This window comes from Phascolarctos cinereus, unplaced genomic scaffold (assembly GCF_003287225.1).
Source record: "Phascolarctos cinereus isolate Bilbo 61053 unplaced genomic scaffold, phaCin_HiC Scaffold_5;HRSCAF=322, whole genome shotgun sequence".
Taxonomy (NCBI): domain Eukaryota; kingdom Metazoa; phylum Chordata; class Mammalia; order Diprotodontia; family Phascolarctidae; genus Phascolarctos; species Phascolarctos cinereus.
In genome coordinates this window covers 82,500,234-82,788,591 of record NW_027555958.1, presented here as the reverse complement: position 1 = coordinate 82,788,591, position 288,358 = coordinate 82,500,234, and the positions used below count along the sequence as shown (strand labels likewise).

The following is a 288,358-nucleotide window of genomic DNA, read 5'->3' as shown; positions in this document are numbered from 1 at the left end:
GGAAAGGTGCTTTTTTAGCTAAGAAGATAAGGCTGAAAAGGCAGGTTGGCATTTGAAGAGAACAGAGAGGAGTTTGATTAAAGGAACCGTTAGCCAAGTTTGTATTTTTTTTAAATAACATTTACTTCTTAATTTTAAAAACATTTAATTTAGATGAGTTTTAGCTTTAGTTTGACAAATAAAAATGTCCTTTGTGACTGAGTATTAAATAATATTGAACTTTAATTTTTCCTTTTTATTTTTTCCTCATATTATAATATAATAAGAAAGATGATTGTACATGAAACCGCAAATTATTATATACAACTTGTTATCCCTTTTAAATACATAATAAAGTTATCATGTAAATTTTTTTTTCCTTTTTCTTTCTTGCCCCTCAACACTACCCTAGAAATGGCTACCATTAGACACAGATATGTGCATATATAATATCATTCTATACATACTTCTATTTTTCAGTTCTTTCTCTGGATGCAGATAGCATATTCCTTCATAAGTTCTCTGCAATTAATTTGGGTATTTGTAATAGTCAGGTGCATACACAAGTAAAATGTGCTGGGCATTGGTATTTTGGTTTCTCTGAAGCATTTGATGTTATTGGTCACCACTTTTCCTAGTCCCTCTCCTCATTGGATGTTCTAGTCCTTCTCTCTCCTGGTTCTGCTCTTGTCAGTCTGACCACTTAGTCTCAGACTGCTTTGGAAGATTACCTTCCTTGTCTCACTTTCTATGCACAGCCTACTTTGCTCCTCCTCTCTTTAGATTCTCTCTTTTGATGATTTCCTGAACTTTTGAGGGGTTATCACTCCTAGACAGGCAGCTCCCAGATCTATCTATCCATCTGTGGATTGGAATTCAGTGGCTCTCCTCAACCCCAAGCCTAGAACCAGCCACTCCTAGGTATCTCCAATATCATATTTCAGAGAAATCTCAAACTCCACATGTTCAAAACATAACCCATCATTCCCCCCAAAATTCTACCCTTTTCATAACAGCCCTATTTCTGTTAAGTCACCATCATCTTCTCAGTCACACAAGTTGGTGACCCCAAAGTCATTCTCTTCTCTTCTCTCTCTTTCACCTCTCACATCAAACTAGTGACCGAGTCTCTTCCGTTTTCCTCTACATCTTGAACACATCTCCTTTTCTATACTCATCTTCCTAGGAGGTGGCCCTCATTTCCCCTCACCTGGTGGAGAGCCCTATAAAGGCTTTCATCTCTTCTCACCTAGGCTATTGTAGTACTCTTCTACTTTGTCTCCAAGTCTTCAATCTCCTCAATCCTATCTAACCTCTACACAACTGCCATATTGATATTCTTAAAGCACAAGCTGATCATGTTACTCTCCTGTTCAATAATTTCGGGTAGGGCTGTATTGCCTCTAGGATAAAGTACAAATTCCTCTCTTTGCCCTTTGACACCTTTCTAGGCTTATTGCACATTACTTTCCTCTGTGTACTCTACATCCCATCCAAAATGGATTGCTGGCTGTTTCCCCTGTTTAACATTCCTGCCCATTCTCCCTACCTTTCCAAAGACAGGCTGTCTTTCATTCCTGAAATGGACTCCCTTCTTTACTTTAGCCTTCCAGACTTCCTCTCTAGGTTTCTTCAAAACTTGTCCAAGTTCCACCTCCTACAGGAAGTCTATCCTGATGTCCTGACCCCAGAAATCATTTAGTATGTTTTTATATTAAATTTTCTGTGCATGTTTTCCCAAAGTCAAACAAAACTCCTTGAAGGATAGAGCAGTTTCTTTCTCTTTTCTTCTATCCTTCCTTCCTTCCTTCCTTCCTTCCTTCCTTCCTTCCTTCCTTCCCTCCTTCCTTCCTTCCTTTCTCTTTCTTTCTTCCTTCCTTCCTTCTTTTCTTTCTTTCTTTCTTTCTTTCTTTCTTTTTCTTTCTTTCTTTCTTCCTTCTTTCCTTCCTTTCTCTTTCTTTCTTTCTTCTTTCCTTCCTTCCTTCCTTCCCTCCTTCCTTCCTTTCTCTTTCTTTCTTCCTTTCTTCCTTCCTTCTTTTCTTTCTTTCTTTCTTTCTTTCTTTCTTTCTTTCTTTCTTTCTTTCTTTCTTTCTTTCTTTCTTTCTTTCTTTCTTTCTTTCTTTCTTTCTTTCTTTCTTTCTAAAATTTCCACAATGAGTAGCAATGTGATCAAGACATAAGTGCTTGGTAAATTCTTGTCAAATGTTAAATAATTTTTTTTCTTTTTCCCCTCCCCAGCATGTATGCTTGGGAGTCTCTTCCATGACAACATTTCGTCTCTGCTATTTTCTCACTTCTCTTGCATCTGAGGCCAACAACAGCATCTTTTAAGAGCAAAATTCTCTTCCTTATGGAAAGAAACAAAGTGGTTTCTCTGTGCTAAATTAACCAAGGCAGGGTGACACAAGCAGTTTGATTGCATTGATTAGTAAGATTGCCACTCAAACACCTCTCCATTCTTCCCACAGATCCCAGTGGCAGGCATGATCTGCAGTGGATAAAGCTTCTGCTCCTGTAATGTGGGGTGTATCAGAAATTTAAGGATGGCTTGTCAGCTGTTTTGCAATCATGCTATCGCCAGCACAAAACCGAAAGGCAGCACATGGATGGTTGCCAGGATATAGTGTAGGCACTATTAACAGAAAGGATCCATTGTGTTTCCATCTGGCGCAAAGGGAAGAAAAGCTACTTTTGGCTAATCCATGCATATATAGGGTAGGGAGGGTATGGATTATATGTAGCCAAAGCAAACGCATCCTATAAACCTCATATGCATCGTTCATTTCGTTTCTTACAGTTTTAATTTAAGATCTACATTAAGGTTTACATAAGTTTTTCCAGACCCAGCAGGCCAAAGTTAAAGGCCAAAAAAATAAAAAAGTCAAATTCTTACTTTTCTTGTCATGTTTGAACAAAGATGCCACTTAGAGTATCCATGGTGATGGTAAAAGGAGCCCTCTCAGACAGAAGGGTCCAGAATAATCCTCTCAGGTAAGAAGTAGGTTTGATTGACTACATTTTGTAGCACTGTTTATGGTGTCTTTACAACACAATTCTGCCTATCTAAACAGGTGCTTTTTACATAATGAAAAATCAGATTCCATTGCTAGGGAGCTTAAGCATTTATATTCACAATGTTGAGAGGTAGTGGCTGGTTTAATAGCAAGAGAGAAAGACAAGGGTGAGTGTAGCAGGTCCAGAGAGCTATGTTTGTTTATGAACAATAGAGTAGAGGGACAGTTGGTTTAGTGGGAAAAGAGCCAGTTTAGGAGTCTAAAAGACTTTGGTTCAAGCTCTCCCTTTCACATGATGACTTTGTGACCCTGGGCCAGCCATGTAACCTCTCAGTGTTTCAAATAACTTTCTGGAACTATAAGTTACCAAGTAGTTTGTAATCTTTATTGGTAGAGGGAAGTTCCTCCCTGATGATAGGGACTGGGTTTCTTTGATATAGGGAACTCCTAGGAGAGGAAATTCCTTCTAGCAAAGCTGGTTGGTACCTTCCTTGCAATACTCTTAATTGTAATTAAGATAATAATAATTATAATAATATTACATATATAATATAATAAATAATATACAAGAACATTAATAATAATGTCATATGATATTATTATAGGTGGATTATTATATCAAATAACATCATATATAATAATAACCTTAACTTGTAATCTTAAAGAGTTGCCTAAAACACTGAGATGTTAAATTATTTGCTCAGGATCACCCAACCAGGATGAATCAGTGGGAGAATTTAAACCCAGGTCTTCCTGGCTCTGAGGTTGGCTCTCTAGCCATTATACCTTGCTGCCTCACTATATCACAGTTAAAAATCAAATAAAAGCAAAAGTAAATAGAGTAAGATAAATATTTAGTGGTATTCTGAAGCGTGCATTGTGTTGTATTAAGATCATAGGGATAGGGCTGGAAAGGATCTTAAGGCCCATCTAAGCTAATTTCCTCATTTTACAAATGAAGAAATTGAGGACCAGAGATGCTAAGGGACTTGCCTAAAATACATGGGTAATAAATGACAAAGGTAGGATTTGAATCCACATCCTCTGACTCCAAATTAAATACTCTTCCCACTCTATAGGTAGCCCAGTTAGTTCATTTAGATCAAAACCATTAGTTAACTAAATCCAAAGAAAAACTTAGAGTTTAGTTTGTGTGCCTATCCTTTGATCAGCTTCTTTGCAAATGCCAACTTGGTCATATAAGACAAATATGGATGGAAAAATATAAACCTATCACAATTATTGGAAGAGTATATTCATTCTCCTGAGAGTGAACCAAATTAACTCATTAACTAGTATTAGTTAATGCTAATTAAGTGCTTCTCTTGAGCCAGGCATTCTTTTAAGGACCAATAGCATGATTTTCATAGAAGAAAAGACAGTACATCCTTATTTCTTATAGCTGAGATTAGACAAGGGCCTCTGACTGCAAGAAGCCAACAGAAGTTAAAACAGGCAAGTATTTGATCCATAAAAATCTATATAGATGAAAACCATAAAGAAGTAGTTTGTTGTGAGTCAGGATACAAATACCAATGCTAACTGGCCCAAAGCCAATAGGAAATAGCAGTGAAGAGAAGTGAGCAAAAGAAATGAGATTATAAGCAGTGGCCATCCTTGAATAAAGAAAATGAGAGGGTCAGAAATGTTTTCTTTTAATGCCTTGGGTGAAAAGAAAAGTCCCCAAACAGAAGAGGTTTTCTTTTTTTCTTAATATTCCCCACTCTCATTTGAACTTAGAGGCTCCAATCTCTGGTCCCATAATCAATTGCTCAACCTCCCTTTCTCAAACAACTAAGGCCAAGTAGCATACACACTGTAATTTTCGAGGCATTTTATTTAGTTTCCTAATTTGGTCTATTTCTTGGAAAGAAGGAATCATGCATGCCATATACACTATCATAAAGCGTCTTTACTGATATCTTCCCCGATCCTTCCTGGCTTGTGAGAGATGGTAGGTCTTTGGTAACAAAAGACACATCACCAAGGAGACCAAGCCCAATTTCAGAGGAATGATGAAGTAACAATAGGAGTGGCAGGGTTTTTCTTGATGAGATGAGCCACTGGATCCCCTCACCCTGTTCAGTAATACATTAGGTACAGGCAGAAGAGATCTTGTCAGTGACAAGACAGAATTTTGTGCCAGTACCATTCATGTTAAGATAAAATATAATCTTTAAAAGACAGTCCTGAACCTCAAAAATATATATTCTAATGGGGGAAAGACAATACACAAAAGGCAACTGAAAAAGGAGTTGGAAGAGAAGAGGAAGGAAAATATCCATGTGGGGACAAGCTGAAAAAGTAATCCAGAGAGGTATGATTTGAGCAGACTTAGAAGTGAGCATGATTGGTAAGGATACACCTGAAATAGAGGATCTGGGGAAGAAGTCACCAGTCAGAGGAGTAAACCGTTGTGGTAGAGATGGAAAAGTAGTCCAAAGGGCCAAGATCTGAGACGACTTAGAAGGGAAGAAGCTATGGCTAAGTAAATGTCCTTTTGTTAACTACTGAATGACCTATGAGGCCCATTTGGTTCCAATCCTGAACCTAGACTAATAAGGGACTAGTTAGGCCAACCTATTATAGGAGGTAATTGGTCAACTTGGAAAAAGCAGTTTCAACATAATGAGGATGGGGAGCAAGAGGAAGGGTCACATGGATCAGATTGCTGGAAGATAGTAAGAGAATGGACAGAAAGGAAGTGGAGTCAATGAGTGAGAGACTCAGAATTGTCTCGGTGGTAGGGGCCATTGAGATCTACTCCATCATCTTGGTTGTGGTTGCTGTTGTTTGTCCTTTGTTTTTGAAGAGGACCAATGACATCACTTGACTCATGCATGAATTGAATTTAAGTGAGGCAGAGTGGCCCGAAGTTTTCAGCATCATTTTCTCTTCCAGAGTCATTGAAGTCCAGTGGCAAGACAAAAGTCAAGATGACTGGCAATGGCCTAGCATGCAGTGGATGACTTTGGTGTTTTTGATGCCTGACCAAGCTTTAAGTGCCCCACAGCACCTGCTTCAGCCACTTAACAGCTGCTGGAACAAATTGTTCTCATCCGCCCATTCTACTGGGGAAACTTTTCACATGCTTGGGGTAGGCACTTCCCAACTTACCCAAAGGTTTAATGCCTGTTGGTTACCCTCAACCTGGTTTAGCCTGTCTGCTGTTTTACCAGGCTGCTGTGTATGCTACAACTTCTTAGGGCTGTAGGTGAGCATTGGGTGGCAGGTGGACACCAAAGATGGATGAGCAGCCCTGAAAAGAACTCAGCAAGTCCTCATACCAGAAATGCTAGCCTTCCCTGAACACCCCATACACCCTATTATTCCTACCATTATTTTGGTAGGAATCTGAGGTCTACTGAGGTCTACAGATCAAGAAACTTCTCTAAGATATACCTCTAGTTAATGTCATGTCTAAAACTAAGTACCAGGTCCACTCACTTGCCATCTAGAGTTCTTTCTACTAGAATATGAATGTTGAACACACATTCTATTATTTTTCTCAAGGAAACAGTAGAATGAGGACTTAGTGTAGATGTCTCCTGTTATTGTGACTTGCTTATAGTTGAATATCTAGTGTACGAGGAAACATTTAAACCCATTTCTCTCCTGGCTCCAGTTTCCATATTCATTCCTAGACTTCAGCTAGGAGGAGAAAAGCAATATGTTTATTAAAGCAATATGGAAGACCACTAACTATAGGGACAGAGGACTCAAGTTCAAATCTCACCTCTAATGCTTATTGCTTGGGTGACCTTGGGGAAATCACAACCTCCTTTGGCCTCACTTTTTTCATCTGTAAAATGAGGTGTTTAGAGAAGAGCTTTAAGAAGCTCAACATTCTATGGGCCTATGATTATCTGATTCAACTCACAGTGAGGTGTAAGTGACCTATTTGCGTATTAAAAGATGAAGTTGTTGATACAGATGAAGCTCTAATTGGTGGAATGTATAGGCCAAATATTTTTGAGCAGAAGGCCTTCCTGGTGCCTTTTGTCTCTTTCAGGCTGTCTCAGTGTCACTCTATACTTGCCCTAAACAGCTGAGGACAGCTAGGATGCTTCCCAAGCTGAAAAGCACATTGTATTTCATACAACACACATGTAGTCATTATAAACCCATTCCAACAGTCCTGATGGAATGTTTGGGCAGAGATGCCCTGAGCAAGGGGCAGAGAAAAGGAAAGTTCCCTGATTTTAATGAGAAATTCTTATCAAGTTCTTTCATCAGGCATACCCTGCCCAAACCCAAACCTACCCTTCACCCACCACACCCCCAATCAAAAACTCTGAGAAGAAAATCTTGCCAGCAATTAACAAAGAAATAAGGATGTGATAGGGCTTCAGTACATGCCCAGATCAATAAGCTGGAGCATCCATGAGAAGGATGCCAGGGACTTGCTTGTGAAAGAATACATTCTTTATTCCCCTTCCAGATGGGTGGGAGCCGCTTTTTCCATTGGCTGTGTAGTATGAACAGGCTGCATCTTTAAATCCATCAGACTGGGACAGTTTCTCTTTCTGGCAGTGTCCAGAGGGGTAGAGGTCCTATTACTCACCATATGCTACCATGAACTGGGTGGGGTAAGGGCAACTTTCTTCCCTTTTCCTTCTTATGGCCTTTGGCCCTGAGAAATAGTTGGAGTTCTGGCCTGTTTCATTTGTCTTTTTAAGCTTTAGGCACAGCCGGTGTAGCCCCTAGACCATGGATCTCAAGCCATGATGACCTTGTTGGCAGGATTCCAAGCCAGGGTGAGAAGACAGGGTGCTGGAGTCCAAATCCAAGGAGATTTGGGCTTGGAACTGAGTGGGCCCATGTGATAGAGGAACTTAGTTAAATTGTAAAACTAATTCCCTTCCCTCCCCATATCTTGAGATGGTGTAAGAGGCTAAGGCTAGTGTATCTCTTGATTTCAGTTCTGATCGTCAGTGGATTCAGCCTTCATATAGTGAATCCAAGAGGTAGAGGGAAGGCATTAGGTTACCTAATGAGGGATGAATCAGCTCAGGTTTGAAATGGAGCAGGTCAAAGCTCCCATGCTGATCATTAGAAGGATCCAGCTCAGAAGTGGCCTCTGTACTTCTGTCCTAAGTGACATATGGAGACCAAGTCATTAAAAAAAAAATGGAATCTTGGTCCTTGTGTTTCCAGAACCAACAATCTAGTCATAGAAATTAGCCAAAAATAGATCATAAATCATAGATCTAAAGTTCAGAGAAGCCTTAAAGATCTTATTGTCCAATCTGGACAAATGAGCAGAAAATAGTCTTATTTTTACATAGGAGAAAACAGGTCCAGAGAAGTGAACTGACTTGTTTAAGGTCAAAGAAATGTCAGAGCCGAGATTCAAACAAATTTTCTGCCTCTAAATCCCAGATTCTTTTTACACCTAGATGCGCTTGAATTATAAAGTTAAACAAAGAGACAGTTTGGTGATAATGAAAGAATGTTGGACTTTTTATTGGAAAACCTGGGTCAGAGTTCAGCCTCTGATATTTCCCATCTGTATTTACTTAAATTACTGAGCCATAGTTTTCTTTTTTGTTTGTAAAATTGGGAATTATATTATATATACAAAATCATTCACAGAGTTGTGGGAAAATTGGATTTCATAGAATATAAGAATTGGAATCTTGGTCCAGGTTTTCCAACAGCTAATAATCTAATCAGAGAGATGGGCCAAATACCCCTGATAAACTCTTTGTAAATTAAAATATGCTCTATTAATACTATTTTTAGTTGTTTTTGTTAATGATGATGACAGATTTTTTTTAAAAAAATAGATGTTACCATTCCAAATACTCATAATCTCTAAGCTACATGGAATAAAAAACCTCCAAATTATAGAGATCTAGAAGGGAAAATAAAAATCACGTGGGAAAAGGATGAGATGTACATTATCCCTGTACTACTAGAGTTGTCTGTAGGCTTTCAGTGGGCCTACAGAAGATAGCCAGCTTACATCCAGAAACTTTTATACAACTACAAAAAGCAGCTGCAGCCACTTTATCCACCTGTACAAAGATCTGTAGAACATTAAATGTAAGAATAAGAGCAGGGCACCATTTCTTTCTGAATCTCATTGAAGAAAGATGTGAAGAATGAGGTGAAGGAAAGGAACAGAATAATAAACTACGTGCATAATAATTGCTTAACCAACTCCTGCCCCGCTCTGCTGATAGCTAGAATTACAGGTGTGCACCACCATACCCAACTCACAATTCCAGCGCTTTTGCTTCATGAAATTCAATTCAGGCACGCTGCATCTCATGTAAGAAAAAAGAGCTTAGGTGCAATTATGTTAAAGGGTGAGAGTAATTAGAAGACTGAACACTAGTAAAGTGCTCTCCATGCAGAAGGTGCTTAATAAATGTGTATTGTATTATATTAAGGCAGCTAGGAGGTACAATAGATAGAATACCAGGCCTGAAGTCAGGAAGATTCATCTTCCTGATTTCACATCTCACTTCAGACACTTAGTAGCTGTGTGACCCTGGGCAAGTTACTTAACCTCGTAGGTCTCAGTTTCCTCATCTGTCAAATGAGTTGGAGAAAGAAATGGCAAACCACTCTAGTATGGTTGCTAAAACAACAACAGAAACAACAACAACAACAAACCAAACACCCTAAATGGAATCATGAAGAGTCAGACACAACTAAACAACAACAAATTCTCCATTTGAGTCATTGTCTACCTTATTTGGAAAATCTAGCCACGTGTTCAATAGACATATTTTCCATACCCCAAAGTTATGCTACTTTGTTGTGTAACTGGATTTTCTCTTCAGTTCAATTTTTTCCCAAGTTCTTACATTTCCTTTCCAGAATGATTTTGTTTTTGCTACTCTAAACTGATCTTTTAATTATGACCTTAAGTTCATGTTATGCAGTCCTTTTGCCAATTTCACTTTCTGTAAACTAGCAATTAATAGAGTGTTTCTACACTCAACCTTATCTGAACAGCGAAGAGAATATTCCAGGTATCCTTTACTTATTTTTTTATAGAGACCAGGATTGAACTAAACAAACCGTCACGGGTTTTATTATTTTAGGATCCATGACTTTGTCACTGGAGATATTCCCTTCACCAACTCCTATCATTACCCTCTTTAACTTTAGAAGATGGTGTCAGAAAACTGCTATGGTTGAAGAACATATGTTTGTGGTTGCTGTTGAGTCACGTCCAATTCGTCATGGCCCCATTTTGCGGTCTTGGCAAAAATACTGGAATGTATTCTCCAGCTCATTTTACAGATGAAGAATTGAGGCAAGCAGTATAAAGTGACTTTCCCAGGATCACACAGCTAATAAGAGTCTGAAGACAGATTTGAACTCAGGAATATGAGTGTTCCTGACTCCAAATCTGTTATTCTATCCACTGTGCCACCTAGCTGCACACTGCATGTACATATGTGTGTGTATGTGTGTGTGTGCACACACACACATATATATATAGTGAGCATACACACATGTATATATGTGTGTATATATGTGTGTATATACATGTGTGTGTGTGCATCTCAAATTCTCTGGAGCTATTATCCCAACCCCAACTTGCACTGATGAATTACATCTCTAGAGCATGGCTATTACATCCTCTCAGGGCTCTAGGATTAGCCCTGAGGAGTTAGGGGGTGGCTTTTCTAATACTATATAGTTCTTGGACTGCCACCAATGTGCTTCCCACCATGATTATCAATGGATATCAGTTAGCAACCCAGATAATTAGTTTTTAGAAAGAGGTATTTGCCAAAGTTGTATACCAATAACAGTTGGTACAAACATCCCCTCAAATGTCTGCAATACACTCTCCCACAAATATACATAGTCCAGGGGAAAGTGACCTCAAGCTTAGAGAGCACTTGTAGCAAAAGGATAACTCACAATTCCTGGAAATAAGTTTGTTAGTGCTCTCAAGACATTCCCTTTAGGCAGGGTGTGGTTGGTTCCTGCTGGGCTCTCTGCAAAGCCTTGAATGGGTATCCCTTCTGTTCTTAGCTCCCTAAGCAGGCACTACCATTTTAGGAATATTGCTAAGACAAGGATGTAAAGATAGGAATTCCAAAATCATGTAAATTCCTTAGAAGCTCACAAGATTCTCCTCCAACCATGGAGAAAAAGTTGGGGAGGGGAGAGTGCAAGTTGGCCTCCACCTCTTCCTCCTCTAATCCTGTCCGTCAAGTGGTTCCTGAACAAGGTCTTCTCAAACCTAGGGAATTGTCCAGGCCTTGTTAGGGCTTAGCATCTTAACATTTCCTTCAAGTGAGATGACTTGACTGATTTACTCAATCAAACCCCTATCCTTACACAAAGAACAGGAGTGGCCCATGCTCTATGCACACCTACGATTTATATTCTCTGATGTCTGATAACTTTATGACTTAGGTTAGTGATTCTCAATCCTTTTCTCCTGGCAATCTTTCAGGACTCTTATGAACCCAAAGGTCCACATCATTCCTCCAGCAAAAGTCAGATTTAAAAGTCCAAAATAGTTTTCCAAGTGACATAATAAGAAAGAAGAAAGGGGCTTTTGAGGAGGCATGAGTTCTACCTAGTCTACAAGTCCACAACTCACCTATCATAACCCATCAGTGAAGAAATTAAGTTAATGATAAACATCTAAGTACTTGGCTCTATTGTTGTTATTCATCCTTTGTTTTTGAAGAGGACCAGTGATATCACAGGGTAATGTCTTGGCTTGCTTGTGAATTGGATGTAAGTGAGGCAAAATTGCACAAAGTCTTTAGCCTCTCTTTTCCAGAGTCATCAAAGTCTAGTGGCAAGACAAAAGTCAAGAGGATTGGCAATGGTCCAGCACACAGTGGATGACCTTGGCGTCTTTGATGCCTGTCCAAGCTCTAAGCACTCCATAGCAACTGCTTCCGCTACCTTCATGGTCATTGGAACAAATTGTTCTCATCTGTTCATTCCACTGGGAGAAGTCTTCACATGCTGGGGGGTAGACACCCCCCTAACTGACAGGTGGGTTTGAGGCCTATCATTTACCCTCAACCTGGTTTAGCAGGTCTGCTGAGAAGGTTTTGGGTGTGACTGCCTGTGCATACTACCACTTCTTGGAGCCCACTTTACTGGGATGTTCTTGAGGAACATTCAGAAAGGATTAGCTTCAATAGACAAGGCTGAGCTACCCAAGCCTGGACTCCTTTTACTATGGTAGCTAACCTACCTCCTTGCCTAAGAGGACAAAAGCTAAAGTAGTTGTGGAGTAGAAATGAAGCAGCCTTCTCCAAGTGGAAACCTCCTCAGTGCTTTCCCCATGACCCCCAGGAACTGTATTTCCCATTTGGAGAAATGTTACTTTGGGACAACACGTTCCAGAACTTTTCTATTAAGAAGCCCATCTAGCTTCCAAATAAAAATTTGCAAATTAACTTGCAACTTAAATTTAAAAGTTCCTTTTCCCTGCAATCCCAAGGTCAATGCTTCACTATTTTATAATGGTTTCAAAGAAAGCTCTGAGACTTTACTTAACCACTGCCTAATTAACCTAAATTATACTAGACCCAAGGAACACTGACAACTTAGTGAGCAGTCTATATACAGCAGTTCCAAGGTAACTAGTAGACACCTGAAGAGACATGATTTCTCATCCCAGCTCTACCATAGAAGCAGAATAATCACCCTTTTAAAGGTAGAAACACAGAGGGACAATGATCATAGCAATTCTCTTACCTTTGCAGGCCTGTCCAATCTTGTGATTTTTTCAACATCCTTGCTTGCTTTTCCTGACAATTTTCTACAACTGTGAAAATTGCTATATGGGAGGAGGCCCAGAAAGGCAGAGTCTCATAGTGGATAGGGCAGAGGACATGGAGTCAGGGAGGCCTGAGATATTAACTAGTTGTGTGACCCTGGGCAGACATCTAACTTTTCACAGCCTTAGTTTCTTTATATGTAAAATGAAGGTAACCATATCTCTAGCACTTACATCATGGGGTTAATATGAGGATCAAATGAGATAAGTGTATATAAAGTGCTTGGAAACTTTGTAGCTCAATGTGAATACTAACTTTTATTGTTGTTATATCTATTCCAATATTCTCTTATTGCTGGTCTTAGCCTCAAAAAGAAGAAAGATATATGTGTGTGTGTGTGTATGAGTATATATGTATATATATAATATACTATGCATATATAAATATAAAATATACATGTATAGTATATTATGTAACACATTATATATTTGTAATATATGCATATATGTAACATAATGTATATATAAAATGTGTAGTATATGTATAGTATATTATATAAGATATTACATTTAATATACATACATATATACATATATATTTAAAATATGGGGCTCACCATATTAGAGCCAGACTTGGTGCAGACACTCAATCAGCTTTAGCCTTGTGACAGCTCAGAACTCCAGAGCTCAAGAGATCTGCCCAGCCTCAGCCTTCCCAACAGCAGGCCTATGCCACCATGCTCAGTAGGATGTTCAACATATTCCTGGTTTCCCTTAATGCTAAAATGTTATATATGCCACATTGAATTTTTAAAATGTTATTGATAAAAGTTCCAGAATATCAAGGGAACTAACGGAAAGAAATGCAGGGGAAGGTGGCCTAGCAATTCCAGGTCTTAAATTGTATTATAAAGCAGCAATCATCAAAACAGCTTGGTACTGACTAAGAAATAGAGTGGTGTATCAGTGGAATAGGTTAAATATGCAAGACACAGTAGTAGATAACTATAGTAATCTATTCTTTAATAAACCCAAAGACCCCAGCTTCTGGGATAAGAACCCACTCTTTGAAAAAAACTGCTGGGAAAACTGGAAAAGAGTATGGCAGAAACTAGGCATAGACCCAAATCTCACACCATATACCAAAATAAAGTCAAAATGGTTTCATGATTTAGATGTAAAGGCTTATACTATAAGCAAACTGGGAGAGCAAGGAATAGTTTACCTATCAGATCTATGGAGAACAGAAGAATTCATGACCAAACAAGAGATAGAGGACATTACAGAAAGCAAAATGGATAATTTTGATTACATTAAATTGAAAAGTTTTTGCAAAAACAAAACCAATGCAACTAAAATTAGAAGGAAAGTAGAAAATTGGGAAAGAATTTTTACAACCAGTCTCTCTGATAAGGGCCTCATTTCTAAAATATATAGAGAATTCAGTCAAATTTATAAGAATACAAGCCATTCCCCAATTGATAAATGGTCAAAGGATATGAACAGACAGTTCTCAGATGAAGAAATTAGTCATCTATAGTCATATGAAAAAATGATCTAAATCATTATTGATTAGAGAAATGCAAATCAAAACAACTCTGAGGTACCACATCACACCTATAAGATTAGCTAGCATGACAAAAGAGGAAAATGATAAATGTTGGAGAAGATGTGGGAAAATTGGAACACTAATACATTGTTGGTGGAGTTGTGAAATGATTCAACCATTTTGGAGAACAATTTGGAACTATGCCCAAAGGGCTATAAAAATGTGCATACCCTTTGACCCAGCAATATCACTTCTAGGGCTATATCCCAAAGAGATCATATGAGTAGGAAAAGGACCCACATATACAAAAATACTCATAGCAGCTCTTTTTGTGGTGGCAAAGAATTGGAAATTGAGAGAATGCCCATCAATTGGGGAATGGCTGAGCAAGTTGTGGTATATGAATGTAATGGAATACTATTGTGCTATAAGAAATGATGAACAGGCTGACTTCCAGAAAAACCTGGAAAGACTTGTATGGTATGATGCTGAGTGAAATGAGCAGAACCAAGAGAATGTCATACACAATAACAGCTACCTTGTGCGATGACTAATATTGATAAACTTAACCCTCCCCAGCAATACGAGGATCTAAGACATCTCCAGAGGCCTCATGATGGAAAATGCTATCCACATCCAAAGGAAGAACTATGAAAGTTGAATTGCTATTTTTTTTCTCTTCTGTCGAGTTTTGTTTCATCTTTCTGATGGTTCCTGCTATTGGTTTTAATTTTTACTTACAACACCACTAATTTCTTTAAATTTATACTATATTATATTATCTTCTTGGCTCTACTTCATTCTCTATCAGTTCATTTAAGTCTTCCTATCATTTTCTAAACACTTCATAATTTCTTACTATTAATATATTTATAATATTATTATAGTATATAATATTATTATAGTATATAATATTAATATATTTATAATATAATATAATAATACATATTCAATATTTCTTACTATTAACTTATATGGTAATATTCCATGTATCATATTTTGTTTGCCATTACCTGATCAATGCGCATCTGTTTCTAGTTCTTTGCTATTATATTACAGAAAGTACCACTATAAATATTTTAGTATATATGGAAACTTTCTTTCTAGCTTTAACATCCTTTGTTGTTGTTTGTTCATGTCTGACTCTTCATGACCCCATTTGGGGTTTTCTTGGCAAAGATACTGGAGTAGTTTTCCACTTCCTTCTTCAACTCATTTTACAGATGCAGAAATTGAGGCAAACAAGGTTAAGTGACTTGCCTAGGGTCACATCAGCAAGTAAGTGTTTGAAGCCAGATATGAACTCAGGTCTCTCTGACTCCAGGCTTGGTGTTCTATTCACTTTGCAACCTTGCAGTACATAAATACCTAGCAGTGAGCTCTCTAGGTCAAAAAGAATGGCCATTTTAGTCACTTTTTCAGCATAATTCCAGAGGCTTTCTAGAATGATTGGATAAATTCACAGCTCTTTGAGCAGTGTATTAAGTACCTATTAAGCACCTTCAAAATTGTTGTGATCATTGAATCTTCTTTTGTAAAGACTGTTTTCAAGCTTTAAAAGCAACCCCCTTGTTCTATTATACCAAGATAAGATTAGTAAGTCTGTATTCACTATTATCAGCTATCCTTCACAATTTTCTAAACTTTCACAGGCAACAGAATCTCAGAATTGTAAGGGGCCTCAAGAGCCTCTGCTCTGACTTCTTTACAATATTCCTCAGTATTCCTAACAAATGGACCCATCCTTTCTGCGTTGAAGACCTACCTCCTGAGACACCCTGTTACACTAATTGTTAGGAAATTTTTCCCCTTATATCAAGCCTAAATTTGTCATTTTTGTAACTTTTACCAAATGACTCTAGTTCTGCCCTCCCTCTGGACCCAAGTGGAAAATGTCTAATCTTTTTGTCACAACATTGTTTTCCAAGTACATACTGTTTATCTTCTTTCTCCCACCCCTATCTCCTAGAAAAAAAAATCTACCCATCTTAAAACTTCCCTTTTTGTGCTGAGGACACCAGTATTCTCATACTCAACTGAGACTATAACTCCAGAGTCTTCCTTAATATTTTCTATGCCTTCGTTCTCCAAATAGTTGGCAATTATTGTTGATTCTGTCTTCACAAAACTCCCCTTCTCAACATCCAATGGACCTTTGATTATATCTCTCCTTTCAGCCTTGATATTTTTAGATTGATCTACCAGAGCAGGTCTGATATCCCTTTGATAGGGCTCAGGCCATGATCTTTTGCTCCTCTTTCTCTCCCTCAGGTAGGAGAATACTTACAGTCCAGCATTTACTAACCTTGGTGAATGCCTTTAGACAACAAAGTTTTAACAAACAGAATCTAGCATACAGTAAGTAAAGTTTGTTTTTCCTTAATGCGTTATTTTAAATTTTTTCCCCCAAATTTCTCATCTGCCATGTATTTGGGAGTTTTTTGTCCACTTGAAAACATTCAATGACCTCCAGTAGTTTATCTTCACCTGGAATTTCATTTTCTGATTATTTAATTTAATTGCAAACTTGGAAACTTCACTCTTCATTTGTTTAAACAGTTTTCTCTTCCCAATGGCAATTCAATCAATTCTCTTCTATCCCAAGGTTGCTTAGCCTGTTTAGGTATTAACTAAAGCTTACTTTTCTTTGCTTTCTCCCAGTGGTTGTCTACCTTTGTGCCATTTCACTGCACATTACCACCTCCAATAACTTAGGGAGAAATGGAGAGAAAAAGTCAAAAAATCCAAGGGAAGGGAAATTGAGTAGGTGGGTGATAGTGATAGTGTAAGCTTTGTTAACAGAAGTCCTCAAGAGGTTCTGATGGTTGAAATCCTGTAGTAAAATGGGAGTTTTGTTCTACCCCTGTTAACTGTATAGACTTTTCAGACCCACAGTTTTTTGATTATCCTCTTTCTCAGATTTCTAATCACATTTATAGCACAGGTCCAAAAACATCCACTTAGAATATTTTGCCAAGAATGGGTAGGGGGAGGAAAAAATAAAACCAAGTGTACTTTTCTTCTAATGAGGCTAAAAACGTGGGAAGAGGAAAGTGACCTACAGATATCTGACAATGAAGCATGCATCTCACCTCTTGGCAGACAGGTGGTAGACTAGAAATGTGGAATAGAACATTCATTTTCAGAACCGGCCAGAGAGTGAATTTGGTTTACTTAGTTATGCTCATTTTTTAGAAGAGATTGAAGGGAAATTGAGTGAGTGGGTGATAGTGATAGTGATGGGAAAAAAAAAGGAGAAATGAATGTCAATGAAGCATTCCAAAATATATAGAAGAGAGCTCAGGAAGGGACATGTGTGCAGAACAGTTCAGCACTATTGTGTTAAATTAATATACACTTCAAAGAAAAAAAACATATGTAATAGAAGTCCATAGTCACATACAATCAGTTGGTTAACAAGCATTTATTAAGCACTTACTATATGCCAGATGCTGCTAACCATTGAGAATATAAATACCATCAGAAAGAAGACAGCCCCCTCCTCAAGGAGTTTTCTTTTCTTTTTTTTTTAAAGGAGTTTATATTCTAATGGGAAAAGACAACATATAAAAGGAAGCTGAGACTCTAGAATGGTTTTCCTAAACTGCAGCTCCAAGCACATTACTCCCCTACTCAGTAAACTCCACTGCTCCCTATTGCCTCAAGGACCAAATACAAAAGCCTCTCTTAGTCATTCAAAGCCCTTCTACTTTTGCAGTTTTCTCATACCTAACTCCTCAATACATAACCTTCAATCCAATGGCACCAGCCCCCTTGCTGTTCTACAAACAAGACACTCTATCTCTTAGCTCTGGACATTTTCTCTGGCTGTCGTCCATGCCTAAAATACTCTCCCTCCTTATCTCCATCAACTGACTTCCTTGGCTTCAATAAGCCCCAATTAAAGCCCGATCTCCACAGGAACCCTTTCCCAACTTCTCTGAATCTAAAGCCTTCCCTCTGTCAATTATTTCCTATTTATCCTGTACATAGTGTGTTTGTTCATATATTTGCTTGTTCTCTCTCTGATTAAATTGTGAGCTCCTTGAGGGCAGGGACTGTCTTTACCTCTTCTTGTATCCGTGCTTAGCACAGTACCAGGCACAAAGCAGGTACCTAAATATCTATTAATTGAGTGCACCAGTAGAGGAATGAAGGCTAGGCCAGCTGGGTGTCAACCCTCCTTAAAAGTAGGTTCTGGGAGGAGCCATGCAATCAGACAGAGTGGTTGCAGAGGAAGAAGAAGATACTTCCGATGTGTGAAGTATCCAAGATGATGGCCTTTCCAGGCATGCTGAAGAAAGTCCAGTATGAAGCCTGGAGAGGAATAAAGACATATATCCTTCCTCCCTCCCATTTTTGGTGTAGTGGCTTAAGCCTTGTGTCTGGAGTGAGGAAGATCTGAGTTGATATCCCACCTTAGACACTTAGTAGTTACGTAACCCCATGCAAGTCATATGTCCTCTCTCAAGCATGGTTTCTTCATCTGTAAAATGGGGATGAGGACCCCTATCGTCTAAGGTTACGTAAGTCAAAGGAGATAGCACGTGTTAAAGAGCCTTATAAATGTCAGCTGTTACTATCGAAGTGGTCATGTTTGTTGATGTTTAAGTTCATTATTTAAAAAAAAAAAAAGAAAAATTTAAGCTGGGGAGGGATGGGGAAGGAAAGGGTCAGGATTTTCCAAACTGGGTGGGTTTGTTTGAAGAATCCATTCAAGTGTTTTAAGCTGGAGCAGACTGTTTGAAGAGCCAGAGGAAGAATGCTGTCAGCTTACTGAGTGTTTATAATGCTAAGCCTCAGAGATCTGGGATGCACAGCCCAGACACACCCACACTGTGACATTTTAAAAATAGTATTGCTGCATCTGGTATGACTCAACATATAGGGTACCTTGACCATCCAGTTCCCCAGGAGTCTTAGTTTCACTCTTCTTTTACCTTTAATAAATGCTTGTTGACTGACTGACTAACCATACCTCATATCAACTCCACCTCTTCCCACCTAACAGAGAAACCAACTTTCATCTGATCATAACTAAGTGGATAGCCTTCCTTTTACAAATTCTTTTGTGGGACCATATTTTCTGAGCAGAGATGATGCTATCTGAGTAATTTTCTTTTGATCACAAAACCATGTTGAATTTTAGAAAAGGTTATTAAAAGCTTATATTCTCCTACTACCTTAACTAGTCATTTCATACTAAACAACTACGCTGGGAGGGGAAAGTTCACCCTTATCATTTGGGCCTTTGCATTTGTTATTATATTCCATGAAGGGATATGACCATTTTGAACCACCTTCTCTAATTTTGGTATCCTGCCATATTGGCTTTCCATTCCATAAAGCAGATCAAGCTTCAAAGCCTCAATTGTTCCAGCACTTACCTCTCTCTTGCCCATCATCTCCCCTAATCATTCCTTCTGAATACTTCCCTGGAAACTGGTCTTTACATTTTGTATAATTTTAGTTCCAATTCAGTCCAACAAACACACCCAAGACCGTTTCCAGTGGGAAGCAGGGCTGCGTGAATCACATAGTGCCTGAAACTGCCATTCTTACACAAGTGGAAATCTGATTTTAAAACTGAAAAAAAAAAAACAAACATCAAGGGTAGCCTTGAATAGGAAAATGACTCAGAAAAGGAAAACAGTCTGGGAGGTGGGTGTTGGGGGTGGATAGGAAAGGAGGAACAGTGGGGAGCATACTTGAAAGGTTTGAATCAATATATGAAAAAGAGAGACTGGTAATCCTGTCAATTTGCCTTGTCCACAGTTCAAAAATATACAGGCAAAAGGTAACGTCAAAGGTCCTCCTGTCTAACCCTTTAATTTTGCAGCTGAGGAAACTGAGGCCCAAACGGCAGGCAAACATTTATTAAATGCTCATTCTGTGGATTCTGCTAAATGTTAAGGACACAAAACCAAAAGCAATCACAGCTCCTGCCCTCCAGTCCATTCTAACTGAAGACAGAAATATACAATATATGTGGGTAGTAACAGCTAAGGGGATGTGGAAAGGATAGGGCTTGAGCTGAGTCTTGAAAGAAATCAGGAATTCCAGGATGCAGGGGTGAGGAAGGAGAGAATTCTAGGCTTGGGGTTGGGGGAGTGGGAGTTTATGGGCTGACTGTGTGCATCTGAACCATCCATCATTTTCTTTTTTCGACCGCTGCTATTTCGTTTTCCCTGCAGGTGATGGCAATCACAAAAGTGGAAGGTAGGAATATCAGTTTGAGACCAGAGCTTGTGGGCTTAGTATTCTACAGCTGATTATAATTTCTAGTTAGAGCTACTCGTTAGCAATAAAGTAAAACAGAATCATATGTAACTCAACTAAAATTGTCCCCGGTGCCTAGGAGGTCACAAAATGAACAGAACACTACCACAACACGCATGCACGTGCGTGCACACACACACCCTTCTCCAAGCTATATGCAGTGGCATTTCTGAAGCTGGTGAACTGGAAGTGGTAGGGAGGGGGTTGTATTATTTTCAGTAAGGATTCCAAATTTAAATGTAATTATCACCCAAATAATTGACAACTGATTATGTTTTACCTTCAGCCCTCAATGTGGCAAGCTTTTCCATTGGCATCTATTTGCAGGCTGAACATTGGCCTAACTATTCCAAACAGATAAATAATCTACCCACATCTGAACCCAATCTAGATAAAGACATTCCAAAGGCTTCCTTGGCCACGTTGAAAGCTTTCTTTGCAGTGTCTCACAATCCTTAGGCCTGACCTAAATCCCTGTCTGCCATTTCAGATCCTTCCCTGTGTTTGGCCTTGAGCCCAGCTGAAGGGAACCTGGATTTCCAGTCAGAGGAACAAGCAAATGAAAAGGTCCCCAGTAAAAATTGTCTAAACCAGCTTTCACCTTAAATATATGGCATAAATGAAATATATGATTGTATGATGCAGCATAAAAGTGTTTTTGTTGTGCTTACTTTGGATGACAGATATAATTCACTTTGGCTCAGCCACAGGTGAGTAATGAGGGCTGTCCCAAATTCTGCCAATGACAACTTCATGCTACATCTCAGGCCTCATGCTGCAGACAAATAGCCACTTCTGCATAGATGGATGGCATTTATAATAAGATCAGTGATACCCCTCACTTCTGAAATACCTTTTTATTTGTGGATTTCAAAGCCCTTGACAAAGAATAATTAGCCTTCATAACACCTCCATGAGTTTTTATTATCCTTTTAACAAAGGAGGTGATAGATGAAGTTAATTTCTCCATGCCACACCGCTCTTTGTGTCAGAGCCAAGGCTAAACTGTTTACCATCTCCCTCCCCACTCTAGGTCCAATTTTACTACTTGGAGTTATCTCCTTAAAGCTTAGAATTTTAAAATTTTGAAAAGACTCCAAAATACACAGAACTCCCCCACCCTACTACCCCCTCAAGAAAAAATGCAGACAGTTAAATTGTTTGAAGCAAAACAAAGCCATTCTCCTTATTCTTTTTCTATCAGACCAATTCCTGACTAGTCTTTCTGGTAAATACCTTTTTGATTTGATCTCCCTTCTCCATTCTCACAGCCACTCCCCTAAACCAGATCTCTGGGCTACTTAAATCCCTATTTTGATGGTCTTCCTGACACTGGGCTTCATAGGCAAGTCATATAACTTTTCTGGGCCTCACTTTTCTCATCCGTGATCTGAGGGTGTTTCACTACGATGATCTCTATGGTGCCTTTGACTCCAAATCTATATATAATTCTATGACTTCTCTACAAGACATCATAACTGCTATCCTAATAGTCCCCAAATATCACTCATCATGCCACTCCTCTGTTGAAGAATGCACAGAGGTTCTCTTCACCCACCCTTTGACCACAACATTAAGTCCAAACTCTACAGCTTGGCTTTCAAAACCCTCCCAAATCTGTCTCCACCCTATTTATTCAACTTTCTATTTTCTTACACGGACTAGTGTCATCATGGTCTCACTCCCACCTCCACATCTTTCCTCAGCCTGAAATGTCCTCTCTTCTTCTCTCTGCCTATTCAAATTCTACCCATACTCCTAGGTTCAAGCTCAAACCCTTTTTTCTAATCAATAAACTAGTGATTTATTGATTAGAAAATATTTTAATACTTGTCGACTTTCTAGTTGGTAACAAAAAACCAATTCTTGATAGTAAGGAAGGATACAAATATGCAAAAGACAAAGTGACTGCCCTCAAGGAGTGTACAGTCACCACAAAAAGATGATATATGCTGTACACATGAAAAGATAACTCATAATACAGGAAGTAAATGATTAGTGGAGATGGTTAAATGCTCTAGGAATTCAGGGGAGAGGTCTCTCTAGCTCTGTGACCCAGTGAAAAGAGCATTGGCTGGAATCAGAAGACTAGGTTCAAATTCCACTTCTGATGTTCACTGTCTTAATTTCCCTGGGTGTCAGTATCCTCATTTGTAAAGTCAATCAAACAGCATTTGTTTAAAAAAAATTTTTAAGTATTTGTTTATTAATGACTTAATATGAGCCAGACATGAAGCTAAGCACTGAAGATTCAAAGAAAGGCAAAACTGATAGTCCATGCCCACAAGAAGCAATATCTATCATTAGAAGGAAGGATGTCCTTCTAATGGACTAGATAGCCCCCAAACTCTAGAACTATAATTGTATGGTCATCTGAAACTGGAATAGTCCATTAAGGCCTCATAAAAGAGGCGATTGAAGGGCTGTGGGTCTTCAATAGAGTCCAGGGTAGAAGACGTTCTGGATGAGCCAAAGATCTCCCCTGACATTTCTATTTTCCAGGCAATTGGTAGACTTAGAGTCAGGAAGACCTAAGGTCAAACCTGGCCTCAGACATTTACCAGCTGTGGGGTACTGGGCAAGTCACTTAAACCACTATTTGCCTCAGTTTCTTAGCTGTAAAACAGGGATAATAATAGGACTTACCTCACAGGGTTTTTGTAAGGATCAAATGAGATAATACTTGTAAAAGTGCTTAGCACAGTGCCTGGCATCTAATAAGTGCTATATAAATGCTCATCTCCCTTTTCTGTGAATTTTTAGCTCAGATATATACAAAAAAGCACTTGATTAGATACCGGTTTGCTGATTTTTGTTTTATGTACATAGATCTTGTGTCTCCCTCAACAGACTGTAAGGTCCTTGAAGGCAGAGAACTTTGTCATTAATAAGGTCATAGTACCTCCTTAAGCACACATAAGGACCTTAATACTCAACAATCTAAACATAGAGTCATAGAGCAGAAAGGAAACACATACCTTTAGTTAAACATTTTACAAATGAACAGTCAGATCCAAGGCAGGAGAATTGATCACCTAAGTTGTTGAATCTTGCCTTCCTCCAATCTCTGTGACATTTGTAGCAATAACTTTACCAATATGATAGTTCATCAAATGACAACGAAAACTCCATTTGACATATTAGTTCAAAATATGAAAAAAAAGTCTAGTCACTTAGGTTTTTCAACAGTTATCACAATTTGCAGTATATAAATCAGGATTTGACAGCCCTCAGCAAAACTGACTAGTAGAGGGTGGCATGGAAGACTAACCTACCTCACCTGCCTGTCTCATATTCCTTCTCAGCCCATTGCTTAGTCCCCTCTACGTTCTCCTTATTCATAGTCATCAATTCTCTGGCATCTCTGACACTCCCTTCGGCTGCCTTTGCAAAGTTGTCAGGGGTGGAAAGGGAGATATTTTCAATGCTAGTTGCTGCTGCCATCTTGGTACAGTCCTTCACTTTACCTTGACCTGGAAAATGATGAGAAAATATTGATAATATCCTGGTCCTAGGTTCTATTAAACACACACACACACACACACACACACACACACACACACACACACACACAGAGAGAGAAATCAATATTCAGTTCCTATCCAGTGAGGGATGTTAATCTGAACCTTAAAAAGAGATTAGGGAAAAATTTAGATTGACAATTCAATTAACAATAATTAAATAAAATCTGCCTAGATAATTCTATTAATTATAAGAGAAAAAAAGGATATTTAAGAAGTCAAATTATAGAGGGTTAGCCTAAAAATATTTAAATACTTGTCAACAGTCTCTGGAGCACCTGCAGTCAACTACTCAGTGCAAACGAGCAGGCATTTCTTAAAAAGCTACAACTTTCAGGGCAATACGCTAAACTTTATTGCTTAACCTTGGCCCCACCATCAACATCCATGGAAAGAGATGGCTAATCCACTTTCGCTCTAGGAAATTATCTGAAGCCTCTGGTTTATTCACAAACCTCCCAGCATCACATCTGCTTCCCAGGGTATCTGCCTAAATCACCTCCCTTTTGACCTTTAGGTACTGGTTTTCCTGCTCTCCTTTGCAGCCTTGACCCATTCATCCCTCTGTGGTTTCATTTCCATACCCACTGCCTTTCCCCTCCTACTCCTAAATAATACACAAAACCCTTCTAAGGTATTATCAGGAGTTTTATTGATAATAATAGGGAAACATACAGACAGGCATTAAAACAAACAAACATGATGAAATTATGAAATTACAACATCTTAAAAGCCTATAGTGATAATTTTAATAATAATAGCTACCATTTATGGAGCCCTTTAAAATTTCCAAAGCATTTTAGATATGGTAGCTCATCTGATCCTCGGTTGATTGATTATCCATGGATCTAGGCCAGATGCTTTTAGCTTTATAGCCTTTCCTTGTCCCATCTCTGGGCTCTTCTCACAATTACTACAGCACTAATCCTTTCCTGTTTTTATGCCAAAAGGTTTATACTCCTATGTCTCCCCTCCCTGGATTATAATAACAACAACAACAAAGCTATAATTTATGTACCACCTTAAGGTTTGCAAAGCATTTTACAAATTGTATCTCATTGGATCCTCACAACAACCCCAGGAGGTAAGTGCTACTGCTATGCCCATTTTACAGATGAAAGAACTGAAGTGGACAAAGGATAATGACTTGCCCAGGGTCACGCAGGTAATGAGTGTTTGAGGCCTGATTTGAACTTAGGTCTTTTGTCCTCCAGGTCCAGTACTCTATCCACTGCACCACCTAGCTGGATCCTAAATAACAAAACCCTCATCCTGAGTTGCCCCCACCCATTTTTTCCCTCACAAGTGGACCTGTAATGGAGAGGTCAACAGGTGCTAATAGCTCAAACTCCAGACTGAATGTCTGACCCTAGTATCTTCTTGCATCTTATTGAAAAGTCATCTAAAATTATGCTTACAAGGATGTCCTAATATTCAATTAGGTTACTCATAAGAAAGATAAAGTAATTTCTCTAACACAATCAGATTTGTCCAAATTCTAGAATCACAGAGTCTCAGAGTTGGGGGAAACCTAGCCTCTAGTTCACCTCTATCTATCCAAGAACCTTTCTGTGGCATCCCCAGTGAATGATCACCTGGCCTTCACTTGAAGAGCCTTAATGATAGAGACCCCAACACTCCCAAGGCAGCCCATGACATTTTTTAATAACTCTAATTATTGAGAAGTTTCTCCTTATAATGAGGTTGAATAAGTCTCTAAGCAATTTTGAGAGGCAGCATGATATAGTGGAAAGAGAACTTAACTTGGGTTCAGGATAAACTTGGATTGGATAATTGCCTCCTATATTTACAAATTGTGTGACTGTGGACTGTCATTAAATTGGATCCTCCCAAAGGACCCTATGAATATATGATACCTGTAATACTTATCTTATAAGGTCCTTTGTGAGGATCAAATGAGATAATATTTGTAAAAGATTTACAAAACTTAAAGCCGTATATAAATGTCAGCTGTTAATATTTCACCCATTTTTCCTGACTCTTCAGTTAGGGGTCAAACATCTTATCCCCGTTCCATGATAGTCCTTCAAATACTTAAAGACTGCTGTTGAGGCCTCCCTAAATTCCACACTTTCCCCCTCACTTAATACATTCAACCACACTAGCTATTGCCCCATATCTTTCCTCACTGTCTCTCATTCCCCAACCCACCATCCAGTTGGTTGCTTTAACACTGTCCATCGTTAGTGGAAGTTTTGGGGGCTTGTGGATCTAGGACCAGAAGACTTTGGCCTTGGAGATCTTGATGCTGAAGTGCTGATGGTTTTTATCATTATTGTCCTGCATCTTCTTAAGTATTTTTTTGCTATGCTTCTTAGCAAAGCATGTGTCCCTCAGAAATTTGGGGACAGATCCCTGTGACCTGGTTTTTTGAATGGCATTGTTTGGACAGATTGTGATTGGCATGTTCTTAGATGTGGCTCTTTATATGCCAAGACCCCTACCTTTGGGGACTCCATAAACTGGAAATAACAGAAACTGAGAGACAAAAACAGTCAATTTCATCTTTCAAGCTCTAGTTACTTTTCTAATTTATATGAGCACATACAGTCAGAATTCCTAATTAACTGTTGATAATTCTCCTTTCTTAGAATTCTTCAAACAGTTCCTAAAGTACAATAAATGAATATAAATTGCTTGGAACTCACAAAAATTGTGAATGCACAGAAACAAATAAGCATCTTGCTTCAAATAGATGTCTAATTGGTTATGCAGGTTATGAAAGGCTTAGCATTTTCCTAATGAGTACATGATTCACAAACCTTTCAGCTCATTACCTCACTCCCACCTGAACTTTTCCTTCTCTGTCTCTAAAAGTAAGGAGAGTTGTATTCAGAAATAGTCCTGACTAGCCACCTGCCTTCCCTGTAATGAATATGTAAGAAATACAAGTCATGCCTATCATAGCTGAAGCTCACAAAATGAATTCTGCAATGCTAGAAATTACTGATATAAACAGAGCCCCATTCTCTTTGATGCTCTTAGATAAAAGTCAAAGACTGTTCCATAGAAACCTAGGCAGCTGAGAAAATCTGAATCCCTTTTGTAGGATCCATGTATCCATCCTTACCTTCTGGGCTAAAAAAAGTAAAGCTATTAGTCATCACTATTTAATAAGGGAAATCAAAGGCCACCTGCACATAAAATGGAAGATTTAATAACTTTTGAATTTTTCACTTTCCATCCTTGATGAGGGACAATAAACTTCATGTCCAAATACTAAGCTGATTAATCTAATGTATGTATAAGACTTAAGAAATATATAATTATATAACATTACCTTCACGGTTGGACTCCTTCAACTGATGAGATCAGAAAAATTCCCATGATTGCCAGCATTTCCCAGTGTGGTAATAGTATAGCTTATAGTATGAAGTTGGCAGCCCATTGAGCTATTCCTACTTACTCACAGTGTTTTATTGGGAGCATCAAATAGGATAATGCACATAAAGCACTTTAATAGCTTTAAAACAACCTAACTATGGCCTAGAGAGTGGTATAGAAGTGTGAAATAGTATTATTTTTTACCTATCACTTGTAACCTCTTTAGGGCCCAGCACAAAATGGAACACATTGTAGGATCTTGATAAATCCTTTTTGAACAAATGAGTTTTGTTGATGTTAAAACAGAGCCATGGAATGATCCCATCACAAAGAATTAGTTAAAAATCATTCTCAAGAGATCTGAGAGCTTGCTGGCTATGATTGCTCCAAGATGCTGTTGGAAATCTGCAGATCACATTTGTTAATGCAAAGTATCTGGCTTCATTTGAATGTTCTGTTTCATATAATCTTTGCTGCAGAAGGAATGTGACCTTTACTTCCTTCTCATCAGCTACCACGGATTTAATTACCATCTCTGTGCTGATGAATCTAAAATCTACCTATTCTGCCCCAATCTCTTTGCTGACCTCCAAACTCACATCTCCAACCACCTTTCAGACATCTCGAACTGGAATGTCCAGTAGACATCTTAAACTCAATATGTATGAAACAGAACTCATTATTTTTCCCCCTAAACCTTCCCCTACCCCACCCCCACATTCCCCATTAATGTAGAGGACAGCGTCATCTTTCTAGTCCCCCAGGCTCACACCCTAGTAGTCATTCTAGATTCTTCACTATCTCACCCCACACACACACATCCAATCTGTTGCTAAGGCTGTCAGTTTTACTTTCTCTGCCCCTTCTCTCCTCTTTACAATGCCACCACTTGAATGCAGGCCTACATCACCTCAAACTTGGATTATTGCAATAGCCTACTGGTGCGTCTACCTGCTTCAAGTCTTTCCCCACTCCAATCCATCCTCCATACAGCCACTAACATGATTTTCCCAAAATGCAAGTCTAATCACGTCACACACCGCCCTTCCCCTTTAATCCCCCACCATCTCCCTACCCCCCAACTCAGTAAACTCTAATGCCTAGTCTCTAGGAGCAAATACAAAATGCTGTGTTTGGCATTCAAAGCTCCTAATAACCTAGCCCCTCCTACCTTTCTAGTCTTCTTATACTTAACACCCCAAACACATACTTTTCAATCCAGTGACTGGCTATTCCACAAACAAGATATTCCAAGATATTCCTGGCTCTGGACATTCTCCATGCCTGGGATGCTTTCCCTCCTCCTCTCTGACCATTGACCTTCCTGGCTTCCTTTAAGTCCCAACTAAAATCCCACCTTCTACAGGAAGTCTTCCCCAGCTCCTCTTAATTCCAGTGCCTTCCCTCTGTTAATTATTTCCTTTTTATCCTGTATATAGCTTGCTTTGTTTATTTTCATGTTGTCTTCCCCATTAGACTGTTCGCTCCTTGAGGGCAGGGATTGTCTTTTGCCTCTTTTGATATCCCAGGCACTTAACATAGTGCCCAAAACATAGCAGGTACTTAATAAATGTTTAATGATTAATTGATTCTATGCAAACAGGAATTCCAGCTCTTTTAAAAGAACTATTTCACATGTATCTATCAATCTTCAATCTTCCCATTAAAAGCATAATGAAGAGAACAACAGAGATTAATATATCTTAAAATGCAAAACCTGAATCATCAAGAAAAGCTGAGACTGAGTACTACATCTTGCATCTTTGAATATCTGATGTGGTATCAGAGTTAGATTCAATACAATTCCACAAAGTGCCTGTTGTGTTCCAGGCACGTTATTAGCAAACTTTCTTATATCCTTGAACTTTTCAATCAACATTCCTTCTACCTCCTTGACCTTAACCAAAATGGAACCTTCCTAATGATACCACATCCCTTGTAAACCCCTCCACTAAAAGTCTCTCTTCCTAGTCTCCATACCCTACTCCCTTACTGCATAAGAAGAGGAAGGGGCATATTCCTTGCCCCTCACTACCACTTCTAGAACATTACCCTACCATTATCTCTTCTCTGTCTTTCCTATTTTGGCATCCTCATTTGTATCTGTTTGTACCACCCCCTTCTCATCCTTTTTGGTGCCTTATTGACCTCTAGGTCATCCCAACTTTTTCAATGACTTCAGTACTTGGCTTGATGTTTTTCTTTCCACTTCTCCTGCTATCATCACCCAGGCTTCTTTTTTCAACTTCATCACAGGATGATCACATCATTTTCTCAACCTCTTCAACTCAAAAGAACTGGTATAAAAATTTTCCTTCCCTCCCCCCCCAAAAAAAACCCATAAGGATTTTACAAGAACTTATTCTCTGGGCCTTTTAAGTGTCAATAACTTAATTGTCTTCAGATGGATTCTTGTTCATTTGATTGGTTTGTTCTTTCTATATATACCAGTAGCTAATTGCTGATTAGTTAATTAAATAAATCATCAATCTGATTTGATCATTTAGACTGAGCTTAACAGTTGTAATACAAATAGTTATGATGGCTATGGTACAGCTCTTTTAGCTGCCCTAACAACCTAAGTGATGGGACCACACAGAGATCTGATCACCTGATTTTGTCATTTGGGGGTTCACATCCTTAGTTAGCAAACACTTTTAAAAATCAATAGTCTTTAGATCAGAATTGCTCAACAGGGGACTCACCTTGAAGTCCACTTTCTGGGTTCCAGTAGGGCATCCCCTTCAAGATATAAGGCTATATATTATCATCACATCTTAGCTTTCTGTTAAAAGAGATCACAAATACTAACTCCTCATTATAAGTCTACCTGCCATCCCCATGACTCAATGTAATCCTGATTGTCTTCTGGCTTGCCATATCTATTTCCCATTGTGGATCTTCCATCACCATTCCAACTGGCTCAATCTGCTTCTCTTAGAATGTCATCATGTTTAGGTTACTTCTCTGGCCTGCTGCTTTGGCATTGGCATTTCTTGTTTCCCTACTCCCTGTGGTTCATCAATCAATCATCCAATCAATCCACAAATATTTTTAAGGCCCTCCTATGTGCCAGGCACTGTGCCAGGCTTGGAGATACAGAAACAAAAAATAAAACAATCCATACACTGAAGGAGCTTACATTCTAATGGAGGAGATAATAAATGCATATATAAATATATAGACAATTATAAAGTGAATAAATACAAATGTACACAATGTATTGAATATAAGGGAATATGAAAGGGAGGGCTCTGGTAGTTGGAGTGATCAGGAAAGATGAAATGGTGCTTGAATTGCATATTGAAGAAAGAGGCAGAGGTAAGGAGGCAAGGTGAAGGCATGGAGATAAGAGATTGGGTGCTATGTAGGATGAACTGAGAGAAGGCCAGTTTGACTGGAATACAGGATGTGGGAAGGGGATTGATGTCTATTGAGACTGGAAAGACAGGTTGGGGCCAGAATGTGAAGGGCTTTAAAAGCTAAGCAGAGGAGTTTATGTTGTTTTCCTAGAGGCAATAGGAAGCCATTGGAATTGATTAAGTAGGGGAGTGACATGATCAGATCTATGCTTAAGAAAATTATTTTAGCAGCAGTGTGTAAGATACTGGAATGCTGTGAGACTTGAAGAAGGAAAACTAATTAGGAGACTATCACAATTAAAAGGCAAGAGATGACGAGGATCTGAATTATGTGTGTAGCAAAAGAAAAAAGAGAGGTTCAGATACAAGAGGTATGAAGATAGAAACAGCTAGATTTGGCAGCTGTTTGGATATATGGGGTGAGACAGAAGTGAGGTGTTGAGAAAAACACTGAGTTTACAAACCTTGGGGACTGGAAGGATAGTGAAGCATTCAGCAGAAATAAGGAAATTTGAAAGAGGGGAGAAATGAAGGTAAAAGATAATGAGTTCTGCTTTGGATATGTTTAATTTGAGATGACTCCAGTATAACCACTTAGAAATGTCCAATAGGTGATGTATGACTGAATCTCAGAGGACAAAAAGAAGGAGATAATCAAAACCCTCTGACATCTACTAGAATAATATGGTAAAGTAAGCTGGATAATTGTGGACTTAAAAGATGAAACCCTTTCTTCAATATAAAGTTTTGAATCTGACAATTATTTAGACAATTGCCTTCTTCTGCACTGACATATGCCTTCATCAATGTTAACCACCCAGAAACAAAAATGACATTAGTACTGATGCTTAATTTTTCACAGGAACCATAAACATTTTAAAACAGATATATTTTTCTTACTCTTCAAGTATTTTAAGCAAAATGTATTGCTTATTAAGCAAATTCTGACTCATTATCACAAAATGCTATGACAGTATCGACGTAAATAAAAGCAACAGTAAAAGGCAGCCAAAATCAGTAGGTCTTGGTCCCAGAAAAAAAATTACAAAGCACACACAGATGTAGAATGTTGCATATACGGTCAGATAGTCATGGAAAGGGGCGGCAGTTTTGCTTCACTATTTTTCATTACCATAAGAGGTCAGTATGTATTTGGTAAAGGTAGATTGGGAAATACCTAGTGTAAAATAAAAAGGTATCAATGAAACATTTTTAGAGCTTCTATATAAGTGGAAAGATATATTATAAACATTGCTTACCTTAAACATTTCTACCAACATATAAACGATTATTTCCTTGAAATACTTACTGAAAATTTGAAATGACTTTCCTTAACTTGTCCCTGTGTGTTTATGAATCCTCTTATGTTTAACATAATGCATAGTATATCAACAATTTCTATTTTTTATTTACACTTTTTAGGCATTTGAGGTTAAGTGACTTGCCCAGGGTCACACAGCTAGTACATGTCAAGTGTTTGGTCCGAGGCGGGAATTGAACTCAGGTCCTCCCGACTTCAGGGCCAGTGCTCTATCCACTGTGTCATCTAGCTGCCCTGTATCAACAATTTGTAAAGACCTTTGAATTGGGGAGAAAAAAGAGAAATTAGCATAACTTTGGATGCACTCAACATATTAACATTAATCGTTGGAAAGCAGATATTGTTTATTGCTGGGACTGAATTTTAAACCTTCTCATCATGGTACAACTTGCCATATTAACATTAATGAAACTGATGCATGTACTAAACTATATCTCTATAGAACCTGCATCACTTAGTTTCACTACTTAGCAAGCACACCAACCATTCAAGGAGTTTTTCAGAAATCATTTCATTTTTATGAAGAGCTTTTAAGAGATTTTATATGTGTGTATGTGTGTGTGTGTAATAATATATATATATATATATATATATATATATATATATATATATATACACACACACATATATGTGTGTGTGACCAATCTCATGAATGGATTATCTAACCTAATACTCTTATTTTTCTTACCTTCAGATCTTATTTTTTAAAATGAATTTCCTTTAGATAATTTTTTATACGCACATCAATATGTTGTATGCAGGGATTGACTAAGGTCACTGAATCTTTGCTGATAACATATTTTCTACCTACTTTAATAGACCGGTTCATAATGAAAATTGAAATTTACATTGAATTTTAGAGTTTTTCCATACCACTTTAATACTTAAAAAAAAGTTTTATTGAAGGTTTGTTTTATATTGCTCTCATTTCCCTACTTCATCTTATCTCCAAATGAAATCTTGCTTATAAAAAGGAAGAATTAAGCAAAATTGATTCATGACCATTTCAGGTACTATATGCCTAATTCCACATTCGTAGCCCAGCACTTCTTTTCCCAGCAGAAAGAGTCATGTTTCATCTTAAAGCTATGTTTGATTAGACAGGTAAGTGGAACAGTTGAGAGAGTGTTGACCTGAGTTCAAAGTCAGCCTCTCAGTCACTTGTGACTGGTCAGTGTTACCCTAGTAAAGTCACTTAGCCTCTGTCTACCTCAGTTTCCTCATCTTTAAATGGGGCTAATAATAGCACCTACCTCCCAGGATTATTATGAGAATCAAATGAGATAGTATTTTTAACTTGCTTTGCAAACCTTGAAGTGCTATATAAATTCTAACATACATCATTAGTCCTATAGTCAAGAATGATCTTTGGAATGACCGGAGCATAGCTGTATTTTTATTCATGATTTGTGTATATTTTTTTTGCTCAATTCGTTCTGAATCTAATCATAAAAATCTTTCCATGTTTCCATGAAGATTTCCCTATGAATTCTTTTTATTCATCATTTCTTCAAACACAATGTTAATCTATCACATATATACCCCAATTTGGTCAGCCATTATTCTCCGATCTGCAACTTTAAAAACTGCTAGACTAGGACACTAGCTCCTCTTCTAGAATCTATGATTCTATTGGTGTGGATACTCTGTTCACCAGCACAGACTGCAACCACTCTCCAATTTAATAGATGGTCTTTAAGAATTATTTTGGGCAAAAAAATTCACCTCTCTGTAAACAACCTGCTGCAGATTTAAGTAAATAACCTTAGGCAACAGACTGTCATTTGACCAATACTTTTTTTTTTTGCTTTGAAGGATCTGTACTCAATACGAGGGATATTTGCATCAGTGGTGAACATCACAATCCGTCCCTCTCTAGTCATCCAGTGCAGCTCACTGATGTTAGTTCATAAATCCTCCACAAAAAGTCCACCCAATCTCTAATTTTTTGACTCTGTGCAAATACCAATGAAGCATACATTTAGCCGCTAGGCATGCTTAGTCCTCATTTTATGACTGGCCCACTTTTTTTTCAGTCATACATTTTTCTGATGACCTCTCCGACCCCAATTCACTTGCACAATTTTGGGGTGATATCATGTTGTAACCTACTCACACCTGACATGCATCTCTCCATCGTCCTTTAGGTGACTGTCAACCTAAATATTTCTAAGAGTGTGGTGTTGAATGATTCACAATCATATAAGCATCATCAGAAAAAAATATCATATGGCTCTGGCAAGTTGTACCATGATGAGAAGGTTTAAAATTCAGTCGCAGCAATAAACAATATCTGCTTTCCAAGGATTATTCCAAATACCCAGAAGCTCATCAAAGTGGTGATTCATTCTTTGGCCAAGACAAGCCATGAAACTTTTCTTATTCAGGAAAGTATAAATATATTTAACACAAATCAATATTCTATTTGGTCTTTCAACACACTGAAAACACACCTGAGCTTTAATTCATTTTTTTTTTTGCAGTGAGAAGTATAACATTTTTAAACACCCAATGCTAACATTTCTTCTCTTTATACTTCAAAAGGCTAAATATTAATTTGTACACGTCTTTTTCACACTTTGATCATAGGTATTTTTATATGAAAGTACTGACTGAGCTTGTCTCCTTGGTTTGAAAATGAAACATAGTTATAAAATGCAAGTGTGCTTGCTTTTTATTAATTGTTACTATTAGCTTCTATTAAAGGCACAGCCTGTTAAATAAACTATTATATTATAGCCGGCATTTTTCTAAGCCCATTCCAAATCTTCCTTCTCCAATCACTCTTGCCCACAGTGATCTCTTCCACCTCTGAACTCCTATGGCAATTACTGTCTTAGCTACTTATTTGGCATGGATTCATGGAGACAGGGGCCATAATAGAAAGAATGCTACACTTGGAGTCAGGAAGACCTATGTTCAGATTCAGCCATTGATACTGTCTATGTGACCCTGGACAAATCACTTCACCTCTATATGAATGAATGGATGACTCAATAAATACTTTTCCAACAATTACTATGCACCGAGCATAGCACAAAGTACTGAAGATACCAATACAAAAGGAAGACAGTCCCAGCCCTCAAGAATCTTACATTCTAATGGAGTAAGACAACAATATAGAGGTATAATGGCCAAGGAAGGTTTGGTCCGTCTGGAAAGTCACAGGAATGAAGAGTAGAACAGCAAAGGCCTTTCTAGGAGCAATGAACATACTGGTTTTTATTACAGATTCCAAAACAGCAGGTAAAAAGTTGCCTGGGGGTTGGAGGAAAGGTATAAAAATTTTTAACAAAATAATAGCTAGCGTTTATTTAATACTTTAAAGTTTGTGAAGCACTTTGTATATTATTTTATCCTTACAACATCCCTGGAAGACAGGTATCATTATTATCCCCATTTTACAGATGAGGAAACTGAGACAGGTAAAGATGATGTAGCTAGGTCATACAACTAGCTAAGCTCACAAGAACAGAGCAGAAGATAGCTACTGTGAAGAAAAACATGGTTGAGAATAGGATCCATTAAATATCAGATTCTTACCAATCAAGACTTTAATGTCAGAAGTACTTTTACACTAGACACTTCCAAGTCTCCTGAAAGGTACCAGAGAATCCTAGGGAAGAAGAGTGAAATGTAATAGTGGGGCACAGGGAAATCACTGTCATAGCTACACACACACATATACATATATACACAGTGATTATATATGTGTACACACATTATATATGTACATTTGTGCATATGTGTGCATGTATTTATATTACATATGTATATATACACATATGTGGATATGTGTGTGTGTGTATATATATATATATATATATATATATATATATATATATATATATATATATACACATATATATTTCTATCCAATAAGATTGTAAACTTCCTCTCTACAAAATCTTTGTATATCTTTCAGTACCTATATACTGTTGCATTCTCAATAGGTGGTCAAATTACTAATACTTGTAAATTGAATTTTTAACTGTAGCCAGCAGTCTTTAACATTAGCCAGCAATCTTTAGTCAGAAAACATATTATACATAATAGGAAGTTAACAAATATTTGTTAAGTATCTACTATGTAGCAAACACCGTGCTAAGTGCTTTATGAATTTTATCTCGCTTCTCACAACGACCCTAAAAGGGAAGTACTATTATCATCCCCATTTTATAGCTGAAGAAACTGGAACAGACAGAAGTCAGGTTGACTTGCCCAGGGTCACACAGCTTGTATTTTGTCTGAGGCCTAATTTGACCCGAGGTCTTCCTGCCCCCAGGCTCAGAACTCGATCCACCTCCCCATCTTGCTGCCTTGGTTTAGGGTCACGGGATCACAGAGCTAGAACTAGAAGGAATTTTATCTAATTCTAAGGAGTTTATCTAATCCAACCCTCTCATTTAGTAGCTGAGCAAACTGAAGCTCAGAGACTCTCCTGAGGTCACACAAGCAGTAAAAATCTCTTCCCATGACTTCCAACTTAGAGTTCTTTCCACACGCCCACACTGCCTCCCTAAAGAAGGACATTTTCCCCTTTCCGATAATTAGCATATCAATACCAGGTACTTAGTACAGTTATCCCTTCTACCTCAGTGATTTTCCCCATTGAGGTTTCTATATATTGCAGGTCGGCATAAGAAATTAAATGGGAATTTTGGGGAAGTTTTTCGGAAACCACAGACAACATGCAAAGGCCAGCAGATGACACAGAAAAAGTTTAGAAACTCAGAAATGCATGAAATATTTGTATAATATTGTATAATGTAGCCTATGACCAAATATTTAACTCAGACAATAAGATATTGAAAACACCCCATAAAAGAAAAAGAAAAAAAAATTCAGACTTCTCTGATACAAAGGGAGGGCCAAAAATTTTTACCCGGATTTTCCAGGTTGTGAGGGCACCACACCCCTAACCCCTGCAATGTGGAAGGGATAATTATACATTGCAGAATGCATAGAACACATCTAAAATGACATCTAACAACCTGCCTGTGCTTGATGTGTTCCAAGTAACGTGCCTATCAGTGGGTAGTTTGAACTTCAGTAAAATGCTTTTTTTAACTGGTAACTTTCTATTTGTGGATTATTAAAGTGCACTTCAGCAAGGTTTTACTACATGAACTATTTTCATCTTAACAGGGACACTTATTTTAACATCATGGAATGGCTTCACGTTGAGAAGCACTGTTGTACAATGGATAGAGTACTGAGATCACGATAAGGAAGACCTATGTTTAAATTCCATCTCAGACACTGACCAGCTATGTGACTGCTGGTTGAGCAGCTTAACCTTTCAAAATCTGTTTCCTTCTGTGTAAAATATTCTTTAACAACAGCACCTACCTCATGGTGTTATTCTGAGTCTCAGAAGAGATGATGTATCTAAAGCACTTTGAAACTTTAATGAACTATATAAATATCAGCTGTTACTAATCATTTAGAAATAACAAGTGTTTAAATGTTTAAAGTGCTATATGCTACAGGTTCTGCTGTCAAAGACTCAAGCCTTCAGAAAGGCTTTCTTCTTTTAAAAGTGTAATTGTTCACATGTCACCACAGAGATGGTATGGAAATGTTGTCACTAGAAATCTAAATTTTGACAAGTGCCTAGAGCATTTTCTGATCTGAAATAATTTTCTCTGATAACTAGGAAAGCTAAATATGTAATATAGGGGTCTTGACAAAATACTAACAGATAAATGTGAACAAAGGCACACCTCGGCATTCCAGGATTACCATTTGGGCCTACTTGAAGTTCCTCAAACATAACACTCAATCTCTTTTCTTATTGCTTTTGTTTTGTTTTTTAGAGGCGAGCAGGGTTAAGTGACTTGCCCAAGGTCACACAGCTAGTAAGTGTCTGAGGCTGGATTTGAACTCAGGTCCCCCTGACTCCAGGGCCTGTGCTCTATCCACTGTGCCACTTATCTGCCCTTTTCATTGCCTTTGCAGGTGCCGCTCCCCATGCCTGGATGTTCTGCTCCCTCACCTGGACCTCTTAGTTTCCCAGACTTCCTTCAAGACTCAGCTCAAAGCCCTCCTTCAGGCTTGTCCAGGTCCTGTTGGCTGCTAATGTTTTCCCATTTCAGATTCTCTTCCATCTACTTTGTATGCATCTTGTATGTACCTAGTTATTTACATGTTGGCATCCCTGTTAAAATATGAGCTTCTTGAGGCTGAGGACTATTTTTGCCTTTCTTTGTATCCTCAGTACTGAGCACAAGGCCTGGCATAGAGAAAGTACTTAATAAATGTTTGTTGACTGACCGACTGCTAATACCACTTAAACTACCCAAGGTTTGAGGCACCAGCCATCAGCACTCACTCGCAGCCACAGCTAATGAGCCTCCCCATCTCTACTTTTATCAGTAAGCCAGAAATCAATTAATTCAAAATAATGACATTTAATAAAATAGTACAGTAAGAAAAGTAGCCATGGAAGATTTCTCCCATAAACCTGGGGCACCCTCTACCACAGGTATTCATAATATGGGTAGGAGGAGCAGACCCAAGCAAAATGAGCAGGATCAGGAACAACTTACAGCATGACAATAGTAATATGAAGAAAAACAACTTAGAAAAACCATGGCACTCTGATCAAAGGAGTGAGTAGTAATAACTTCAAAAGGCTGACAATAAAACACACTCCCATCTCTGGACATAGAGCTAATGGACCTGAGATGTAGAATGAGACACGTATTCTCACACTTGGCCAATGTTTACCGTATTTTACATATTTGTTATAAGGGAGGGATTCCACTGAGGTTGGGGAAAGGGAGGAGGAGGTTAGTGAATAGGGATAAATGTGCAAAAAAAAAAAAGTACAAACATTTTTAAATACACAGAAATAAAACAAAAAAGTAAGGAAGGGGACATAGAAATAGGACAATTTTGTTACTACTCTGTAAAATTATACGTATATCTATTTGCATACACATATATTTCTCTTTACAACTGTATATGAAACAGAAGTTATTTCTTATATAAGCTTCTTGTTCTTTTTTGCATAGTGAAAATTTTTGTATTTGTTGATCATTATCAAAAATTGATGATAAAAAGGGAAATTTTTTTAAAAGAGAGTAAATGTTTCTAGAGAAGATTTGTGAAGAAGGCACAGGGACATATATGATTAGAGTTCATATATCTCTGAGGCAACATATACTATCTGTGATCGATCAGCCAACAATCCTATGTTAGGCACCTACTAATATAATCAGGCATTGTGCTAGGTCCTGAAGATTCAAAGACAAAAAGAGAAAAGTGCTTGACCTCTGAGAGCTTACATTCTTGGATAGAGATAGCATATACACATATAAGTGTATACAAATAAGATACAAAGTAGCTATAAGGTAATGGGGGAGGGCCCTAGCTGTTGCTAGGTAGGAAAGGCTTCATGTAGTACATGTGGGGGTTCAGCTGGATTTTGAAGGAAAAAAAGGATTCCAAGAGGAGCAAGTGGAGAGAGAGTACATTCTGGGCTACAGGCAGTGCAAATGCGTGGAGATGGAAGAGTCAGTTTTGTGTGTGAGGAACAAGAAGAAGGTGAACCAGAGAGTGCAGAAAGTGGCTAATGTATACTAAAACTGGAAAGGTAAGTTGTGTCCAGGTTGTGAAAGGCTTTAAAAACGAAACGGAAGAGTTCATATTTTATTCCAGCAGCCAATAGGGAGCCACCTTAATATAATGAGTAGAGGATTGACAAGTCAGACCTGTGCTGAAAATCACATTCATACCTGCATGGAGAATGGAATGGCATAGAGAGAGAATTGAGTCAAGGAGACCAATTAGGTTATTACAAAATTCCAGCTGAGAGGTGATAAGAAGAATTAGGTAACTGGGTTGGCAACCATGTGGAATGAGAGAAGCAGAGTATGTAAGAGATGCTTAGGAAGTACAAATTTTTATAAGATTTGACAACTGATGGAATCTGTGTGATGAGGGAGGGCTAAGAATCAAAGATAACACCATCTTTGTGAACGTGGGTGAATGGACACATTCAACAGAAATAGGAAAGTTTGGGAGATAATCTTTGATGTTAGAAATCTGTTGGTTTTTTTCTGGTGAAGTCATCAAACTGTTTCCTGATGGGTATCATGTTTTTGTAAGGCATATTGTTTTTTTTAGGGGAAGAAGAAGAGGGAATAAACATTTAATGAATATCTACTGTGTGTCAGGTACTATGCTAAGCATTTTTACAAATATTATCTCATTTGATCTTTACAACCTACCTGGGAGGTATATAATGTTATCATCTCCATTTTACATTGAGGAAACTGAGACAGAGAGGGGGTAAGTGACTTGCCCAAGGTCACACAGCTAGTAAAGTGTCTAAGACCAGATTTGAATTCAGGTCTTCCTGAGTAGCCCAGATCCTTTGAACCACCGTCAAGACTGATAGCCAATACACAGATTTTCTTTAGCCAAACTTTCAGCTGACTAATATACTAGTTACAAGTCTCTGTACCTTCTCCATCACTCATATTGATACACAGATCAATATGTAAACATCAACGTTTTTAGGTTCTCACAGAAAAGTCTCAGGTCATGACTCTTGATAGGATTGTATACATGTAATGGAAATGTCACAAATTGGCTCCACAGAGCCTTCTCCTCAGGCCTCAGTCTCCTGCGCATTCAATGGTGGGTGAATATAAAGCTCAGGTTATGGGTCTCTTGGAAGGCAGTAAAACATACTTTTACACTTACTTCTTCCCGCCAAAGGCAATGCCTCCTTGAGTATAGTTTCTTCTCACAGTCTCTACCTTGATCAGAGTGGACCCTGGCATAGATTTCCTGCTCCTGAGACTCATTATCCCCTGTACATATTGGAGTTCTTGGCTTTAGAGAGAACTGTCAGCCACTTAATTAATAAGTATGTTATTATATGACTATGAGTGAGGCACTGAGCCACCATACTGAGGCCCTGTACTCCTGATTAGTGATTCTTCCCTAGGAATGATGCAATAATAATAATAACAACTAACATTTATATAGTGCTTACTATGTGCCGGGCACTGTGTTAAGTGCTTTACAATTATCTTGTTTGCTCATCACCACAACCCTAGGAGGTAGGTGCTATTATTATCCCCATTTTATAGATGAGGAAACTGAGGCAAAGAGAGGTTAAGTGACTTTCCCAGGGTCACATAGCTAGTAAGTGTCTGAGCCTGGATTTGAATTCAGGTCTTCCTGACTCCAGACCCAGCACTCTATTCAATGCAAAGCCTAGCTGCCTCAATATTTCAAGAGAGGACCCATCTGCGATCACTCATCTTCCCTTGGACTTGTTTTCCATACTTGTCTGTACTTCCTGACCAGTCTCATGCTCTTCTTCTTTATAGCTCTTCTTTATTTGTTGTCTTTCTCCACTAGAATTAGGTTCCTTAAAGGCAAGAACCATCTTACTTGTTTGTATTCGTGTCCTTAAGGCTTAGCACCAAGCTAACACTCTTATTTTTTTGTAAAGAAGTTTTTATTTTATTTTTTCTCAATCACATGTAAAAACAATGTTTAACATTTGTTTTGGGGGGAGGACAATAGGAATTAAGATCCTTCCCTTATCATCCCATTCCTATAAATCTAAACACCCTTTTATATCCCCCTTTAATTTATTCCCTCACTCTCCCTTCTAAATATCCCTTCCTTATCCTTTCCCCACTCCCTAAACCTTTAGCATTTTATTTCTTTCTAAATTTAGAAGACTTTTATACTCTTCTAGATGTATATATATTGTTCCCTCTTGAACCCATTCCCAATAAAAGTAGGTTTCCAGAACTAACAGCCCTCCTCCCCCATCTAATTTCTCTGTATCAATTCTTCTTGTACCTCATTTGTATAAGATATTTACTCTTTTTAGCTGATCCCGAATGGTTTTACTTTTTAAAAGTCATATCATGCTCAGGTCTACCCCAAACTTTCTTATGAACTACCCAATTACTAATAACAATCTTAAACACACGTTATACATTTTACATACATAAAAAGTAAACAATGTGTCCTTATTGCGTCCCTTGTCATTGGTCTTTGCCATGTACCTTATGTTCATCTTGGCTCTTGTATGTCAAATCTTTTATTAAGTTCAGGGTTTTTTAATAAAGTCCTGAAAGTCTGACAATTCATTAAATGCTCTTTTTTTTTTATTCAGGCTTATTATTATAAATTCTCTAAGTGCTGTTCAGTTGCTTTCAGTCTAGTCCAACTCTCCATGACCTCATTTGGGGTTTTCTTGGCAAAGATACTGAAGTGGTTTACCATTTCCTTCCCCAGCTCATTTTACAGATGAGGAAACTGAGGCAAACAGGATTAAGTGACTTGCCCAGGGTCACAGAGCTAGTAAGTATCAGATTTGAACTCAGGTCTTCCTGATTACAGACAAGGCACTCTATCCACTGGGCCACCTACCTGCTCCAGCTACATAGAAATGATCAATCCATAGAAGTTGACAAGATCACTAAGTGAGATAGTAGAGAGGGAGAAGAGAAGAAGGTCCAGGACAAAGTTTTGGTGGACAACCACAGTTAGTTGTTCATTCTTCATTTTCTTTTTTTTTCTTTTTTCTTTTTTTAGGCAATTGGGGTTAAGTGACTTGCCCAGGGTTACACAGCTAGTAAGTGTCAAGTGTTTGGTCTGAGGCCGGATTTGAACTCAGGTACTCCTGACTTCAGGGCCGGTGCTCTATCCACTGCACCACCTAGCTGCCCCTTCATTCTTCATTTTCAAAGAGGACCAATGACATCACAGGGTGATGTCTTGACTTGCATGTGAAACAGATTTAAGTGAGGCAAAGTGACCCAAAGCCATCAGCTTCCCTCTCTATTCCAAAGTCATCAGTGGCAGGATAAAAATGAAGATGATTGGTGATGACCCAAGATGCAGCAGATGACCTTGGCATCTTCAATGTCTGACCAAGCTCTAAGCACTCCACAGCACCTGTTTCAGCTACCTTCATGGCCATATGAACACATTGTTCTCATCCACCCATTCCACCAGCAGAAGTCTTCACATGCTTGGGGTAGACGCCCCTTTGAGGTCTGTCAGTTACCCTCAACCTGACTTAGCCCATGTGCCAAGATGGTTTTACCAGGGTTTAGCCATTGCACATGCTACAGCCTCTTGGAACCACAGGTGAGAACTGGATGAGAGGTGGACACCAAAGATAGATGAGCAGTCCTGAAAAGGGCTTGGCAAGTCCTTATACCAGAGGTGCAAGTCCCTCCCTTAACACCTCGTACACTCCACCATAATTAGTAGGCACAGATTGAATGAAGATTCAGCAAAGAAGGCTAGAAAGAACACTCAGAGAGGTAGGAAGAGAACCAGAAAGAACAGTGCCATAAAAACCTAGAGAGGAGAGACTATGCAGAAGAAGAGAGTGATCAACATTGTGAAAGGCTGCAGACAAATTAAGAAGGATGAAGTTTTAGAAAAGGCCATTCAATTCGGCAGTTTTTAAGAGGTTATTGGTAACTTTGGAGAAACCACTTTCATTTGAATGATGGGAATGGGAAGTCAGATTGCAGAAGGTTTAGAAGAAAAGGAGGAGAGAAATTGGAGAAACAGAGGATAGGAGAGAAAGTGCAGCCAGCATCATCACTGATAAGTTCTGAGATCATGTTCATGGAATTCAATTTCAAGTATGGACAGACAAATATGGACTTGACTTAGATTTTGACAAGTGGCAAGTTGGTTCCTGCCAGTCCTACGTGATATGGCCACTCAGGTACAGGAAGCATCTAGGATTGCTAAATTGTTAAGGGAGAAATATTCTTTGCATATGGTTTCATTGACACAATTTACTCTAACCAAAGCTGAGACTTTGAGATCAAACTATTCTAGGAGATGGTGGTTTGGGCAGGTATCAAGAAGTCTCATGCTACATCTTAACTACCCTCAGGGACAATCACAGACTGAATGTTCTTACCACACATACTGAGAAACCTAAAGATTTAGCAGAAGACTCAGTTAAATTGACAGGAAATCTTTGGCTACAGTAAGAGAGGTATAGCTTCCCTCCCCAAAATAAAGCGATAGTCCTCTCTGTCATAATCAGAGGGCATCTATTCTATTCCTGGCAGTATAAATAGACCATAAATAATAACACATATGAGAATATTGCATATATAAGACCCAAAATATATCTCATTAAATTCATAGCACTCTATAGCAAGACTTCATGCAATGACTGAATGCATAACTCATCGATAATATGTACACAAATATACATATATAGCATTAGTGCATTAACACACAGCAGAACAGGAAAAGTATAGCGCACAAAGAATACACATGTACTACATAAGAATATACATTTCAATTACATACAAAACACACACAGTAAGCTTTCTACAGTGGTGGCATCTGGCTGCATAAGTGATAACTTTTCTCATTGCTTCCAAAGTAACGTAAGTGTATCTTGGCCACTAACCAATCACATTAGCATTTTTGGCTGCCATATCTTGCTGTTGATTCATACTGACCTTGCAGTCCACCAAAACCCCTTTACCCAAACACTGGGTATCATAAACTGTGAGGGTAGAATATCTCATCTGTCTTATTGAACAATATTTAAACAATATGGCTCACAAAAATTTCCTTCACAACACACAAATCGGATATCTCAAGGGAAACATACTATTCAATTGTTAACATACTGCAGGGAACTGTGTACAATATTCTATTCCCACTTGAAACATTTGCTTTCTGTAGGCACTAAGTTCTGTCTGCATTGGGTAAACAAGGATTCACTGTTTTTTTTGTTTTGGTTCCTTGACTAAAATAATGTATCCTTGGATATCCCAAACTTTTTTCTCTCTCCTCAAAATGCTTATGCCACATTTTGTTTTTGTTTTTGGAAGCGTATCTTGTCTTTACCAATAAACTTTGGTTTAACATAGAAGACAAAAATAAATATACAAATCATGCTCCCTGAAAACAATTAAGCAAAATAATGCTAAAGAGTAACTATAACTGATGATCCATGAAATTGTTGAAAGAAAGGATGATTGGACTTTAACCTTAATAGCATAGTACCATTATATTGTCTATTGTGTTTCATTTGAGTTTCATTGTTGTTTAAAATTATCTTTTTTATTTACATTTTATTTTTTTAATTTAAATAAATCTATTTTTTCTTTTCTCCACTCCCTACCACGTTGAGAAAAAAAAAACAGGAAAAAGAAAAAACAAATTCCCTGCAACAAATAGTCAAGCAAAATAAATTCCCCCATTACCTGTGCTATTTGTCCTTTTCCTCTTTCTTTGATCTCTTTTGGGCAAAGGTCTAGCCACTGAATAGACGGATCAAAAGGCAGGTGCTATTCAATAACTTTTTGTGTATAATTCCAAATTACTTCCCAGAATAACCATACAGGTCCACCAAGAGTATGCATCAATGTTCCTATTTTCTCACAGCTCCTTTAACATTTGTCATTTTGCTTTTATGTCATCTTTATGCCACATCTGTAACTATTTCCCAAAAGTTATTAAATTGTGCATATCCTTTGACCCAGTGATACCACTACTTGGCCTACGCCTCAAAGAAACCAAGGAGGAAAAGGACCTATATTTATAGCAGCTCCTTTTATGGTGCCAAAGAATTGGAAACTAAAGGACTACCCATCAGTTGAGGAATGTCTGAAAAATTGTGGTATATGAATGGCATATATAATGTGGTATATTTAATGAAATACTATTGTGCTCTAAAGAATGACAAAAAGGAACTGTTTCAGAGAAACCTGGGAAGATTCCTATGAAATAATTCAGAGTGAAGTGAGCAAAACCAAGACAACAATTTATATTATAACAACAACATTGTAAAAAAAAATTCTTTTTGAAAGTCTTAAGAGCTCTCTGGTGAGTCAGTGATGAAGAATGCTACCCATCTCCTGACAGAGTGGTGATAAACCACATATACAGAATGAGGCATGTATTTTTAGACATAGCCAATATATGAATGCGTTTTTCTTGAATAAGCATATTTGTTAGAAGGGTTATGGTTTTCTTCTTTTTTTCCAGTGATGAGGAGAGGATAGGAGGGGAAAAAAATAAATGCTTATTAATTGAAAAAAATAATATTTTTTAAAAAAGATAGTAATGGCCTCTCTAATCCTTCTCTCTTGACATGTGACTTCCCCTTCGATTTATCTAAAAAAAGGAATGGGATCATGTGTCAGGATCCTCCTTCACCTCACCCTTCTATTCCATACCTGTTTACATCTTCAGAATACTAAAATCGTAGAGTTGGAAGGGACAGCCAAGACAGTAACTTTCCTTGTCTCCAGCACTTTTAGTGTTAACAGAATTTCCTTTTGGGTATGGGACTTGTATAGTGATTCATTTTAACTCTGGAGGTCTGGTAAAAAGAAAGCAAAATATATACGTATTTACATATTCAATTCCTAACTATTGTCAGTGATTCCTGACCTTCTAGGATTTGTAACAGACTCTTTTAAAAAAAAAATTAAATTCTGAACTCAAAATAACAAAAAGAATATTTCCAAATACACAGCTGAACACAAAAAGAGGATTGCATATGAAAGCATGAATCTCATACTATACCTCTTGCTTTAAAAAAAAGTATATCATAAATTCCATATATTATTTTTAAAACTATCCTACTTTTCTGTGCTTCTTTCTGAACTTCTGTCTGTTTTCTTCTGTGTATTTTTTTTAAATGTTCCAATGACTCTCTTTTTTTGGGCATCAATATTGCTAACTCTTCCTTCTTCCTCCTTCTCCCCCAAACTCCTCTTTCAACAAAAACCAAAAGAGAGAAAGAAAATTCTTGTAACAAACAAGCATAGTCAAGCAAAATGAATCCACATAGTGTCTGTATCCAAAAACATATGTCTCTTTCTGCACTTTGAGTCCAGCATCTCTTCGTCCAGAGCTTAGCACATCGTGAGTGTTTAATGTTTAATTAATGTTTATGGATTGATTAATTGGTCAACATGCTTCAACACAGGTTTCTGGAGATATCAGTGGTCATTGCATTGATCAAAAATCTTTCAAAGAATCTCTAAGTTGTTTTTCTACATGATGTTGTTGATCTTTTTTTCATAAATTGATCTCCTGGTTCCGCCCATTTTATTCTACATCTATTTATACTATCCATAATTCTCTGAAATTATCTCACGGCATTTCTCATGGTCCAATATTATGTCATTACATTTATGTACCAGTATTTGTTAAGTCAGTCCCCAACTGATGCATACCCCTTTAGATACTTGTTTTTTTCCCCCACAATGCAATATTCTCTTTGCTATTTCCTCATTACCTCTCTTTCTCCATCTTGCTTCCAACCTCCCCATAATTACCTCCCAATCCAAGTGATTTCCAGTCCAGGTCTCCAGTCTCGTCACTTCCATACCTTTCAGCCTTCCATCCTCCCATCCCTGATGCTATTTTTGAATAAGTGTTCAGCTCATTTTCAGAAACACAATAACCCTATAAACATATCTGCTCAAGTTTTTCACTATTTTCTCTTAATCCTTTGGAAAAATTTCAGCCCAGACACTCATTCAATCACTCAATGATATCTTGGTTGTTAGGCAACTGCTGTTTTGCAGCAATGCTTGAGATAATTGGTAACACCCCATGGTGTTACAAATGCAAGGTTTGGTAACCACTAAGCCATAGAATGAAATGAAGTTATTCCTGTAGTGTTATAATTCCCACAGAATGGAGGAAAAAATCCCTCAGAAGTTAGATTTAAAGTTGTTTTTTGTTTAAATGTTAAGGTTTGGGACATCCAATGTGAATCAGGGTTTTATTAAAGAAACTGCAGCTATTCTATTGACCCTGCTTGAAGAAGTAATTTAAAATTATGGTAGAAGTGAGAGTCCAAGAATGTCCACAGATCAATGGCGAGACAATTGTGTAGAATTGTAGCATTTGTTGTTAGATGTAATCTCTTTCATTTTCCTTTTTGTGTTTGGTAGATGCTTGTTTGGGCACATCGGCTATTTGAAAGAAGGGTTTTGTGGTTTCCTTGGCTGTGCATTATCTCTCATTTCTCTTACTGAGAATATGTCAGGGCATGTCAGCCCATTTGTATAATTTTCCTAAATTTATCCTGTCAAGGCTTTCAGGGGCCTCTAGGCAGGGATGTTGATAAACTAAAGCAACACCCAGCAGTATAAACACAGCAATGACAATGAGTTCTATCTCCTATTATTGACAGATGCCACGTAAATGAGAACAATTACAAAATTCAAACATGACTACTTGTTACCACAGAAGCACCTGTGGTTTGGTGCCTCAGTTGAAGCTAAAGTAAATCTTTCATGACACCACTACAGATATTATTGCATAAGTAAATACCTATAGTAATTCTCAAACACTAGTCTTAAATGCTGAAAATTTCAAGGGGAAATTGTTGTTAGGGTTTGCAATAACATGCTTAGATCTCAGAAACCTCAGAAACTTTGGTCATACCATTTTCTCAAACTACTATTTCATATCTCTTCTTGCTTTCACAGCCAAACTCCTAGAAAAAGTTTCCTGTCCCTGATATCTCAGTTTTCTCATCTCAACCACCCTTCTCAACCCCTGACCTCATCACTCAACTAAAACTGCTCTCTCCTAGGTTGCCGATGACATTCTAATTTTCATACCTGCTGGCCTTTTCTCAGTCCTTACTCTCTGCAACATTTGACATTGTTAACCACCCCTTCCTCCTAGACACCTTCTCTTCTCTGGGTTTTCATGATACTGATCTCTTCTATTTCTCCTTTTGACTGTCTGGCCTCTTTTTTTCCAGTTTCCTTTGCAGGATCATCATCTTTGTACAACACACTAGAAGTGGGTGTGCTCCAGGGTTCTGTTTTGGTCCCACTTCTCATCTCTCTCTGAGTCATCTCTCAACTCCCTTGAATTCAATTATATCTATGCAGATGACTTCCAAATCTATAAGTAATGTGAGGAATGAACTTATCTCTCTCCTAAACTCCATTCCCCTATCACCAGCTACCTCTTGGACATTTCCAAACGGATGGTCCATAGACACGTCAAACTCAAATTCATGCCCTCCCTTTGCCTCCTCCGAAAGTGTTTCTTCTTTCTAATTTTCTATTTCTGTCAAATAATCCTTCTAGTCATGTAGGTTTGCAACCTGAGAGTCATCTTTTACACTCTCCTTTGCTTCTTCTACCCAAGTCACAAACACTTTTAGAATCTATCACCACAATCTACCTTCTTTCCAATAATATCACTATGGACCTAGTTGAAATCCTCATCACCTCTTGCTCAGATGGTTGCAAAGGCTTCTCATTGACTTCCCTGTCTCCCATCTCTCCCTTCTCCAATGCATCTTCCACATAGCTATTTTATTCTTGTCTCACACATTTGCTCAATATATTCCAGTGGCTTCATTTTGACTCTAGGATAAAATACAAAGTCCTTTCTCTGACTTTTAAGGCCCTGTACAGTCTGGTTCCAGACTACCTTTCCAGGCTTATTGTACACTACTCTCCTTAATATTATCTGTGTTCTTGTCAACCTGGTCTGCTTTCTGTCTTCTGTGTGTCATACAGGCTATCTGCCATACCTCCTCACCACTGCCTCATGCAATCCCTAGCTTCCTGGAAAGCTCAGATCATACATCACCAAGAGAGTGGAAGTCTCTCTTGATTCCCATCCTCTACACAGTTGCTAGTGTCCTTCCCAAGAACCTGAAGTTAGAAATTAATTTGTTTTTGTCTTTCTGTACCCAGAGCATTTCCTAGCAGATAGAAAGCCCTTATAAATATTCATTAAGTTAATCAAGAGCCATGCAATTCAAAGTTAGCTTGTAGCTGCTCTGTATGTGCTGAGATGTGTAGCTATACCTAGATATGTAGGTTTTTCTCCCCTGTTAGAATGGAAACTCTTTGATAGCAGGAACTCCCATTTTGTTTTTGTCTTTGTACCCCAGTACTTAGTACAGTGTCTAGTATATACCAGGTATTTAATAAATGCTTCTTGGTAACCTTGAATTGGAAGGCAATAATAGCAGAGGAAGAAATTAATTTCATTCTCTAACTCCCCAGTTTGGACTTGTAAAATAGTCAATCAAACAAGCATTTATTAAGTATTTACTATGTGCCTTGTATTGTGCTAAAAGTCAAAAATACAAAGAAAGACAAAAAAATAGTCCCCACTCTCAAGGAACTCACATTCTAAAGGGAATTTACCATGCAAACTGTGTACATACAACATATAACAAAATGTAAATGGGAGGTAACCTCAGAGGATCTTTGGCATTGAAGGAGACTGGGAAGATAAGGGGGTGCCCATCAATTGGGCAACACAAAATGATTAAAATTCCAAACTGTTCAAAATTAGGAAATGTATATTATTATTATTATTGTCATTGTTTTTTGCCAACTTTCTTCACCAGTTGAAGTGTTTAATGGTGGATACTCAAGAATCAAAGAAAGGAAGAAAATTTCCTCCATATCCTTCTTGAATTCTTCACTTAAAGCAGGCTTATACCAAGTTGGAGCAGAGAAGTGTTCATAGCATTCAGCAGTCTCTATGGCTGCTTCCTAAGGAAATGTCATTTCAGGTGCAGAGGTACCATTGTACATAGCAGGACGCTATAGCATCTATGTGGCTGAGCCACAACCTTTGCCTACTGTCTCAGATAGCTTTGTGCACCAGTATTGGGTACCTATGCAGTGCTATCCTGTAACAATATTGAACATAACTGAAAGGTAAAGAAATTCTATTTTATGGATATCTCCCTGGAAAGAAAGTAACTTTCCTGGAAAAGGGCTTACCAAGCATATAGTGACTACTCAGTAAATTTTTTTAATATGCTTTTTTTGATATTTCCTACCTCATCTCACCCCTAGATTAAACCTCCCCTTGTATTAAAGAAAAAAATAAACAAAAATATCCTGTATAAGCCAGGTAGAGATGAAGAGGGAGAACATTCCAGGCTACCAACCTGTATTGTAATGGAGAAAGCATTGTATAACATATTGAACACTGAATAAATGCACTGGGAATCAGTCAGTTTCAAGTTCTGGGTTCTAATCCTCATCTTATCACTTGCTAGCTGTGTGACCTTTGGAGAGTCACATAGGCTTTCTCATCATTTTCCTCATCTGTAAATGGGGGACTTCAGAGATGACCAGGAATATCAAACTCAAATGAAAATAGGGGCCACTGAACCATAAATAAGGATCCCTGAGGTCACACACTGACTTAGAAAACCACATATTAATGTTATCTGTGTTATTTTGTATTTTTATTTATTTTGTTACATATTTTCCAATTACATCTTTATCTGGTTTGGACTACACTCATCCAATCACACATTTGACACCTCTGGATTAGGTGATTTTTAAGGTCTTTTTAAAAATGAAATATGATAATATGATGACTTTAAGGTACCTAAAATGTCATCCCTCTTATAAATACAACCAAAAATATCAACTATTTTATTCATGCTATTAAGTCCTACAAGAAAGGACAAATTTCACAACTAAATCTGAGTTTTAAAATTCAATAGGTAAACATTGAGAGAGAGGCAATAGGGTATAATAGAATGCTGGATTTGGAGTCAAGATAATCTGGATTCCAACCATTCAGTTACTAGCTGTGTACCCTGGACAAGATGGTGGGCCTTAGTTTCTTTACCTGTAAAATGATAATATTAAAGGGATCTGTAAAATGAAAGGGTTGGATTAGATGAACTCTAAGGTCCCTTCCAGATCTAAATCAATGATCCTATGATTTAGTTTTACATTGAGGTATAAATGAATAATATTAGACACTTTCCTGAGACCAGATTCTCATAAAAGAATGAATAATAGGGTACAGGCATACCTCAGAGATATTATGGGTTCAGTTCCAGACTATCTCAATAAACAAATTTCACAAAACAGTCACACCAAATTTTTGCATATAAAAGGTATGTTTACACTATATTGTAGTCTATTAAGTGTGTGATGGTATGATGTGTAAAAAAATCAATGTACCTACCTTAATTAAAAAATACTTTATTGCTAAAAAATGGTTAACTACCTACCACCTGAGGCTTCATCAAGTCATAATCTTTTTGCTGGTGAACGGTCTTGCCTCGATGTTGATGGCTGCTGACTCAGGATAGCTGTCACTGAAGGTTGGGATGGCTGTGACAATTTCTTAAAATAAGACAGCCAGGAAGTTTGCCTCATTGATTGACTCTATCTTTCACTTGAACACTTAGAGGCCATTATAAGGTTATTAATTGGCCTAATTTCCATATTGTTGTGCCTCAGGGAACAGGGAGGCCTGCAGAGAGGGAGACAGACAGGGCAACTGCAGATCAGCTGAGCAGTCAGAACACAAAGAACATTTATTGATTAAGTTTGCCATCTTATATGGGCACAATTTGTGGTACTTCAAAACAATTGTAATAGTAACATAGAAGATCATTGATTACAGATCATCATAACAGATGTAATAATACTGAAAAAGTTTGAAATATTAAGAGAATTATCAGAATGTGACACAAAGACATGAGGTGATGAGGTGAGCACATGCTTTTGGGAAAATGGCGCCGATAGACTTGCTTGACACAGGGTTGCCACAAATCTTCAATTTGTAAAAACACATTATCTGTGAAGCACAATAAAGTGGAGCACAACAAAATGAGGTATGCCTATATTATGGGTCTGAAAGGCAAAATCAGAGTTGCTAGAGAGCAAGGGTTCTTAATGTTTTCTGTGTCATTGGACCCCTTTGGCCAGATGTGGGGAATCTGTGGCCTTGAGGCCACATGTGGCCTTCTGGCTCCTTGGTTGCAGCCTCTTGACTGAGTCCAAGTTTTACAGAACAAATCCTTTTATTAAGGGGATTTGTTCTGTGAAGTTTGGATGCAGTCAAAGGGTTGCACTTGAGGACCTAGAAGGCCTCTTGTAGCCTAGAGGCCACAGGTTCCCTACCTCTGCCTTTGGCAGTCTGGTGAAGCCTATGGACATTTTCTCAGAATGTTTCTGAATAAATAAAATAAATTCCCATGTTTACAAAAGGAAACTAATTACACTGAAATTCAGTTATAGATATTCTTTAAAACAATTTGAAAAAAATAAACTCAGACTTCAGGTTAAGAATCCCTACTATAAAAGGAGGAAAAAGGTTCAATGTCAATGTTGTTGTTGTTCAGACATGTCTGACACTTTGTGACCCCATGGACCACAGCACAGCAATACTTTCCATGGGGTTTTCTCTTGGCAAAAATATTGGAGTAGTTTACTATTTCCTTCTCCAATGGATTAAGGCTAATAGAGGTTAAGTGACTTGCCCAGAGCAACACTGCTAGCAGTGTTGGAGGTGGGATTTGGACTCATGTCTGTCCTAACTTCGAGACCCCAACACTCCATCCACTGAATGCCTCCTCAAAATCATGTTAGCTACTTCTCATTTAATATGGCCTGTATGAAGCTACAAAAAAAAAAAAACAGACGAAGATCATAAATAGAGAATGAAAGGGCTGATGTTTTGATGTACTAGTCTTCAAGGAAGACAGGGTTTGTTTTTTTTATTTTCAAAACAGGTATTTAGAAAACCCATTCCTACTACACAGAACGTCAAAAGACATGAATAACAAAGAAGAAATGCTGATTGGTATGTCTGATTGCAATCTCGTGCAACCAAATCAAATTGCTAAGGCAAGACTCAAATTCAGCCAGAAGGAAAGGTGTAGATTTGTCTCAGTTTTGATGAGGTAGAGCCCAAGAACAACCTAGAGCTAATGACTGCCTGCTCAATATGCTTCCCTGTGTGCAGTGGAAGGCAGTGGAAGAGAGGCACAGCGCCAATGTGATCATACTCTGCATTTGTCTGGTTTGGGAAAGCCTAGCTGTAAGTGAGTTCAGGAGAGCGCTCATCTATCTCCCTACCTGGAGTCAAGTGCTAAGTAGAAGTACACCAGCACTGTCGGGAAGCCACCATCAGGAGTCTGAGCTCGTTTCTTGTTATCGGAGCCTAGCCAAGCCCCAGCCTGGATGGCGGATTGACCGCAGAGCAGCTAGTTGGCACCCTTTGACTTGCGCTTGCCTCCATGCGCGGAATGCAGATCATTTCCAGGCAGGGATGTTCATTGTAGGGAACATCATCTCATATATTTCTGCAATAACTGAGCAATCCCAAACTGATGCAGGAATGAGTCCAGACAGCAGGAAAGAGGCACTCACCACTTCCACTTTGTCTCCCCCCGGGAGCTCCAGCTAATTGAATGATGTCTGCAACCACTGGAGTTGGGCTGCTGCTTTCCATGATCTGCACTCCGGCATCAAGCTGTTCTTTGCTGCTGAGTTATGATTCCACCGTTGGGATTTTTCATAGGTCAATGGAGTTTTTATCAATGCTCATGCCCCTCTAAATGTCAGTGCTTATTTCCAGAAATGAAATGGCAGTTTGACTGCTAAAAGAGTAGAAAAGCCTTTACAAATGATTAACTTGCCTAGGGCTAAATACCTCATTTCATGTCCCCATATAAACACTTAAGCTCACTATAGCAATAAAAGAAATATAGAAAGGTGCTAGGGGACAATCAGTCAATCGGTCAGTATGCAAGTATTTATTAAGCACTTATTATGTGCTAAGCTCTGGGGCAGCTGTGTGTTGCAATGGATAGAGTGCAGGGTTTGAAGTCAGGAAGACTCATCTTCCTGAGTTCAAATCCGGCCTCAGACACTTACTAGCTGGGTGATGCTGGGCAAGTCACCTAACCCCGTTTGGCTCAGTTTCCTCATTTGTAAAATGAGCTGGAGATGGAAATGGCAAACCGCTCCAGTATCTTTGCCAAGAAAACCCCAAACAGGGTCACGAAGAATCGGACACGACTGAACAATAACTGTGTTAAACTCTAGGGATAGAAAGAAGAGGAGGGAAAGTACAAGAGTACGTTCAAATGGAGAGGCCAACACATAGATAACTAGGTACATATAAAATAATACAGAGTAAATGAAAATAATTCAAAAGGTATAAAAATCATCACTCATTTTTTTTTACTTCAATTTAGCTTGGTACAGAAAGTTGTCTAACCCTTAACTAGAATATAATTGTAGAACTGTTCTCTTAGAGTAAAACTAATGTAGTCCATGGAAGCTCTGAGGTATCTTCTTCAGAACTTTCACTCTTGTAAATGAGATAGGTCCCCAGATTTTGGACTTGCTACATCTCATCTTCAGGGTTCCTAATTCCATTTTCTTGAAACTCCACTTACGTGTCCCTTTCCCCACCACATTAGCAATTGAAAGTCATTTGGTCAGCCAGGCTTAAATAGCTTTTACCTGTGTAGAAGATGGAATGGGAAGAAGCTTAGGGAGTCAGAGTCAATTGACTCTATGTTGCCTTCCAGATTTAAATCTATGACCCATTTTTGCTGTGATCTGTGACAAGACAGTCTCTCTATACCTACAGAGGAATCCGAAATGTAGGAGTGAGAGTCATCATCACTAACTAATCGAGGCAGAATGAGAATTCATGGAGCTCCAAGTAGGCCATGGCACTGGAAACAGATGTGAGAGGCACCTCACAAAATGTCTCTCTTGCTCCTCTGACCTGATAAGGACATACAGCTAATTGGGGATATTATACAATATTACACAAAGTCAGCCCTCCTCCCCACCCTGTACCACACACCAAATAAACATAGAAACAGAGAAGACACTTGAAAAAGAGTCCTCTAAATCTTAAAGATTTTGAGAGAATTTTGATATTGGAAGTGATCCTATTAAACTCTAGAGTCTCCTGGCCCTGTTCGTACATAAGAATGGATCACTGAGTCAAATCGTACTCACATCAATTCAGTTCAACATTCATTAGGCAGCAAGGTGCCGGGGATACAAAGAGAGACATGACCTAGATCTTGTTCTCAAAGCATCTAGCATCAAGATTGGGTAGGAAGAAAAGTGAGACCAGAAAGGTATTTATGGGCTGGAAGAATAGGGAGGAGTCAAGAAATCAAAGGTCATGAAGAGAGTGAAGAATAGATATGAGAGGAATAAAGGAATGGGAAAGGTGGAAGGAGAAAAGACTGAAAGTCAGAGAAGAGAATTTCAGAGTCCAGGGTTTTGGCAGTAAAATCATTTCAAGTGATAGGGTGGTTTAGGGTGTTAATAACTCGGTAGGTAGATTATTAACTATTTTAACAACCATACCAAAAGTGTTGATTAATGAACTGGTTTCATAATAATTTGAAGCTGGAAAGGACCTTAGAGATCATCTGGTCCAACCTCTTCATTTTACATACAAGGATACTAAGGCCGCAGAGATAAGATGACTTACCTTCTATGTATCACACAGGTAGGAGGTGGTTTCTGACCAATATGGAAGGAGGATGTATCAAGAAACTCCCTATATATGTACATGGAAATATATTAAATTTGAGGAGGAAAAAATATTTATGTGAAGGATTAAAAAATAGAGTAACAGAGAACTCTTAGGTCAATGGCAGGGACCCACTAGACAAGTTCTATAAAGAATCTGAATCCCTCAAAAGTTGTCTTGGTTACCCCAAACTACTTGGCCACTCCTAGATCCCTCCCACAGTTTTTCTGTATATAAGGTCCATCTTGTCTCCAGTAAGGTGCTCAGCCAATAGCTCACTAATGGTCAGATTCCTTGAGAGTCTGCTCAATATGAAGTATGTTTCTAATAAACCTTGTCTTTGGCTGAAAAGAAAAAAGTTGTCTTTGCAAGCCAGAGGAAAAGTGACCAAGTTGAGAAGATGTTGTATGAGGAATGGTTGAGGTGACTAAAAATGTTTAGCCTTAAAAACAGACTTGGGAATGACTTAACTGTCTTTTATTTGGAAAACTTTGATGCAGAAGAGTGATTCAACTTATTTTATGTAGTTCTAAAGGACCAAATCATGACCATGAGGTGGAAGTGGTAGAGTTCAACTCAATACAAGGACAAATTTTCTTTAAAAATGCCTATTATGGGAAGTATTCAAGCAGAGGCAAGGTATCATTGATACAGTTAAGGTGATTCATGCTTGGATTGGATTTAGTGACTTCTAGCTAAGGTCCCTTCAGCTATAAGATTCTCTGTAAATGTTTACCTGAAGTTAAACCAAACAATGTAGGACCCTCACTTCACTCCTTGGACCTAAGTGGTACCCAAAGTATCATATGGTAACTGAAAACTTTTATTTTCATGTATCTGTATTTATTATTTATAAGGCAACTGAAGTTCCCCCCTTGAAGAACTTTATCAAAACTCAATTCCTCCAAAAAGTTTAGTTGTAATTGATTAAACACTTTCCCCAATCTAAACTATTCTATCCTACTCACTGTCTTTGCTTTTGTATTTAATCACCAGTGTTTGGCCCAAGCTAAGTGACCAAAAAATGCTTCCTCTTTCCTTCCTTCTTACCTTCCTTCCTTCCTTCCTTTCTTGCTCTATCCCTCCTCCTTCTCTCTCTTTCCCCTCCCCTCCCCCTTACTTTCATCCTCATCTGTCTCTCTCTTCATTGTGAATCTTCTTAGCATTTACATATGCAATTTGTCCCATCAATCTGTTGAATATGCTGCTTTGTAATTAGTCTCATGTTGCAGCATATATATTTATTTTCCCAAACAGATTATGAACTTCTTCAGTATAGGGACCATGTCTCTGCCTTTTAAATTCTTATCTCTTTTTCCCTTCTCCCCTCCAGCAGAAGCAGACATTCAATAAATGCTAGTTAACTACCTATATCAGTAAGGTATGTCTTAAATTCCAGGCAAGTTGCCAGGATAAAGTTCCTTGAAGAGTTAAGGCAGGCCCTAAGTAGGTCACTGAAATGTCTATAAACATTTACTAAGGAGTGATTCAAGATTATAAGGTCAAGACAGAGAAAAGACAAGTTAAGTATACATATAATAAATCAACTCGTGTTTTTCTTGCTATTGAAGAAACATTGAAAAATTCTCTTAATAATAGTGGCCAGAGGGAGAGGGGCAAAGTGGATAGACTTTAGAGGCTGGACTTGGAGTTAGGAGGACCTACTTCTGTCACAAATTAGCTGTGTGACCAAAGGACAAATGACTTGAAACTCTTGGCATCCCCAGAGGACTTTTTGAGATCACATGTTTTACAAAAATTGTTGATCTTCAACAGGAAAGAGTTTTCACACCAGGAGCTCCTCTCCAAAATTAAGGGAGTGGATTAACAATGATCAAAGCCCTGTTTGTATCAGTTATTTCTGCTCCTCACTGTAATGGGGTGTTAGAATTACATAAAAACCTTCCCCATACACCCTTTGGTCCCCCACAAAGAGCAATTTGTCACTCAAAAAAAACTGCCATAGGATATTTCAAGCCTGGGGAGAAGGTGTATTGAAATAAAGGATTACTGCCAATTACAAGTTGGAAAAGAAACCACTAACAAGCATCAGACTGTGGAGAGCTGCTGCACAGAGCTATTTCTTTAAACATTCTTTGGGATAAGTGAAACCACACAAGTAATTGGAGACTTGGAAGATTTCACATGAGGTGAAAATGGTGTATTTTACCCCTAAAATTGCACCCTTTAAAAGACACAGTTTTGCCTTTAGACATAATACACTGGAGGCTTTGAAGGCCACGTATTAAAAACACTTCTAGGAGCCCCATATTATGTTTCCTTCATGTTTTAATTCTATCTCATTTTTAATGCTCAAATTTTCTACTTTTGTACTACAATGACATGCCTTCCAAAAACTAGATGGCTCAAAAAACAAAAACCAAACCAAACCAAACCAAAAGGCAGTTATTTATTTGTTTCTTTCTTTTCCTCTGCTGGCTAATAAATTCAGAGGGTAGCTGTCTCTGAAGCAATGTTATATGGTTAGAGAGTTGACCTCAGAGTCCTTCCTCTGACTTGTATGAGCCATGTGACTCTAGGCAAGTCACTCTGTTTCTCAGTGACCTAGGGCAGTGATGTCAAACTCTAATAGAATTGGGGAGGAGGGCACTAAATCATACATAAGAATCCTCACGGGCCATATATTGACTTAATTCAAAGTATAGTGTTATCTATGTTTTATTGTATTTTTATTTATTTTAAAAAATATTTCCTCATTATATTTTCTGCTGGTTCAGGCCACAGTCAGGTGTTTTGTGAGCCCCAAGTGGTCCATGGACTATGTGTTTGACACATTTATTCTGGGTCGCTCTCCAAGACACTAAGTTGCAGGGCGAGTTCTAATCTGTGTTGGCTCAGGGAGTTTTCCTTGTCCAGGAATTCCCTATTGAACTGGAATACCAGGTCCAGTTCCTGTCCCATATTTATTTGAAATGAAGTGTTTAGAGTCCCCAAACATCATGGTGGTCCTCATGGAAGTCTGACAGGAGGACTAAAAGAAACTGAACATATTCTTTTCAGTTTATTCCCATTTGTTTGTTTGTTTTTGTCACTTCATTAATGATGGAACTCGGGCTATGTCTACACTATGCTAACACATGTGGTCCATTTGGTTATTTCAGTTTTTTAGAAGGTACTTAGGTTAGTCATTTGACACTATTTAGGCCACAGCTGTTTTTACTGAATTCCACTGCTCGATTGTGTTTAGTATGGGTAGCTGAATTCCAATTGGTCTTTATGGGTAAAGAAATTAAAAGTTTCCATGCTTGTGTACATGCAACTGAGAGATAAAGAAAGCTAAAGAAAAGGGGAAAAAAAGTAGAAAATGAGACTTGTGGTTTTATTAAAGAAGTAGGGTCAATTTTCTGGAATCAGATACAATGTTCGTGGTTCTAATGACTTTTTGAAATTATTTTCAAGGCTTACATTTGACGTCAAAGAGAAGGAAAGTGTGAATAAATATAACACTGAAAGCAACATTTAATACAGGATTTTTGACTGGATTGATTTGGATATAGTTGCTGCTGGGATATAGTTCTAGTTCTTTAATACTCACCCTCCACTTGTGCACACTGGCATGAGTGTAAATGTGTTTATGAGAATAATGACTCAAATTAATAATGAGATTTTTTTTCATCTTTGGAACACATCATTATCTAGTGCATGAGTACTGGTTTATGTCCTGGTGACTCAAAGTCACAATCATCACCTTTATTTATTTAAAACTTCCTTTTTGTGAAGTGCATGAAGATTTTTCAACTGGGCCCAAGAAACCAGAGAAACCTGCCTTAGACATGTAATGATAGTTCTCCTCAGATAATTACATGGCCATCATATACTTATAGAGCATCTTTCTCTGAGAGGGCCACAAAGCACATTCCTGACCTCATGTAATTCACCATCCCAACAACCCAATGAAATAGGAAGAGCTATGTTTTAAGTAAGCTTCTAGCTGCAAAGGCCTTAAACCAGTAGATTGGGAATTTATCAATAGATCTCAGAGCATCACCTGGTAGATCCAAGCTGGTTGCTGCTGACATAACCCCTTCTTATTTAGTTTGCTGAGATTCCCAAAGAGGAAAGAAAAAGTCTAATAATGCCCTATTTTCTTACTCATTTAGGGACTTCAATGTCATGTTCACACAACTCTCTCCATCCTGCCATACATGCCTTGTGCCAAATGTATGCATTTACAAGTTAAAAGCTAAGACAAGGGAAGTGACTTAGTGAAGGTCACATATAAAGTAAAAAAATTAGACCTATTTTCCTGACTTTGCAACCCTCCCAAATCAATTAATTTTTATTTCTACCTTTTAACCTGGCTGTACCACTACTAGGCCTATAACCTAAAGAGATCAGAAAAAAGGGAAAAGAACTCATGTTAATATATATATAATATATATATGTATATATATACACACACATATATATACATATACATATACATATATATATATATATACACACGTATACACATACATATACATATATATTTATAGTAGCTTTTCTTTTTATAGTGGCAAAGAACTAGAAACTGAGGTAGTGTCCATCAATTGTGTAATGACTAAGCAAATAATAACTTATGAACATAATGGTATTATATCTATGGATATAATAGTAATCTATTATTTTATTTTAAAAAATTATGAAAGGGATGGGTTTAGAGAAACCTGAAAAGACTTGTATGAACTGATACAGAGTGGATTGAACAGAACCAAGAGGACAACTTGTATAATAACAACATTATAAAAACAAAAAATTTTGAAGGACTTAAGAACCCTGATTAATGAAATGACCAACTACAGTTCCAGAGGACCTATGATGCACAATGCTATTCACCACTGAAAGAGACACTGATGGACTTAAAATGCAGAATGAGATAGACACTTTTGAACATAGCCACTGTGGCAATTTGTTTTGCTTGATTATGCATATTATTACTAAGGTTTTGTTTTTGTTTTTTCCCTCTTGGGGTAGAAGGAGTGGGAAGGAGAGAAAATAAATGCTTGTTAATTTGTAAGTGATTTTAAAAATAAAACCAAATTTAATCTCATAAGCATTCACTAAATACCTACTATTTGTCTAATTCCATATTAGATACTAAATAAGAAACAGAAGACTATATTGGAGATAAATTATGAAAGAAAAAGAAAAAATACAAGATAACAATGGAATTATGTAGGAAATTACATATTGCAGATAATTTTTATAGAAAATCAAAGAAGATAAAATTATGGTATGTATGGTAAGAGCAATATCCCAACTCTGACCCCTCATGCAAGTTAGGCTAGCTTATCCTTATAAGGTAGTGAAACTGTCCTTGAGATCTGATTAACTCAAAGGACTAAAGTCTCAGGCTGTTGGCATCACTATTAAAAAAAAATTTATAGTTGTATTTCAATATAATTGATTTACTTTGTATTTTATCCTATATATTTAAAAACATGTTTATAGAGAAGACACAATCATGCCATTTATTAGTGGTAAAAATCAACGAGATTTAAAACTTTTGAGCATTGAGTTTACGTGAAAACCTGATTATTTTTAAAGTTCAGTGAAATCGCATCCAGTTGTCGTCAGGGAATGAGATACTTCAAGTAAGCATATTTTCCAAATGCCTGAATGACTTCTAAACACCAAAATTTACTTTTATCTAAACCATTTTGGATAAAAATACTTTTCAAAAGTATAAATATTTTTGTCTTGTTAAATTGTATACACTAAACAGAAACGACTTGTTCTTTATGATTCCAGGTCATGGATTATTGTACTGCTATGCCATCAAAGGGTATTAAGATATACAGAACTATTTACCTTTAAATTCAATGACTCCAGACTTCTAAGTATTTTAACATTGTATCTCCTATTTATAACTTTACTTTTGCTTCTAACAGTCCTTATATTACTCAAACCAAAGGTTTTAGAAATGACTCCAAAGCAATAGTAGATAGGCTCCAAATTATGGCCTGAGTCGCCCTTTCCTTTCCCATCCTTCTGCATTCCCTGGAAGTAAATGAGCTTTATTTTTTAGTTTCACTATAGTATCACTAATTTTCTGTTCTCTTATTGTCTTGTTCAAGGGTTGTTCTGAAGATCAAATGAGATAATATTGTAAAGCAATTAAATTTTAAAGCACTAAATAAATATGAACTATGACTATTGCTCTTATTCTTCTCTCAAATTCAATGGAATTCCAATAGAAATGGTACTTGGACAAATCACTATCCCACTATTCTTCTTTTATTGATTTTTTTTGTAATTAAGTTAATCATGGTATAAACTCACATATTACAGGAGTACTGAAAGCGTCTTTAGACAACTCATGCGACATAGGGGATGATGGGTATGATACTTACTTCAACCTTTTCCCACGTGGTTTTGATTGCTTCCATTAGGTCTAGGTATTTCTAAAGCTTTTCATTCTATGAAGCTTAAAGATTTTGAGTATTTGATATGGTGACATTTATTTTTAAAATATTTAAATTTTTGTGAATCAATATTATGCCCAAGCAATGTTAGGCAACTCTTTTGTCTGTCATAATGTTCTAACTCATACACAGTTTATCTGTTGAATTCCAAAGGATGTATTAAAGTCTGTATTTGTAGTACAAGGATTTGCAGACTGTTCCTTTATGAAAGAGAAGCTTATGATGTATATAATTCTAGCGACCAAGTTGTTTTTCTAGGAATTTTTGTAGCCTGCAGTGATTTGTATAGTTTATATGATTTCCTTCCATATCTTCTTGATCAATAAGTCTGGACTTCTTAATAATAGTAACTTTTATGTAATTGCTGGTGGTGATAACCTGATTCTAAATTACCATCACAAAACCTTCTCTTTCTATAAACAGGACTCATGACTCAGCTATTTATTTGATGCTTCTTTGCTGACTATTTTTGGTTAAGTTCACACAGCTACTGCCCATGGAAAACCTTATAATTCAACTCTTGGATCAGAGTTGCTTCTTAGGCTCTATCCAGAAATAAAACACTTCTTGTTAAATTTAACAGAAGGCACATAATCTAGTAGCATGTATCTATGGTCAGTTCTTACTATTGCTGGATGAAATAATGTCTATATGTTCCAAAAATATTTCTACTAGTTTTTAAGCTGGTTATGGGTTGGTCTGAAAACATCTTTCAGTCCTCTTCCTTATTTTTGGGCAATGGGTCTTATGTTTCATTAATAGTGAACGTGGTTTTGTTAGGATTCTTCCTAAATCTATTATTGTCCATTTTTAGTCACCTAACCCTGTTTGCCTCAGTTTCCTCAAAATGAGCTGGAGAAGGAAATGGCAAACTATTCCAGTATTTTTGTCAAGAAAACCCCAAATGGAATCATGAAGAGTCGGACACAACTGAAACAGCTCAACAACAATTGTGCGTATTAAGACTGACATTACAGAGGTGTCAATTTATTCAAACATGTTCTTCTCATTGAACTTTGATTTCAGGATGCCCATAAGTCTTTTGACATATACAGCCTTAATATGATAATATTAGAGGTGTCTTCCCTGGAGAAGTCAAAGGTATTAATATCACCTTAGTCTATTGGTTCAATTTGACTTTCAGATTCGAGTTTAACACCTTCATGTCCATCCTTTCTTGGTATATATGAATGATGTTATACTTATTAAATCCAGATGACATTTGAGTACAAAGAAAGATTCCATGGTATGAAGATACTATTTAATGTTTTGGTTTTTTGTGGATCCATATAGCTTGATGTCGTCTATGTATAATCAAGTGATTAATACGGTGTTTTGGAATGACTCCCTCTTTAACTTGGAAGACAAATTCCGTTCTGAGGAGAAAAGTGGGTGCCCTAGACATCAAGTACTCTAGCATTCTCATTGTATTTGGGTGTTTTTTTAGGCAGCCCACAGAGAAGCCGTAGAAGAGATTCTTGTTCACCAGAGGCTTTGTGATAAATTAACAAGGGTTATACAAATGGCATGGAGCTTTGGGGCAGCTTGTTCAATAATCATTAAATAAATAATACTAAAGTGCTCTTTACATGCTTAGGACCTCTTGGCACAACTTTTTTGCTTCGAGTTAATACATTGTGTTTCTGTAAGTATTTACAGAGTGTTGTTGTTGTTGTTATTACTAGTAGTATTATTATAATCCTGGCCATAATCATTGGTAAGAGTGAATGAATATCTTGTGAATTTTGCTTCAGGAGGATTAGAAAGCTCTCTGTAATGATTGTCCTCGTTTTCCTCCCCAACATTTTTCAAAACACTTTTTCAGAGTGCCTGAAGTTTCACCAATAACCCTAACAAATTTTCAGTTATTAGTCAATCAACAAGCAATTATGAAAAGGTTTTTTATGTGCTGGGTAAGCGCTGGGTATATAACAAAAGACAAAACCACAAAAATAGTACCTGTCTTCAAGGAGCTTATACTCTAATAGGAGTGACAACATATAAACAAATAGATACATAAAAAATACAAAGCAAAAGCAAGGTAATCTTAAAGGGAGGAAAAGGAAAGGCATCCTGCAGAAGGTGGCCTTAGAGATGAGTCTTGAAGAAAGCCAGGATGTTAAGAGATGGAGGTGAGAAGGGAGAGTATTCCAGGTATGGAAGATGGCCAGTGCAATGACACAGAAATTGCTGAGGTAGTTCAGTATGCGGATAGGCTGGTACCTCTGGATTGTAGAATGAATGGAGAGAAGTAAAGAGAGCTGAAAAGAGGGCTAAAAAGGAGGTAAAAAGAGCTTTAAATTCTGCCAAAATGAGAAAGGTATAAATAATTAAGTCATCATCAGCTAACACTTTGGCCAAAAAAAAGTCAAATGAAAAAGCAAGGCTATAGGGGAGGGAACAAGGTATTTATCTGATCTCAGTCTCAAAGACAAATATTGGTCTGTGTAGTGGGGTAAGCCTATGGAGGTTTGGAAAGGGGTGAAGGGGTTTGAGGAGGTAGAAGACTGGCATTAAGTGTCAATGGCAAACTCCACCTACTTCACGGTTTTGCTTGGAATTGGTTCTGGTTTTAGGTTTCATATTCAATTCAATTAAACAAACAATTAAATTTGTACTGTGTGTAAAAAGCACTGTACAAGGTTGTGGGAATGAAAAGTTAAAAAACTGACACAGTCTCTGCCTTCATGGTGCCTACACTCTGTTGAGGGCTAATACTTTTTATGATTCTAATAAAAGTTCTTCCTGTTGACTGTGGAAGTCTTAAGACCACTGTTCTTGCTCTTTGTTCCTTGCTGGTGAAGGGGGAGAAAGAGCAAGTAATGACAGGAGCCTGTTTACAAAGCACATGCAAAGTAAATACGAAGTTGTTGGGGAGGAAGGAATATTAACAACTAGAAGTATCAGAAAAGGCCTGTTCTGGGAGGGGCACTTGATCTGATTCTTAAAAGGTGCTAAGGATTTTAGCAAGCAGAGATGAAGAAGGAGAGCTTTCTGGGTATGGAGGACAACTTATGCAAACGCATAGAAGACGGGCAGCTAGGTGATGTGGTGGATAAAGCACCAGCCCTGGAGTCAGGAAGACTTGAGTTCAAATCCAGCCTCAGACACTTACTAGCTTTGTGACCCTGGGCAAATCACTTAATCCTGATTGCCTAAAACAAAAAAAGAAAAATACCGGAGGTGGGAGATGAAAGTGTCTTGTAAGGGGAACAGCATTACAGAACTAGTTGTCAGTACTGATGATATCAGTGATTATTTAAACTTAGGTGGCTCACAAATTGATTCTGCATTTAGTTCACAAGAGATCCTAAATTAAATGTAATATTGTCAGATCTATCCTGACCAAGACAAAATTGCTTATCTTCCCTCCTGTAACTCTTACCTCTGCCCAAAAATCTCCATCAATCAGAAAATAGTTCCAATTCACTCAGCCTTCAAGAAAGAAAAATTCGAATTACCATTGTATCTTATTTGCCTATGACTGCATAAATGTAATGTCATTAAATTTTGACAATTTTTATTCCTCTGCAATTTCCTTATAGCCACTGTCTTCATCTGAGGCCAAGACCCTTTGGCATCCTGGTGAAGCCTATGGACCTTTTCAAAGAATGATGTTTTTAAGTACATAAAATAAAATGCAAAGAATTACAGAGGAAACCAATTATATTGAAATATACTTACCTATCTATTTATCTCTTTTGCTTAAATTCAAGAACCCTGGATTAGGATCTCTGGACTAGGCCCTGGTAGCCTGGATTATTATAGCAAGAACTGAGTTTTGTAAGTAGCTTCTGTTAGATGTGGTAATAAAGGACTGGCCCCTAACTTGTCTATGGCCCAAATACATACATCCTAGCAGAGTACTGTAGCTGTTTCACATCTATATACACACATATATACACATAAACCCATGCACACACATACATAATGTATGTATATATGTACATATCATGTGTGTATATATATGCATGTGTACACATATGCGTGTGTTATGTCAGTATATGTATGAATATATGTGTGCATATTTTCAAGATGTTCTCTTCAGTACCTAACATATCTGTTGTTCAGACAAAAAAGGACAGGAGCCTGAAGATAAAGAGTGTTGGTCATCGGACTGAGTGCTGATAAGCAAATGTAGGTTAGGCTTTAGCCTTAGACTTGCCTTTTTCCGTTCCTTACATATTAAAAACACAGAGCCCTCGGTGGGGTATCTCACTTGGGCCTCTTTTCCATCTGTCCACAACAAGGTCTTGGTGTTGCTGGATTCTTCTTCCTTCTTCTGGCCCCTCCAGTCCTTCACCTCACCATCAGGGTCAGGCTCTCCCAGTCTTCCAAGGTAACAATCTGTTAATCTGATAAACTCATTATACTAATTTTCTAAGGAGAGAAGATTATAGAAGCTCCTCAGGGTCTTCCCCAGGGTTTCTAGGCCCCATGTAATAAGATCCTTCTGGAGACAATAAATAGATATTTGGTGTATCTGATGGAACAGGAAGACCTGGAGCAAGGAAGTTGTTCAGTCATGTCCAACTCTACATGTCCAACCCCATGGACTTTGTCCATATGGTTTTCTTGGCAAAGATACTAAAGTGGTTTACCATTTCCTTCTTCAGTGTCTCCACTTTATAGATAAGGAGCTGAGGCAAATGGGAGTTAAGTAACTTGCCCAGAATCACACAACTAGTAAGTGTCTGAGGGCTGGATTTGAGCTCAGATGTTCCTGACTCCAGACCCAGTGCTCTATACATTATTATTATACCACCTATTTTGAGTTGGCTGTGACATTGAGGAGTTAAGTGACTTGTCCAGGGTCACATAGTAGAGGATGTGTTAGAGGCAGAATTTGAACCCAGGCCTTCCTGATTTTTAGGCCAGTTAGGAAGACCTAAATTCAAATCTGGCCTCAGATACTTACTAGCTGTGTGATATTTCTTTGCCTTAACCTAGTGGAGAAGAAAATGGCAAACTAATCCAATATCTTTGCCAAGAAAAGACCATGGATGGTGTGTGTGTGTGTGTGTGTACACACATACACACACACACATATATATATATATATATATAATACACACACGTATATACATACACACGTATGCATACATATATACATATATACACATATAGATATACATACAGCATACTGTGGTCCATGGGGTCACAAATAGTTGGACAGGACTGAACCCCAACAATATAACAAGCACCGTGCTGAACACTGGGAGTACAAAAAGAGGCAAAAGACATCCCTGTCCTCAAGCAACTTAGAATCTAATGAGGCAGGACAATACACAAAAGGAGTTGTAAAAGTTGGGGAGAGGCCAGAAAAGGCACTCAACACTGGGGTATGATGGAGAAATCAGAGAAGACCCAAGTAGTATAGTCAAGGGAGAAACGAGTTTAACTTCAGTAGACAATTGTATTGTATTAACTTACATATAAAGAAAATAAGAATTCTGATGTAGTGGACAAAGAGTTGGCCTAAGAGTCAGGAAGGCCTGGGTTCAAGTTCTTCCTCTAGTACATACTTCACCGTGGGACCCTGGGCAAGTCATTTAACCCCTCAATGTTACAGCCACCTCTCTAAGACAATAAGTTGAAGAGATAGTGTACCTCTCCAGTAGTAGAAGCTCATCCATAGTAGCTCCTTAAACTGAGGAAAAAAGATTATTGCATATATATACATATGTATATTATATCAAAATATAATGTATTTTGGATGGTAATATTGTCATTACATAACTTTTCAAAGAGCCACATCATATCCTATAATATTTATATGATAATAATAATGTAATACAGTTGTCAATAAATGATATTATAAAATATTATCTTCCCAAATGCTCTTCTCCCTTAAATAGTTGCCTATCTCTGCCCTAGCTGTTATTTTTGGAGAAAAGGAAGTTTGCCAGAGAACCTTTACCAATATCTGTTTTTCTCAGAATTCTCTTTTATTTTCTGTCCATGTCCTTCACCTGCCAACCTTATCTTCTGGGTTAGTGTTCAGCATACAAATAGCAGAAGTGGAACATAAATAAGTATAACTTTTAAAAAATTGTATGCTTGTCTGTACCTGATAAATACGAAGCATCTCTGAGAGCCAGATAGGGACAGACATGAAAACTGAGCCACTCAGAAAATAAGTAACTTGTGTACAAGGTCAAAAAGCAAATAAGGGCCAGAATACTTAATTTAGTGCTCTCTCCACCAATGGGGCACGCTGCCAATTGTGGCTAAATGTCATTTAGACAGCTAAAAATATGAAAACTATCTTATTAATGCATCTTTTTTTCTTATTTTAGTTTTTAACTTGTTGAATTCTATCACTTATTTCTAAAATTTTTCCCCATTAGAATTAGAAATGGAAGAAATAGGAGTGACTCTTGAAAAGACTAAAAGAAGCAGATTTTTTTTTCTTGTTTTCTAACAAGCTGGAGATTATGTATAGGAACATACACTTTGGGGACTTAACTTGAAAGAATTTTTAGAATAGGATCAATCAATCAATAAACATTCATTAAATATCTGTGTGTTGGGCACTATGCTAAGTACTGGGATACAAAAAGAGGCAAAAAAGAGAGTTTCTGCCCTCAAAGGGTTTATGATCTCCCAGATCATCAGATTTAGAGCTAGGAGGAAGCCTCTCATTTACAGCAGAAGAAACTGATGAAAAAGAAACGTCATTTCACACTACATATTTCTCATGGATTCACGTTTTCTCCTAGAAGAAGACCTCTTCATGATGCTACTTTGTGTGTGGTACAGTAAAAACAGACAGAGGAATGTTAGGGAATGTTCAAATTAAGGAGACTCTATCCCTTCTGCAAACAGTGATTAGACATAGCAGGAAGTGCTTAATAAGCATGAAACTCTCTATAAACAGAATGTACTATTTTCAAAAGGATCTATGAGTGGGCCTAGTTCTATCAGATCTCAAATTATATTACAAAGCAATAACTATGAAAACTATGGCTACTGGTAAAAAGTTGGAAAAGTTGATCAATAGAATGGATTTTGGTACATGAAACCCAGAAGCAATCAAACAGTGACATAGATTTTAATGAACTCAAGGAGTACTCCAATGAGTGGGGTGAGGCTTTACCCTTTAACAAAAACTGCTCAGAAAGTTGGAAAGCAGTTGGAGGGAAATTCTATTTAGACCAACGGAGCATGTATGCTCTGGCTTTCTCTCTAAAGGCCAGATGGGTTACATCTTTCTTTAGGGTTTCAGGGTACCCTTAGGAGGATAGGGAAGCTTTTCCTCTACTGCCATTCATTTATGCTGTGTTCTCCTCATCTACAGCGGGTCCTGTGACTAGCACCTCATTTCCATTTAAACAGTTCATTTAACCATTTAGCATTAGATTAGCTTTTACATTTTGGGTTTTGACTCTTGGATTCTGGTGGTTTGGTCTGCTGATCTTTTTTTCCCCCCATTCTCTTTTTAATTATTTTTTTCAAGAAATAAGTTATTTTTTAATTAATCTGTCCCCCCTACTAACACTTCCCATTAAGCAAATTAAAAAATTAATCCACAAAAACAAATCCTGCAATATGTAACTATATAGTTCAGCAAAACAAGTTCTCACAGTGACCATCTTAAAATGCCTCTTTTTTTCATTTCAAGTTTATCACCTCTCTATCATAAACTGAATGGCATGCTTCATCTTCATTTTTTTGGACTCATAGTTAACCATTTTGTTCATCAGCACTCTAAAGGCTTCCAAAATTATTTTTCTCTATAATGTCATTTTCATTATATAAATCGTTCTCTTAGTTCTGCTCACTTTGCTCTGAATCAGTTCATAAAGATCTTCCTAATTTTTTCTGAAATTGTTCCTTTTAACATTTCTTATGGCACAATAATATTCTATTACATTCATGTGCCACAATTTATTTAGCCATTCCCCAATAGGAGGATACCCTTTAAGTTTCCCATTTTGGGCTACTATAAAAAGAATTGCTATAAATACTTTTGTATATAGAGATCCTTTTCCCCTTCCTTTGATTTCTTTGGAGTATGGGCCTAGTGGTTATATAGCTGGATCAAAGGATAGGCACAGCTTTTGATAACTTTCTGGGCATAGTTCCAAATTTCTAAAATGGCTGGACCAACTCACAACTCCACCAATGGTACATTAGTGTATCTGTTTTCCCACAGCCCCTCTAATATTTATCATTTTCCTTTTTTGCCTTCTTTGTTGGTCTGATAGGCATGAGGTAGAACCTTTAAGCTGCAGAGATAGCTCAAACCAGCTTGTGAGAACCAAATGCTAAATTTTCGGTGCGAGCATTTATACCTCAGAAATCAGCAAATGCTGAAAATTAGGATCTGATTTATTATTTTGTTGACAGTCTAGACTTATGAAAGTGAAAGAGAAAATGTTGCTATTACAGATTAAACTTTAAAGGTTTTTTTTTCAGAGAGTCAGATATAAACATTTACCTGGTGTCTAAGTTGCTTTGATTTGCATTCCTCTTATTGTCATTTACTTAGAGCATTTTTTTCATATGATTGTTGATAACTTGGATTTCCTCCTTTGGAAACTTCCTATTCATATCCTTTGACCAATGAACTGACTCTTAACCTTTCAAAACTTCCAAGTTTGGAGACTCTGCTCACTTCACTGGATACCATGAGTAAAGGAGTGACTGAGATTCCCACAGGATAAAATGAGGCAAAAGACAGTAGTTGGATCTGGCCTCATTGAATGCCTCTAAAGATAATCAAAGAACTTCTTCTCCAACACGGGTGAGCCAACCAATTATAGAATGTCTATGCATGCTCCACAGTCTAATTCTCCAAAGTACTTCCCTTACAAGTCATCATGATTCTCCCAGAAGCAGCTCCCTAAAACTTTCATGTAGAAATGTTGTCTGAGGCACTCTGTGCATGTTCTAAACCCCTGTTATCCCGTTTGGTAAAATCTAATGCCATATTACACAATGAACTCCAAACAGATACGCAGCCTAAATATGAAGTCATAAAATAAACAATTGGAAGAGTAGGGAAGGAAATAGCTTTCACAACTATGGATAGGGAAATAGTTTTTGACCAAACAAGGCATAGAGAGGATCATAGGAGATTGATAACATAAATTCAGAAGGTCTTCACACGAATAAAAATCGATGCAATTAAAATTGGAAGAAAATCGTTGTCTAGAGAAAATGTAGCAAATCTCTCTGACAAAGGCCTGATATTCAATATGTATAGGGAATTGATACAGAATAGAAGAACTAGAGCCATTTCCCAACAGATAAGTTATCAGAGAATATGAATAAGCAGTTCTCAAAGGAAAAAATCCAAGTTATCAACAACAATATGAAAACATGCTCCAAATAATGAATAATAAAAGAAGTGAAAAATTCAAACCATTCGGGAGCTCAATCTCACATCTATCAGATCAGCAAAGATCACGAAAAGTAAAATGATAATTGTTGGAGGGGCTGTGGAAGAACCATATCGAGGTAACCATTCTAAAAAACAATTTGGAACTAGACCCCAAAAGTCATTAAATTGTGCATATTCTTTGACCCAATCTGTGAGGGGCCAGAGTCCCTTTGCTTTGCATCAGTTCATAAAGATTTGCCCAATTATATTTCAAATTGTCCCTTTTAATATTTCTTACAACATAATAATATTCCATTCAAGTACTACAATTTATTTAGCCATTCCCCAATAGAACAATACCCCTTTAGCTTCCCATTTACTTCTATAGGTGATAAGATTTGCATCCATGGGACATACTGTATTAAAGAATATAAGAATAAATAAAGAATTTGCTTAGATGACATTTTCTTTTTTTAATATTTATTATTTCTAAAGTTCTTTTTTTAAATTTTGAGTTCCCAATTCTTTCCCCCTCTCCTACCCTTCCCCATCCACTGAGAAAGCAAGCAATATCATTAGATATTTTAAATAATAATACGTAAAAGACAATCAGAATATATGACCCCCAAATATCCAAATGAAATAAGAAAATTCCTGTCAATCACCTGAATTTTTCCAAATATCTGAAAGTTACTTCTCATCTGGATAACTGGGTATCATGTAGATAGAATCAGAATGTAAAAATTAATTAAAATATTTGCCAGTGTTGTTTGAAACTTGTAGTAAGATTCTTTAAAAATTATTTACATTTTTTCCCTTTCTTAGTTTCAGCCCCTCCCAAATGCATTAGAGTCCCAAATTGAGGCATACTTGGTCAATATTAAAGGGCACTATTGGTCACTAGCCAACTTATATTCATTGTTTAGAACTTTATAATTCCAGAGATAATAAAGTATAATATTGTAATGCCTCACATTGCAGTTTTATTATCTTTCTTTTTTAGCAGATGTAGAAAATGAGGTACAGAAGGTTATGGTAGTAAGCCAGTATCATCGAGTGAAATCATGGCAAAGTAAGGATTTTAATTCCTGTGCCAATACTTTACATATTCAGCTTGTGTAGTACCAGCCTTAAGAAACAAGTAGTAAATCATTGGATACTCTTTCCCACCCCCCTCAACTGAATCATCATTGCCACAGGGCTGATAGTCTACGTTTATATAACTATGGTTTGCAAAAAGCTTTAAATACTTTATCTCATTTGATAGTAATCAGAACCTCTTCAGACGGCTACTCTTTAGTGCTGAGGTCACTGAATGGTGTTTAATTTGAATGATTTGCAAATTCAAACTTTCAGTTAAAATGAATGAACAGAGCTGGAAAATCTCTGTGTCATCAGCAGGTATATCTGCAGATGTCTTAGAATAAACCAGTGTTTTAAAATTGTGTTAATTTTTTAGAACTTAAAAAACATAACAAAGATTATAGTGTTTCTTTATAGAGAAAGAGTGCATAATAAACAGACATTTATCATTTCATTTATATTTGCTTCTGAATTGTCTTTAAAATGTTCCTGTATTACATGTATGCACACATCAAAATGTGTAGCACCATTGGTAGGGTCAGGTTTCTAAAAAGAATCAAGAAAAAGAAAAAAAAAACAGATTTTTACATAACTCTTACCACCTCCGGAAGTAAAAAACCACAACAGGAAACCACAGTGACCAGCTGCACACCATTTCCTGAACCTGGTGGTTAAGTTTGCAGATGGGCGGAATCTTGATAACTAGTTACAATAACTCTAAGACATTTTTTTTAAAAGTCTTCAAATTAAAGTTTCTGTGGCATTGTTGTGAAGTTTTATATCTCTGTGCAGAAATCTTGCGTTACAAATTCTTTCAAGAGATATTAAGGACATACAGGATTAAAAATTTTACACTGATAACATATTTTTTTTTAAATTTAAATTTAAATTTAAATTTTTTAAAAATTTTTCCACATTTTAACAAAATTTAATTTTATTATTATTCCTCAACTTAACAAATATTTATTGTCTACCTACTATGCATAGCCCGCATTCTGGATGCTGAGGAGGATAGAAAGATGTATAAGAAAGACAGAGTAATCTAATAGATTAATAACGCTTTAGAAATATTAACTAAATTGTCGTGAAAGGTAGTGTGTAGACTAGATAGAAGGTTGGTCTTGGGGGCAGGAAGACCTGAGTTCAACTTATGCATCTAACCCATACTAGTTGAATAACTATGGTCAAATCACTTGACCTTTAACATTATAAATTACAAATGAATTGTTCATCGGCAAAGATTAAGGGTTTCCATACCAGGAGTTTCCCATACTTGTAAAATCACAGGTCATATCAGGTTAACAACTGTTACACTAAATCTTCAACCTAAATTATTACTTTAACACTCCCAAATGGATAAATCTCTATCTATGTACATATAAATATATACTTGCCTATGTATATGTGTATGCCTGTAGTTATAAGATCTGAATCTGTGATTTCATGGTAAAGGGGGGGGGTGTGTTTCTCTGTGTGTGTGGTTAAGAAGTGAAGTTACATCCAATCTGGGACTAAAGCTTACCTTTTGGCTAAATCAAGTTCATTACCATCCATTACTGTACTCTAAGCATAGTAATTCAGAAAGGCTGTGGAAACTTACATACATATTGGTTTAATCAAAGAATATACAGCTAAATTTAAACTTAACTGCTAAAAAATTGGACTTTTGGTTACTTTATTACTTTTATAATTTAAAATCCATTCATAAAATGATTGCTTACATCTGAAATTAAAAATAATATATTGGTCTCAGTGTTTGGAGGAAACTTTCTTTATTAATTTTATAGTATTTGCACATACAGCAATTATTTGAAGCAAAGTTGTAAACACAAACAACTGCATCAATATATGATTAGTTACCTAATGGCACATATATTGTTAAGTCAATTCCCCTTTAAAACTGTTTGCTGCCATGTGATTTATTTATAAACTGAAATTCAAGTTGTCATCTTACTCCAGCTTTCTTTAATGTGGGAACTAGAGTTTAAAATAGCTCTCAGGAAATATACACCTATTAAGGAGACCAAAAGTTTCCCAGTATCACAATGCATTCCAAAGTGAGTTGTGGAATTACATAAAATTCTTTCATATCTAATTGCTAAAATTATATTTTTAAAAGATACTAATGAATTCTTAAGTTTCTCTTAGAAACTACAACCATAAAATTATTGGAACCACATAATGGTGGATTTCTAATGCTTTATTTTCAACTACCAGTCTAGTTTGCTGATAGGCTACTGAAAAAATTGTCATGGTGCTACTATATAGGGCATAATGGATAGGGTGCTGAATTGGAGTCAGAAAGACCTAGCTTTGACTCCTAACTCAAACAATTACTAGCTGTGCAGGCCTGCACAAGTGATTTAACATCTCTCAGCCTCAGTTTGCTCATTTATGATAATGGCTACTGCCTCAAAAGGTTGTAAGGATCATATTATATAACATTTGGAAAGTCATTTTGCAAACTTTGCTCTAGAAATGTTAGATAGTATTACTACTATGTATTAAGACAATTATTTTATTGAATTTAGTATAATATATTAAGCCATGCTTTTCCAGACTAAAAGATAGATTATTTGCATCATTTGGATGTCTGTTCTTTGGGTCAAATAGGTGGAGTTGGCCAGAGGTATAAATGTAACTGACCTCTACTTTTCCCTGCTGACCTAAAAAGTGAGTATGATTTGGATAGCTCTCACAAAATCTTTCTCATTAGGAAAACTCTAGAAACTTCAGTATCTGGTTTTATTTGCTTCCTTAAAAAGTCCCTAAGCTTACCTAAAAACATTCAGGCTAACAAGAATATTTCAAAATGGAAACAGTTTTATTTATATAACAACAAACAATTACCAGAGAAGATTGACAGTCAAGAAAATTTATTCCCCTTACCTGTCCCTTCCTTTAGGGATCTGTATCTTAGAGTCATTAAAGAGTAGATCTCTCCCTGGATTTAAAAAATCCCTATGACTTACAGTACCAGTGAAGGGCAAGGTCCAAGTTTACTCCTTCATTTGTGGCTCTGTGCCTCATAATTCATTGGTTCTGGTCAATCCTCTAGTGCTATCATCCTTAGTTCCCTAACCTGCCCATCTGATCTTTCTCTTTCCCTCAGTGTATCACTAGTTACATAGCTCTAGCAGATTTGAATGTGGATTCAATGACCTTCAGTGCTGGACTCTTTCCAGGTTCAGATGTTTTTTAGCATCTCTCTCTCTAATGATAATTCTTACTGGCTACTTGATGCCTCCAGTTCTTGGTAATGTCTCTCTCTTTCTTTCTTGCCTGCAACACACACGTTTCCCTTTTTTACAAAGCATTCTTCTACTCTTGTTTGCTCCAGCATCTTATTCTATTTCACACAAGGGAAAAGGAATATACTGGCTCCTACCTGATTTGTACATTTAAAAAAAAAGCTTTTAACAAATGTTTGACAAAGCTAGATTAAGGTTTAATGCTCTAATTAAGACATTTACCCAACTCTTTAAAATCAGCTTAGAATGTTTCCTTCCATTATTTTGAGCCTTTCTAATAATTTGATGTACACAAATTAGACTATAGTTTGCGAAAAGGAAGAAGTTTGGTCATCTAACAACATTGAAGAGGAGGCCTTTGTCAAGACTTAAAGATATGGTTAGTGTGTGCCCATCCCCATTGATACTAAGTAGAGGTGATTGACAAAATTACCTGGATGGAGGTGGGAAGTACTTTAACCTGGATATTGTTGATTCTATCACACTGTATTAAGAATTGCTATTGTAAGTGGTCTAGGCAACGGCCAAACCCTGTCACAGAGTGAATTATCAGAGTTCCAAATTAGGGATGAGAATATTCTCACCTATCCAGAAGATCGAAGTCCCAAACAATGGTCTTATTCTTTAAACTGGTTAAATTGTCTTCCTTCGTTGGGTCTTACCCTCAACGATGTGTACAAAGCACCTACTTTCTCTAACCCTGTGAGGGTGGTAGCATAAGTATTATTATTCCCCTTTGGAGAGAAGATAACAAGGCTCAGACAGGTAAACGAGTTGCCTGTGGTCACAAGACTATAACTGATGGAGCAAGAACTAGAATCCAGATCTTCTTACTCTATATTCCTTTCCACTATACTGCCAAGCCAACTTGGACAAACTAATTTTTAAAAACAAGGTAGATTACTGTGTTACAAATGTCTGTTGAAATGGGAAAAGGACCCACATGTACAAAAATATTCATAGCAGCTCTTTTTGTGGTGGCAAAGAATCGGAAATTGAGAGGATGCCCATCATTTGGGGAATGGCTGAGCAAGTTGTGGTATATGAATGTAATGGAATACTATTGTGCTATAAGAAATGATGAACAGGCTGACTTCAATAAAAAACCAGGGAAGACATATATGGTCTGATGCTGAGTCAAGTAAGCAGAACCAAGAGGACTTTGTATACAATAGCTGCCATGTTATGCAATGACTAAGAATGTTAAACTGAACCCTTCTCATCATTACGAGGATCTAAGACATCTCCAGAAGCCTCGGGATGGAAAATGCTGTCCACATCCAAAGAAAGAACTATGGAAGTCCAATCGCTATCACTTATTTTACCTTAAGTTGAATTTTGTTTCATCTTTCTGATGGTTCCTCCTATTGGTTTTAATTTTTACTTACAACTTCACTAATGTGAAAATATGTTTAATGGGTATGTAAATGTAAAGCCTACATCAGATTGTGCGCCGTCTTGGGGAGGGGGGGGGGAGAAAAAGGGAGAAAAAATTTTCAACTCAAAAGCATATGGAAAAAAAAATTAAAAAAAACCAAATGTCTGTTGAATGAATGAATAGATAAAATAATGAATGGGTGAAAAGCATTTTCTAAGTGCTCAATTTGTGTCAAGCAGTGTGCTAAGCTCAAGGAAAGCAAATATGAAGGCAAGGTAGTCCTTGCCCAGCACTTTATAGTCTAATGTGGGGAGACTATGCATATATGGCAGTGGTGGCCAGATAAGAAAGTTATTTTGGTCTGAGAAGTCACAAAGATGACAAGTGGAATCATACAGCAGTACATTAATGATGTAACCTTTGAGTTTACAAAGAAAGGTAAAAAGCAGGATGGTAGATAAGGTAGAAATGGAGTAGCAGGGCAAAAAGTAATAGGAATGAAAATAAGGTCCCAGGAGAGCAGAGCCAGAAGCTTTAGCTCCTCCCAGGCTTGGTTTCTGGGGATCAGGTAGAAAAAAAAAAAGATGGTGCAACAGCAGCAGCAGGAGCAGTAGTGGGGAAGGTGGTTGAGGTGAAGAGGTGGTTTCACGGAGAGAGAAGGCAAATGGCTTAGTTTCTCCCTCCCTGACATGGGCTGGGTTGCTTGCTTTTAATTTCATTTTCTACTGAAAACAGTCCTTGATTTCCTTTAAATAGATAATAATTTGGTGAAGGTCTTGAGAAAGCCATCTTTCTTTTTTTTCTGTAACCTTTTAATTGTCCCGTAAAAAAAAATCTTAAATAGAATTATTAAAACTTCATTTTCTTGGAACAATTTTCAAAATTTTTCCTACATACTGCTAAGGGACCAGAGATCTTAATATTGAACACATTACTGATATTTATTAAGGAAACAAACAAATACCTAAGATAGCCTAGTATTCATAGAAATCGTATCAACATTCATGTCTCATTCATGTAATTTTTAAAGGAAATTTAAGGAAAATTTCTAATTAAATTTCTAATTAAAGGAAATCTCATCTATGAAACATGCAGGTTGTTTCATAAAACATTTTCACAAAATCATCATTATTTTCAAATACATAATTCATATTTTACCACACTATGTAGCATCATATGTAATTCTTTTTTAAAAATCATGAAAAACCATTTATTGCTCAACCTAGGATAGCATGTTTGCTATAACTTGACTTTTAACCATTATCTCTAACCTGAAGTTGATTGCATTTCATAGAGACATAACAAATGAATATGCAATAGATAGAAAATGTATACTTCCTTGCATAAAAAGATAATGCTATTAAACTATTGTCCATGAAACATTAACTTTCTCCCCCCCGAATGGTGATGGGTATGTACAAGAAATTTTTAAAAAATTATTTATTGAGCACCAGCTACATATGAAATTCATGAAGGGAATATGAAGTTGTGTAACTCATAATTCCTGCCCTGTAATTCATAATTGAGTAAGAAAAATTAAAATACACTCAAAAACCAAAATAAAAAGCACAAGGGACTAGACGATCTGGATATTTTCTCTCAACCTTAATGGTCTATGATCTATGATACATGATCTATGAAGAAAGTAATTTGGGAATTCAGAAGAAGGAAGGAGTACTTACTTTCAGTTACAATAATAAGGGAACATTTAATGGAAGAGATGGCATTTGATCTTGGGCCTTAAAGGATAGCTATGATTTACAATTGTTGAGATCAGAAGAAAGGGCATTGTACATGAAAGAACGACATAAGAAAAGCTTAGTGATGTGTTTGGTAGATGGTGAATAGAGTAGTTTGGTTTATGTAGAGGAAAAGTAGGGCAGTGTGGCTACCATGCACCAGCCTATAGGTGATTTTTTGCCGTTCTAAAAGATTTCAGTACTTGGATTATAGTTTTCTTTCCATCTCTACACCTTAATTCATTTGTGAAGGCTTTGACATATTGATACCGTCTAGAACATTCTGGCCTCCCAGTTCATCAATGTTCTCAATTCTGTATCTTCACTCTACCTCAGCTGAGGTGGATATACTTTAGATTTGACCAACACTAAAGACCTTAGGAATATAGAAGGCATTTTCATCACTGTTACTAAATAAAGGAAGTCAAAGACTAGGAAGAGAAATGAAGATTTGGGAAATGAACAGCTGGTTAAGAAGATGGCATCTGAAAATGAGTTTGGGACTCATCAAGATAGGAATTCCAGATTTTAAGTCTAATAGTACTGGTTGTGTGACTCTAGGCAAGACTCTCAGAACCCCCAGGCGACTCTCTAAGATGATAAATTTTAAGAAGGTAAAGATGCTAAGAAGGTAACACTTTAGTAGAGGGAATTTCCCCATCTAGGAGTCTCTCTCTATATATATATATATATGTACAAAATCACAGATCCAGTTCCTATCCCTATAATAAAATATAGGAATGATGGACTCAGGCCACATCTTACAATATGGGAATGTCAGACTCCTAGCTAGAGATGTAATATATGTAACAAGAGTCAGTAAGAAAGCATTTTCTTGTAGTTTTACAAAATCAAATGGAAAAACTTAAAACTGAAAAGGAAGACAGAGGGAGAATTTATATATCCATCAAGAAAGAAAAAAAATGTTGGAAGAATAGCAGCGATGGAGATGCCTACAGATTCTCAGTATACAGAATTCAAACAATAAAACCCATGGCTTCATTTGTTGTACAAACAAATGTACAAAATATGGTTAACAGTCAAGGTGAAGTAGAGTTCTTAATGCCAGGGAAGCAAATTTGGTACCAAAGATACCATGGATACTGGGTAGGAGAGTGTCCACGACTAAAATATAGCTCTGATAGGGTACAGTTATCCCTTCCACATTGCAACTTTCCCCATCGCATTTTCCTTTTATTGTGGGTTGGCGTAAGACATTAAATGGGAATTTTCAGGGAGTCTTGCAGAAGCTACAGACTATACACAAAGGCCATTAGATAACACAGAAAAAGTTCAGAAACTCAGAAATGCATAAAAGATATGGATAGTATTATATAATATCAACTCAAATTTTACAATAAGGGACTATAAACAACCCATAAAAGAAAAAGAAAAAAATTCAGACTTCTCTGTTACAAAAGGAGGGCCAAAAAATTTTACAGGGATTTTTGAAATCACCGGTAAGTGGGAGTCATGCCCCTAACCCCTCTCTGTAGAAGAGATATCTGTATTTTTATTCAAAAAAAACAGAATAGTTAAAAGGGTCTGGGGCTGATGGAAATTGGAAGCTGGGACAGAGGGTTAAGCATATAACATTGTATATTCAAAAGACAGACTCAGTGAGGAAATTCAAGAACCAAAGAGGGGAAGCATGGTAGATAGGATTTGAGTGAAGATAAATGGAGGGAGAAATAGAAGTGATATTGTCAACAAAATGTACTATGCATGCCCTGGATAGAACAAGAAAATAGATGAAAAGTTTGGGAAACAGATAACAAACCTGGCACAGAGGTATGATACAGTAGTGAAGGAGGATTCCAATTATCTCCCTATATCCTGGAACCCACTCTCTGACAAAAGATGAAATTCCTTTATGATGAAAATTCCTTTAGTGATATTTTCACTCTTTAAAAGATGAAGAAACCCACAAAGGGGAAATTCTATTCTGGACCTGATTCTCATCCACATAGAGTCAGTGCAATGGAAAGACTTTGAGTTAGAAGACTGGGCTAGGAATTCCGATGCTACCACTTGTGTGGCCCTGGGCAAACTATCTATCCTCTCTGGGCCTCATCTTCCTCATCTGTTAAATGAGAGAGTTGTATAAGATGTTCTAAATCTATGATCCTACTTGGTTGCTGGTATGAGGAAACCTTGGGGAAAATGACTATTTCATCTGAGTGTTTGTAGTAGAGGAGAGAAAAGCTAAGCCTATTGCAGAGAACTTTATATATATATATATATTATCTCATTTGATTTTTACAACCCTGTGAGTTAGTTGTTATTATTGCCCTCATTTTATAGACGAGAAAACTGAGGCTCAGAGAAATAAAGTGACTTGCCCAAGGCCGTACAATTGGTAAGTATTTGAGGCAGGATCTGAACTCAGATCTTGTCTCTAATTCTAGCATTTCATCTACTATACCACTTAGACAGAATTACAAGATTGTCTTAGGGATCATTTGTTATCACTGGTATGACAACATGCTCCCCAAATGTTTCAATCATCATATTTTTATTGCTTATGTTTTCCTTTTAACTATTTATTTATTATTGTTATTAAAATTATGATTGTTATTATTGTTTAAAAAAAAGAAAAAGAAAAGAAAAGCTAAGCCCACTCTGACATGCACCCTAGATTTTGAGAGTGTGGGTTTCAAAGGATTCAGAAGAAAGGGTAAGATATGGGAAGCTCTCAAAAATGAAATTCTGAAGACATAAAGAGAAAAAAACCTTAATGAGGAAGAAAATGAGTAGTTGTCCAAAGAGTTGAATTTGATTGTATAGAAAACTTGTGTACTGAATCCGAATTTTGAAAGATATATTCCAAAGATGAAAAAAATAAAAGTAGTATCTGGATGGATACAGAAGCACTGTATCTTCTTTTAAGAAGAGTTTCTTAATTGTCAAAGATCACAGTGAACTAAGTTGTAGAGGAAAGCTAAGAACAACAAAAAGGGTATTTTAGCTATGTTGCAGAAGAGGATTAAAGAGAAATAGATATGCTACCTCAGTGGATGGGGTGATCTTAACAGATGACAAAGAGAAGGCAGAGCTGCTGACCTTTTAGATCATCCTCATTGACAGAGAAAATAGAAGCAAAATGAAAGTCGTTTGGAAAATACAAAACAAACATGACTAGTTTAAGTTGATAATTAAGATAAAGTGGGAGATAGTAATTTAACATGTAACTACTCTTGATTCAATGAGTTCAAGTTACCAAGACCTGGAGAACTATAAGTATATATCCTAGGGTACTCAAAGGATAGGCAGATGTGATTGCTGAGCCACTGGCAATGACCTTTGCAAAATCTTGGATAATAGAAGAGGTAACACGGATCTAGAGAAAGAAGAGAAGTTGAGTGAGGTCTGTTTACTATAGGCCAGCGAATTTGACTTCTATTCCTGGCAAAATTCTAGAATAAATTATCACAAAGTATCTTGAAAAAGCAATGATCATCATCAGGCGTGCCTTCATCAATAATAGGTCATAATAGATGAACTAACCTCATTTTCTCTTTGGCAGAGTTACTAGACTACTAGATCAGGATAATCCTCTGAATATCATTTGTCTAGAGTTTAATAAAACGTTTGACAAGCTCACACTATGGAGAGGTGTTAGCTAAACAATAGTGCTATTAGAGAGATTCAAATTTTGTTGAATGGCTAAATTTAAAGAGTAGTGGTTCATGGTTCAATGCCAACTTGGAAGGAAATCTCTAGGGGGGATCTGTGCTTGGCCCTGAACAAGCTTATCAATAAGTTAGATAAAAGTGTGTCTAGGAAGACATACACAAAAGATAGTGTGTCTATGAAACTGACAATGACGATCAAGACTAGTGACTAACATTGCAGAGCAAAGTCAGGATACAAAAAAGTGTTGACAGGCTAGAACTTTGAGGTGAATAATTAGATGGCATTTAATAGGAATAGATGGAAGTAGTCTAAAAAAAATCAGCTTCACAAGTACAAGATTGGTGAGACATGATTAGATAACAGTTTAGTGGAAAAGAATCTGGAGATTTTAAGTGGATTGGAAGCTTTATTTTAGTCAACATTGTGAAATGGAAGCCAAAAAGGAACCTGCATTGACAGCCATAATGTCTAAGTAATAGAGAGATGGGTCATGTTCGGTTCTGGGTATTACATCCAACACTAAGCACAATGCCTGGCACATAGTAGGTACTTAATAAACCGACGCTCTTTAGGAAAGTGTAGAATAGATTGACCAGAATAGAGAGTGACTTTGAGCTAATTCCATGTGATGATCCAGAATATTTACCTGGGAGAAGATTTAAGGGAATATGACAGTCCTTAAGGTATTTGAAGGATTGATCATGTGAAAGAAGTATTAAAATTGTTCTATTTAGCCCCAGAGGGTAGAACTAGGAACAGTGGGTTTAAGTTTGAAGGGGCAAATTTAGGCTTGAGGCAAGAAAGAACTCCCACCAATTAGAACTATCTCAAAGCAGAAGTGGTAGTTTATTGACAAATGTTTAATGACCAGCTCTTCCAAAAAAAAAAAAAGGTATGCATAACAGACTTCTAAGTTTACTTGCATTATTAACATCTTTGCAGTCCCTTTCTAAGTTTGGACAATCCACAAAATAAGAAATCAAGCCTTGATTTGTAGCATTTTCTAACTTCTGAGGTATACATGCTCACATTGAAAATTTAACAATCAGCTCTTATACTTCTGGTTCCATCTCACTAGCAGCCTTTAAGTTTGATAGGGATGTTGTATAAAGAGTATTCTGGTTTGGGTACAAGCTAAACTAAATGGCCTCTGAGAGCCCTTCCAATCTTGAGATTCTGTAATTCTGTGAATCACATTCAGGAGAAAGGGAATATAAACAGGAGAATATGTTGCAGTGACTCTCTTTACCTAGTGTCCTTGTCATCAAGAAGGGCTCTCAGAGGCCGTTGAGTTCATCTTGTACCTGAACAAGGATATCTAAACAAGAATATGCATATGGGAATTGAAGCTAGACTCCTGGTCTTACTAGTACTATATACTCTGGTCAACTAAGTTAGGTGACCTAAGTTTTTTTTAAAAAATACACATTAGTATGCCTCAGGGACAAGGTTGATGTGATACATATGAAAAAAAAAATTTTAGTAGTGGTGTATGAGATAAATTAGAAGGGAGAGAGGCTGGTACCTAGAAGGTTAAAAGAAGAATCAACAGTAGTTCTGACATGAAGTAAGTAGAATCTGGTTGAAGGCTTTTGAGAGTGGAAATTGAACATTAATTATGAACTTTAGTGGACTGAGTGTTGGAAAGAAAGCATATTGTTTTGTTGATTACCTGTGCTGAGTAAGGGATAGAGATACATTCACCCTTGATGCTCTAGTTCCTGGTACCGCAGCACAAGATATCTTTGAAGTTATAAAAGAGTGACTTACTGTTCCCATAGCACCAAATGGCGAAAAGTACTTTTATTTTTACAAAAGACTTAATCTTTTCTCTTCTTTTAAAAAAAAAAGTATTATCTCATGCCAATACTAATTGGCACAATGGAAACTAGTCTCTTCTACTACTACCTACCTTATAGGAGTAACAGGGTCTGCTCTCTGGATTCTTTGATTTGGGCAGAGCTCCAACATGGACTGAGCTGCTATTCATTCCAAAGCATTCTGGAACATGAGACTCCCAGAGTTACTAATGCCTGGTCATGAAAATTTCATCAAGTGGGGGTATGTGGATTTGGAAAAAAGGATGGCAACTGTCTGTAGAGCAGCATGGAGTCACGTGCAGGTAACCACCCTGTGCATCCAGTGGCAGGGAGCAGGGGTGTAGAGCAGCCAAGAGGAGCCTCCTGAAGATTTTCCCTTTGGTTGTCCAAAGTGTCATGTTGAGAAGCCTAGCATTTCCTAGGTTTCACTGCTATGCCAAGGAGGCAAGTGTTGTAAGAATTATGGTATATTTCCCTAGCAGCTTTCCATGACTGATTGATGCATCTCCTTTACAAACACACTGTTTGTGGTGGGGGTGGGGTGATGTGGTTAGTTGAGGTCCTAGATTACAATTCCCTGAGACAAACATGGTGGAGAGCAACCATTTGGGAATGTGTGATGGAAATATCTACTGCTTGATTCAATTCCCTGTGACTGCCTTGTTCTAATTTTATTTCCTTAAAGGCTTTTGTTTTAAATTCATAGTCATCTACTGTGGATTAGTGAAAGAAGTATGGGTAGGGTAACAATCTAAGGATCCATGCCTGGATTAGTACATCCTCATCCCATTTTTGCACAAAATAGTCAAGGAAACAGCCCCTGCAGAACTCTCTCCTCTGAGTGAGTATGTGAGCTGAGAATGGATAGATAGCTACCTCAGTAGTACCATAGACTTTGGTATTATCTGAGAGACGGCTTAATTGATGCGTGCCACACAAATGTGTTGTGAAAAAAACTGGAAAGCCAATGTAAATGAGAGTTGTTGCAATTATTCCTCTCCATTATTTGTGTCTACTTTATCTCTTCTAGGGATTTTTTTTTAATGAGAACACAGCTAAATGTTGAGCTACCATCTCTGAGTTTCTTATATACCTCTTATTCTTGAGCAATAAGTGCTCAGTTCATCATTCTTCCTTACCCTCTTTCTTCCTCTGCTCAGGTTAAGCCAGTCAGTCAATCAAACAAATGAGCATTTATTAAGCACTTACTATGTGCCAGGCAGTATATTAAGTGCTACAAATACAAATACAAGGAAAAAAGACAGTGCCTGCCCTCAAAGAGCTTACATTCTAATGGGGGAAGATCATATATAAAAAGGAAACTGAAAAGGGAGAAAGTAACTCAGTGAGGGCACTGTGGAGAAAGAAATAAATCTGAAGTGGTGCTCAGAGAGGAACAAAGGAGCAAATATGACGACCTGGGAATGTTCTTGGAGTGACCAGCCAGTCAGAGGAAGGGGTCATGGGTTCAGAGAGAAGTCCCAGGATGGCAGAAAGCTGCTGTGGCATGGTGGATAAATACATTTAGAGGTAGAGTCTATCAAAGAATAAAAGATTGTGTGAATGAAGTATAGGTATCCATCAGCATGCTCTCATTTAGCCCTTGACCAAGGACCATGTCATACGTCTGATTCAATTTTTATTATCATTTACATTTAAAACACTTTTGAATACAAATGGTTAATGTATTTGTTCCAGACATTCTTTAAGTGGCATATTTCATAGTCTTAGTAGAAAAGATTTATACTCGTTGTTCATCTGGAACTGGATACCTACAGCAGCTTGTGAGAATTGGGGCAAGAGTTAGGTTTATTCTATTTGGACTTTGGGCTGGTTGCCAATATTTTCTCAGCCAATATTTCTGAGACTTTTGCAACATTTGCAGTCCTAACTGTCATGAATTCATGAGAGCAGCAGTGGTAGTAGATCACCACTGTTGTGGCAGTGAAGCACAATGAATCAACCTCTTTATGGAAAGAATAAAGTTTTAGGATATTGTACATGTTTTTAACAAAAGATGATAATTTATGGAACTTGAGGCCTTTGCTGTACTCCTAAATGATGTGATTTGATATACGTTGAAAGGACTCTGCAGCCAAAATATCTCCAACTACATTATACCATAAGGACTTGCCAAGGATGAGAGATAGAGAACAGGCCAGAGATTGTATTGATTCCCTGTACCAATTTAGGTCGACATTTTATCTGCAGTGCAGAATCTTAAGGGTTGCCTAGATAGCTCTTTTGATAGTAGGCCTGAACTGGAAACAAGGGGTCTCCTCCTATTGGGAAATGGCTAAACAAGTTATGGTATAAGAATGTAATGGAATATTTTTGTGTCATAAAAATGACAAATGGGGCAGAGCCAAAACAGCAGAGAAAAGGTAGCAACTCACATGAGCTCTCCACGAAACCTCTCTGAATACCTTTACATAATGCCACAAAACAATTCCGAGAGCAGCAGAACCCACAAAAAAATGAGGTGAAATAATTTTCCAACCAAAGACAACTTAGAAGATCAGCAGGAAAGGTCTGCTGAACCTGGGTGAGAGTGTAGCATAGTTCAGGGCAGGCCAAGCCAGCACAGACATAGCCCCAGCAAACCAGAAGCAGGCCTTGGGAGTGACTAAATCAGAAGCTTCTGGAGCTCTCAGCCCACAGACTGTAAGGAGGTCCATCAACTGGTCAGAAGGAGATTATAGGAGTCTCTTTGCTAACATTGAGGTAGGACTCTGTTGCTTTGTCCATACTCAGATCTGGGTTGCAGTCTTAGGTGTCAGCCCTAGGGTGAGGAGGAACATAAGCACACCAGAGCTCATGGCTACAGTGGAGCAGGGACCCTCGTCACAGTTCCAGGGCAGAAAAGATTGCTTGTGGTTGCTCACAGACTAGAGCATAGACCAGGAGAGTGGTAAACACTTAGGTCATACCACCTTAGAAGAACTGAAAACTTACAAATCCCTAGAAATATCTCTGGAAACAGCTGCATAAAACCCCTGAAGCTTGGGACAGTGCTCCCTCTATCCTGGAAGCAGAGCCCTACTTTACAGTCAAGAAATAAGCTGGGAAAATGAACAAACAATAGATAAAAATTCTGACTTTAGAAAGTTACTATGGTAATAAGGAAGATCAAAACACACACTCAGAAGAAGACAAAATCAAAGCTCCTATATCCAAAGCCTCCAATAAAAATATGAATTGGTCTCATGCCATGGAAGGGCTCAAAAAAAAATTTGAAAATCAAGTAAGAGAGGTAGAGGTAAAATTGGGAGGAGAAATGAGAGTGATACAAGAAGATCATGAAAAACAAGTCAAAAGCTTCATAAAGGAGACACACAAAAAAAAATACTGAAGAAAATAACACCTTAAAAAACAGGTTAGGCCAAATTATATAAGAGGTGCAAAAAGCCAATGAGAAGAATGACTTAAAAGTAGAATTGGCCAAATGGAAAAAGAGGCACAAAAATGCACTGAAGAAAAAAACTCCTTAAAAAGTAGAATTGGCCAAATGGAAAAGGAGGTCCAAAAGCTCACTAAAGAAAATAATTCCTTAAAAATCAGAATGGAGCAAACGGAAGATAATGACTTTATGAGAAGTCAAGACACAATAAAAGGGAATTAAGAGAATGAAAAAATAGAAGACAATGTGAAATATCTCATTGGAAAAACAATTGACCTGAAAAATAGATCCAGGAGAGATGATTTTAAAGTTATTGGACTACCTGAAAGCCATGATCAGAAAAAGCGTAGACAACATCTTTTGAGAAATTATCAGGGAAAACTGTCCTGATATTCTAGAACCAGAGGGCAAAATGGAAATTGAAAGAATCCACTGATCACCTCCTGAAAGAGATCCTAAAATGAAAATTCCCAGGAATATTACAGGCAAGTTTCAGACTCTAGAACTCAGTGGAGAGGTTGACAGATCTCCAGGTCAGTCACTGAGAGCATGTTAAGAAGAGACTGGGGGAGGGGGGAGCAGTGAGATGGCACAGTGCATAGAACTCTGGCCTTGGAGTCAGGAGGACCTGAGTTCAAACCCAGCCTCAGACACTGGACGCTTACTATGTGGCCCTAGGCAAGTTACTTAACCCCATTGCCTAGCAAAAAAAAAAAAAAGAAGAAGAAGAAATGGGAATTGACTGACAATTCCATCATCTCCTTAGTTTTCCCTGGGAGGTTTCTTTCCTCATCACCCCAATCTGGGGAGTTGGGGAAGAAGAGAATGACTGTACAATTTAAATTGCTTTCTCTACAGTGGTATTTGTACTACATTTAACATCTTAATGCTTTAACTATTGGATTTATGGCATTTGTATGGTCTGGTAATAGAGAATTGTGCACTGGTTGGGACTTGCTCTGCAAAACTAATTATTCAAAACAATTACATAAAACTTGGGGATATAGCAAGGGCTCCAGAGTCAGAATTCTCAGAGATTTCAGTGTTACCCTTGTTTGTTTAAAGTTCATTAAATAGTCTGAGAACTTCTATATATTTCTTATTATATGACTATTATGCTTAGTTTCTAGTAGGGAGGTTTCCATGATTTAACTTACTTTATACAGAAGGGTTTGGAAAATGGCACTTGATAATTAGTGTGTAGCATATCGTGGGCATCCAATAAATATAAGACAGCACTACACAAACTTGATCATCTTATGTGATTCTCCTCAGTCATGCTTTGATTTAGGATTTAGTAATTCTGAAGTCCCTTGCTTTGAGAAGGAAGTAATATGCTACAATTATTCATATATACATATATATATTTGGTCCTAAACTATCAAAATCATCAGTCATAAGTCGAATTAGAATAAGATTGAAAACAGGAAAATATCAGTAGTCACCACCTGCTGTCTTTATGCAACTACAAGACAGAGTTGTCATTCAAACACAATTCCTTGTAGCCATAATTATCCATACAGGAACTAACACTGTACATAGCATCATTTTTGGAGGTGAAAAATGACAACACTCTTTGAATCCATACTGGTGATGAGGGAACCACTATAAAACACATAGATGAAGAAGACCTTATAGAATATGGGAAGATATAGGTCTGTGTCTTAAAAAGTTACTACACAAAGGATGTTAAAATTATTTATTATTATTATTATTATTTTTCATTATTATGAATATGACAAAAATCAACAAACAGTATCATTTTCCTGTACAAAGAGCAGAAAATGAGGACTGAGTGAAAAATTTTGAATTGCACTTTGTACACTTGTTTTTGCATATTTCAAACTTAACATGGTAGTTCCAACATTGTCCTGCTTGTCTGTTTATATCACTCTCTGAACTTTCTTCTACTCTCTTGTGTTTCAGAAGGCTTTTTATGTGATTATTTGAGAGTACCATAAAGAAATTTAGCAGGGCATAATTTTGTGCAGCTGACTGAAGATCAGAAGTTGGGAAGATAAATAAGGGGTTTGTAACCTAAGATAGGCTTTTCTTTACATATTTATAAGGGAGCACACATCCTATTATTATAGAGAAGTTGCTGTTCATTCTTCAATTCAAAGAAGACCAATGACACTCACGATGTTGGGGTATGAGTGATGTCTTGTCTTGCTCATGAATTGGATTTAAGTAAATGAAAAGTCATCAGCCTCACTCTCTCTTCCAGAGTCATTGAAGTCCAGTGGTAGGACAAATGTCAATATGACTGGCAACGGTTCAGCATGCAGTAGCTGATCTTGGGGTCTTTGATGTCTGACCAAGCTCTAAGCTCTCCACAATGCTTGCTTTCATTACCTTTGTGGTTGTTGGAACAAATTGTTCTCATCTAGGGGAAGTCTTCATATGCTTGGGGTAGACATTCCTCTAATTCACTGACATGTTTGTGGCCTGTTGGTTATCTTCAAGTTGGTATAGCCCATCTGTCAAGACAGTTTTACCCAGTGTGGCCACTGCACATGCTACAGTTTCTTGGAGTCACAGGTGAAAGTTGGGTGAGAGGAGGACACCAAATGTGAATGAGCAGCCCTGAAAAGGGCTCAGTCTTCCCTGAGCACTCCATCTACCCCAAGAGAATTAGAAATTCCAAGTTTGACCAAATTCTCTTCCTTTCAAGGATCCAGGATTTCAACAGCTTGCCTATTCCTTTTACTAATACAGATTGTTGTTTCATCCTATCCAGCCATTTAGAAGTCCATCCTGGCCTTCTTGACATCTACTGGCTACACTACTACTCTCCACCTGATCCTCTACCCTGAACATCCAGAATCCATGTCCTGCATCTTTGGGGAAGTTAATCTACTCACTTTTGAAGCTCTTGCCCTAGGCCCTGGCTATCTTGATTGAGTGCAAAAAATTCCTCCTAGCCCATATATTTACTAGCTGGCTCCAGACCATAGAACAGCATGCTTTCAAACTTTGTGGTCTCAGGACGCCTTTATAATAACTCAATAATTATTGAGGACCCAGCAAAAACTGGAAATTGAGGGGAAGCCCATTGGTTGGGGAATGACTAAACAAGTTGTGGTATGTGATTGTGATGGAATACTACTGTGCTGTAAGAAGTGATGAGCTGGTTGATTTTAGAAAAACATGAAAAGACTTGCATGAAATAATAAAGAGTGAAATGAGCAGAACCAGGAGAATGTTGTATGCAGTAACAGCAATATTGTTTGAAGAATAACTGTGAACAACCAAGTTATTCTGAATATTATAAATACTCAAATCAATTACAAAGGACCTAAGAAGGAAGATGCTACCTACCTCCAGAGAAAGAATTGATAAATAGAAGTATGTAGAATATGGTTTTACGTGTGTGTGTGTGGAGGTGGGGGAGACAGTTTGGAACTTAAAATATAACAAAATAAAATTAAACAAAAATTTTTAAAAATAATTATTGAGGACCCCTCAAAGAATTTTGTTTATATGGGTTACATGTATTAATACTTATTACCATATTAGAAATTAAAATGATTTATTATTATTATTGAGAAAGTCATTTTGACCACATGGATCCCCTGAAAGGGTCTTGGGGACTCTCAGGTTCCCTAGATTACACTTGGAGAACCTCTGCTTAGGAGTACATTTTAGCTTCACAGACATCAGGCCATTCAGTCCAGGCCACCTTGCCACTTGCCTGGGAGCTTACCCTTTCTTTATTCTGGGAACAGGAGTCATATCAATATAGTTCCTTGGCTTCAGGAAAGAGTGTGTCAATTGACAGAACTATACATCAACTCATGAGCCCAGTGGTTCCCCTAACTCCCATTAATAGCCTCCACTCTGCTATGGGTGTCTTTCTCATTAGAATGTAAATTCTTTGAGGGCAGAATGTCTCTCTTTTTGCCTTCGTATCCCCAGCATATGTCACTGTGCCAAGCAGTTTGTAAACGCTTAGTGGAGCTTTGCTCATTCATTTAATAATTTGTCCATTCATCACAACTCCTCTACAATTTATAAGAAGGTTGTAGATAGTCACTGTGGCTGAAATATTCATCAGCCTGTGCCAACATAATGATGAGTATATCTCATACTCAGACTTTAGCTAGGTTTGTTCTCAGGTGATTTAATAATAGATAACATTTATATAGTACCTGCTATGAGCCAGGCACTGTACTAAGCTCTCACCAAATATTATTTCATTTTATCCTCACAACAACCCAGGGAAATAGGTGCTATTATTATCCCCATTTTACAGTTGGGGAGACTGAGGCAGAGGTTAAGTGACTTGCCCAAGATCAGACAATTTGAACTCAGGTCTTCCTAACTCCAGGACCAGTGCTCTATCCATTGTACCACCTACCCGCTGATGTGCACTGCCTCCAGGCCATGTTCTTCCCCTTTTCAATGCTGCAGCACCTGCTAAAGCTTAGGGTTCCACAAACATTCATCTCTGAGGATGTCATCACTTTCATGCTAAAACAAGGTATTGGTATTAGACTTTAGTGGAAGATTAGATTTAGATGAATTTTAATTATGGTTAGAAAGTTCAATGTATACTACAATGGTATAAACATATTCACTCAATAAATCTTAATGAATTTTAAGAATTTTATTGAATAGGAAACATTGGGTTTTTAAAAAAATATCTCTTACATAGCATTTACATGACAATACTCAATTAATAATTAAAACCTACTAATGAAATGCTATTTAAATGTTGCTTAAATGAGAACTTTAATATCTAGCAATTTCTGAAACATATTAAATGACATTTCAAATTTTGTTCTTTTCTACTCATAACAGTAGATGTACTTTTAAGATAGTCTTCTAGTATCTATCATAAGAGTATTATTCAACTCAGAATTTTACAGAATAAATGTAGTCTTATACCACAAGTTGAGTAATGTTCATAAATATTTGTGTTTGCTGACGTGAGATTTCATAAGTTGTATGTGTTTTTTAACTGGGAGTAATCAAACTATTCATAACAGCATTTTTTTGTGGTAGCAAAGAACTAGAAACAAAAAATTTTTTCATCAATGGAGAATGGCTAAACAAATATGGTAAATGAAATCAATGAAAGAGTATTTTGTCATAAAAAATGACAGGTATTAAGAATTCAGAGAAGCACAGGAAGATATGAATTGATGCAGAGCTAAGTAGAAGGAAGGAAATAACATACACAATTACTACTACATTGTAAATGAAAAAAGGGGAAAAAAACCAAAAGGGATTCCCATATAATTAACTGACCAGGAAGCTTGGACCTGGAGAAGAGTTCAGAAAATGTACACTTTTCTTTGTAGTGGCAGGGGACTATGGATGTAGAACATTGCATAGATTAACAGACATAGCTTGATTGATGGATTTTACTGAACTGTTTTTTTTCCCTCTCTTTTTAATTCTTTGTTACAAGGGATGGTTCACTGAGCAAGAAAGGGAAGGAAATGGAAATGAAGATGATGTAAAAACAAAAGATAGCAAAAATTTTTAAGAACTGAAAAAATTGTGGGTGGTAAAACCTAAAAAATAAATTAAAATCATTATTTTTATATATTATTTTTATTCATATTTATTTTTATATACATAATATATATTAAATTATTACTAATAAACATGAAAACTGAAAATGGAAGAAGTAAAGAAATTTGTTAGATGAAAAAAAATTGGCTTCTACATAATGGGAACATGGTTTTCCTTACTGACTTAACCAAGGACTTTTCACCTATCTTTGGTGATGTCACTACCTCTATCTCTGGGTATGTAGGATGCTCAAGGAGGACTAGCATCTCTGATGTGAGGGTTTGCCAAGTCTTTTTCAGGGCTGCTTATCTACATTTGGTGTCCATCTGTCACCCAACTCTTACCTGTGGCTTCAAGAAGCTGTAGCCTGCTCCACATCTGCACCAAGTAAAGCCATCTTGGCAGACAGGCTATACCAGTTTGAGGGTAAACAACAGGCCTCAAACCCATAGGTGAGTTAGGGGGATGTCTACCCCAATCATGTGAAGACTTCCTCTGGAAAAATGGGAAGAACAATTTGTTGAAACAGCCATGAAGGTAGCTGAAGCTTGGAGCTTAGTCAGACATTGAAGACACCAAAGTCATCCCTTGTACTCTGGGACATCAAGTTATCTTGACTTTTGTCCTGCCACTGGACTTCAGTGACTCTGGAAGACAGAATGAGGCTGATGACTTTGGGTAATTGCCTCGCTTAAATCTAATTTTTGAGTAAGACATAAACCAACACCATTGTCATTGGTCCTCTTCAAAAAGACAAAGAACAACACACCTCTGTCTTAATTTCCCCCTCTACGAAATAGGATTAAGTTTAATACACACTTATTAAACACCTACTTATGTTCAAGGAATTGTGCTAAGGGCTAGAAATGCAAAGATTAAGACAAAAAAAAAAGATAGTCCTTATCAAAGATAAACAAAAAATAGCCCCTGCCCACAAAGAGCTTACATTTTACTGGGAGGGTATAACACATGCATAGATCAATGACTATAAGATATTTTGAGAAGAAAAAGAACACTTACAGTTGAGATCACTTGGAAAAACGTATTAGAGGAGTTGGCACTTTGAAGAAAATGGAAGAATTCTTTTGTAAAAATAATTTTTATTCTTTGCTATTCTGACCTTGACAAGACCAATGAAACACCAATGAAAATGAACATATATAAACATATACAATTTACATACTTACATATAATATATATATGTGTATATATATAAATATACATATATATATGTGTATATATATACATATATATATATATATATATATATATATATATATACAAGAACAGAAAAAAGATTCTGTTTGAAACCATGGATTTATTATGTATGTTAAGTTTTTCTGTTTTTTGTTTTTAAGTATGAGTATAATAAAGGGCTGCCGCTTAGTTGATGCAATCCCCTAAGTGGAAGAGGATGGGGAACATGCTTCCTGTAAGGTATGATGATATACAATAGAAAAGCATTGGAGAGATTTGGAGTGTGTGCAGATACTCTATCTATAACTGGTTCAGATCTATTAGCCGTGTAATCATGAGAAGCCTTTTGAATTGACTGTATAAGTGGAACTACAGTGGATTCAAAGGTGGTAGTCTGTTCTTTTGGCCTGAGTTCTTTCTGGGCAGCATGACAGTGCTGTTAGGGGAGAGGCTTTTGGTCATTCCCATCTCAGACAGCCATCTAGCCTGTGAATATAAATATTGGTTCTTGGTCTCTAAGTTTGTTCTTTCTATTTTAGAGAAGAGGATTGAAGATGGCTCTCGCCTTGTGACCTTTGAGAGGTCAGAAGAGTGAGCCATACAAGGTTGGAGGGTGAATCCAGGCTGAGTTTGCAGACAGCCAGTCCAGCATGAGCTGAATATATTGATACCTGCTCGACAGACCCCAAATCCCCCCCACCCCATTCAACTCAATAAGCTCAGAGTTTAGTTGCAAAGCTATCCTGCTTGTCTGTATTTTCCTCTGAACTTCTTGTTCTCTTCTGCACAGTTTTTAAAATGATTAAATGACCTTTTTCTTTTCTTTTGCATCACTAACAATAGGTGTCTGCCAATTTCCTGTAATCTCATCTATCCTTTGTCTGGTCAAGAATTCTTCTCTTACAGTTGTAAAAGGTGTTTCTTATCCCACTCCTCTAATTTGTTTAAGATGTGACCTTTTTAATATAGGTCATGAATCCATTTGGGCTTTTTGTGGTTCGTGGTGTGGTCTAAACATAATTTTTGCCAGCCGGGCTTCCAGTTTTTCCAACATTTTAATGTCTGATAACTGCCAGCTGGTTTCTAGTTTTCCATAGAGACACATGTATATGTACACATGTATGTATATATATACACACACACACACACAATAAATGTACATATGTGTATATATGTGTATGTGTGTATATGTGTACACACACACACACACAACACACACACACACACACACACACACACACACACACAGAGCTGAATAATGAGTCCTTGCCTTAGAAGTTGGTATCTTTAGTGTTACTGAACACTATGCTACCAAGTTTATTTACTTCTGTGTGCTATGTACCTAATCTGTTTCACTGATTGTGTTTTCTATTTTTAAACTAGTACAAAATAGTTTTATTGATTACAGTTTTGTAGTATAATTTGAGATCTGGTAGGTTCACTTCCTTCTCATATTTTTATTATTTCCTTAGAGATTCTGACCTTTTGTTCCTCCAGATTAATTTTGTTATTATTTTTCCTTAGTTCTATAAAGTAATCATTTAGTAGTTTATTTGGTATGGCGTTAAATAATTAATTTAGGTAGCACTGTCATTATTATATTTGTATGTGTCAGCTATGTGTAATTAATACTCTATTATTTAGGAAAGTCTCTGTTCCTGGAGGGAGTATTTTTGTATTTGTAAATTTCCTATGTGTGCTTTGGCAAATAGATTACCAAATATTTTATACATTCTGATGTTATTTTTAATGAAATATCTCTATCATTTCCTACTGGATTTTTTTTTAGTAATTACAGAAAAGTTGATGATTTATGTGGGTTTATAACTTGCTACTTTTGCTGATTAGTTTCAATTAATTTTAGGTGAATCATTCATGTTCTTTAAGTAGAATATTATATTATTATATTATATATGAGAATTTAATTTCCTTGTTGCCTACACTTATTCCTTCAATTCACATTTCTCATCTCATTGTTATAGTTGGTATTTCTAGCACTATGTCAAATAACGGTGTTAATAATGCACATCCTTGTTTTAATCCTGGTCTTATTGAAAAGTCTTCTAATATTTCTCTATTACATATATTGTTGGATCTTGATTTTAGACAGATATTATTTGCCACGTAAAGGAAAAGATCCATTTATTTCTATAATTTTTATTGTTTTTTAAGAATTAGAAACAGATACTTTGTCAGAAGCTCATTCAACATCTCTTTATATAATCATGATTTTATCACTTTAATTATTAAAATAACCTTTTATGTTTAGTTTTCCTATTTGAACCAATTATATATTCCTGTATAAATAAAAACTGGTCATAAGGTATAATATTTTTAATGTGCTGATTTGATCTATTTGCTAATATTTTATTTAACATTTTTTCATCAATATTCATTATGGATATTGGTCTATAATATTTTTTCTACTTTTTCTGTTCCTGATGTAGGCATCAAGACTATATTTGTACAACATAATGAATTTAGTATGTTTTCCTTTCCTATATTTTACAGTTATATAATATTGGGATTATTATTTAAATTAAAGAATTCACTTGTAAATCTATCTGGTCTTGGGATTTTAGGGGGAGAGGAATTCAATTGTGGCTTATTCAATAATTTTTTTTTCTGAAATTGGGTTATTTAAATCCTTTATTTCTTGTTCTGTTAATCTAGGTACATTATTTTTTTTTAAACAATCAATTTCATTTAATCAGTTTTGTCAATATGTAGTTGGAAAAATAATTTTAAATCATCTCTTCTTTATTTGTTATGAATTTTTATTTTGATAAGGGCAATTTCATTTTTTCTCTTTTTTAATCTATTTAAACTAGCTAATGGATTATTTTATTAGTTTTTTTTTAAATCAAAGCTCTTAGTTTTATTTATCAGTTCAGTAGATTTTTTTGGTTCTAACTTTGTTGATCTCTTCTTTGATTTTGAGAATTACTTGTTTGCTGTTGTTTAGTTACAGTTTTTGATTTATTTCTTTTCTAACACTTAATTGTATGCCTAATTCACTAATTTATTTTTTCTCTCTTTTGTTTGTGAAGTGTTATATATTTTCCTGAGTGCTTTGGCTACACACCCAAAGTCTTAGTATATTGACTCATTCTCATTTTCTTTGATGAAGTTGTTTATTGTTTCTATGATTTATTTTCTTTAACCCACCAATTGTTTAATGTTAAATTACTTTATTTCCATTTAAGTCTGGATCCTTCCTTCAAAAGTTTTTTGTTGGTTATAATTGTTATTGCATTGTGGTCAGTAAAGGATATCTTAAGTCTTATCGATTTTCTGCATTTGTTTGTAAAGTTTTATGCCCCAGCATAGATGCAGTTTTTGAAACTGTGTTATGCCTAGCTGAAGAATATATGTATTCTTTTTGGTAACTGCCAGAGATTTACATATCTGATTTTTCTAAAATTCTATTCAGGTCCTTAACTTCTTTGTAATTTATCTTTTGGTTAGATTTGTCTAGGTCTGATAGAGACATGCTGAGGACTCCAATTATTATAGTTCTGCTAGCTATTTCTCTCCATAATTAATTTTTTTCCCTTCGAGTAATTAGTCCCTTCAAGTAGAGGAAAAAAGTATATGTGTATATTATTTCATTGTTTGTGGTATCTCTAAGCATAATGTAATTTCCTTATCTCTTTTAACCATGTCTATTTTTACTGTTGCCTTGTCTCAGATGATTGCTCATCTTACTTTTTTGAGTTCACTTGAGCAATAATAAATTCTGCCTTGGTCTCTCATTTTTAGTATATTTCTTGTAAATAACACATTGTCAGGTTATGCTTCCTAATTCACTCTACTATCATCTTCTTCTTTACTGATTGAATTCATCCCATGAACATTTCCAGCTATCATTATTAGTGTTTTCTGCCACAATATCCTCACATACATTTTCCTCTTTGACACCTGTCCCCACTTTGCAAAGAAGGTGATGAAGGAGTGTGATCAGCACTAATGTTCTATTTGATCTGCTTTCACTTGATTGTACCTCCTTTCTTCCTCTTATTCAGACCTTAATGACTGGTTCTTACAATTTCTTTCTTTCCTCTTAATTTCCACTATGATCCATTCTCCAGAGTTTGTTTTGTTTGTGACTAATTCCTCTTCAATTCTATCCTTCCTTTTCCTAAAGCATAGGTCTGATTCACTCTTTACTCAATAGACTCTAGTGGTTCCCAGTTCCCTCCAGGATCAAATATAAAATCATCTATTTGGCTTTTAAAGCCCTTCACAACCTGGCCCCTTTCTACCTTTCCAGTATTCCTATACTTTACTCCTCCCACATACTCTGTGATCCAGTAACATTGACTTTTTTGCTCTTTCTTAGATATGACATTCTACCTCCTTTCTTGGTGTCTTTGTATTGGTTGTCTTCCATGTCTGGAATTCTCTCTCTCCTCATATCCACCTTTAAGTTTCCCAAGTTTCCTTCAAGACTTAGCTCAAATACCATCTTCAACAAGAAGCCTTTCCCAGGCCCCCACAGTGTTAGTACTTTCCTTTCGGTAAGAATATAGTTATTTGCATACTGTCTCCCCCAATATTAGAATGTGAGCTTGAGGGCAGGGACTATTTTTTGCCTTTGCTTGTATCCCTAGTGCTTAGTATAGTGCTTGGAACAAAGTAAGTGTTTAATTAATGCTGGTCAAATGATTGATTAAATTCCCCCTTCCCTCCCCCTCCTGTTTTCTTGATGAGTTTATTTCTACACCAAACTCTTTGTATATATGTTAAGTATTGTTCAATCTTCCTCTGTTCAGCTAAAAGTTCATGATTTCTTTCCCTCTCTACCCCTTCCTACCTGTTTGTGTGCTATTTTTCTTGTGCTTCCCAGTTTATTAATTTTTTTAGATCTGGTGTTAGTTTGTGGTCCACTAACAGATTTCAAGGAGTCTATGAACTTGGATGGGGAGAAAGCATTCTATTTTTAAATTTATATTAACCTCTAACCATAAATTTAACTGTAAATAAATAATCATTTATTAAGTGCCTATTATGTAGCAGGTATTATGCTAAGCAGTGAGGAGTCCATAGACTTTACCAGATTGCCATGACATAAAAGGTTGAAAACTCCTGCTTTAGACAATCAAAACAGAGCAAAACTAATATTAGTTATAGTTTTTAAGGAATCCAATACTTTTAAAATTACTTCTTTATTTTTAATAATAATAATGATCATGATAGCTAACATTTACACAGCACTTACTATGTGTAGAGCACTCTGCTAAGCACTTTACAATCATGTGATTTGATCCTCACAACAATCCTAGGAAGTAGGTTCTATTATTTATCCCCATTTAGAGATAAGGAAACTGAGGCAAACAGAGATTAAAAGACTTGCTCAGGATCACACAACTAGCAAGATAATTATCTGAGGCTGGATTTGAAATCAGGTCCTCCTGACTCCAAGTTCAGTGCTTTCTATTCTATCTTTTAAGTTACCTCTTCCAAATCAGCTGTGTTTGACACCAGGCACTTTACATTTTCTTCTATTTCTATCCCCCCCACCCCCCTTATTTTGATTTTTGTTCTAGTATTTCTTTTATGTCATGGATTCAATGAGCTCTGTTTGGTCCATTCTAATTTTCAGGGAGTTGGACACACAGGTAGGGTTTCCCATTGTCTGTTCTAAACTATTGATTCTCTTTCCAAGTCATTCCTCCAGAATTATTTCATTTATAATTTCCTTTATCACTTGCTTTGTTTCTTTTAGGTTCTCTTTTAAGAGTGCTTGTAGCCAAACCATTCTTCTCTCTGAGGTTCTACTTGGAACTGTGGAGTTACTCTCTTCTAATGGGTTTGCAGCTTGGGCCATATGGGACCATATTATTTCCTCATATTGTTTTCTATCTTCTGTTTACTCTTATCTTCAACCTCAATTCCTGATTTGGGACTTTGTCCTAGGGCTAGGTCCCATCTCGTCTTGTACTCTTAGAAGAGTTTTCAGGCCTTGTTTGTTCTTGATCTTGATTTTCTGGGTTCCTACTGTTTATTTCCACTTGCCCTAATATATCTGGGCTCGAAGTGCTTCCAAATTTCAGGCTTTCCCGGGTCATCTGGTTTAGCACAGAGCACTGTAGTATCCAAAGCCCTCTGGGGCATGTCAGATCAGAGTACTGCAGATTTCTGGTGTCCCTGGAGCACCTGGTCTGAGTGCTGCTGGCTCTCTACCCTAGAGTTCCATCAAATGGGAAACAGAATGCTTTAGGCTTCAGTTGCCCTGTATTAATTCTAAGTCTGCATTGATAGATTCTTGGTTAACCTGTGCTTAGGATAGCTTTTCTGGAGAGACTCCTTTCCTGGTACTTGCAGATTTCTGGATATCATTTTAAAGCAGTTCAGGTCTGGATGAGAGTGCTTAATGTAGGTTCTCCTTGGATTTCCAGGTTATTTTTTGGTTTTGTGCTTTTTTTTTTCTTTCGGGAATACATGTGTGAGATCTGGGCTTCTCTGTGACTGTGCATCTTAATTAGAATTCAAAAGCTAGGAATTCTAAAAGATGGAAGTGAGGAGGGAAAATAGTCCAGGCAGGAAGAAGTTGTGTATAAAGGCCCCACAATGGGAGACAGAACGTCAGCACTGGATTATAACTAGTATGCTAGTTTAGTTAGACCACACAGTGTTTACATAATAATAATTAGCATTTATATAGTGCTTTAAGGTTTGCAAAGTGCTTTCCAAGTATTATCTCATTTTACCCTCACAACAACCCTGGAAGGTAAATACTATTACATATAATACATTATTATTTATGATATTATTTACAATATTTATAATAAATTAGTATTCTTCTTCTTCTTATTGCATATGGAATAATGTGAAACAAGTTTGGATTGGTGCCAGATTTTAGAGTCTTTAAACATGAGACTGAGAAGTTTAAAGGCAACAGAGAGCCATTGAAAGCTTTTGAGGAGGATGGATTTGTTAAAAGGTTATATTGAAAGAAGGGAGACCAATTGGGAAGCTGTTGCAATAGGACTGGTAGGCAACAGGTGATTTGTTGAGCATTTATGTTTTAAGAAGTATAATGAAAAACCAGAGATGGACACAGCCTCTACATGTTGCCTCATGTTTGGTATCATCATTAGTATGTAACATATTATCATCTAAGAAATATTAAAGATTAATCATTGGTAGAAAATTATTAAACACTGAAAAATTGTAAGGCCTATAAGTGGAAAATGTCCTTGTTCCTATAGATGTTTTCTGAGTTTGGAGTTATAGCTATATCATAAGTTACAAGTAGCTTTAAAAAAAAACCTGATGATAAACTGATGTTTTGGGATTGAACATCCCATATTTTTCTATTTGCAATTTATTTGTATATATATACGTTTAAACATACATACATAGTTTATATACAGATATGAATTTTAATCAGTCATTAGAAAAATGTACAGCAGAGCTGCATATTTATCTTGTATCAAAGATTTTTGTACTAAGTTTTCTGATTTTATAAATAATCTCCGGACAGTTAAGCAAATTTAGTCTTGAATTAGAGAAAGAAACCATTTTCCCCCTCCACTCCTAATGGTACTATGCTTAGTAATGCAACTTTAGTAGAGAGAATTCATCTGATAGCTGTTGACAGGGTGAGGGTAGAATGCAGTTTGATTGTCCAGAGCTGCATTTGGGACTGTAACACTTACCATAATAAAAACCTAGGCTCTAAAGAACCTTGGAGTACGTAAAGCCACAAAATGCTAGAACATGAAGGTGCCAGTTACACCCAGATGCTTTTCTGCGAGTCACCACATTTTAATTTTGAGAAAGGAGACTAGAGATCTATTGAAGAATTCATTCCCCATGGCACCCGTTCAACACCTCAGGCTTCTCTGTTGAAAAGCTCCCTTATATAGCTGTACTGTATTAGCGCAGTTGAAAAGAAAACCCAGGACAAAAAACAGCAGGGATGACAAAATGCTCTCCCTGCCCCCTCCCCCTTCTCTACCCTCACCCTCCCTTAAAAAAGATGAAATCCCATCAGTCCAGAGACAAACTATTTTTAGACTATAGAAAAGTAATAGTGAAAATGTGGGTTAACAAATCTTTCACTATTATTACTACTCATGATATGCTAAAGATCAATTTTCTGTTCCAACAAATAGATTTAATCTCAAATTGGAGACCCAATCAACAGTGGTGGCAGCCTACTGGAATGAGCTTTGTTGCAAAACTTTTCTCCCATCAAAAACAAACAATAAAAAAAAACATAAAAAAGGACAAAAGTACTCCTGAAATTAATTACAGGTTTTTAAGCCCACTAGAAAACTTAGATGTTTTCCAAATTGTGCTAACACAGCATTTAGATAGCCAAGAGAGACACATCTTTATTATTTTAACTTCGTAGCTCCATTATCTGCCCGTAAAGTATTTGCAGATACGAATTGCCTGTCAGATGTATTTTCTGAGTAGGTAGACACTTCCGAAGGTATTTGAAGATCTCCTCCCTCCCACCATAAGCATGGGACAAGTGGGAGACTGAAAAAACACAAGGAAGCCGCGAGGAGGGTGGAATCTAAAAACAATAAGAGGGAGGTTGTTTTTTTCCCCCCTTCTTCTAAACATTATTACAGAGATACACTGACCGAGCAAAATAATTCCTCTTCCCTTGAGGAAAGAACTTTGAAAAGGTCACCCTTGATATGACTCCAACAGCAAGGCAGCCTTTTGCAATGAATTTTAAAAATAAACAAATTACTCCAGCGAGGAACGGGAGGGTGAGGGAAAAGGGTCTACTCCCCTCTTTTTCTCTCATCTGCTTTTATTCCTTTTTCATTCATTCATTCCCCTGCCCAATTCCTGCGGTTGACACCGGCATCCCACGGCCCGCACCCTCGGCTCCCGCCCGACCGGCAACATTAGGGAAGGGTGGAAGGAGGGCAAAGCCCATCCGTGCTGGGGCTAGGGGCGAGCTCGCGACGAGGGGGGAGGGGAAGGGGGAGGCACCGCCCGCCAGCCCGCCAGTCGGCCAGCCCGCTCGCTGCCAGCAGCACCTAGTGGACAGAGCGCGTAGGTACCGGGCGCGCGCCGAAGGGGGGAGAGGCGGGGAGGTGACTGGAGGGCGGGCGCGCGCTGAAGGGGGGGAGGCGGCGGGCGGACGGGCGCGCGCGCGCACGGTGAGGGCCGGGAGAGCGCGAGCCAGAGCGCGTGTGCGGCTGTGTGTATGTGTATGCGTGAGAGACACACCGGAGGAGGGAGACACACACACACATACACCGAGGCGCACACACCGGGGCAAAAAGGGGTGGGGAGGGAGGGGGAAAAGGAAAAGGAAGGGGGAGAAAGAAAAAAGGCTGGCACTCGATGCACCCGGGCGGGTGAAAGGAGAAAGCCGGCGGCGGCGAAGGCGAAGGCAGGAGGCGGCGGCACCAGCTCGAGAGAGAGCGGCGCGCGGGCGTCGGACTCGCAGCCCAACCCCGAGCTCGGAACGCTTGGAGCCGGAGCCCGTCGGGCCGTCCCCCTCCCCGCCGGCTCTCGCTCTTTTATTCGATTATTATTTTTTCTCCTCCCACCCCTCGCGGACGGCGGGACGCGAGCTTTCCCCGCGGGACGGACCCACTCCCCCCACCCCCGCCGGCAGATCGGCCCCGCGGGAGGCGCTAGTTAAGGGGGGTGGCTCCGAGACCCCGGCAGGGGCTGGGGGCAACGGCAGAGGCAGGCCCGGCCCGGCCCCCCGGGGAGGAGGCGACAGCCTGCAGCCTTCGGCGGCGGCAGCAGCGTTGTTGTTGGCCAGAGCGGCTCGGGTCTACGGAGAGCCAGGAGAGGGAGGATGTCGTCGGCCGGCAGCCGGGAGGAGGAGCGGCGGAAACTGGCCGATATCATCAACCACTGGAACGCGAACCGGCTAGACCTGTTCGAGATCAGCCAGCCCACCGAGGTGAGTGACCCCGGGCACCCCGAAGGCCGCGCCGCCGCCGGAGCCCGGCCCCGGCCCCCTGCGCCCGCGCGGCTCCGCTTTCGTCGCCTCCTTCCCTCGCTCGCTCGTTCACGCCTCTCGCCTCCGCCGCCTGCCTGCGCTGGGGAGCCCCGGCCGCCCTACCCGGCCGTGGGGGGCGGGGACTCCGACGCCCCCTCCCCTCCCCCACCGGGAAACCGACTCCCCACACACCTCCCTGGGAACGGACCCAGGTTCCCCCCTCCCCCAGCCAACCAGCGGAGTTTCACCTTTTCCTTACCCCTCCCTCAGCTCGAAACCTGCCCCCCCCCCCCCGCCCGGCCAATTCTAGACCTCAATAACCTGGCATTGTTTTCCCCTTCTCTCCCGAGAATCTGACTCGGGTGTCACCTTTTACCTGCCCCCACTTCTGAAAGTGACCCACGTTTCTTCTTTTATTCCTTTGTCAAAAAGACTAAAGATCTATAGAATTCACCTGCTTCCCCCTCCCCCCTCCTCTAATCCCTATATATTTCCCCTTTTCTGCCCCACCTTTGAAAAAAATCAAGGTCTCTTCCCCGTCTCCTCCCCACCCCCCACCCCAAATCCACATCCCCCCAATTCGGTTTTCTTCTCTGAACCTGACATGTGGGATGTTCCTTCTTTGCTCCATCTCTGGCTAGCTGCTAGCTATGGTCTGTTTCTATCTGTGCCTGCACCTCTAGAAAATGTTTTCTTCAGTTTTCCTAATTTTCTCCCCTCTTTGTGCCAGTATCCTTTTTGGCACCGGAAAGGGTACCCTGTTTTATCGCATTTTTGAGAAACACGTACGCCCCCCCCCCAGTGTCTTTCTCTTTGCCCTGCCCCCATCTCCGAGTGTTGGCACTGGAGGAGCTTACAAGTTAACGGGAATCATGTCTGTAGATTAGAAAGGTGGGTCCCCAGGTCTGGGGTTCAAGGATTGGAATTTGACTAATCAGGTGTTGTGGACTGCCGAGTTTAGGAAGTGAAAGATAAACCAGACCCCTTTTCTTCCATCTCATGAAAAACCAAGGAACTGCCAACCTGCCAATCTAGTATTTCAAACAGAAATACTATTCTGGTTGAGGCAACAAAACAGGTCGTGCGGAATGTGTTTAAAACAGTTAAGGTAAAATTTAAGAAGTAGAAAAACTAACCCAGGGAAGGGATTCTTCACCTTCTGTCCCACCTAGTGGAAAGTTTTTTTGGACTCCTGGAGAATTGATTAAACCTCTCGGCAACAGCCTATTAGCTGTTTTGTGTGCTTAACTTTCTGAAATTCCTTATCCTTGTCACTTTAAAAGGGCGTGATGGTACAGGGTGTTTTGCCGCAATAGGTTTGAAAACTTCGAGATTGCCCACGGTTAGTAAAGTAAATACCATGATTTTTAGTTATGAGAGTTTAGAGATAGCAGTAAAAAGAGAGCCTGTTAACTTTTTTTTTTAATGGAAAAGGTGTGGTTTTCTTTGTTCTCAATTGAATGCTTTTTGGTTGCCAGAGAAATGCGTAACTCTGACTCCGCCTCCCCCCTCCTCCTATCTTTTGGCAGGTCAAAGTGTATAGTTTGATAGAGAGTATAGGGGGAGGGTTTGGTAGGTAGAAGTTATGTTCCTGTTGTCCATGACTGCATAGTTCTTGCTCATAGGGTGGAGGCCGATCATGTGCATGTTCCCAGAGAAAAGAAGGAAATTAACACTTGTTTTTGGCCTAGCCCTGAATGTAGTTGTTTATTAACAAAGACCACTCAAAGAGATGCACGTACAGCTGTTTTAGTCACAAATCATATTAACATTGAGGTTAAATTTTGGATATGATTAGAAAAAGGTAACAGGACCTGCAAAACAGGTTACATTTGTGAGTTAGACTTAATGACACACTTATTCAGGTGAACTCAGAAGTTAATTTGAAAATTTACTTAAAGCCTTAAAAGTTTGAATCCTCAGACCAGTTTTGTTATGTAACTGAGGTCCACCCGTTGCATATGTAGTACGTTTGGCCTGTTGGGAGAGTTTAACAGGTTGTCTGTTATTGAATTTAGCATTGGAGGATCTTACACTTGGTTGTTATTTGAATCAGCTCTCTTGGATTTGAAAAGTATATATTGGGAACTAACCTGATTGTGAGTTTTTCCTCTTTGCACTAATCTTTTAAAATACATTTCATTTTATGATATTTATTTTTTAGCTTTTACAGTCTTTTGGATATGATTCTTTTACTTAAGCTTAGCCTTCCATTGCAAAATGTTTACCTGAGAATATGTTGTTTTATTTATGCAAAAGAACATTGACACCACAGTAAATTTCTCTGGATGTATTTAGCACTGGAGTCCCAAAGACTTAGCCATCATTGGATGACAGCGGCACAGAAATTTGCAATTAGCATTTTCCAGATCCATCTTTTTATTGCGTCCTTGAACTGAGTACTTTAAGAGAATAGTACATTTCAAGTTATCAATAGAAAGGCTGCTTTTAATTCATGTTACATTAACTTACGTGCACAACAGAATGATTTTTAATTTTACAGGTTAGGTTTCTAAATAAAACTAGCACCTTATAATAAATTCACATTGATTATGAGTGTCTTAAAAGAAGAGAGCATAAAATCATTTTCTTATTAAATTAAGACATTTAATTAAGAAATGAAGTGACCTTTTGAAGGTCACACTGGTAGAACAGAGTTTGGAACTCAAGCCCTCTGACTTCAAATTTGATAATTTATTAACTGTGTGCAAGATTTGCCATTAGTAAAATTAATATAACTCAAGTTTAATTTCTGGTTGAGAAAATGAGTTTTTCAATTTCAAAACTCCTATGTAGCTTAAAAATGATTTTTAATCTATATTGAGAATTTAGTTTATAGGAATTAAGTGTAAATTTTTCCTTTAACAGTTTTATAACATCAAAAATGAGAATATAATTTTGTAACCTATACTGTTTTAAAGGTTAATGTATTTGAACTCAATTTTTGTTTTGAAAACAAAATTCATTCAGCAAACTTAAATGCAAGCCAACAAGCATTTATTAGGATATATGGTACCTTAAAAAATAAAAGTGGTGTGCTTTTCTGGTGTTCTGTCTTTTGCTTAGGGGGATAGATAAACCTTAGGGGAAATTGTTACATAGATAATTGGAGCAAGGCTACAATTTGAGGACTAGTCTGTTTACTACAGAAAAAATGGGGCTCTTTTTCTAGACTAATACTGCATATCTCCTTTGCCTCCTATTTTCTCTTGTGTCTTGAAATTTTGCCTTTATTTTATAGAATCTAAATCACATGATTTAAGATTGGAATTAGAAATGTATATAATCATTTGCTAAACTTAAATTTTTCTTAGTTCAGTTTTGTCATTACAGTGTTAGTAGATATTTTTGCCCCAACGTCTTTAAGCTATTAGTAGGTTTAAGGAAGGCGTTAGATGACACCTAAATTTGTTGAGTACTTAAGTGCCAAATATTTTATGAGAAGTTGACCAGTCTTAAAATGTGTTACTGGACTTTTTATATGGTAGGTTTTAATAGTCTAGGTGGGCAAAGTAGTAGGTCATAGTACTCATTTTCTAAAACATTTTAAGGCCAGAAGTTCAGATCCAGTTCATCTGGAGTAGTTGAAAATTACCTTTCAGTGGTTGTTTAGTGCTGTGTTAGTGATCTCAGTTCATTCTCTAGTGGTCGTTGTTGTTTAGTTGTTTTTTATTTGTGTCCCACTCTTCATGACCGCATTTGGGGTTTTCTTGGCAAAGATACTGGAATGGTTTGCCATTTCCTTGTCTACCTCATTTTACAGATGAGGAAACTGAGTCAAAAAGGTTTAAGTGACTTGTCCAGGGTCGCACGGTGTGTGTCTAGTAGACAAATAAGTCTGTCAAAAATGGAACTACCATCATGGTATCTTAAGATTTACTGAGAAGGCTGTATTAAAAAGGAAGCATTGTTATTCTTGTGTCACCCAGGGCCATTCTTCCTTTAGCTTGCTACTTCTTTAAGCATAATGGCTAGTGTATTTGCTGGCAAAAATCCTATAATAGTATTGGTTATATAGTTAGGTTTTCAGTGATTTAGGCAAATGGGTGGGTTTGGGATGCTAGGGATGTTTTTACAGGTTCTGCAATCTTTGGGGAAATGGTGTACTTAGCTTTTAGCATTGCATTCACTTTATAGTCTGAAGGAATTCCATTTCTCTTCTCCTTTGTGTTTGTAAAGTCAGTCTTGGAAAGATATTTTAGGAATAAGTAAGTTGACTTATAATTTTATTATTAGTTTTACTTTTTACTTGACTTTGGATCCTATGTAATTTTGGATTTTAAATGGATGGTCTTCCTAATTTATTAGGAATTAATTAGGAATTCCTAATTGTGTTAGTAGAGGATGATAATAGTTAAAATGAATTAATATCTTGACTGCCATATAAAGCTAGAGCTCAGCAAAAACCATTGATTTTCTAAATGTTTTTCTTATTGACCTTTTCTTATGTGTGATTAGTTACGTAAATTTAATTTATTTCTCTTTTGAATTCTTACCACACAGGTGAATTTATTGTGTAAGGTTCATGATATGCATTCCTGCCAATGAATAGGGAGCTGTAGAAAAGTTTATATATACATAGGTTGTGGAATATTCCCTGGGGGGAAACCACAATGTATTCCTTTAAAATTTTAATTAAAATTAAAAAATCAGTGCTTAGGCAAGGGTTAAGATTTTTGGTTTGGTATTGGTGTTTACTAGATTCACAAAAATAATTGTACTTTAAAAACTCATTCTAATCAAATATTACTCTTGGTGGTTGACTACTAGAGATCTTTTAAAGCTTAAATGTAATTTTATAATAATTAAGTAAACATGTCCCATTTTACACATTAAATTTGGAAAACTAACCCAATCAAAATGAGCACCTGATTCAATACTGATATATTTTTACAGCTGAATATTTTGAATTGCAATGCTGATTATGCATTAAAGGAAGTAATGTGAGTCACATAACCCATAGAGGAGGTGTGTGAAAAATAGCTTAGGGTTTTGTCAGCTGAGGTGGAGTAGGAAGCCCTAAAGTGAGGTAATTTGAGTGATTTAACAAAGCTGAATTTAGCTTTTAGACCTATCCTAAGACAGTGACTGTTTTATAACATTATATAGATTCCTTGAATTTGAAACCATTTGTAAAATTGAAGTACTCTATTTTTAAACTGGTATTTGTGAAGAGTCTTTTTTTCCCTTTTTTTTTTGTCTTTTGGACTGACCATTTCCCTCTGATTTGCTAATGTAGTGGAAACTCATGTGGTTATAAATCTTTCATATTCATTTTGACTCTTGAAATGTTTGACTTTTGTTTACAAGTTATTTGTATATAGTTGGTATGTAGGGGGTGTTCAGGGTGGACTAGCACCTCCCCTTCAAGGGCTTTCCTAGCACGGTTCAGGACTGCTCATCCACTTTGGTATCTGCCTTTCACCCACCTCCCACCTGTAGCTCTGAGAAACTAAAGCATGCACAGCAGCCACACCCTGGTAAAACTCCCTTAGCAGAGGAACTAACCCCAGGTTGAGGATAACTGATGGGCCTCAAACGTGTCAATGAGTAGGGGGATATCTACCCCAACCATTTGAAGCTTTACCCCCCTATCCCCGTCCCCCCACCTCCCAGTGGAATGGGAAGATGGGAACAATTTGTTCCAGTAGCCATGAAGGCAGCTGGACCAGCCTATATAGAGTTATTAAGAGCTTGGTCAGACCTTGAAGATGCCGAGGTCATCTACTGCATCCTGAGCATCTTGACTTTTGTCTTGTCACTGGACTTGCAATGACTCTGGAAGAGAAAGTGAGGCTGACTTTGAAAGGCTGCTCTGCCTCACCTAAATCCAGTTCATGCACAAGTCAAGACATCACCCCATGATGTCATTTGCTGTCTTCAAAATAGAGGTGGAACAACATTTGTATATGGTGTACTACCATTTATATTAATTTTTATTTTATCATATAACATTAGATGAAAAGTTATAACTAGCTGTTTTTCAGTTAATTAAGAAAAACTGATAAAACTAATAGTCCCTTAAAAGAATGTCTAGGGGGTAGCTAGCACCAGCCCTGGATTCAGGAAGGCCTGAGTTCAAATTGAGACACTTGACACCTACTAGCTATGTGACCCTGGACAAGTCACTTCACCCCATTGTCTAACAAAAAACAAAAAGAAAGAAAAGAATATCTAATATGAAATTAAATTGAATGAGAATTCAGGCTAAGGAAAAAGTTAGGTACCTTTACCATAATAGGTAGTCCTAGGCTTTAATAGAATTAACTTTTTTTAGTGTTAAGCAAACTAACTGTGGTAATGAAGGAAAATCTGCTCATTCTTATTCTTGAAATATGGGGAAAGTGTGGGACTCCTGGAGATTAGTCAGTCACTAAGTATTTATTAAGCACCTACCAAGTTTCAGGCGATGTGCTGTTGTTGTTTATCCTTCATTGAAGAGGACCATGACCCTGGGAAGGTGACATTTTGACTCGGAAGTGAATCGGATTTAAGTGCAGTAGGGCTGTGCAAAGGTACCAGCCTCACTCTCTCCTAAAGAGCCATCAGGATCCAGTGGCAAAATATAGATCAGAACAACGGGAGATGACCCTGAATTAATGCTAACTTCTAAAGAAAAGGCATAGAACAGTGTCTGCCTTCAAGGAGCTTTCAGTCTAATGAGAGAGACAACATGCAACCAGTGACATATACATCAAGCTGTATATAGGATAAATCGGAAATAATCAACCAAAAGAAGGCATTAGATTTAAGAGACCTACAGAGGCTTCCTTTAAAAGGTGGGATTTTAGCTGGAGTCTGAAGGAAGCCAGAGAACTTAGAAGGTGGAAATGAGGAGGGAGAGCATTCCAGGCATAGGTGACAGCCGCTGAGAACACTGGGAGCTGAGAAAGGGAGTGTCTTCTGAGAGGAATAGCAGGAAGCCAGTGAGTATAGGACAGGGTGTAAGAAGACTTGAAAGTAGCTTATGAAAGTCTTAACTCCCGAGGACTTTATACTTCATCCTGGAGGTGATACGGAGCCACCAGAATTTGCTGAGTAGGAGTTATAGGCCCACCTGTGCTTTAATGACTGAATGGAGAATGGATTAGAGTTGGGGAGAGGCTTGTTGGCAGAGAGAGCAATCATCAGGCTATTGTAGTAGACTAGATTGAGAAGAGGGCCTGCAAGAGAGTGGTGGCACAATACCAGGAGAAAAGGGGACAATCAAGAGATGTTGCAGTAATGAAATTAGTAAGTCTTGGCAACAGATATGAATGTGGAGGCTGAGAAATAGTGAGGAATTGAGGACATCTCCTAGGTTGTAAGCCTGGGGGACTGGGAGCATGGTGATGCCCTCCACAATCAGAGAAATTTGAAGGGGTAAAGATTTTGGGAAAAAGGTAATGAAGGAAATGATTAAGTAGTTAGAGCGATAAAGAAGAAAGAACTAACCCTTAATATTATTTATTGAGCACTTTTTATCCTCAGAATTTATTACTGCTTGATACTTACATTGAAGTGAAATTATAAAATCTATTTGTGTGACTTTAGATGAAGTAATGTTTGAAATAATGGACAGTATCAGTTTGTTAAAAATTTGACAAATATGAGTGTGACAAAAACTTTGAATGAAGTTTTAACATCTGTACTAGAGAATTTTTCTTTAAAGGACATGTGATTAACTTTGTGTGATTTTGTAATTGAAAATTTTTAAGATTGGGTCAAGTTTGCTGTGTCAATTTCTGGCATAACACTTATTAAGTTTAAAGTGGTCTGAAATTGGGGTTGGGGGTATTATAAATGAGTGGGGTGGTGATTCAAATGTAGCGAGTGTTAAGTCAGCATTTTTTCCCCTCAACTCTCTAAGGTGTTGTGTTGGGAATACAAATTTTGATGAATTTCACTTTCAGGGAGCTTAAATTCCAATGAGATGCAAAGATTGTACCCAAGTAATTGATAAAAGGAAGAGTTGAAGTATTAAGAGAAGTTTGAGGAGGGAAAGATCTCTTTGGGGGGGCGGGGAACGGGACTGAGAAGCAGTGAGAGTTAGTTGTGTATCTGAATTCGGATTTGAACTCAGGTCCTCCTGACTCCAGGGCCAGTGCTCTATCAGTCAGGGCACCTAGCTGCCCTAGGGAAAGATCTCTTATGCTGAGGTTAGGTAGAGAGAATGTCTGGGAAGGCTTCACGGATGAGGCATCTGACTTGGAGGGTAATGAGAAGGACTACAAAGGGTAGCCCTTGGGAGAGGTGTGCAGTATGAGAATGGCAATTAAATATAGACCAGGTATAGTTTATCGTAATGACCTTTATAGATTGGAAATTTGAACCCAGTTTTTTACTCTCGGGTCTGGATGTATTAACTAACAGTGACATAGCACCGAGTCTTGAGAACCAGTGGTATAGGCTTAGACAGAATCTGCACATGTGCTAGTTGACAGGCAGGTGGGAGCATTCTGCCAAAGCAGAAGGATTTCTGCTCATGTGCAGAAGCTTTCCCTTAAGATTTGTTGTGTTACGCAGCTGAACTTAAGCAAACAGATGTTTGACATCCATCTGGGTGCCTGGTTGCCTAAACCAAATCACCTGGCTGAGCCTCTTTTTTAATTAAAAAAAAAAACCTGTAGGCCACAGAAAATTTCAAGCCTCCTTCTGAAGGATATATTTTAATTTTGCCTGAGTAAATTTAATATATATTCAGTGAGGTGAAACATTGTTTGGAAGTTTATGAACCTGAAAAGTATTTCCTTAACTATAAGCAACTTACATGAGAATTTCAGGGATTATTTGAGGTTTCATTTTTAATTTGCAACTATCAGTCATGATTGAAAATTGTTTTGAATTGAAGTTGGATATTTTAGGTATGGTAGGCAAGAATCCCAATTTACTTGTCTTATATGGAAAAAACATCGATTATAGAAAAAGAGGTTTTATACATCTTTCAGTATAAAAATTATTCCAGGTCAACAAGCACTTCAAAAGTGGTATATGCTGTAGCTACAAGGAAAGGCAAAACCAGGGGCAGCCACCTAGCTAGGACGGGGGATTGAGCACCAGCCCTGGAATCAAGAGGGCGTGAGTTGAATCTGGCCTCAGACATACAATGCTTGCGTAGCTGTGTGACTCTTGGCAGGTCACTTAACCTCAATTGCCTCACCAAACAGCAACAACAACAACAAAAGAAAGGCAAGACCAATCCCTGCCCTCAAGTAACCCCCAATATAATGGGGGAAACAGTCTACAAAAAACTGATGTACAAACAAGATATATACAGGATAAATTGTAGATAATCTCAAAGGGAAGGCAGTAGCATTTATTGGTATCTGAAAGGTTTCTTGCAGATGGTGGGATTTTAACTGTGGATTGAAAGAAGCCAGGGAAGTTAGGAGGTGGAGATTTCAAGGCCAGTGAATTTTGCAGGTTTAGCATATTGGGGGAACAGTCCAAGTAAAGGCATGGCAAGGAGATAGAGTGGTCTTAGGGAACAGCAAGGAGACAGATCAGTGTCTAGACCATAATGTATGTGGAGGGGAATAAGGTGTTTATACCTTATTAAACACACCTGAAAGGTGGGACAGGACCAGGTTTTTGAAGGCTTTAAAATACAGAAGATTTTATATTTGATCATGGAAGCAATTAGGAGCCGTTAGAGATAATAAATCAGAGAGGTGATATGTTTAGACCTAGAAGGATCACCTTGAGTACTGATGTGTACCTCGGGTGCCTCCTGTTTACATATGCTGTTAACATTTTGTGAGACAGCTGTCCAGGATGAAGGATGTGTTATAGTTATAAAACGGAATTAAAAAAAAAATCTCTTGGTACTTTTCTTTCCTTTGCAGACAAGGGACTCACAAGTTTGACTTCAGGTCTTCACTTTTTAAATTACAGGATCTTAGATTTAGAGCTGAAAGGGAACTCACAGCCTTTCTAGTTAAATGCTGTTCATTTTATAAGTGGGGAACCAGGCCTAGGGAGGTTAAGCAACTTATATACTTAGCACAAAATAGGTAGAAATCTTTCGAGGAAGAATTTGAACCCAGGTCTTCTGACTTTTAGTCAGTGCTTTTTCCATTCTACCGCTCTACCTTTGACCCCAGCTTCTTGGGCTTTTTGCAATTCTTGAATGTTTTTCCTTCCTGTACATCCTAGAATTAGAGAGGAATCTTAGACATTTTAGGTAGCCCAACCTTCTCATTAATAGATGAGGAAGCTGGGACCTAGAAGGATTTAATAATTTGCTCAAGGTCATTAAGACACAGCATGTTAGAGGTAGTAGGTACCTTAATGACTAGCTAGGGTTATATAACTCAGATTTTCTTCTTAGGCAAGCCTCTTTTCAGTATACATAGTGAGTTTTGAAGGCTGGGTAGAACTTCAATAAGTAGAGTTGGGGTGGAGGGTCGTCTAGGAGTGTCATGAGCAAAGACACAGATTGGGGAATGTGGAACCTGTACAGAAAGCATATATTTGAGTTTTGACCATAAAATACATGTTAGGAAATGTTTAGTTGAGGAATTTGAACATTAGTTATAGGTAGTGGGGAGCTATTGAAAAGTTCTGGGTAGTTGATTAACATGATCAGACTTGTGCATTAGAAAGATTGATCTAATAGAGGTACATAGGTTGCAGGGAGGTCTAGAGACAACTTGTGGAGCTCAATTAGGTAGCTATAATAATAATGATAATGGCTAACATTATACTGTACTTTAAAGTTTGCAAAGCATTTTACTTAATCTCATTTGATCTTCACAACAACCCTGTGAAGTAGGTGATACTATCCTTATTTTACAGATGAGGAAACCGACCTCAAGAGTTAAGTGACTTGCAAAGGGTCACATAGGTAGTGAGTGTCTGAGTCAGAATTTGAAGTCACTTCAAAATGAGCTCTCTGGATGGTAGCCCAGGGCATGGAATGGAAAGATATTAAAGAGAGAAAAATCTATACAGTACCTAATTTCACGTGGAGGAGAGAAGAAAGGGAGAAGTTAAAGATGATTCAGATTGTAAATTTGGATAAGTGGTATGCTTGTAGTGCTTTTGATAAAAATAGGAAGTCAAAGAAAGACGTTTTAAGATGAAAGATAATCTGTTCTTAGGTTGAAGTGCAATGTAACATACATATAGAGATGCCCATTTTTTAAATAGGCACTTGAAAATTCCCCATCTCTGTGTAAAGAACTGGGGAGAGATTCAGTCTAATCCAACAAATACTTTGAGTTCTTGCTATGTGACAGCAGATAACAAAGCAAAATAAAAAATAGTACCTGCCTGACGTGCTTATATTCTACTAGGTTAGAAATAATGGGAGTTAATTCCTGTAGAAGTGGTCATACTTTGAAGTGGATGAGATCACCAGGGGAGAACAGAGTTCTAAAGAAAAGACTGAGGCAGCAAAATAAATAGTGGTGGTCATAGGAGAATTGTCATGGAACAAAAAGGGTAAGGGGTTTTCCAGAAAAAGGGGATCTTCAACTTAATTGCTGTGGAGATGGGAATGAGGACTTTGAGATAGTCATTTCAGTAAGTTGGAGGTTAGAGCATGGATTGGTGATGAGGAAGTAAAGTTATAGATTGTTCTGTATGTTAGAGATATTCTCAGGAGTTGAATGGGCCCTTAGAGGTTTTGAATTTAAATGTAGGATTTAAAATTTACCCTTATTAAATTTCATCTTATTAGATTTGGCCCATTACAGAGTTCTAGAATCTCAAAAGTTGGAAGAAATCTTAGAGGCCCTCTAGCTCAACTGGTATCTAGATAAAAGTAGACTCAACAATATAAATTGCTGAGAGATTTATCTTTTTCTTTGTAACTGCTTCTCCTTTGAATTCTGTAACCTAAGGATCTTTAATAGAGAAGGAAAACCGAATATACATCAAACAATTATTATTATTATTATTATTATTATTATTATTATTATTATTATTATTATTATTATTTTTGCTAGGCAGTGGGGTTAAGTGACTTGCCCAGGGTCACACAGCTAGTAAGTGTTATGTGTCTGAGGCCGGATTTGAGCTCAGGTCCTCCTGAATCCAGGACCAGTGCTTTATCCACTATGCCACCTATCTGCCCATCAAACAATTATTTTAAAAGTATGAATAAAAAAGCATGAATGGACTGAAGTATTTGAAAGTTATTTAAAACACTTATTGTGTTTGTTGCCCACGTACATATATTTAAATGATTTTTTATAAACAATTATAAACAACTATATTATAAATAATTATTATAAATTTAAATGATTTATTATAAAAATTAAGCACAACTGCTTAGACATTGCCTCTCATCTGGACTATTGCATAGGTTCCTTCTTTCTGTTTTAGTTGCTTCAGTAGTTCCCTCTTGTCTCCAAGATAAAATATGAGCTTCTTAGTCTGGCTTTAAATTCCCTTTAAAATCTGGCTGCAAGTGACCATTCCAGGTTTATTGTACATTACTCACACCCTCCTTTAAACCAAACTAGCATGCTTATTGGGCAGGTAGGTATAGACTGCTGTGCCTGGAGTCCGGAAGATTCCTTTTTCTGAATTCAGATCTGGTCTGAAACACTAGCTGTGTGATCCTTGGCAAGTAATTTAACCCTGTTTTGCCTCAGTTTCTTCATCTGTAAAATAAGCTGGAGAGGGAAATGATAAAGTACTTCAATATCTTTAACCAGGAAAACCCCAAATGGGGTCATGAAGAATAGGACACGCCTAAACAACAGCAGCAGCTTGCTTGTTAATCCCTGTTTCTATACAGTATTCTATCCGCTTTTCCCATGCCTTAACAGAGGCTGCCCTTTATGCCAGGAAGGCAGTCCTTCTCATTTTTGCCTCTTAAAATTCAACTTTGAACTTCTTCAAAGCATAACTTCCTACAGGAAATCTGTCTTGATTCCCCTACCTCCAATTGTCAGTGCCTTGCACCTCCTTATGTCTACTTTTTAATATACTTATGTGTTCTACCCAATAGGCTGCAAGTGTGTGTGTGTGTGTGTGTGTGTGTGTGTGTGTATGTGTGCATGTGAGAGAGCATTCAGTGCTTAGCCACACAGTAGGTACTTAATAAATCCTTCTAAGAGACTGAATAAACTTTGCAAGTATTTACATTTAATGTCAGTGTATAAAGTATTAATTTCTTAGTCACTCCCCTTTAACACTCTGTTAGGATTCTTCGTCCATTCTTCTGTACTTTTTTCTTCTTACTGGTAGTGGTAAGATTGTACTTTGTTCTTTGTTTCAATTCTGATTTTTTTTCCATTTTTCATTTCATAAAGGTCTTCTTAAATTTATTCCTTATGTTTTCTAGTCTTAATTGTATTATATTCAGTTATATTAAAGTACCATAATTTATGTAAACATTTCTCTGTGGTTGGACATGTTAAGTTGCTTCCAGTTTTTTGCAATTGCAGAATAATACTTTTGGGAAAATCATGAGACAAATTGCTGTGATTTTTTTCAGCTTTTGTGAGTTGAGTTGTTATCTCTGTCACTTCCAGTTCTCTATTACCAACTGCCTGTAAAACATTTCCACCTGCATGTCTCAGACTCAACATGTCCAAGACAGAACTGAGAGTGTCACCATCCTATGGATCAGCCATGCTATCAGTTGTACTTATCCTTATTCTTTCCTCTCTCTCACCTTTCATAGACAATTAGTTGCAAAAGTTCTGTCACATTAAATGCACAGCATCTCTTATATCTGTCCCTTTTTTCACACCTCACATGGCCACCACTTTAGTTGAGGTCTTCATCAGCTCTTACCAGGGCTATATTATAGTTGACTACTCTTGTCTTCCATTCTTTTTCCTCTCTGACCCGTCTTGCGCATAGCGGGTACAGTCTTCCAAAGGCATAGATCTGACTATTTTACTTCTCTATTCAAGAAGCTTCAGTGGCTCACTATTGCCTCTGTGATCAAATACAGAACTCTTTTGTTAGGCATTGAAAGCCCTTCACAGGTACGTCCATGGCTTTGTTGTACATCAATTATTTGCACTATTGTATGGTTTAACCAAATTGGCTTGCCTGCTGTTCTCTGTACTTGAGACTCCTTGCTTTTCCTGTATGCCTTTCCCCAGGATGTTAGCCATGCCTGGAATGCACTCCCTTTGCACCTCAGTCTCTTAGCTTGGCTTCCTTCCAAGATTATTGGTTGTGCCATTTCCCGCAGAAAGCTTTTCCTGATGCCCTTCCTTGTTTTTATTTTTGTCTTTTTTTTTGGTGTTGATGTGCAGGTTTTAAAAAATGTAGTTTAAAAATCTCATCTCTAATGACTCCTATTTGTTGAATAGAAAAAAACCTTTTTTTGTAGAAATGGGTGGATTTTTTACATATAGCATTATCTCATTTGAAAATAATTAGCACTTTTCATGTGCATGTTAATTCTTCTGATTTTTTTTCTATATTATTGTAATCAATTAACAAGTGTTAATTAAAACACTTATTTACACTTGGAGGGACAATGCTTAGGATACAGAGAAGAATAAAATAGTTCCAGCCTTCAAGGAGTTTACATTCTACAAAGGGGCGAAAATATGTACGTATAATTATATATGAGATATATAATTTTGGGGTGAGGGAGGCATTAGTAGCTAGGAGAGGAAAAATCAGGGAAGGTTTCATATCAGAAACAATGTAAATTAGTGTATGGAGTGTTGGATTTGGGGTCAGAAAGACCTAGATTCATATCCTGCTTCAGACTCTTATTATCTGTTTTAATCTGGGCAAAATACCTACCCCTTCTGTGACTCCATTTAATTATTTATAAAATGAGGTATCGGACTTAAGGCTTTTAAGATACCTTTGAGCTCTAAATCTCTATTTAGATCCTTCGATCCTGTATAAGAGATTTGAATTAAATTTAAACAGAAACTAAGACTTCTAAGAGGCAATTAATTGTTAATATTTCCCATGCTATGCCAAATGAAAGTGAGTATTCTTATTTTGTACCTGTTAGTGGAAATGCATCTAATATTTTTCCATTGCATATTATGTCCACTTTTGGCTTACTAGATTTTATTTTTTTGCTATTACAGAAGCACTTCACATGTTTTAGTGGATTCTTAAAAATATTCTTAAAATGAATTGTGAACTGATCTAACCATTTTGGAGAAAAATTTGGAGTTATGCCCAAACAGTTATAGAGCTGTATATATCCTTTGAACCCAGCAATACTACTGTTAAGTCTGTTTCCCACGCTGATCAGGGAAAAAGGAAAAGAACTTACTGTGTTCTAAATTATTTATAGCAGCTTTCTGGCAAAAGAACTGGAAATTAAGGAGATGCCCATCTTTTAAGGAATGGCTAAATAAGTTGTGGTATATGATTGTGATAAAATACTACTGTGCTGTAAGAAATGATGAGGTCGATGATTTTAGAAAAACATGAATAGACTTGCACAAAATAATGAACAGTGAAATGAACAGAACCAAGACAACATTGTATGTATAATAACAGCCATTTTGTTGGAATTGTAAATGTGAATGACTAAGCTATTGTGGGTTATATGAATATTCATATCAACTACAAAGGACCTATGAAGGAAGATGCTATATACCTCCAGGGAAAGAACTGATATGTGAAATTATATATTGTATAGTTTTACATACATATCTGTGTCAAATGTTGCACTTCTCTAGTACAGGGTTGGAAGGGAGGGAGGGAAACAGCTTGGAACTTAAATGTAACCAAAAAAATAGCGAAATAAATTTGAAAATAAAGCTCTTAAATAAATGAGTGGAAAGAGCCACATTGTCTTGGGTTCAGAAAACCTGTAATTGAGTATTCTGTCGCTGCCTTCTGTGTGTGCAAGTCTCTTAACCTCTGGGCGTTGGTTCCCTCATCTGCAAAATAAGTGGTTTAGACAATGATTTCTAGGATCTCTTTTAGCTTTAACATTTTGATTCTGTCGGTGCATGGACTATGACAGTGTTTCTATTCCTGATAGGGATAGAGACTGGACCTGTTATTTCATAGGTGGAGGGAACTTCGTCCTCCTATGGAAGTAGGCTTTTCTGCAATCTCAGGGAGCCTGTTTAGAATTAAATTGGGGGCAGCTAGGTGGCACAGTGGATAGAGCATCGGCCCTGGATTCAGGAGAACCTGAGTTCAAATCCGGTCTAAGACCAAACACTTGACACTCACTAGCTGTGTGACCCTGGGCAAGTCATTTAACCCTGATTGCCTTAAAAAAAATAGAATTATATTGGTTTGCTAGGAGGACGGGATATTGGGTCGTGAGGGGGGCTTGAACCCAGATATTACTGGTCCCAAGGCCAGTTCTGTATCCATTATGTCATGCTGCCTTTCTTAATTTAAAATATGAATGGCATTTTATAGAATGAAACCTCAAAATCTGTGAATTTTATCAAGATGAGTATTGCCTTAAAACTTTCGTAGGCAGTATCATAAATTGTAGTCTATCCCCTGTCCCTCACCCACTCATCACCTGGTAGCCATCCTGATAAATCTATTGTAAAGTTCTCAGACAAGTCTTTTTTGCTGGATGCATGCTAGAAACCTTTCCTAATTTGGCAGGATCTGTTACAGCTTATGTTCAGATGCCAAAAACCTTCAAGGACCCAGGGTTATAGTGGTCAGGCATTGGAGTAGGTTTTAGTGAGATTAGACTTCATGGTATTTTAGTTTCCAGTGATGGAAGAGAACTTAAAGGTTAATGCAAACCAATAATTTACAAATGAGGAAAATAAGTGCAAAGCTAGGTAGTGGAAGGACTAGGACTAAAGACTGGGTTCGACTGATTTCCAGCCTCTTGTTGGTTAATCATACCAGGAAGCCTCTGTTGTTTTTAATCAGCTCAGAATGGTTACATAGAATTCTCTGATGATTGAAGCATGAGAACACCTAAGAGTTAGAAAGTAGAGGACTTTAAAAATAGTTTACTTCATCCATCCTTGTTATTTTATAGCAGAAGAAACTGATATCCAGAGAGGTTAAGTGATACTTTTGGCTTCATCTCATAACCTGAATGTCCTTGGGCAAATGACTTCTGAGCCTGTTTTTTTTTTTTCCTAGAGATCTCTGCTCTACTTCACTGGATTATCTCAAAGGCTCAAGTGAAATTGATATGAAAAGTAAAAATACTTTAAGGACCTACTGTGTGCAAGGCTCTGTAAACAGGGAGATGAAAATAAGTCTACTTTAAAGGAATTTATATTCTGCTGTTTAAAAAGGGGAAAAAAGCCTCTTTCCCTTTTAGTTTCATAGTGTCTGTTTTTAAGGGCAAATGATAATATAGTCCTATGCATATACAGATGTGGGGATCTTAGAACAGAATCATCCTATGTAAGAGCTCTTTTTAGAATTCATTTAGAGTTCTCTCAACCTTGTTGAATGGCCACTTTTGCTTTAAAAAATGAAGATATCATACTAGAAATATTTGCTATGCTTAGTTTACGGTTCTTTAAACCATGGCTAGATTTTTCCCTATCTCCATTACTGGAATAACTTTAAAAGTTTACATTCATGTATTTGTCAATTAAAATTATAAGAATTTATAAATGTAAAGCTAAGTTCTTTCTAAGTTGGAAACAAGACTCATCAAAAATTTTATAATGAAGGTTAAATTTCAGAATATTTCTTGAGATTGACTCACTTGTTTACATTTTAGGTATTTTGAAACACTGGTGTGATATTTTTGCTTTTATTTGTAAGATGCAGTCTTCTAAAGTTGAAGAACTAGAGACAGGAGGTACAGCTTAGCTGAAATGTAAGGATTCATTCTTTTTCAGGACCTTACCTGAACCACTGCTAGTGTGAGTCTCTTTGTAAAAAAAAAATACAATGATGGCTGATGTTTTCCAAGTAATATAGTACCTTATTTGTTTTGGTGGTGTTTAAATGTGGGCTAATGGCTTTTAGGCACTTGCTTGTCTGATCCCTTAGGGTCCCCACACCAGCTCTGAACTGTGCCAAAACATTGTATCTTTGTGGCTTGTATGAGTAGCCTTTTTGTTTGTTTGTTTTTCTTTCCTCCTAGCTTCAAGACTCTTTCACCACCAGATGTTGTCCATCTTCCTGAAACATACTTTAACTTGGCAGCCAAATTAGAACTCCTTGATTTGGGAAATCTTCAGATAAAAGAAGCCATTGATACAGATGAGAATTTTTTCAAAAGGTCAAAAAAGGATTTAAAATGCAAAATACTGAAAATAATGAACTTATTAATGATTAAGCACTTCTTTAAGACTATTGGCATCAATGATTTATGATTGACTTAGTGTAGACAGTATGAAAGGAGTTAACTAGTTAACTATCTTGATGACTTGTGAAGATGTAGAAGCTTTTCCTGGCATAATGAAGAAATACTGATATTTTGTTAGAATTTCTATTGCTGAATTTACATTTCTGAATGATTCCCTTGTTCATCAGTCAAGCACTTTTATTCAAGGAGATGAGCCTGCTAGGAGTACCATGGACAGTGTTACCATGTTAAGTGCTAGGCATCTCTTGTTAATGCATTTTTGTTAAAGTCTAGAAGTGGTCTTTTGTTTAGTCTACTATAGTCAGTGTGTTCCTACTGCCAAGTCTCAGCTTACTGATTGAGGTTTTTTTAAAAAAAAATTTTATTTTATACATTTTTCATTGTTATTTTTTAAAAAAAATGATACTTGGATATTACCAAGAAAAGCTTAATGGGGAATTTCAAATCCTCTCATTCAAGATCTCTCTTTTAAAAAATAATCTTTTAAAAAGGCCTGGCTGGAGGCTGGAGTTAAATTTTTTGAGTGTTTCAGTGCACGAGCGATGCTAAAGATGAGTTAATTTGTATTAATTCCATAAGCAAATAATTATCTTTTATTGTATGTTTTCTACAAAAGAGAAATGTTTTGTATTGGTACATTTAACTTTTAGATGCAGGAAAAATATATTTTTATATGTTATTCATGTTTCTCAGTTATATGGGCTAATATTGCATCCACATGAATTTATAATTAACAATTTGAGAAATTTTGTTAGGAAATAATCTGATAGGAAAACTTGAGAAATTGGAGAGTATCTTTTAAAATGTAGTTGAAATTGGTGGCATATAGTGGAGTAGATTGAAGCTCAGTCTTCAAGTTAATAAGACCTGGGTTCAAGTACTTCCTCTGACAAATACTAGCTTTGTGATCTTGAGCAAATCACTTAACTCATAGATCCTAGGCAGCATAACATGATTAGTTATTGCTTGCAGCTATGCAAGCTATGTGGTGGCAATTTTTTGCATATTGATGAAACCAAAGGTCACCAGTCTTAAAAGCAATCAAAATTAGTAGTTTACATTTTTCAAAGATAGACAGTTATTGTGTAACATTATCACTCAGAAGATAAAAGGTGGTCAGCATTGCCAGTTTTATTAGTTTTTATTAGGAAAAAATATTGCTTGTAGATATATAACACATACACATGAAATTTCACTTATGTAGTATATTAAGATTTGCAAAGTGTTTTCTTTACAGTAAGTCTATATGAGGTTACTGACCCAATTTTACAGAAATCTCAGGGTATGAGAAGGTGACTTGCCCATACAACTAGTAAATACCTGAGCCAGGATTTGAACCTCAATCTCCCCACCCCAAGCCCAGTATTCTTTCCACTATGAATCAATGAATTAAAAATAGTGTTTATTAAATGCTTAAACTATGTAGAAAACATTACGCTAAACAAGTGGAAAAGTAGTTCCTGGTCTTAAGCATCTCACATTCTAATAGAGGAGACAACATTCTTAAGAAGTTTCGGCCACAAATACATTGAAAAGGTTCTGTGGTCCTTAGGACACAACAGCAAAAAGATGGTAACTCATATTCCTTAATATAATTTCTGCAGATAAAATTATACCCATTTCTGATTTTGAACAATTTAATTTTCTTTTCCTGGTGTTTGATAGCTGTGGTTTCTGAGAAGTTTAAGGGCTGCAGAATAGAAGTAGTTGTCAGGGCTTGTCTTCACAGTTCTTGGGTATAACCTTTCTGTAGGGGTCAGTTGGTCACCTTGATGGTAATGAAGAAGGTTGGGGGCCTTTTAGTCACAATAATTACTCCCCTCAGTGATGGATTTGGAGCTTGTGTTGGAAGTAAGATTTGATGGTCTGTTGGGAAAGGGGTGTTTCAGTGTGTCTCTGTGTGTCGTCATGTATTATTCTTTTGTACATTAAACTCAGGGATTGATATTTCTTACTATATATCAATCATAGCACCATATTTAATTTTCTGATGTATTTATTGCCTACATCTGAGGCTGAGAACAATTAATAGAAGAGAATGGACATTTGAATGGAGTTTGTTACAAATGTGAATCTTTTAATGTATTTAGAAACTAAGTGGTTCTTTGCTTAGGTGCATAGGGTGGGGTAGCACATGTATCCAGAACATCTAAAGGTGAAGACTAATTGTAGCTTCATTAAAGGGTCCTTATGGGATGACTAGTGAAGTAACACTTTACAAGAAGAATACATTTTAAAAAGCTTATTTGAAAAGATTTCCTAGCATGATAATATTAATAGCTAGTATTTATGTTACGCTTTGAGATTTGCAAAACACTTTACATGTTAAGTTATCCCATTTGTTCCTCACAATAGCCCTATGAGGTCGGTGCTGTTATTATATTTTTACAGATGAGGAAATTGAGGCTCAATTAGAATAAGTGATTTGCCAGGGATCACAGAGATGGAGTGATGTTACTGAATTTTTATTTTAGTAAATAACTTTTATTTTTCCTCCTGAGTGTTCCCTATGAGCTAAAAATGTGGTGATTATGTAATTTTAGGATTCTTTGAGGACTTTTTCATTGAAATTATTTAATTTTTGCTGTATTCTCCAGTTCCACTGTAAATTCACACACCCTCTTCCCCATGCTCTCTTGATTACTAATAGGAATACTAATTTACAAGTAAGGTATGCTGCTTTGGGAGCTTGCCTCACGTTAAATCATTTTCACTTAACTCCTCTCCTTTACTAAAAGCAAATTTATTTATTTATTTAATTTTTTTTTTATTAATTTATTTTGATTTATCAACAATCACTTCCATAAGCTTTTGAGTTTTAAATTTTTCTCTTTCTCCATCTCAACCTCCCTCTGCAAGATGGCACACAATCTGATATAGGCTATACATATACATTCCTATTAAACTTATTTTCACATTAGTCTTATTGTAAGGAAGAATTAGAACCAATAGGAAGAACCACAAGAAAGAGGAAAAAAAAAACAAGAAAAAAATAGCAAATAGTATGCTTCTATCTGCATTCAAACTCCATAGTTCTTTCTTTGGATGTGGATAGCATAGCATTTTCCATCTGGAGAGTTTTGGAGATGTCTTAGATCTTCACATTGCTGAGAAGGGCTAAGTCTTTCAATATTAGTCATTGCACAGTGTGGCTATTACTGTATACAACGTTCTCCTGGTTCTGCTCACTTCACTCAACATCAGTCCATACAAGTCTTTCCAGGTTTTTCTGAAGTCTGCCTGCTAATCATTTCTTATAGCACAGTAGTATTCCATTACTTTCATATACCACAACTTGTTCAGCCATTCCCCAGTTGATGGGCATCCTTTCAATTTCCAATTCTTTGCTACCACAAAAAGAGCTGCTATAAATATTTTTGTACATGTGAGTCTTTCCCCCCATTTTTATGATCTCTTTGGAATACAGCCCTAGAAGTGCTATTGCTGGGTCAAAGGGTATGCACATTTTATAGCCCTTTGGGCATAGTTCCAAATTGCTCTCCAAAATGGTTGAATCATTTCCCAACTCCACCAACAATGCATTAGTGTTCTAATTTTCCTATATCTTCTCCAAAATTTATTATTTTCCTGTTTTGTCATGTTGGCCAATCTAATAGAAATGATGTGGTACCTCAGAATTGTTTTGATTTGCATTTCTCTAATCAATAGTGATTTAGAGCATTTTTTCATATGACTGTAGATGGCTTTAATTTCTTTATCTGAGAACTACCTGTTCATATCCTTTGACCATTTATCAATTGGGGAATGGCTTGTGTTCTTATAAATTTGTCTTAATTCTCTCTCTATATTTTAGAAATGAGGCCCTTATCAGAGACACTGGCTGTAAAAATTCTTGCCCAGTTTTTTGCTTCCCTCCTAATCTTGGTTGCCTTGGCTTTGTGTGAAAAATTTTCAATTTAATGTAATCAAAACTATCCATTTTGCATTTCATAATGTTCTCTATCTGTTCTTTGGTCATGATTTCTCCTGTTCTCCATAAATCTGACAGGTAAACTATTCCTTGCTCTCCCAGTTTGCTTATAGTATCAGCCTTTATATCTAAATCATGGACCCATTTTGACTTTATTTTGGTATATGGTGTGAGATTTTTGTCTCTGCCTAGTTTCTGCCATACTCTTTTCCAGTTTTCCCAGCAGTTTTTGTGAAATAGTGAGTTCTTATCTCAGAAGCTGGAGTCTTTGGGTTTATCAAATAGTAAATTAGTATAGTCATTGACTACTGTGGCTTACATACCTAACCTATTCCACTTATCCACTACTCTGTTTCATAGCCAGTACCAAATAGTTTTGATGATTGCTGCTTTATAATACATTTTTTCTTTTTTTTTAGGCAATTGGGTTTAAGTGACTTGCCCAGGGTCACACAGCTAGTAAGTGTCAAGTGTTTGGTCTGAGGCCAGATTTGAACTCAGGTCTTCCTGACTTCAGGGCCAGTGCTCTGTCCACTGTGCCACCTAGCTGCCCCTGTAATACAGTTTAAGATGTGGAGTGGCTAGGCCACCTTCCCTGAATTTCTTTTCATTAGTTCCCTTGATATTCTGGACCTAAAAGCAGATTTAAAAAGTAAGACATGTTTAGCATGTAGAATGTGTTATTTTGTTTCCTGTGATCCACTATCTTCCCTGTAGGGTATAAGCTCTTTGAAAGATTGTCTTGCTTTTTGATGTCTGTATCCCTAGAGATAGGATGGGATTCCTGTAGACCAACTCTGATGTTTGCTTTGACCTATAAGAAATTGTGTAGGCAAGAAGTCCTTCTTTAGGTTGTGGAATTCTATTAAGCCTTTTTGAAACACTGATATTGGAGGCATATATGAAGGCACAAAACATTGCCAAACTCTAGTCTTTTGAGACTACCTACTGGGAATAAACTCTAGAGAGATTTATACTTTTTAGACTATATTTAGATTTTTATTGAAAAAAATGTTGACTTGCACAAGAACCTTTTTTAAAAGGTGAGAGATGATCTTCCTGACTTTATCTAAGATCTGTCTCAGCCTCTGAGATTAATAAACTCAGTTTAGCAAACCTAATTTTTTTTCCTCTGCTACAGTACCATGCTATGAAATTCCTTCTTTTGGATACTTTATGGTTGCAGGACTGCCCTAAAGCTATTGCATATACCACATTTTCAAGTAATTGGTTGAATGAATGGGTAGTCTAGACATCTCTACAGAGGGTGCTTGATTCATCTGGGGAAGTTAAGGGACTTGCCTAAGGTCACAGGAGCTAGTGATTGTCCAAGGCTGGATTTGAACTTGATTCTTCCCAATTACATGTCCAGAGTTACAGCTACTTGTGTATCCAAACACACAATATGCACACTTTCTATCCTACGTGTCAGTTATTATGATGTTGGTACTTCTGTATTCTGTGTCATTTTTTGACTTTGTGGCTTACATTAAGATTGTGTGACCGTGGGCCAGTTATTTAATTTGTTTGCCTCTATTTTCACACTGTAAAATGGAAATAATAATAAACACCTACTTCCGCAGGGTTGTTGGTGAGGATCAAATGAGATAGTAGTCAGTATATAAATGCTTATTCCCTTCCCTTTATTACCAGGGTGTTAGGTACCCTCTGGTGTTGTAGCATCATTACATGGACCCTGTAAAATTTCAAGGATTTCGTTTGTGTGTGTGTTTTTTTTTAATATAACATGGTCATTAGTATCACCTAGTATGTACCTAACAAATTATTTAATTTTTATCTGTTTGGTAATATTTGAAAACTTAATTCATTGTTTTCATGATCTGCTTCTGTAATCATTTTAAATTTGTTTTTGTTGGATATTTTTTCAGTTACCTGAATATTTTTTTTTCTTTTTTAAAATTAAGTTTTTATTGATATTTTGTTTTTTTTTTATCACTGTAGTACATCCCATGTGACCTTCCCTTTTCCCCTCCCAGAGAGCCATTGCATGTGACAAATGGCTTTTTTTTTTTTGGCTTTGTAATTTTAATACAGGTGACATAACTGTGGATGGGAAACAGATTAGAGAAGAACAAAAGCCCTGTGTTTTTTTTTTCCATCATAAACTGAGGTAGCCTATATTTGAAGTTTAAAGAAAAACATTCACTGTATAGAATGTCAGTGAAATTATACTCTGTAGCCCAAGTGGCATTTTTTGGAGAGGAAAAAGAAAAAAAAATAGCGCAATTGATTGATACGTTGAAAATGTCTGAACCCCTGTGCAGTGTGTTAACACCTGTGTATCTCCCACTTCCACAAAGGAGGAGGTTGGAGATACTTTCTCATCTCTTCTTTAAAGTCCCACTTGATTTTTATAATTTTGTTACTTGTACTTTTAATTTCTTGGTGTGCCACTTTTTTTCATTTACATTGTAGTTTCTGTGTGTGTATATATATGTATATATATATATATATATATATTCTTGGCTCTGCATTACTTCATATAGATCTGAAGATCTCTTTGTATTTATCACACGTCATTTCTTACAGCATAGTAGTCATCTGTTTCATTAACGTACCACAATTTGTTTAGATATTCCCCAGTTGATGGTCATGTACTTTGTTTCCAATTCTTACAACACAAAAAGTATTGCTATAAATGTTTTGGAGTCTGTGGGGAGAATTTTTTCTTACCATTGGCTTCCTTGGGGGGGGGGAGTTGCTGGTTCTATGAGTATGGACATTTTAGTCACTTTGTTTGCATAATTCAGAATTGCATTCCAGAATAGTAGTACCATTTCATAGCTCCTCCAACAATGTATTAGTATGCATACCTCTCCGAAATTGAGTGTTGCCTATTTTTGTTATCTTTGCCAATTTGCATAGTGTGAGGTAAAACCTTGGTTTTTTCATTTCTCTTACTAGTAATTATGTGGTTGTAAATATTTTGCATTTCTTTTAAGAACTGTTCAAATCGTTTGATCATTTATCTCTTGAGACATGGCTGTTAGTCATATATGTATATATGTATGTGTATATGTAGGATACCAAGCCCTTATTAGAGAATTTGATATGAAGTTTTTTCCCCATCCAATCACTTCCATTCTTATCCTAGATGCGTTAATGTTGACTGAGCAAAAGCTTTTCCATTTCAAATTCTTTCTTCTGTTATAAACACAATAATTATGTCCATTTAGTTACTTTATTTTAATCTTTTTTTAAGGTGGCCCTTTTCCACTGTCTCTCTTCCCTTTTCTCGCCTCCCCTATAGCTAGTCCTATTCCTTAGTTTTAAAATTTCATTTTTTGTGCCTCTTTCCAACAAGGAATTCTCTCACTCTCTTTATTATCTGACTTCTCTTTCTGTTTATCCTAGACCCTCATTCTCTGATTCATGACACCTATAATTATCTGGTGTCTCTCTTTTCTCTATATTTTTGGTGCAATTAAAGGTTCTAAGCCACGGGTGGGGAACCTGTGGCCTTGAGGCCACGTGTGGCTCTCTAGGTCCTCAAGGGAGTCCCTTTGACTGGATCCAAACTTCACAGAACAAATCCCCTTAATTAAAGTATTTGTTCTGTAAAACTTGACTCAGTCAAAAGGCTGAGAAGGCTACGTGTAGCCTCAAGGCTGCAGGTTCCCCACCCCTGGTCTGTATATGTTCCTTCTAACTACCCTAATAATGAGAAAGGTCTGATGAGTTACAAATATCTTCCCATCTAGGAATGTAAACAGTTTAAACTTATTTAAGGCCCTTAAGATTTCCCTTTCCTGTTTACCTTTTTAAGCTCTCTTGAGTCTTGTATTTGAAAGTCAGATTTTCTATTCTGCTCTGGTCTTTTCATCAAGAATGCTTTAAAGTCCTCTGTGTCACTGAAAATCCTTTTTATGCCCTGAAGAATTATACCCTGTTTTGCTGAATAGGTGATTCTTGGTTGTAATCCTAGCTTTTTTGTCTTCTAGAATATCATTCCAATATCTCCAGTCCTTTAATGTAAAGCTGCTAAATCTTGTGTTATCCTGTGAGTCCACTATACTTGAATTGTTTCTTTCTAGCTGCTTGGCAGTACTTTTTCCTTGACTGGGAACTCTGGAATTTGGCTATAATCTTCCTGGCATTTTTCATTTTGGGGTCTTTTTCAGGAAGTGATCAGTGGGTTCTTTCAATTTCTGTTTTACCCTCTGGTTTTACAATATCAGGGCAGTTTTCTTTGATAATTTCTTGAAAGATGGTGAGTAGGCTTTTTTTTTTATCATAGCTTTCAGGTACTCCAATAATTTTTAAATTATTTCCCCTGGATCTGTTTTCTAGATCAGTTGTTTTCCAGTGAGGTATTTCAAATTGTCTTCTATTTTTTCATTCTCTTGGTTTTGTTTTATTATTTCTTTATTTCTTAAAGTCATTAGCTTTCATTTGCTGCATTCTAATTTTTAAGGAATTATTTTCTTCAGTGAGCTTTTGCACCTCCTTTTCCATTTGGCCAGTTTTGCTTTTTAAGGCATTCTTCTCCTCATTGGCTTTTTGGACCTCTTTTACCATTTGGCCTAATCAGTTTAAAGTGTTATTTTCTTCAGCATTTTTTTGTGTCTCCTTTACCAAGCTGTTGACTCATTTTTCATTATTTTCTTGCATCACTCTCTTTCCTATTTTTCCTCTATCTCTTTTGGTTAGCTCTTCCATGGTCTGAGACTAATTCATATTTTTCTTAGAGTCTTTGGATCTAGAGCTTTGACTTTGTTGTCTTTGGTTGTCTTCTTCTGAGTATGTATTTTGATCCTCCTTGTAACCATAGTAACTTTTTAAAATCAGAATTTTTTCTGTTGTTTGCTCATTTCCCTAGCTTATTACTTGATATTTAACTCTTTGTTAAAGTAAGGCTGTGCTTCCAGGGTGGAGGGCACACTTGTCCCAAGCTACAGGAGGTTAGTGCAACTGTTTTCAGAGATACTTTTAGGGACCTGTAAATTTTCAGTTCTTCTAAGGTGGTATGATCTAAGGAGATGTGTCTCCTGGCCTTTTCTGCCCTGGAGCAGGGTCCCCTCTCCACTATGGTTTCAAGCTCTGCTATGCTAATGCTCCTCCTCACCCTGGGGCTGCCACCTAGGACTGTGACCTGGATCCAGGTATGGGCAGAGCAACAGAGTCCTGCCTCACTGCTAGTAAAAGACCCCTGTAATCTCCTTCCGAGCAGTTACTTGACTCCCTTACCACCTGTGAGGCTGAGAGCTCCAGAAACAGCCACTGCTTCTGCCTTCTGATTCAGTGGCTCCCAAGGCCTGGTCCTAGTGTGCTGTAGGCAGGACTGTCCCTGGTATGGCCTTCACTGGACTGTGCTCTACTCTCACCCAGGTGTGACAGACCTTTCCTGCTGACCTTATAAATTGTCTTTGGGGGGCAGCTAGGTGGCGCAGTGGATAGAGTACTGGCCCTCCTGAATTCAAATCCGGCCTCAGACCAAACACTTGACACACACTAGCTGTGTGACCCTGGGCAAGTCGCCTAACCCCAATTGCCTTTAAAAAAAGAAAAAAAAAGAAAAGTAAAGTAAATTGTCTTTGGCATTTGTGGGCTGAGTATTCTGGAAACTGCCTCTGCTGTGTGTGATTCATTGGCACTGAGGCCTGCTCCTCCAGTGCTGAACTGTGTGCCTCTCTCTCCCTGGGGCAACAGACCTTTGCTGCCACCCTTCCAAGTTGTCTTGGGCTGGAAATTTGTTTCACTCCTGGCACAGGCAGTTCAGAGTTTTGCTGCACTGGTACTTCCTGGTTGCAGTCTCTGGTAGGTTTTTTCTCCTGAAGGACTGTGTTCAAACAGGCTATTGAAGCCCTAGCAACTTATGCAAAGTGTAGCCTGGGTCTCCAGGACACTTGAAAGAAGGGAAAGGCACCAGGTTTCAGGAGTAGATTTTGACTACTTGTCTACTAGTGTAGCTTCTGGAGTAGTGTGAGAGGTAGGAGAGGAAGAGAGGCTGAGTGAGAGCTCAGGGCTTTTTTTCTCAACTGTAAAATATATTTGTCTTACCTACTTTCACTGTGATATTGTGATGGCCAAATGATAGAGAATATTTAAAATTTTAAAATTAGTTTAATATGCTTTTTAGAAAGGTATTAATTTTCAACACTTTGAAATTTTTATTGTAATACATAAAGCATCTACTCTATACAAAACATACTGCAAGTATTGACTTTGATGGTTTTTTATTTATTTATTTTGGTCCTATATCATATTTTTGGTTGCCTTGTCTGATCTTTGGGGAAAAAATCTTGTGAATGAAAAGTTGGTGGGATCCACCCACCCTAATTTGAGTTTTAATGTTGTGAACTCTCCTTTATTTATCAGAAGGTAGGGCTTGTAAAATTGGAATGTTTGGCTTAGTGGAATGAAATTGCATCTGTTTAAGGTTCATACCTTAAAATGAAGTAGGTTTATTTCAACCAATAAACATTTATTAAGCATCTTCTAGGTGCTGGAGATACATACTGAGAAATGTAAGGCAGTGTTCCTCCTCTACCCTCCTAAGAGCTTATGGTCTAGTTCAGGTAGATATACATGTGTGTATTTATATTAAATTATATGTGCACAAAATAGACACAAAGCATTTTTGGAGGAAAAAAACCACTAGCAACTGAGGCATGGAGTAGGATGGCAAAGGCCTCAGGAGGAACCTGAGTTGTTCCTTGAAGGAAACTAGGGAGAAACAAGAGGCAGAGATGAAGAGACAGACTGCCAGACATGAACGACAAAAAGTGCAAAGCCAGAGATGGAGATGGAGTTTTATGTAGGAGAAGAAGTAAGGAGGCTAGTTTGAGCTGTAAGACTAGCAAGCTGGAGAATTAGCAATATCTAATAAGGCTGGAAAGATAGATTTGCAAGAAGGGCTTTAAATGCAAAAGAGTTCATATTTGATTCATATTTGAGTAATAGGGAGCACTGGAGTTTGTTGAGGAGGAGATAGGCATGATTAGATCTGTACTATAGGAAAATCACAATGGCAGCCATGTGGAGGATTGACTAGAAAGAAAAGAGAGTTGAAGCCGGGAGACTAATTTGGAAAATTTTGCAATAATCCAGCACCAAATGAGGAAGGCCCAGCCTGGGTGATAGCTGTGTGAGTGAAGAGAGTGCACAACTGTAGTTCCAGGTCACTTTAATCTAGTATTATTTTGGGGGGTAAAATTTCTTTTAATGGGCCTAAACAAACAAGACAGACTTATATATATATATATAAAACCATTTCTAACTCTAATTCCATTTTCTTATCTTTTGACTCTAATAGACTTGCTTCCAAAACTTGCTTTTTGTGGGTTTTTGGTATATAGGAGCTAGCTTAAAGTAATTGTAGAAAACATTGATAAGGTATATTACATTAACAGTATGTGTGCTATAGATATTCCAGTGAAGGAATTGCAATTCCACTTCTGTCAGCCGGAATGTTTCTTGAACATTGAATGAAAATTAAAGTTAATCATACATCTGGTTCTTTTCATGACTTTGCCCTTTTTAGTTGCCTGAAGAAAATTCCTTAATTGAGCAGTGAAAGAACCTCCTCCCTATCTGTAGTTTTCACTACTCTCACTTTGCCCATTCATGGAGCTTTTCTGCCCCTTTTGTAACTTACGGGTATTATAAATCCTTTTACCACAACATAACCTTTTTTTCATGTCCAGTACATAGACGTGATTAATGTAGCTTAACTTTTTGGTTTTTCTTTTACCTGGTACTAAATGGTATTCCATTCTATTTTAGTCACTTGGTAATGCAAAGAGTGAAGACGGGAAGTATTCCAGTCATTTAATATTTGTTAGGGGGACTCTAGTTTTGTCAGGACTGCCAGAGATATTGAGGAAGAGATTGTGGGTAATCTTTGAACTAAATAGGGTTCATTCTTATGTAAAAAATGCAAGTAAATTGAAAAATATTACTGCCATTGCTTTACTGAAGCCAAGTTAGCCAATCTTGATTTGACTTGTTTTATTGAAAATTGGTTTATTAAAAAACCAATGGGGTATGTTAATAGGATTTTCTGTTATCATTTTAAAATGTTTTAACCTGAAAATAGGTGATGCTTTAAGGAGGTTGAGTGTTTTAGAGGAGGGAAGGAAATAGGAAATCTGTTTATCCATATGCTGAAAATACTCATATTAACATTGTAACTTTAACTTATGAACTTTAGGTATTGCTGTGATTTATGAGTATTAGCTTTGTATTCTTTTAAGGTGTATATTGCTGTAAATCTCAGCACATGCTAAAAAATCTTCCAGGATTTGTATGATTTATAGGGCAAGTTGTCCTTGAAACTGATTTAAAAATATGCATTACCTTTTTTGGAGGTAAGGTCCTATATACATGCTATTCTAACTCACTTTGATAAAACTAGTATAGCAACAATGTGAGTAAATAAAAAATGAGCAAATAAGATTCCATTCAAATGTGCAGGATCTACCCACTTTTACTACCAGCTCTATCCTATTTGAAACAAGCCTTGTTCATTTTCTTAGGAGATGATAACTCTGTAAAACCTCCATAATAGCCACATTGTCTTTTGAACCGTGGGGGCATATTTACAAGCCTGTGTTTTAGTACTTTCCCCCTTGTCCATTGATTATCAGATCCTGATGGTCCAGGGGTGGGGAACCTGCAGCCTCGAAACCATATGTGGCCCTCTAGGTACTGAAGTGTGGCCCTTTGAAGGCAAACTTCACTGAACAAAAGGCCGCACTTGGAGACCTAGAGGGCCATGTGTGGTATTGAGGCTGCAGGTTCCCTAATCCTTTAAACCTTTTACTCTATTAATCCTCATTTTTCAAAACTACTGCCTCCAAGCCCAAATTTCTTTTTTCTTTCTACCTCTCTCCATATACTTTGATCACTACCTTGTTTGACACCAGTGCTTCCCCACCCCCTTCCAGGGATTCAAGTGACTATTAGATTATCTCTCCTTGACCTGTTTTCCTGGTCATTTTTTTAAAAAAAATATCAGAAATCTTCTGTTTTTTCGATCTTTTGATAGTAATCTGATATTTCTTACTGTGTCATGGAATTTCTGTTGATCTATTCTAGTTTTCAGGGATTTCAATTTTTGTTAGAAGAAATTTGCTCTTCCAGTTATTTACTGCATTTATTTATCTGGGAGGCTAGACAGGCAACATATGTATTAAATGCTTATTATATGCCAATCACTGTGCTAAGTATTGAGGATAACAAGACTAGCAAAAAGAAAAACAGCCTCCCTGCATTCAAGGAGCTTACAATCTAATATTTGTTGGAAGATCACACAAAAGGGAGCTGAAAAATGAGGAGGGTGGAGAGTAGGAAAATGTAAATAAAAAATAAAATAAAGAGGAGAATGGCTGTTGAAGTTCAAGAAATTAGAAGTAGAGCTGAGTAATAAGCTCAGCGATAGTTGATGAACAAGAAAGAGGCCATTGAAACATTTTTTAAAATGTACAGAATGAAATAGAAAAAAGGTCAGAAAACAGAAGACAAGCAGTACAGTTTTGAACAACATGTGGAATTTGTTTTATATTGAAGCAGCAGTTGGTGGCATGGTGGATAGAGCACTGGGCCTGGAGTTAGGAAGTCTTAAGCATAAATGTGGGCCTCTGACACTAGGTGGGTGACGCTGGCCAAGTCACCTAACATCTGTCTGCTTCAGATTTCTCAACTTCAAAATGAGAAGAATAATAGCACCTACCTCCCAGGGGTTGATGTGAGGTTTAAGTGAGATAATATTTGTAAAGTGCTTATAGTACAGTTGCCTGCTACATAACTGACACTTAATAAAGGCACATTTCCTTCCCCTTTGTATTTTTTTTTAAAGCAAGTGGTATGATATGGCCACTCAGGTTCATATACAGTTCTCTTTTTGCGCTTTGCTGAGAAAAGGGAAATGCTCTCTTTTGATATTTAGATTTAGGATAAAATTTAAAAACTGAAAAAAAAAGAGTTAAATTTATATAAAGGAAATCAGTGCTGGAGGTGATATAATTTTGAGAGCATTGAGGGGATGATCAGATGAGATGAGGTGCTTTGTACCTGTAAAGCTACATAGAAATATAAGCTCATCTTTTTGTTTAGGTGTAGATTGGAGATCCATTGTTAGTTGAGTTGCTTAATTTATTTGTGCTTCACAGGCTTAAGAAATCCTTGCTGGAAGAGACTTTATTCATTATCTATTTCAGTGTTTTTCATTTTACAGATGAATAAACTGAGGCCTAGAAAGGTTTAATGACATTTTCAAGGTAGTAAGTAGCAGTTTTATTCCATATTAAATGGTCATGATCTCAGAGAATTAAGATTAATGAATTACTCGTACTTCTCTGTGTTTTTCCATCTCTCCATAGGAATGTAAGCCCCTTGAAAGAAGAGGGGTTGTTTTATTCCTAGTATAGGAACACACAGTGGGAGCTTAAAAATTATTTATTGATTGATTGATATCTTCCCTCCTTATATCAGAGGGGTAAGGTGTATTGTCAAACATATGTTAAAAATGTGTACTATCTCTTAGTTCAGTATAATTGAAAGTTACTAAGGTCAGCCTTTCCATTTGCCTCCCTGCTGCAAGCCTAAGAACCTCTAGGTATTACCTATCTATGTACCCTAAAGACTCCTAAAGGTCCTTGTGTGCCTGGAATCTGAACCCTCCTTTATGTGTTATCCTCTCCAGTGATGATTATGAGCTCTGAGGGAGCAGGGGCTGTTTTGTATTTCTGTTTTTTCCTCCAGCACTAAGTATGTGTACTTGACATTCTCCAGCAGACTGCCTTTTTGTTATTCCCACTCTCACAAATCTTCAATCTCTCTGTCTTCTGGTCACTTTTTTGCTGCCTACAAACACCTCTGCTTCTTTTATCTTAGAAAAGAAAAAAAGAAAACCCTTTTCACTTTATCCTTACATGCTAAATAAATATTTTTCATTCCTTCATTTGTTGTTTAGTTATTTTTTCAGTTGTGTCCTACTCTTTGTGACCCATTTGGGATTTTCCTTGGCAAAGATACTGAAGTGGTTTGCCATTTCCTTCTCTAGCTCATTTTACAGATCAGGATCTGTGTCAAACAGGGTTAAATGACTTTCCCAGGATCACAGAGCTAATAAGTGTCTGAGACCAGATTTGAACTTAGGAAAATGAGTCTTCCCAGACTCCAGGCCTGGCACTCTATCCACTTGACCACCTAGCTGCCCACTTTCATTCTTTTACCAGGTATTTAATACTGTTACAATCCTGGAGACTTCTGAACATTAGGGTTGGAGGTCAGTGCCTAGGCAACCAGCAAAGTAATACCAGCTTAGCCGTGGGGAAGGGATGGGGGAGGAAAGGTAGGAGTTATGGAAGTTGAGGGGCCAGTTCTCTCACTGTCAGGGCTGGAGTCTGGAAGACTCATCCTAAGTTCCCTTTTTTAAGGAAGGCCTTGGGAAGTTTGGTACTCCCCTCTCCATTGGGGGATGGGGGTGGGAAGGAAGCTGAGGAGATGGTGTCATTGGAGGCTTAAGTAGCTGCCTGGTGATGAGATTGGAAGGCATGAGCTTAACTTGGGAGGGGCATCATATTCTGTGTAGTTGAAACCAGGTAGAGAAGCAGATACAGGGTGGAGTGAGCCCAAAAGTCCAGTTTTTGCCTACAAACACTTCTGTTTTATCCTCTAAAACCTTTCAACTTGATCATTTCATCCCTGCTGGCTATGATCCTCTATCTCTCCCTTTCATGGCTAAAGTCCTAGAAGAAGTCGACTACATCTGTACCTTTACTTTTTTTCTCCTTAACTCTGTTCAGTCTGGCTTCTGACATCATTCAACTGAAACTTTTCTCCAGAGTTACCAGTGATCCTTTAATTGCCAAATCTAATAATTTTTGTTTAATCCTTATCCTTATTGACTTTTTTACAGCCTTTGACATTTGTTGATCATTCTCTTCTTGATACTTTCTCTCTAGGTTTGTGTACCACTGCTCTTTCTTGGTTCTCTGCTTATTTGTTTTGACTGCTCCTTAGCGGTTTTTGATCCTGGAGACCATAGGGAGCTACTGCAGTTTACTGGGTAGCCTGTTCTTTAGGAATATCACTTTGGCTGTTTGTTAGTGGCACCAACATTCTTTTCAGGCTTCCACAGTGGAAGCTTGGTGTTCACCTTTGATTTTTTTTTTCTACTATATTTGTCCTTCTCTAGTCCTCTCTGGGCTCATTCATTTCGCCTACTAACCATGTGTGTCTTTCAAGGGCTCTTTCTTCTCCCTCTGTATTTCATTTGATGATCTCTTCCCTCTCATCCCCCATGTCCACTTATACCATCCTGTTGCAGGTCCTCATCACTTCACACATGGATGTGCAGGGTACTGAGGACAAGGAATTCAAAGTTGGCTTAGTTCTTAAGGGGCTCCTAATTTAATTGGGAGACATAGGACATAGATGTAAAAAGTGTAAGACAGCATGTGCTAAGTAGAGCTATCCTATAAGGCATTAAGAAACATGATACTGGAATACAGAGGAAAAAGAAGTTATAGTTGGAGATCACTTTAGTTGATATGAGAGGGTATGACTTTAAAACCTTTATAAACTAGAAACTGGTACTATTTTTCTGTACATTGTTTCTTGGAGGAAGAGGTAAATGACAAACATGGGAGTATTTTTAAAAAACCCTCCCCCACAAATTAATTTGCATAAATTTTCAGGGTATATCTGTTTTTTACAGATTCAACCCACTCTTTTTATTTTTGAAGTGATCATCATCTAAGTCATTCATTACAGTATCTTGAATCATGAAAAAAAAGATTAAGCAGTGTTCAAAACATACTTATTGCAGCAGGAAAATATTCTAATACTTTCTAAAAGGTATTTTTAACAGTAAGGGTAGAAAATCACATTTTCTATTTAACCCTCAGCTAATAAGAAAATGTAAGTTAAACAGAATATTCTGTTCTGTGAACATTTTGATAAATAAAAGTTTGACTGATTTCATAATGTGCAGTTGCATGAAAAATTTTTGATATTTTTGAAAATTGTTTCACTATGATTTAATAGAATTTGAGTTGCATCTAATTCAACTGATACAAATACCCCCTATGAATACCCATTAAGTGGTCCTTAAATCTTTGTGTTTTATTTTTTTTTTTTTAGTTTTTATTTTTTTTGCTTTTAGGCAGTTGGGGTTACACAGCTAGTAAGTGTTAAATGTTTGGTCTGAGGCCAGATTTGAACTCAGGTCCTCCTGACTTCAGGGCTGGTGCTCTATCCATTGTGTTACTTAGCTGCCCTCCTTAAATCTTTATTTAAAGACCTCTAGTGATTCCATAATGATTACATTACCTTCTGAGGCAGCCCATTACATTTTTGGATAGTTCTTAATTTTAGTCTTTCCTTATATCAAACTTAAATTTATGTGGTTGATTATATGCAAAGGGGTGAAGACCTTCCTTCTGTATTCATTTACTAGTAGAAAACACAATTCATGAATAATAGGGTAGCCTGTTGGAAAAAAAATTCTTAATTTTGTCGTGAAATTAAGTAAGGTGTTGGTTTTCAAAGAAATTAAGTGAATGTTTGTTGGGTTCATACAGTACCTATTCAGCGTGTAAATTTGTTTCTAAAATCAGTTTTTAAGATGTAAGGCGTGTGGTTTTTAATTTAGAACTGTTTGCCATCTTGGCGTAAAGGAAGGATTAAACCCACATGGCTTTTTCTTCTATTATATTTCTGAGAAGAGTATCTTAAAATATGTATCTGTAATATACTTATATATATATATATATATTAAGTAGTTAAGCTTTAATATTAAATTTTGGATAAGGAGAAACACCTTTTAAACATTCTTAAAAGTTTTTTCATTGCATTTTAGTACTCAGATATCTTGTTTAATAAACAAATTTCAGGTAACCAACCATAAGGAACCAAAAGGAAGGCTTTTTATACGACAGCATTGTTTTTGAAGTACAAGGTCTTTATTTCAAAATTTAAAAAAAATTTCAAGAATCCATACGTACACCTGGGGAAATTAAAGGTTTCCTGTGTGTTATCAAATGGTCAACTGCTATTTCCTCCACAGGGAACTAAAGTGGCTATTACCTGCTTGAAGTAAACTGAGCTTTGCCAGAGACTGGGAAAAATATTTAAATAGGAGTGACGAGGTGAAAAGAAAAATGAATTGACTATAGGTTGTGGTTGAACACTTAAAACTTTAGACTAAATGGTTTTTCATTAAAATGCCTATCTACAGGGACCTCTTAGATTGCCCTGGTGAGTTTATAATAATTTGGACAAAGTGATGAATTAATTAATTCATTAATGAGCTAAACATTAATTAAAACATTGTATGCGTGTATATATACTATATATACATGCATGTGTGTATTATACACATTTAAAAAAATTTTGGGGGGGATGTATCTTGAATTTCCCATTCCTCATCCCCTATGGGGAACACTTCTCTCCTCCCCTCTCCCCCACTTTGAACTCCAGTCCAGACTTGGCACTCTATCCACTGTGCCATCTAGCTGTCCCTTTTTGCTCCAGAATTTCCATTAATTTAAAGGACCAAATGAGGGAATACTTTATCCTGATAATAACTCACTGTACTATTTCTGAAGAAAATTTAAGTACAGATATGTACCTTTAGAGGGGAACAAAGACCCCCATTCTCCTAAAATGAAATTTCCTTTTATAAAATTTTTTTTCACCTTTACCTTCCATTTTTACATTTTAAGACATAAATCTTTTTATTGTGGTGTATTGCTGATAACGATAATATGAAGTTGTTAGCTTCTCTACACCAGAATTCTAGTGGGGAATTCTCACTTCATCTAGAGAAAGTTAGAAATGAGACAGTAATCAGCAGACATTTGAACAAGTAGAGATAAGTAAATACCCTGCAGTTTCAAAAGGCAAGTTATGATATTGGTCTGAGTATATACTATACTCTCTCCCCAAATTAGATCTTTTTAAAAGAGCATATATAAAGAATGGTTATGTACTGAAAAATGTATATAATCTCCAGAATAACACTCAAAACTGTAGCATAAGATAAATCTATTTCAGAGAAACCTGTTTTTTCCCCTCCTAAAAGTAAATAAATTGCCACGTAAAAGTTTAAGGCATCATAGGAAGTTAGGGTAACCTGAAAATTGAGGAAATTAAGAGTGAAGCTTTTTGTGGCTAAAAAGAAATTAGCCATAGAATAGTTTCTTCAGTTCCACATGTCCTCACTACCATCACCTTACCACCCCCCCCCCCCCCCCCCCCCCCGTCCATTACGAAGTTTGGAAGCTTAGCAGAACTATTATTATCCATGACTCCATGGATTATTATATAACTATTACTATCCATGACTTGTACTTTTGTACATTTACTAGATTGTGGACAACTTCATTAATATAGTATTAAAAAACAATACCAAATATTAATTTGGTACTTATTCAGCACAATGTTAATGTTAAATTTTTGGTGTACTCAGATGATACTTACTATTTTAATTCTCTCAGTGAGCATGTGGACACGCTTCCTATTACTGAGTTGAGGCTGGTGGGTCTATTGAGCTCAGAAGTTCTGAGCTACAGTAGTGGTTGAATGGTGGCACACGCCTGTAATCCTTATTACTGGGAGAGGTTGAGGCTGGTGGGTCTATTGAGCTCAGGAGTTCTGAGCTACAGTAGTGGTAAAGCTGATCAAGTGTCTGCATTAATTCCACCGTCAATATAGTACAGTGAGCCTTTTGTAGGAGAGGGCCACCAGGCTTCCAAGGGGTCAGAAAAGAGGAGAGAGTTAAATCACTATTGAGATCAGACTCATGTGTGGCCACTGAACTTCTAACGTGGGTGAGATAAAGAGATGCAGTCTCCTGGACTCCTCCAACTCCCTGCTCCCCACAAACAAACAAATCTCTCAAAACTAAACTTAATAACTTTTACTTTTTAAATGATAGTTATAAAAACCATTCAGACATTGTGTTCCACAGAGCTACCTCTGCACCTGTGAGCAAATCTCCTCAATCCACCCCATCCATTTGTAAGTGAAGAGAGTTTTATCTAATTTTTTTGCATTTTTACAAAATATAGTACCTTTTGGAAAAGGGACTCTTGTGATTTCTACCCAGACTGATAAGTCTTCAGCATTCTGATGTGGGGAAAGGAAGCTTTGATGGGGCTTTCCATGAGTTTCAATACCTAAGAGTCTGAGGTAAGACTGGAGATCTCCAATACAGCTCTTCTCCCCATCAATAAAAAAAATAACAGTAAGGTTTGTATTCTAATTTGTTAATTGTTCTAGTAGACACAGAGAGATTTGTGATTTCAAGGAGGTATGGTTTTGTATACCTTAGTGCCCCAGTCCGCGCTGTCTACAGTCTACTAAGTTGCTACTATGTGCCAGCCTCTATGCTAAGTGATGGGGATACAAAAAGAAGTAAAGGACAGTTCCTGTCTTTAAGGCACTCAAAATGTAATAGAGCCCTCTAAGAGTATTAAGTGGCAGAGGAAGTGTCAACCTGCATTGAAAGAGAGAATTTCTGCATTTGGAGTTCATACTATCAATGAGTCCCAGGTTGTTGACTCAAAAAAAACTCCACCAAAACAGAAAGACTACACACCAGATAGTATTCTGAATATTTCATAAGGGTACTTTAGATTGTGTTCTAGTTAACAACCCTTCACTACATCAGATTTAATCAAGAGTTTCTAAATATAAAGTTTTTCTCTGACATGTAGGCTTACTTTAGTAAAATATATATCCTGTCCTATTAAAAAAAACACCCAATAAATAATGTAAATGAATCGATCACTAAAAGGGAGTTGAACCCAGAGTAATTGAAAAGATATTGAAGACTCTAAAAAACAGATAATGAAACATACATCCTATATCATAGCAGAGTCTGGGGACTTTTGCGACAGACACTTGTGGTGAGATGTCACTATACTAGATTTTTAAATTTGATTTTCTTTGACAGAAGGGAGGCTCTGGTGGTGGTGAGAAGTAAAGTGATTGTGATATCAAGACAAATATCAATAAAACTTTTTTTAAAAGCAAAAACTGGACAATAGACTGTCAAGAGTACTTATCTACATTATTAAGGTAATTGACCCAATATTTCACAAATATTTGTGTACCCTTTCAAAACAAATTCAACAAGTCTTTATTAATGCCCACTGTGTGTAAGATAATATGATGGGTTGGAAATAGATAATTTGACATGTACATCAGTGAGTATACTACAAATTAGAATGTAATTGAGGTAAAGAAGTCCAAAGTGTTCTCAGAAAATGTAAGGGTAATGACTTTTGTCTTGGGGGCAGAGGTAAGGAACAGGCATGTTTTTTGGAGAAGAATGGTACTTGATCTGGACCCTACAGGGAAGATCAGGCATTAAAAATGAGTGTGAATACATAGATAGGGGAGAGGTTCAGTTGAGATTGGGGAACAATTAGTAGTCCAGTTTATCTAAAAGAAGAGAGCATGAAGCTGAGTAATAATGAATTAAGGCTGGAAAGTCAGCTTAGAACCAGATTGTGGAGGACTTTAGATGCTGAGCTATATAATAAGGAGTATTTTAGGCTTGTAGCCTGGTAGGGAGGGAGGCTGCATCCATACTAAAGGCTTTTCATCTTCAATAGGCAAATGAACTAATGTGTAGTGCACAGATTACTTTGGTATCAATGTGAAGAAGGTGCTGGCGAAGGAGAGAGTAGAGGCAGGGAGACCAGTTAGAAAGTTAATAAAGAAAAAAAGAAAGAAAGAAAGTTAATAAAGCAGTCCATTTGAGAGGTGATGTGTAGGTCTAAGATCAGGAATTTTTAACCTGTGGTCCATGAGCTTGTTTTTAAAAAACATTTTGAAAAATGTATTTCATTATAATTGGTTCCTTTTGTAATCCTATGTATTTAGAAGTATTATGCTGCTAAAAGGATATATATATATAACCCAAAATGAATTAAGAACCTCTGGTTTAGGTGATGATTGGTTGAATTAAGGTAGTTGCAGTGTGAGTGCAGAGGAGGGCACAAGGTAGAGCTGATAGGATGTCAGTTGGTTGGATGTGCAGATGTGAAAGAAAGGATAGTTCCAGGTCTCTTAGTTTGGGTGACTAAGAAGATGTACACATGAACAACAGAATTAGAGAAATTCTAGGGGACTAGCCAGGATTATAAGGGTAGGAATGAAGAAGGGAGAAGATGAATTCATTTTGAGAAATATTCAATTTGAGATCCTGGTCAGACATCTTAATTGGTCTTACTTCACTTAGCATCCCCAGTCTCTCCAATCCACTTTCACACACAACTCCCTTACTGATATTCCTAAAGCACAAGTCTGACCATGTCACTCACTGCACTTCAAAAAATCAGTGGTTCCCCTACTTCTAGGAAAAAATACAAACTTAAATATTTAGAACTTTTCACAATATGATATGGCTCTAACCTACTTTTCCCTTGGTATTTGTTTTTCTGAATATATATATATATATATATATATATATATATATATATATATATATATATATATATATATATATATATATGTTGTTTTAGCCCCCCAAAATATTAGTTCCTTGAGGACAGGAATTGTTTAATAATTTTGTCTTTGTATCCCCAGAACCTAGCACAGTGCCTGAGAAGGTGAAGGCACTTAAATACTTGATGGATGAATGAATGAGATATCTAGCTGGAAACTGGAAATTTGGTAGTAGAATTCAGGATAAAGAATGAGACTAGAGATAGAGATTTTTTAATCATCTACATAGCATTTTTTGATTGAAGATGTTGGAATGAGTGTATAGAGAGTGAAAAGAGGGTCAGACAGAAATCTGGGGGATATCCATATTTAGGTGTCAGGAGAAGCTTGATAACCAGCAAAGCTACAAAGCAGAAATAGTCAGATGGGTATAATGAGAGCTGAGAGAGTTGTTATAGTGTTTTGGAAGCCAAGTGAGTAGAGTATCCAGACTAGGTTTGCAGAGATACACTACTCCCTGGCCCCATTTAATTGCATCCCCTGTAACCAGCCTTCTTTTGTTGGCCTTCTATGAAACACATGCTGTCTTAGTCTATATGCCATAGAGTACAAATCAGTCTTCCAAGTGTGTATTTGTTTTATAATACTTTAAAAATATTCCTCATGCTCCCTCTTCTTCCTCATGCCTCTGTTACCTATATATTGCCTGCTTCTTTATATGCCTTACTTTGAAACACCCTTTCCTTTAGTGTTATCATTGAAATTCTCTTCCCTTTTGCTGTTGCTTGCTTTGCCATTTCAATTTTAAAAGTGAGAACCAGTGCCTCTGGGGAGGGAGGGGGGTTCTCTAGAAGATTGAAATTTTATGGATATCTTTTAGAGATTTTCTTTCCTTCAAAAGATTTCGAAAATCAATTATAGTGAATGAATAGAAGAGGTGTTGTTGATCATTAGGTAATCTTGGGTTTTGTATCTTTCAAAGATCCCTGTCCTCCCGAAAAGTTGTTTGCTTCTCTTCCTCATGAGGGGAAATGCCACTACATATCATATATATTCATCTTTACCTTTATTTGGGTTGTTTCTTTCAAAGCATATCTCTGTTGTTACTGTTGTTATTTTGGTATTTTTAGTTGTGAAGTTGGGTAGTATTTGGATAGCCAGAGGCTGTTCTACATATGAATATTAGGAGATTAGAGTACAATAAGGTAATAAAACTTTAGATGAAAGGTGTTATGCAAACATAAGATCCATATAATAGTAGTGCCTTAAAATTTCTATTTTATAATTTTTTAAGTCCTTTTGTGTAAATCTCATTGTTTACAAGAACTCTTGTTAAGATAGGTGGTATTTATTATACCCACTCATAATATTTTGTACCAGACAAAGTGTGTTACTGTTACTGGATGAAACAAGATTAACTCAGGCTTATTATTGTATTTTAATAATTGTTATTTTTTTAAAACTTCTAGAATTTAATAAATATGATCCAAATTCTAAAGAAGCTTTATGACATTTAGTGGAATAAATTTTATTAATGTTATTATCCAAATGTGATTGCAGCCACATTCCTGCCTTTATCTTCTTATTCTTCTCTTTTTCCTTTCCTCTGAAAGCATAATTTATAGCTCAATTGATTTGTGTCATTATAGCTCAGTTAGTTGTGACAGAGTTAATAGCTTTATAGCTACCCTTTTCAAAGTAAAAACAACCAAGTTTTTGTATGGGAATTTTAAAGTTGAGAAGTGTCACTTGAGGTTATTTTAAAATCTGGTTTCCTCTTAACATTTTCTGAACAAGTTATATCATTAGGTCATATGTTTTGAATGCTGAAATAATGGAACTATGCACATTTGGGCAAATTTGTATATGCAGAACAATAGGAAAGAATAAAAAATTCTTCTATAGGCTGAATTCATCCTTTAAGATGAGAAAGTAACCAGTGGTTTACATCAGACCTTTTATATTTTTCATTTTCTTGAATTGAATTGAATTGAATATATTGGAATCATAGGACCACAATTTATTCTTCTGATTAGTGCATGTTCACATATTGTATGATTGTGAGAGCCACAGTTAAAATGGCTTTAGTTTTTAAAAACAAATTAGCAAATTAAAAAGAAATAGTAGAAAATGTATAAAAATCCTGTTATATGTCTTAATTGTACTTCTTTAACAGCTGAAGACTTTGTTAGCATGCATTGTAAATCATTTGTTGATAATTTACTGACTTAAGCTCATCCAAGAGCAGTGAACATACATGATAAAATTGCTGTCAAGAACATCATGATGATTAGTTGGAATGATGTGACTATTTGTCACAGATAACAGATTTGGATATCAGATATAAGTAAACATGGCAGTTTTGTATTAAATTAATAAACTGTATTGTCTAGAATATAAATCATATTCTCGGGAAAAAAATATCATTTAAGAAAGAATATTGTCAGCTTGATTTAGTGGCTTACCATATTTCAGCCATAAATCATCTTCTAAACTTATAGGGTATGTTAACATTTGCTGCATAAAATGTTTTTTCTTCAGTTTTAATTTCATTTTCTTTAAAAAATGTGGCCCAACAACAGTTGGAATATTTTGAAGTTGGGTGGATTTTAGGACACATCGTAGAATCTTAGAGCAAGGGTTTAACCTGACGTCTTGTGTTTTTTGCTTATTTATCTATTTATTTATTCACTTATTTATTCATTTACTTATTTATTCATCCATTTATGTATTTATTTGTTGACTCATTCATTTATTTTTTGGTGAGGATGATGGTAGGGGTGACAGGGTGCTTGGGTGCTTGTGTTTGGGTGCTTGTACTTGGACCCCAATTTCCCCCTAGTGTCAGAAACACTGTCCCTGACAGTTTCTCCCCAGCCCAAGGACACTGTGCCTAGCAATTACTCATGAGTGGGCCCCAGCAAGACTCTTATCTCTGTCCCTGGTGCCGTTCCAAACAGCACGTAAAGGATTTATTAGTTTAAACTGGCTTTGCACTGGGTCCTAAAGACATTGTTACCCACTACTATAGTGTCCTACCTTATTATCTATATCCTGGGCTCCTCATTAACTGTATTCTAGACTTAAGACATATGTATACTCCCTACATCTATCTTGTCTTAACAAGACATTGATTGGTGGCAGACTGGACAACTCAGTTACCCTGAACTCTAGTTGACTTAGTGATGTAGCAGGCCTAAAACCACACCTCCATGTGGCCCCCCTTGTGGGCTTTTCCTAATGAACTCTGGGTAAACGCCTGCGCAGTAGGTACAAGAAGTGCATGTTCTTTTAAGAACTGACCACTCCTTAACCACTCCCTGATCCCACCCTGAATCCCCTAGTTAGCATATTTGACACATGTTTTATTGTATTTTATCCTATATAAACTTTAACTGTACCTCTCTAAGGTTGCAGAATCTTTTAAAAATCCTTGCCTGCTGAAAAGTGTTAACAATAAACTTTGCCACCTTGGCTTAAAGAATGCTTGAGTCTGTGAATTTATTCCAGATGACCCATGTACTTCAGTCTTTGAGGGGTCACAACCTCTCAACCTCTCACACCGAAACAGGGGCACTACTTTAAAAAAAAGGAACATTAATGTTTCCAAAAAAGATTTCATGTTAGGGGGCAGTATTGTGCTACTTTCCTTATTTGTGTTTTTTCCTCTTCCTCCTGCCCTGCCCTCTCCCCCATTCTGCTCCCCTTCCCACCCTGAATTGAGAATGGAAGAAAAACAAAACCTGTTATAAACATACATAATCAAGCAAAACCAGTTTCCTCATATAACTTGTTCACCTGCTTCTGTTCATTTCATTCTACATCCATTCTTATAAGTCTTCCCAGGTTTCTCTGAAATCATCTTATCAGTTTTTGCACTAAAATCTCTTAAACCGTTCCAGTTTATGGGCACTTCCTCAGATTTGCTGGCTCAAAAACTATAAATATTTTTAACATCTGAAGAGCTTTTTTGCTTAGTACTAGCTCCTCTCTTAATCTGTCCTCCAATTTCCCTCTTCTCTCACCTCCCCTACTAGTTAACTTGAGTGAAATTTTGTGTGTGTGTGTGTTCGTTCGTGTTCGTTCCCTGCTTTCTCCAGCTCAGGTGAGAATGAGGTTCAGATGTTACACATTTCTCCTTCCCCCTTCTTGGTTTGTATAGATGGCTACTTATCCATGCTGATTATATAAGATAATTTCCCCTAACCTACTTCCTCTCTTTTTCCATTCATCTGTTAAGATAATCAAGATATAATAGAACCAGGCCTTCTATCTAATTAGACTCCTTGTATGACCCATGATAAAAATGAGATTCAGAGGGAACACATGGTATCACCCTTTATATTTAAATCATGCATCCACTTTGACCCTATCTTCGTATATAGTATAAGATGTTGTTCTGTGCCTAGTTCCTGTCATTTTCCAGTTTTTCCAACTGTTTTTGTCAAATAGTGAGTTCTTATCCCAGAAGCTGGAGTCTTTGGGTTTATCAAACAGTAAATTACTATAGTCATTAACTAATGTGTCTTGTGGATGGAGAGATCCACCATTCTATTTGTTAAGCCAGTCCCAAATAGTTTTGATGATTGCTGCTTTGTAACAGTTTTAGATCTGGTAGGGGCTACTTCCTTTGCATTTTTTTTTAATTCATTAATTCCCTTGTTATTCTTGATCATTTGTTCTTCCACATGAATTTTGTTATTTTTTCTAACTCCAAGATTTTCTGGTAGTTTGATTGGTATGGAACTGAGTAAGTAAATTAATTGATGGAAAATGCTATCCATATCCAGAGAAAGACCTATGGAGTTTGAATGTAGATCAAAGCATACTATTTTTCTTTGTTTTTTTTCTTTCTCTCGGTTTTTTCCTTTGGTTCTTACTCTTCTTTACACCAAACATGAGTAATGTGGAAATATGTTTACTATGATTGTAAAAAAAAAGTTAATTTAGGTAGAATTGTCATTTTTATTATATTAGCTTGGCCTACTCATGAGCAACTGATATTTTTCCAATTATTTAGATCCGACTTCCTTTGTGTGAAAAGTGTTTTGTAATTGTGTTGGTATAGTTATTGGATTTGTCTTGGCAGGTAGACTCTCAAATATTTTATATTGTCTACAGTTATTTAAATGGAATTTCTCTTTTTATCTCTTGCTGCTGGGCTTTGTTATAGTATAAAGAAATGCTGATGATTTATGTGGATTATTTCATATCTTGCAACTTTGCTAAAGTTAATAATTTCAAGTAGTTTTTTAGTTGATTCTCCAGGGTTCTCTAAGTATGCCATCATATCATCTGCAAATTCAATTTCTATTTCTTCTCTTATTGCTAAAGCTAACGTTTCTAGTACAATATTAAATAATAGAGGTGATAATGGACTGCCTTGTTTCATCCCTGATCTTATTGGGAAAGTGTCTAGCCTGTCCCCATTACATGTAATGCGTGCTGATGGTTTTAGATAGATGCTACTTATCATTTTAAGGAAAACTTTTTTCCTATGCTCTCTAGTGTTTTTAATAGGAATGGATGCTGTGTTTTGTCAAGCTTTTTCTGCATCTATTATGATAATCATATAATTTCTGTTAGTTTTACTATTGATGTAGTCAATAGTTTTCCTAATATTGAACCAGCCCTGCATTCCTGATATAAATCCCACCTGGTCATAGTGTGTTATCCTGCTGATAAATTGCTGTAATCTCTTTGTTAATATTTCCAGTTCTTTACTACAACAGAATGCTACTTGAAATATTTTTTGTACATATGGGTAGGGAAAAAGATTATTTTAAGGAGAGATACTTTCCAAGAATGAGAAATATCAAGCTGGTGGGGACTGGAGATGGAATGCAAATTTGGGGAACACGAAACTAGGTTCACTGAAGTGTTAGAGTGAAAGATAGATTGGAGCCAGTCTAGAGTAGTTTGGAACCAGATTGTGAAGTGCTTTAAATAACTATGCTTAAGAGATTGCATTTTCTTTCAGAGGTACTAGAGGGCCCCTGGAGATTTTAAGTCAGAGTTGTATCGTAGATGGATTGGAAAAAGAGAACTGAACATCATTCTAGACAACATCCAACAAGCTCAGAGAATAATGTGGTTCTATTGTCTATCTCCCTTGCTTACTACAATTTACTTTTATTAAATGCATCCACCTCTAGGTCTTTTCCTCACATAAACTGTGTTTTAAGTTGTGTCTCTTGTCCTTGAGCAGCTAAGTTTTTGGACCTAGTATAGGACTCTACGTTATCTCTAATGTTTTCTTGTTTGATTTGGTTCATTGTTTTAGGCAACTGAGATTTTTTTGGATCCCAATTCTGTTATTGAATTAGTTGTTCTTGCCAGCTTTGCTGTGAAGAGATTCAATAGGAATTTGCTGTCCCTTCTTACCCCCTCAGCATGTCTTTATAGCTTTTCATTGACCTAGTAACCATTTGGGTACATAGTTCAGTCCTTTATGAAACAATTTAATTTTACTGTCATCCTTCTTACAACTTCATCTTGACTCCAAGGATATCAATAGAAACTTTACAATTGACCCTATTTTAAAGGAGACAAGAAGACCTATGTGCTTGCATTCAAGTTCTGCTTCTGACAAAAGTTGTCTGTGTGACAATAAGCCTCTTTCAGTGTTACAGCCAACTTTTGAGGACATATACCTGCCTGTATTGTTGTTCTAGGACCTCTTCTGTTTTCCAGAATCAGTGTTCTGATTCCTTTTAACAAATAAGTAGAGGCAAGTAAAATAAACATTAGCCACATCTGAAAATGTTTGCTTCATTTGCTATCTGTAACCCATTACTTTTCTTTGAAAAGCTGAAAAGCATGTTTCAGCACCCTTCTTTGGAAGGTCAGAATTAGCCATTTCATTCACTAGCTGTCTGAAGATTTTCAGTGTTGTTTGATTCAGTTTTTATTTTAAGTTTCATATTCTCTCTCCCTACCCCTTCACCTACTTGAAAAGACAAGAAATAGAAAACCCAGTGCAAATACAAAGTCATGCAAACAAATTTCCACATTACCCATGCGCCCCCCCCCCAAAAAAAAGAAGACAAAAAAAAAGTTTGTATCCTGAGTCCAGGAGTTCTCTTTCTGGAGGTGTGGGTATTATTTTTCATCATGAGTGCTTTGGAATTGTAGTGGATCATTGTGTTGATCAGATTTACTTAAGTCTTTCATTGTGTATTATCTTGATAATATTGCTGTTACTTTGTGAATTCTGCTTATATTCATTTCATTCATAAGTCTTCCTAGGTTTTTTTAAATCATCCCCTCATTATTTCTTACAACACAGTAGTATTCTATTACATTTGTATGGTGTAACGTTTTCATCCATTCCAGAAAGTTAAAAAAAGAAAGTATGCCTTTATGTATTCAGACTCTTATCATTTCTTTCTCTGAAGTTGGATAGCATTTTTCATAATCAGTTTCTAAATTGTCTTGGATCATTGTATTTTTGAGAATAGCTAAGTCATTCACAGTTGATCGTTGTACAGTATTGCTGTTACTTTGTACAACGTTCTCTTGGTTCTGCTCATTTTACTTTGCATCAATTCATGTAAGTCTACCCAGGTTTTTCTGAAAGTGTCCTGCTTAACATTTCTTATAGCACAGTAGTATTCAGTCATGGTTGTATACTGTACCAATTGATGAGCATCCACTTTGTTCCCAATTCTTTGCCACTACAAAAAGCTACTAAAATTTTTTGTCCATATGGGTCCTTTTCCTTTTTCCTTGATCTCTCTGGGATGCAGAGCTAGTAGTGGTTTGTTGGGTAAAAAGGTGTGCAGTTTTTTATAGCTTTTGGGCACAGTTCCAAACTGTGCTCCAGAATGAACTAGGTCATGGCTCCACCAACCAAGTACATTATTGTACCTGTTTTCCCACCACATCCAGAATTTGTCATTACCCTTTTATGTCATCTTAGCAGTGCTATTTTTTAAAAAGAGATTCTCACATTTAAAAAAATTATTTAACACAATTTTTCTCTTCCATTGAAAAAGAAAAGATAGGGACAGCTAGATGGAGCAGTGGATAGAGCAGCAGCCCTGGAGTCAGGAGGGTCTGAGTTCAAATCCAGCCTCAGACACATAACACTTACTAGCTGTGTGACTCTGGCTAAGTCACTTAACCCTCATTGCCTTGCGGGGGGAAAAAAAAAAAAGAAAAAGAAAAGATAAAAACAAAACCCTCCTGACAAATATGACTACTCATGTCCAAAAAAATCTCATTCTATAGTGAGTTTTATCACTTTTTTGTAGTTGTTTTCTTTTAAATTATAGCAGTCTCTAAATTGTTCTCCTGCCCTGCTTATTTGATTTTCTGTCAGTTCATGAAAAAGTTCTTGTTTTCCTGAATTCATCATATTTCTGAAATTATAGACTAGAGAGACATGTCTTGCGTGGCAGTTTGTTTTTATCTATCAGTTGAGAATGGTTTTACATCTTTAAATACAATAAAACTTTATTTTAAAATGTAGAAACCATTCTTAGCTCCTGAGCAATACAAAAATAGATCAACAATCTTTTGGATCTGTCTAGGGCCAGAGTTTGCTGACCTCTGGACTAGGCAGAATAGTTCATTTAAAGGCACAAAAATCAGCATAGTACAGTAGTCAAGAGGAAAAGCTTTGTCATAAATGTCCTTGATTAAACTCTTAATTATCATAGATAGCCTTTCTTTAATAAATATTGATCAAAGGTTAGAAACCTTAAAAAATAATTTCAAACTACAAACTGCCATATTGAGAATATGTTCCAGATCACTAAAAGAGAAATGTAAATTAAAAGAGTTTTCATCTCACGTGTAGCAAATAGTAGAGATGATTTAAAAAAAATGAAAACAGGCAGCATTAGAGTGGCTATAGGGCAATATGAAACTAATGCACTGTGCTGGAGCTGTGAGCTGGTCCGACCATTCTGAACTACTCCATGAAAAGCAGGTAATCTGAGAGCTGGCCTTTTGTAGTCAGGAAGACCTGTTTTCAATGATGATGATGAGGAGGAGGATAATGATGATGATGATGATGATGATAATAATAGCATTAATAATAATAATATTTAGTATGTGCTAGGCATTGGGCTGTGTGCTTTACCAATTTTATCTCATTTGATCTTCTCAATAACCTTGTGACACAGGTGCTATTATTATCCTTATCAGTTGAGGAAACTGAGGCAGACTGGGTAAGAGACCTACCTACCCAGGGTCCCACAGCTGAGGTCTTCTTGATTCCAGGCACAGGCCTGGTTGCTTCTACTTAGTGTTTCTACCACTTAATGGCTCTGTGACCCTGGGCAAGTCGCTTAACCTCTTAGTGTCCCCAGGAAAATAAGACTATTATGATTTGGGGGAAAGTACCAGTCTGCATTGGTAGAGGAAACTTCCCTAAACTGATAAAATCACAGAATAGATCCTTCCTCAACTCCCCCCACCCCCCCAAATAAATAAAGGGCAAGGTGCTGTGCTGGGTGTGGGGGATATAAAGACAAGCATGAAACAGTACTTGCTTTGGGGCTTTTACTTGGGAAAATGAATATATGTGTTAATAAATACATGTTAACTATTTAGACATTTCTGGAAAGTGGGTTGCGGGAGGGGCATGGTATAGCTCAGGAAAGGCCTACTGAAGTTCCAGCTAGCTATGAGGAGCTTGAGATTCTAAGAAGTGGAAGTGATCCGGAGAACATTCCATTCACGATGGGACAGCTTTTGCGGAAGTACAGAGGTAGGAAATTGGTTGTAGTATTTTTAGGGAACTGTAAGCAGGCCCAGATTGACTTTGAACATCAAGTATGCAAGTTGGAGAGTAACATGAAATCTAGCAATAGAAGTTGGAGCCAGTTTGAGAAGAACTTCAAAGTGTCAGTATGAATTGGTATTTTATCCTAGAAGCAAAAGGGAGTCACCAAAGCATCATAAACAGGGAAAGTAAAAAAGCATGAGCTTTAGGAATATCAATTTGGCAGCTCTGTGTTGAGGAGATGAAAGACTAAATTCAGGGAGTGAGAACTGATGAAAACCCGATTGGATACGAGGATGTATGGGAGTTAGAATTTGTAGGTGACTCCAGTTGTGTACTGGAGAAGCAGGTGGTGCTCTTGATGGAAGTTGGCAAATAGAATGGGTTTGGTTTTGGTTTCCTTTGGGGGAGTGTAGGGAGACAGAAAATGTGCTTTGTTCTGAACATAAGTGTTTGAGATCCATGTTGGACATCCATGTGAAGATGTCTAGCAATCATTTGGTGAAGCAGGATTCGGAGGTAGAATCATCCAGAATTGACTTACTGATTGCATAACAGAGATGAGGGAGAGTGAATAAAGATGATTCTAAAGTTGTAAATGTTGTGGGTGTAGAGGATGGTATTAGTATAGATATAAATAGGGAAGCTAGGTAGAGGCCTCAGTTTAGTGGAAAACTAATGAGTTTTATTTTGTACACGTCTTACCTAATGGCTCTATAATATCTGATTACAGGTTTATCTAGGCAGGGATTTGAATTCAAGTCCACCACTCTATCCAGTGAGCCACCTAAATGCCCCATTGTATTAACTTTTTTGGTAACTGCCATATCTCTTGATTTTGATTAATTAAAACCTTCTTTTCTCCAAACCTTGTGAAATCTACTTTCCTAAAATCTGGTGAGCATTGCAGATTATGCTCCTGTTATGATAGGGTGATTCCCCCATCCCTTCTTTTTTTATGTTTGCCATCCTTCAAACCATTATCTTCTTGTTTGTAAGTATCAGGTCCAGAATGGAATTTTCCTTCATTGGTTCCACCATCTTTTGAAGGATGAAAATTGTGATTAAGTGAAGGCAGGAAATTATTGGCTTCTCTGATTTTGGGTAAAGAAGAGACCTCCAGCAGATGTTAGATAACTCAAGTCTCCCATTGCTATATGTCATGGCTGTCTCTGCCAGAGTTGTGATTATTTCTCAAATTTTTTTTCTTTTATTCTCATCCATTTTATCTTTATTTTATGTAGTCTTTTGTATATTCGTTTGAAAATAATTGCTTCTGTTTTCTAGTGCCATGAGTCTAAACTCAAGTGCTCTCTACCCTGTTTTCCTTTTGGGTTATCGTATTTTCTCACATGAATATATCATCTTAATGTGCATTACTACTCAGTTCCTCTTTTACCTTTCTCATTCTGGTCATGTTGCTTTTGAAAATCATACCCTTTTTGAGCCATATTCCATTCATGAATCTCAGTCCTACCAAGCCTTAGTGATTTGTCTTTTTATCACTTTGGTATTAAGACTCTACCTGATTCTGTCTTGTGGATATACACATGAAACTAAGGTGCAAGTTAGTCTTTGAGATTTTAGTTTTTTTTCAAGTATGCGTACCTATCAGAATAGTTTCTATGGAAGAGAAACTTTACCTCTTACTATAAAAACTGAAAAATTTGTCTATCCATATTGAAAAATCTTAGCATTAATTAAGCTGCCAGACCCCAAGGTCTAGAATAAGCTTTGACTGTATTTCTGCTAGGCTATTATTGGAAGTCAGTTTTCCTTACTCTAATCATAGATTGGGAAAGAAAGATGTTATTCTCCCCTTTTCCCACTTTTGCAATGATTTCATCATTCAGAATGGATTAATCTAAAGGTAGAAAAGTTTGCTTACATCTTTTATGTTTTTTAAAATTACATTTTGCTAAGTACTATGGAATATAAAACAGACATGTCTAAGAAACATAGTCAAGGAGACTTAAGTAAATGGTGAATATAGGTGCTTTTGAAGAATGTTCAGTTTGCTGGCCTGACGCGACATATATTTTGGAGTAATTCATTTTTGTCCTTAAATTTAACCTAGTTGATATTATCAAGGTATTCATTATAAAATGTTAGGTTTGGCCTTGGGGGAGATAGAAAAGTATGATACAATATGCTGTCAAGGATCTTACTTCCTCCGATATGGGAGCTGATGGGTCTAATCAAATGTGTAGACAAATTAGGGGGGCCTTAAGTGTACAAACAGGGCCCTTGTGGAATTTAGAGGAATGAAACTTTGCTTCCTTCTGGTACCTTCTTGCTTTTCTGGGCAGGGATGGGTAAAATGTCTGAGAAAAGTGTCATGGAGGGAGGAATACCAGTCAAGGTAGGGCTTCCCTTAAGAATGGAAAGGATATCTGTATGCAGAGATTTGGAATGTTTGACTCTTCAGGCCTAGGAAAATTTGAGCAAAGGCACAGAAGTGTGTAAGGGTGGGATGTAGTATCACCTGAAGCAAATTTCTTGACCTTTCTGACCCCAGATTTCCCACCTATAACTGAAGGATGTTGAACTAAAATGAATCGAAGGTCTCTTGTAGTTCTAAATCAGTCTTCTTGTATCTCTGATCTAAAATAATTCTGTTTGGTGGATGCACAGAGTATTTTGGAGCTGTATTTTGGGAGGCCAGGACTGCAGGATTAAGGAATTTGGCCTTTGTTCTCATGGTCAATCCCTCATTTTCCTGGAAATTTAATTTTTAGCAGTCTCATGAGAAAATTATATAAAATAATTTGAAATGGAATTTCTTTTAAGAATTTAGGTTCTTGCTGTGCATATTTGCAGTACGCTAAATTGATTTGAATTCATTGCTATTGAAAAATAGCCTTTGTATAATTGAAACACAACTTTTGTCTTCTTTACCACTGTATGAATGTCTTTGTGAATTAACACACATACATGTAGGAGAATGTTAAGTGTATGTTGATTGTTGAGTGAAATACTAAAAAATGTGTCTAGTTGGGTTTTTTGGTGACATTGGTAATTTTGAACCCTGTAATAATAATCAAACATGATAAAAATGTTTGTAAAGGTACACGTAAGAGTGTATTCTAAAACTTATGACATAGGTCCTGAGATTATTTGTACCCTTTATGTCTTGATTAAGCTGTTTTGTTAACTTTTTATGCTTGTTTATATGAAATGGTATTTAATGCCACCATTCTTTCAGTGTCTCAAGTTCACAATCTTATAATCATTCTCATCTCACTCTTTTTATCACTGTCCCGTCACCGATCAACCTGCTCCCCCATCCTCATCAATTGCCAATTGACATTTCTACCTTACCAACACCTCTCACATTCAGTCAGCTTTTCTTTCCACTCATACACTTGCTGACTTAGTTTTAAGCCCTCATCACTTCTCACCCACATTATTACAACCTCCTAAACGGTTTCTCAATTTTCTCACTATTCCAGTCTGTTGGACACACTAAAGTACTTTTCCTTAAGCATAGATCTGCTCATGAGACTACTGTACTCAGCAAACTTCAATAACTTCCTTTTGACTCTGGAATAAAATACAAACTTTTAGCTTTTAAAAACCTATAAACAACGTGGCCCTAACTCTGATGCAGATCCCACCAAACTGGATTTTGTCCATGACACTCCATAATTGCCTTCGAGTTTAATAAGTGCTTAACAAATACTTGTTGGCTGATTAATTATCCTATAGGTAAGAAGCCAGTGAAAGTGAGAACAACACTGTCAAACCTGGATGTTGGAGAAGGACACTACAGAGCATCTTAGTTCCATAGAATTCAAACCAAGCAGACTTACAGATAGAAAGTTAGAGTAGAGCAGGTTGGCAAGTCCAAGTCCTTCGCTCTAGAAAGGAAAACTTTGGGAGGAATTTAGTGCTGCACACTCCAGCCCTACAATCATAGGGGAGATGTTAATAAATAAAAGTTGGAATAAAAGCAATCAGTGAGGGTTCAGTTGAGGTTGGAGGACATGAATTTATGTTCTACACAATGGCTTCCTCTTGCAGTATTTAGGAAGTTGGGGATTGTTTAGCAAGGTAGGAACAGCAGAAAGACAAGGAGGCCAAAGATCTGAGACTTGAAGACAGTGTTTTGTTCAAGAGATTAGCATCAACAACATGTAGTTAGAGGTTAAAAGAAACTTTATTTTTTAATAGTGTATGTAGAATATGAGATTTTAGATGGGACTTAAAGTAAGGCAGGGAAACCTAGAGACAGAGAAGGGGTAGGGATCACATTCCTGCCATGGGGAACTATCAAGGAAAATGTACTTAATGGGGGGGTGTGGATCTAGGAACAGCTTAGATGGGTTGATGGAAAAGAGTCTTGAAGTAGGAGAGGTTACCAGGGCATTAAATTTCAAAGTTCAGAATCTTGACTAACATAGATGACAATGAAAAACAATTTTGAATTTCTTGACTATTTGCTTACATTGATGATCTCCACTGATCTGTGCGGTCTCAAACCAGTCACCTAACCTCTCTTGTGTAAAAACCAATGTTTCCTTCCAGCACCAAAGTTTTTAATCCTAACATTATATATTCCTATATCAAGGATTGGCAGTTCATAGCATGTGAGAGAAATCATAGATGTTTTTTAATGGTATGCCGGCTGTATTAGTCATAGACAGTGGGCTTTAAACCAGCCGTATGGTAGATATAGCTTTGGCCTTGGAGGCTGTAGTACTGAGTTTCAAGTCTTACTCTAGATCCTAGTATCCCTGTGCTCATTACCAAGTCATTTAACTTCTCAAGAGTCTCAGTTTCTTCTGAAAAATGGCTTATCTACTTCAGTACCTACTTCGCAGAGTTGTTAGGTACTTTAAGAATGCTGTATAAATAGGAATAGTTATCAGATTTATATGAAGGCAAAATTTTTTTCCTATTTGTTAGCCTAACTCCTTTGTTTTGTATCCTCTTACCTCTTTCCTCCTCTTCCTTTCGCACAAAAAGTTGGTAGTCTGTATCTGTAGAAAGTCACTAAACTCACTGAGGGCAGCTAGTTCTCTTCTTTCCCTGTGCCCAGTGAAAACTTCATTTTCTAAATGTTGTCTTTCTTATCTGTTATCTTACATAGATTCACAAAGTTCAAGTCTGACCATGTCAGTGTCCTACTCATTAAACTCCAGTGGTTCCCTATCACCTTCAGGATCAAATATAAAATCTTCTGGCATTCAAAGCCTTTCATGACTTCCTCTTCTCTTCTGTCCCTTTCCCCTACCTTTCCAGTCTCTTTATACTTCCCCATACTCTTTCATTCCTCTACATCGGCCTTGCCAATCCTCAAACAAGACGATTCCATTTCCTGGCTCTTATATTTTTATTTTAATTTACAGGCACCCATGGTAGGAATGTGCTTCCTCCTCATCCCTGCCTCTTGCTTTCCCTGGTTTCTAGTCCCATCTAGAATCTCACCTTCTGCAGGAAGCCTTTCCCATTTCTCCTTAATTCTAGTATCTTCTGTCTATTGATTAGCTCCAATTTATCCTATATTGTGTACATAGCTTGTTTCTTCGCAGTTTTTTTCATGTTGTTTTCCCCATTAGACTATAAGCTTTTCGTCCGCCTTTTATCTTTGTATCCCCAGTCTTTAGAACAGTGTCTAGCACATAATAGTTGACTATTTGTATCCAAAATGCTTTGCACATAAGCACTAAATAAATGCCTTATTCATTACCATCTAAATAAGTTATCTTAAGCAATCATTTCTTTTTTCTTTTTTTTTTCATTTCTTCTTTCTATTCCTCTGTTTCTTCATTTGTTGAATTGGAATTTATAAGACTCTAGCTTTAGAAATTCTGTTTTTATGGAGTTTCCTGAAATAGTTGTATTATACTCTATCCTCAGATAATCCCTCAATGAGTAAATTCTTAGGATCAGCATTGAAACTAGCATCTGCTTCACCTAGACCTGTGAGTGTTGTTTTGGCGCCATCTCTAGGTGGAGAAGATGAGTTGGCATACTACACCTTAAATTCGAAGATCTGTGCTGGTCAATATATAAATCACTCTTGAGTGCAGTTGTAGCACTGTAAGGTGGCGTGGTAGATTTGGAAGTCCTCAGTGTACATCTGTCATTGGCATCTACTTGGCTGTTTCTCCACACGGACAAGCTTCTTAAGTTTGGTTTTATCTTTAAAAATGGTGATAAAGTTCATAGATTTAGAGCTAGAAGGGGTCTTGGAGGCCACTGAGCCCAGCTTTTTAATGGTAGAGATGAGGAAATCGAGGCTGTAAATGACTTGTTTAAGTGACCTAGCTGCCTATTATGCTATGAGTAGTTCACATCATGTAACCCTCATGAGACCTCATATATATATGGCTTGTAAACTTAAAAGTGTTGTGCAATGTATAAATGTCATCATTTATATATTGTCTTTTCATTTAAAAGCCATATGATAAAGTGGATAAAGCTTCCCACTTTTGCATTAGGAAAACCTGGGTTTAAGTTCTGTCCCCAGTACATGGTAGCTGTGTGACCTTGGGCGAGTCTCTACCTGATTTTAGCAACTCTTAAGTAATATCTCAGTTGCCAGTCTGGCCAAGAGGAAACCGCTTCTCCCCCCCCCCCATCCAGAATGCTCTTTTTTTTTTTTTAAAGGCAATTGGGGTTAAGCCCAGGGTCACACAGCTGGTAAGTGCCAAGTGTTTGGTTTGAGGCCGGATTTGAACTCAGGTCCTCCTGACTTCAGGGCTGGTGCTCTATCCACTGTGTCATCCAGCTGCCCCCTAGAATGTCCTTTTTAAGGAAAAGCAGAGAAGCATAAACATTAATCCCTGCCCTTTAAGGAGTTTGAAACTGCGTAGGAGGAGGGGGAAGTTGATAATGACACAAGGCTGTATATATAGTACAAGCTGCATTATGAGGCACTTTATGATTAATTGTCAGATTATTACTATAAAGATTATTGTGGCCTTGAGTGGCTTAGAAAGTCATCTCAGTATCACCAGAGGATCAAAGTTGACTTGGTCCTTGAAGGCATTCTAGATGAAGGGAAGCAAAAGGACGCATTAGGAAAGTATAGTTTGTTCAGCACAAGTTTGGTTGGGTGCAGCATATGGTTAATGTAGGAGAATAGTGAAGCATACGGTTGTACAGGTAGGTGGGGGTGAGCTTTTTACAAAACTTTTCCTAGACAAGGACTTTGGACTTCATGCTGTAGGTTTCATAGGTACTTTTGAGATGATCTGAGCTGGAGAGGGAATGACTTAAGCAAATCAGTGGGGAGAGTTATGCTTTTCCTGTAATTTGGAATTTTTTATAGCATTTTGCTAGTCATTTCCTTCTCATCTAAGTAAAAAAAACAGCAACAACTACTTAATCCAGAAAGGGATTTATTCTAAAAAAGTATCCAGGGTGATAAAGTATACAGATCCAGCTTTGACTTTTTTTTTTAAACATTTTAGTAACTGAAGTTTATAATGGCAACCCAGAATCTTAAAAAAAAGATTAAATTGTATTTATGGCTTCTATCCATTGAAATTTATTAAAGCTCAATTCTTTGTAAATGGGTGATCCATATAAGTCACATAATATAATGTCCCACTAAGTAGAATACTTGTACATTTAATTCAAGAAATGTTTATGGAACTTTTACAGTTTATAAAAGCACCATATTTATTAGTGATTCTAGATAAACAAGAATTTAGGCAAACTCATACTTGTATTAAATTTCACACTGAAATCAAAGTACAGTCGTCTGAGTAAAAATCAAGTAGTGCTTTCCCTGCCTTTTTTTTTCTAATAGGAAGAAGCTATTAAAAATTTTCTTATTCATGTTTTTATTCCTAATGTTTAGCATATTTCCTTTCACAAAATATGATCTTAATACATGTGTTGTGAGTAGATAGGAAGGCGCTAGATTATGGAAGACAGTGTATGTCAAATAGAATTCTTTAAGAATTTATGAAAGAGAATAATCACATCCCTCAGCCAATTAGCTTTGCAGTAATCTAAATTTAGCAGATATTTTCCAAGAACTACTATGTATTAAGATACTATTAGTGGATGGTTGATGGATATAAATTTTTTTTTTGCCCTCCTGTCATAATCAACAAGGATTAGACTGGTTTTGTTTGTTCCCAAAAGGCATTACTAAGACCAGTGGTTAGAAGTCAGAGAGACAGATTTTTGCTTGATTTAGGGGAAAATTTTGTAACAGCTGTCTAAAAATGGGATGATTTGCCTTGAAAACAGGAGTATGTTCCCCATTTGTAGCTCTTCAGGGACAAGTTGAACTAGATGACACATAAGGTGAGGTACCTTTGAACTCTGGTTCTACAATTTGTTGATAACTTTTGCTTTTTTGAGATTTAACATGCCTTATGTTCTGCAAGACCTTTTGTATTCATCCTTAGTAACTTTCTCCTTTTTCTTTATTGATCAGAATTATCTGTGGAATAATAGATAACTGCCCCCCCATGTTATCCACTCCCCTAAAATATTTCTGATTTTTGGTGAAATATAGATTATTATGTGGAAATCCTTTACCAACATTCAAATAATGATTCTGAAGTTTTAATGTCCCCCTCTTGCCCCTCAGTAACTGAAACTTTTTATTTTTAGGATCTGGAATTCCATGGAGTAATGAGATTTTACTTTCAAGATAAGGCTGCTGGAAACTTTGCAACAAAATGCATCCGGGTCTCCAGTACTGCTACAACTCAAGATGTCATAGAAACTCTTGCAGAGAAATTTCGACCTGACATGAGAATGCTGTCATCTCCTAAATATTCACTCTATGAAGTGCATGTCAGTGGAGGTTAGTGTATCTTGACTGGGTTGTGTTTGTTAAATATTTGTCTTGGAATTGGTTGTCTTTCCTTTTGTTAAAATCAGCACCTTGGAAAATAGCCCATATATCCAGGGTAATTAATGGTATAGGTAAATATGCTGATTTCATTTTACTTTGCATGCATTTAAGCATTTATTAAGTACTATTTGGAACTGAGAGATAATAAAGAGAAATGAATGATCTCTGAAGATATTGTAGGGCAGATAAGACATGTAAACACAAATTCTCATACAGAATAAACTATGGCAGGGATGGGGAGCCTGCAGCCTCTAGGCCACAGGTTCCCCATGTCTGGTCTGTGGCAAATACATAAGGTACAAATATATTCTTAATATTCTAAGGAGAGTGAGGTTTATACTAGAGCATAGGGGCATGGGAAGCAGGAGAAAGAAGCACTGATAAGCCATGGATGCTAGATAAATCTTGAAGGTTGGGTAGAATTTCAAAATGTGGAGATTGGAAGGGTTTGAGATTGAGGACAGCTACTCTAGGGTTGGGCAATAGTGATAGCAAGATAGCAAAAATAGATGTTAGGAGTCTTATACATTTTTGATACTTGTAACATTATGGTATGTATTTCTATTAGGAGTAGAATTTTGTTTATTTCTATTAAGTCACTTTTCCAGACAAGTAGCATAGAAACTCTGCTTTAGTGTCTAGAAAGTCATATTGTGGTTAGGAACACTTAGGTTCAAATTCTGCCTGTGATACGTATTAGCCATGTGACCTTGAGCAAGGCATTTAACCTTCAAGTGTACTCAGACAGTTTTGTGAAAGACTATATGGCTCACAGGAGGTGCTGATTTGCATTGGAAGAGGGAGTTTCCTCACTGAGTTCCCTACACCATTAAAAATACAACTCTGAACAATAAGTAGCATAACCTGTCCTTACAGTGAAACCTGTCTTTGGTTTACTGATCACCTATACTAATGATATGTTACACATTTTTGGAAGTTCAGTTACAAGTAAATAATAACTCTTAGTTTGTAGTAATTAATATTTGCAACACAGTCGAACATGATAGTGACATAAGGGATAAGCTTTTGAAGTAAAATTTCAGTAGTGTCAAGCAGTATATTTTTACCTTCCAAGGTCAGACTTTAGTTAACATTATAGGTATCCCTTTTTAAAGCAACATTGTAGGGGGGAAAAGCAATAATACTATAACATATGTATTTATAAATAACTTGCTATTTCTTACCCATCTGAAATACCTAGAAGTAGTTAATAGCCTTAAATGCAGTAATGTTCTGGTTAGATGATATTGGTATTAATGACTCATTTATATAAATAAATAGAAGTATGAGAGGAAGAAATTGCTTGCTTTTAAATTGTCTTGTATACTACTTTAGATGCTCAGGAAATATTAATTGAATTTACCCAAAACCAAGAAAAGATAGTTCTTGCCAGCAAAATTTTTACCATGTGAAATAGGTCAACATCAGAAATAGTTTTATATGTTTGCTTTTATGCTAAACTTTAAAGGTTCATTGAGCCTTTCTGTTTGACTTGCAGTCAAAACCTTCTATATGTATACTCTCCCTGAAGAATTATGAATGAGATGGTCATGAAATTAAATAGGAGAATCACAGAATCTTTGAGGAGACTAGTCAAACCTATATATTGAAAGGAATGCTCTTTAAGTGTCCAAGAAGTGGTCATCTACTCTTTGCTTGAGCCCCTCTTGCAGTGGGCAATCCACTAACTCCTGAAACAGCAGCCTTTCAACCTTTTGGACAGGTCTTGTCTTTCTGTCAGGTCCAAGTCTGACTCTTCACAACTTCCATCCATTGCTCCAGTTTTTCTCCTCTGAGTCCAAATCTAATCCTGCTTCTACTTGATAGTCTTTCAGATACTTGAAAGATAATGCTCATGTTCCCTCTGAGTGTTCTCCCTGGCTAAACAGCTTCAATCCCTTCAACTGACTGTATGTGACCTAATCTTGAGGACCTTTGCTGACTACTTTTCCCTCCTTCTTGTGATATTTGTCACCTTCTTAAAAAAGTGTTTTCCTGAGCTGACCATAATCTTCTGAATAGGATCTAAACTTTAATTAGCTTCTTTTGGCTGCTTTACTATATTGTACTGACTCATATTGAGTTTGTAGTCCATTAGCCTTCATGTCATGAGAACAGGACTGAAAATCCTGATTCAAAGAGGTGAGTTGTTAAAAACATAATTAAAGCCTTGTGAGCCCATTTAGTAGTAGCATCAGCAGCAGCAATAGTAACTTACATTCATAAGGTGCTTTAAGGCATTTTACATTCATTACAGCTATTTTTCCCTCACAACAATTTTGTGATAGAACTGTCATCATCATCCTCATCATCCCCATTTTACAGATGTGGAAATTTAGGCTATAATATTTGTGACTTGTCCAAGGTCGTACAGCTAGTAAGTGTGAGGCAGGATTCAAAATAAGGTTTTCCTGATGCCTAACTCTAGCATTCTATCCATCACTGCCACCTAGTTGTCTTTAATGAGATATACCAAGGATACACTTAAAAATTTAAAGTTTCATTGATTAACAATAAATTAGGAGTTTTTGGTTATTTCGATCAGTTAGTTTATTCTGAGCTGTTGTTTCTAATTTTTTTTTTTTGGTGAGGCAGTAGGGGTTAAATGACTTGCCGCGGGTCACACAGTTAATAAGTGTCAAGTATCTGAGGTCACATTTGAACTCTGGTTCTCCTGACTCTAAAGCCGGAGCTCTATCCACAGCACCACCTATCTGTCACTTGCTGATTTCTTCTAGCTCAATATTATAAGAGTTTCATATTCAGACTTCAGTTTTAGCCGGTAAGAATTTTCCTTTAACCATCTCTCATATTTTTCAGATATATTATCATACTCCCTCCTTGTCTTATTATACCTTTGCCTCCAATTCAATTTTTTCCTAAAACTACTGATTTTGGAATATTTCAATAGGATAGTATAATTATTTACCAAATATTTTTCCATACTCTTTTGACAAAGTTCTTGAACCCAGTCTGGCTCCATGTACCTAGGGTACACGCATACCCTATGTTGAGATTCCTGGAACTGGTTCGTACATATCAAGTCAGAAAGGCTTTCACTTTGGTCACAGTTGAAAGGATCAGCTTTGCTGCTAAGAATACAGAGCCTCATCACTAGAAGGCTGGCCACCAATTACTGGATGTTTCAGTCAAAGCAGTCCTCTAAAGAGGACATCAGTAAAATTCTAACAGTATCAAAGTAATGGGCATAAATAAAACACTTTTTATTTACATTCACAATTACCATCCTAGATCTTATTACTCAGAAAATATTTTATGTTGTCTTTTCCCCTGCCCCATTCTCTTATATTATGCACAATTACCTAAGTAATATTGCTTAAGTGTATTTTCTATCCCATCACTCCCTTGTTTCAGAAGCTTGTTGTGTTTGAACAAAAGTTAATATCTCAGCTTTACTGTAAATTACTCAACTTCCTCTGTCAGTACTTTCTATTTAGATCAATACCCTTTTTCTAGCTTGTCTCAAGATTAGGGGGAAGGGAAGGGGCAATTGGGTGAATTTTCCCAGGATCACACAGTTAGTAAGCATCTGAGGCTGCATTTGAACTCAGGTCCTCCTGACTACAGGGCCAGTGCTCTAGCCACTGGGCCATCTAGTGGCCCCTTAGCCTCTTAAATTGAGGTTTGTTCATGACCATCTCTGTGCCTGTGTTCATGTTGTTTGCCTTGAAATCTCCACTTGGGCATATCTGTATCACTTCTTTTAAGACTTGGCTCATAGCTCGTTCTCTCTGGGAGGCTTTTTACTCCTAATGCTTAATTAACTTTTTGCTTCTTTATATTACATTTGTACTGCAACTCATTATCATGTATTTGCTTTCATTTTCTACTTTATCTTATTTCCTCAACTATTATGTCTTTTTCCTTTATATTTTATGTAGCCCTGAGTATAGTTGAATTTGAATATTAAATAGTTAGTTTGTAAGTACTGAAAGTAATGTTTTTATACTTTTAAAGATCAAAATAAAGGTATATCATTATCTGTTAATGTTAAATAACCATGATCTTTTTAAAAAAAATCTTTTCATGTGTTGAAGAAGAAAGAAGATTGGATATAGATGAGAAGCCTCTAGTTGTACAGCTAAATTGGAACAAAGATGATCGGGAGGGCAGATTTGTGCTCAAGAATGAAAATGATGCCATTCCTCCTAAGGTAAGAGTCCTCAATTTTACATAATAATAATTTTAAAGTCCAGAGCCAGATCTTATCCAGTTAAAATTTCCCAACTGTATATTAAGTAAAAACTCATGAAGCAAAAACATTTTCAACAAAATGATATTTGATCATTTTCTTTTTTGCAATTAAAATTTATTGCTTGGTTTCTTCTCTACTCTCTTTTACTTCTAGAAGGCATACAAAAGCAGTAGATTAAATGCTGCGTTAGAAATAAGAGGACCGTAATTAAAATCTCAACTCTCTTTTACCACCCTTCCTTCTCTCTTCAATGATCCTTATAGTATAATGATGATAAAATATTACTGTTGTATAAGGGGAAGAACACGAACATTGAAGTTGGGATATATAGACTTCTGTATGGTTGTGAACAAGTCATTTCCCTTTGTCTTTCTCCTTGTCTCAGAGATATAGAGCTAAAGTAGATGTTAGAACACTTTGGAAATCTCAAGTTGATGTATCAGAAGGAGTTGTCACACACATGCACAAACACATATATACACATAAAGCACCTTTATCAATTATTTGGACTATTCTCATTTATATTTTTATCTAAATATGACTTAGCTAGATATGTTTGTTAGAATATTTAGTTACTATGTCACAGTGAGCTCCATGCCAGTTTTTACATTTGTATTCCCAGTGCCTAGTGCTATGTCTGGGATAGAGTAGATACTTAATAAATGTTTGCCTACCACCGTGACATAAAAACAGGAAATTTCAGGTGGTACAAACTATATCTGATTTGATCATTTGACTTGTAGCTAATAGATATCAAAAGCAGCATGGTTTTATTTAAAATAAGTCTTTGGAATTTTAAATGCTGTAAATATGGAATATGGTGTCCCAAAAATCTTAGTATAGTTTTAAACTGTAATAAGTGATTAAAGCCTAAAAGCTGCGTTAAGACTTTTGGAGCACCCTGTATAGTTGATTTTTCATGAAGACTTTTGGTTAGGTCATGCCATTCTTGTGGGTAAGATGGAGAAATGTGTACTGGGCATAGTACCATTAGATGGTTTCCTACATGATTGAATTGCTGAGTCCAAAGAAGGTTGAGTTATGGGGTATACTTCAGTACCCTTAGTTGTATTTATTCTTCGAAATTAGATAATGTAACTTCATAGAATCTCAGGGTTAAAAGAGACTCCAGAAGCTGTCTAGTGCAACCTGTATTGTTGAACATATTTACCTAATGACTTGAATTGAAAACAGTTTATCAAATTTATGGATGACATAAATTTGGGAAGAATGCATAAATTTATCATCACAGAATCACAAAAAAATGTCTAGAAAGATAACTTAGGAAGTTGGCTATTCACCAGTTAAGTGAAATTTAACAGAAATAAGTGTAGAATTATACTTTGGGTTAAAATAACTTTTGTGAGTAAAGAATTGGGGGATCTAGCAATTAAAGCCTTCCAACATATTGCTCCAATCTACATTTTCAAGCTTTTTTTTATACTACTGTTCTTCATATGCTCTTTTTTTCATTCATTTTAAAATATTAGCACTTACATACTGTTGGCCTTCCTGCTCACCTCTACCCATTTTTATGCGTTGTCACCTAGCTATGGTGACTCCTAACCTCCCAATCCATCTCTATCTGTTAAATAAAAATCCTTTTCTTTCAGCCTTAGCTCTCCTTCCATGAGGAATTTCCCTGGTATACAGGGGATCCATCTCTCCCATATGTCTTATGCTTCTGTCTTCTGTTTTTCTCATGCTTCCAGGAATTGTAAACTGTCAGGGATGGGGGCTGCCATTTTTCATCTTCACATCTCCAATGTACTTATTAAAACACCTGAGGGATGTTTGTTGAAAATGACCTGGCTTGATAACATGAAATAGCATATGAAAAAGACCACAGTTCATTTGATCCCAAGCTCACTATGAGCCAACCACATGACATAAAACAGTAAATGAGATGCTTTGGACCTTGCCCAGAGCAGTGCTACCACTACCAGGATGGTAGCATACTCAAAAACTATCTTTTGAAGAAAGATTAAAGGCACTTGAAATAGCCTGCTAAAGAGAATATTTAGGGAGATATGACAGTATCTTTAAATAACTAAAGAAGTGCCATGTCAAGGAGGGATTAGACTTAACATTATGTGTCTCCAGAGGAGAGACTGATAATAATTGTTGACATTTTTATTTTTCTTTATGTAGAATGTTAACCATGTTTTCTCTGCATTATCTCATTTGGTTCTCCTAATAAGCTTTTGTTATAGGCAAAGTAGGTATTTTTATTCCTATTTCATAGTTTGGGAACCTTGAGACTCAGAGAAACATTGACTTATTCACAGCTCCAACACTATTCCAGCGAGTAGTAATAATGGTTAACATTATTCTGGGACCTTCTTGTTGAAGAAGTATTTGACCCAGCACAAGCCAGGGAGAGGAGGCAGTGCAGGTATCATCCCAGTTTTACAGATAAAAAAAGTTACATTGACTGAAGTTAAATGACTTGCTCAAGTAGCAAACTCTTCTTGTTCATATGGCCAGTAGAGCTGGTATTTGTACCTAGGTTTTCTCTTTTAAGAACAGTACCCCTTCATCATTATTAGAACTATACTAAAATTGGCTTCTAGGTCTCCCAAGCTTAAGTCCAGTCATGTTTCCACTATACCTTGCTACTTCCTTAAAGATAACCAGTAGGCAAGAGTTATGTGCAGGTTGATTTTGCAGATTGTTGAGAGATGGAATTGGATGTTTTTTCTGTATTCTGTGTTATAATGAACTTTTCTACAGTAAAACAAAACAACCCAACAAATAGAGCCATTAGAAATGGCTGCCTTGGGTAATAATATGTTCCTGTCTTTGAAGGTAATCAAATTCAAAGACTATGTTGGGTTGTTTTTGTTAGGGAATCTTTGCATTTCCTGCCTTTTAAATTGAAATGATCAAAATCTTTATTACTTTGTCTATAAGTGTACGTGATCTATTACAATTTTTAATTTAGATGTAACCAAAAAATATTTTAGATGTTTCCATTTTCAAAATCACTTCATATGTTCCCCCTTTGTCTGTTGACTTTCTCATGTGGAAATACAGTTTCAAAGTATAACTTAACCGATTTTGGTTTCCAGAATTTATTATAGTCAGAGTTTTTACAATCTTTTTTTTTCCCCAGAAGGCTCAGAGTAATGGGCCTGAGAAACAAGAAAAAGAAGGTGTGATCCAGAACTTTAAAAGAACTCTTTCAAAGAAAGAAAAAAAGGAAAAAAAGAAGCGGGAAAAAGAGGCATTGCGACAGGTGTCTGATAAAGATGATAGGCCTTTGTATGGAGATGACATGTAAGTTCATTGTTGAGACAACCCAAATACTTTGCTTTTACGAACCAAAAGATTTCCACCTAAGTAATCCATGATAATGACCAAACACAGATATATATGATTAAAAGGGAAGTAAAAATATAACAGTAGCTACTTACGAAATAATTGTTGATTGATATAGCATTACAAATGAGTTATTTTAACCATAGATTCTAAAATAGCAAACACTCCATAGCCACAAAAGTTCCTGTTGTCAAGAATATTCTCTTCACATGCCCCTTCATCTGTGTACTATTTCATTTTTATTTCACCTGTGTGAAATGAGGAAGTGTAACTTCTGCGTCCTTTAACAGTCATTCCTCATATATGCTCTAATACCTTTACTCATCCAATCAGACCAACATGACTGGAGGAAAATTAAAGAGGAAATAAGATTGGTTGCTGTTCAGTCATAGTCAGAAGTTGACTTTTAGAAACCTAATCTGTTTTTCATACTTGTTTAGAGATTACTAATTCCTTTTCTACATGCATGTCTGTTTTCAGTTTGGAATTAGTCTTTTTTAGTGATTATAAGTAAAAACACAGGTAATTAACAATCTGTACTTTAAGGTATATTAACTTTTAAAGGATTGTTATCTCCTTATTGACATACAAACCAGTTGGAAAACAAAACAGTTCAAACTGTCAGTGGTGATATGTTTCTTTTCTGACAAGTGAGAATTCTCGACTGGCAGCTGAGGTGTATAAAGATATGCCTGAAACCAGTTTTACACGCACAATATCAAATCCTGAAGTAGTCATGAAACGACGGAGACAGCAGAAACTAGAAAAGAGAATGCAAGAGTTCCGAAGCTCAGATGGCAGGCCTGATTCAGGTAATGTTAGCCTAACTTAAGATTCCCACTTAGGGACTGCATAATAACCTACAGTATCAATATTTGTTCATTTTAGGATATATGGTATTTATAGGTTAATTATGATTTAAACCAACATCAGGGTCATAAGTCATGTTGGGGTTGCAGGCACCCCCTGAGTCAATTTTCCCTGTAACTGAGATTGATGGCAAATTAATCACTCAAGCAGTGTGTGTTCAGAGAAGAGGTTTTTTCTCTCTCCTCCAAAGCATAGTTATGAAAGGGCAACTGCTGCATGCCAAAAAGTGAATAAGTGTAAACATTTTTTAAGCATTGAAACCATTGGTTTGGAGAACATTGAGTGCTTGGGGGAGCAGGTTGGTCAGCAAGGAATGTATCAGGAAAGAGCCCTGTTCAATACAGAAATTATTCTGAACTATAGTGGGAAGAAAACATTAATTACTTCCATTTTCTCCCAAAGGAGAAATGGACTATCCATATTTCAGGAACTATATAGCAAGATAGTTATAAAAATAGGGACATTGAGTATAAGAACTCCCCTCAAAATGTGGCATAGCAAAATTGATATTACAGTGTAGTATACTTTTGATGGCTTTTCATCAGGGAAATAAAATAAAAAGAATGTAGTTGGATTGTGATGTGAACCCCTTGTCCTGAAAGCATATGTCTGGGCAGGTCCTGCCAAACTAGATACAACCTTTGAGCATTAGTTTGCTAATGGACCCAGTAATTTAAGGTCTAACTTTGCCAGATTCAGAGGTTCATCCTCGGCTGGCCAATAAGTGATAAAATTTGGGGTTATAATTCATAAAGTCCTGTCTGCTAGATCATCTGTGTACTTATGTGTATGAATGGTGGGAATGACATAGTATTGTAATCTATTGGTAGAAAGAATACTTTTGCTGATAAAAAACCTTGGATCTCTTGAAGTTACAGAACTAAGCTAATGACAAAGTTTTATTTGCTGAGAAAATCTTTTAGATAACTGAGGCCTTACCTCACCTCACCTCCACCTTCTGCCTTGCTCACAAGGTGCACGTACATTTATCTTCCATCTCCCCCCAATTCCATAATGCTTAAGAATCCAGTTTATGGGATATTGTATTACTGATGCCAGCCTTCTTAATTGAAAAACATCTAACGAGCACCATCTAGTGGCAGAATTGATGTTTAGAGGGACCAAATAATCATAAAGCTAGAACACCTCTTAGATGTCATCTAGTCTAGTTCTTTCATTTTATAAAAGGAAACTGAGGGCAAGTGATTTTTTTTCTCAGAGTCACACTAATCAATCATAGCGCCATAGTCTTCTGCTTGCTGATCCAGGACAATCATAGTTTCTTCAGTCTTAGCAGTATAGGTCTTGACTTCACAAGGATGTTACCTGGAAAAATGTGTTAATTCACGTGATAATCAGTAAGTTCCATTTTGAAATCCTGCTGTAGGTATTCCAATTGTTTATTTTAGTTTTAGTTTTATAATAATGCTGTTTCTAGCTCTTGGATTTCTTTTCCATATTGATTTGTTTTTTGCTGTGTTGGACTGGTTAGGTGCTTTTTCAGGGTTTTGGTTAAAGAGAAAAAGGAGTAGGATAAAAGCACATGTGGTAGGTAATTACTATTTGAGGACAAAAAAAGGAAGCCCTAAATAATTCAGTACTTTCTGTGCAGTCACCTCAATATGATTAGTTGAAATCAACCTTATGAACAAAAACGTATTGGTTTAGAACCAATCTTAAATTTACACCGTGTTGTACAATGCATAGGTAACTTAACTTTAGTACATGTAAAATGTAGAGGGCCATTTATCTTCTCTTTCCCTTACGGCGGCTCGGAGGTGTATAAATACTATTTTTGTAGTGACACATAATCAGATAAAACTGGGAAATTTGAATAGACAAGAAGCAAATATGTTAATAAGTAGAACTGATGATTAAAATAAATATACATAAGCCTAGTTTGAGTACCAAATACCAAAGAAAAATAAATAGGATGCCAGCTGAAGCTTTACTTTGAATTGATTTTGATTTATCCTGATACAAAATGTATATTTTATAAAATTTAAAGTTACTGTAGTTACATATCAAGACATTTCAAAATAAAGCAAACATTAAAGCAGCTATCATAATTCTGTAAAGTAAAAATATGATTAGTTGAAAAGAAAAACAGAAGTTGTTGTTAAGCATTCAGCATTCTTCCTAGTCATAAAACATTTGCTGATAATAAAACAGTAATTCTTTTCATTATGTAAGTTGTTATATTTAGAATAAAATTGCTCAGAAAATGTAGCATTCAAAAACTGAGCAGTATCTGTCCTGTGGTACCTTTAGTAATATGCTTTGGCAAAAATCATTATGATACATCTCACTGCAAAGGTTTGCTGAAGTTTTTCGGGTATTGCCATTGCAAAAATTTGTAAACCCTTGGAGTGATGGTTTATGGATTTTTTTTTTGTTTTTTCACTTAAAAATTTTTTTTGCAGGTGGAACACTGAGGATATATGCAGATAGTTTAAAACCAAACATCCCATACAAGACAATCTTGCTGTCAACCACGGATACTGCAGATTTCGCTGTGGTTGAAGCTTTAGAGAAATACGGTCTGGAAAAAGAAAATCCCAAGGATTACTGTGTTGCCCGTGTAAGTAACCACATTCTGTCAGCATCACTGGTACCAAAAAAAAATGGTGCAACCTTGCATTTAAACTGGAAGATTTTTTTTTTTAAAGTTGCTTTAAACAATTTGACATGCATTTCTGGATAATTGGAGTTCGATAGACTAGAAATGTTTATGCATGCTATTAAAGGATTGCTTTCTCTCATGATTTTTATTATCGGAATTAAAATATCTAGAGATTTTATTTTGCTTATTGAGATGGATTAGTGGCTTCCAAATATCTAAAGTTTGTTGATGCCCAGTTTACCTGAGTGTCATACCTTATTCTTAATTTCTAGGAGTGTATCTCTAATCCTCTTAATTGAAGAATCTTGCCAGAGGTTTGTACAGCATATTCAGTACTATATTGCTGATGGATGACGTACAACTTTTCCATGCTGAGTGTAAAAATCTCTATTAATAATCATCAATCACAGTAACAGTTGACTTCTCCATTTTCTTGGAATATCACAAGTATGCAAAGCATTTTCCAAATGTCATATTCTTTGTTCCAGTGTTACTGTCCTAGAATTTGAAGAGAAAAGGCATTGATAAAATAAGAAAATTGAGTAAAAGTAAAAAAAAAACGCTATTAGTGGGAGGATTTTTGTTTATTTGATTGTGCTGTTTGAATTTTGAAGAATGTGTCTTATCAATAGAAAGTGGGGTATCTTTTGGGAAGACTTAAATGATTGACCTTTACTTAGCCAGTTAATTGGCTTTTTAATTAACTGACTTTTTAATTTTGCACCAAGGAAGGCCTTCACAATGTTACATAATTATAATAAAGTCCTCATGCCTATCCCTGAAATGCAAATTAAAAGACCAGCACCCTTAAATCAGTGTTTAACTTTTGCTGCTGCTGGTGGTTTTATGATCATTTTCTAGTTTTCATTTTGTACAGTGATATTTTTATATCCATCTTTAAAAATGTGACAGTTCACCAAAGTCTTAAGTATCTACTGTGTGCTGCGTGCTCTACTAATGTTTTTAAAAAGTTTGCTAAGACAGTAATCATTTTTACTATGATCCCTTAATTGCCTTCAGTTGTTAAATTTGAGATTTGTTGCATATATGCACAGTAAACCACTTCAAATATAATTGGTGTTTCAGTGAGTTTGTTTAATTTTGAAATGGTTCTTTAATTATGCTAAATTACCCAACATATGCAGCTAAAATTATAAGAAAGGGATTTTTTAATTCTGACTTAAACTTTCATAAGATTATCTGTGAAGGTTTATTTACTTTACATCTGCTACTAGTTCCTGTGTGTCTAAACCCAAGCAATCTATAAAACAATGACCTTTTCACTTGATGGAGAAATGATTAAATTGGCACTAACTTTTTGGGGCAAAGACTATTAGGTATAAAGGTTGGAGAGGTAGGGTTTCTGATGTTGTGGGTAACTTGTACAATGTCTTCACAAAATGGCAATCTATGTTAAGGAGGTGGCCCTGGGAACACTTGAGAAGAGAAGAGAAAAAAAGGAATGTGGGCATTGGGTCTTGATTCTGTGAAGGATATATCCATGTAATATGGGAGAATGTTGATTCCTAAGGGCAGAAAACTAGCTAAAAAGTAATACCTAAGTACTTTAGTAGTAAATGATATTAACAACTGGCATGTATGTAGTGTTAAAATTTGCATGGTGCTACAAAAATGATGACTAACTTTGTTTTGGAGATTGATGATGGAAGCAGCCAGGATTTATTCCTAGAAGCATAGCTAAAGCAAGAAAACCATCTATTGGATTTTATGGGTGATGCTATTAAAGACACATGCTTTTAGAATTGGAAGGGGCCTCAGTCACCATTTAATCCAAAATATACTTGAAAAAGAATCCCCATTAAAATATTTTCATGGGTAACATTTTGTACCTCTTGTTCTAAGTTGTTAATTCTCTTTCCATATCTTTCTTCCATAGATCTCCTTTCTTTTGTAATTTTTTTTTAAAAACTCACTGCTTTCTTTTTTTAAAAATTGTGGTTTAGCGGTTTTTAAAACTCTTGTTCATGCTTCTAGGCGTTCTGATTAGATTTGTGTATGAGCTGTGGTGTTTTTTTTTTTTTTCCTTAGAAACTTCCATGTGTTTTTAAGATATTCTCTTATTCTGGGCATATGTCTTGAGTTTCCCTGTTGTCTTATAGCTCTTTATGGTCAGATTCATTTTGTTTGCTCATTCTTCCAGCTCATTTGTTGACTTGGCACTTTCTGTATGTTAGGGCTGGCACCTTAGTACTTCTGGGGGTAAGTTATGGGCTGAGATTTTGTCCTCCCGTACCCTTCTCCTGATCTCTGCAAGTTTCTGACCCAAGTCTGGGGCTGAGCAAGATTTGTTGGCTTGTCCCTGTTAAGAAGTTTGCTGCTGGACTTAGCGGCTACTATTAGCCCACTGCAAGGCCTTGCAGGTTCAGAGCAACAAAATTGTAGGGTACTCTTTGATCTGGTATGCCTACCCTGGTTCTGCCTTTACAGGCATTATTCCTAGGCTGGGGGCTAGAACTGAATCATATTCTTTGACCACTTATCTATTGGGAATTGCTTTGGGTCATACACATAAACAGACATAGACACAGTCACAGACATGTTCAATTCCAAACTTTTATCAGAGAGAAATCCTCCCTCTCCCTCCCCATTCAACCACTTCCTGTATACCAGGAGCATTAATTCTATCTGTGCTGAGACTTTTCTGTTTCATGTAATCAAGTTCCTATTTTATCTTTTTTAATTTGCTCTATCCCTTGTTTGTCTAAGAATGTGTCTCCTACCTATAGCTAAGAATGATGCATATATAAATATATATGATCCACTCTTCCCTCTTCCCCAATTTTAATATAAAGGCCACATATCTATCTATTGTGAAATACACTGTAAAGTGTTAGTCAAAGCCTAATTTTCTACCAAATTGCTTTCTAGTTTTCCCAGCAGGTTTTATCAAATAGGGAGGGAGTTAAGTAATTTATATTTTCTGGTTTATCTAAGATTAGTTATTGAGTTCCATTATTTCTGTTTGTTTAGTGTGTTCCATTGAAACTTCAGGTTGTTTTGGTTTGCATTTCCCTTATTATTTGTGATCTGGAGCATTCTTTTGTGTGGCTATTAATAGTTTGCAGTTCTTCTGAGAACTGTATGTTCATATCCTTTGACCACTTATCTGTTTGGTGTTATCTGTCTATATAAAATATTTTCATATCTCTTGGATATCTTGGATACGACTTGTCAGAAAAATTTGATGCAAAAGTAGTTTCTCTTTTGACTGTTTCTCTTACTAGGTGCGATCTATAGATGTGTTAATTTTGGATGTATAGTAAAGTTTCAATTTCAAGGAATCAGTTATCAATATTATCCTTTGTAATTGCTTGGGTAGATACATCTACATGTGGCTGAGAAGGATATGATCTCTTATAATTTTTTGTTTAATAATATGGTCTTTAAGATTAAGGTCATATATTTAGACTATTTTTTGGAGTATGGTGTAAAATGTTGGTATCAGTGTAATTTCTGCCAGACAGCTTTCCAGTTTCCCAGTTTTTATTAAATAGGTAATTCTTTCCTAGGCAATTTATGTTTTCCATTTTATAAAACACTAGGTTACTGAGTTCAGTTGTTTTTCATTCTCCTTTGTCTACTCTTCTGCTCTCTTCCATTAAGGTCTACCTCTGTTTTTATCCAGTTTTTAACCAATATGAAATGGGTTTTGATGACTGCTATTTTATATTATAGTTTGAAATCTGGAAGGTCTATTACCTCCCTCATCCTTACCTCTTTTCATTATTTTCCATTTCCCTATTTCCCATGATACTCTAGGTCTTTTATTTTTCAGAATGAATTTTGTTAGTATCGGATAATTTGTTATAGCATTAAACCTGTAACTTAATTTTGATAATAGTGCAATTTTTATTATGTTATCATGGTTCATTTGTGAATACTGACTATTCCTCTAGCTATTTAAGTTCTTGAATCTATGTAAATAATTTGTGTCCTTTGGTAAACCATTCCCAATGATTTTATGCATTTTGTAGTTATTTGGAATGGAATTTCCTTTTTTAAAAATTGTTTCTTGGCTTTTGTCATAATTTTTACTAGTATATTTTATGATATTTTTAATTTTTAAAAAAATAACAGAGCAATAAAATATAGAACAACAGAATGATTTTTGAGGTTTTATTTTGTAAGCTTGCAATATTGCTATGGCTATTTTATCTCAATTCAGCATCTCTGCAGATTCTCTAGGATTTTTTAAAGTCATGTTATCAACAAATAGGGATAGCCTTAAGTTTCTTTCTCTTAGTACTGTTTTTGGCATTTTCAAAACTATATCAATTGATAGTGAGGAAAATGGGCATCCTTTTTTTATTCATGTATTAATTGGGAAAGGTTCCAGTATATCCCCGCTATACACAATACTTGATTTTGGTTGAATTTAAGTACTTTATGTGATCTTTTAAAAAGTCCCTGTATACCTGTAACATAAATGAGTGTTGAATTTTTTTTGGAAGCTTTTCTGCATCAATTGAGATACCATGTGATTTTTAAAAAAGTTTTACTATTACTATTAATTTTGTTGGCTTTTTTATTGATGTTGAACCATCCTTGCATTCTTGGTATAAAACTAACTTGGTTGTAATGAATGATTTCTTGATGAATTGCTGTAGTCTTCTTGATAGGATTTAAAAAATATATTTTAAATGTCTGATAGGTAATTGGTGGAGCTTACAAGAAATGAGTAGAGCTGAGCATAAAATGTCTTTAAGTGATGTAAATACATAATTGAGCACATGGGAGTTGTTGAGGTTCCCTGAAACTTTAGTGAGAGAAGGCCTATGACAGAGCCTTAAATTAGAGCCTTCAACCCGCTGTTAGAGGATGGTAGGTAGCTACAGATTCAGCAAAGGGAAGAAGGATCAGACAGTCAGTATGAAAACTTAAAGAGCAGAAAAAAGTCAGGAGAGAGAATGAAGGGAAAAGGGGTGGAGAGAGAGAAACAGACAGACATAAACTGCTACAAACCCTTCTCCTACTCCATCCTCACTACCAGAGACTAGGAACCTGTCAAGACAGCCTAAGACAGCATTCCTTACCAGTACCCATCACCGAAGAGTTTCTGAGATATGTTCTTATTGCGTGCTTCCTCCCTGATGGAAAACATTTTTCAAAGCACAAGTATATGTATTGCTGAGAAAGACTGTCTAAAAAGTTCTGAATGATCACCATTTCTACCAAGGAGAGGATGAACACAGTCACCTTGGCCATGTTTGTAGCCAGAAGATCACAATTATCTTATCAAAATAAGATAATAGCTGCTTATAGTCACTAGTAGTGGGGGACAGTGAGGCAGTAGGGAAAAAAAAGGGGGAGAAAAATCAGGGAAAATAATTAACTCTGATAGCTAGGGGGTGTGTGTGTGTGTGTGTGTGTGTGTGTGTGTTTGTGTGTAAGATAATAAGTAATTTTGGAGAGAGCTGTTTTAGTTGTTTGACTTAGAAACCTATTTTCAAGCAGTTTGAGAATTGCGTGACAGAAAAGGAAATGGTAGCCAAGACCAACATCAGTTTATAATACAGAATCATTTGCACAATCTCTCAGAAGACGATTTTAGAAGATAATAAGCAATCTTGCTTATTATCTTATTATTATGCTTACTATTATTACAAGGACACATAAGAATAAAACTAGAAGATAGACAACAAATAGATGAAAATTAAAAAAAACTGCCAAGTTTTTAATTAATAGCTGTCACTTATATAGCACTTCAATGTTTGCAAAGTAAAGTTACATGTGTTCAGTTATTTGATTCTTACAATTACCCTGTGACCCCTATTTTACAAATGAGGAAACTGAGGCGCAGAGAGCTTAAGCGATTTGTCCAGGATCACACAGATTGTGAATATTTGCAGTGAGATTCAAACTCAGGTCTTTTTGACTCCAAAGACCTTTGCTCTAAGAGTGTGCTGCCCTATTCTCTGCCTAGCTGCCTTTAACAAACTCCCCTCTCATTAAGACCAGTGTGCTGTATAAGGAACTAGAATAAGGGCAGGAGCCAATGCAGATAAAGATGGGGAAGAACAGTAAGACCAAAGAAACATACATAGAGGAGAAGGCCCATGCTAGAGAAGAAGCAATTTTGAAAGTAAAGAAGTCACTTTCAGATTACCTTAAAGAGAGGAGAATATTAAATGTTTAGGGGAAAAACATTTGCTTTCTGATAAAACTAATTTTTAATTGGATGTTTTCTGTTTCTTACATCATTTCATCATTATAGTATCCTGTTTATACTTTCCTCTCACATTCCCCATCCCAGAGAGCTATCCCATAGGGAAAAATAATGGTTTTTTGGAGAAGAAAAGAGGGGTGTGTGTGTGAATGTAAGCACAGCTGGTCAATACATTTAAACTGTGTGCAGTGTAGAACTTACATAGACCCCCAACCTCTGTAAGAAGGGATTGGTTGGGGATGTCTTCTCATAACTCTTCATTTGATCTTTTATTTTTGCTACATTTACTTTTGATTTTTTTGGTATGTCCTTTTCTTTCAAATTTTAAATTGTTGTAGTTAATGTAGATATTTTTTCTTTATTTGGCTTACTTCACTCTGCATTAGTTCATATGGATCTTTAAATGCTTCTGTATATTCATCGCATCATTTCTTTATAGCACTGTAATATTAAATTACATTCATATACCACAGGTTTTTTATCCATTATCCAATTGATGGGCATCTACTTTATTTCAAGTTTTTAACTATCACAGAAAAAGAAGATGGATAATGAAGAGAGTGAGAGAAACCCTTTTTGGAAAGGGGTGCAGAAAAAATGAAACTATAAAACTAGAAACAGGACTAGCTTCACGGGAGGACAGTAAGGGGGAATATGAAACAAAAAGAGAGAATTGAGGATGAGGGAAATAGTCTGTGGGAAAAGGTCCACCTTATTAAAAAAGATTTAAAGTAAAGTAACTGCAGGAACATTATACTGTGTTTATAGCAGAGGAGGGAATTTGAAACTGAAAAGCTTCTGCACAGTCAACATTAATGTATCTAGGTCTCTCTTTTCTTTGTATTCTTCAGCAATCAAAGCTTTCAAACTATCCATTCTAGGCTCTTCCTCCTCTTTAGGTGCTTTCTGCCACCAACCTCATAGGGCTCACCTCCTAGATTCCTCTTTCCATTGTACCCTCATTTCTAGAGCAATGATTATTTTGATTACTACTACCACCACCACCACCATCACCTAACCTTTATATAGCACTTAGTCAGTGCCAGGCACTGTTCTAAATGCTTTGCATTTATTAGCTCATTTTATCCTCATAACAACCCTGGGAGGAGGTAGGTGCTATTGTTATGCCCCCATTTTACAGATGAGGAAATTGAGGCAAAAGAGGTTATGTGACTCACCCAGGGTCACATAACTAGCAAGTGTCTAAGTATGCATTTGAACTCAGGTTTTCTTAAACAAGCTAGGAATTCTATCGACGGCATGACCTAGCACTGCCCCATGATTAGGGCCCTTCCCCCATCACAAAATTTGTTCTCTGAAGTTTGGATTTAGTCAAAGAGCTGCACTTGAGGACCTAGAGGGCCACATGTGGCCCTCAAGGCTGCAGATTTCCCACCCCTGTTAGATTATGCAGCCCACCACTGATTTATACCATTTCTAGTTCACTTTATTTCCTACGTTTGCCTGGAAATCTCCTTGTGTCCATGCTCTCCTACTCTTCCAGTTGTCTCCAGAGGTTCCACATAGACTCCTCTTCCTCTGATTTTATAAGCACCAGTTCCCTTAGACCTCATCCATTGTAAAGTTCTCATCTCCCATCTATTATTACTAATGGGAACATTAATTAGCAGAACTACGTCCCACCTCTTTTCTCCTTTCTTCCTCACCTACTTCCCTGTAAAGGCTGAGACCACAGAAGTCACCTTCCCCTCATTGCTAGCCCTTGGTTTGACTCCATCACATTACTTCTCTCTGTCTGCCTGCTCCCCTCTACTACCTGCCTATTCCCCTCTACTACTTGCTCGCCTTTCCACCTTTTATATATCCTCCCACATTGTAATGTAGTCCCACAATAGAAGCATTCACCTGTTAATACCTCCTGTTGGCCCCACTGTTACGTCTATCAGAATTCCACCTTCGTCCCTGTCTCCCTGTGTACATTTAGAAAGAAGTTTCTGTGTTATTCTGTTGCTGTAACTATTCTTGCCTGCTGCATTTATTCATTCCTCTTGCATCTCTTCTTTTTGGAATGTTAGAGAGGCAAATCATTTCTTTTTAAAATATTTCAAACTCGTTATTGTTGACCATCTTTTTTTTTTTTTTTTTGTCCTATATGGTTAAACTCAGATTTGTAGGATGGGTCGTTGTGGGCTGCATCCTGAGCTCCATTGCTCTTTGGAACACATTTATTCTATTCCTTCCTCCTCTTCTATTGGGTCCCGAATAGGCTTGCATTATTCAGATGTTCTTTTCTTTGTAAAATTTGAAGGTCTTTTCCTGATGGCTTTAAAGAACTTGTTTCTGAATCCTTAATTTCTGAATTGTTAAATTTAACCACTAAGTGTCTTTGGGGTTTGTAGCCTTGAGTTTTTTTCTGGAGGTGATCAGTGATTTCTTTCACTTGGAATTTCATTTTCTATGTTCAGAAGTTCTGGGAAGTTCTCTCGTATTCTGCATTTATTTCACTCATTTAAGGGTGTTTTTGTCCTTTGATGTTCTTCTGGGAGACCTGTGATCCTTAGGTTCTCTCTACACATCCTGTCTTCAAGTTCAGTATGTTTTGCTTCTATAGCGAACAGATTTTCTTTTATCGTTATCATTTATTGCTTCTCTTCTTTTAGGTTGTCCTTCACCTCTGTGTATTTGCACTCCCAATCTGTTGTTCTTTTATTTCTTTAGTGAGGCTTGACATTGCAGATTCAAATTTTTCTATTCTGTTTGTTTTTGCTGTGCAGGATATAAATTCCCTTGACATAGTTTTCATTTTTCTTTTAAAGTAGTAATAGTGTGTTGCTGTTCCATATTCTTCTCAAATTCACAGGGTCTTCTGTCTTATCAAATGTTACATCATTTTCCTATATTTTGCAGTATTTATTCATAGGTGCCTGAACTTTTTACCAGATCTGGAAGCCATAATTCCTTCTGTTACTGTTTTTCCTCTTGATTTATTTATATATGTATTTATTTGTATATGAGTTTTTCTTCCCGAAGTCTTTGGTACTTTGAGTCTTCTCTCCCTGCTCCCCTCTTATTTTCTTATTTGCTTCCTTACTCTCTCCCCTCTGACTGGTTTCCTGCTAGACCTCATAGTGTCTCAGCTTCCTCCTAAGATGGGCATTTCACAGTTTCACCAACTTAGGTCTCTGCCTCAGGTGACTTCTGGAGGGTCAAAACTGGCTGCTGCAATTGGATGCTGTGCTCTTCCCTCAGTGGAAGCGGTGCATAGTGGTGGAGTGCTGCATAGCTCCCCAAAGACGTGGTTTCATGTCCTGGTGACCTGCCTTTGTTCTTTAGTTCTCAGGCCTGGTACAGACAGTTCAGACCTTTGCTGCATTGGTGCTTCTGGTAGCAGTCTCTGGCAGTTTTTTTCTTCTAGTCTGTGGCCAAACAGGCTGTCAAGGCCCTAGCAAACTTCTGCAAAGTGTAGCTTGGGTCTCCAGGACAGTGGAAAGAAGGGAGAGGCACCAGGTTTCAGGGATGGGTTTTGTCTGCTAGTGTAGCTTCTGGGGTAGTGTGAGAGGTAGGAGAGGGAGAGAAGCTGAGTGAGCTCAGGGCTCTTTTTTGTTTGGGGGCAGAGGGGTTTTTTTATCTTCTTTGGATTCTGGGTGGCCTAGGTGATGGAGACAGCTGGAGTTGTTTTATCTTTGGTTCATAATTTCTGTTTTGGAGAGGCTGGGAGAAAATGTCTAGTCTGACATCTTGTTGCTCACATGACCTAGAAAATCTGTATCTTTATTAAAATAATAAGTATTTGCATAGAGATCATCTTTGAAGGTATGAGAAGGAAACAAGCAAGTTTTAAAAAATAATACATATCAGATTTTAACATGGAATTGTAATATTAATGAACATCTGATCTGCTTACTTTTTGAGGCCATTATTGCTCTTCACTTTTTATAAGTGAAAAATAAAATGAGAAATATTGTACTGTTTGCTTAAATAAAAGTCCTGTTTACCAGAAGGTAAGCTACACTAAATGTAAGATTCTAATTGATGTCAGATAATTTTGCTGATAGATCTTCACAGCTATTTTTCTCATAGGTTATGCTTCCTCCTGGAGGCCAACATTCAGATGAGAAAGGTGCTAAAGAAGTTATCTTGGATGATGATGAATGCCCCCTGCAGATCTTCAGGGAATGGCCAAGTGACAAAGGTAAATAAGGTATTCCTTTTTTGCTGTTAGCCATTTAGTTTATATTGTAAACTCTTAAATTACTTGTTATTCTGATTGTGAGGCACTGTTTAGTGCCTATTTATTACATGCTTACTATGTGTCAAATACTGTGCTAGGTGTTGAAGATACAATTTCTAAAAGAGTTTATATTGTAATTAGGGAGGGAAAAAATAGTTATATAAGTGTATATTAGAATATATATGTAATAAAACATGTATGTTATAGTAAGCATAAAATAGTTAAATACAAGAGAGGTCCAGAGTGAGGTCACTAGCAGTTGGGAACATCAGTGAAAGCTTAATGTAGAAAAACATGCTTGAGCTTTGCATCTGGAAGAAAGAAAGGGATTATAACAGTTGGAGGTGAGTAAGAAGTGAATTCCAGGTTTGGACAACTGATAGCACATTGGCAGAAAGACAGATGAAGGATTATGTCTAAGGAGCCCAGAAAGCCAGTTTGGTTAGATCATAGATGGTGGATTTTGTGTCCTGTAAAGTTGGCAAGATAGGTGGGGGCAAGGTTGTACGTGGCTTTAAAATTTAAATTTAAAAAAAAATTATGTAACAGGTAAATACTTTGAAATTAAGTTGTTTCTGTCATCTGGTACAGTGTGGTGGTTGGTATATGTAATGTGTTTGAAGTATATCATGTTAATATGATAATAATAGCTAGCAAGTAGAGAGCACTTCAAGGTTTGCAAAGGGCTTCTTTCACATTTTATCTCATTTGATCCTCACAACAGCCCTGTGGGATTTGTTGTTGTTGAGTCATTTCAGTCGTTTCTAACTCTTCTTGACCCTTTTTGGGGTTTTCTTGGCAAAGATACATAAGTGGTTAGCCTTTTCCTTCTCCAGTTCATTTTTCAGATGGGGAAGCTGAGGCAAATGGGGTTAAGTGAGTCACCTTGCCCAGGGTCACACAACTAGTAAGTGTCTTATGCCAGATTTGAACTCAGGAAGATGAGTCGTCTGGACTTCAGACCTGGCCTTCTATCCACTGAGCCACCTAGCTGCTCTAAAAATTGTTGTTGTTACTTTGTAAGGAAGGTGCCTTATGTAGCAGATGGCAATGACAAAATTGAGGGTGAGTAAGAGTAAGTGACTGGCCCAGGGCCCCATAGCTGATACATATCTGAGGCAGGATTTGAACTCAGACCTTCTTAACTCTCTGTCACTCTTACACCTAGTACTACCTAGCTGCGAATGTAGTGTCTTATAATCTTCCTGGATACCAGGAATTTGAGAGAAGGGTAGTTTCATGAGTGAGTGACCTTTGAAGCAGATGTCCAGAGAAACCTTATGTTACAAGTAAGATAATATCATTAGAAAAATTTTCTTTCATAAGAATTCAGTAATTCTGGGTTATTCAAATTTGATGAGACTTTGGAAAAACTAAATAATCAGCTTCTATAATGAAAAGGACTCAATAGCATGAATATAAAGACTGGGGTTCTAGTCATGTTCTACCATCAACTCATTGTATATAACTTGGGGAAGTCATTTAATTTCTCAAAGTCTTAAGTTATTTTGATCTCTTAATTTCTGTATAGTTTTGAGATTCTGTGAAATGCTTGAATGATTAAAGTATTAAAACTGATAAAAGAATTCAGATATCTAATTTTTCTAATTTAATGTCTCCCTAGTATATAGTATCAAGTAAGATTGATAATTTAAATATTATTAGAACCTTAACATTGTTTTAAAAACTCAAGCCAGCATTTTAAAAAAAATGTATTAAGTAATTAGCGAGTGTAATAAATGAAAATAAATAGTTATTCAGTGTGAAGTCCTTGGAAAGTTATGCTAGAGATTTTTGAAATCAGCTTCCATAGTATATTGTCAAGAGTGATTTGAGACTTACTGAATTTTATACTTTTTTCCCTAGGAATTTTAGTCTTTCAGTTGAAGAGGAGGCCACCTGATTATGTCCCAAAAAAATTGAAGAAGCAAATGGATGGAAAACCAGCCAAGGGGAAGGAAAGAGCTGATGGATCTGGCTATGGCTCTTCACTCCCTCCTGAAAAACTGCCCTATTTGGTAGAATTAAGCCCAGGTAAGGGCTCTGGCTTACACAGGTGTGCTTACTGTAGCCTTTTCCTGTGTATTGGCTCAGTCTCTTGACTGTCAAATTAGTTTTTAGTGTGTGTGTTATGTAAAAACTTGTGCCTATGGGGTCAAACTATGATGTTTTTACAACAAAATAGTGATGCCTTCTTGTTTCTAAGTATTTGTAGGGATTTTGTTGTGCTATATTAAAGTAGTGTGTACGCTATAGGGAAATGGAAGACTTGCTGGTAGAGAATTATAGGACATAAATTAAGTCAGTTTTTTTTGCTGCAAACAACTGCTTGAAAAGTTAATAAAACATTTTTTTTTCAGGCAGAAGAAAAAACATACCCAATCTAATTTTTATTTGTATGAACAATTCCTAAAAACTGTGTTATGTTGGGTTGAATATAGTTCTGGGGTGTGCTGGAGCCTATTTGTACTGGATTATTAGTGTGTAAGACCATTTACACCTTGGAAATCCACAGATACTAAAAGTCAGGGCTTGATTTATTATTTTCTTGATTATCTAAACAAGGGGTGGAGAACCTGTGGTCTCAAAGCCACATGTGGCCCTCTAGGTCCTCAGGTGCGGCCCTTTGACTAAGTCCAAACTTTGCAGATCAATTTGCAGGTTCCCTGAAACTTAAGAAAATGATAGAAAAAGTGTTTAAAATGCAGATGAAATTTAAAATATGTCCTATATTTTACTCCTCCCCCCCGCAATTTGTTATATATTTAGTATTCATTGTTAAATACTGGCTATTCCTCATTAATAGGCCATGTTTCTAAAGTGATATCTTTGACAGAGTGTAGGAAGGGAAGGTCTTTTAGATATTTACTGAAAGTTTACCTCCTTTATAGACCTGATTTTATGCTAGTGATATTTTGTTAAATGTGTGCTCTATATGTAGACCAATTTGCATTTATACTATATATTTTAAAGGAAAGGTGTGCCTGATATATTTGTTGATGTATTACTTTCATAAAATGTAGACATTTAGGCTTTAAAAATTACAATTGAAAGTTGTTGGTTTTTGTTTTTTCTCTTTAATGATCTGCTGACTATTTTGAGGATTGTCTAATGTGTGTACTTTACTCTTGAAAAACTAACACTATGCCATAGGGTTGCTACATGGTTGAGAATTATGTTCTCACTGTTTTATACGCCTATAATGTAAAATATAAATATAATTTGTCATTTTTATATATATGTACATACATACATTTTTTCCATATTTGGTTCTATAGGTTTTATTCTAGAAGCACTATTATATCTGGAATCCTGCCTTTAAAATCTGATTGACTAGTATTTATAAATTGTTAGTGCAGAATTATTTTTTATGTGAAAGCTGACTTTGAGAGAACTATGTCTCATATTCTGGGTCTCATATATTTATTTCCAAAGCAGTCTGGATTTGACTGAGTTGTTATCTGATATATGAATTCTGTCTTTGATTTGGAAATCTTTTGACTCTAGGTTACTATATATTATTATATACAGGAGTTCGATTGTTTCTCAATAACAATTTTAATATATTAGAACCAAAAAGCTTCTGTGATTAGGATTCACCTGATTGCTCACTTATCACACTGTTCCTTTGGTACTAACTTCCCCCCAAACCTCATTTCACCTAATTTTTTTTGTTTTTTGTTTTTTTTTTCCCTCAAAAACTAATTAAAGCTGTTTAAAGGAAGTTACAATTTGAAACAATGGTGACATGGGTTTAGGTGAGAACTCTTGGGCTACCTAGTTTTTTAGTTATTTAAGTTTTTTAAAAATGTGTGTATATGTTTTATATGTATGTATATGTGTTAATTGGTGGTGTTTTCTCCTGAATTTTTTCAGTTAGTAACTTTAGTGTAGTATGGTTTTATTTGGATTCTTTGGAACCGTGTCTGAACATTTGTGTTTGGAAAATACTTTATTAGCTCAGATAATTAAGAGCTGACTTAAGAAGTCAAAGTGGAACATAGATATAGATGATTCCCATCAGTTCTGTTTGTCTTTTGGAGATAGATAAATTTTTGGAAGCAAGCTTAATTTATTTCTTTAAAAAATAAACTTATATTGAAGCTGTTTATGTCCCTACAGCCTAAACCTGCTTAAATACATGTTCATTGTAGGCAGTTTGCTAATCTAAAACTGACTGGGGATGAAGGTTTTTAAGTTTGACCAATTTTAGGGGCATTTTTATGGTAAGTTTGGAGAATTCAGTATACTGTTTACTACTACTTTAAATATGATCAAAATTAGGTGCATCTTAGATTTGTACATCTCATTCTACTGATAATGCTTCCAATTCATCAAGTAATAAAATATATATGAATGCAGTCAAGTAAGAAAGTAACTTTTAATGATAATTTCATGTAATGTTATACTCTCTGCTATAACTGGCTTCCTGTACAGGTAGAGGTTTATAACTGTGTAGAATTTAAGGATATATTAAAAGTTTAGCACAATCTTCTTACTAAATCATGACATAGTGCAGCAAAAAAACCAAACATAGTAATAAAACACCTTCTTTCTTTCTTTCTAATTATTATTTTTAGCCAGCCAGCATGGCTAAACTATCCGATTTGATGACAACATCCATATTGAATAACAAAAATATAAAACAATTTCCTTTTTAAGAAAGAAACACTTGTTGGTCTGTTAACCCTGATAATGATCCCTTTTGTAGCTTCTGGGTTATTGCTTTATTTCCGAATAAGTATATGATCAACCCAGATATATTTAAAAGCCTGTGGCTAGATAGGAAATTTAGATTTTGTTCAGAGGTTTTATTGAATGGATTGTGGGGTTGGGGGATAAGGAATATTTCTCCTGGTTTTGGATCAAAATATAATCGTTGGACAGCTAACACAAGAGCTGAAAAAATAGTAAAAGAACTTCTTATGTGGTAAACTAACTGTTGCTTTTGTGTATTGCTTGGTGACTGACCAATTGTCTCAGTGTTTGCTTTAATAGCTTGCTTGTTGGTTTCTACAACACCATTACAAACAGTTCATCCACTGATTTTTTGGAGCACTGTTGTTTCGATCTTTGCAGTTTTGAAAACTGGTGGGGGCAAAATGCACTTTTTCATCCTATAAAATTGAATTTAAGTGTTGTCTCACTACAGTTTCACCCTGTCCTGTCTTTTCTTTTTTCTTCCCCCTTCTGCATGTACTGCATGGTATCTGTCCTGCTGATGCTGCCTTCACCTGGGTCCTGTGCATGTGTTCTTAACCCCAGGCAGAAGGAATCACTTTGCCTACTACAGCTATCACACTTACGAAGGTAATTCAATGTTTAATACTACTTTTATTAACCATACCACTAACCAGTTATCTTGGACAGTATACTGAAGTGGATGTAAAAGAATGTTGCTGATGAAAAGAATGTTATATAATCATTTTTAGAAGTTAGTTACATGCTTTATAGATAGCTTTTTAAAATAGCTTTAAATCATGACTTTATTTTTATCTGACTAAGACTTCATAGGGATCTGTGTGTTCTTGGCCAGCTCTGTTATCCACTCCAGACCAGTTTTCTCATCCATAGAATAGAGGGGTTGGACTTAATGGTCTCTAAGGTTCCTTCTAGCTCTGAAGTATAATGGAAGCTCATTAGTCAAAAAGATGGCTTTGCTTCTTGGGGATGATTAGTTATCTGAGAAGCAGAGTGGTGCAAGTGGATTGAAGGTGGATCTTGTAATTAGCAAGATATTTGGATTCAGATCCTGCTTCAGGTTCTTATTAGCTCAGTGACCCTGGGCAAGTCACAAAGTGACTGTTAATTTTCTCATATGTACAATCAGGGTTATAATGCCTGTTTTACTTACTTTATAGGGTTGTGTAACTAAACTTTCATGTTCTGTGTATAAATGTCAGTTGTTGGTTGCAATTACAGATTTGGGAGCTATCTTTGGCTCTCTTTTGTTCCAACTGTAGGTGTTTGTAGATATGAGAGTTATTCAACTTTCAAATTTTAACTGACTGCATTGGTTCATGATGGGGTGGAAAGTACGGAATCTCTCCTGATTTATTTTGTCTCCCATAGAAATCAGTCTAATTCTTTCATCACCTTGGCTAAGCTGTAGAAGAAAAACGTCAGAGATGAATTCTGTTTACTTTCTAACACAACAGGAATAGTTTCTTGGCAGGGGGGGAGTTGGGGAGGCATTGAAACAATTGATTTGCATATAGTCTTCTCATTTTATAATCATCATTTTTATATACTTAGGTTGCTGCATAAACCTGAAAGTTTCTTGGTCTTACCCCTTTTATCATTCATTCATTCATTCATTTACTTACTTATTTACTCATTCATTCCTTCATTTATTCATTTTAGGCAATTGGGGTTAAGTGACTTGCCCAGGGTCACACAGCTAGTAAGTGTCAAGTGTTTGGTCTGAGGCCAGATTTGAACTCAGGTCCGCCTGACTTCAGGGCCAGTGCTCTATCCACTGTGCCACCTAGCTGCCCCGCTACCCTCTTATTTTAAAAAACTGTGCAAACTAGTAATCCTGATTTATCATCAGAAATCTGTGACGTTAGCTTTATCATTTGAAATCAGTAAATTAACTTTTATTTAGCACCTCTATGTATTATTGTGCTAGGCGCTAAGAAAGCAAAGAAAAGCAAAAGATAGTTCTTGCTCATAGTGTAGTTGGGAAGAAAACATGCATGTAACTGTACAAATAATACAGCATAAATTGGAGATAAATCAACAGAGGTATAACATTTCAAGAAATATTTCTAAGCATTATTTGTTACCCGTTTTGATATTTGTGTATCTAATTTTGTACTTGAACAACTTTATCTCTGTGTTTTCATTTTCACATTAAGAAGGGATAGAACAATGGAAGGAAAATTAATATTTCTTTTTTATTAGTTACTTTATTTTTATTTGTTATTTTATAGAAAATAAGAGTGTAATAATCAGATTCAGCCCATCTTTCCTTAAATTGTTCTACCAGAATTAATGAGTTATATATAGATTTTTCCAACAAAGTCATCCAAAATGTTTTGTAGGATGGATGTAGGACTTCCTATCTACTTACATGTTCCCTCACAACACCTTTGTGAGGGAAGCACTTTTAAATTGCTTTCTGTCTGTGAGCTATTTATGTTTATTGAAAATACTGCTCTTTTCTGAATGAACAGCATTTGTGTTCATAACAAAAAGGCAGTACTTTCATCTATACTATTCTCATACTTGCTTGAAGTATCATTTAGGAACAGTAAGTGAAAAGACTAGGGGTGAGGAGTCAGTCAGATAGAACTAGAATAGAAGTCTAAGCTAACAGGAGCTGACTGACAAAGCACTTCTCATAACCCTCCTCTCTGTAGGAGATATCATTCTCTTTATTTTAAAAGTGCCCTAGACTTATTCCTTAGTGGATGGGAAATAGAAAAAAAAATGAGTAGCTAATGCTTACGATTTTTTTTGGGGGAAGCCAGTTTACAGTTTTGGTTTGCTAGACAGTATTTCAAGCTTCTTTTGTAAGTTGTCCACAAATGTAAGAGGATATGAATATATTTATTGACTTAAGAAAAAGAAAAAAATTGTCATTAGTTGGATTTTAGAATCTGAGTCATAAATGAACAAAAGTACAGCACTATAGCATCACGTGATTTTCTATGTTGGAGATAGTAGGAAAAAGAAAGAATGGGAAGAGGAAATATTAGTTGTTTCTCTATCTTTCTAACTCTTACCCACAATGGTAGAGTAGCTCTCTACATGGATCTGAGATCTTAGAGATAGATTATCCTATCTAGTCCAACACTCATTTTATTGGTGAAGTTAAATGATTTTCCCAGGGCTATTTAGCTGGTAATATTAGAATATGGATCTAAGTTACCTGACTCAAAACAAAGTGTTTTTCCAAGTATACGTATTTTTTAAAACTCAGCCTTTATAAGAGGAATTCCAAGTGAAGAAACTCTTTTACGTTGTCAAGGCAGTTTCCACACTTAATCTTCAGCTTTAGTTTTAGATAGCAAAAATTCCAGCCATCTTGCAAATCTCAATAGGCATTTTCATTCTTTGTCTTCACATTTAGGGTGTATGTTGTGTGTGTATCCCATATTTTCAATGCTCTGCCTGCTATTTCACCTTTGTTTTTAATATGTTTTCTTTATTTCTTCTATGTGCATATTTGTGCTTTTGTGGTTGATTTTTTTTTCCCTTGCCATTAATTAGTAGGTTAATTTTTCCACCAAACTGTACTCAGGAGACCAGGAAAGCTGTTAACAGCCTGACAATTAAACCTTGATGACAGCTTTAATAATTTTTAGGAAAAAAATAGCTTAACCCACATGGAGTCAGAATTCAAATCAAAGTCTCTATCTTTTCCACTACAGCATTCTGAGGTCTTATTGATGAGTGCATCCCCCAACAGTGATGTCATTTTCAACTCATCGTTACCTCCTCATCTTCTGTGACTCATCTGTACTGTCTTATAAATTCATTTTAGTGGGTCTTAGCATGCTAGAAGTTTCCTCTTGGTTTCTTAATGTGCTGTGAGTACCGTACAGCATATATCTGTGTTTATCCCTCATTGGTACTGCTTTAATGACATGCCTCCATCACATACACGTTTTAAGCCCCCTGTTACTATGAGTATAGGAGGCTCAGTGAATAGAGTGCCAGGCCAGAAGTTGGGAAGACTCATCTGCCTAAGTTCAAATCTGGCCTCAGGCACTTACTAGTTGTTTGGCCCTGAGCAAGTCACATAACCAACACTGTTTGCTTTAGTTTTCTCATCTATAAAATGAACTGAAGAAGGAAATGGCAAACCACTCCCTTATCTTTGCTGAGAAAACCCTAGCTGGGGTCACGAAGAGTCGGACATGACTGAGAAATGACTGAACAACAAATTTATACCTTTGTTAAGTCTTTTCATTACTCTTTGGGTTAGTTCCAGTTTTGATTATTTGGAAATTTGTTTTCCGTGATTTCCAGCCATATTGAATCATTGGAAGAATATTGGTATTATGAATATAGTATTTTATTTTAGGGAGAAATTTGAGGGTTTGAAGGCACTGTCTGTTTTCCTAGTTGCACTTTAGCTTGCTTTTCTTATTCCTGTTCAGTTCTGACTTCAGCCTATTGTCTATCTTCAGTGACTGTCCAAAGCATATGTATAATAAATTGTTTTCACTTAGGATTCCCTTGTAGATGAGATTTCTAAAGGTGTAAAGTTTGGTCAGTAACTATTATTATTATTAAAAATCTAGAAATACTGTGTACTAGTACTTGATACATTGTACATGTTATCATCTGTAAGTTCAAGCATTTGGAAGACCTCATTGTCTGTAGGAAATCATTTTTACATTTGGACTGTCTGTCCTGGACATCATCTGTGACAGTGGCAAATACCTTTTGTATGTGTATATATGTGGTTTTGTGCTTTGCTTGATATTGATATTAAATAGAATTATTGAAGAGTTATTCCAATTCTCTATCACAGAATTTTTTATGATCTTAAGAAATGTATAGAAAAATCGCACTGAAGGAAATTCTTTAAGGCTATATTTTCTTCTACTCACTCATGCTTTTTTATAAGCAGTTCAATAAATAGAATGCAACCTTTTGTTCTCTGCACATTTGAGTCAATTTTGTGGTTATCAATGTGGACTGCTATGGAATATGGCTTGCCAAAGTATTCCTTTCTCACATTTTCACATGTTTGTATGTATTTAGGTTTTTCTGTGAAGTCAGATATTGGGTTAGTAGTTATTAATGTCCTTTCCATCATCTTTTTTCAGTAGTAATGCTCTCTATGATACTCATATCTTATTTTCTTTTAGATATTTTAACTTTGATCATTCCACACCTTCAGAAAAGTCCCTTCTAACCTGGACCTCCTTTGTATATTGGTCTTGTCTAGCTTCTGTTCCTGTCTTACTGTTTTTAAGGACTATTTCTACTTCATGTAGTACTTTGCAATAAGCACTCATATGCAAGCAGCAATTATGAGATGACCAAATGAACTAAAATTTGTGAGTGTTGTGTGTGTTTGCCCATACCTTCAAATCCCTTCCAACTTGGTCTTTTTTTATCCCTCCCTCCTTCCTTTTTAAAAAATTTTTTTCTCAATTACATGTAAATATTTTTTAGAGTATATATTTTTTTTAAATTTTGAGTTCCAAATTCTCCATCCCTTCTTCTCCCTGCTTCTTAAGAAGGCAAGCAATTTTTTAATATAGCTTGTACATGTGAAGTCATATAAAACATATTCCCACATTAGTCATGTTGCAAAAGAAAGCACAGACCAGAAAAAAAAATCAAGAAAAACAACGTTTTAAAATATGCTTTGATCTGCATGCAGGCTCCCTCAGTCCTTTCTCTGGAGGTAGATAGCATTTTTCATCATAAATCTTCAGATTTGTCTTGCTCAGAATAGCTAAGTCATTCACTGTTGATCATCCTACGATATTGCTGTTACTTTGTACAATGTTCTCCTGGTTCTGCTCACGTCACTTTGCATCAGGTCATGTAAGTCTTCCTAGATTTTTCTGACACCATCCTGCTCATCGTTTCATATTGCACAATAATACTCTGTCACAGTCGCATACCACAGATTGTTCAGCCATTCCCCAATTGATGATAATCACCTCAGTTTTTAATTCTTTGCCACCGCAAAAAAAGAGTTGCTATAAATGTAGGTCCTTTTCCTTTTTCTTTGATCTCTTTTGGGTACAGACCTAGTAGTAGTATTGCTGGGTCAGAGGATATCCACAGATTTGTAGCCCTTTGGGCATTGTTCCAAATTCTCTCCAGAATGGTTGGATCACTTTACAACTCCACAAACAGTACATTAGTGTCCCAATTTTCCCGCATTCCCACCAGGATTTGTCATTTTCCTTTTCCGTTGTATTAGCCAATCTGATAAGTGTGAGGTAATAGTGCCTCAGACCAACTCTTATTACTGTTTCCAAGAACAAATTATAAACCATCCTACTTACCTGCAACTTCTTATATCTTTCAAATTTTGTTTGTGGTGAGAATGGAACTTGTTTCTTGGAAAAGAAGCTCACATTTAGAGTTGCAATAGCTACATTGATTTTGTTTGTAGGTAGTCCCAGAATCTGGTTCATTAAAACCTTCTGCCCCCATTTCTGCATTATTCACTACATGGGCATTAGGGCTATTCTGTATTTCTTCTTGTCATTACTAAAGAATTCAAAACCTAGTGACCAGCTTAGTAATATTCATCCTTTGCATGTATAGTCAGACCTATCCTCCAACAGCAGACTGAAGCTGTAACTTTCTGTATCATACAGACTGCTGAAGCTTCTACTCTGTTGGCATAGCCTTCAATAATCCAGGATCATCTGTAAGACATAATGTAAGCATTGGAGTAGAGCTTTTGTTGACAATTGTATTTGGTAGTATAAAGTATATATTATTGTAGCCTTTTAGATGACTTTCTTTTTTTCATTTCCCTGACACAGATGGTTCAGACTCCAGAGATAAGCCAAAGCTCTACCGTCTGCAATTAAGTGTGACTGAAGTTGGAACAGAAAAATTTGATGACAACTCTATTCAGGTGAGCAAAGATATTGACAGCTTTCTCAGTTGATTTGAAATTCCAACATTTAAAAAATGATTCTTATGTCTTTCCAGTGCTATTTAAATATTAATCTTATTGGTAAGTGCTATGCAGAATAAAATCTAAAATGTACTTTCACTGCCAATTTGTTTAATTCATATCATACTGATACATTTAGGTTTTATAACTGAAGTTTTCTTCACCCAGCTACATCTCGATTACTCTCTTGGTTTCATTGTTAGTGGGGAACATCATAATGTATAATTGAATTAGGATTTAGGAAGTTTTGTCTTTATTGTAATCTATGTAGAAATATGTAGTATTGTAATATATCAGGTAGGGCGAATGTATATTGAAAATAAGCTTTAGACAAAGTTATTTTCATGAGTAAATAAAAATGGATTTAGTTACTTTGATGTTACATTCCTTGTTGAAAATTCAGAAGCGTAAATATATCACATTTAGTATATTTAGTATAAAGAAAAATAATTACAATTCATTAACTTTTTTTTACACATTTTTTTATGTAATTGAAATTTATATGATTTTCTTTTAATTTTAGTTGTTTGGTCCAGGAATTCAGCCTCACCATTGTGACCTAACAAATATGGATGGAGTTGTTACAGTTACTCCTAGAAGTATTGATGCAGAGACCTATGTGGAAGGGCAACGTATCTCAGAGACAACTATGTTACAGAGTGGCATGAAGGTTCAGTTTGGGACATCTCATGTATTTAAATTTGTAGACCCCAGTCAAGATCATATTATTACCAAAAGATCTATGGATGGAGGACTAATGGTTAAAGGTCCAAGGCACAAACCTGGGTAAATATCTGCTCATTATACTGCTTTCTTAGACCTTCAGAGCATTTGTAAAGCTAGTATGAAAGAGATTTCCTTTAGGTATACTTACGGTTGTCACTCTCTAGAGCTGAATGTGCTAAATAGGTAACCATGAGTAAGTATTCTTTACTCTCATCCAGGCTACCTGGATATACTTACGGTTGTCACTCTCTAGAGCTGAATGTGCTAAATAGGTAACCATGAGTAAGTATTCTTTACTCTCATCCAGGCTACCTGGATATACTTACGGTTGTCACTCTCTAGAGCTGAATGTGCTAAATAGGTAACCATGAGTAAGTATTCTTTACTCTCATCCAGGCTACCTGGATTTATTGGACAGTTTGGTTTTAAGAGTCGTTGAGTATACTTCTCATCTTTTGAGGTCCTTTTAGCCAGAAAATGCTTTCTACTCATAATTCATTTCTGTAGCTATGTCTACTAAAACAATTTAGATTCTCAACGCCCATTATATATCTTTTTAAATCTGATTCTGTCTACTAATCCCTACCCTTATTTTTCACTCTTATTTTTAAAAACTCAACAACTTTGCAAATAGTACATCAAAGCTACTAATATTCTTTCTACCTCTTCCATATGATATAGGTTGTCAGGATGTAAATTACTTTGAGACATTTTATTATTTGGTTATTAAATGAAATAGGAAGAGAAGAAACAGTGCTAAATGAAGTCATGAGAAGAAAGAGCACTAAATTCGGGGCTGCAAGACTTAGGTTCTGATTCTGTCTCTGTCCTCAGACAAATCACCTAACCATTGAGCTTTAATTTTCTTATCTATAAAATAGAACTTATACTTGCTAACTTATAGGGTTATTGTAAGACTCAAATGCAAAATTGTCTAAATTTTAACATACTATTAATTAGAAGTATCATTATTATTTGAATAGCCATAGGTAGAATCCTTTTACCTGATATTATATTACCCATGAAGTATATGAATTTGGGCTGAAGAAACTGATCGATTTCTTCATTCAGAGTAGGTTTCTGTAACCTTGGATGATGACTGTAGTCGCCATATAGGGACAGGGATAAAGAATAACTAGATTTCTTATTGGAACTCCCAGGTGAGAAAACTTTCTGAACCAATGTAGATCAGCACCATTTTTGCAACTTAAAATATTGCAGTTGCCTAGAACATTGAAAGGTTAAGCAACTTGTCTGTGTTCACATAGCCCATTATGTGTTAAAGGTGGGATTTAAACACACATCTTCCTATTTTTTGAGTCAAGTTCTATCCATTGTACCTCTTCTGGGGGCTTCATCTTGCTTACAAAATGATGGAATTTTTTAGTGTAAAGGGACCCCACCCAACATCTAGATCAAACCATATCAGACAAAGAATCTTTAATACAGTGTACCCAAGAAATGGTCATTGAGACTGTTTAAAGGTTTCCAAAAGAGAGGAAACCCATCACTTTTCAGGGGGCCCATTCTACTGTTAGAAGGACCAGATTCTTAAGAAGTCTTTTTGTTTGCTTTTTTAAAAAAATTAATCAAGTCTAAATTTTCCTCTTTGCAACTTGTATCCATTGTTCTGCCCTCTGGAGCCAAACAGAATGAATCTAAACCCTCTTTCATGTAACAGTTTTTCACGTACTTAAATATAGTTGTTTTGTCTGGGTCTGCTCTTTTCTAGCTAAACATCTGATCGTGGTGTACTGTTAGCTTAAGACACATCACTATCACAGTCAGCCCCTGGATAGTTTCCTGCTTATTAATCCCTTTAAGACTTACATTTTTTGTTGCGTCATACATTCAATTAATGAGCATTTATTTTTCTCTCCCACCTAACCCACTGTGTGTATGTTGGTGGGGAGGAACAGTTTGGTGGAGAAGAAAACCTTATGCAAAGGCAAACACAACAAATTTCCATGTGTGGCCATTGCTAAAAGTAGGAGTCTCTTTCATTTTGCCTCTACCACCTTACTGTCAGGAGATTGGTAGCATTAATTGTTTTCTTCATTGATCAGAGTTCTTTTGAATTATCAGAATTCTAACGGATGCATTAACCAAAAGTTTTTCAAAGGTGTTTGTACACAAAATTGAATTTCCTCTTGCTGTCTATGCCATCATATAATATAGCTTCCGTTTCTGCCTTTGTTAATCTTACACCCCGCCCCCCCCGTATGTTCTCCCCACTACTTCTCCTCTTCTCTAGTTCCTGGATTTCCTTATAAGCATATATTCTTTTTTTTTTTTTTAAGATTTTTATTTAGAATTTTGAGTTCCAAATTCTATCCCTCTTCCTTTTCCCTCCCTGAGACAGCAATCAGATATAGATTATACATGTACAGTTATGTAAAACATTTCTGTATTAGTCATTTTGTACAGGAAGACTCTTAAAGCACAAAATAGGAAAGAAAAAGAAAGAAAGAAAGAAAGAAAGAAAGAAAGAAAGAAAGAAAGAGAAAAATAGCATGCTTCAGTCTGTATTCAATCAGTTCTTTCTCTGGAGGCAGATAGAATGCTTCATCATTAGTCCTTTGGTATTGTCTTGAATCATTACATTGCTGAGAATAGCTAATCATTCACAATTCTTCATTGAATGATATTGCTGTTACTCTGTACAACATTCTCCTGGTTCTGTTCATTTCACTCTGCATCAGTTCATGTAAGTCTTTCCGGGTTTCCTAAGATCATCTTACTTGTTATTTCTTATAGCAAAACAACATCCCATATCCCATTACAATTATAGTACCACAGTTTAATTACACCTCCCCCCACAATTGATGGGTATCTCTTCAATTTCCAATTCTTAGCCACTACAAAAAGAGCTGGTATAAATATTTTTTGTACGTTATAGGTCCTTTTCCCCTTTTATGGGGATGTGTTTGGGATATAGACCTAGCAGTGGCATTGCTGGATCAAAGGGTATGCACAGTTTTATAGCCCTTTGGTCATAGTTCCAGAATGGCTGGATCAGTTTACAACTCCACCAATAGTGCATTAGTGTCCCAGTCTTCCCATAGCCCCTCCAACATCTATCATTTTCCTTTTTTGTCATATTAGCCACTCTGATAGATGCGAGGTTGTACCTCAGAGTTGTTTCAATTTGTATTTCTCTGATCAGTAGTGATTGAGAGCATTTTTTCATGTGACTATAGATAACTTTGATTTCTTTATCTGAAAGCTGCCTGTTCTTATCCTTTGACCATCTATCAAGTGGGGAATGACTTTATATATTTGAGAAATGAAGCCTTCATCAGAGATACTTGTTGCAAAAATTTCTTCCCAGTTTTCTGCTTTCCTTATAATTTTGTTGCATTGGTTTTGTTTACGCAAAAACTTTTTAATTTTATGTAATCAAAATTATCTATTTTGCATTTTGTAATGTTCTCTATGTCTTCTTTTGTTCTAAATTCTTTCCTTATCCATAAATCTGACATAACTATTCCATGCTCTCTTAATTTTCCTATGGTATCATCCTTTGTGTGTAAATCATGTACCCATTTGACCTTATCTTGGCATATAGTGTGAGATGTGGGTCTATACCTAGTTCTGCTGTACGGTTTTCCAGTTTTCCCAGCAGTTTTTGTCAAATGATGAGCTTTTGTTCCAAAAGCTTGAATCTTTGGGTTTATCATACACTAGATTACCATGGTCATTTACTATAATGTAATTTGTTCCTAATCTGTTTCACCACTTTATTTCTTAGCTAGTACCAGATAGTTTTGGTAATTACAACTTTATAATGCCATTTTTGACCTGGTAGGGCTAGACCACCTTCTTTTGTATTTTGGCTGGTGTGTTGTCCCAGGCTTGAGCCTTGCTACAGGCCTCCTGCAGTGCTGGTAAGCTGCTTCCCTGCAATTCTGAGGTGGTTTTCTAGTTGTTTGGAAGGGGATTTGAGAGAGTTTCGAAAGGGTTCCTGCCTCAGTCTGCCATCTTGGCACTAGAAGTATGAGTTATATATTCTTAATGTAAAACACTACTTGATTCTTTCCTGTTTCCTCCGTTCTCCTTCCTCCTTCCTTCTACCTCATTTATGTTCTTTCCAGAACCATATTGTAATTATGGGCTTCATTCTACCAAGTTTCAGTGATACTTCTGTGATCAAATTTACCTTGCATTAAGTTTTCTAGGCCATTTTACTTGTCATTCATATTTTTCATTTGATTACTAGTTATTACCAACTCTTATAAGCTTAAGAGTTGTCTGTCATTTTACATGTAGATATTTTCATTGATATATAGCTTCAGAATACATACTTTTTCTTCCCTCCCCCCGTACCTCTTGGATTCGCAAAATTGCAACATACATTCCTACTAACTGTTGTTACATTTATATATGTTCTACATCATTGTCCTGAAACGCAAATCCCATCTCCAGTATCAGCTTTTATCTATTCCTTTCCCAAGTCTACCTTGGGACACCTTTTCTTTCAGTGGATGTCAGTGTTGAAAATATGTCTGTGCCATTAAAGTCTTCAGTACATTGACTAAGACTTCTGATTTTTGGAAATGCTTTCTGTCTTGCTTTTGAGTACAATCTGTGTCCGCATGAATCACCAGAAATATGCTATAAATGGCCTTATTTGACACATCTTGAAGAGAATTTCTGTCAATTCTGGATGTAAACATTGGAGAAGGACAGCATGACCTCATTGCTATCAGATTAATTTAAAAAAAAACCACCCTCATTAGGGAGTCACCAACTACCATTAATAATCTCTTCCTCTGACCTTCATTGGATATTCTCTTAAGCAAATGGCACCTGTGGATCCACATTATTATTCCCTGGAGTATAAGCAGCTTCTTCAGATAATTCCTCTCCTTCCTTTCTTGAAAAGGGCCATATAAATTGTTAATGCACTTTCTACCCGTGGACACTCTACTTAAATGTAACAATTAATTTAAGCTAATTTTCCCTTAGAAATTTCCTTTTAAAATAGTATTAGAATAATAGATTTAGATCTAGAAGGGATGTTAGAAATCATCCAATCCAGGGGTTCTTAACAGCAAGCCTATTAACTTGGTTTTTAAAGATTTTTATAAGTCATTCTAATTGGTTCCTTGTAATCCTATGTAGCTTATTCTATGCATTTGACAATATTATTTAGAAATAAGTCTGTAGACTTCATCAAGAGTGCGAAGGGGGCATGAAAAGGGTTAAGACCCTGTAATCTTTAATAACCAAAAAGCTTTAACAACTTAGAAAAGATCACACAGGGAGCAAGAAGAAGACCGAGGATCTGAACTGAGGTCCCCTGACTCCTAAATCCAGTGTTCTTTGCATTGAATTCTGCTGCAGCCTACTTTGTTTTAATTACAACTGATTTGAGATTAGACAAGGGTTATCTTTATTTTGGGGGGGCTGGCTATTTAACCATTCATATCTTTTAGTTTTCAGTTGGATTTTATTCCTTTAATCAAGTACCTGTGATAGGAAAAATGTTTTGTTTTTAGTTTTTGTCTGTTGGGATTAGTATGTTATATATTCATATGATCAGGCTCATAATAAACACATATGTTAATTTTATAAACTATTTTATTCACCAACTTCAGTTTGAAAATTTACATATTTTGAGATAGTTTACAAATAATTTTAGTTACTACCAGCCTTCTTTGAAAGAAAAATTTAGCTGATGACAGGTTTGAGTTTCTGAATCTTCAGTCTTCTCTTTAATGCCTTCTTTATACTCTAAATGGTGATTGTGTAAGTTGGGATGAGGTCAGGGTAGTGAGTATTGAACCTTTTTGCTTGACCTGTTGTTAAGTGGGCAATATATTAATTTTCCTGTAATACTGTTTTCTTTGTAATTGTAGGGTTTTCTTAGGGTTTAGAAAAAGTAACTAGTATCTGAAGAGGTTAAAGTGGTCATGTGGTCAGAAAAGTAGCAGAGTCCAGATCTTTGCATTTTCTTTATACCTAAATGTTAATGATAGTTTCCTCTTTCCGTTGTTATTTCTCTAATGTGCTATTTATTTGGTGACTCGGCATATTTTAACAAAATAGCCTTCTCCCCTCCCCCCTTTTATATAGTCTGTAAAGTGTCCTAATATAGTGAATATTAATTATTTAAGGAGAGGCGTACTGGACCCGTAGTCAGGAGACCTGACTTTTAGTTTTGCCTCCATAATTTATTTCAAAGTAAGACTGAACAGGTTATTTAACCTCATGTAACCTCAGTTACTTTACCTTAAAAACGGGTGTGATACTTGTACAATCATTAGCATAGTAATATTGCAAAGAAAATGCTTTGCAGGTTTTATGGTGCCATTACTGAATTGCTTTTTAAATATCCATTTTGATGTCCCTTATTTTGTCATAAGGGACAGTTCACAAGAAGTACAAAGTATATGAATTATAGTAGATATTCTTGATCTATGCCAGAAACCCCCAAAAAAGTGGATGCTCATATGTTTATATCAGTGCTACTTTTGCATTTTAGAAAAGCCATTATGCATTATTTTGAAGTTATTAATGCATAATGTGGATTTTTAATTTTCCCCCCTAGGATTGTCCAGGAGACAACCTTTGATCTGGAAGGAGATATTCATAGTGGAACAGCAATACCCACAAGCAAGGTAACTGACTATCTAATGCATAGTAGTACCGTGTTGCATTTGGTCATAATTAAGCTGTTGAGATAATTAAACCTTTTTAGGTAAGACTTTGTTGTTGGTTTTTTCCTGGACTTATGCCTTCGTTGGTGTAGTAAATTCACTTTAGCAATACAAATCTGCACATATTGTGTAACTTATACTCTTAGAGCATTGCCAGGGGTCCCTAGAAGTTCAGTGACTTCTGTAGTCACATGGCCAGTATGTGGATAGGGGCTGCTCTTCTGATTCTGAAGCCTCCCTATCTACTGTATCTCCTATCTCCTTTCTACATATAACTTACTGGTATTTAAAGCTGAAATCCTAAGGGATTCCTGCCTAAAATACCAATAGTTCATGGTACCTGTAAGATTAAAAAAATGATCAGTCTTATCTTTCCTCTGTGCAAGGGACCATCTCGCAGTTCCTTATTACTCTATTCTATGACTTAACACAGGGGTAAGTGAATAAAAAAAAGTCTGGTGTTAAACAGATGGCACTTCTTCCATTCCCAGTACTGTGCAGCATTGTAAATGGCATTCATTCAGCCAGTAGTCACTCTAACATCAGTGATGTTCTCTGAATCTTCTTTGACCTCTCTTTCACATTTGTAGAAATTAAAAGGTGTGATGTATAATTACATATATATAGCTATAATTAGCAAAAATTAAATTGTATATTTTCTCTTTTGACAGTTATAGATACATGAGAAAATTTGTTTTATAATATTTAATTACACATAAGTGGAATTTGTGATAGCTTGCTTTGTTGTTATGTTAAAAGCATTCTGCAAAAGCATTTTGAATTCATGACACACAACTTTATTTTCCTGACACCTTCAAATTCAGATTTAAAAAGAAGATAATAGAATCATTTTTACATAAAAATATAACTCTCCCTTCTGTGTCAATTTATACTCCCTAAAACAGAACTACATGTAACAAACTCTTCTCATATTTTTCTCACCCTCCAACGGAGTGTCAGGAGAATTTAATTGTGTTTGTGTAAAGTACTACTGCTAAGATTTGAAGTTTTGTTGTGATGATACTATTCTTAATAAATAATTTGTGTATTGAAATAAATGTACTACAATTTTCTAGAGAAATGAGTTTGTATGTTTTTGCTTTAAGAAGAATACTCTAACATGATACTACCACAGCATATTTGGTTTTCTTACCATGTTTTCAGTGGTATAAATGTCACGTTACTATGCCATTAAAATTTTTGCCTTCAGTTTTATTCCTAAATTCATTTAGCAATTATTTATATTCATAGTACTTGGAAGAATGGAAATTAGCCCTAGAGCAGAGTAAGTGGTTTAAATGATGTCTGAATACATGGGGTACAGTAAACTTTATTATTGTAAATTTGAGTAGATCTTAGAAGCTCAGTTATGTCTCCATATCTCATAAATAACTCCTGAATCCCAGCCTCCATCATATTCATCCTCTCTTGCCTTCCCGTTCAAGTGCCACCCTATCCCACCGCTGTTGTGATTTCAGAACGGGGAGAGTGAAACTGAGTGAGTCCCTAATATCCTGGTTGTGTAAGACCTCACCATTAAGATATGGAAGGGCTGCCATTTCCAGTACATTTTATGTCCTATTTAAGTGGTGTGGTGATGCCTTTTTATTTGGTTTAAGTTTAAATTTAGAATTTAGATTTCGACACGATACATGTAGCTCACTCAACTTAATAGAAGATACATAGTGACTTGGATTGGATGTTTTGTTTTTGTTTTTATAATGATGTTTGTCTATCATAGGGGTTTGTTCTTTTGTCTGGCTCTAAAATGTTATACCCTACTAAAGTGACTTCCAACATTTTATTAATGTAACTAATTCTCTTAGATATTTATTGAGTCATTAGAAATGTGTTTTTTGGTGACACTTAAATGTACTAAATTAGATTGGTAAAATCCTGCGTATTAGGTGCACAGTTTTAACAGAAACTGTATTTTCCCTGTATTTATTTAAGGACATAAAATAAGGCTGGGAAGAACCAATTTTAGTACTAAATAGTACTAAATACAGGTTAGTGCCCTGAGCCTTAGTTAGCAGGATTTTTGAAGCCCTCCGAAGAAAACAACCGAGCACCCTATATAATTGCTCATAGCTGGCAGGAAATGCCTTGATTTAAAAAACATATGTATATATATTTCCTTTTAGAAAAGAATGACTAGAGTCATCTAGTCATTGGGGAAAAATAATAGCCCTGCTTTTAACCTTTTGCACAAAAGAGTAGCTCTTGGGGCTTTAAAATTCCTGGTAGCATTTGGTCAGGAGCTGCAGCAAGTTGTTTTATTATGTTTTGAATGGCTAGTGTGCTCTTAGATATGTCCTGTCACTGTGGTCAGAACACCTGCTGCATTGCTGTATTATTTTTCTGGTCTGCATTCCCTCCCTCTGCATTCCCTCCTTTGTCCTTCCCCTTTTGGCAGCCTTGAATCAATTCTTTACTCCTAATGATGAACATAAAGCTTGGTTGGTCTGTGTGATCTGTTAAACTCACTCTTGTTTTCCTCTTTGACTTTAGAGTACCACCAGACTGGACAGCGACAGGACATCATCAGCATCAAGCACAGCAGAACGAGGAATGGTGAAGCCAATGATCAGAGTAGAGCAGCAACAAGACTATAGAAGACAAGACAGCAGGTAGGTAATTTATAGCCCTTTTATTTACTGACGAATTTACTTTCCTCCGGAAAGGCTTGAGGTTTTAGTTTAGAGAGATGTCTTTACCTTTTTTTCCCCTCATTAAATGTTAAGGACAATATTTTTATGAGAACTCTCCTTTCATTCTGCTGGAGCCAAAGAAATTCCCCTGATAAATAATTCCTTTTTCGATTAATAAAGTGAATCCAAAAATTCACATTTTAAATTCATGCTGTTCTTAAGGGGTTACTCTGTGTAGCTGTCTTGTTAACATGATCTCATATATGAAATCATAATCCTGCAGTGTTTATTCCTAGAGAAAACTGTGTATTCAAAATTAATCCATTTCAACTAGAAAAGAAAACCTTTAATTTGTGAAAACATGAAACTAAATAATTTTAAGATATTTAAAAATTAGCTTTTGGTAACAGCTTCTGATTAAGTCATATTGTCAGTATGATGCCTTCTAGCATGAGCTAGAAAGAAGACATGGAATTGCAGGCTGATTTTTTTTTTTTATCTAGTACTGCAGATGTCTCATTTTATGAGCAAGGACTTAAGCTTTGTTATTTCCTTTTAATTTCTAAAAAATTTCTGATAGCCTGGTTAAGAGGGTAAAATACTATTTCAGTGTGACTATGAAAAAAATTTATTGGAAAGCTAATACCTTAAACATAACAGTTGGATTAGAGGGTGTGGATTTTGAATACTGATTAGTATAAACTGCAGCATTGCTACTCAAGAGCTTTGGATGATTCTGAGTCAGAAAGAGGGTAGCATATATTCATTCAATCAATACACTGAGCTCCTAATCAGTAATTAATAGGTAATGATAAAAAATGAGTTTTGCCCCTTATCCAAAAGAGGCTTACAAATCTATCAGAGTGGATAAGATGTATATAAATGCAGCCTAAATGTTTTTGGTTCTTTTATAGTCTTTATAGTGTGGCAGTCATAATTCTGTTAACGGCATGTGACCACATGTTTTCATCATGCCTTTTTGTTATAAGCAGAGAGAGTTGAAATGAATGACTTGCCCAAGGTCACAAGTCAGTGCAGGAAGATGAAACCACATTTCTGTTTCTCATCTCCCAGTAGAGGGCACTGCAGATTGCAAGATTATTGTATTGGAATCAGAAAGTAAACAGTAAATTAATAAAATAGATTCACTTGGGACCTTATAGGCCCTTTGTACTTTATTATTTCTTTATTTTGGTTGACTTTTATATGGAATATTTCATAATTATGCTACTTAAGTGTTTTAGATGTCTTTTTATCTGTAAAATGAGAGGTTTGAACTAGGTGACCTCAAAAGGCCCTTCCAAGAACCTATTTTTCTTTGTTTTTTGGTTTTATAAATACAATGAAATACCATGTCCAGATTGATAAATTATTAGTAGAAACCTTTCTATTGATGTATTCATACTGTTACTGGGAGAATATACTAAGGTAGAATATTGCTGCATAAAAATGTAAATATATCATTAGACTAACACTAATATAAAGTAAGCTTTTAAGTTTAATCAGAAGTAAAATTAATCTTCCTATATACATTTATATAGTATAGAATGATTGAGTTTTGGAGGCTGGTTCCCTCCCCCCACCCCACCCCCAAGAAAATAACTGTCGTGATTAACTTTTTGCTGTTGTTTATGTTCATTTCCTTTGCTCTCTATGTATAATAGATACTTCTTGCTCTCTATGTAACATATATACTCATTATAATTGATATTTATTTTAAAGACTAATTCCTCATAAACAACAAGACAAAAAATTCTAAAAACCTTACCAAAAAAGAAATTAAATATCTTTTATTTTTGTTCAAGACTTGAAATCATTGATATTAGACTGTATGATTTCTTTTTTGTCACCTCTTTCATAATGCTGCTGTGTGGTGTCACTTCTCCTTCAGAGTATTTAAATTCTTTCCATCCTGCCAAATTTAACGTTAATGACTCTTAAGAAAATACGCATTTGCAAGTAATGTGCATTTAATTAGTTGCATGTTTAATTAAATATTTTAGTCATTACCTGAAATGTAATTTATTTTCCAAATATGGTGACTTAGTTGAAATGATTTTTAAAAATAGATCATTTGTATTTATCTTGGCAGTATACTAAGAGGCATGAACCCATCACAAATGAAAGACCAACAATGGCCCCAGAAAACTAATAATGAAGTATAATTCCCTCTTAGCACGGATATAGGGAAGATTCCCTGGGGAAAATGTTGTATATATTGTTATGTGAGGTCATCGTATCTGATGTTTTGGCTTAAATGATTTTCTTAGTTAATAAGAAGCTTCCTTGGAGGCATGGACAGTATTGAAATGGCATATAATTCCAGAAATGACCCATATTTAAAACTGAAAGATATTAATAAAACTTATTTAAACTCATACATTCTGTAAAGGAGCATATTGGATCATATAAAATTAAGAGAAAAACCAAAGGTTTGAATTAAAATTAATGACTTACCATGTTAAAACATAGCAAATTTTTTATTTAGGTAAATTAATTTTAATAGTGGTAACAACATGTTTGGAGTGTTCATTCTGTTTTTCTTCTTTATATCTGCCTCCATCCCCACCCCATTTTTTATTTCTTTTTGTTGTTACTGCTGTTAAAGGCATCTTTGGCCTTTATAAAAAAAGAATATCAATTCTTTTTATTGGAGGGTTGGGGAGAATGAACATCCTACTTTTGATTAAACCTTTTTAATAGTGAAAAACCAGGAGACCTAGTTTCAAAACCTACCTTATGGGATTTTGAACAAATGTCTGGACTTCAGTTTCTTCATCTATAAAATGAAAGAATTGGATTAGTTAGTCTTTAAAGTCATTTTTAGTTCTCAGTCTATGAACATGAGGCATAAACCAGAGTAGAAATATTTTAATGCTGAAAGTGCTTTGGCTAATGTACTCATTGGTAAATGTAAGCACTATTTTTTCCTCAGATTTTTGACTTTTGTTGTTACTGCCAAAATTTGTCACTTCTCTAAGTAACTGAATTGTGAAAATATGTCTAAATAACTAAAATTTTATGTATTGATACTTATGTTATTTTATCATTTTGCTGAATATGAAGACTAGTTATTCCAGAAAGTGAGCATTGGGTTTTTCTTTGTCTGGGGCAGTATTTAAATCGCTGGTTTTTATATCCTTGTTTTCATTTTAGTGTAGATTTTTTTTGCTGAGTATTTTTTGGAGGGCATTGGTGGGGGATGATGTTACATATTTCTGATTAAACTGGTGTTAAGAAATACTGTTGTAGGCATTATTGCCACTGCTGCAGTAGAACAGTGCCTGTGCAGTTTATAGTCTTAGTTACCTCATTTCATTGAGGGGTTAAGCAACTTGTGGTCACATAACTATTATGTGTCAGATGTAGGGCTCGAACCCTGGTCTTCCTGATTACAAGGTTAACTCCTATCAACTCTGCCATTCTCTCATTTTAGTATAAGACACTGAGTTATTTGTACTATCTTATTTTCAGCCAGGCTTTAATTGTGATTTTAATTGTCTAATAAATCTAGAGTTTTAGAATTCCCGTCTTAATATTTTTGTTCTTCTGACTCGTCACCTTGACTAGAATTTTAAAACAATTAGCTTTTTGAAGTAAAATACACCCAATCAGTGGCATGGTTAAATTTTTCACATAAATGTTGGAAATTTGATTTGTAGTCTTATTGATAGAGTTAATTTAGTCATTGTGATTTTGTTTTAATCTTGGTCCAACTGGTAGAAGAGTTGTGGAAAATGGTAACAAAATGCAGTTGTGAGAGGATAAACAGAGTACATATGTAATTTTATAATGTTATTTGCAAGACAAATAGTTTACTATGTAAGAATTCCAAAGCAAGAATTTATTAGAAGGTAGGGCTCTGTGGAGATTTTTTTCCAAAGCATTTTTACTTATTGCTTATTTCTAACTGAATCTGTATGAGCTATCAGGTATGCTTAAAAAATATAGTACGGTGGACTTCAATTTCAGCTAAATCATAGGAGTTTTCTTGTACCTCAGAAACAGTGTGTATGTGTAAAACATCTTTGGCATCATAGTTTCATTGTGATAATTGCTTTGTTTATGAGCTAATGGGTTATTATGAGAGACACCACTTTAAAGAAGGCTTCCTTGAAATACATTTAATTCAAGGGAAATTCCAGATAGCAATATTTTCAGTGGAGGTGGTAGGGAAGAATTCATCTGATTGTTTGTCTCTCTGTCTCTTCTTTTCTCTTCCTCCTCCTCCTCTCCTTTCCCCCTCCCCCCATTAGGGGAGAGCCTAAATCAGCCATGTATGAAGGAAAATATTGGAAAATATTGGAATTCACTTTCAAAGATCTAATATATCCCGGTTTCTCTAGGAACAGAGATTCAACAACTCCTTTTAGGAAACAAAAGTGTAGTTCAAAGTATGGCCAAAAGTGTCTTCTAAGTGCTTTGACTTTACACGTACATTTTCAATTTTATATAAATGCATTTCTCTCAATCTGCAAAACATGGTTCATTTTTCCCTTTGGTCTTTATTATTGGCTATGTTGTTACTTGAGCCACAGATGTGGCAGGTGCAAGCGTTCTTCATCCCAGTATAAGAGATGTTCATCAATAATGTAGAAGCATCCAGTCTCTCCTGTGACCTTTTGCCATTATGGGACTGTACAACTTGGATGAAACTTCCATGAAGAAAAGTAATAAGGTGGTTTTGGACTCTCATTACCAAACTTATTCTGACTAAGTTACAAATGAAAACAAGATATTAGTACTCTGTCTTTCTCAACGTTGGGCAAATGTACAGGAAAGACAAACTACTCGAGAAATCTACCTTATTTAACAATGGTATTGATTTTAATTATGTGAATTGGTTTATTGAATATCTGCTTTCTTCCTGTAGAACTCAGGATGCCCCTGGTCCTGAATTGATACTGCCTGCAAGCATAGAATTCAGGGAATGTTGTGAGTATTTTCAAATTTCAATTTAAGTAATAATTGTTCCACTTTCCTCCTTTTGATACTAATTTCTTAATCTTTTCACAGCTGAAGATTCATTTTTGTCAGCCATTATAAATTACACAAATAGCTCTACAGTGCATTTTAAGCTATCACCTACATATGTGTTATATATGGCATGTCGGTATGTACTGTCAAGCCAGTACAGACCAGAAATCAGCCCAACAGAGCGTACTCATAAAGTCATTGCAATAGTTAACAAGATGGTGAGCATGATGGAAGGAGTTATTCAGGTGAGTGTCCATCTGCTATATGTAGGCATTTCTTTTTCTTTTTGAGGGAATTTTTTAAGATATTTTTGGAAGAAAAGTGTTAAAGTTATAGTGTGCAAGGTAGCAAAGCTATTTTTCTTGGAATTAACTGTATAACTTTAAAAGAAAATTTTTTCTTCTTGTTCTTCCATTCTTTCCCCTACAATTAAGAAAAGAAAGTTTTACAAACTTATTACATAGCTTCTGAGTTTACAGTGGTACTAAATATAATATGCTTTTAAAAGGCAATCATTTGTGGAGTCTATTTTGCCAGGTTCATATCTTTCCCCTTACCCCCATGCCTGGAGGAAGGGCTAGGTATAGCAACTTTTTTTCCCCTTTTATTCTAATCTATAATTTATATACAAATTATTTCATTAGATGATTTTTAACAACTAAGGGAGAAACGCTAGAAACAAAGAAGGCAGCTGTTGTTAGACTAGTTTTGTTGTTTAATTACCTTATGTACACAGACCAGTGAACACACTTTTATTTTAAAGTTATATGGTAACTCAAACCTGCTTGAATTTACAGGAAGGGCTACATTTTTAAGCTTTAAAATTCATAATTAAACAAATTGACAGTGTTCAGAATTAGTTTGTAAAGTTGACATCAATGTTCTTGGCATTCTCGACATTAGGACTGGTTTATATATCATGTAATGCTTCATGAGTCATTACAAGTTAAATTGGTGACATATCATAATTCTGTGCTTGTTTTTCAGCTGAGTAATTTGAATTCCTTACCTAGGTGGGTTTAGTACAGCCTCATAAATGTTAATATTTGAAATAGAGGGTTACAACTAAAATGTTTAGAGAATGATCACTGACTTGTTTTTTATCTCCTAGAGAATTAGATTTGTCTGGGAACTTTAATAATTTTTAGCCCATTTGTATAGTTTTTTCTGATTTTAAGTGTGTTTGAATGTTAAAGTTAGAGGATAGCTTTTAAAATGTGGACTAGAATTGTTGGCTGACAAATTTCCTTACCTGAACCTGGAAAAAAATTTTTTTAAAGTAGCGACTTGATCATCATAGCATTCTTTTAACATTTTTTTTAATGTATTAAACAAATGTGGTTTTGCTTTTTATTTGTCATTTGAAACCATTGCTTGTCTCTTAATTCCTTTCATATTTTCAAAAGTGAACTTCAAAGCAAGAAGCTCTACTGATACAAGAGTATTTTTGAATGGGCTCTTTCCTGTGCATTTTGAACTAGAAAATAAAATTATTATGAAAACAACCTTTTTGGATCTTTAGCTCATATTCCACAAATGGAATTAGCACAGCAACAACTGAAAAAATGTTCACTCATAGCAGATTATTTGCTCTAAAGTTTTTGAGTCTGCCATTTGGAGTTTATTTACTTGGAAATTTTGAAAAGTTGTTGATATAGCATTTATTTATAGTTCGTATATATTTCAGAATTTATCCTTATTACTTTGTTTAAATAGTTCATTGTTTTCTTTCTCATTTGTCATTTTCTTTAGTTAGGCAATCAGCTTGTGTAGATTTAAGGTACACTTGCACAGGTGGATAAAATGAACTTGTCTTTCCTCATTATGGATTTATGGAGAAACTTTTTCAATAGTATATTCTTAAATGAGTGTTAATGGCAGGGCCTATCTCATATGCATTCATCATCAGTATGTTCTCCAGATTGACCATTCACTTCATTGTTATGGTACTAAGAGCCTAAAATATACTATTTACAGCATGTACTTGCTCAGCTGCCTCCAAACCACAGATGACATTGTAATTTGGGAATAACTGAGCATAAAGTGTTTTGTCTTTATGTTGCACCTTCATATTAGTGTTTTGAGTTTTAAAACTGTCATGATTGTTTACAAGTTTCTTTCTCTCGTTCTGCTTGATTTCCCTTCGTCTGTTTTTCTCCAGGAAGTAGACCAGGTTGATCAGGTAGGATATACTGCTGGGAACTGTTCCTAGCTATATTGGCTTAGCTGAGTTTCTCATGCTGCTTCCATATCAAAATACAATACTACAACAGCTGGACTGAACAGTTCATAACACTCATTCAGCAACTGGAACATGCAGTACTAAAATCCTTTTTTGACTGTGCAACTTTTATCAGCATTCCATAATTTCTGCTTAATGCACTTCAGTGTGGATATGAAATGACCAAAGTTCTTTTTCTTACCTTTATTGTTTATCTTTGGTTCCTATTCTTTGGATCTCATCTGAGGTTGCCTGGCCTGGCATATGTGGTCGGGAGATGGGGAGATAGATCAGTACTTGATACTGAGTTGCATGGTGTCAAAACCAGTAACTGGAAGTATCAGGGTGGTGGTGGGTAACAATGAACATGTGCGTGAGCACAGACAGATCACCAGATAGTGCATACAGCTAAACCTGTCATTGTGTCATGATAGTGCATACAGCTAAACCTGTCATTGTGTCATATAAAAGAATCACCCCATAGTTACAGCAATCCAGAAATTATATGATTGTGTTAAACACAACTTATGAAATGTTGAAGGAATTGCATACTTTTCATTGTTATAAATAAATTCAAATTCATCTGCAAGTATCTGGTATCTGAGTTTTTGGTGAAATGGGAAAGGTACTGGTCTATCTTAAAAAGCTTTATATATAGCACTTACCCCTTACCCTCCTTTTTTTCTTTTGGTGGGATAGGAAAATTTTTTTTCTCTTTCTACTTACATTTGTTCTGTCTACAGAAACAGAAGAATATTGCAGGGGCACTTGCCTTCTGGATGGCAAATGCATCAGAATTACTCAACTTTATTAAGCAGGACCGTGATCTCAGCCGAATCACTTTGGATGCCCAGGATATTTTAGCACACTTGGTTCAAATGGCATTCAAGTAAGATCAAGAAAATTTTCCTAAACATATATATATATATATACACATACACGCATACATACATATATATATATATCAAATTCATATCCCTGAAGCATCTTTAATATAGTATCAAGTTTAGTGGGTTTTTTTCCATTTCTTTCTTAACAAATGTATTATTTATAGGATGTATATTACATACGCACATACTCCACACACTTTAAGGCAGGCCTGCATAACATACCTCCCAAAAACAGTATAAGAATACCTATTTTTAGAAATAGGAAAAATGGGAAAACCTATTTCTCATCTTCTACATTTTTCCCGGGTTGCCCATGGGCCAGATGTTGTATAGGCCTACTTTAAGGAAGATATCAAGGAAAGCAAAAATTCAAATATTGAGGAAAATAGGCTTCTTTATTTATGCCAGGCTATGATTTTATCAGTATAGGGAACTCCTGGTGAGGAAATGCCTCTCCCCCTCTCTGTTACAAACTGGCAATTGTTTTATAACTAATACAGTTGTGCCTTCCACATTTTGACTTCCCTATTTTGGTTTCAGTGTAGCACAGGTCAGCGTAAGAAATTAAATGGCAATTTGGGGGGAGTTTTGTGGAAGCAGCAGACAACACACGAAGGCCAGCAGATGAAACAGAAAAAGTTTAGAAATTCAGAAATGTATAAAATACATGTATATATTGCATAATATCAACTTTTTAAATCTTTTAATACCCTAAGAATTCGGACTTCTAGTACAAAGGGGGGGGCAAAAAATTTTATGCAAATTTTCCAGATTGCAGGGGTTAGGGGCACATTACCCCTGCAATGTGGAAGGGATAACTGTAGTCTTATAGATTTGTCTGGGGCGCTGAGGGGTCTTGTTAGAGTTGTACAGCTAATATGTCTGAGGTAGGTCATTACACTAAGATTTTATTTATATATTTTTTTTGTGGAGGATAGATTGGACAATGGAAAGAATTGAAGCTAGGAAACCAATTAGGAGACTCACAAGAGTCTAGTGAGGGTGGAAAAAGTCCTGAACTAGGACCTTTTGTGAGTGGAGAAAGATGCAATAGATATTGTAGAGGTAGATATAATGACATGCAGCACTAAGAGAAAATGAAAAGTCAAGGATAATGACACAGGAGAGAAGCAGAGAGGTCTCAGGAGAAATCTTTGTTGTGCATCCACAGTTAAGGGGGGCATGAGATAGATAAGGATCAAGCAAAAGAGATTGGTTAGACAGGTTGAAGGAGAATCCATAAAATCACACAATTGTCGAGTTGGAAGGGACTTCAGTGGCCATCTAGGCCAACCCCTCCATACAGTAATTCCCAGGGTCTGCTCGAAAAACTCCCAGGAGATGGAGCTCCACACCTCAGTACACTTTTAAACAGTTCTGATTGAGAAGTTTTTCCTTCTATCATGCCAAGTCAGTCATCTGTGAGACTTAGACCCCTTGTTCATGTTTCTGCCCTCTGTGGCCAAATGGAACAAACTAGCACTGCCTCCACATTATAGCCCTACAAATATTTGAACCTAGAGAAGAAAAAATGAAGTAGGGAGCAGAAAAAAGTGGTCTATCCTGTCAAATGCTATAGAAGATTCAAGGAGGATGAAAGTTGAGGCAATACTATCTGATTCTGGAATTAAGAGATCATTAGTAACTTTGAAGAGGACAGTTTAGTTGTGTTAGGAGTATAGAATTAGGAGGCAGTTGAAACTGAAAAAATGCTTGTTTCTATTAGGGAAAAAAGGTAGGTGAGAAGAGGGTTGGGTTTGGGGAAAAGATAAAAACAGCTTACCCATGCCTGCTCATTCTGTGCATGATCATTTTTTCCCACCAAAAAAATGAAAGATGTTTGGAGTAGGAAAAAGAAGAGGGTCTGATATTTACTGGTCCATGGCCTGGAGCATAATCTGCCATAGTGTGGTAATCTGGGAGATAGAGTGTAGATCCCCTGGGGTGATGGGGGAGGGGGAGAGACAACCAGGGAGAGAGGGTTGCCAGTTTGCTTGTGCAGCTATTTCAGGTGCCTGGGTTGGGTTTGGTTATAGCTGCACTAAAGGGCTGTTATTAATTCAGCCTTGAAGCTATTTTTTGGTGGGAGTCAGACTGAGGGAATAATCAAAGTAGTTAACATTGTCGTTAGAGATAATCCAGGGGAAGGGAGGGCATAGGAATTGGAGCTTTCTTCTCAGCTCCTGACTGGTTGATTATCAACCTTTTGGATCAAGTCATAACCCCCTTTGAGTTCCATGACCACTACTTTGGTGACCACTGTTCTAGAATGGAAAACAATGGAAACTATTTGACATTCATTTAGAGAAATCTTAATTTATTATTTATAAAGAGCAGATTTTGGCTTTATAGCTTATAAGTTCCATTTATTTATGTTTGTATTTTAAGTTCCAGTGTAACTTATTATCCTTTTTATTATATAATGAATTAATATTTGTATAATTTTTCAGATATTTGGTTCATTGTCTTCAGTCAGAACTTAATAACTACATGCCAGCCTTTCTGGATGATCCTGAAGAAAACAGTCTACAAAGACCTAAAATAGGTTAGAATACTGATTTTTTAAAAAAAATATATGTATATTTAATTTTTACTTGTTGTCCCTTTAAAAATATGTGAGGTTTTCAATGTTTAACACCTATGAGATATTTGTAAATATCTCAGAAATGGGTATATTGTATAGTACATAATTATCTGAATTTGAATTAAATGTTGGATGTAGAAAACTCTGAATTTCCATTTTTAATGTAGTCAGATTTTTCATATCTTTTGAATGTTTTTTAAAGTGCTTACAAATCATTTTCCTCCTCAGTTGCCCATGCCTGATTTGCGTGGAGGAGACCTTGAGTTCTCAGAGACTATTGCAGTAGATCACAAGCTTTAGTAATTCTTACCAGGCTAGGAAGTGAGAGATCCATTTTCAGATGTCTGTCATGTGAATTGAAGTTTGGCCATTAAGTTTGAATTTTTTTGGTTATAACCCATGAAAGTCTACTAAAGTGAAACGTGATTGCAATTTTCCATCATGCAGGGAGTTCCCACATGGATAAAAATCACAGCTTCTTGAAATAGGATACAGATCTTAGTTAAGATTTTTGAGTGATTGTAGTTTTACAAATTAGGCTAAACGTGGGAGTTGAATGCACTAGAATCCCAATGTTACGATTGACATTTTCTGAGTTAACTTATGTATTATTTATGAATTTTTTGCTTGAAGAAGGATTCATTCATAACATCTCTTTGTCTTCTTATATCTATGAACAGATGATGTCTTGCACACACTCACTGGAGCTATGTCATTGTTACGAAGATGTAGAGTAAATGCTGCTCTGACAATTCAACTCTTCTCTCAACTCTTTCATTTTATTAACATGTGGCTGTTTAACAGACTTGTTACTGACCCAGACTCAGGGTTATGTTCTCATTACTGGGGAGCCATTATCCGTCAGCAGTTGGGGCATATTGAGGCCTGGGCAGAGAAGCAAGGCCTTGAGCTCGCTGCTGACTGCCATCTTAGCAGAATTGTACAGGTAAATATTGGGATTCAGGGTGCTTTTTTTAGCGTTCAGGGAAGGGGTGACTAGACAGAATTGTAGGCTAAAAGAGATCTACCTTAAAGTTTTCATTTATACCTTTTGTTTAAGTGTAGATGAGTAATAACAAATAAAAGGTTTGCTGCTGAGTCCTTTGTCGTTATGTCCAGTGCTTTCTAGTAAGATTTTTAACGTGAAAATATTTTACTTTAGGATAGAAAAAACCTCTCAGAATATCTTGTAGATTACTAACATAAATCATTCTCTTGGCTTGAACTGCTGCAAGGAAAGGATTTAAACATTAGAGAGATGAGAGTGTCTTATTTTTACAATTAGTAACTAGACAAAAAGGGCATTCTCTATTGAGTTACTTAAACTGAGGTATAAACTTTTCAATGCCAATGTGCGTATTGGATCTGTTGTTATCTTTTATATTTTTTTCTGAATTTCTCACATGTTTGTTTTAAATGGAATGGCAGAGAAGTGAACCAGGTATATAGAGGAAAAGTGAAAAAGTGGGCATGCTGGTATATATGTTGATATTTCTTGTGATATTTCCTTGACCCAAATGGTTTTAGAAAATATGTTACCATAGCACTTTGTTTTGCTTCTACTAGTGGAGGATTTGGGCACTACAAAGGGGGAAAAGATTTAATAAATAAAAGGCAGATTACAGGGGATATGTTTTAATGACTTAAGGAAAAAAGTTAGAAATATTTCATGATCTTTGTGAACCGAAGTTTGTTTAAAGGGGCTCCTAAAGCATTCTTTTTTTTAGATTAGAAGGGTCCCTCTTGTTAGAGGTAATAAAAGTGCAAATCTTTTTCAAAAATCTTAAAAATATTTGCTTATTCATACTATTCTTCCCTGCTATTAAAATTAACCTAGCAATTTTTTTTTTTAAATTTGGAAAGGTGGGAGTAGGGTTTGTATGGCTGTGGACCTTTTCATTGGTGTATGGAACTCCTTCTGTCAAGGAAACTTCCTTCTGTAAATTATAATCTTATAGTTATCCTGATTTTAAGGCCAGTCCTCTATGAATTATATCGTTTTATACCTTTACTATATTACTTTTACTATATTAACTTATAATGATTTATACTATAAATCTTAGTAACAATGAAAATCTTTTGCTTTTCAGGCAACCACACTACTTACTATGGATAAATATTCACCTGAGGATATTCCAAATATTAACAGTACCTGCTTTAAGTTGAATTCACTACAACTTCAAGCCTTATTACAGAATTACCACTGTGCACCAGATGAACCTTTTATCCCATCAGTAAGATAATCTTAGGCATATTTCTTGCAGAATATGAAATATTTTTTGAAAAGGAATTTGCAGTATAATAATTTATTATAGAATGCTTACTTTTACTAGAAAAATAATTTTTTACAATGTTTCATCTTTGAGATCCACTGGAATTACATGACATAGAACTTCAGTCTTTCTCTAAGTTTTTTATAGACTTGGAATATGCCTTCAGAATGATTTGCAGGACATATTTTTGTATGCAAATATAAAGTAGCTCTGTGTGTGTACAGACACATGCATGCAACAGTCTCCACAGTTGAAAATTGTATTGGAAACATTTTATTTGGAAAAAGATAAAAAAATGTTTCTTTTTAAAAATTAAAAAATAACCTTTTGTAGTTTTAATACCTAGGTCATTTGTATGTGAGGTTTGTTATAAGATTAACAGATCTGAAATTCTTTTGCTTTTTCATTTTCAGTAGCAAATATTCGTATATTATAAAACATCATGAAGGAATTTTAGCATGTTAGCAAATCTAATCTGAAGTACTTTAATAGTGTCTTTAATTTCTCTCCTGCCTATATGTAATATATTTTTATAAAAATTGTATTTTCCTAAAATTTTAGTTCTATTACAAAAATTTCACATTTTAAACTGTGTTGTTAATGTAATTTCTCATCCTAATTTTATTTGCTTTTTTTCCATTTAGGATCTCATAGAAAATGTAGTAGCTGTTGCTGAAAATACAGCTGATGAATTAGCACGTAGTGATGGGAGAGAAGTACAATTAGAAGAAGATCCTGATCTTCAACTACCCTTTCTTTTGCCAGAAGATGGCTATTCTTGTGATGTTGTGCGAAATGTTCCAAATGGGTTACAGGAATTTTTGGATCCGCTGTGTCAGAGAGGTGAATGAATACTCAATATTGTTTGTCTAGCTAGTATCTTCGTATTCGCTAAAGTAACAACAAACATGTACTTGGGCAGACTTCGAGAGATAGGGAGTTCAGTAAGGTCCATGGGGTTTCAAAGAGTCGAACATGACTGAACAGCAACAACAAAATATCTTGACATTGGTAGTACCTTGAAAAGAGTACTGCCTCTGAAGCCCTGGGTTCTAATCGCACTTTTGATTTTTAATAACTTATGTGGCCATAGGCAAGTCAGTTAATCTCACCTTGGCCTCAATTTCCTCATCTCTGAAATGTAGGAGTTGGGCTTATTAGTTGCTGGGGGCTTTTCCAGATAAGGATGTATGGTCGTATAACCATAATTGTCAGAAAATATTCACTCCAATGTTTGCTTTTGTTGTTAACTTGGAATTACATTAGTTTGGAATAACATGTAGGTCTTCTCTTGCTTTTCTCATGTTTTGGTCTTTAATGAAATTACCACCTACCTGGTTTATTTTCTAAGTTTTGTTTTCCTACATGTGTTCATGTCCTTGTTAAGAATGGTTCTTTCTGGGGGCAGATAGGTGGCACAGTGGATAGAGCACCAGCCCTGGATTCAGGAGGACAGATCTGGCCTTGAACACATAACACTTACTAGCTGTGTGACCCTGGGCAAGTCACTTAACCCCATTGCCTAACCCAAAAAAAAAAATGGATCTTTCTCATCTATACTATATAGTTAATAGCTGTTTTATGTTTCTGAGCTTGCTGCTCTGATTCTTAATGAGCATTATATTAATTCCTTTGTTAGTAACTTCTTAATGCTTTGTTCTTAACTATTTTTGATAGTTAAGTTTAAAATTAGTTGATTAAACATTGGCCAGCTCTGGATTTTTAGCATATTTTAGAAATTAAGCAATAGGTTTTTTTTAATGGTAGGATTCATGGACTAACAAGTACGGGTGATGGGATATTATATAATTTATGTAATTAAAGTGCGGCTTATATCTGTTACTCTAAAACACATACAGTAATAACCCATGTAGATTGTTTCCTTCTGACTATCTAAAACAAAGATTTCTTAACTTTTTAGCATTTAGTGTCTTGACCCCTTTGTTACTGTAGACTCCTATGGATTCCTCAGAATAATATATTTTAACTGAAGGAGAGGCTAACTTTCAGTTAGAGGTTAGTGAAAATTTTTAAAAAAAGTAATATTCTTTTTCCAATTCAAGTTCATGGATCTCCTGAAATTAACTGTTGGTCTAGAATATCACCATGAGTTCAGGACTCCTTGCTTGTCTTTTACTTTACATTCAGTTCTAACAGTATCACTGGTCATTTTTTCCAGCCAATAGTGGACTAAAAGGCGAAGTGATAATCCTTACAACATCATCAGCTTTTTTAAAATGTGTGATAGTCTAATCTGTATTGATACTTATTTTTATATTGTGTGTATGCCTAGTTTCTTTGACTATTAAATAAAAGGTGCTTGAGGATAAGACAGTTTTGTTCTATCATTGAATGCTCTAGTACTTCTCATTTAGTTCTGGTACTTTAAAAATATTTATTGACTTGTAGCTTTAAATCTCAAGGGCCTAGCAAACTGTTCTTGCATAAGTATTTGTGAAATTGCATAACATTGCAAATAAGACCAAAGTCAAACATTTTCTGTGTAGCAAAATTATACTTGTTATATTCCATAGTGATAGATTTCATCTGACTGTTCTGTCATCTTGCATTTGAATATAGTCAGAGATAAAATTATATTGTTAATTCATTTGTATGGATAATCCCCACCTGAAAAAAAATCTTAGAATATATGTGCATCAATAACTTCGTGTCCATATATGATGCATTGCCCTGTGAGTGTTAACAATTTTGTAAAATGGATTTCATAGACAGGCAAAGTCACAGTGATAGAATTCAGCCTATGAAGAACTGGGTTTTAAGAACTGTAAACAATGATGTCACTAAAACAAACCAAATTAAAGTGGTAATAGAAGACTGGACGTTTTAAAGGAATTTTTTATCTAATTTTTTTAAAGGAACTTTAAATCTACGTGTATCTTTTACCTAGTATACCTAGTGTAATATTTCCCTCAAAATGATTTTTTCTTCAAATTGCAAATTAATTTCATCTCAGCCAAAATGAAGTACTACATTATTTCCGAAACTTGTGGAGAATTAGAATGCTTTTCTCCTAGAGATGGGAATTATTTTCACAACCACCAGAAAATAAGTTCAGCTATTTGTAAATAATCCATCATGCTTTCAGCATAGAGAAAATCACATGGCTTTTTCACATTTCATGTATTTAAACAAGTAACAAATACAATACCTGTACCATACTGAAAATATAAATAGTCTCATGATGGTATGGCCAGTGAGAAATATGGAAACACTGGCTTGAGTGGATTTTCTTCATAATTTACCCATCACCTCTTCTGAATATCTCTTTTGACATTACTAGGCTGTTACATATGTGATGAACAACAAGAAACATGTAGTTCGTTGTACAGAGGCTTTAGGCTCACAGAGGATTGTTTTTTTAGTGACATCATTGTTTATATTTCTTAACACCTAGTTCTTCATAAACTGATTAAAAAGATACAACACAGTCCCAATTTACATTCCTCTTACAGTTCTACTGAATTTTGTGATATGAGAGAAGACAAGCACAGGCTCATCATACATATGTAGTCCTTAAATGTGTAAAATACAAGTATATTTGCATGATTGCTTTAAGTTTCATCATAATAATGTTAGGTTTATTAAATGCCACAGAAATAATATTTTCAGATTATACAAAAGACAATTTAAATAACCTGGTAATGTGACAACTTTCTTAAAACAGGTAAAAGGAGAACCAAAACTTATACTTTATTTCAGGGAGAATCTGAACCGGGGCAGATACTGTTGTATTTGCAAATAACTAAGTAATCTCTAAGGGCTTCCCTAGCTGTTATTCTGTGAAAATGTAACTAAAAGATTTTGCTATAGTAAGATTTGTTTTCCTTCATTTTAAATGGATATATTTCTCTTGATATTTTTCTTTAATTTATTAATTAACACTTGTTTCTTGGAAGTGATCTACTTTCTAATTAAAAAAAATAACAAGATTTGTTAGCAAATTAATACTTTGTATGCCAGCAAGGTCCAGAGCCTAAGGAATGATGCCTTATGGTTACTCTACTGCTTAGAAAGAATTAGAATTGTCCTTTGGTGTTTACTATTCTATAGTAAAAGTTTTATTTTCTAGAAAATATAAAATTATTGAAAATTCAGTGAGTAATTTAGAACTTTTTATATTTTTGGTCTTTGACACAGGAAGACATTTAGATTTTTACAAATGAATTTAATACCTTTTTTCCCCTCAAAATAATGAACTATGAACTACTTAAGTAAATTGAAGACTTCATTAATTTTATAAACTTTGTTTCATTTATTGAGTATAGGGGATCTAGTACAGCATCTGATTTTGAATCTGCCTATAATCTTTTGCTCAATAGGAAGGTAGAGAATAAAAAAGATGAAATACTTCTATATAGCAAGAATTTGGTTAGTTGACTGTCAGTAAGGCTCATGTCTCTTCACATATGACATAATTTCATTTTTTTTTTCCGATCTGTTCCCCTTTTCAGGGTTCTGTAGGTTATTGCCTCATCCACGTTCACCAGGTACTTGGACAATATACTTTGAAGGAGCAGATTATGAAAGTCACTTTATGAGGGAGAACACTGAACTGGCAAGTATTTTTGGGTAGCATGTGTGAGACTCAAGAAGAATAAATGTCCCTAGGATTTAAAAAACACATGAAAATCATTCCTTTGCCTAAAGTTAACGTACTTTTAGTAGAGAGCAATTGTATGGCATTTTAAAAGCACCTTTGAATAGCTTTTTTAATGCTAAGAGTTTTAAAAGCACCTTTTGGGGTATGTATTTGTCTCTGTTTATGTTTATCACTATATATATCACATTCTCCTTTTAAATGGAAAAATGTGCTTAAATTGCTTACATGCTTGGAAACTGGTGCATTATTATAATATGCCAGACTGCCCATTACACTTTTTGATGTCTTTGATAATAGGAAGTTTTTTCTTGTATCTAGCCTAAAGTTGGCTTTTTGCAACCTCCACCCATTGCTCTTGGTTCTCTTCTGTAGGACCAAACCAAGCAAGTCTTATCTCTCTTCTGTAACAGGCTTTTAAAGGTAGCTGTCATGTTCACCGAGCTGCTTCTTTTCTAGACTAAATATCCCTAGTTCCTCCAACTGATCCTCATCTGACAAAAATTCCATTCCCTCCATTAGTCTAGTTGCCCTCCTGAATACTTTGTCTTATCAGTGTGCTTGAATACAACACTGAATATGTGATGTAATTGAGGCAGAGAGTAGTGGGGTTATCATTTCTTCCTGGAAGCTATACTTTTTAATATAGTTGCTTTGCATTTTTGCCTTCTTTATTACACTATTGACTCATTCTGAGCTTGTATTCTATTAAAACTTTGGATCTTTTTTCATACAAATTATCTAAAAATTATTATCTAATCATGCGTTCCCCATCTTGTACTTTTCAGATCATATTTGTTTTGACCCAAGTGTAAGGCTTCACATTTTTCTGTATTAAAGGATAAATAACATGTATTTAAAAAGTAAGTTCTTAGAAATTAGGAGGCATAGATTAAAATGGAAACTGTCAAAGAAGAAATGGAATTTCATGTTTAAATTGAGGTATTATAATTAAGCTTTTAGTAGCTAAATACTTCTATATGGTCATGGTTTAAAAACACTTTATAGTTATGATTATGTCCATTTACCTAATACAGTTAAAATGTTAGTTGTCTGTAGTGATTTATGCTTTTTATTATCCCTCTTTTACTTTTTTTCATTCCATTTATCTCAGAATATGGCAGTTTGCTTGCAATTTGGATGTATTACCATAGAGCCAAAAAACTAATATATTTGCTGTCCTTTAGACGCAGCCCCTAAGAAAAGAACCAGAAATAATCACTGTGACACTTAAGAAGCAGAATGGCATGGGTCTTAGCATTGTTGCTGCAAAGGTAGGAAAACAAAATTAATATTACTCTTATAGTCCATTCTTGAAGCTTTTAGTTCATAGTGGATGAAAGTTGAATGTGTGTGGGAGGATTTAGGAGTCTGTAGGGAAAATACATGCTGGGTTTTATTTGGTGTCAGGGAGGGGGTGGAAAGAATTGGCATTACCTGAATGAAACTACTGTACTCCAATAAATTAATCATCCTGTACGTTAAAGTTTGGTCAGTGCAAATGACCCACTGAAATTCAATCAGATAATGGATAAAACATAAACCAATACTTAACTGCACTTAGCAGGTATGGTCCTGGAGCAGAGATTGGACATTCTTAAGTTGTATTGGGACTGGGAGGCACACATGTAGCACCTGATTGTTTGTGCAGGCCAGAAGCTGAAAGGAAATGGCTTTCATATGATTCCCAGACAATAGCATACTCTTCTGCAAACTCGTTTGACTAACAGTGAACTATAATGTGAGAGTTGTTTTAACCAAAATAAAACAAAATTGTGATAATTTGAGCCAACATAGGAGGAAATGTGAGTTTCTTCTACAGTCTTTTTTATATCATAGACCCTTAAAATTTTGTTTAACTGTGATAAAGTACAAATTTGGAGCTATTTCAGAATTGATCAGTAGACTACAATTAGCATGACTCTTAATGCCGCAGCAAGTCCATTTATATTATTAGTATGTTTGTGTTATTTTCATTGTATAATCTCTTTATTCACACCTGCCAAGTTATATTACTAGAATGTTTATTAAAAACTTACAGTGGATAGAGCACTGGCCTTGGAGTCAGGAAGACCTGAGTTCAAATCTGGTCTCAGACACATAACACTTACTAGCTGTGTGACCCTGGGCAAGTCACTTAACCCCAATTGCCTCACCAAAATAAAATAAAATAATTTTTTAAAAAAAGCTTTCAAGTTTTGTTTAGCAGTGACAGGAACTTAAGCTGTGTTGCCCAAGCATTATACATTTAGCAAAGTATTTAAATCATGTCTTTATTTACTTACCACGTATTTTAGATTGGAAATGAATATACAAATCAAATTCCTTTACAACAAACTTGTTTCTGTTAATTTCCATTATAAATCTTTGATGCTGTATATTGGTGGAAACAAGTGGATTGTCAGCTGCAATTTACAAATTTTATTTTGTTAGATCATTACAGTGAGTAACAGTATTTACAATATTGTTATTTATAATAAGTACAATATTTTTAGGGATAACTAGATGGCTTGATGAATGAAGTGCGGGGTCTGGACAAGAAGACTCATATTGATAAGTTTAAATCTAGCCTTAGAAACTTAATAGCTGTGTGACCTTGGGCAAGTCACTTAACTCTGTTTGGCTAAGTTTTTCATTTGGAAAATTAACTGGAAAAGGAAATAGCAAACCACTCCAGTGTCTTTGTCAGGAAAACCCCAGATGGGTTCACGGAGAGTTAGACATGACTCAAATGACTGAACAACAACATTATTTCACCTGTATCAAAGAAATATATTTCAGTTTGTGAAATACTATGTGGTAATTTACATCCCCAAATACATTATTATGTTCACTGTACCAAATTAGATGTTAGATCATTTTCAGTGGCAACTGATTTAGTTAATGATATAGGAAAACTTTTGTTCTGACACCTTTAATTAAAAAAATTGCCACCAATTACCTATTGAAAAAAGTGGGTTTTAGAATTATACCAATTATCTGTGGTGACTTGGTGAATCCTACCTGAAGGCACGTGGGGTTACTAAATAGTGTGTTTATATTACTTTTGAACTTTATAATTCCATGACATTTATTTTCATAGTACACAAATTAGGTGTTTAGACAATTCTTTGGCATTAAATTGGCACAGAATGGGCCGGTTCTGTGCCAGTTTTTTAAATTTTATTTTATTTTTTAGTTCTATACCTATTTACAAAGGCTACAGATTCAGATGGAAAGCTAACTCCTGGTTCAATTAGTTAATAGAATTTTCAGCCAGATTCTGAATGAATTGCCTGCCATTCAATAATCCATGATACTCTCAGTTCAGTCAGTGTTTTTCTTCCTGGTACTTCTTCCCTTTTATTTATATGATCATCTGGTAGAGAGTACCTCTAAAGCATTATCATTATCACTCTTATGTCTTATATGCCTAATTAATTGACCATATATTGATCCCTGAGGCCTTTTCTTTTTTAAAATTAAGTTCTTCATTATGTTAATGTTCTCTGAAAAAAATCACCAAAGCAGTTATGGGAAATCTTTTGTTTGGGGGAAATGACCTTGATATAGAGTAATCTTCTGCTGAGGAAACTTCTTTTCTCCTGGGATATCAGCAACTGTTCTGCAGCTTATATTTTAAAGAGTTGTCCGGGGCTACCAAGAGAAAAAGCACTGTGCCTGCAGTCATGCAGTTAGCATGTAATAAGAAGCAAGGGTCTTACTGAGATTTTACTGATTCTGAGGCCAGTCTTGCCATCCTTAGCTCTTCTTCCTCTGTTAAACTGAGAGAATAATTGCAGCTACTACAGGTTTTTATGAAGATCAAATATGCTTTTCAGACATTAGAGCATTATAAAAATGTTAGCAGTTGTTGGCTGCTGCTGGTGCTCTTCCTCATCTGCAGCCATTCTGCCTCTCAAGATTCTAATTGAGGCCACTCATGGGCATGTACCTCAGGGAGATCAAAAAGATAGAAGTCCTATATTTACCAAAATATTCACATCAGCACTTTTTGTAGTAGCAAAAATCTAGAAACTAAAACAAATGACTGTGTTTTGGAGAATAGCTGAACAGATTGTATATGAATATAATGGAATATTGTTGAAGATAGAGAATCATGAGAAGACTTAGGGAAGAAAGCAGAACTCTGATAACACTGCATGATGACTATAATGTAAAATTTTTGTTTGTTTTGACTTTGTGTGTGGGGGGGGGGATTGGAGTTAAGTGACTTGCCCAGGATCACACATCTAGTAGAGTATCAAGTGTCTGAGGCCAGATTTGACCTCAGGTTCTCCTGACTCCAAGGCCTGAGCTATATCTATATCCACTGCGCCACCTAGGTGCCCCTTACAATAATGTAAATTAAAAGAATCTTGAAATGCCGTTAAACTCAGGGACAAAAATTGATTTCAAACAATATTTGAAAAAATAGCTTCCTGCTAGATGTAGACATGGGGTTTTTGGTGACAGATACAGTCACTTGGTTTTGCTTATTCTTTTCTGTGTGTTTCAAGAGAAGGTTTTATTGGGATTGAGGTATATCAACAAATGACTACCATGTAAAAAAAAATACTGAACTATAAAATGAAAAATAGGTGACCCATGAGGTATTATTCAATCTGACCATTTCTATTAATTTGCAACTCTTAGTTAAATAATATGATTTAAGTTGCAAACTCTTTCAAAATATAGCCTGTAACAAAGATTAAGTTGTGACATAATAGCATTATGGTAAGAATTACAGGTTGATGAACAATAGCATTTAAGGCTAATTATAAAACTAATTTTTATTTTTAAAAATTAATCAAGAAACTGTGTTTAAGTCCTAGAGGTATGAAATAAACACCTAAACCATAGCAAATTAGCTATGCTTGTAAAATTTTGGGAGAAGTAGGGAAAAGGTTAGTTGAATAAAAAATATTCCTCAATATTAGATAATTGACCTACCCCTACTTTAAGAAAACTTATTTTTTTGTCTCTAGTCTTGTTATTTATTTAACAATATATGTTTGCATAGCATAGTAATAATGAAGGGAATACAAAAAAATGCAAGACATGAAATTTATTTCCTAGGAGTTTATAATCTTGATTATTAGAGAAAGTAAATATGACTTTAGTGACTAAAAGGGGCTATATGCTTAAATGCCATAGCGAATGATACACTGCATGGTAAATGTTCTTGGAGTTCAAAGACCATATATACTGGAATAGTTGTGGTGGACGCACCATGGAAAATGTGGAACTTGATCAACACCTTAAAGTATAGTATGAGAATGATTGGAAGGGTATTCCAGGTGTATTGGATGAGGATAGAATAGAAAATAATTAAGCATGCTCAGATAGGCAGTAAGAAGACCACTGGAATATATGTAAAGTTTATATTAGGAATTTTAGTGAGAAATGCAGTCAGGACAGGTTAGGTAAGGCCAGATTTTAGAGAGCTTTCAGTGACAGTAACCAGTGTTGCTTTTTTTTTTTGACATACCGTATGGTTGACTTCCACATGACTATAGCTATATAATATTAGTATAAATTAGTTAGGAAAATACATGACAAAAGGTACTATAGATTCAGTGCTTTTAATGAATTTTAGTTATTAACCACAGTGGTGTAGCAATTGCATATATTTTAAAATACATTTTTGAGTTAAAAAGGATGGGGTTTTTTTTGTGACAGTGAATTATATTGCATGTTTTATTGAGAAATATACCTCAAAATAACTTGTGGATTCTCCAACCCATTCTGTTAACTTTCAGATTGGAAACCACTGGTTTAGACTATATTTTATAGAAAATTGTGAGGAATTGTTGTTTTTAAGAGGCTAATGAAATTATAAAAATGGTATTTTGGGGCTATTATCTAGAAGTAGTTATATAGGATAAGATGAAGGAAATAGAAACTGAGCCAAGGTCAGACTGTCATAGATTGTGTTTAGGTCCAGAACAGACTTAATTTAAAATTTACTTCAGATTATCTGGAAATGGTCTGTTATCTAAGATCATCTGTGGTCCAATTTCAAATGATCCTAATAACTGGGGGTGACTTTGGAACAAATTTGGTCTCTGTGAAGATCCTCAGGTGGTAAATGGGCTAAATCTCTTCTAATATCACCTTGGATCAATCCTGGCAAAGTTAACAAGAACAAAAATACACTGGTATCTTAGGGTTTTGAGGATTCTCAATATATGTGAGTGGTGGTGAGCTCCTATCATAAACCTGTTTTTAAGACATTTGATGGCTTTGGTTTCTGATCCATTCATCATTCATAATAAAATTTAGGGTGCATGGCTAATAAGTGGGAATATACCACTAGAGAACTGAAATATGTTAGCGTCATAGAGCTATAAGCGTTGGAGCTAGACTTTGAACTCAGAATTCCTAACTCCAAAAGGCTAGCAATTTGTCCATTGTACCATATCAGTGCCTAGAATCTACTAGGACTAAATGCCAGTTAGAGTTAGCTATAAATGATTCTTTCATTCGGTAACTGGAAAAGCAGTTTGGGTTTTGGATGTTTATTTCAACATCAGTCTAAATTACTAATGCTTTTTTGCCTTCCTTATTCTTTAAGGTTCTTACCATAATTGCCTCATTAGTTATAATGGGGGTTGGAACTTAGAAATGTAAAAAGAAGATGCTTAAAATACAAAGTTTACCATTTATTTTACCTGATGCTACTGATTATCAACTAAGTGTGCATCATGCATTATTGATCCTCTTTGATCATTGCCTCATAATAAAAATACAACTTTTTAGTCATTATCTCCTATTTTGTGTATCATCATTAGCTGACCACACAGTATATAATATTACTGCCTCAGCTACCAGTGAGTTGTCATTAGAACGTCTTTCTTTTTTTGCAGGGGGGGGAGTTAAGGTAATCGGGGTTAAGTGACTTGCCTAGGGTAACACAGCTTAGAAGTGTCAAGTGTCTGAGGCCACATTTGAGCTCAAGTCCTCCTGAATCCAGGCCCAGTGCTCTATCTGCTGTGTGTATCTAGCCGCCCCCAGAACTTTACAGAAATGATTCCCTTAAAATAATTTGAGAAAAACATGATTTTAAATGTGTGTAATGAGGCCAGATACTGATATAATCCCCATTCAGGTTAGTTACTTTTGTCAAGAAAAACTTATCTAAGACTATAAACTACACCAGTAATCCTGGGCAGTTGCTTTACAAATAAATGGGTATCATCAGCCACATGAAGGACTTTTGAGGAAAGTAGTAAAGGCTTAGTGTGAGGTGGGGAACCTTCATCCTCAAGGCCACATATGGCCTGCTAGGGTGCAGCCTTTTAACTGAGTCCAAGTTTTACAGAACAAATCCTTTTATTAAGGGGATTTCTTCTGTGAAGTTTGGATTCAGCACCTCTGCTACTTAGAATAGCATAAGCATATAGACTCATAGAGAAAAGGCTGGGGCCACTGAGAGAAGTTAATTTGTCCTGAGTCACATAGTCTCTGACAGAGATGACATTTGAAGTTAGTTATTTTTAGCCAGCTCCCTGTCCACTAGGTATACTACCTCTTAGGAATGGCATTTACATCAGTATTTTTCATTTTGACCACTCTTTCATTTCCCTATGTATATCATTTTTGCAGCATATATATAAAATTAATTTTATAATCAAAGAGATTGTTTTAAAACTCCCAGAGCTTTTTAATAGATGACTTATGATAAATTATAGCAATCCTTCAACTAAAATTTTAAAATGTGAGTCCTTTTATTTCAATTTGATATGCTGTTTATTAATTTTATTGCCATGCCACTTCTCTAATGTTGCAAATTTTTCTTTAGTAAAACTATCTGTAGCTAAATTGTCTCTCCAGTAACATAATTTGATGTTTGTATTTTGGTTGATATGGGGGAAAGATGGGGTCTTCTAGAGCCAGGGTTTGTTTGGTTTTATTTGTTTTTGTTTGTTTTTATAAAGTTTGTGCAATACTTGGTTGCTTTAACCCTAGAAGATGTTTTGATGTTAAAAGTTGCCTGACTCCCATCCACATTGTGGTTAAGTTTTATGAAATCCAGATGATTTGGAACAGCATGTATATGCAGTTTACTTTTTAAAAATATCACTTTGCTACTTCTCATACATCTGTGGTCCAGCGTATTCTTATTGTTGGCTTTGGGGAATGGTTTTGTGTGTGTGTGTGTGTGTGTTTATGTGTTTACTAAAGGCCCCATTTAAGAAGTTTAATAAAGTTTAGAGTAAATGAAAGTCAGAGCAGTCTGACAGATTACGTAAGAGTCTGAATATTGTATTGGTTCTAGCTAGTGTTGATAAATGCCATACAGTGTCATAGTGTCTAGCTCTGAACTCTGTTGATGGGTGTCTTAGAAAATCCAGCAGACTGTTCTGTTGGTTGCTGTTGAACCTAAGAGAATATACGGGAGACTTATTCTTTTCAATCAAGAATCAGACGTAGAGAACAAAATGTGGTTTTCTGTTGTTGGAAGAACAGAATCCATGGTGAGTTGGTTCAGCGTGCTGTTGTGGACATTTTTCTGTAAAGTTGAAACTGACTTCTAGAGAATTCTTTTTCTTCCTCAGTAACTTGTTTAAGCTTGTCAGTAATTAACTTTCTCATGAAAGAATGTAAGAAGTTAATATAAGAAGTTGTTTGTTAGCCAAAAGTTTGTTGCAGGGTTTAAAATTTAAAATCTAGAGGAAAACCACAGGTTTTTTGTATGCTTTTGCATGAGAAAATGCCGTTGCTTTTAAATATACTCCTATAAAAATTTGTTTAATAATGGCATTATAGATGTTTTTTATGAAAGTATACACAAATACTCATATCTTTTTGCCCTATTAGATGACTCCCCAAAGGCATATTTTCTATTGCTTTTAATAACATGAAAATAAAATCACACTTTAAAAAGTACTTATATGATCTCATTGACTTCTTGAAATATTTAATTAGTTTGTAGGCTTGAGGAAGTATCATGATGATTTAAAATGTATATCAAATTTTATTTTAAGTCCTGTTTAGGTAGCTTAAGAGACAGAATAAGAGTTTTTATCTTCTGTTGGAAAATTATGACAGAAGAAACTTTTAATATAGGTATATCTAACTATATGGAGACCAGTGAACCTTTGAAGCATTTGAGTTCTCCCCTTTCCTGTTTTTCAGTACTTGTCATAAAGATACATGAAAGGTGTTCAAGTAAGTTGAAGTAAGGAAATGCTAAAATTCCTTAAAAGGTGAAAGCCAAAAGATGTATTGTATCCCTGGAATTAGATTTTATAGAAATAAAAATAAACTCCCTTCCAGTAAATATTCTGTAGTGAAGAGAAACTAATTCTTTTGAAAAAGTTACTTCTGGGTTCAAAAATTCGTTTTTACCCCTAGTGTTTCCAGGTTGGTCTTGTAGTGTAACCTCTTAAAGTAAGTGATTTCCGAACTGTCTTTTACAAAATAATACATAGATATCTCATTTGAGTTACAAGTAACCTTATATATTATTTAATCACCTTCACTCCCTCTCCTCCCTTTCTATTAATGAGGAAACTGAAACAGAGAGGTTAGGTAATGTAACTAAAGTGGCCCAGCTAGTTAGTAAGCAAAGCTAGGAGAGGAGAACTCAGAGCTCACAGCTCTACTACATTCAGTACTGTTTCCAGGACAGTGGACTGTTGTTATTAATGACCTGCTGTTTATAGTGCATCGAGAGACAAGTACCCTCAGATTGCTGAGAATTAGGTTTAAATTACAAGTTAGCATGGAAGAATAACTTACATAACCAAAAATATAGCAGGATACCTTTTTTAGAGTTAGTACAACTTAGTAATAAAGGTAGAAATACAGTAAAGTACTATTTGTTTTTATGAGAAGAAAAAGCTCAAATTCATTTCTAAAATTCTTATAGCCAAAACCTTAGCTGTTAAGAACTGTCATCTAGTAGTCAGTTTGTAAATGCACAAAATTCCACTTTTAAATTGAATAGAGTATTAAGCCTTCCTCTTGCTTGGCTCATGGAAAACAAATAGCACGTTGTAATTGTGCCTGCCTTGTATTTACACTAGACATTTTTGGCATCATCTTTATGTGCTCTGAATTAAGAAGGCTGAGTCCTTGGAATTTTTAAAATAGTATTAGGAATCAAAGATGTCTTTATGAATTATGCTAATGAAAGAGTTAAGCAATGAGGAGAAGAATAAATGAATCCACACCTGGTTCATTTTAAGTATTCTTGTGCACATAGGTCATTTCAGCTCACCCATTGTTTCAAGACCTCTAAATCTAGAATGCTGAATGTGTTGCCATACGTGAATACAATAGGGTTGAGTTAATGCTGTTTGGGCAGATGTTTCTTTCCTCAGGGGTTTGTGTTGTTGTTGGGTGTTTTTTAAATGTGTTTTAGTCTGATGTTTTTAAGCTGTTAGTCATATCCCACTCCCACACTCACTCATTAAATGCTACTGACATGTTCACAGTGTGGGTTGCTATACTGATTCTCATTTGTTCGGTACTTAGGACAGATAACTAATACTTGGTAACAATCAAGACAGGAATACTAGAAAAAAGAAAGCCTCTTTTCTTGCTGGCACTTTCTTTGTGGTGTTTTTTCACCAGAGTATTATAACAGGTAAGTTATTTATAAGATGTTACTGTTTCTCTACCAACTTTAGGAAAAGTAAATGAGCGGCACATCTTTCTTGGTGGTTAATTAAATGTTGTTCTGTTTTTGTTTTTGTTTTTGTTTAAACTTTGCGTCATCTGATATTCTTTGAAGCATATACTTGCAAGCTAAGTGGTTCCTGCTATTTTACTTTATTTTAGAGATAGTGTAGATAGAACTCAACTGAGAGAGTAAAACTAGCTCAGCCAACTGTATGGTTAGACTTATGCCTATTAGGTCACCCGGATATTGGCTTAAATGTCTACACTTAGAAAACTGTTTAAATGTTAACATTTAGAGTTCTTCAGATGTGAAGAGAGCTGGCTTAGGAGGTAGTGGGTTTATTCTCAGTAGAGTTCTTCAAGCAAAGGCTGGATGATTAAATAGGTGTGGATGTTGTAGCAAACAATTTCTATGTTAAGTGTAGGTTGGACTTGATATCTGAAATTCCTTGTAACTCTGATCTCTGCTGAACCTTCCTGGTAACTTCAAAGTCTAGATTATTCATCTCTTTAGTTAGTAAAAGAATTCGTGAAGCATTTACCTCACAAGGGTGTTGAGAATCTAAAATTTTATTTGTAAAGCAGTTGGAAACTTTAATATGCTATATTAATGTCAGTTTTTATTATTGTTACCAATACTTGCTTGGTAAATTCTTTCCCAGAAATTAATAATTTATATGAAGAAGAATGTGTTGATGACAATAATTTGAAAGTATTATTTCTTAATTTAGATACTCTCAATCTGTTTTCAGTCAGAAAGTTCAAAATGATGCATTTTAAAATATGCAATATATTCATCTAACATGTGATCAATTAAAAATAAGATTGAGTGGATATTGTGAACAAGTTTATTCTCTAAAGATCTTCAATGAGACTTCATTGAGATTTGACATTTAAACAATTTGCCTTTTAAAAACTTGTGCATATGTTGTCATTTTATTGTCTGATGCCACCTCAAGATTTCAGCCCCATAGTTAAAAACTGCATTAATAGAACACATACTCTCACAGGTCCTATCTTGCCTCAGTAAAGGAGCTATTTTTTGGTGTTCATGGAAAAATCACCCTGATAACTAGTTTGGAGAGGTCCATTGATAAGGTTAGTTACAAGATAATGAATTTTTTTTGACTGTAGAAACTCTTCAAGATTAGCAAGTGGGTGAATTAGAGGATTTACAATCTGTGTCAGTAAAGGGAATTCTCATCAGTATTGCCTCTTATGGAGTACTGATTTTAAAGAAAAAAAATGTTTTTACCCTTTCCAGAAGTAAAATAATGTAAACATTTTGTCTGTATCAATTTTCAGTTGTTCCTACTCAGAAAACAGAGCTTGGGTCATTAGATGTAGGTATAGATATGCATTGCTGTGTAAATTTCATTAAACTGTATTTAAAGGTATATTTCTGATAATGGATTTGTTTGATCAGCACATCACATGTTCATTATTTCTCTGGTAGGCAGAGTATTGACATCGACATAAGCTAGACCAGTGGTTGTCAATTTGTGGTCCATGAATTTTGTTTTTACACACACACACACACACACACACACACACACACACACACGCTTCAGTATCATATAACATTATGTATCTTATGCATTTAAAAATATTCTGAGAACAAATTCATAAGTTTTTAACAGATTGCCAAAAGGGAGGGGTCTGTAACAAGCAAAAGGCTAAGAACCTCTGATCTCAATGTTAACCAAAGAGTAGAATCCCAGAGTTTAGTCTTCTGTAGAACAGACTGGAGGAAGGGCTTTGATTATTCTAATTTGATATTTTAAAATCTTTATTTGAACAATAAGCTGTTAAACATTCTGAAAATTTTTCAATTATGTGGTAATTCAAGGTAAATGGTAATTTTTGTTGTTGTTGTTGTTGTTTTGTTCTTCAGTACTCTGATGGCAGGTTGTTACAGCATGTATAATTTTACCTTGAGATAAGAGTTAGTGTAAAATCTCATACATTTAAAAGGGAAATTATCTGTTGAGGCGATTGAGAAGGGAGGAGGTTTATTTTCACATTTAAATAAATGCCCATTCAAATAAGTGGTGCTAAATAGGAACCAAAAAATCATTGGTATACATATATTAGACGTGGTGGTACATTCGACAGTTAGTTTTCCTAATGATTCAGGTTGTGTAAGATGTTATAGGTGTTGAGGAATATCATTTATATGCTGTCTTTATTTTTTTTTAAGCCCATTGAGGCAGCTTTACGAACAATTCTAGGTTTTTTCTCATTTTACTTACTGCATGCTATGTGCCATATCCTGTGCTAAGCACTTTTGCAATTATTTCATTTGATCCTCACAACAACCTTGGGAGGCAGGTGCTGCTAATTATCCCCATTTTACAGTTGAGGAAATGGAGGCAAATAGTTTAAGTGATGGACCCAGGGTTAACTAAGTGTCTGAAGCTGAATTTAAACTAGCCTTCCTGATTTTAGGCCCTGTGCTTCACGAACCACTGTGCCACCCAGCTACCTTTAATTATTTTTTTAATTCTCATTCTGTAAGAAATTAGTATTTTTCAAAATCCCTTGATAGAATTTCTTTCAGATTAAATTTATTAAACTTGACACTATTAGATCTTGTTCTCATACTGGAATGCTTAGGTTAAAATGTTTTTTTGCCAAATTGGCTTTCCAAATATGTAGTTGGTTAAGTCGCCAGTAGTGTTTGTGTCTGTGTGGGTATTTAATAACTATCTTCTGTGACTCAAGACAAATCACTTTAACCTTTCAGTGTTAGAGGCAGCTGATGAAGCAATGGATGGAGCACTGGGCCTGGAGTCAGGAAGACCAGAATTCAAATCTGGTCTCAGACACTTACTAGCTGTGTGAACCTGGGCAAGTCAGTCAGTCTCTGTTCACCTCAGATGTAAAATGGGGATAACAGTACCTTTCTCATAGGAATGTTGTGAGGATCAAATCAGATAATAATTGTAAATGCTTAGACAATAGCCTATTAATTGGTCTCCCTGCTTCTCAAGTGTCTTCTTACTTCAGTCCATCTTTCCCATAGATATCAAATTGATTATTCTAATTTGATAAGCATAAAATTGACTGTGTCAACCCTCATTCAGTCAATTCCAATGACTTCTTGTTAGCTCCAGGATCAAATATATAATTAGGCATTCAAAGCCATTCATTATCTGGACCCCTCAAATGTGCAGTCTTCTTAGATCTTATTTCCCCCTTCTCCAGTGCTTTCAAGGAACCCAGAGATTAATAGATGAGACAGCATGCAAACAAGTGAGGGTGTTCCCAGCACTGGCTCTTGTGTGCTGTCTCTCACTCTCTCTCTTTTGCTCATTTGCTCTGTCTCTCTCAAATAACGAATATATAAATAAATTAGTAATATAGCAATTAATGTATTAACATAATAATATAATTAATTATTTGGTAGTCTCAGCGAGAAGCGAGATGACTGAGAAAGGATTTTTACAGAAGGTGGAACTGTAACTTAGGCTTAAAGGAAGCCAAAGAAAGTAAGAGGCAGAAATGAAGAATTCCAGGAATGGGATTCAGCTAATGAAAATGCTCAGGGTTGGTAGATAGCTTCTTTTTCAAGGAGACAGACGTCTTTGGATCATGGGGTATATGGGAGAGTAGGTTGTAAGAAGACTGGTGGATTGGGGGCGGGGTAGGGAGAAGCAGTATTTTATGAAAAGCCTTGGCTGCCAAACGGAGGACTTTATATTGATCCCAGAGGTGATTGAGAGCCGCTGGAGTTCCTTAAGTGGGAGGGGCAGTGGTATGATCTGGCCTGCCCCTTAGAATTTGACAACCAAGTAGAGATTGGATTGGAATGGGGAGAGATGAGTCAGAAAGACCAGTCAGCATGCTAAGCAGTAATCCAGGTGTGAAATGACGAGGGCCCACATTAGGGTATTGGCATTGTCAGAGGAGAGATGGTAAAAAGATAAAATCAACAGACCTTGGCAACAGCTTGTATATTGAGAAGTGAGAGTGATGAGTGAAGGATGACCCCTAGGTTGACAGCCTGAGTACCTGAGAGGATGGTGGTGCCCTCGATAGTAATAAAGAAGTTAGGAAGAGGTGAAGGTTTGAGGAGAAATAAGAGTTCACTTTTGGACATGATAAATTTGTCTATAGGACATCCAGTTTGGGATGGCTAATAGGCATTTGGAGATATGAAGCTGGAGTTTGGGAGGGAAGAAAGCACTGGATAAGTAGATCTGAGAGTCATCAGCATAGAGATGGTAATTTGAAATCTTCAGAGCTGATGAGATCACCAAGTGAAATAGAGTTTTCACTTCCACATCACAACTTTGTCCATCATGGTTTTGGTATATCACAGGTCAGTATGAGAAATTAAATGGAAATTTGGGGGAGTTTTGCAGAAGCTGCAGATGACATGTAAAGATAACACAGAAAAAGTTTAGAAACTCAAATGCATTTTACACATATACATATATATGTATATTATTGTATAATATCAACATATTTTATCTTTTAATATCATAATAATTTCAGTGACTTCTCTCATACAAAGAGGAGGCCAAACAATTTTATATGGATTTTCTAGTTTGAGGAGGTGCTTCTAACCCAGGCAGTGTGGAAGGGATAACTGTATACAGGGAAATCGAAGAATAGAGGCATAGTGGTAAGGAAAGCCCGGGGGGAGAGAGAGACAGAGCCAGAGAAAGAAATTCATGTCACGCCATTTATCTTTGACAAATACCTTAGATGGATACCGAGTTGGGTCTGGAATTGAGTAAGAACAAAGCAAGATAGATTGCATTTGGGAAACTAACAGTGTAGCGTATTTAGTGAAATCTGAAAAATGCAGGGCCTCTTTAGAAATAGTATTATATTGTGAATCAAAGGAACACCACGATCAGTAAATCAAGAGAGATTCATTAACTGTCTAGCAGTGTCAGTCACTCAAGCTACAGATACAAACAGTACTTTTAGGAAGCATGCATTCTGTTGGGGAACACAAATATATACAGAACAAATACACACACGCAATAAATACAGGGGAGTTAAATTCCAGGCAGGTATAGGGAAGAACACTTGACAATTTGGGGAATCAAGAATGCTTGGGAATTTTGCCCAAGAATTGTTTTATATCAAAGGTGGTGCTTGAGCTGCATTTGAAGAATTTGGAGAATTCTATGATGTAAAAGTAAGGAGAAAAAAATAAATGTTTGTTTACTGATTGAGGAGGGAATACATTCCAGGCATGAGGAACAGCTTTGTGTAAGGGGACTGAGATGGGAAATTGATTGCCATTTGTGAATAAAAAAGAGAAGGCTTCTTTGGGCCTCCTGTAGAGAGTAGAATGCTGAAGGGGAGTATGAGTTAGGGCTTGGTTGTGAAGGGTTTTAAAAAGCAAAGAAATTTGTACTTTAAGCTTTGATAGCTTAAAACTTCATTAAGACTTTAGAATACTCTGTACTTCTTCCTAGAGACCATATGGAGCCAGTGGAGTTTACTTAACAGGAAAGTATTAGGATCAGATAAGTACTTAAGTAAAGTCAGTTTTGTAGCTGTGTGGAACATGGAGTGGAATAGGGAACAGAAAGACTTATTAGGAGATCTTTGTCATATTCTAGGTGAGAAACAGTCAGTGTCTAAAACTTCGGTAGTGGCTATATAAGTAGAGAGAAAGGGTTTGATGTGAAAGATACTGGCAAAGTAGAAATTGCAAGGTTTGGCAAGAGATGGGATATTTGGCATGGACAATGAATATAAGTAGAGCTCAGGATGACACTTAGAATTTCATTGGTCTAGGGAACTGCCATATGAGGAAACTCATCTCAGGTTGTCGCTCTTTTCTGTCATTGTAGAGAGTTTTTTGGGGCCCCAAGAGATTAAGTTAATTTCCCAGGGTCACACAGTCAGTGTGTACCAGAGTGTGAGGTCTTCTTGTCTCCAAGGCCGGTTCTATATACTATATCATACTGCCTCTTAAATTAAAGCTCATTGTGGTCCCACACTTAACAGTGAGCGAACAGCACGGAATTCCCATTCTGTGATGACATGGTGGAAATGCTGTGTATAGAACATCCACTCCCTGAAACCACTTGTGAGAGGCCCAAATCTTTCTGATCTTGTCACAGTTCATTGGTAGTTGGAGTCCATCGGTGCCCCATGAGGCTCTGGGATAGCATCTCTGAGATCTGAGCTGCTTGGGAATTTTGCCCTAGGCAAGTGGTAAACTCCTAAGGCTAAACACTGGCACAGTGCTGATAGCCTACAAGTACCATAAGGGAAAATTGAAGAAAAAAAAAACTTTGAAGAGCATAACTAATTATCAGAGTTGCCTAGGACTCAAATAGCTATGAAGAATATGCTTTGTAGATGTAAATACATTGCCAGTGATGTATGCAAGAAATTTCATAAAAGCTATCATTAAGAGGTGGCATGATCAGAAAAAGGAACCAGTCATGTAATAGAGAAAATGGTTGACAGATGTCCACCAGTACCCATGAAATATTAAAAGACCTGGAAGAAGTCTGTCATACAGGCAGAAAGTCTGTGGAGGGTTTATACAAAGATATAGAGAACTATATATGATGGAAAGGTGTGGGTGCCATTTGTCCCAGCCAACACGGATCATGCAAAATAAGGAAATGCTTCTCAGCCATAACTAGTAGTCAAAATTTATGATTTTCAAGTCAGTCAAGAGAAAAGGAGTGGAAGAGGGAAATATATTTAATACTTTAATGCAGTTTTAAAATATAGTAAAATGAGCAGATATTTTGTTGAACACAATGGCATAGATGTCATAAGTTCTATGACTTTGCCAACATACATGTAAAAGTACTTTGTTTAAAACTGCTATATTGGCTGGATTTCCAACATTTATGTATCTTAAAAATTAAATGATGTAATTTCCTAGTTCTGCGAAATTACCAGTCCTTTTGTTTAGAATTTAATACAAATTTTATCCTGAGATCTTGTCTAAATCGAAAAGTATATATAATGGAAATTTTGAAATTGTCCGTTGTAGTTGCCTCTAAACTCAGAAATCAGTTGAGAAATTTTGGAGGCTTAATTACACTCTAATTACTTATTCCTTTGCAAGCAACCAGTTACTAAGTTAAATGCTTTATTGCTTCAGTGAGTCTATGATCTCATCAGTGTAGGTACTCTGCATCATTGCAGATCTCTACCTATGTCTTTCATCCTTCGTGATTTTCATCCTTATCATCCAAAGAAATTATAGTTTAAAGGTTTTCTTTTATGAGTGGAGAAAATGAAGGAAAACTAAGAAAAATATTTTACTTGTCCTTGTGAATTTACTATCCTATCAGAAGCATATAACAGCTCTTTACCAATTCTAAGATTTTATAAATGGTACATTAATAACTATAATAGAAAATGAGATACATGCATAAAATAAATACAAAGTGCTGTTCTAGCTCTCAGGGGAAAAAGAAGAAAATCCTTCAGTTTCATTTAACTCTACAGAGATGTCTGAACACTGGATCTCCTGATTGGATAATTGCAGTGGGTAAGCCTGAAGGTTAGGAATCACTTCTCCAAGTTGAGTGGCATGAGTAAATTCAGTTTTCAGGAATACTGATCTAAATCAATGGTAATTGAGAGTCACAGAGTCTGTTATTATATTTAAATTTCATGATAAGAAACGAAACTATTAGACATTTGCAATTATTGAAAATAAATTAATATTCTATTTTTATTTTAATAAGTGTTAACATATGACTGAATTCTAAGTAAAGCACCTCTTGTTTGTTAAAAATTATCATTTGGCATAGTTAGCCTACAACACAGTCTTTTAATTTTCACATGTTCTATACATGTTCTGTGATACAAATATGGAAAGGTTTGTTTTAGGATGTTTCTCCTTGTCTTCTGTTCAGTATAACATGAATTTATTTGTATTTCCATTAGGTTTTTTTGTAAGAATTTTATAGCACAGCCTTTGAGGTAGTTGTAATGTGCCTAAGGAATCCCAGAACCATAGCAAGATTCACTCTTCATTCTCTTGACAAATATTTGTTGGGCATTTATGTACTATAACCCATGTGTATATTTGTAGGTTGTAGCTGCCACATGTAGTATAGATGTGATCATTTATAACTCAGATGAAATGAATTGTTAATATGAAAATTCTTAATTAGAATTTACACAATACTAATGCCCTAGTAACTACTGTCAAAGAACATCTAGTAAGCTATAGAGAGACTGTGATGTGCCTCAGTGGAGGGAAAACTCACAAAAACAGAAGCACAGATCTTTGAAATATTAAAGTGTATGTGTGTACACCTGCATGTTTGTATTTACACATATACATGTGTTGTGTGTATGGGCAGGTAGGTGGCACAGTGGATAAAATGCCAGGCCTGGAGTCATGAAGACCTGAGTTCAATAAAATCTGACCTCTGATAGTTACTAGCTATGTGACCCTGGCCAAATCACTTAACCCATTTTGCCTCAGTTCCTCATCTGTAAAATGAACTGGAGAAGGAAATTGCAAACCGGCCCAGTATCTTTCCCAAGATGGGGTCCTGATGGTCTGACTCAAATGACCGAACGACAACAAAGATGTAACATCATCTTATTCTATCATAAGATTAAAGATTTAGAGCTATAAAGGATCTTTAAAGCCATCTAGTCCGACACTCTTATTTAACAAATGAGAAAGAAAATGGCTCAGTGAGGTTTAGTCACGTTGGCTTTAGAAATATGCATATTTACATATGACTAACTTTCTGGATTAAGTGTAAACTGGTCTTTGTTTTCCTTCTTAGCTGCATAGTATTCAATAAATGAAATCAGAAAACAAACTGGATTACTATGTAAATGTTTTAATAAATAATATAAAATTGTTATTTGTCATGAAAATGGAATTTTATAGATTATGAAAAAGTAATATTAATCAGAAGAACATATGAATACCCACATTTATCTCCCTTTATTTCATTAAGTTTAATCTACAATATTGACATTTTCTCCATCACTTATAGTCTGAACAGTCAACAAAACAAATCTTTGTAGCTGTTTCCTGATTTCTAGGTTGTGAATTAATGCTTACAGTGATAGTATGACAATTTATTCTCCCTAGTCTTTATGAGCTGGCTTAGGACTCTAGCTCTGGATATTTGTGTACTGTGTTTTCCTGGTATATAATTATTTTCTTATTAAATTCCAGGTTCTTTTTTTTTAGTTCCTGGTGATACAAAGAAAAAAATAGTATCTATCCTCAGTAGCTTATGTTTAGTTGGTGAAACATCATATAACTTGTATAAGTATATAAAATACATAAATGAGACAGTTTTGAGGGAGGAAGAGCATTAGCAGTTGTAGGCGATTAGGATGTCTGCACAATAGTAATACAAGAATGCAAGTGAAGGTACTTTCAGGTTAAATAATTTAAAATGAAATTCATATAGATACTTCATAGTGTTTCTAAATGTCTTCTGGAATCATAATAGCTTTCATTTCTTCAACACATCTTCAGTACTGTACAGTTTACAAATTATTTTGCTCACAGTAACCCTTGGGATTACATTGTAGAATGTACATTGTACATTGTCTTAATTTAACTAGTGAGGAAATTGACGTTCTCAGAAGTCACAAAGCTATTGACTGGCAGTGTTGTGATCCATAGATAGCCACTGACTCCCAGATTCTGTGTTTTTTCCACTATTGAACATTTCAGAGTATTTTTGAAATTGTTGACATGCTGTTAATTGACCTATATTTAAAATGTTGCCACTCAGTTTTAAAATATTAGATAGAAACATTTTTTGTCTATTACTTTTCTGGTTTTGCAGAGTAAGAAGTTTAATGCTATATAAATAAGATTTTGATTTCAAATCTTCATTTAATATTTAGAAGCTTTAGATTTTAAGTATACTGAATCTACTTCTAGACATACATTTTTAAACAGTCTTTATTATCTCTTCCCATAGGGTGCAGGTCAAGATAAACTTGGAATTTATGTGAAGTCTGTTGTAAAAGGAGGTGCTGCAGATGTGGTTAGTAAAATTTTTAAATTAGAAAGTTTACAGGATGTCAGAAGTTTTACTGATTAAAAACAAGTTGTTAAACTATTTATCAAATGTAGTTGCCATTTTAATAGTTGATTAAAACACTAAATAAGAAGATTTTTTTCTTTCCTTCCCACTTTTCCTGACTTTTCTATAACTTATATATAGGATGGACGTCTGGCTGCAGGTGATCAACTGCTTAGTGTGGATGGGCGGAGTTTAGTAGGACTGTCCCAAGAAAGGTATTTCTTATTTTTTTAATCATTAACTTTGGCATTTTGTGCACAAATATATTCATGAAACCATTCCTGAAGGTATTCTGTATAGAATTCTGTATCCTCAATTTAATGTTTCTAATATAATAGAAAGACTTCTAAATAAATGTATTTTTGAAGCTGGCATAGTTTCCTTGAAGTAAAAAAGGCATTAATAAAATTGTAAGCAAATTTCTAATGGTAATAAATGGCCCATTTGTTCTTTCATAATTCACTTTGAAAAAGAGAATGAGCAATTGGCTATTGATAGAAGGCAAAAAGTGTAAAGAATCATCTGGGAAAAGTAGATGACATACCTATTTGGTATTTTTATTAGCCATTGGGCTTATTCTTCAGATACCACAGTATTGACATGATCTTAAGTAAGTTCTTCCATTTCCATTGTTCTCATCCAGGGCAGCAGAGCTCATGACAAGAACAGGTTCTGTGGTGACATTAGAAGTTGCAAAACAAGGAGCAATTTACCACGGCTTGGCTACTCTACTCAACCAGCCTTCTCCCATGATGCAAAGAGGTGAGAATTAGTCATGGAAAATGGAATGTGTTTTCCATTGTGTGTGTTGTTTCCTTGGAGTAAGTGTACATGGTTTAAAAAAATTGGGCTTTTATCCAGTTGTGCATTTAGTTGTTTTATATGTTCTTGTCAAATTGGATTATTTGCTATACCTTGTGCGTGCCCTGCCCTTTTTCGGCATCTACCCTTTTTCTACAGTTATTCTTGGAATGCTTCAATTTCCTGTCTCAGTTGAGAGGTTACCCATCCTCAAATGCCCACTCAGGTACCACCTCTTCTGCAAAGACTCCTCTAGTCCTATAGTTTGTAATGCTTTCTTGCTCTTTTGACCTTTGCTGTTTCATGTACATAATAATTCCTCGGTAGGAGATATCCAGCATAGAATCCAAATAGAATAGGGAATGCCTTTAGGTGGTCAGGTCCTTCAGAAGCTCCTGTTCTAGGTAACACTGAGTGGATGTCATGAAGCTTCATAACACTATGTAAAGCTTCTTAGTAATCCACAACTATTCAAGACTTCGGGTTAACAGTCTATGCAGGAAAAGCAAGTAGATGAAGAATACCTACTATACATATTATGATATGCAGTTGGAAGATAACTTGTAGATCTAGACAGTCTGTCTAGTTATACACATTCGTATACACACACATCAGACAGACACTATTGGTGGATGAGTTGGTTCCAGAATTAAGAGGAAGAAAGTAGACTGTGTGCTCTTTGTACAGTAGTTTCAATGACCCCCAAATTGCTCCCTGAAACGAAAACCATTTTCTTAAAAAAATTTGTCTTGTGTTTTTAGGTGTACATTTCCTAATATATCCCTCCACCTTCCTAGAATATAATCCTTTATAACGAAGACTAAAAAAGAAGGGGAAAAAACAAGTCAGCAAAACTAACCAATGTATCAAAATAATCTGATGGTATATTCAGTGTTCTGAACCCATAACCCCGCATCTCTGCAAAGAATCAGGGTGGAGATTCCTTCTAGTGACTTTTTTTGGGAATAAGCTTGATGATTATAATTTCACAGCAGTTTCAATTATTTTCTTCTCATTCTTTGTTTTTCCTTGCTTAGTCTCTAAAGAATCAACGTTTAGAGTGGCACAAGTAGCAAGAGAGAACTGCTTGTTACCAGTGGTGACTTGATGCTGTTTTTGTTTTGTTGTTTGTTGTTGTTGTTGTTCAGCCTTGTCTGACTTTTTGTGACTCCATTTGTGCTTTTCTTGGCCATTCCCAGGGTCACACAGTTACTGAGTGCCTGCGGTCAGATTTGAATTCAGGTCTTCCTGACTCTAGGCTGGCATTCTGTCCGCTCCACCACGTACCTGCCCTTGTTGTTCAGTCATTTTTTCCTGTCCAACTCTTCATGACCCCATTTAGGAGTTTTCTACATTATTTCATTTCAGGCCTCCGAAAGAACTTAACGGACATGACCTGAATTGCTGACAGTAATGTTTAAGGAGTTGTGTAAATTAGAAGAGGTATCAGATGACTGGAGACATGCGAATATCCAGAATCTCCAAAAGGGAAAGCAGTAAAAGGGATAGATCACCTGCTTTGCAGGCAGTGTTATGTGAGGGTTGAAGAAAGAAGGCTGTGATGATTAATAGTTAATAGGGCTCGTTAAGAACATGTCACACCTCCATTTCCTTTTTTGGATAGTTATCAGGGAAATCCGCTGAATGTTGTTCCTAACCTCACATATCCCATCAGTTGCATAGGTAGTCATGAAAAGACTTGTCTCTTTCCGTTTCCCTCTCCCTCTTCCTTTCCCCTAACCTGCTCCCTTCTCTTTTTTACTCCCATTGCAGCCAATCATCAAGACTTTTTCCTGCCCACCTAGACTATTATAATAGCCTCCTAGGGATTCTTCCTGCCTCTTGTCTAACTCTCCTCTAATCCATTTTCCACATTATTCTAGTTATCTTAATACCCAGCCATCTGTTTCCACGTTTCAAAATATTCAGCTCCTCACCCTGTCATTCAAGGTTCAGTTCGCCTCCCTTCCTACTGTTTGTGCAGCCTGCTATCCCTCTTAACGTGACCTGTGAATGTAATCTCAGTGCTCTCCACTTTGTGTTCTCAGACTACTGTGCTTGGTTTAGATCTTCATTCCCACCCTCAATATTTCCATCCGTTTAGATTTCCTAGGCTTACTTCAGATACTACGTTTCTATGAAGCTTTCCTGTCTACCCATGTGTAGGTGATTGCTAGCTCCTCAGATTTCTGAACAGCACTTTCTTGATTTCTTCAGATTTTTGAAAGACTGGTATGTGGAAAGAGGGATTATACTTCTCTGTATTTTTAAAATAGAGGGCATAATTAGAACCAAGAAGTGGAAATTATAAGGAAGTATTTTCTGTTACTTTAAGCTGTCCTAAAGTAGAATAAGCTATTTTATAAAGTAGTAGTTTTTGATTAAATGGCAGTATTAGTCTTTTTATTCACATAGCTTTTCTGAGAGTCTTAGTGGAAAAAGTGCTGGAGTTGGAGTCAAAAGACCTGACTTTGAATAATTAATCAATTAACAGGCATTTATTAAGCGCCTGCACTTGTTAAGCACTAGGGATACAAAGACAAAACCAAAACAGTATGTGCCCTTCAGAAGCTCACATTTGGGGGCAGCTAGGTGGCACAGTGGATAGAGCACCGACCCTGAAGTCAGGAGAACCTGAGTTCAAATCCAGCCTCAGACCAACCACTTGACACTTACTAGCTGTGTGACCTTGGGCAAGTCACTTAACCCCAATTGCCTAAAAAAAAAGAGGAAGAAGCAGCAGCTTACATTCTTTTGAGGGAAACTCAAAAGGGAAATAAAAAAGGGGAAAAAATTTTTTATAGATCCCTGCAACACTAGGGCATCCATAATGTTGCTCTCAGACAAGCTCCAAGATGTACTTCAGAACTCGGGTGTTAAATACCAAGGGAATCTTGGCATATGCAGATGCAGTTTGATACTGAAGAATCAGGTTCTCTTTCTGCCCCAACCTGGGAGCAAAACTTCCAAGAAAATATCCGAAATGAAGGTTGGGTGGCATTTATTTGTCATCTATCAAGTTGGTCAACTTGTGATAACAGGGTCCTTTCCTACAGACTGATTGACAATAGGAATATCAGGTGGAAGACAACTTATATTTCCTTCACCACAGAAACTCCTTACATTGAAAGGACTTACAGGTGTGGGTACACATGAACAATTCTAGGACATGTGGCTGGTTCCGTTTTACTCTTTGCCTTCCAGTTTGAGAGCAGACCTGTATGTGGACCTGGGATGCTTTTGGGGCTCAGCACTCTCAGAGTTGAGCCTTTTACTTAAACTTCTCAGAACTCCACCTTGCTCATCCCTGTGGTTTTATATCACTACAGCCTGAGGTTGATAGGAGGAAAAGACTTTGAACACCTTAAAATGTTATATGTGCGAATTATTATATCTCTCAACCCCAGAATGTGCCATGTCTCAATTGAATTAAGGGTAGACAGATTTTTGTCCATTCATTTGGAGCCCTCTTCTTTTTGAGGTCATGTTGTCATGAGAATTATACCTTTTTTCTGAATCATTTTTCTGAACCTTTCAAAATCTACTTTCCTAAAGTTTTAAATTAAATGTCTGACTATGCCTTATGTTCCATTTGGCTATCTGAAAAATTGACTTACACAGTTATCTGACTTCCAGTTATCTGGAAAATTGACTTTATTCTCAGTGATACCAGATAAATAAGAGGGTCAGTATTTTTTTAAAAACCTTGAGGTTATTGAAAGATTTTGTATAATGTGTGAAAAGACAAGGGAGGAAACTCGGCATAGTAGAGGGCTCACTTTGGGGATAGAAAAACCTGGACCTTAACATAGTTCTTCAGGTGGCTCTCTTAAGACTATCACTTAGGGGCAGTTAGGTGGCGCAGTGGATAGAGGACTGGCCCTAGATTCAGGAGGACCTGAGTTCACATCCCACCTCAGCCACATAACACTCATTAGCTGTGTGATTTTGGGCAAGTCACTTAACCCCAGTTGCCTCACCAAAAAAAAATGACTATCACTTAAAGTTCCTGATCTGCTTGAGTGAAGGGAGTTTCCACAGTGAGATTTTCCCATACCAGAGAAGTCTTATTAACCTCTGGGTTTAGATTCCTCATGGTCCCCACCCTCAAATGAAAGTCCTGTTTAGCTGCTATATTCAGCATAACTATCTTCTTTCAACGCTTTAAACCCACCCCCAATCCCCAATTTTTTTAAAACTACTTGAATAATTGATTTCCCTTTTCAGAAGCTGAGAAAAGTCTTTAAATGAAATCATGCAAAACATGTTAAGGAGAATCTTTAAGACAAAAAACAAAGATAGCCATTTTAAATGCCCTTTTTTGTTATAGTTTCAGATCGACGAGGCTCAGGTAAACCCCGACCAAAGAGTGAAGGTTTTGAGCTGTATAATAATTCAGCACAAAATGGGTCACCTGAGAGTCCTCAGCTACCTTGGACAGAGTATAGTGAACCAAAGAAGCTCCCAGGAGATGACAGGCTGATGAAGAACAGAGCTGATCACCGGTCTAGCCCAAATGTGGCAAGTAAGGCAAATTAAACTTATTTTTTATGTCCTTCTAGGCATTCAGTGTGTTTGTTCTCATATGTGCATATGCATGAATACAAGTTGAAGTAATGTTTTACGGTATCTAAATTAAATGAGAAATATGTGAATAACTCTAACCGTGAAAAATTTGCCAGAAGTATCAAAGTTATGTAGAGTTTTGATTAGAGAGTTAATGCTCTGAGTAATGCCCAAGGGAGTCATATTTTGGAACAAACTTTGAGGACCCTTCCAAAAGTTTATGTTGTCATTATGAAGTACCTGCCTTATAGCACCAGTATCAGTGCTACGGACATCTGCTGAAGTGGAATGTGGGCTTATGTCAGCATTTAAAGTTATGTGTTGTCTTTCTTCCTAAGACTGACTGGCTGCCTGGCTTCTAACAGTCCTAATGAAGTCATTGCATTCCACTTGTACTCCTTTCTCTATGAGTACCTATTTTTAAGTAATGAAATATTGTGAAAATAGTTTGCTTATTGAATATTAAGATTTAAGTGTATGAATATATTGAGACTTTTTTTTCTAACTATCCGCAACAGATCAGCCTCCTAGTCCTGGAGGGAAAAATACATATGCCACTGGAACATCAGCTAAGATAACATCTGTTTCTACTGGAAATCTCTGCACAGAGGTCAGAAGGAAGAATTTTTGCTAATTCTTATTTATTTTCTTATTCTTAAACCTGGTTAGGAATACTGATTCCTAGTTGTCAAGCAGTTTTTTTTAATTGTATTTTAATATTAAATATCATTATGTAGTATTTTTCTGTACTCAAAAGACTAGTTATCAGATTTTGAGTACTTTGATATTTAGCTTTAAAATTTTAGGATTCCATGCTATAATGTTAAGGTAAATTTTATTGTTCTGAGATATTTTCCAATTGCTAGGATGCAACCTGTTTCTAAAGATAATTAGAAAGACTCTTCTTTGTGAAAATGGCTACGTGTCCACTTTTCCTTTATGTTTTGTGCCTTTTACAGGAGCAGACACCACCCCCAAGACCTGAAGCTTACCCTATCCCAACTCAAACATATACCAGAGAGTACTTTACATTCCCGGCTTCTAAATCACAAGATCGTATGGTTCCTGTTCAGAATCAGTGGACCAGTTATGATGAAAAACAACAGATCCAGACAGATAATAATCATTCCGGTGTCATAATTCAGGTTGGAAATGAAATTCAACCAACTTTCTAAAGCTTATTTTGCTGTAAGGCATTTTAGGACTAACAAATAGGTTTGGTGATAGGGAACGTAATCCTAGGGATAAAGTAGATTGGGGAGATTTTTTTTAGAACTCTTTTTCAGGCAAATTGTTATCTGGCATCATTTCTCCATATTGTACTTAAGAAGATAATTTTTTTTAAAAAATCTTAAGAGGTTTTACATTTATCTTTAATAAATTTTATTTTTATTAGATTTTAACCTGTTGCTCTGTCCTGTAATTTACCTGTATCACTCTCATATCTTTTCTCAGTTTTTTTCCTACCACATCTATCTCTTTAACTTTTCTAGGAATTCTTTTGTTTTGTTTTGTGTTTTTTTTCTTGGCTAGGTGGTGGGGTTAAGTGACTTGCCCAGGGTCACACAGCTGATGTGTCAAGTGTGTGAGGCTGGATTTGAACTCAGGTCCTCCTGACTCCTGGGCTGGTGCTCTATCCACTGTGCCACCTAGTTGCCCCTGTAGGAATTCTTGTCGGGCTTATGTCAAATTGGTATTTTTCTTGAGACTTCAGTTATAGCTATTTTCACATTTGTTGTCTTCTTCTGATTTTGTGTCTTGATCTTCCCTGCCACTGTAGTCACTTTTTCTGGTCAAGTTCCTTTTCGTTGGTTTGCTTGTTTTCTCAGGCTATTTCTTGACTTTGAACTTTATGTTACAGTTGGACTGTGCTCACCTAGGGGTGAGGTGATAATGTTCCAAGCTTCAGGCTTTTTCATGCTGCTCTTTTCGGAGCTACTTCTGGGGATCTACAAATTTTCAGTTCTTTTAAGGTGGTGTGATATGAGGAAAGGTCATTGCTCTCTTGGTCTGTGCTCTGGTCTTTATCTAGAAAGGACCCCTAGAAAGGACCCCTGGTCCCTTGCAACCACAAGCACTAGTGCTTCTCTCTCCCCTGGAACTGCCACCCAGAACTGTGTGTGGGCAGTAGAGTTACCACGTAGTACCAAGCTCTGTACCTAGTGCCAGCAAAGGGCCCTCTGGAATCTCTTTCTGACCAGCTGTCTGACTCCCAGAGACTGTGTTTATGCTGACAGCTGAATCTGTTGTTGCCACTGTTGCAGGCACCTCCAAGGCCCTCACCTCTAGCACTGATGTGTGTACTCTAGGCTGGTGCCCATCCTGGTCACAGACTTCTACTGACCTCCTTAATTGTCTTAGGCTGAAAAAATGTCTCATCCCAACCTTTTGTTGGCTCTGCCGTTCCAGAATTCTCTTTGAGGCATTATTTTAAAGTTATACGAAGGGGAATATTGAGAGAGTTTGGCTGGGTTGCTACCTCTACTCCACCATCTTGGCCCTGTCTTCAACAATAACTTAGTGTTTTAGGCAGTTCTTTAAGACCAACAGGTTAAGTTACTTGGCCAAGGTCAGGTAGCCAGTACAGTAAATTCAGAGACAAGAATCGAACCAGTCTTCTTTACTACAAGACCAGCTATCTTTCCTACTCTTCTACATGGTCCCTCTCTATCAATCAAGTAACACTGTCATAAAAAAGATAGATATTCCCTTACTAATGGAGTCTAGAATTTTGCCAAGCATCACTGTCAAGGTCACTAACATGGACTCATTTGTTCCCTCCAATTTTTTTTTTGATTGGGACCATTTTCTCTTCTGTTCTTATAGTGACTTCCCATTTTTGATGATCTTATAAATATCACTAATAATGAGTGTCTCAGTCATTGACTTCTGCCATGTCTTTTATTAGAATTTGCTAGATAGGATATTGTTACGGCTGGAAAGACCCTTAGTGAGACCAGGTAGGTGCTCTTTTCCTCATTTTGCAGAGAAGGAAACCAAAGCTTAAGTGCTTTGCCTACTGTCACACCACTAATCACTATGTGATGCAGAATTTGAATTCAGCTCTTTCTGATGGCAGATCAAGCACTAACATACCTGAGAAATAGTCTTCCATCTTATGCTTAAAGATCTCTAGTCAGTCAAGTTTTTAATTAAGCACCTAGAGTATGCCAGGCAGGCACTGCGCAAAGTGCTGGGAACACAGGCACAAAGAATATAAACAATCTCTACCTGCAAGGAGCATATCTTCTAATGGGGAAGACAAGTGCATATGAAAATATATGCACCATAAACATCAAGTTAACAAATACAAAATAGTTTGGAATACCAGCAAATTGAGGGGGTGGGGCAAAAGAGGCTTCCTGCCAAAACATGATCCCTGAGCTGCCTCTGTAAAATAGAGAACCATGGTAACGAGGCAGTGAATTCCAGGCCTATGAGACAGCCCATACAAAGTCTTATAGACAGGAGATGAGTATCATGTGTGAGGAATGGAGAAGGCCAGTTTGGCTAGGAAGGGGAGTACTATCCAGTGACATTGGTGTGATAAAGTTATGGCCAGGTTGGGTAGGACAAATGGTTAACAGAGGAGTTTGTATTTTATCCAATAAGGAATAATCCACTACCTCCTAAGACAGTTCGTTTTTCTTTGAGATAGCTGTAATTATTTGGACTTTTTTTCTTACATCAGGTCTAAATTAGCCTCTTGGCAACTTCCTTCCACCAGTTGTACCTGGTTCTGCCATCTTGGGCCAAAAAGAACAAATCTTAGCTGCCGTGTCCCTCCTGAGTCTTCTCAGAGTTCTCCAGGTTAAACAGACCTAGTTTTGTGAGCTGCTCCTAATGTGATAAGAACTCTTCATATGCCAGAACTCTTCTTGATAAAGCTAACCCTTCTACACATGAACTTGAGTCCATCCCCTCCGTGTCCTTCTAGCAGTCTGTCCCCTGTTCATCCCCTCTCTAATCTTCAGTCTCTCCACATTTGCTGGTTACATCTCTACGGCCTTTAGACTTACCCTAGTCTCTTTCATCCTTAAAAAGCCTTCACTAGACCCCTTAAACTATTTCCCTATATCTCTTTTTCCTTTTTCAACGAAAGTCCAAGAAAATGCTGTCTTCACTTGCTGCCTCCACGTCATCTCCTTCTGACTTTTCAATCTTTTGCAATTTGTATTCCAGTCTCATCACTGAACTGAAACTACTTTTTTCACAATTAACTATCAGGTCTACCCCATGACTGTCCTGGGCCCTCTTCACTCAATACTATCTTTCATGTGACTTTATCAGTTATCATTGGTTTAATTGTTATCTAATAAGATGATACACAGATGTGTATGTATGTCTATGCATATATACATATGAGTGTATACAAATGTATGTGTATATGCACACACAAAGCTGTGAATTGCACACATCCTGAATCATCTGAATAGATAACTAAATCACTGGCAACTGAGGAAGTTGTCACGAAAGGTTGCATTGAATGAAGAAGGCCCTAGAGGGTGTTGAGGTTGACTCAATAATAATAAGGTACAATATGGTTGAGTATCTCCTGATGTCAGTTCCATGTTGCCGGGTGCCTAATGAATATTTCAGACTGAATATCTCAGAGACATCTCATCCAGAATGTTCAAAGTGAAACTGAACTCATCTTTTCCATAATCCTTCCCCTCTTCCAAACTTGCCTGTTTCTGCTAAAGGCATCACCAATCTTGTGATTTCCCAAGTTTGTGATCTTGGTTTTCTCGTGGTTCCTTGTTTGACCTTGTACCATATGGTCAGTCAGCTGGTAAAGCATGCCATTTCTACCTCCACCACATCTTTTTCAAATTTCTTGTTGTCTCTACTCACATAGCTCCCGCTTTCATTTAGGCCTGATTATCTGTCTCCTGTGCTATTGTAATGGCCTTTTCGTTATGCTCCCTGTCTTGAGTCTCTCCCTCCTCTAATCCAGCCTCCACATACCTGCTGTAGCACTTTTCCTTATGTATTTGTTGTTTAAAGCACTTTGAGACGTAGCCACAACCCAACTTTTATTATATGATACTTGCCATATAATGTTCCATAAATAAATATAAAATAAAATGTAAATACCATACAACAGTCTCTCAGAAACAGTGTGTATCAATATATCATTACTTCTTGCCTGGACTCTTCAAATGGCTTCTTAATTTACTTCCCTATATCCATCTTCTCAAGCCCATTCTCCACCCAGCTACCACACTGGCATTCCGAAAGCAAGAGTGTGATTATGTTAGTTTACCTGTTCACAAAGCTTTACTTTAATAGTTAATGCGTTTTATAATTTCTCTCCAACTTCTCATTCCAGGCTCATTACACATTACTGCCCTCATGCAGTCTACATTTTAACTAGATAGGCTTACTTGTACTTCCCTGTATATGACACTTCTCTATGCCTAGAATGCCTTCTCCTGCCTTTGTCTCCACTGATCTTCCCTCATCTCATATTACTGTTCTTCCTTATAAGTACCTGCTAATAAGACAACATGAAAATGATTTTTGCTTATGAGCAAGTATTTGTTTAAGATGAAAGGTAGAGGAATCTATGAAATACCATGAAACCTTCCTAATTAAATCAACGTATGCTTTAGTAGAGGCAGTTTGCCTCTCTCTTAAGATTAAGTTCTAGAGAAGATGCCTATGTGAATTGGTAGGGGAACTTTTTTTCACCCAGGAATCCACTGTATAAATGAAATCACAGGTTCAGTCCCTATTTTTGTCCTTGACTATAATGCAGATGTATGAGGGTATGTGATATAAAAAAAAATTCTTGGAAAATATGGTTCAAGAGCTGAGGCCAAAAATGCATAAACTACAGAGAAGCCTCAAGTTTATATATCATGAAAACTTTTTTCAAGGAGGTGGTTGAGCAGCATTGGGCTTTGAGCCTCAAACAGCATTATAGAAAATTAAATTGCCTAACTATATTTTCATAGGATTTAACTCTGGTTACTGTTGTGGAAATAATTTCTCTTTGTAGAATCAAAACATTTTAGGAGAAGATCTAAATCAGACTAAACGGAAAAGAGTAAGATAGAGAAAATATTGCTTGCAATTTAAATAATTTCAACCTAATCTATTTAAACAATCAGCTGGCCTAAAAATTGAGAAATAGAAAAAGGAACTATATCAACAGAGACTTAATGACCATTTCTAAGAAATTTTAACTGATGTAAATAAATTACCATAATGTGGAAATGAAAAGTGTCTAGGTACTACCTCAGCCACAACACATTTGTTCCCTTTGTAAAGTGGCAGTGGTGGAAACAGTAGTTTAGAATATAAGTTTGTTTATAAAATCTCACGGGAGGAGGGTGGTGGGAATAGAATCACTTGACAAAAATGTCAAAAAATGTTAGAGGGAAAAGTCAGTTACAAAGACTTGGAAACAGTTCTTATGACTGTCTATATCAATACAACAATTTTCTTCTAGGGTTTCCTGTACTGAAGGCTTTAAAGGTGAAACTACACAAAACAGACCAAATAAAGGAAGCCTGTCATCACTTTATCTACCACACTTAGATTATAACATCACAACCTCATTGTGCTATATGGGGAAATAGAAATGGTAATAAAAGAAAAATTCAAGGGTGAATAGCAAGTGCTTATAGGGGGGAAAAAATAAACATGGCAGTTACTAGTGCTTAAAAAAAAATGGCTGGGGAGATTGAGAAATTTTCTGTTAACTTCCAACCCATGCACCCTCATTTGTCAAATGAGAGGGTTGATCTAAGTGGCCTCTAATGTACTATATATTATACTATAATATGTATACTAATATAATATGTAACTAATAATATATAATATAATGTGTATTATTACTATATGTATATTAAGCGATAATCTTAAGATCCACATGGCCATTTTTTCCATTTCATCAATCATGATGAAATATACCTACACATCAAGGCAGGAGAGATGCAGGTTTCACCAGCAGATAATCACTTGGAATATCCACTCCTCCTGTGCTCAAGCTTCACGCCTCTTGCCTTTCCTATATACATCCTCCACACAAGTGCCAAAAGTAATTTTTCCTAAAGCCCTAAATCTGTTCATGTCACTCTCTTGCTCAGTAAACTCTAGTGGTTTCCTACCACCCTTGGATCTAATACAAACTTTTCTGTCATTTAAAGCCCTTAAATTAAACCACAGGGTGGTTCCAGCCTTCCCAATGTTTCTTACACATGACATTGCATTTCTAGTCTCTCTGCCTTTATATTGATACTCCGACATGACTGAAATGCACTCCCTCCTCACCTTTGATTTTGAATTTCTTCTTTCCTAAAGAGCTTAGTTCAGGTGACATACCATATACATGAAGCCTTTCCTGATTCCTCCCCCGCCCCCAGTTTCTAGTACATTTCCCCCAAAGATTACCCCGTATTTTGCATATTTTTGTATATGTATATATTGTCTTCCTTGATTGAATGTAAGTTTCTTGAGGGCAAGGATTCTTTAATATCTGTATATCTTCAGCACCTAACAGAATATCTGACACATAAATGTTTTGCTTAAGTGTTTTCCTTTTGTTGATAGATTATTGTTTGAATGTGACAAAACTCTTGAGTATCACAAATTGTTGTCTTAAAGGCTTTTCAGGTTAGTTATGGTGGCTCGTGGCACAAGCCTGTAATCCCAGATACCAGGGAGACTGAGGCTGTTGGGTACCATTGAACTCGAGTTCTGAGCTACAGCAATATAATGATTTGAGACTCATGATGGAAAATGCTGTCCACATCCAGAGAAAGAACTATGGAGTCTAAGCAGATCTAAGCATACTATTTCCTCTTTTTGTTTTTTCTTGTGGTTTTTCCCTTTTGTTCTGATTCTTTTTTCACAACATGACTGGTGTGGAAATATATTTAATATGAGTGTACATGTATAGCCTGTATATCAGATTGCATGCCATCTTGGAAGAAGGACAGGAGAGATGGGGAAACATTTGGAACTCAAAACCTTTAAAGTGAATGTTGAAAAGTAAAAATTAAAAAAAAAAGTTCTGAGCTTTAGTGGATCATGGCAATCTGATGTCTGCACTAATTTCTGCATTGATGTGGTGAGCCCCTTGATGTGGATGGCGCACCATGTTGCCTAAAGAAGAATGAACTGCCCTACATCAGAACCAGCAGACCTAGATTTCCATGCGAATTAATAGTGGAATCAGTCCTATGAGAAGCCTATAAACTTCCAGCCTGGGAGAAATAAGTGGGGGAGGGCTGTTTTCCTTTAATCTCTGAGTGTTAATATTAATCAAATGAAATAATATATAAAGTACTTTGCACATCTTAAAGCACTATATAAATGTTAATTATTATTAATGGCAAATGAAGATTAAAATTGAGGTGTGTCTACTTGCCAACAAAATTATTTAGTACTCTTAAAGAATGTTCAGCAGAGATTACAATTTGAAGAGAGATGGGCTTTATTGAGGAATTAATCCAGAGTAAAACAGTTTCTAATTTAATTAAGGTTTGGTTTTATTACTTCGGTCTATCAGGAAAAATCTCGTGAAATGGAATTGTACATTTTAATACTCTTTGAAGATAAAGAAATTTAGTAAGAGTCATGGACAAGATTAGTGGAGATGTACAGAGCTGGGAGATTAATGGAGGTATGCAAGGTAGAATCACTGAAGCTCAGCAGCTGTGGAGCAGGTAGATTGTTGAGTTCTGAAAAAGAGGTAAAATATTACCACATAATTGATGATAGCAACTAGTACCAGCACTTCCATTGTTGTTAAAAATGCATACATTTCCCATAGGAAAGAAATTTCTCCTTTTCATATTTTTTTTCAGCTTGGCAATACCTATTCTACCCATAGGTTTATGGTAACATCAAGCTATCTAGAGCAACAGTTCTGATTCTACCCTCTAGATGTCAAGGTCCTGTAGATGATATGCTGATTGTACTAAGTCCTGAGACATTTCAGAGCCTCTTAAATGATGTCTATAATTGACCTAATTACCTGCTCAGGATATGTGATTGGATGAACAACCAGTAGAGTTTGTTTTTAGTACTTATCTTGGGAGAATTGCTGCAATTGAATGATGGATTGGGCCCAGGATTGTTGGGAGGAAGATAGCAGGCTAGATCACATTTGGAGAATTGCTCAGTGTTTTTCATGAGCCCTGAACTTCTGCCTAAAACGAAAGCTGTTGTTCTTTTAGTGTGCTGTATGATTAGTAGTCACAGAATTCGAAAGTCACAGTTTCAAAAGAATCAAAGTAGTGGGTTATTCAAAGAGATGGCCATAGTAAGCATAAATATATTTTGCTAATTTACATATTATAAGTGAAGAATTGCACAAAGTAAAGGGCATAACAAAGCAAAGTATAATTAGAAAAGAAATGGCCCAGTCTTGTGGTGAGAATTAGGAAAAACAAATAGATTGTCAAATCACTTGCTACACTGATACCCAAATAATGTATTGATCTAAAGGAAATCTCTCATCACATTTATGATAAGACCCTCCCCTTCTCTGCTTTCCAGTTCCCAATGTATATATGAGAGGATATGGACAAGAATTGCATAGAATGGGATGTTGAGTGATTTGTACCATTGGGAGGGAGTTTTCTTATTGATAAGATCATTGATCCTTTGAAAAGTTGAAGTATGCTTGAAATAGTTTTTATTTGGTTTGGGGTTTTGTTTTGTTTAGCATAGTGAAATTTTTAGCTCAGCAGGAAAAAACAAAGGCAGAACACGAATAGAGGGAACGGTTAGATAAGCAAACTGTTCTATTAAAAAATGCACGAGCAACTTTAAATGTACTATTTCCTTTAATTTTAAATATTTGAGGGCAGCTGGTGTATATGCTATTATATAAACAGTAGCAAGGACACTTTATGGCATGACTTCGTGAGGGATTAGAGGCCATAATTGGGTAATGGGCATTCAGGTTTTCAAGTTCTACCATTTTCTAGCTCTTTCAAGAGAAACAGAAATGATCTTTATTTCTTTTGTAAATCTATATCCCCATTTCTTCATCCACCAATTGAAGTGGGAAAATTGTTGTTTCTGATTAGGGAATCTTTCTTTGGGATTTAATTTTCTTTTTAATTTTCTTTCTTTATTCTTTGAAGACTAGAACAATAATAATAATAATAATAATAATAATAATAATAATAATAATAGTAAAGCAGTGCACTTGGCTGCTTCAGCCAGTATATTCCTTTTCTTTAGGAAAGTGATTGATTGAGGGCAAAAGAGATTAAAAGGTCATTTAAAACAGTAGGGAAACAGCTAAGTGGCTTTGTGTTTGTCTCCTAATCTCCCCAGGTTGGAAAACTGTACAATATCTCAAATTTCCATGCATTTTTTCCTTTTTCCTTGCATTGTACCTAGGAATTTATATAGTTCTTGAGGTTTAGAAGCCCATAGATTTTTTTATGTTCTCTGAAATAGGTATACGGTTATTTAAAGATTACCTTTAAAAAACTTACTAGGGGATTTTGTTACAGAGAACTTTTTAATTTATTGATCTTTTTTCATAAGCATTGTCTTATACATGTAAAATTTTTTTATGATTTTTTTCCCTAAAAACATTGTGAAAAAGTGACCACATCTTCATTTTCCATTTGAATTGAGTTACTGACCAAGTACATGTTCGTGCTGCATGTATTAAATAGTTGTAGAAGTAGAATTCGCATTTAGAATGTTTTATATTGTCAGCTCATTAGAGACCATTTAGAAATTATTTTCACATAGATTTAACTAGACCTGTTTTTAATTTTTTTAAAAAATTCATTAAATATGACTTTTTTTTTCCAGCGTGTTACTCGTTCCCAAGAAGAATTGAGAGATGATCAAGTTTACCAACCAGAGTGTCATCGAAAAGATTCAGATTATTTAGATCGAAAGTCTGACAGTGACATGTGGATAAATCAGAGCTCTTCTGTGGAATCTAGCACTTCCAGCCAAGAATTCCTGAACCATTCTTCTAAGTCTGTTACTCCAGCTTCTACTTTAACCAAAAGTGGCCCTGGCCGTTGGAAAACCCCAACAGCTCTTCAGCCAACCCCAGTGGCTATTTCTCAACCTATTCGAACAGACCTTCCTCCTCCACCTCCCCCTCCTCCCGTGCACTACGCAGCTGACTTTGATGGGGTTCCCATGGATTTACCTCTGCCTCCCCCTCCTCCTCTGCACCAGATAGGACCTCAGTCTGCGCCAGCAGCAGCTGCAGAACGTAAAAAGAGAGAGGAACACCAGAGGTGGTATGAAAAAGAAAAGGCGCGGTTAGAAGAAGAAAGAGAGAGAAAACGACGAGAACAGGAAAGAAAGCTGGGGCAAATGCGCACTCAGCCCCTGAACTCCACCCAACTTACTCCTGTGCCTGTCCAGCAGATAAAGCCAGAAAAGCCATCTACATTACAGAGACCCCAAGAAACAGTCATCCGGGAGCTGCAGCCCCAGCAGCAGCCACGGACAATTGAGCGGAGAGATTTGCAGTACATCACAATCAGCAAAGAAGAGCTTTCCTCTAGTGATAGCTTGTCCCCTGACCCATGGAAACGGGATGCCAAGGAAAAGCTGGAGAAACAGCAGCAAATGCACATTGTAGACATGCTAAGCAAAGAGATTCAGGATCTTCAAAACAAACCAGATCGCACAGCAGAAGAAAATGACCGTTTACGAAAACTCATGTTAGAGTGGCAATTCCAGAAGAGACTCCAAGAATCAAAGCAGAAGGATGAAGATGATGAGGATGAGGAAGATGATGATGTAGATACCATGTTAATTATGCAGCGCCTGGAGGCCGAAAGAAGAACCAGGGTAAAGGGGAAAAATCCTTTGGGTGTGCGTATCTGGGATCTATCTCTCTATTTATCTTCTTAATTTCTGTGTATGTGTTATGGCTATATATAAATTCATGAACACAGTACAGAAACTAGTAGGGGGGAAAAAGACCAGTGTAACATAGGTTGTTAATGCTTATCAGATTGCCTCTTTATTTTTATAAAGAACACAGGTTATAGCGATTAATCCAGTGAAAGTAATTGGTAAAGTTTGAGGAACAAAAAGAAAAAATACTTAGTAAATATTAGTTGTCCATATCAGCAAATTAGATGTTTTTATCATCAAATTCCCGAATTATTCTTTTCACCCACCTTTTGCATAAGCAAAAAAAAAAAGTATTCTTTACCAACTTTTAGTAGCATTGAACAAATGAAAGAATGTAAAAGCATCTATTATGTCTTTCTTTGGAGGCTCGCTCTGTGTAGGGGAGCTGGGAAGAGAAATACAAATTGTCTATCACCTGCCTTCAGTGAGTTTACATTCTTATAGGGGGAGAGAATACATACAGGGGGGTGCAGTGTTCCTTAGGAAAGAATTTTGGTCTGGGAAGTCAGAGAAATTGGTGGGAACCATAGGGGAGTTGTTTTCCAAACACAAATAATTTATGTTTAGATTTTATAATGATGTTTAAATTTACAGAGAACTTATTGATTAGCCATAATATTTTTTAAAAGTTTGTATAAATCAATAACTAGATTTGATTTGCGGCACAAACAGAAAACCAGTTCAACATTTTGCTCGTCTTTTTTTCCCATTTATGTCTTGTCCTACTGGTACTTTTCAAAAGCATAAGAACAAAATCCAGTTACTCTTATCAGATTAAAAACAGTGTGAAAAATACCAGAATTTAGTTCAGTTCAAAGTACTTTGGTTCTTCAGTGAGATAAGAAAAGCATTGATAGTCATGTTTCCTGGGCTCCTTTGGTGTCTGTCCTTATAACAACTTGTGAAAATTAATACTGAATATTTTTATTCAATATTATTTTACTTATATTGGGATCTAGTCAGATAAGACAGCTAAGACTGTGAATCTTTCACACACTAATTTATCTTTTGATTCTAATTCCTGTTCATCTGATTGGGCTGCTTTGTTTGGCCCAATCTAGTACTAGCTGTTAGACGATAGTCTACAATGCACTATGCATAGATAATATTTATGAGCTGTGGCCCATCTGAACACATATGTATATATGTACAAACACATAAGTTTCTATTTCAGGCTATTTTTTTTCTTTTTTCTTTTTCATTTGGAATATACTTAAATAAACTGAATCCAAATTTCTATCTACACGTGTTCCAAAAATTAGTTTTAGGCATTTGTAGGATTCTTCAATATTGGACCTAGTTTTTGTATGAACTTCATTAAACTTATTTAAGAATGATTAATAATATGTGACTTTCAGCAGCTTTTTTAAAAAAACAACATTCTGTGTAGTTAATGTTGCTAACTTTCTGACACTTAATTTCCTAAATTTGTTCAAGGTGTGCATTCTTATACTTTACTCTTTGTAGTGAACTTGCCCCTTTGAATTAACTGATGACTAGATTCTTATGATTAGATTGATAATTAGAGAAATATGATGAATATAAGTCTTCTTTTGCTATAGTTTCAGTATTTTTATCTCTGATCGTAAAACTGCTATTTATAGTTTTAAAACATTACTAATTTTAACATTTCTTATTATTACTTTCCTTCCAAATAATAACCAAAGTAGCCAGATGCATGTATGTAATTTTACTTGTAGTTGTTCATTTTTTGGAGGGCTACCTCTTCATTATTGGTGGTCTAACAGAAGTTAATTTCAAGCACTGGGTATGCATATCATCTCTGTGGATTTCGATCTTAAGAAAGTTTTTCACTAATATTTTTAGAGTATTTCTTTAATTTGCCTCATATTTATATTATCCTTAATAAGGTCTAGTTTAAAAAAAACTCAGTGCTGCTGCTCTCAAATTTCTGTAATGAAGAAATTAAAATATATTGGTCTGCTGTCATTGTCCTCATAGTGCTATAAATTAGTCAGTAGTTCTTTACTTTTTTCCTCTGATATCCTTCAAAAACAGATGAAGTAAGAAATCAACAGAAATGCCTTTGGGCACAATAGGAGTCTAAACTTAACTTTTTTTTTTCACACTTCATCTTTCTTTTTTTTCCCTTCTCTATTACCTGCAGCAGACTGCTATGCCAGCAATCTCTGTTCTAGATTTGGTATGTTCCTGTTTCTTTCCCTTCAGTACTTTTTTTCCTGTCTTGATTTTCTTTAGTGATGGTAGTCTTATGTTTTTAAGTAGATCCAACGTGTATTGGGTGTTTTGTTTTTAATTTGTAGGCGGTATCTAGATCAGGATATAGACCAGTGAATCCCTTAGAAGCATGCATTTTAAATGTCTTTAGATTTAGCTACTCTTTGCTTTGTTTAAAGTATTATATTTTGTTTATGGATTTGAATTGTTTTCAGCTTTAATTATATGGTGTTTGATTTTTAATTTTTATTTGTTTGTTTATTTTTTGCAGTGTGTAATGCTATTCTAAATCTACCATTAAAATTGTTTTAGAAAGTCTGAACACTTGGGAAAAACTTTTTAGTATGGAAAGTTTGTCTACTTCCTTTTTTTTAACATTAGAAATAGGTCTTAAATGGGGAAAAGTAAACATTTAAAATAAGAGAAACTTGCTTGAGTTTTTATAGAAAACTGAAATAATATTGAACTGAATTTATCAATTAAGATATTTTAACCCATTAATAGAGTACTGTGGTCTTAATGAAGTGCACTTTTTTTTGGTTTGGTTTTTTTCCCCTCAGTAATGTCTTGTGGCTTTTAGTTCATTTTAACAGCTATGCCATTTTAGTGAATTACTCTAAAAATAATACGTTATTGATTTTTCTCTCTCCAAAAAAAAGAAATTCTGACATTCCAGTCATGCTGAATAATTGGTATTTCTTACAATTTAATATTAACATTGAAGAAACTTGGTTTATCATTGGGTTTCCATCCCAACAGACATTTTACTAGCATAGATATTTTAGATAACTATCAGTGAAATGAAGCCATAATCAGATCATCTGTTGTTTATGTATCTTTGAATTGAATTTTCTATCTTTGCCCCAGTTTTGATGATCTATACAAACACCTGATTGAATGGTTGTTGGTATAAAATTTCATTAGTTATTTATGTCTTGATGACATGGTTTACTACCATGGATCTAGGATTTGCTTCTTTTGTAAAATCAGAAATACAATTTTATCAGTTAATTCAGGTGTTATTAATGTTTTGGGAAATAGGCTAACTTTAGGCTGCCGTAATAAAAGCTGTCTACTATCCCTGGAATGCTTTTTCTACTCAGAATCCCTAGCTTCCTTCAAAGTACAAATCAGAAGCTACTTCTTACCTGCAGGAGTCCTTTCTGATCCTCATCTACCCACTCCTTGTCAGTGGTCTTTCCCCTCCAAAATAGATTTGTAAATATTTTGTGCATTCTTATCTGTGTACATGTTATTATCCTCTCATGGAATGTAAGCTCCTTGAAGGTAGGCACTTATCCCTACTGCCTAGCATAATGCTTTGAACAAAGGATATATTCAAAAAATGTTAATGAATTGAACACTAACAAAACTAAGGAAATTGATATAAATCATTATTGTACTTGATTAGAGTGGGGCATATACCTGCTCAGTGCTAGGAATATTAGAAATATTAGAAAAATGAATGTTGTCCAGACTTTCCTCTCAAGCTACCTGACAAATTAGCAATCAAACAACTGTTTTGTTGGCATGTGTGTTATCAGAGCAAAAATAAATTAGAATTATCATCATGTGGCATGTATAATTCATAGTATTCACCACAACCTGAATAATTATGACTATTTTTGAGCATTCTTTTCTGGTGTCTGGCAAATAGAGAAATCACTTTCTCCCTTGTACAATAGTAGATAACTATTAGAAAGTTCTTACTCTGGGACTTCTTTTTCTAGATTCCATGAAGATTATTACCCTTTTGTTAAGAAATTTGCATTGATGAATTAAAAATAATTATAAAAATAATACCTAGCATTTATATAGCACTTCAAGGTTCACAACGCTTGTTACAAATATTATCTCATTTGAACCTCACAGCAACCCTGGGAGGTAGGTGTTGTTATTATTCCCATTTTTGCAGATGAGGCAACTGAGGTAGACAGTGGCTAAGTGATTTGCCCTGGATCACAAAGCTTGTAAATGTCTTAGGCTCTGTTTGAACTCAGATTTTTCTGGCTCCAGGTCCAGTGTTATATCAACTAAGCCAGTTGCCTGCCTGCTTTTATAAATCCCTGTTTTATCTAATTTTGTTTCAAACTAATTAGTTTAGCATTTGTTTATATGTCAGTTCATTAAGGTAGACATCACCATCACCATCATCATCCTTATTATCCTCATCATATATATAGTGCCAACTGTGTTCTAGCCACCATGCTAAGGTGCTTTACAAATATACCCTCACAACAACCCTGGGAGGCAGTTAAGCTTAGTCTCATTAGCAGCAATTTATTTTATTTTTTTCAGTTAACAAAAATCTATTTTTTCTGTTTCCCATACCCTGTTGAAAAATTTATTTTCTCCCTTTATTCTAGAGGTTTCAAATCTTTATGCAAAGGGATCATAGTCACCATGTCCAAATTAGAGACTTCTCTATCCCTTGGGATAAAAATCACCAAGTGTTTTTGATAAATTTTGTTGGTAAATATCTTGCTAAGTGAAAGTTACATATCTGACTTCTTTAAACTTCACTTGGGACTAGCATAATTTCACATGGAACTAGCATAGAATGAGTTTTCTCATCTTTCTAGTTCTTGTATTGCTTGTGTTAGGGGCTGGGGATGCAAACACAAATGGTCCCTGCACTCAAGAAGCATTTTTCCCCCCTGGGAGTGCCTGTAATACTAGAACTTATCTGTCTTCCATGGAGTCCCCTCCCCCTCCCCTTTTCATCATGACCAGAAGAAAATTGTGTGTTGAAATTATATCAGCTCAATATATTATATAATATACTCTAGGAAGCATGTTTCCTAGAAATGCCTTACATGTTAGTATTCTAGGAAACTTATGCTCTAAGACCATATAAAAATAAATCTGACCTTTAAAAGCTTTAAAAATATCTGATGAATACTAATTTTTCAAAATGTAAGTTAAATACAGTGAATAGAGCACCAGCCTTGGAGTCAGGAGGACCTGAGTTCAAATCTGGCTTCAGACAACATGGTACTCACTTAGCTGTGTGACCATGGGCAAGTGGTAACCCCAACTGCCTTACCAAACAAACAAACAAATGAATGAATGAATAAATAAACAAATAAATAAGTAAATAAATGAATGAATGAATAAGTAAATGTATGTTAAATAACTGAACCTAATTTTTTTCTAAGCGCAGTTTTTAAAAATTTCGTAGTGGTAGTAACTGGACTTGTGTTTAGAAGTTAACAGCAACAACAACAACAAAAACCTTTTAAAAACACCTAAGAATGCAATATTCTTTATTTTGGGTTCTTTTTATGGTTTCTTTGTATCACCAGATATTCCAAGCATTCCATAGTTTCTCAACAAAAGTTAAGTCAACAAGCATTAATTAAATGCCATCTATGTGCCAGGTACGATACCACGCTATGCCCTTAGAGTACAAACAGTGGCAAACACTGCCCTCAAGGACCTCACATTCTATCGTGAGGGATAATATGGAAACAACTATGTATAAACTGGGCATCATCTCAGGGAAGGCACTAGAATTAAAGAGGGCTTAAAAGATGTCTTGTGTCATATTAGATTTTATCTGAATATTAGAGTTTATCTGAAACTTGAAGAAAAACAGGAGGCAAAGGTGAGGAGGGAGGGAATTGTAGGCATGGACAACAGCCAGTGAATGTTAGCCAGGAGATGCGAGGGAAACAACAAAGAGGCCTGAGCACCCAGGTGGTCGAGTATACAGAGAGTAGGACCCTGGAAAGGTGAGAAGAAAAGGTTATAAGAGACTGAAAGGCGTTTTTAAGGGATTGATGGAATGCATGTCTTACAGAATGTAAGTAAACTCCTCTAGGAGAGTTGGGGTAGGCAGTGAGTGCCTAGTGCTGCGCCTAGTCCAGAGGAGGCACTCAGTAAACGCTGGCCCTGGGGTGTGATCTGAGCAAAGCCATACACCAGGAGTCCAAGGGGGTTTTCTTGTGCAGGTTCACCTCTATGATCCATTCTGTGGTATTGACAGATGGTCCTCAAAGCAGTTTGAATTGAATTAGAACAGAACTGAATAACCACCTAGGTACTTTACAGTCTTTATTTCATTAATTTGCAATAATTGACACCTGCTACTAACCCCTTTAACAATAGGAATTTTTGAATGTTATTTCCAGTTAGTGAAAACACACTCACACAAATGTGGGCTTTCTTGACTCATAAAGTTTAAAAGCTGGTCCTAAAGCCTCTGTCATTTATCACATGGCTAGAAAAAGAAAATGATATTGACACCGAAGAGAATAATAGCTAGGTCAAGAAAAAGAGAGTGATCCATAAGATTTCTTATAGGAAAAAGTTATATTTCATATTTTAAGATATATTTGTTTTTGCAGAAAAACCTACAGATGTAAAGGATATTAGAATTTAATGTTCCTACACCTGTTCTACAAAGTCGTGGTATTTGAATAGGACTCTTTGAGTCATGATTGTACAACATAGCTTAGTGGCTATTAGCATTTTATGGCACAAAAGTTATAATGAATCCTCATTTACATGACTAGACTTACAGCTCCTTTCCAGGATCCAAAATATACTCTAAAGTCAAGAAGTACTTGTATCTGTATATCTTGATATCAGCATTGAATATTGCTTTGGTATTTCCAAAAATTTTCTTGATCTTCCATTTAGCAGGTATTATCATAAAGAGTACTGGTTTAAAGCTGAAAGAACCCTGTATTCAAATCTCCTCCCCTACCTCAGTTGCTAACCATGTGACCTTGAAGGAGTCATTCTGACATCTCTGTACCCCAGTTTCCTTGTCTATAAAATAGGCATGATAATAGCACCAATCTCACAAGGTTATCTTAAAGATCAAATCAGTCCAAAAGAGATTATGTAAACTGCTTTGCAAACCATAACATACTATTTAAAAACTGGCTATTGTTATTACTATTAATATTAATGAGAGTAGAATACTGAGTTCTGGCCTTATAGCTAGGAAGAACTGGGTTGAAGTCACACTTTTGACACTGGCTATGTGATGCTGGGCTAGTCAACTTATCCCCTCAGTGCTCAAAAAAATCCCTTCTAGGGACTACTAATTGTAGAGATGCTGATCTGCAATAGTAGAGGGAATCTCCTCACCCAAGAGATCTCTCTTCTAATAAAATCACATTGGTCCCTATCTATTCACAACAATATTGGCTGTGGTATTCTGGGCAAGTCACTTAACCATTCATTGCATTGCAGTCAGAATTGTGATGAATAATCTCATCCCTGTTGGTAATAGTGGCTTTTCTTTCTCTAGAGTTTCTGTACCGATCAAATCATAGCCCCAGAAGGCCAAATAAATTAGTTCATTTATATTTAGTAAGGTGAGCGATGATAAAGATCGCAATGATGAAGTAGAAAAATTGTTCTTCATGGTCAAGTCAGTATTCTATTATTTATCCACATAGACAGTAATAAATAATAGTAACTTGACTGAGGTTGATTTTTTTCTATAATACAAATACTTAGTATGGACTAATTTCAGCCTTTTTTTGGGGGTGGGGTGGGGGGCTAGGGCAGTGGGGTTAAGTGATTTGCCCAGGGTCACACAGTTGGTAAGTATTATGTGTCTGAGGCCGAATTTGAACTCAGGTCCTCTTGAATTCAGGGCCAGTGCTCTATCCACTGCACCACCTAGCTGCCCCCCAGCCTTTTTTGTTGTTGTTGTTTTAAACCACATCTGTGATTTGCTGGGACTTGGATGTTAAGTGACTTCCTATGTGCCAGAGTCTGGCTTTGAACCTGGATGTTTCTAACTCTGAGGCTGACTCGATCCACACTGCCTCTTAATCTTAATTGGCCCTGCAAGATTAATTGGGAGCTATTTCTAAGGTAGTTTTCAAAATGGCACCAGTTCTGAAATTTATTTTAATAACATGGAATTTTGCATATGTTCCATTTAGAAATCATAAGTCTGGTTATTTTCTGCCTGATTATTCTAAACAGGATTTTGTCATTGTTTTTAATCCTTTATATTGTAAGTAGTTTCATCATATTTATTTCTTTTTATTCTATGCCTTAAACTGATTAAGATTGACGTAGGAAATTTGATACTGGATATCTCTTACATGTAACAGGCAATTTAAATAGATACACAATCTGCAGTTTAATTTGAAAGATATTTGGGATATAGATACTCAGCATTAAACACGAATCACTCAGTTGCATGCATTATCCCAAGTTTTCCTTTGGACATTTGGGATACATCAAGAGGTATTAACTTTTCTCATGGAAGCTTTTTAAATTTTCTAGAAGGGGCGAAGACAGTCTGTTTCAGGGTAAGAATACATTCAGGGATTATAAAGACAAAAAAAATCTTCAGTAGAATCCCTTTATCTTAATGAAATAGGCTTACTTTTAATCATTACTGAACAGAGTAGAAGAAGTTAAGATGCCTACTACAAAATGTTATTCCAATTAGAAAAAATGAAGGCTATTGGAAAAGAGCAAGTATTTTCCTATTTATGAATATTTGTCAATACCATTTTTTAATCTGTACTCATTGTGAGAATTACAAATTTGGTTTTTATTTCATAAAACTACACCAGAATTAGTTAATGAGAACAAATTGACAATGCTAGTTTTTGGATAGCATTTTGTGACTTGTAACTTTTATGTAAACTTCAGTGGCATTTTTATACCTGGAATTTTTTTTTCATTTTAAAATTAATAAAAATAGCTTAGTAACCATCTCTTGACCTTTATATTCTATAAGCTGATGGTTCCCAAAGCAAATTTTTCATATTACCAAAAAGAATGACACTAAATATGACATTAAAATGAAGGGAAATGATGTTTTCAGGCAACAAAAATATTTGCTTGGAAAAGAGAAGCAAAGAGCACCCTGACAGAAAAATTCATTACCTCAGACTCTCTTAAATGGAAGAAAAATCCATGAATAATAAACCAACAAAATTTAAATAACAGTAAATTGGTAGTAACAGAAAAAAAATAATAATTTACCATTTTAAATACATAGTCTTGCTTAATGTTCATTGAGGTTTTTCTAGAGCCGGATCAGAAGAACAAAAATTATGTTTCCTCATAGTGATGTAGTATTCAAGATTAGTTTGGTGGTGTTGGCCAGTTTCTTCTCTCTTGGCTGTCTTGGATTAAGAAGAGAACAATTAAGTTTCCCAGCCTGATGTACTGAAGATTTGTGCCTCATAGTTAATGTGTTGCTTATGACAAAATAAGCTTTTCAGTATTCATCTCTTTTAAAATCTGTGAGGAACCAATATTCACATAGAAAATAAAGGAAGCCTTGTATTCTCTCCACTTCCTTCCAACTTCAAACCTCAGCTGTGATGTAAGGCAGCACTCCTGAATGTGAGCTGATCCAGATTAAAATGTAATTGGAAAATATTTAATAAGGTAAATTACAATGCAGTAGGACATAGATAATATATGGTTTTCTAAGTCATGATGCAGCCCACAGGGATCCTTATATTTAGTGGCCCTTGTTTCTTTTAGGATTTGATACCATTCATATAAAAGACGATTTATTTAAAGACCTAAAAAATACCTTTTCTTACAAAAAGAACTTGCCTGTTATAATCAAGGGAAAGTGACTTAGCTTCTCAGAGTCCCAGACAATCAACAAGGCTATAATTTGTAGACAAGTTGCTGATGTGCTTTGGTGGAAGGAGTCTCTACACTGGGAATTAACTATGCTAATGAAATCACAGGACCTTCTACATACATCTTCCCTTCTCCCCCCCCCCTCAACAATCAAATTGAGTATTTAAGGCTAGTGTCAAAAACAGATGTATTTTTTTGCTAAATTTTTTAAAAAATAATATGTCACCTGGTTAGATAGCAAAGAATATGCTATCAAATCCAAAATACCAATATGACTTTTATTCTTTATTGAAAAATAAGCTAATTATGATTTTTAAAATGATCTTGGGGACAGCTAGGTGGCATAGTATATAGAGCACTGGCCCTGGAGTCAGGAGGACCTGAGTTCAAATACGACCTCAGACGCTTGATACTTACTAGTTCTGGGACCTTGGGCAAGTCACTTAACCCCATTGCCTACAAAAAAGAAAAAATGAACCTGGTCCCCATTATGTAATATCTCTAGATATTCTCATAGGAGCAATTGTAATAATATTTTAATAACGGAACCCTTATTTTCATTTTTCCCATAAAATTCCCTCATTTTCCTGCATTTTTAATACCACTGATGACCGATATAGCAATTTTCTTTTATTTAGATTTCCATACTCTTTTCTTGAAGGATAAAGTTCCTCGTAAAAATTACCATGTTCACCTAGCCTTTTTGATAGAGATACTTATCTTCTCTACTTCAGTCCCAAAGACCAAGGTTACTAATCATTCTGTCATACTAATCATCATGTCCTTTTTCACTTTTTAACAATGCTTAATCACATACTCACATTATAAGAATGAAAAGTCAGTTTTGCTGATAGTTTTTAGGTCTGTGTTTAGCTAACACTGAGGCATGAGCTATTGTCATCTACTCTTGTTTGATATTCATTTTTGTCTGGGATTTGGAAAAGGCATGATCATTAAAGTGTTTTCAATAAGATTGTTTTTATTATTGCTGATATTAGAATGAGGTAGTACTGATATTCAAGGACATTTGAGGAAATGACTTCAACATTTTGGTTAAATACCCTGTGATGAATTTTTGGGGGAAGAAATGGAAAGTGTCACATAGAATATGTAGGAGTAGATAGGTTTTAATCTGCATCATTGATGGAAACCCCCACATCACCATGACCTGTTACAGAATTAAAATGCAAAAAATGTTATGTTAAAGATTGATTTATTGTTCTCCTTTTTAAAGTATTTTCAGCCAGATCCCAGTAAAGTATGAAGGGGAAGATTTTTTTTCTCATACTACATATCTAGAAGTTGAAATTTAAATTTTTATTAGCAATTTCATTAATAGCTAACTGGTAGTTTAATGGCAGTTTTAGCATTATAGTGTTTCCCTAGATACCAAAACTTCGTTAACCAATAGTTTGCTCACTTTAATGCCAATAACTTTATATCTTCTTAAATTCCTTCACTCTGTTGAAATTAAAGTGAAGATAGATTTTTCTTCTTGCTGTTTCTGTTAATTGAACAATATTTGAACATTCCTTTGTATATGTTAGTATAACAGAACCAAGTGATCAGATATCACATATCAGGTTTAATACAAAATTAAATTAAACAGCCATATCCAACTATATCCGCAAACTTGTTGCAAAAATAAGAGTAGGTTTACATGTCTTTTAACCTTTCTGGAGCTATTTCCTTAGTGTAAAAAAAAGAGATTTGGACCAGATGACCTTGAAAGTCCCTTTAACTTCTACATCTATTTTCCTATAAATATTGGCATCATTTTTAACTAACTGTGTATATGTACATTAAAAAAGTTAATTTATTTCATATATCCTGAAGCTTCAAGTTCAAGGAAGTGTGTAATCCTGAATTAAATCATCTGTTGGCTATGCCTAAGCTAATCTCTAAAGGGAGGGGACCAAAATTCTTCAAAATTTTCTTCTGGAGAATATGAAGACTGGTATTAAATTAATTATGGTATTAAAAATACATTTGTGGCAAAGGGTATGATCACAAAGCTGGAAAAGTGCTACAAAAAGAAGATAAATTAGCTCCAGAGAGTAGCTCTACCCCTCACAACATATTTCTAGAAATCTATTCTAGGAGTGTATGTATCTACATACTTGACTCCAAATAGAGATTGACGTCTATCACACTTTGTGAAAATGCATGCATTCCATAGTAAAGGACACCTGTATTCACATTTGTTTTAATTTATATGGATCTCTTAATATAAACCAATTTTCCACTTGACAAAATATTTGTGTTTAAATAGTAATAGAAAAAAAAATCTTTGATTTCCCATCATATGTTGGATTTCAAAATAGCATGCTTAATTGGGCTTTTAAAATCTATTTTATGAGGTTGGAAAGCAACATGTATATGGGGAAGGATATGGAGAGAGATATATATATGTATATGTGTGTGTGTGTGTGTGTGTATGTGTATGTAATAGAACTGTAGTGAAGTTATCCTAAGATGATAGTGTTTTAGAGGTGAAAGGGACCTTAGAGATTTTTAGCCCAACTCCCTCCCTCGTTTTACAGAGAAGGAAACGGATCCAGAGAGGTCACATGAGCTGCCTATGGTCGTGCTACCTATTAAGGGGCAAGGCTTAGCTTACGAAGACTTCTTATTCTAAATTTGTTGTTGTTGTTGTTTTTCTGGTACACCATAACACTTAAAATTTTAAATTACAGTCTATTTTTAGGCTCTTGCATAATTTCTTATAAATGAAAAAAAAATCGAGGTATCCTGAAAGATTTTTGAGACACCCTGTATTAAGTAATGAAATGCTAAAGAGCATCCATATTTAGACCATTAGAGTAGAAGTCATGCAGCTTTTTTTCTGATCCAAGCTCTATAATACCTAGCTTGATGTGAGCTTGGGGAAATCACTTTTTAACCTCTTGAGTACTTGTTTGATGCGATATGAAATTTTTTATAATTTTCTTCCTCATTGCTATTGATTGTTCTATTGGCAGAATTATAATTGTGATTATGAGAATAAAGTTTCAGGCATTATTTGAAATTATCTGAAATTATTTAATGCTGCTGTCCTGCCTCACTGATTTTAATCTGGTATGTTGCTTCTGACTTTTTTGTGTATATGTGATATGTCTTAATCATGGGCTTCTTGTATCTTGTCCTGAATCAGTTGGTTTCACACAAATTAAAGTCAAATCTTTGTTAGTTACAGGATGAAGAACGCAGACGACAGCAACAGTTAGAAGAGATACGTAAACGGGAAGCAGAAGACAGGGCCAGACAGGAAGAAGATCGTCGGCGCCAAGAGGAGGAGCGAGCAAAGCGAGATGCTGAAGAAAAGGTTATGGTCCTCTGAGGGCGGCTAGAAATTATCAACTTAGCCCAAACATAAATGTTTGGCTTGGGCACAGGGAGATAGAAATTACATATCCCTAAGATGCACATGACAAAAACAGGGCCTGGATCCCCAACTTTTATTATTGGACCAAAAACTTTAACCCAGTCTGGCTCCACCTACCTCTCTTCTGAACTTTGTCTCCAAGCTCCTTTATCTCTCTCAAGCACTTGAACTCCAATACTTAATCTGTTCAGCAAGGGGCCTCTGTCTAAAGAATCCATTTAACCTGGGCTTATAACCCATATCTGACACTAAGTAGCATGTTGTTGTTATGGTGATATTTGTTCATTTTTATTTATTGAACATGAAAAAGTTAATATACTAAGTTAAGTCAATCTTCATTAATGCTGGAGATCTTATTCTATTCAAAACAGAACAATGACTTACAGAAAATTGAAAGAGGAAGATATAATTTTAGAATGTTAACCTGCTTAATCTGCTCAAAAAAAAAGTATTTGTTGATTTCCAAATGTTAGCTGTTCATTTTCCTTTGAATTATATTTTGAAATAGCAAAGAATTTTAGCAGATATTCTCAGGAAATGGGAATCTTACATTGTCCAGATCTTGGTTTCTTTGCATCTTGTGCTCTTATGAGTGAGCTTAATATTAAAATATTAAGTGTCTCGTCCTTTTGCTGAGGCCCTTTGATATAAGAGAAGTTCTAACCCCACCACGTTTTGCACTGTTTGGTTTGTTCTAAGATCACTGCTTGTTGCTGTATGTGATTTTGGAGAAGCTGTTTTCTTTGTCTCTTTCCTTCTAAGAAGCCTCTGATTCTCACAACTTCATATGGGGAAAACTCAGTATCTGTGATCATTCACCATTTTTTCATTAGTACAATGAAGTATATTAGTAGGAAGTACGAAATAAAGTAATTCTCAGGAAATATTTTGTCAAAATGAAATCTCATAAAACATGAAGCAGTCAAAAAATAAAGTCATTGGAACATTCATTTAAAGGAGAGCTGGAGAAAATACCTTAAGGAACCATACTTGTATGTTGAAATAGATGATTCATGTCTGTTACAGGCCTTTATTTACTCTCTTTTAACATTTGTGATAAATGCTTTGCAGTGGATCCAAACAGCTTGTGGGATATTCTCAAAGAGATCAAGCATTTGAGACTAGTTCTTACTATAATCAATTTATATTCATAAATGGAAATTGATGGTTATTATAAGAACTACAGACCAAAGGAATTCAGCCTTGCAAAACCAGAACCAGTCAGCATTCTGGATATTTCGTGGTCTTATGCTGATCCGTGGAATTCCCTTTTCTGGCTGTTTTTAAGGATTGCACTTTTTCAGTTCAGTGCTAACTCGACTATCTTGTGTTCTTCAAGACTCAAAAAAAAAAAAAAGCTTCAGTAAAACCTGTACAGCTACCAAGAGCTTCATCTGCTTTAGGTACAAAGTTATAATAGTCTAGAGATTTGCCAAAAGATAGTCTGTAGTTTTAGCATCAGAATATTACACAATCAGAGAGGAAGCATTAGGACAGATTATGTTGAGCAAGACTTTGGCTTTGATTTTTGAATATGCATCCTCAGACTTCCCTAAATATGTTAATTGCAATTGTATTTTAGCAACTACTGCTACATTTGATGATGGGTCAGTGAAACTGGGAGTTGGAAGTATGTTATGCTGAAGTTGTCCAAAATCAATGGCTTTGCTTTGTTATAGAAGAAGATTGTTATTTGTTGGTTAGAATAAAGTTTCTTTGTGTCATGCAATTATATCTGCTTGTGAGATATTGTATCTCAAAAACTATCTGGAATTCTGCTAGAAATTAACCTGCATCTTATTTAAGTAAAAGATGGCAGCTAGTGAATACTTACTGAGTTCCCCTTCGAATGTTGTGGGAACAGCCTGTCTTCATAGCATTGGCAGGTAGCAAACTGACTTGTTAGGATTCTTAGTGATTGCTTAACATGTATAGGTATGACATTGAATGTGATGATTTCTCTAGGAATATTTTGCCATATGAGGATAAGATAAAATATCTTTGCATTATTTCCTCAACATGAATCTGTTAGCTCCTGAAGATAACTGTTGCTTATTAGGAATGAGGAAAAGATGTTGTATTAAAGGGAGCATCAGAGATTGACAGATAATTTATCCAGAACTCAAAGATGTTTAGAAGTTGAAGCATTGTTCTCTATGCCACGAAAGGAGAAGAAACAGGCAAAAGATGAAAAGTGGAGCTATAAATTTTATTCTCATGCCAAAGGAACCCCCAAACTTAGGAGTCTTTGGTGAAAATGAGTTTGAAAAGTGTTTGTTTTTCCAATATTTAGTACTGAAAAGTTTTCCAAGCTAAGGATACAACTTTTGTTTCAAAAATAATCTAAACACGCCTTCCCTATTTCACCTTCACTTGTCTTTCTTTGACGCTTTTGTCAATCTTTAAGAAAATGTGCTATTAATATTTTTAATTGTGAAAATAGCTAATTTCATTACCACACACTGTCAATTACAGTCTGTGCAGATGTACGTCAAAAAAAATGTATCGTGTGTCAACATATTCAAATTTCTTGTTCCTGTTGCTATTAATGCCTAACTTTCATTGTCTGTCTATTAGGGAGTATGTTAAGTTTTGAAATATGAGTTAAGAACTGTGAAAAACATGTGTTGCTTACTTGGGGGACATTATACCTTGACATTTTTCTATTAAATACCCTTTGAAAAACAGGAGGTAAGCTAGATGATTAAGTTTTTAAAAAAATTATTTCTGGAGAATAGTTATAAATCTGAATTTACTTGGGCTTCATGGAAAATATCTTATAAAAATAGCTTAGAAGTCGATACCTCCTAAAATGTCATTTATTAGAACCCTAACTGTATAGCCTATTTATAGGGCTTTTTCCCTAGGTGTTTTTTTTTTTTAAGTATTTACAACAGCAGGTAAGTTAATATTTATGCTTTAGTTTAAAATGGTCTCTTGCAAATGAATTGAAAAAAAAAGAGTGATGGAATAATCATAGATTGGGCTAAATGTGACTGTGATGGGTCTTCCAATCCTCCCGATCCTTTCAGGCAGCATTATAACTAAACCAGAAATGCAAAAGCTGTTATATTTCAGAGAACAAGATCTCCAGGATGATCTGAACATTTTTATAATTGATATGTTGTTTTACATTACTAAATGGATTCAGCTTGGTTGTAGAATGGGTTTGGATGGTTTTAAAAAATCCCCTGTGAGGCCATAGTTGGGTCCACTTCATGCTTCTTCCTTGTCTGACCTTTTCATCTTTGTTTATTCCCGCCTACAGAGGCGACAGGAGGAAGGGTATTACAACAACCGTTTGGAAGCTGAAAGGCGCCGACAGCATGACGAGGCAGAGCGGAGGCTGCTGGAGCCTGACGAGCCTGGTCTGTACAGACCGCCACTTCCACGGGACTATGAACTCCCACCCCTACCCCCTTCATCTAATGCTCCTCCTCCCCCACCTCAACGAAACACCTCTTACCTCAAAACACAGGTCCTCTCCCCTGACACGGTATACACTGCCAAGTTTGTTGCATACAATGAGGAGGAGGAGGAGGAGGAGAACTCCAGTCTAGCAGGTCAGGATAAGTACTCCTGCACGAGAAAATCTTATGGGGACTTCCCTCCTGCCGCCCTTAAGCCACAGCAGCCCTCCTGTCAGCCGCGCCCAGTCTCCGATGGCATCTATCTTTCCAACTCATTCCAGCCACCCTCGGTCAATGCCAACAGTACTGCTTACAAAACAGGCCAGCCCCCTCCCCCACCAAAAAAACCAAGTTTCTACCATCCCAGCAGCTCAAAAGGTAGAGATAAGAAACAAAACTGAAAAATCAAATCTTCCTTTCTATATATTTGGAATCTCTCTGCATACTTCCCCCTGTGATAATGTAGATATAGATGATCACTTATTTTGTGATTTTGATTTCACCTGATCACTGGAATCAGCATGGTGATCTCCCTCTAACTTCAAATGTAATGTCTGTGTGAATTTTCCTTTTTGTAAATGTTTCAGTTCTATCCAATTCCTTTTATACTTTAAAAATTCACATCTTTGATCAAAGGAAAACAATCAGTCCTTCTCAATTACTCCATAATCTGTTTGAAGTACTGTTGGTCTTGGCTTTCATTCTCTACCTCTTTAAATAATCCTGATATTTGGTAAAATGAGCACCTTTTTCATGCATTTTGGTGACATAGAAATACACTTTCTGTTTGCCAGTATTGCAGGCATTTGTATTAAGCTTTTCATTACTTCACTCAAGGTAGAAGGACTCTTCTTTCTGGACGAAATGCCAGAAGCATTTGGCCTACAAGTGACTTGTCTGCTTTTGAAAACTGGTGCATAAAACAGTGCCTTAGGATTTCCTCAGCATAGAGAGAGAGTGTTTTGTTAGCTAGGTAAAAAGTAGTCTTGTCCCAACACTACTGCAGACTACTTCATGACGGGGGGGTCAGAAGACCTCTTCTTCATTGAAATGTTTTTCTTTCAACTCATCTCTTCCCTAACTTGTCTCTTTTCTCAATCGTATCTTTTTATTCTTACTACATGGCAGCAATTATCTGTCACAAGATCTTACCAGAGACGTAGTTGCATTTATTATAACACTTATAGGTAACTGTAGATCACTACGATACTTCTGACTGTACCAAGACTTGGAAGCTCTTACACGCACAAGTACAAAGTTTAGAAGAAAATTTTAAATGTTCTGTATTCAAAATAGAACTTCAGTCTGAAGTATTCAGCCATCAGCTGTTTTGTCTGGTTTTACTACCTAAAGGAAATTGGGATTCTGATGATAAATTTTCTTAAATATAAAGAATTTTTTATGTATTCAATAAGTTTCATGAGATTTTTCTGAACAGCATAATGCATTGGGACCCAATATGAAGACTTTTATGAAGCCAAAGAATTAACTTCAAAATTAAGAAATATGTTTCTGTTTTTAATTACCTCAGACACAGTTTATTTAATCCACTATAACTGTGGCTTCTGCTAATGTAAATCAGTCTTGGACAAATTCATCCTCAATTTTTCAGATTAGTATTTGGATCCTACCTGAGGATTCAAAATTAATTTTCAGGTATTTAAAACAAATTTCCTTCTGGATTTTAAAAATTCTTAACCTAGCATTTATATATTACAGAGATAGATATAGATATATGAGAAGAGTGGGGCACACACACATACACACAAATGGTATTTTAAATAACACTAGATTCATCAAGTTACAAACAAAATTGTGACTATTAACACCACAGATTAATTTGGAGTTTTGGTACCACTTAAGGAATATTGTAGTTAGATTTCTCCTTTTAATCCTCTTAGCTTTTAGTCATACCACTAATCCTTCTTTTATTTCACACTTAAAACATCACGTAGGAGTAGGTTATGTCCTGCATCTGATTGCTCGAGCTTCTCTGAAGACTCCCTTCGTAAAGTACAATCGCTTGCCCCAATTGCAGAACGCCTCGTGCACCCACCTTGTCACCTCTCCATTTCACTAATGTCATGTTGCAGATCTCTGCAGCTGTCTGGTCTGTTATTTGCGCTCACTTTGCCAATGCACGCTTCTGCTACTTGATTCCTTCCACTGGATAGTTTGCAAAGGGGGATTCTAACAACACAACTGAGAACTTCTGATTTTATTAGTTGTGATTATTAGCTCTACAAATTGATTCGTGCCAAATACAAAATCACTTTGTATGTTCAACTTAGAACATGAAATGTGTTGTTATTCACATGGAAGCTGAACATAGTGAAGAATTAACGTTTCTATCAGTGGAAGAAACCAATATTGCTTCTCAATCAAGGCTCACAAGATATAACACAATATTCTGAAAAAGAAGTTACTTAGTTGAAAAAAGTTGGAAAGGAAATATTGGCATGGTATTCCTAACACTTGTTGAAATATGAGATATTGACCCTAATTGGTTTTGAAAATATAGTATTTCTAATTGGATTAAGTCAGTGTTTAGTCTTTTGGGTCTTTGATGAGAATGGTTTGCTACACAGTGATTCTGAGTAAACTGAACTAAATCAGAAATGAAGATGCAGTGTTGAAAAACTGGTATTAATGGAAGAACTGAATTTTTCCCGCTCTAAAATACATTGGATAAGAGTAACCAATGAGTGTTCTGGCAAACCAGTCTTTTATTTTTAAGTAGGAAGTGCATATTAAAATTTCTCCATTTTTGTACAACACAGGCAATACATTTAATTGACAAAAATGAGAAAAATTTGGTGACATTGAATCTGGTATTTCATGCCCTTTATGGTTAATGCTGGATATCTCTAGTATGCCAATTATGCAGGGGTTTTATTTTGCCTTGCCATTGTTTTCTTTTTCTTAATGTAGTCATATTGAATAGTTTTGTTGGGCTGCGCACACATTCATGCTTACATAACATATATAACCTAGTTAATTTTGTACAAAAGTACTTTATAAGGCAACTGTTATTAAGTGTCCTTTAAAACATACTTGTAATATTGTGAAATGAGAAATTTGAGGTCGCAGTATTTAAACAGGTGTTCTCTTTTTTTTTAACCTATGGATAGATACTTAGGAAGAAAATTCATATCAGTCAGGGACATCTATTAGCTTTTGTTAATTTCCCATTAAATAACTTTTAGGAAAAGTCACACGTAAATTTTTTTTTTAGTTTACGTGTGTGTAGAGTGAATAATATTTACATATGTACACATATATTCCTTTAATTGAAGTGCTCAAAGCCCTTTACAAGTGTAACTATTAAGAACTTGGTGGCCTGCACTTAATAGCACAATTATAAACACATGAGGTTGCTTGTCACAAATAAGCAAAATTAATTTTTAAGAGAACTCTTGGGTATAGTACTTGGTTTGTTCACATGACCAGAATATGTAAACTTGCAAATCATGTTCAGTGGACTATTCAAATGGGCCATGTCGGGGGGGGGGGGGGTTGTTCAGTAATTCCAAAATCTGGTTATTTCTGAAGCGTTGCATCTTTGTTATAAAAATGGATTTTTTTTTTGGCAATAGTGTATATTTCTTAACTCTGCCCATATATGTGTTTATTTATCTCTTGTGTTCATTTACAAAAGGACTGAACTCTTACACTGGATCTACAGGAGCAGTTGTTGGCGTCCATGAGGTTTATAGAGATCCACGAGAGATACGATCTAAAAGGTACGGTGTTACAGTTTTTCTAAAAAAGGAAACTTCTGTGACATTGAGTCTGTCCTTGAAATTCTCTCCCTCCATTTTTGTAAAGCTGATTGACTGAAATGTAAGGTATGTCTTTGATTCTGTCATCAAGTTGATATTGCCTTTGTTGTATGTATTGTTATATCACAGAAGGTTTCTTTGGCACTTCTGTTTTATTCATGTAACTCTTTTCCTAAATCATATGTTGACTCAGGCAATATTTACAAATAACTTCAGGCAAATCCTCATGTTAGACTCCCCAGATGGAACTCTGTGGGAAAGTAAGTAGACAGTAATTGTTCTTTCCGTTTACTGTAGAGGATAGTAACTAGTTATCCAGATCAGATTGCCCCTGATGTATACAGACAGAAAAAACAGGTGGCATTAATGTCATTGTCAAAGAAACTTAGACAGCTGGCGTTTGGTAAGTGCCTGTTATGTGCCAGACACAGGCTAAATTAAGTGGGAATGCAAAGAAAGGTAGCAACAGCCCTAGCTCTCAAGGGGCTCACAGTCAAATGGGGGAGACAGTATGTGAGTAATTGTGTGCAAAGAAACTATAGACACCTTCAATTGAGGGAAACGATTAGGATTAAGGAAGACAAGGAAAGGCTTCTTACAGAAGGTGGAAACTTAGCTAAGAATTGAAGAAAGCCAAACTGTGGAGAGGAGGAGGGAGAGAGCATGAGGAACAGATGGCAAAAATGCCCTGGGTCTGGAGATGATGTGTCATGAGCAAGAAGCAGCCAGAATGCCAGTGTCCCTGCATGGCAGAACATGTGAAGGCAAGAGATGGAAAAGATAGGAAGGGACCAGGTTCTGCAGGACTTTTAACAGACCTGGAATAACATTTTCTCTTCAGAGCCATTCTCTTTTAAGCGTACTAGCTGGCAAGATAGATGTAGTTAGATTTAATCAGGGAAGTCATAGGTAGTATCCCTCTAGAATGGGGCTCAAAGGTCTTTTGGTATGTTGTAAGTCATGGGTAATATATAATGTCCCTTCAGTTAAGCCTCATAATCTTGCAGAGTTTACCTAGTTGTTAAAAATTAGTTACTTGGCTTATTCGAAGAATAATTCCATATATAGCTCAGATTTACCCTGAGACTGGAATGAAAAAGTAATAGATAGCAATAAAACATCTTTCTGCCTTTTTTTCTTTTTGTTGGCTTAAATACAACCCAAACAGTCTGTTAGGATTATTTCCCCACTGAACAGCTATTTATTTACTTTTCAATAAAAATCAAAGTTCTGCCTCCTTGAAATTCCACTTGGTCTCCCAGAATTCAAATTCTTACCAGTAGTATTAAGAACTGAATCATTTTGATAAGTGGTACCTGAGGCTCACTATTATTTTTCTTCCTTTTTAGCCAAGATGCAGATTTACCTGGAGTTTCTGGAGCCCCTGAAAATTTGACATTCAAGGAACGTCAGCGTCTCTTTTCTCAGGGCCAAGATGTATCCAATAAAGTAAAGGCTTCTAGGAAATTAACAGAACTGGAAAATGAACTGAATACAAAATAAGAGGAAAGGGGTAGTAAGAGGAGAGAGGGGGGAGGCAGGCACCTTACTGGATTTAGCTGGAAGTTCTCCAAGTATATAGGATTTACAGGAGTGGGAAGGAGGACAAAAGAGGAAGGAGAGGAGTCTTGTTTTTTGTAAATTAATTTTGTGATTCCTCTGTTTCTTAAACTGTTAATTGAGAATTAGAGATGTTGCAATACATGGAAGATTGATTATTTACCAAGAGCCCTGTGGTTTATACTGTAAAAGCACTGTAAAATTCTATTTTAATGATATGAATCACATGAAGGTAACTATCTTTTTTTTTTTTAAGAGGGAATAATTCTTCACCCTACCCTCTTCTGTAACTGAACATGTAGCATATGTCAGAAGTTATGTTTCTTGGTCTTTCACAACACTTTGTTTTAGCTGCTGAGCAGAGGAAAGAGAAGATAGCTTGAACTGCCCAAATTATTCTGTGTACTATCTGTTGAGGCTTATACATTGTTTTACAGGAGAATTTGTCTCTGATTTGATTTTATCTCAGAAGAGATAACATACTAGTGTTTAATATATATCACATGCTATTTATGAGCTGCTAACCAGCATATCCTCTTGTTTGTGTCTAAAGGACACTGACTAGGGCACTCTTAGTTCTTGATAGTCATTATTCTCTGTATAGTAATTTAAAATTAAGCAATTTTGACTTAAAGTTATTTTAAGCAAAATGAATGCACACTTGAGAAATCATTCCACCTCATGTCAAAGCAAATGCCCCCTGATGTATACATAGTATTTTATTTACAAGTGAAATCCAGAAATAAGAAAGTTGTGACAATAATCACTTGGAATATTTTGTTTTTAGCTTTATTTTTTTTTAATATTAGAATAGTTTTGGAATAAGAAGCAAGAGATAGTTAAGTTGCTGTCATGGTGTTTTCATAGCTTAGGACCAAAACTTTTTCAAGTTTTTCAGTGAATGGTCTACAGGATATATAATAAATGACTAGCATCAACGTGCTTCCTCTGTGGCTAGGAATAAAGTGAACAAGAAGAAGGGAAGTTTAAAGTGTAAAATTTCCTACACCAACAATTGTTAAAAGAGTAAAAATTAGGTAAATGAGATGGATTTATTTTGTGTTTCTAGAAAACCATCACATATACTAAGAAGGAAGAAATTTTAAGTAAATTGTCTTCATGTCTGGCACACCTCTTAAAAACAAAAATAAGACAGATTTTGGCAGTTCAAGCTATTTTTTCACAATATGATAGCCTTATTTAATTTTAAATTGTTATTTTATTTCATTACTGTCATTTTTCAGCTATGGGATATATGGCTGATGTTGGGGATAAGGAGTTTGTTTTTCAATGTGTGATGTTAAAATGATATATGTTGTTGTGATTCCAAACAAATTTTCTATATGACAAAACCCTGTTGTGGGTTTTATATGATTTTTCTGTACCATATTGTTCTCTTATAAATATATATTAGGGGAAATGCACACTTCCATATTTAAAGGGTAGAGATTTTCACTGCCTTAGAAAATAAATCACTTTTCTTAATAAGAGTTGTATGATAAATGAAAATGAATGAAAAATTTGGGTGTAAATATTTTTTACATCTTTGAGTTTCTTATTTTAAAGTGTGCTTTTGCCATTTCAACTGTTCGATATGAAGTAAGAAAATAAATTGGTTCAAAGTGTTTATGAAGGATTTGCGTGCTTATCCTGTTTGAAAATTCAGGAAAAGCAAACCCCTCCCAAAATGTCTTGAGAACACTAGCAGCTTCACAGTGACTAAAATTCAGCACTTTTCTTTAAGGAAAAATTAATGCTATGGATGAATTAACATTTTTCCTCCCAGTATCTAAAAAAAGATTAATGGAAATTACAGCAAAACCACCATGTAAATGTCTATTTATACATACTATAATATAATAATAAGATTATATGTAAGTATGTATGTATCTAGAGACCATAAATGGTTTAATCAAAAGTGAATTTGGCCGTCATTGGGCATCCTAATAAAATGTGAATATATATATGTAAAAGTGCTTTTCATAATTGTTTATGCATCATCATGGAAAAAAAGCATCAAAACTGCTGTAGTTTCCCATTTCTACTGTATTTCACTTGCAACCTATTTTTAATAAACTTTGTATGTATTTAAATGTTGTGTTTTATTAAATTTAGATCCTACTTAGGAGTTTACATTCCCAAAACGATCCTTTCGGCTTTTTGTCATGGAATACTAAGTGCTGCCACAGGATATAATAATAGCTCATGTTTGTGTATAAAAAGCATTCTACATAATTTATTTCATTTAGTCCTTAAAACAACTTTGTGGTATAAGTACCACAGGCAGATTTCCATTTTAAAAATGGGTAAACTGAGGCCCAGAGAGGCTGTGATTTGGTCATAATTCAGTCAGACGCCACAAGTGTTACCTGCTATGGTGAACCCTAAGATGCGGGGATAAAGAGTCCATGTGTTTTAGGAAGTAGCAAGGGAGGACAAGGTGGAGGGAGAGATAAAACATTATAAATTAGTAAATTTGAGTAGGAAATATATTTAAAAGAATCAGCCTTTTCTGGATTCTGTGTCCTGTTCTCTTCATATAATTCTATAGACTTTACCTGAGAGAAGAAATCACTTTTAGGAAGTCATGTGATAAATATGAATGAGGAAAAATTGGGGGAGTAATTTTTTTTTTTAATCTTTCAGGTTTCAAATTTGAAAGTGCATTTTTGTCATTTTACCTATTCATTGTGAAGCAGGAGTAGGTCAGCTGGTTCGAAGTGGTTATAAAGGAGTCTACCAGGAGTAAGTCTCACAGGGAGCCTGTCAGAGACTTTCCCCTGCATCTGGGGGAGGTAATGCACATCCTTGCTGCACTCCAACCCTAGGGCCCCCTACTCTTTTGCTACAAGTCATTGGTGAGGGACATGGCTGTTAATTCTCAGGTGATCAAGAAGTCACTGTCACCAGCTGCAGTCGTGGTAGTATGGTGAGCTGCCAGGAAGCCTTACCATCTGTCCCACCACTGCTCTCTAAGGACCACTAGTCCTTTGTCACCTGTCCTGATGGTGATACTGTGTGTGGATGGATGGGTGTGTGTGTGTGTGTGTGTGTGTGGTGTGTGTTGTCCTCCCCTAATTTCCTTGAGACAAGGCTGTCCCGCTTTTCTATGTGTATCTATCTCAGCACAGTTCTTGACCATCCTGAGTGCTTTTCCATTCCATTCTTTGTATACCCTTGTTTCATATACACTTTAGAATGGTAGTGCCAAACTAAAATAGAAGTTGGGGACAGTTGCTCTGTACACAAGGATCCCTACAGGTGCTGCATGTTGACTTAGTTTTAAAATGTAATATATTTTAATCTGGATCGTGCTGGCACTTGGGAGTGTTATGGGCCTCATGGCCACAGGTTGCATGTTGGACACCTCTGCTTTAGAACATATTTCGAAAATATTTTTAGGGCAGGTCCTTTGTCGCTTTTCTTTTTTATATTTCTTGATATTCTTACCAGTCTAACTGTTATTAACTTTGTCCTTACTTGATTGTGAATTATTAAGGAGAAAATTCAAAACCCCTTGCCTGTCCTAAATCCATCTTACATATGGGAACAAACCTTTCCTGCCCTCCATTGTCTTTCCTTTTCCTTCAGTGTCATGGATATGAACAATTTTCTTCCTCTGGGTCATCCTAGAATCTGTTGAGAGTTGTGAATAATATTTTTCTGCTTTTTCTATAATGTGTTCCAATGACCAGATAATTACTCAAGGTGAGAACTG

The 288,358-nt window shown here is 36.2% G+C and overlaps 1 protein-coding gene across 22 annotated transcripts; it reads left to right on the top strand.

Moving 5' to 3' along the window:
• The first annotated feature begins 104,873 nt into the window (after positions 1 to 104,873).
• AFDN (afadin, adherens junction formation factor) lies at positions 104,874 to 286,733 on the top strand. 22 transcript variants are annotated; one of them, XM_020970367.2, is made up of 35 exons: positions 104,874 to 105,081; positions 163,984 to 164,179; positions 168,292 to 168,404; positions 171,562 to 171,725; positions 172,419 to 172,579; positions 175,061 to 175,218; positions 185,489 to 185,600; positions 187,506 to 187,673; positions 190,905 to 190,949; positions 197,114 to 197,208; positions 197,774 to 198,036; positions 204,530 to 204,599; positions 207,150 to 207,268; positions 212,163 to 212,224; positions 212,306 to 212,511; positions 214,428 to 214,448; positions 215,231 to 215,376; positions 217,828 to 217,922; positions 218,642 to 218,907; positions 220,052 to 220,195; positions 220,879 to 221,077; positions 224,707 to 224,810; positions 226,040 to 226,126; positions 245,378 to 245,443; positions 245,624 to 245,697; positions 246,126 to 246,244; positions 250,614 to 250,808; positions 251,368 to 251,459; positions 251,809 to 251,994; positions 261,644 to 262,672; positions 264,846 to 264,881; positions 275,694 to 275,828; positions 279,157 to 279,676; positions 282,957 to 283,041; positions 284,430 to 286,733. In XM_020970367.2, the coding sequence occupies exons 1-35, from the start codon at positions 104,974 to 104,976 to the stop codon at positions 284,581 to 284,583; spliced, it is 5,793 nt and encodes a 1,930-aa protein (XP_020826026.1). In that variant the 5' UTR covers positions 104,874 to 104,973; the 3' UTR covers positions 284,584 to 286,733. The 22 variants fall into 22 exon arrangements, with proteins under 22 accessions (XP_020826026.1, XP_020826027.1, XP_020826043.1 ...); XM_020970368.2 differs by having other exon boundaries at positions 168,289 to 168,404; positions 171,565 to 171,725; XM_020970384.2 differs by having other exon boundaries at positions 168,289 to 168,404; positions 279,157 to 279,256.
• The last annotated feature ends 1,625 nt before the right edge of the window (positions 286,734 to 288,358 follow it).

What these genes read in the sequence shown, in the direction of transcription:
- AFDN (XM_020970366.2), top strand. Translation starts at nt 104,974, where the DNA reads ATGTCGTCGGCCGGCAGCCGGGAGGAGGAGCGGCGGAAACTGGCCGAT. An exon ending in TTTGGTAGAATTAAGCCCAG is followed by an intron (nt 187,674 to 190,904) that starts GTAAGGGCTCTG and finishes TCTTAACCCCAG; the next exon opens with GCAGAAGGAATCACTTTGCC. An exon ending in CCATCCCAGCAGCTCAAAAG is followed by an intron (nt 279,677 to 282,956) that starts GTAGAGATAAGA and finishes CATTTACAAAAG; the next exon opens with GACTGAACTCTTACACTGGA.